A 280,451-nucleotide genomic window follows, 5' to 3' on the forward strand; every position below is an offset into this window, starting at 1 on the left:
TGATCAGTATCCACTGTGTGTGTGTGTGATCAGTATCCACTGAGTGTGTGTGAGTGTGATCAGTCTCCACTGTGTGTGTGAATGTGATCAGTATCCACTGTGTGTGTGAGTGTGATCAGAATCCACTGTGTGTGTGAGTGTGATCAGTGTCCACTGTGTGTGTGTGTGATCAGTATCCACTGAGTGTGTGTGAGTCTGATCAGTCTCCACTGTGTGTGTTAGTGTGATCAGTATCCACTGTGTGTGTGTGAGTGTGATCAGTATCCACTGTGTGTGTGTGAGTGTGATCAGTCTCCACTGTGTGTGAGAGTGTGATCAGTATCCACTGTGTGTGTGTGAGTGTGATCAGTATCCACTGTGTGTGTGAGTGTGATCAGTATCCACTGTGTGTGTGTGAGTGTGGTCAGTATCCACTGTGGGTGTGTGAGTGTGATCAGTATCCACTGTGCGTGTGTGAGTGTGATCAGTATCCACTGTGTGTGTGTGAGTGTGATCAGTCTCCACTGTGTGTGTGTGAGTGTGATCAGTATCCACTGTGTGTGTGAGTGTGATCAGTCTCCACTGTGTGTGTGTGTGTGTGTGTGAGTGTGATCAGTATCCACTGTGTGTGTGTGTGTGATCAGTATCCACTGTGTGTGTGTGAGTGTGATCAGTATCCACTGTGTTTTTGATTGTGATCAGTATCCACTGTGTGTGTGAGTGTGATCAGTATCCACTGTGTGTGTGAGTGTGATCAGTATCCACTGTGTGTGTGAGTGTGTGATCAGTATCCACTGTGTGTGTGAGTGTGATCAGCATCCACTGTGTGTGTGTGAGTGTGATCAGTATCCACTGTGTGTGTGATTGTGATCCATATCCACTGTGTGTGTGTGTGAGTGTGATCAGTATCCACTGTGAGTGTGAGTGTGATCTGTATCCACTCTGTGTGTGTGTGAGTGTGATCAATATTCACTGTGTGTGTGTGAGTGTGCTCAGTATCCACTGTGTGTGTGTGAGTGTGATCAGTATCCACTGTGTGTGTGAGTGTGATCAGTATCCACTGTGTGTGTGAGTGTGATCATTATCCACTGTGTGTGTGTGAGTGTGATCAGTTTCCACTGTGTGTGTGTGAGTGTGATCAGTATCCACTGTGTGTGTGTGAGTGTGATCAGTATTGACTGTGTGTGTGTGTGGGAGTGTGATGAGTATCCACTGTGTGTGTGTGAGTGTGATCAGTATCCACTGTGTGTGTGTGAGTGTGATCAGTATCCACTGTGTGTGTGAGTGTGATCAGTATCCACTGTGTGTGTGAGTGTGATCAGTATCCACTGTGTGTGTGTGTGAGTGTGATCAGTATCCACTGTGTGTGTGTGTGTGTGTGTGATCAGTATCCACTGTGTGTGTGTGAGTGTGATCAGTATCCACTGTGTGTGTGTGTGAGTGTGATCAGTATCCACTGTGTGTGTGTGTGTGTGTGTGTGATCAGTATCCACTGTGTGTGTGTGAGTGTGATCAGTATCCACTGTGTGTGTGTGTGAGTGTGATCAGGATCCACTCTGTGTGTGTGAGTTTGTCTAGGAATCGATCAGGAATCGATCATTATTTGGAATGTGCTGATATCTGGGTTGTGAGAAGCAGTTTCACATCAGGGCAGGAAGTTGCCGCTTCCTCTGAGGGTCGTGAGACACCAACAACAAGTGTGAGAAATTGTGAAATAAGCCAGTTGCCCGCGGCAGAAACCTTTGTGTAATGATGGGAATAGGAGAGCCCTCATTCTCACTGACCAGGCTGGGTGGTGAGATCTTACTCTTAGACCCATGTATCCTTCATCCTGTAACCACTGACTCCGTCCCTCTCACTGGCATCTGTCGGAGGCTGAACCAGACATTTCACAACCTTGGTGTCATAATTGACCCTGAAACTAGCTTCCGAGCACATATCCACGGCATAACTAAAGCTGGCTATTTCCACCTCCGTAACATCGCCCGTCTCCGCCCAGCCTCAACTCATCCGCTGCTGAAACCCTCATCCATGCCTTTGTTACCTTTAGACTCGACTATTCCAACGCATTCCTGGCCGGCCTCCCACGTTCTACCCTCCGTAAACTGGAGGCCATCCAGAACTCGACTGCCCGTGTCCTAACTCGTACCAAATCCCGGTCACATATCACCCCTGTGCTCGCTGACCTACATTGGCTCCCGGTTAAGTAACGCCTCGATTTCAAAATTCTCATTCTTGTATTCAAATCATAGAAGATAGGAGCAGGAGTAGGCCATTCGGCCCCTCGAGCCTGCTCCGCCATTCAATGAGATCATGGCTGATCATCCAAATTCAGTACCCTGTCCCTGCCTTCTCTCCATATCCCTTGATCCCTTTAGCCTTAAGAAATATATCCAACTCCTTCTTGAATATATTTAATGAATTGGCCTCTACTGCCTTCTGTGGTAGAGAATTCCACAGGTTCACCACTCTCTGGGTGAAGAAATTCCTCCTAATTTCTGTCCTAAATGGCTTACCCCTTATCCTTAGACTGTGACCCCTGGTTCTGGACTCCCTGACCATCGGGAACATAATTCCTGCATCTAGTCTGTCCAGTCCTGTCAGAATTTTATAAGTTTCAATGAGATCCCCTCTCATTCTTCTAAACTCCAGTGAGTACAAGCCCAATCGACCCAATCTCTCCTCATATGTCATTCCTGCCATCCCAGGTATCAGCCTGGTGAATCTTCACTGCACTCCCTCCATGGCAAGAACATCCTTCCTCAGATAAGGCGACCAAAACTGCACACACTACTCAAGGTGTGGTCTCACCAAGGCCCTGTACAACTGCAGCAAGACATCCTTGTTCCTGTACTCAAACCCTCTCGCTACGAATGCCAACATACCATTTGCTTTCTTAACCGCCTGCTGCACCTGCATGCTTACCTTCAGCGACTGGTGCACAAGGACACCCAGGTCTCGTTGCACTTCCCCTTCTCCCAATCTATTGCCATTCAGATAATAATCTGCCTTCCTGTTTTTGACACCAAAGTGGATAACCTTGCATTTATCCATGTTATATTGCATCTGCCATGCTTCTGCCCAATCACCCAACCTGTCCAAATCATCCTGGAGTTTCTCGGCATCCTCCTCACAGCACACACGCCCACCCAGCTTTGTGTCGTCTGCAAACTTGGAGGTATTACATCTTGTTCCCTTGTCTAGATCATTAATATATATTGTGAATAGCTGGGGTCCAAGGACCGATCCCTGTGGTGCCCCACTAGTCACTGCCTGCCACTCGGAAAAAGACCCGTTTATTCCAACTCTTTGCTTTCTGTCTGCCAACCAGTTCTCTATCCAAGTCAATACATTGCCCCCAATCCCATGTGCCTTAACTTTACACGCTAATCTCTTATGCGGGACCTTATCGAAAGCCTTTTGGAAGTCCAAATACACCACATCCACTGGTTCTCCCTTATCTATTTTACCAGTTACGTCCTCAAAAAATTCCAGTCGATTAGTCAAGCACGATTTACCTTTTGTAAATCCATGTTGACTTTGTCCGATCCTGGCACTGTTTTCCAAGTGCTCTGCTATTACATCTTTTATAATGGACTCTAGCATTTTCCCCACTACCGATGTCAGGCTTACCGGTCTGTAATTCCCTGTTTTCTCTCTACCATCTTTTTTGAATAGTGGGGTAACATTAGCTACCCTCCAATCCATGGGTACTGTTCCAGATTCCATCGAATGTTGGAAGATGATCAGCAATGCATCTACTATTTCTAGGGCCACTTCCTTAAGTACCCTAGGATGTAGATTATCAGGCCCTGGGGATTTATCGGCCTTCAAACCCGTCAATTTCCCTAACACCATTTCCCTACAAATACTGATTTCTTTCAGTTCCTCCCTTTCATCAGACCCTATGTTCCCCGACATCTCTGGGAGGTTATTTGTGTCCTCCTTTGTGAAGACAGAACCAAAATATGTATTTAATTGGTCAGCCATTTCTTTGTTCCCCATTATAAATTCCCCTGATTCTGACTGCAAGGGACCTACGCTTGACTTCACCAATCTTTTTCTCTTCACATATCTATAAAAGCTTTTACAGTCAGTTTTTATGTTCCCAGCAAGCTTACTCTCATATTCTATTTTCCCCTTCTTAATTAATCCCTTTGTCCTCCTTTGTTGAATCCTAAACTGCTCCCAATCCTCAGGTTTACTGCTTTTTCTGGCCAATTTATATGTCCTCTCCTTGGATCTTATGCTATCCCTAATTTCCCTTGTTAGCCACGGTTGAGTCACCTTTTTCGTTTTATTTTTATGCCAAACTGGAATGAACAAATTCTCTGGTTCATCCATACAGTCTTTGAATGTTTGCCATTGCCTATCCACCGTCGACCCTTTGAGTGACATTCCCCAATCAATCCTACCCAGCTCGCACCTCATACCATCGTAGTTTCCTTTATTTAAATTCAGGATCCTAGTCTCTGAGTTAGCTAATTCACTCTCCATTTTAATGAAGAATTCTATCATATTATGATCGCTCTGACCCAAGGGGCCTTGTACAACAAGATTGCTAATTAATCCTTTCTCATTACATAATACCCAGTCTAAGATGGCTTGATCTCTGGTTAGTTCCTCGACATATTGGTCCAGGAAACCATCCCGTAAACACTCCAGGAATTCCTCCTCCACAGTATTGTTACTAATTTGGTTAGCCCAATCTATAAGTAGGTTAAAGTCACCCATGATGACTGCTGTGCCCTTATTGCATGCTTCTCTAATTGTAGTGGCGCTTCTTAGTTTCCAAACAGGCAGCCACTGAGCTGTGGGGTTTTTAACAACGAGTAGACGCGTGTCGAAATAAAACGTTCCCAAACGTAGCTTTGTCTTTTAAACTGTTTACTATAACACTTAACAAACGGAATTACAAAGCAAACACGTATAAACGAACACGGTCAAAAACTGTACTGCTCCAAACCTCACAACTTCTGCCTCCTTCAACCACGTGCAGTTTAAACTGTAAAATGGCTGCACCCATGTGTGCCTTAGGGACTGTTCCATTGTGGCAAGAATGAAGGGGGTGTCTCGGACTGTACTACTGGAGCAAGAACATAGGAGGTTTCTTAATACAATAAGTCGGTCAGGTAAATTAACTGCATTATGCCATTTAACCACTATTTTAAAGTATTTTCTTAAGCTTTTATGGCTCTTACATTCCGGCCCCTAATTGACTAGGCACATGAAGCATATCAATTACTCAAACATTAAGAGTCATAAACTAATGAGTTCAACATATTTACAATATAAGTGTCCACTTTTTTCGTTCGGGAACCTTTCACGCTGCTTCTTGTAGCAGGCAGAGCTTTGTGATCGGTCTTTCCAGGGTACTGGTCTTGGTTTGCAAACAAACGTGACGAACGACGTCTCTGGAGTCTGGCATGGTCTTAATTATTTTTCCCATCAACCAAGAATTTCTAGGGGCTGAATCATCCACAATTAAGACAATGTCTCCGACAATGAAGTTCCTCTTTATTTTGGACCATTTTTGACGCTCCTGTAGCAGAGGTAAGTATTCTCTTGTCCATCTGGTCCAGAAAAGGTCTGACATATACTGAACTTGCCTCCACTTCCGACGGGCATACAGATCTTCCTTTTTGAAGACTCCCGGGGGCATGGCTGGCTGTGTTTTCAACAACAACAGGTGGTTCGGAGTCAGGGCTTCGAGGTCATTGGGATCATCTGATGTCTTAGTTATCGGTCGGTCATTAATGATGGCTTCGACCTCACACAGAACGGTTTGGAGTCCCTCGTCGTCAAGCACTTGCTGCTTCAATACAGAACTGAGTAGTTTTCTTACGGTGCGTATCTGTCTTTCCCAGACACCTCCGTGGTGGGATGCAGCCGGAGGATTGAAGATCCACTTAATTCCTGTTTGCATCATGGCTTCCTGTATTTTAAGCTGATTCCAACCTTCAATAGCTTCCCGTAGTTCTCTCTCCGCTCCGACGAAATTAGTGCCATTATCAGAACGCATAATGGACACCTGTCCTCTTCTACAGACAAAGCGCCGCAAGGCGTTAATACAGGAATCAGTGTCAAGCGTGTGTGCCACCTCAATATGAACAGCTCTGATGGTCAAACAAGTGAAAAGCACACCATATCTCTTGACAAGGCTCCGTCCTCGCTTTACCTTGAAAGGCCCGAAATAGTCCACCCCTACGTTTGTAAATGGGGGCTTGTCTGGTAACAAACGGTCTTCAGGCAGGTCTGCCATTTTCTGCTCCCCAGCTCTAGCGTGTAACCGTCTGCAAACAATGCATTCAGAGAGTATTTTTCTTATTACGGAATTAGCTCCTGGAATCCAGTATCTTTGTCTTAGCTTCGCAAGCACGTGATTCCTCCCACTGTGTCCAATACTCTGGTGTATATGCTGAAGAATGAGGGTAGCAACCCGGAGGTCCTTAGAAAGGATAGCAGGATGCTTGGCCTCCTCTGGCATAGCAGATTTGTTTAGTCTCCCTCCCACCCTCAGTACTCCATCTTGCAGTGTAGGGTCCAGCTTGTAGATATGACTACCTTTCTTGATTGGAGTATTTCGCTGTAGAGCTTCGATTTCTTCTGGGTATCTTTGTCTTTGACTGAAGTGAACTATCTCCTTCTCAGCCTTGGCCAAATCCTCCACGGTCAATGAATTCTTGCCCAATGTGGTCTTGTGATGATGCGTATACTGCTGTAGAAGCATTCTCTGCTTATCAGGGTTACTTTCAGACTGACTGATAGTGGCTCGGTACTCTTTTCTCTTACCGCTCAGGTGTAGCAGCAACTCTTTCAACCTTAGAAACCATGCAACTGCTTTCCTCAACTGGTGCCATCCTGAGAAATGGTTAACAAGCTTGTTCACTGTATCAAAGTTCTCTTTCGTATTTATGAGATATACTGTGACTGATCTCTTGACTTCGACGTCGTCTTCAGCAATCTGACTTGGCATATCTGGTCTTTCTGGCCATGATCTCTCTGTTTCCAGCAGATAACTTGGGCCTTGTATCCAAGTTTCACTCCTCATGAAGTTTTCAGCCTTCAATCCTCGTGAGGCTTGATCTGCTGGGTTTAATGAGGTGTTTACGTACCTCCATTGAGATGGTTGTGTAGCTTCTCTAATGGATGAGATTCTGTTTGCTACGAAGGTCTTGAAGCGTATCTTCTCATTCTCTATATACTTTAGCACCGTCGTGCTATCCGTCCAGAAGACAGATTCTTCTAATGGGAGCTGTAACTCTTTCCACATCACCTGGTCAACTTTAACTGCAACAACCGCTGCCGTCAATTCCAGTCTCGGGATGGTGACCTGCTTCAGCGGAGCCACCCTGGATTTCCCCATGAGGAAGGCACAATGTTTCTGGCCCTGTTGATTTGTCAGCAAGAGGTAAGTAGCCGTGCCATAGCCGTCCTCACTGGCGTCCGAGAAATGATGTAGTTGAGCCGTCTTTGTAACTCCGAAACTCGCGGGCTTGATGCATCTACTGACGTTGAAGCTAGAAAGTTGTTGCAAATCTGTCAACCATCTGTGCCATCTCTGAGCTTGACCTTCTGGGATATCTTCATCCCACCCTCTCTTGTCTCTACACAGCTCTCATAGCATCAGCTTCACCGGCAGAATGAGTGGTGCCAGGAATCCAAGAGGGTCATAGATGGAACTGACCACGGAGAGAATCCCTCGTCTTGTGGATGGTCTTTCGTTCACCATTATCCTGAAGTTGAACGTGTCTGACTCGATGCACCATTGTACACCAAGAGCTCTCTCGATAGGAAGGACATCGTGGCTCAGGTCCAGATCTTTGACTTCAGTGGCTCTTTCCTTTTCTGGGATAGAAGCTAGAACTGCTCTGCTGTTGCTTATCCACTTAGTCAGATGGAATCCTCCATTCGAACACAGAGTTCTAAGGTCTCTTGACAGTGCGATGGCATCGTCTTCTGTTGACACGGACTTCAGACAGTCGTCGACATAAAAGTTTCTGAAGATTGTCTCCACAGCCTCTGATGGTGCTTTGCCTTTGCCATCTTCTGCAGTTTTTCTGAGAGCGTAGCTTGCACAGCTGGGAGATGATGTGGCTCCGAACAAGTGTACGGCCATTCTACATTCCACCATCGCTTGACTAACGTCGCCATCTGGCCACCAAAGGAAGCGCAGAAGATCAGCATCTTCATCAGGGATTCTAACTTGGTAGAACATTGATTCTATGTCTGCCATCATGGCAACGAGCTCTTGTCTAAACCTAGTCAAGACGCCAATGAGGGTATTAGTAAGATCAGGACCTTGAAGCAGCTGGTCATTCAGTGAAGTTCCTCTGAATGAGGCGGCGCAGTCAAACACTACACGGATCTTTTTCTTCTTTGGGTGATACACCCCGTGATGAGGAATGTACCAGACCCTTCCATCGTCTCTGTTCAACTGTTCCTCAGGCACCTTTACAGCATAGCCTTTCGCTATGATGTTTCTCATGAAGTCTTTGTAGTCTGCGTGAAAGTCGGGGTTCTTGTTCAGCTTTCTCTTTAGACTGATGGCGCGTTGCTCTGCTATGCAGCGATTGTTCGGCATCTTCGCGGTCTGTCTTCTCAGTGGCAAACCAATGTGATAGTGGCCATCAATGAACTGTGTAGACCTTGTCATCAAACCCATGAACTGATGGTCTTCTTGTGACATCTCTGTCTTTTCCTCACAGCTGCGTTCTGAGAAGTCTGCGTTGAACTGCTGTATCAACAGCTCTTCAATGCTTGCGATAGAGATGCGATTAACTGTGACGTTTTGTCGTTCCTCCTTGTTCGACTTGTGGCCATCATCTCTCCTTACCGGTCCATTGACTACCCATCCAAGGGCTGTCCTGACGGCGTAGGGTCCGTCATCCTTGCTGTTTATCACCTGCCATGGCTCCATAGTTTTGTAGGCATTGGTTCCAATTAATAGGCCAATTTCTGCTTCAATGTATGGGAGACGCACCTTTTCTAGGTAAGGCCATCTATCCACATCCTTCTGCAGGGCTAGGTTCCCTATTCTAACAGGAATCTCCCTGTGTGTGAAAACATTAGGCAGGTCTATGAAGTCCTTCTCTTCAAGTCCACACACTTCTAGGTCTGACAGGATATAACTTTGCATTGACTTCTCATGACCCATGGTGCGTAATAGGATTTCTGTTCTTCTGCCTCTAACGTTCAGCTGTCGCATGAGTGATTCTGTGCAGAATGTTGCTGAGCTACCTGGATCCATGAAGGCGTAAGTCTCCACAAGCTTCTCGCTCCTCTTAGACTTGATCTTTACTGGTACGATGGCAAGAATACAGTCACTGTCACCGGCCCCAGTGAGTCCACAAGTCTCTGGTTCTAGCGACACCAGAGCACTTGAAACAACCTTCTCGTCGGTATTGTTTTCTTCACTCTTCTTAGAGACTTGTTCTTCTTTATGGATATGCAGCAGACTGGGATGTTTCCGAGTGCACTCTCTGCATGTTGTTCTTTGCTTACAGTTTCTACTCAGGTGGCCCTGAGAGAGACATCCAAAGCATAGGCCGTTGCACTTCAGGAATTCGATTCTGTCCTTATGTGGCTGTGCTTTGATGTCGCTGCAGAAATCCAATGTATGATTCTTCTGGCAGAATAAGCATGGCTTCTGAAAGGCATTAGCAGACGTCACTGTGCTGCTCTTTTTGGGAGATGAGTTCTGGGGCCTTTCTTCCTCGGCCTGGGTGACGATAGTTGCAAAGCTGCTTCCCCTGGAACCACCTTTCCTGAGAGTCTTTGATTCAACAGGCTTGGCTTTCACTCTTCCATCGGTGGTCGGGCTGACATCTTGGATGTTTCCAAACAATGGGTCCCTAGCAATTTTAGCCTGTTTGTCTATGAAGTTCACTAAGTCTGCAAACCTGGCTCTACTTTTCCGTCTCTCCATTATCTCAAAGGCTGTTCTTCTCCATTGTTCTCTCATCCTGTAAGGAAGCTTAGAGATGATGATTCTCATAGTCGTAGGATTGTCCATCTCTTCCATGAATTCAACATCCTCCATGGTGTTGCGACATCCTATGAGGAAAAGAACATATGCGTTCAATGCCTCTCCGTCCTCCGATCTGATCTGTGGCCACTTGGTAGCCTTTTCGATATATGCAGTGGCTATCTTCAGCTCGTTACCATAGTGCTCCTGCAGCAGCTTCCTGGCTTCTATGTATCCCCGGTCCGGTCTCATGTGTTCACAGCTTCTGACCAGGTCTTGTGGCTTACCACTGGTGTACTGTCCCAGGTAGTACAACCTATCACTGCTGCTCTCTGTTTTGGAGTCAATGGCTTGTTCAAAGGATCTGATGAAGGGCTTATACTTGAGTGGGTCGCCTTGGAACACTGGTATGTCTCTTTGAGGGAGTCGAAACAGATTCTGTTGTTTTACAAGCATCTCTGTAATTTCGTTCTGACGTTGCATCACTCGGTATAGGCTTCTCCCTGTGTCTTCAGGCCTCTGGTGGTCATCAGCAGGGTCTAGTCTAGACCGTCTGACGTCTGGGGTAGCATCACGTGTTCCTGTTAGTGGAGAGGCCACTCTTCCACGCCATAATGCCAGGGGATTGCCTTCGGGCTCTGTTGTAACTCTTGAAGGTGCCCTGGATCCAACTCTATGTGACGACGTTGACTGGCAGTGGCTCCCGCCGTCCCGTGAGCCTTCATAATCTTCGTACGCACTCAACCTGGCGTCTGAGACCTCGATAGCTGTTTTTATCTCCAGCTGTTCTTTCTTTGCCTGCACCTGGGCCCGTTGGGCCTGCAGTTGGGCCTCTTGGACCTGCAGTTGGGCCTCTTCCCGTTCAAGAGCTTGCTTCTTCGCTAAAGATGCTGCGCGCGCCATCAACGCCACCCGTTCGGCCTCCGCTCTCATGCGTCGCGACGAGCTTGTGGTAGAAGCGACTGACCTGCATCCAGAAACAGAGCTACCTTCTTTTCGATTTTTGCTCGGTCTGGCGGAAGTCTCTGAAATGCTATCGTCTGGTCCGACTTCATTGTCAACTTTATCTTTCTCTGCTGTATCAGCGTCTTGACGAATCTTTAACATCCACTGTTCCGTGGCCTTGATATAGTCCTTAATGCTGGTTGATTTAAGATCAAACCAGTTGTGCTGATCAGCGTTTCCCTCTTCTTCAGGCAGAAGTGCTAATACATCTTCATTGAGTACATTAAATTCTTCATGCAGCTTGGAGAAATCGTAATACATCATGTCTTCAGCTTTCTTAATATTAGCATTATCTTTCATGAGACGATCGATTATCTTCATTTTTCCAGTTATCTGAGCTAATTTAGCCTTCCTTGCACCTATGCTTCTATGTAACTTCTCTTCCATTGCCTTTGGGGTGAGCTTTATTTCCCTCTTTTGGCCAGCAATCTTTCTGGCTGATGGAAGCTCCTGGCTCCGTAAGGCCTCGGCCATTTTACCCGCAGCTCTTATTTAGCTTCTCAATAGAATGAACAAAGCAAGTAGCAGTCACTGTACCTTCGCTTTCTTATATTGTCGTCTGGCTCCGTGACCATTCGGGTATACGTTCGCCGACGATTCCGTCCCTTCCTTCTTAGGGAGCAAGTTTTTGACTAATGTAGTGGCGCTTCTTAGTTTCCAAACAGGCAGCCACTGAGCTGTGGGGTTTTTAACAACGAGTAGACGCGTGTCGAAATAAAACGTTCCCAAACGTAGCTTTGTCTTTTAAACTGTTTACTATAACACTTAACAAACGGAATTACAAAGCAAACACGTATAAACGAACACGGTCAAAAACTGTACTGCTCCAAACCTCACAACTTCTGCCTCCTTCAACCACGTGCAGTTTAAACTGTAAAATGGCTGCACCCATGTGTGTCTTAGGGACTGTTCCATTGTGGCAAGAATGAAGGGGGTGTCTCGGACTATACTACTGGAGCAAGAACATAGGGGGTTTCTTAATACAATAAGTCGGTCAGGTAAATTAACTATTATGCCATTTAACCACTATTTTAAAGTATTTTCTTAAGCTTTTATGGCTCTTACACTAATTTCCGGTTTAATGCCATCCCCAACCTCCGCATTACTGTTTGCAGGTCCATATACCACTCCCACTAACGTTTTCTGCCCCTTGGTATTTCTCAGTTCTACCCATACAGATTCCACATCATCAGAGCTAATATCCTTCCTTACAATTGTGTTAATCCCCTCTTTAACCAGCAATGCTACCCCACCTCCCTTTCCTTTTTGCCTATCTTTCCTGAATATTGAATACCCCTGGATGTTGAGTTCCCAGCCTTGGTCACCCTGGAGCCATGTCTCCGTAATCTCAATCAAATCATATTCGTTTACCTCTATTTGCGCAGCTAATTCATCCACCTTATTATGAATGCTCCTCGCATTAAGACACAAAGCCTTCAGGTTTGTTTTTTTAACGCTCTTAGACCTATTAGAATTATTATTTACTGTGGCCATGTTTGATTTAAACCGTTGATTTCTCTGACTGCCACTTTTGTTTTTCTCCTTATGTTTTACTTTTATCCTTGTTTCCCTTAGGTTCCCAACCCCCTGCCATTTTAGTTTAAACCCTCCCCCAGAGCACTAGCAAACACTCCCCTGAGGACATCGGTCCTGGCCCTGCCCAGGTGCAAACCGTCCCTCCATGGCCTCGCCCCTCCCAATCTCTGTAATCTCCTCCAGTCCCACAACCCCCTGCGATATCTGCGCACCTCTAATTCTGCCCTCTTTAGCATCCCTGATTATAATCGCTCAACCATTGGTGGCCGTGCCTTCAGTTACCTGGGCCCTAAGTTCTGGAATTCAAAATTCACAATTCAAATCGCTTTATTGGCATGATAAGGTACATCTTATGTTGCCAAAGCATCAAAATACATTTATGGTTGAACACATAAACGCGGTTCTATTCATACAGTTTATAAATATACATTCGCCTTGTTTGTATATATTCTTGTCTTAGTTTACTGGTTGTCCCTCTGTTCATGGCAAGCTGTAACATAGTGTGCCGCCAGTGTTACACAGCTTCTCTCCTCCCCCAGTAGGAAAGGGAGTTTTTGGTTGTCATTCAGATTTCTGAATTCAGGGCATATTTGGGAGAATTTTTGGTAGAAATTCTCCCTGATGTCCTGATATTTTCCATAGGCTGTGAGGAAGTGCATCTCTGTCTCAACTACTCCCAGACTGCAGTGAGAGCATATCCTGTCTTCTCTTGGCAGCCTGGTTTGCCTGTGTCTGCCTTTTTCGATCGCTAGGCTATGTTCGCTAAGTCTGTACCTTGTCAAGGTTCTTCTCAGTTTGTTATCCTTTACCATGGTCAGGTAATCAGCTATGTTGTATTGTCTGTTTAGGGCCAAGTAGCAATTGAGTTTGCTTTGGGTTTTTGTTGTTTCTGCCCAATATGTCAGATATTTTTCCTTTTGCTTAGCGACGATTGTGTTGGGTCGAATTCTTTGTGTTACCCTGTCACTGTCCTGGGACTGGTTATTGTTAGTATTGTTAGTAGTTACTTCACTGAGTCCCAGGACTAGTTGACTGAGGGTATTTTTCTTTATGGTCAGCTCTTGGCATTTCAGGGCGTCGTAGTGATGGCATTGGGGGTTGCTCATTTGTAGGTGATTCCAAAATTTGGTGGCTCTTTTTTGGATAGTGATTATTAATGGATATTGGCCTAGTTCCGCCCTGCATGCATTGTTTACTGTTTTCCTTTGAGTCCGGAGGATACTTTTACAGAATTCTGCATGTAGGATCTCAATTGGGTGTTTGTCCCATTTTGCAAATTCTTGTTGTGTTAGCGGTCCCCATACCCACTGCCATAGAGTGCAATTGGTTCAATTACTGATTTGAAAATTTTGAGCCAAATGCTAATTGGGATTTCTATTTGGATTGATTTTTTGATGGCATAGAAAGCCCTTCTTGCTTTCTCTTTCAGTTCATTCACAGCCAGTTTGAAGTTTCCCGTAGAACTGATTTTTAAGCCCAAGTATGTGTAGTGAGTGGTTTGTTCAATTTTGGTTGTTCCTACTGTGAAATTTATTTTGGGTCCCTGATGTTTGGATCTTTGCTGGAACACAAGGACTTTGGTTTTTTGGGGATTTATTGTCAGGGCCCAAGTCTGGCAGTACGACTCCAGCAGGTCCAGGTTCTGCTGTAGACCCTCCTTAGTTGGTGACAGCAGAACCAGGTCGTCTGCATAGAGGAGGAATTTAACCTTGGATTCATATAGGGTGAGGCCAGGTGCTGTAGATTGTTCAAGTAGTTTTGCCAATCCATTTATGTAAATATTAAAGAGTGTCGGTGAGATTGGCGAGCCCTGCGTCACCCCCCGCCCCTGTGGGAAGTATTTTGTTTGTTTGTCTCCAATTTTAACTGCACATTTATTGTTTGTATACATTGATTTAATTACATCATATGTTTTCCCTCCTACCCCGCTTTCGATAAGTTTCAGGAATAAACCGTCATGCCAGATGGAGTCGAAAGCCTTCTGGAAATCTACAAAGCATGCGTAGATTTTGCTTTTGTTATGGTGAACGTGTTTGTCAATTAGGGTCTGTAGGGTGAAGATATGATCGGATGTTCTATAGTTTGGCAGGAATCCAATTTGGCTTTTACTCAAGACATTGTGCTCCTCAAGGAAGTTTATAAGTCTTTTGTTTATGATGCTACAGAATACCTTCCCCAGGTTACTGTTTACACAGATGCCTCGATAGTTGTTTGGGTCGATTTTGTCCCCACTTTTGTATATGGGTGTTATGAGTCCTTTGTTCCAGATATCAGGGAAATAACCGACACTCAGAACCAAGTTGAAGAGTTTTAGGATAGCTAGTTTCATTTTGTCGTCTGCGTGTTTAATCATCTCGTTTAGTATGCCGTCTGTCCCGCAAGCTTTTCCTGGTCGCAGGTCCTTGAGTTTTTCAAGAAGTTCTTTTTCTGTTATTATGGCGTCTAGCGGGTTTTGGTTATCTTTTATGGCCAATTCAAGCTTTTCCAGTTTTTTGCGTATTTGGTGTTGCTCTGGTCTTAGTGTGTTTTTCTGGTATAATTTTTCAAAGTGGTTTACCCATGTGTCCCCATTTTGAATGGACAAATCGTCGTGTTGTTTTTTGTGTAGTGTTTTCAAGTTGTCCCAGAAACAATTGGAATCAATGGATTCCTCCATGGAGCTGAGTGTATTCTTAATAAATTGCTCTTTTTTGGTTCTGAGTGTGTTTCTGTATTGTGTTAGTGTCTGACAATAAGTAAGGCGTAATTCCTCGTTTTCTGGATGTCTGTGTTTTTGGTTTGATATTTTTCTAAGTTTTTTCCTCATGTTATGGCAATCATGGTCAAACCATTTTTCATAGTTTTTTGTTTTGGGTTTGTTCTTGCGAGCTTTCAAGTTTGCATTTGTTGCCAAATTATCAAAAATATTGTTTAGTTTACTAACTGCCCGGTTTACGCCGTCTTTATTGTGAGTGTATATGTTATCCAGAAAGGTGTCTAAGAGAGCTTGAGTTGATGCATTGCTAATTGTTTTCTGGTATTTTTCCGTGTCATTTTTGGCCCATCTGTACGATTTTTTGGTGTTGTACAGTTTACTGGGTTGTGTTTCTATGTTGTTTGTTTCTGTCTTTTTGAGAAACATAGTAATTTGACTGTGATCTGACAGTGTTGTTTGTGGTTTGACTGTGAATGCTCTGAAAGAGGATGGGTCTAAGTCTGTAATCATATAGTCTACTGTGCTGCAGCCAAGAGGTGAGCAATAGGTCGATCTTCCTAGGAGGTCTCCTATGAACCTACCATTGACAATGTACAGACCCAGGTTTCGACAGAGCTGTAGTAGCTGTTTTCCGTTGGTATTTGACTGCTTGTCGCAGTTATGCCTGTATGGAAGGGAAGGGATGTCAAAGTGGTTATTCCCGAATACGTAATTGTTTCCCTGATTATTGGTGAAGTCTGGTTCTTCGCCCGTTCTTGAATTGAGGTCCCCACAGATCAACACGTTCCCCTGGGCCTGGTATTGGATAATTTCCCCCTCCATGTTGGAGAAGGTGTCCTCTTTAAAGTACGGGGAATCGATTGGAGGGATATAAAGTGCGCAAATGTAAACATCTTGGGTGTTTGAGATAATCTCCCTCTCAAGTTTGAGCCACATATGGTTTTCGCCCTTTTTTATAAATTTGATGTAATTCTTAAGTTCTGTTTTAAACCAGATCAGTATGCCTCCGGAGTCTCTGCCTTGGGTTACACTTGGTAATTTATTGGAGGGGACCACTAGCTCAGTGTACCCTTGGGGACAGCCAGTGTGTCCTTTTCCTTTATACCAAGTTTCCTGTAAAATGATAATATCTAGATCTTTAGTTTCTTCTATGAACTCTGTGGTCCTACTCTTCACTTCTAGCACTGAAGAGCGTAGACCTTGGATATTCCAGGTCGAAATATATAAGGATTTCATGTTAAGTTTGATCTTTTACTATGATAGGTTAAAGAGTGGTACGTGTTTGTCGTGTCTAAGTGTGGGGGAAAAAAAGATCACCTCAGTTGTCCATAAAAGTTAATACAATTTGGTTACAGTTCTTTCTATTACTTAGTCCTTGATCCATAAGGCGGAAGTAGATGCTGCTGCACATCTGCTTATTGTCTCTTAATGGATTGTTTCTGTCTGAGGTATTGCGTACGTCCTGTGCATCTCTCCCTCTGTCTGGCTGGGGGCGGTCCTATTCCCCTGTGGGACAGGAGTGGTGCAGGTCTGATATTGTTGATCCTCTCTGGTCTCGGTTGGTGTGGTGGTGGTCTTTGTAGTGTTCCTGATATGTACCCCGCTGATCTCTGGTGGTCGGGGGGGGGTCCTCTTGGAGTCTGGGTATGGACCCGGTTAAAAGCGACGTCCTTCAGGGCTTTAGCAAAGATCGATATTCTTTGCCTTTGGATGTGGACGTGGTCGTAAAGACATTCCTCATCGAGGGTGGGGTGTTGGGCCAGGTGTACGTTGTGGTTTGATTCGCAGTCTCTTGCTATGCTGGCATTTATCTCATGAATTGTGTTGTTGTTGAAGTCTGTTCTCGGCAATATTGTGGAAACAGTGATTCTAGTGTTTGGAAATGTACTGCTTGCCTTCCTAATCATTGCTCTGGGCGATGTTGCTACCTCTTTCTGTTTGGCCTTTAGGTCATTTGTGCCCGTGTGTATTATTATGTGTTGGGGGGAGCCTAATCTGGCTTTGGTCAGCCATCCCATGGCTCTGTCTGTTGTTGGGCACCAAATCTTTTCTACTTTACTTCTAGGGAAGAGCTTTTTCTCCCATAGAAATTTCCCATTTGAGTCTATGAGTATTACGACGTCAGCCTTGTTTGCGTTTACTGTCTGGTGGCTTTCGCCTGGACTCATAGTGTGTGTGCTGGGCTGGGGTGTCTGGTGTGTGCGTACCTCTTGTGAGCGGCTCGCTTGTGGTTCCACGGTGGTGGGGGAAGATTGCGAATCAGTATGCTGGTCGGTCTGTGTGGCACCCCTTGTATTGTGTGTCTGTTGCTTTTGTTCCGTGTGGGAGTGCAGCCGTTCCGTCCGGCTCTGTCTTGTCTTATCTCTAGCCTCTGGTTGCTGGTCTAATGGTGTTATCTCTCCTCTATGGCTCTCTTCTTTTTCCTGCAGCTCTTTCACCTGATTCCTAAGTAGATTCACCTGTTTCTCAAGTAGATTCAGCTCTCTCTTGTGTCTCTCCCTCTCCTGCTTTTGTTCGTCATTCAATTTGAGGAACTCCTCTCTAAGTTTCACCATCTCTATCTCTAATTGATTAAATTTATCTTTTGGTTGTATCTGGCTGTGTGATCCCTGGGTATGTGTCTGGTCGGCCCTGGAAGGCTCACTCACTTCCTGGCTATGCTGCTCTTCTCTTGGTGAGCTGGGAATGGCAGGGGGACTATGTGTGGCTTCCTCCCTGGTAGTTCTGCTGGGGTTTGTCAGCCTCTCCGCCTCTCTTTCCTCATTTAGGACGCTCCTTAACACCTACCTTTTTGACCAAGCCTTTGGTCATCTGACCTAGTTTATCCTTGTGGATCGGTGTCACATTTTGTTTTACAATGCTCCTGTGAAGCACCTTGGGATGTTTTACTACATTAAATGCGCTATATAAATGCAAGTTGTGGTTGTTGTCCCATTCCATCCTGTCCACAGTGTCTGCCTAACGAGCAAGGCAGTAAATAACCCGTCTGATACATTAATGAGAACTACTCACAGGGTAGGAAATCCTCTCTGGTCTCCAGGCCCAGGTGAAGCTGGGGAACGTGGGGAGAGGGAGTCACTGTGGGCAGATCCCGGTCTGCTGCTGTGCGAATGAATGTAGGAAAAACACAGGGAACATTTAACAATTTCACTTTCTGTTGTTCACGTCTTATTCCTTTCTTTGTTTCGTTTCACCCTTACTTATCCCTCCTTCTCTTTGACTCTCCTGAATGCAGTAACTCGCTACAACGCTGTTCAGCGGCATCAGCTGCCCCTCCCCCGGCCATTCTACAAGTGTGGACTGATGGGGGAGGGGCTTTGCCACAACCGCACTGCACACTCGGCAGCAGGAGTTTTTGAAGTTACGGCCGCCAATGGTGGGGCGAAGGGAGTGGGTGTGAGTTAGGACACGGGGCAGTGAGCACAGGGTGTGATGGGTGAACGGGACAGGGTGTGAGTTAGGACACGGGGCAGTGAGCACAGGGGGTGATGGGTGAACGGGACTGGGTGTGAGTTAGTACACGGGGCAGTGAGCACAGGGGGTGATGGGTGAACGGGACTGGGTGTGAGTTAGGACACGGGGCAGTGAGCACAGGGGGTGATGGGTGAACGGGACTGGGTGCGAGTTAGGACACGAGGCAGTGAGCACAGGGGGCGATGGGTGAACGGGACTGGGTGTGAGTTAGGACATGGGGCAGTGAGCACAGGGGGTGATGGGTGAAAGGGACTGGGTGTGAGTTAGGACACGGGGCAGTGAGCACAGGGGGTGATGGGTGAACGGGACTGGGTGGGAGTTAGGACACAGGGCAGTGAGCAGACGGGTGATTGGTGAACGGGACTGGGTGTGAGTTAGGACACGGGGCAGTGAGCACAGCGGGTGATGGGTGAACGGGACTGGGTGTGAGTTAGGACACGGGGCAGTGAGCACAGCGGGTGATTGGTGAACGGGACTGGGTGTGAGTTAGGACACGGGGCAGTGAGCACAGGGTGTGATGGGTGAACGGGACAGGGTGTGAGTTAGGACACGGGGCAGTGAGCACAGGGGGTGATGGGTGAATGGGACTGGGTGTGAGTTAGGACATGGGGCAGTGAGCACAGGGGGTGATGGGTGAACGGGACTGGGTGCGAGTTAGGACACGAGGCAGTGAGCACAGGGGGCGATGGGTGAACGGGACTGGGTGTGAGTTAGGACATGGGGCAGTGAGCACAGGGGGTGATGGGTGAAAGGGACTGGGTGTGAGTTAGGACACGGGGCAGTGAGCACAGGGGGTGATGGGTGAACGGGACTGGGTGGGAGTTAGGACACAGGGCAGTGAGCAGACGGGTGATTGGTGAACGGGACTGGGTGTGAGTTAGGACACGGGGCAGTGAGCACAGCGGGTGATGGGTGAACGGGACTGGGTGTGAGTTAGGACATGGGGCAGTGAGCACAGGGTGTGATGGGTGAACGGGACAGGGTGTGAGTTAGGACACGGGGCAGTGAGCACAGGGGGTGATGGGTGAACGGGACTTGGTGTGAGTTAGGGCACGGGGCAGTGAGCAAAGGGGGTGATGGGTGAATGGGACTGGGTGTGAGATAGGACACGGGGCAGTGAGCACAGGGGGTGATGGGTGAACGGGACTGGGTGTGAGTTAGGACACGGTGCAGTGAGCACAGGGGTGATGGGTGAACGGGACTGGTTGTGAGTTAGGACACGGGGCAGTGAGCACAGGGGGTGATGGGTGAACGGGACTGGGTGTGAGTTAGGACATGGGGCAGTGAGCACAGCGGGTGATGGGTGAACGGGACTGGGTGTGAGTTAGGACACGGGGCAGTGAACAGAGGGGTGATGGGTGAACGGGACTGGGTGTGAGTTAGGACACGGGGCAGCGAGCACAGGGGGCGATGGGTGAACGGGACTTGGTGTGAGTTAGGACAGGGGGCAGTGAGCACAGGGGGTGATGGGTGAACGGGACTGGGTGTGAGTTAGGACACGGGGCAGTGAGCACAGGGGGTGATGGGTGAACGGGACTGGGTGTGAGTTAGGACACGGGGCAGTGAGCACAGGGGGTGATGGGTGAACGGGACTGGGTGTGAGTTAGGACACGGGGCAGTGAGCACAGGGGGTGATGGGTGAACGGGACTGGGTGTGAGTTAGGAAATGGGGCAGTGAGCACAGGGGGTGATCGGTGAATGGGACTGGGTGTGAGTTAGGACACGGGGCAGTGAGCACAGGGGGTGATGGGTGAACGGGACTGGGTGTGTGTTAGGACACGGGGCAGTGAGCAGAGGGGTGATGGGTGAATGGGACTGGGTGTGAGTTAGGACACGAGGCAGTGAGCACAGTGGGTGATGGGTGAACGGGACTGGGTGTGAGTTAGGACACGGGGCAGTGAGCACAGGGGGTGATGGGTGAACGGGACTGGGTGTGAGTTAGGACACGGGGCAGTGAGCACAGCGGGTGATGGGTGAACGGGACTGGGTGTGAGTTAGGACACGGGGCAGTGAGCACAGGGGGTGATGGGTGAACGGGACTGGGTGTGAGTTAGCACATGGATGTGGTAAACCACTGTTTGTATTCCTGTTTGTCCTATTTGTATTCCACTGTGTACATGCCTGGACATGCCTCGGCTGACTCCTCCCACAAGTCCTAGTATAAAGGTGACTGCTCCCCAGCCCTTTGTATTTCTGGACCGGTCGACCACTCGAGGCAGACCTCCATTCTTTTGTTAATAAAAGCCTTTAGTTACTCTCTTAACTCTCAGTCTTTTATGAGTAATTGATAGCGCATCAATTTTATTAACAAAATTTTTATAATGGAGAAGATCCTCACACCAGCATGCCTGGACTTAGATCATCGGGAGGCGGACTCATCCACCAAGTTTACTCACTGGCTTAAGTGTTTCGAAAAATTCCTGACCGCCTCCGAAGCAATCAAATCGGAAGAGGACAAACTGGCTGTCCTGACCTCCAAAGTGAACCACCGAGTGTACTCGGTCATCCAAGACGCGACCTCGTAAGCGGATGCTATCAAGCTCCTCAAGGACCAGTATACGCGCCCAGTGAACGAAGTGTACGCCAGGCACCTTCTGGGGAGTCGTAAACAACAACCTGGGGAATCGACCGTGGAATACCTTCAGGCACTGTCTGTGCTTGGCCGGGCCTGTGGGTGTAAGGATGTAAAGGCCGCCGTGTACACAGAGGAACTTATCCGGGACGCTTTTGTAGCGGGCCACAGATCCAATTACACCCGACAGCGACTGTTGGAGCAGAGTAACCTCGACCTCAACAAGGCCTCTGAACTCGCACTACCGTTGGATGCAGCCTACCAGGGCATGGATGCCTACTCCTCTGCACCGTGGACGCCGCGGGGAATGACAGCCTGGGACACGGTAGGACTGCCTCATAGCGCCGTGCCACCCCAGCCACACCCCAACAACGGCCCAACTACCGCAGCAGTGCCCCAAGGCCAGACAGCAGTGCCCCAACGCCAGAAATGCTACTTCTGTGGCCAGGCAAAACACCCCAGAGCGCGCTGCCCGGCGAAAAACGCGATCTGCTCGGGCTGCGGGAAGAAGGGACACTACGCTAGTGTCTGCAGGGCCAAAGCCACCCCGAACCCCAGCAGCGCCGCGTGTGGGCCATGCGGGCCGCCATCTTGGACCTCCCCGGCCATGTGCGAATCACCGGTACAGCAGCCATTTTGGACGCCTCCAGCCACATGGGGATCATGGACGCCGCCATCTTGGACGACAGCCGGGACGCAGCAGGCCCCCGACACCGCCTCATCTGATACCCGCAGCGACACACCGACCCCTACGCTGGCATCCGTTACACTGGACCAAGCGAGACCGCACCAACTGGCCAGTTCCACAATGGACATTAAGGTAAATGGTCACGATACAATCTGCCTTTTTGACTCTGGGAGCACGGAGAGCTTCATCCACCCCGACACGGTGCGGCGTTGCTCTCTCCCAGTCCTGCCTGCGCAACAGCGGATTTCTATGGCCTCCGAGTCCCAGTCGGCGGACATCGGCGGCTACTGCGTGGTGACACTCGTAGTAGACGGGACCGTGTACGATCATTTTAAACTTCTGGTCCTGCCTGACCTCTGCGCTGCCGTCCTGCTGGGGTTAGATTTTCAGTGCCACCTTAAAAGTGTTACGATGGCGTACGGTGAACCCCTACCCCCACTCACAGTCCGCAGCCAGCAGCTTCCAAATTGCCCGCCGCGCACCAGGTGCAACCTCTCCACACTCAGAGTCACCCCCCCACCACTGTTTGCTAACCTCACCCCCGACTGTAAGCCCATCGCCACAAAGAGCAGGCGATACAGTGCCGGGGACAGGGTTTTCATTAAAACCGAAGTGGAGCGGCTCCTGAAGGAGGGGATTATTGAGGGCAGCACCAGCCCCTGGCGAGCCCAGGTTGTGGTCGTTAAGACCGGCGAGAAGCAGCGCCTGGTCATCGACTACAGCCAGACAATAAATCGCTACACCCTGCTGGACGCCTACCCACTCCCCCGTATAGCTGATATGGTCAACCAGATCGCGCAGTACCGCGTCTTCTCGACCATTGACCTGAAATCAGCGTACCACCAGCTCCCCATCCGCCCTGAGGACCGCCAGTACACTGCCTTTGAGGCAAACGGCCGCCTCTATCACTTCCTTAGGGTTCCCTTTGGCGTCACCAACGGGGTCTCCGTCTTCCAAAGGGAGATGGACCGGATGGTAGATCAAAATGCGTTGCAGGCCACTTTCCCATATCTGGACAATGTGACCATCTGCGGCCGTGACTTGCAGGACCATGACGCAAACCTCGAAAAATTCCTCCGCACCGCCCAACTCCTAAACCTGACATATAACAAGGAGAAGTGCATATTCCGCACAAACCACCTCGCCATCCTTGGCTGTGTTGTGGAACACGGAGTCATCGGCCCCGACCCCGACCGGATGCGTCCCCTTATGGAACTTCCACTGCCCCACTGCCTCAAGGCCCTGAAGAGGTGCCTAGGGTTTTTCTCCTATTACGCCCAGTGGGTCCCCTACTATGCGGACAAGGCCCGTCCGCTGATCAAGTCCACCTCTTTTCCCTTGACGGCAGAGGCCCGCTTAGCCTTCCACCGTATCAAGGAGGACATTGCCAAAGCCACCATGCACGCAGTGGACGAATCCATCCCCTTCCAGGTGGAAAGCGACGCGTCCGACTTTGCCCTGGCCGCTACCCTCAATCAGGCGGGGAGACCCGTGGCCTTCTTTTCACGAACCCTCCAAGGACGGAGACCAGACACTCCGCTGTTGAGAAGGAGGCCCAGGCGATTGTGGAGGCTGTGCGTCATTGGAGGCACTACCTGGCCGGAAAACGATTTACCCTGCTCACTGACCAGCGTTCAGTTGCTTTTATGTTTAACAACAAGCAGAGGGGCAAAATCAAAAATGACAAGATCTTGAGGTGGAGAATCGAACTTTCCACCTACAACTACGAGATCTTGTACCGGCCCGGGAAGCTAAATGAACCCCCGGATGCGCTATCGCGTGGCACCTGCGCCAGCGCGCAGATCGATAGACTGCGGGCCCTCCACAATGACCTCTGCCACCCGGGGGTCACCAGGTTCTTCCACCTCATCAAGGCCCGCAACCTGCCTTACTCTATTGAGGAGGTCAGGACCATGACCAGGAACTGCCAAGTCTGCGCTGAGTGCAAACCGCACTTTTATAGACCAGACAGGGCCCACCTGATAAAAGCCACTCGCCCCTTCGAGCGCCTGAGCATTGATTTTAAAGGGCCTCTCCCCTCCTCCGACCGCAATGTGTACTTCCTCAATATTATTGATGAGTACTCCCGTTTCCCGTTCGCCTTCCCCTGCCCGGACATGACCAGTGCCACGGTCATTAAATGTCTGAACAACCTCTTCACCCTGTTCGGCTTCCCCAGCTATATCCATAGCAACCGGGGCTCATCGTTTATGAGCGACGAATTCCGTCAGTACCTGCTAACTAGGGGTATTGCCACAAGCAGGACCACCAGTTACAACCCCCGGGGGAATGGACAGGTGGAAAGAGAAAATGCGACAGTTTGGAAGGCCGTCCTGCTAGCCTTAAAGTCTAGGGGCCTTCCAACCTCCCGCTGGCAGGATGTGCTCCCCGATGCGCTCCACTCTATTCGGTCACTGCTCTGCACTGCCACTAACGCCACCCCTCATGAGAAAATGTTTGTCTTCCCAAGGAAGTCCACATCGGGGACATCGCTACCGCCATGGCTGACGTCCCCAGGGCCGGTCCTACTGAGAAGACACGTGAGGACCCATAAAACGGACCCCCTGGTCGAGAGGGTCGAACTCCTCCACGCCAACCCCCAGTATGCTTACATCGCATACCCGGACGGGCGGGAGGACACAGTCTCCATAAGAGACCTTGCACCCTCGGGGGCCGCAGTAACCCACTACCCACTACCACCCCCCCCCACGATCCGATATCCAGCCCCAGCAGACGGCAGGCCTGGGCCCCGCGACCCGCTCGACATCTACAAGGACGACACGCCTGTGCCACAGCCTACGCTGGACTCGACGCCGGAAGCTTCACTACCCCTGCCGTCGCCACGCCGATCACAGCGGCAGACAAGATCTCCGGAGAGACTCCAATACACTAACTTTTAATACACTTCACCCCGCCGGACTCAATTTTAAACAAGGGGTGAATGTGGTAAACCACTGTTTGTATTCCTGTTTGTCCTGTTTGTATTCCACTGTGTACATGCCTGGACATGCCTCGGCTGACTCCTCCCACAGGTCCTAGTATAAAGGTGATTGCTCCCCAGCCCTTTGTATCCTGGACCGGTCGACCACTCGAGGCAGACCTCCATTCTGTTGTTAATAAAAGCCTTCAGTTACTCTTCTAACTCTCAGTCTTTTATGAGTAATTGATAGCGCATCAATGGGGCAGTGAGCGCAGGGGGTGATGGGTGAACTGGACTGGGTGTGAGTTAGGACACGGGGCAGTGAGCACAGGGGGTGATGGGTGAATGGGGCTGGGTGTGAGTTAGGACACGGGGCAGTGAGCACAGGGGGTGATGGGTGAACGGGACTGGGTGCGAGTTAGGACACGGGGCAGTGAGCACAGGGGGCGATGGGTGAACGGGACTGGGTGTGAGTTAGGACACGGGGCAGTGAGCACAGGGGGTGATGGGTGAACTAGACTGGGTGTGAGTTAGGACACGGGGCAGTGAGCACAGGGGGTGATGGGTGAACGGGACTGGGTGTGAGTTAGGACACGGGGCAGTGAGCACAGGGGGTGATGGGTGAACGGGACTGGGTGTGAGTTAGGACACGGGGCTGTCAGCCCAGGGGGTGATGGGTGAACGGGACTGGGTGTGAGTTAGGACACGGGGCAGTGAGCACAGGGGGTGATGGGTGAACGGGACTGGGTGTGAGTTAGGAAACGGGGCAGTGAGCACAGGGGGTGATGGGTGAACGGGACTGGGTGTGAGTTAGGACACGGGGCAGTGTGCACAGGGGGTGATGGGTGAACGGGACTGGGTGTGAGTTAGGACACGGGGCAGTGAGCACAGGGGGTGATGGGTGAACGGGACTGGGTGTGAGTTAGGACACGGGGCAGTGAGCACAGGGGGTGATGGGTGAACGGGACTGGGTGTGAGTTAGGACACGGGGCAGTGAGCACAGGGGGTGATGGGTGAACGGGACTGGGTGCGAGTTAGGACACGGGGCAGTGAGCACAGGGGGCGATGGGTGAACGGGACTGGGTGTGAGTTAGGACACGGGGTAGTGAGCACAGGGGGTGATGGGTGAACGGGACTGGGTGCGAGTTAGGACACGGGGCAGTGAGCACAGGGGGCGATGGGTGAACGGGACTGGGTGTGAGTTAGGACACAGGGCAGTGAGCACAGGGGGTGATGGGTGAACGGGACTGGGTGTGAGTTAGTACACGGGGCAGTGAGCACAGGGGGTGATGGGTGAACGGGACTGGGTGTGAGTTAGGACACAGGGCAGTGAGCACAGTGGATGATGGGTGAATGGGACTGGGTGCGAGTTAGGACACGGGGCAGTGAGCACAGGGGGTGATGGGTGAACGGGACTGGGTGTGAGTTAGGACACGGGGCAGTGAGCACAGGGTGAGGGGCGAACGGGACTGGGTGTGAGTTAGGACACGGGGCAGTGAGCACAGGGGCTGATGGGTGAACGGGACTGGGTGTGAGTTAGGACACGGGGCAGTGAGCACAGGGGGTGATCGGTGAACGGGACTGGGTGTGAGTTAGGACACGGGGCAGTGAGCACAGGTGGTGATGGGTGAACGGGACTGGGTGTGAGTTAGGACACGGGGCAGTGAGCACAGGGGGTGATGGGTGAACGGGACTGGGTGTGAGTTAGGACACGGGGCAGTGAGCACAGGAGGTGATGGGTGAACGGGTCTGGGTGCGAGTTAGGAGACGAGGCAGTCAGCACAGGGGGTGATGGGTGAACGGGATTCGGTGTGAGTTAGAACACGGGGCAGTGAGCACAGGGGGTGATGGGTGAACGGGACTGGGTGTGAGTTAGGACACGGGGCAGTGAGCACAGGGGGTGATGGGTGAACGGGACTGGGTGTGAGTTAGAACACGAGGCAGTGAGCACAGGGGCTGATGGGTGAACGGGACTGGGTGTGAGTTAGGACACGGGGCAGTGAGCACAGGGGGTGATGGGTGAACGGGACTGGGTGTGAGTTTGGACATGGGGCAGTGAGCACAGGGGGTGATGAGTGAATGGGACTGGGTGTGAATTAGGACACGGGGCAGTGAGCACAGGGGGTGATGGGTGAACGGGACTGGGTGTGAGTTAGGACACGGGGCAGTGAGCACGACGTGATGGGTGAACGGGACTTGGTGTGAGTTAGGACACGGGGCAGTGAGCACAGGGGGTGATGGGTGAACGGGACTGCGTGTGAGTTAGGACACGGGGCAGTGAGCACAGGGGGTGATGGGTGAACGGGACTGGGTGTGAGTTAGGACACGGGGCAGTGAGCACGGGGTGATGGGTGAACGGGACTGGGTGTGAGTTAGGACACGGGGCAGTGAGCACAGGGGGTGATGGGTGAACGGGACTGGGTGCGAGTTAGGACACGGGGCAGTGAGCACAGGGGGTGATGGGTGAACGGGTCTGGGTGCGAGTTAGGACACGAGGCAGTGAGCACAGGGGGTGATCGGTGAACGGGACTGGGTGCGAGTTAGGACACGGGGCAGTCAGCACAGGGGGTGATGGGTGAACGGGATTGGATGTGAGTTAGAACACGGGGCAGTGAGCACAGAGGGTGATGGGTGAACGGGACTGGGTGCGAGTTAGGACACGGGGCTGTGAGCACAGGGGGCGATGGGTGAACGGGACTGGGTGTGAGTTAGGACACGGGGCAGTGAGCACAGCGGGTGATGGGTGAACGGGACTGGGTGCGAGTTAGGACACGGGGCTGTGAGCACAGGGGGCGATGGGTGAACGGGACTGGGTGCGAGTTAGGACACGAGGCAGTGAGCACAGGGGCTGATGGGTGAACGGGACCGGGTGTGAGTTAGGACACGGGGCAGTGAGCACAGGGGGTGATGGGTGAACGGGACTGGGTGTGAGTTTGGACATGGGGCAGTGAGCACAGGGGGTGATGAGTGAATGGGACTGGGTGTGAATTAGGACACGGGGAAGTGAGCACAGGGGGTGATGGGTGAACGGGACTGGGTGTGAGTTAGGACACGGGGCAGTGAGCACAGAGGGTGATGGGTGAACGGGACTGGGTGTGACTTAGGACACGGGGCAGTGAGCACAGGGGGTGATGGGTGAACGGGACTGGGTGTGAGTTAGGACACGGGGCAGTGAGCACGGGATGATGGGTGAACGGGACTCGGTGTGAGTTAGGACACGGGTCAGTGAGCACAGGGGGTGATGGGTGAACGGGACTGGGTGTGAGTTAGGACACAGGGCAGTGAGCACAGGGGGTGATGGGTGAACGGGACTGGGGTGTGAGTTAGTACACGGGGCAGTGAGCACAGGGGGTGATGGGTGAACGGGACTGGGTGTGAGTTAGGACACAGGGCAGTGAGCACAGTGGATGATGGGTGAATGGGACTGGGTGCGAGTTAGGACACGGGGCAGTGAGCACAGGGGGTGATGGGTGAACGGGACTGGGTGTGAGTTAGGACACGGGGCAGTGAGCACAGGGTGAGGGGCGAACGGGACTGGGTGTGAGTTAGGACACGGGGCAGTGAGCACAGGGGCTGATGGGTGAACGGGGCTGGGTGTGAGTTACGACACGGGGCAGTGAGCACAGGTGGTGATGGGTGAACGGGACTGGGTGTCAGTTAGGACACGGGGCAGTGAGCACAGGGGGTGATGGGTGAACGGGACTGGGTGTGAGTTAGGACACGGGGCAGTGAGCACAGGGTGTGATGGGTGAACGGGTCTGGGTGCGAGTTAGGACACGAGGCAGTGAGCACAGGGGGTGATCGGTGAACGGGACTGGGTGCGAGTTAGGACACGGGGCAGTCAGCACAGGGGGTGATGGGTGAACGGGATTGGGTGTGAGTTAGAACACGGGGCAGTGAGCACAGAGGGTGATGGGTGAACGGGACTGGGTGTGAGTTAGGACACAGGGCAGTGAGCACAGGGGGCGATGGGTGAACGGGACTGGGTGTGAGTTAGGACACGAGGCAGTGAGCACAGGGGCTGATGGGTGAACGGGACTGGGTGTGAGTTAGGACACGGGGCAGTGAGCACAGGGGGTGATGGGTGAACGGGGACTGGGTGTGAGTTTGGACATGGGGCAGTGAGCACAGGGGGTGATGGGTGAACGGGACTGGGTGTGAGTTAGGACACGGAGCAGTGAGCACAGAGGGGTGATGGGTGAACGGGACTGGATGTGACTTAGGAGACGGGGCAGTGAGCACAGGGGCTGATGGGTGAACGGGACTGGGTGTGAGTTAGGACACGGGGCAGTGAGCACAGGGGGTGATGGGTGAACGGGACTGGGTGTGACTTAGGACACGGGGCAGTGAGCACAGGGGGTGATCGGTGAAAGGGACTGGGTGTGAGTTAGGACACGGGGCAGTGAGCACAGGGGGTGATGGGTGAACAGGACTGGGTGCGAGTTAGGACACGGGGCAGTGAGCACAGGGGGTCATGGGTGAACGGGACTGGGTGTGAGTTCGGACATGGGGCAGTGAGCACAGGGGGTGATGAGTGAATGGGACTGGGTGTGAGTTAGGGCACAGGGCAGTTAGCACAGGGGGTGATGGGTGAACGGGACTGGGTGCAAGTTAGGACACGGGGCAGTGAGCACAGGGGGTGATGGGTGAACGGGACTTGGTGCGAGTTAGGACACGGGGCAGTGAGCACAGGGGGTGATGGGTGAACGGGACTGGGTGTAAGTTAGGACATGGGGCAGTGAGCACAGGGGGTGATGGGTGAATGGGACTGGGTGTGAGTTATGACACGGGGCAGTGAGCACAGGGGGTGATGGGTGAACGGGACTGGGTGTGAGTTAGGACACGGGGCAGTGAGCACAGGGGGTGATGGGTGAACGGGTCTGGGTGCGAGTTAGGACACGAGGCAGTGAGCACAGGGGGTGATCGGTGAACGGGACTGGGTGCGAGTTAGGACACGGGGCAGTCAGCACAGGGGGTGATGGGTGAACGGGATTGGATGTGAGTTAGAACACGGGGCAGTGAGCACAGAGGGTGATGGGTGAACGGGACTGGGTGCGAGTTAGGACACGGGGCAGTGAGCACAGGGGGCGATGGGTGAACGGGACTGGGTGTGAGTTAGGACACGAGGCAGTGAGCACAGGGGCTGATGGGTGAACGGGACTGGGTGTGAGTTAGGACACGGGGCAGTGAGCACAGGGGGTGATGGGTGAACGGGACTGGGTGTGAGTTTGGACATGGGGCAGTGAGCACAGGGGGTGATGAGTGAATGGGACTGGGTGTGAATTAGGACACGTCGCAGTGAGCACAGGGGGTGATGGGTGAACGGGACTGGGTGTGAGTTAGCACACGGGGCAGTGAGCACAGAGGGTGATGGGTGAACGGGACTGGGTGTGAGTTAGGACACGGGGCAGTGAGCACAGGGGGTGATCGGTGAAAGGGACTGGGTGTGAGTTAGGACACGGGGCAGTGAGCACAGGGGGTGATGGGTGAACAGGACTGGGTGCGAGTTCGGACATGGGGCAGTGAGCACAGGGGGTGATCGGTGAAAGGGACTGGGTGTGAGTTAGGACACGGGGCAGTGAGCACAGGGGGTCATGGGTGAACGGGACTGGGTGTGAGTTCGGACATGGGGCAGTGAGCACAGGGGGTGATGAGTGAATGGGACTGGGTGTGAGTTAGGGCACAGGGCAGTTAGCACAGGGGGTGATGGGTGAACGGGACTGGGTGCAAGTTAGGACACGGGGCAGTGAGCACAGGGGGTGATGGGTGAACGGGACTTGGTGCGAGTTAGGACACAGGGCAGTGAGCACAGGGGGTGATGGGTGAACGGGACTGGGTGTAAGTTAGGACATGGGGCAGTGAGCACAGGGGGTGATGGGTGAATGGGACTGGGTGTGAGTTATGACACGGGGCAGTGAGCACAGGGGGTGATGGGTGAACGGGACTGGGTGTGAGTTAGGACACGGGGCAGTGAGCACAGGGGGTGATGGGTGAACGGGACTGGGTGTGAGTTAGGACACGGGGCAGTGAGCACAGGGGGTGATGGGTGAACGGGACTGGGTGTGAGTTAGGACACGGGGCAGTGAGCACAGGGGGTGATGGGTGAATGGGACTGGGTGTGAGTTAAGACAAGGGGCACTGAGCACAGGGGGTAATGGTGTGAACGGGACTGGGTGTGAGTTAGGACACGGGGCAGTGAGCACGGGGTGATGGGTGAATGGGACTGGGTGTGAGTTAGGACATGGGGCAGTGAGCACAGGGGGTGATGGGTGAATGGGACTGGGTGTGAGTTAGGACACGGGGCAGTGAGCACAGGGGGTGATGGGTGAACGGGACTGAGTGTGAGTTAGGACACGGGGCAGCGAGCACAGGGGGTGATGGGTGAACGGGACTGGGTGTGAGTTAGGACACGGGGCAGTGAGCACAGTGGGTGATGGGTGAACGGGACTGGGTGTAAGTTAGGACATGGGGCAGTGAGCACAGGGGGTGATGGGTGAATGGGACTGGGTGTGAGTTATGACACGGGGCAGTGAGCACAGGGGGTGATGGGTGAACGGGACTGGGTGTGAGTTAGGACACGGGGCAGTGAGCACAGGGGGTGATGGGTGAACGGGACTGGGTGTGAGTTAGGACACGGGGCAGTGAGCACAGGGGGTGATGGGTGAACGGGACTGGGTGTGAGTTAGGACACGGGGCAGTGAGCACAGGGGGTGATGGGTGAACGGGACTGGGTGTGAGTTAAGACAAGGGGCACTGAGCACAGGGGGTAATGGGTGAACGGGACTGGGTGTGAGTTAGGACACGGGGCAGTGAGCACAGGGGGTGATGGGTGAACGGGACTGGGTGTGAGTTAGTACACGGGGCAGTGAGCACAGGGGGTGATGGGTGAACGGGACTGGGTGTGAGTTAGGACATGGGGCAGTGAGCACAGGGGGTGATGGGTGAACGGGACTGGGTGTGAGTTAGGACACGGGGCAGTGAGCACAGGGGGTGATGGGTGAACGGGACTGGGTGCGAGTTAGGACACGAGGCAGTGAGCACAGGGGGCGATGGGTGAACGGGACTGGGTGTGAGTTAGGACATGGGGCAGTGAGCACAGGGGGTGATGGGTGAAAGGGACTGGGTGTGAGTTAGGACACGGGGCAGTGAGCACAGGGGGTGATGGGTGAACGGGACTGGGTGGGAGTTAGGACACAGGGCAGTGAGCAGACGGGTGATTGGTGAACGGGACTGGGTGTGAGTTAGGACACGGGGCAGTGAGCACAGCGGGTGATGGGTGAACGGGACTGGGTGTGAGTTAGGACACGGGGCAGTGAGCACAGCGGGTGATTGGTGAACGGGACTGGGTGTGAGTTAGGACACGGGGCAGTGAGCACAGGGGGTGATGGGTGAACGGGACTTGGTGTGAGTTAGGGCACGGGGCAGTGAGCAAAGGGGGTGATGGGTGAATGGGACTGGGTGTGAGATAGGACACGGGGCAGTGAGCACAGGGGGTGATGGGTGAACGGGACTGGGTGTGAGTTAGGACACGGTGCAGTGAGCACAGGGGTGATGGGTGAACGGGACTGGTTGTGAGTTAGGACACGGGGCAGTGAGCACAGGGGGTGATGGGTGAACGGGACTGGGTGTGAGTTAGGACATGGGGCAGTGAGCACAGCGGGTGATGGGTGAACGGGACTGGGTGTGAGTTAGGACACGGGGCAGTGAACAGAGGGGTGATGGGTGAACGGGACTGGGTGTGAGTTAGGACACGGGGCAGCGAGCACAGGGGGCGATGGGTGAACGGGACTTGGTGTGAGTTAGGACAGGGGGCAGTGAGCACAGGGGGTGATGGGTGAACGGGACTGGGTGTGAGTTAGGACACGGGGCAGTGAGCACAGGGGGTGATGGGTGAACGGGACTGGGTGTGAGTTAGGACACGGGGCAGTGAGCACAGGGGGTGATGGGTGAACGGGACTGGGTGTGAGTTAGGACACGGGGCAGTGAGCACAGGGGGTGATGGGTGAACGGGACTGGGTGTGAGTTAGGAAATGGGGCAGTGAGCACAGGGGGTGATCGGTGAATGGGACTGGGTGTGAGTTAGGACACGGGGCAGTGAGCACAGGGGGTGATGGGTGAACGGGACTGGGTGTGTGTTAGGACACGGGGCAGTGAGCAGAGGGGTGATGGGTGAATGGGACTGGGTGTGAGTTAGGACACGAGGCAGTGAGCACAGTGGGTGATGGGTGAACGGGACTGGGTGTGAGTTAGGACACGGGGCAGTGAGCACAGGGGGTGATGGGTGAACGGGACTGGGTGTGAGTTAGGACACGGGGCAGTGAGCACAGCGGGTGATGGGTGAACGGGACTGGGTGTGAGTTAGGACACGGGGCAGTGAGCACAGGGGGTGATGGGTGAACGGGACTGGGTGTGAGTTAGCACATGGATGTGGTAAACCACTGTTTGTATTCCTGTTTGTCCTATTTGTATTCCACTGTGTACATGCCTGGACATGCCTCGGCTGACTCCTCCCACAAGTCCTAGTATAAAGGTGACTGCTCCCCAGCCCTTTGTATTTCTGGACCGGTCGACCACTCGAGGCAGACCTCCATTCTTTTGTTAATAAAAGCCTTTAGTTACTCTCTTAACTCTCAGTCTTTTATGAGTAATTGATAGCGCATCAATTTTATTAACAAAATTTTTATAATGGAGAAGATCCTCACACCAGCATGCCTGGACTTAGATCATCGGGAGGCGGACTCATCCACCAAGTTTACTCACTGGCTTAAGTGTTTCGAAAAATTCCTGACCGCCTCCGAAGCAATCAAATCGGAAGAGGACAAACTGGCTGTCCTGACCTCCAAAGTGAACCACCGAGTGTACTCGGTCATCCAAGACGCGACCTCGTAAGCGGATGCTATCAAGCTCCTCAAGGACCAGTATACGCGCCCAGTGAACGAAGTGTACGCCAGGCACCTTCTGGGGAGTCGTAAACAACAACCTGGGGAATCGACCGTGGAATACCTTCAGGCACTGTCTGTGCTTGGCCGGGCCTGTGGGTGTAAGGATGTAAAGGCCGCCGTGTACACAGAGGAACTTATCCGGGACGCTTTTGTAGCGGGCCACAGATCCAATTACACCCGACAGCGACTGTTGGAGCAGAGTAACCTCGACCTCAACAAGGCCTCTGAACTCGCACTACCGTTGGATGCAGCCTACCAGGGCATGGATGCCTACTCCTCTGCACCGTGGACGCCGCGGGGAATGACAGCCTGGGACACGGTAGGACTGCCTCATAGCGCCGTGCCACCCCAGCCACACCCCAACAACGGCCCAACTACCGCAGCAGTGCCCCAAGGCCAGACAGCAGTGCCCCAACGCCAGAAATGCTACTTCTGTGGCCAGGCAAAACACCCCAGAGCGCGCTGCCCGGCGAAAAACGCGATCTGCTCGGGCTGCGGGAAGAAGGGACACTACGCTAGTGTCTGCAGGGCCAAAGCCACCCCGAACCCCAGCAGCGCCGCGTGTGGGCCATGCGGGCCGCCATCTTGGACCTCCCCGGCCATGTGCGAATCACCGGTACAGCAGCCATTTTGGACACCTCCAGCCACATGGGGATCATGGACGCCGCCATCTTGGACGACAGCCGGGACGCAGCAGGCCCCCGACACCGCCTCATCTGATACCCGCAGCGACACACCGACCCCTACGCTGGCATCCGTTACACTGGACCAAGCGAGACCGCACCAACTGGCCAGTTCCACAATGGACATTAAGGTAAATGGTCACGATACAATCTGCCTTTTTGACTCTGGGAGCACGGAGAGCTTCATCCACCCCGACACGGTGCGGCGTTGCTCTCTCCCAGTCCTGCCTGCGCAACAGCGGATTTCTATGGCCTCCGAGTCCCAGTCGGCGGACATCGGCGGCTACTGCGTGGTGACACTCGTAGTAGACGGGACCGTGTACGATCATTTTAAACTTCTGGTCCTGCCTGACCTCTGCGCTGCCGTCCTGCTGGGGTTAGATTTTCAGTGCCACCTTAAAAGTGTTACGATGGCGTACGGTGAACCCCTACCCCCACTCACAGTCCGCAGCCAGCAGCTTCCAAATTGCCCGCCGCGCACCAGGTGCAACCTCTCCACACTCAGAGTCACCCCCCCACCACTGTTTGCTAACCTCACCCCCGACTGTAAGCCCATCGCCACAAAGAGCAGGCGATACAGTGCCGGGGACAGGGTTTTCATTAAAACCGAAGTGGAGCGGCTCCTGAAGGAGGGGATTATTGAGGGCAGCACCAGCCCCTGGCGAGCCCAGGTTGTGGTCGTTAAGACCGGCGAGAAGCAGCGCCTGGTCATCGACTACAGCCAGACAATAAATCGCTACACCCTGCTGGACGCCTACCCACTCCCCCGTATAGCTGATATGGTCAACCAGATCGCGCAGTACCGCGTCTTCTCGACCATTGACCTGAAATCAGCGTACCACCAGCTCCCCATCCGCCCTGAGGACCGCCAGTACACTGCCTTTGAGGCAAACGGCCGCCTCTATCACTTCCTTAGGGTTCCCTTTGGCGTCACCAACGGGGTCTCCGTCTTCCAAAGGGAGATGGACCGGATGGTAGATCAAAATGCGTTGCAGGCCACTTTCCCATATCTGGACAATGTGACCATCTGCGGCCGTGACTTGCAGGACCATGACGCAAACCTCGAAAAATTCCTCCGCACCGCCCAACTCCTAAACCTGACATATAACAAGGAGAAGTGCATATTCCGCACAAACCACCTCGCCATCCTTGGCTGTGTTGTGGAACACGGAGTCATCGGCCCCGACCCCGACCGGATGCGTCCCCTTATGGAACTTCCACTGCCCCACTGCCTCAAGGCCCTGAAGAGGTGCCTAGGGTTTTTCTCCTATTACGCCCAGTGGGTCCCCTACTATGCGGACAAGGCCCGTCCGCTGATCAAGTCCACCTCTTTTCCCTTGACGGCAGAGGCCCGCTTAGCCTTCCACCGTATCAAGGAGGACATTGCCAAAGCCACCATGCACGCAGTGGACGAATCCATCCCCTTCCAGGTGGAAAGCGACGCGTCCGACTTTGCCCTGGCCGCTACCCTCAATCAGGCGGGGAGACCCGTGGCCTTCTTTTCACGAACCCTCCAAGGACGGAGACCAGACACTCCGCTGTTGAGAAGGAGGCCCAGGCGATTGTGGAGGCTGTGCGTCATTGGAGGCACTACCTGGCCGGAAAACGATTTACCCTGCTCACTGACCAGCGTTCAGTTGCTTTTATGTTTAACAACAAGCAGAGGGGCAAAATCAAAAATGACAAGATCTTGAGGTGGAGAATCGAACTTTCCACCTACAACTACGAGATCTTGTACCGGCCCGGGAAGCTAAATGAACCCCCGGATGCGCTATCGCGTGGCACCTGCGCCAGCGCGCAGATCGATAGACTGCGGGCCCTCCACAATGACCTCTGCCACCCGGGGGTCACCAGGTTCTTCCACCTCATCAAGGCCCGCAACCTGCCTTACTCTATTGAGGAGGTCAGGACCATGACCAGGAACTGCCAAGTCTGCGCTGAGTGCAAACCGCACTTTTATAGACCAGACAGGGCCCACCTGATAAAAGCCACTCGCCCCTTCGAGCGCCTGAGCATTGATTTTAAAGGGCCTCTCCCCTCCTCCGACCGCAATGTGTACTTCCTCAATATTATTGATGAGTACTCCCGTTTCCCGTTCGCCTTCCCCTGCCCGGACATGACCAGTGCCACGGTCATTAAATGTCTGAACAACCTCTTCACCCTGTTCGGCTTCCCCAGCTATATCCATAGCAACCGGGGCTCATCGTTTATGAGCGACGAATTCCGTCAGTACCTGCTAACTAGGGGTATTGCCACAAGCAGGACCACCAGTTACAACCCCCGGGGGAATGGACAGGTGGAAAGAGAAAATGCGACAGTTTGGAAGGCCGTCCTGCTAGCCTTAAAGTCTAGGGGCCTTCCAACCTCCCGCTGGCAGGATGTGCTCCCCGATGCGCTCCACTCTATTCGGTCACTGCTCTGCACTGCCACTAACGCCACCCCTCATGAGAAAATGTTTGTCTTCCCAAGGAAGTCCACATCGGGGACATCGCTACCGCCATGGCTGACGTCCCCAGGGCCGGTCCTACTGAGAAGACACGTGAGGACCCATAAAACGGACCCCCTGGTCGAGAGGGTCGAACTCCTCCACGCCAACCCCCAGTATGCTTACATCGCATACCCGGACGGGCGGGAGGACACAGTCTCCATAAGAGACCTTGCACCCTCGGGGACCGCAGTAACCCACTACCCACTACCACCCCCCCCCACGATCCGATATCCAGCCCCAGCAGACGGCAGGCCTGGGCCCCGCGACCCGCTCGACATCTACAAGGACGACACGCCTGTGCCACAGCCTACGCTGGACTCGACGCCGGAAGCTTCACTACCCCTGCCGTCGCCACGCCGATCACAGCGGCAGACAAGATCTCCGGAGAGACTCCAATACACTAACTTTTAATACACTTCACCCCGCCGGACTCAATTTTAAACAAGGGGTGAATGTGGTAAACCACTGTTTGTATTCCTGTTTGTCCTGTTTGTATTCCACTGTGTACATGCCTGGACATGCCTCGGCTGACTCCTCCCACAGGTCCTAGTATAAAGGTGATTGCTCCCCAGCCCTTTGTATCCTGGACCGGTCGACCACTCGAGGCAGACCTCCATTCTGTTGTTAATAAAAGCCTTCAGTTACTCTTCTAACTCTGTCTTTTATGAGTAATTGATAGCGCATCAATGGGGCAGTGAGCGCAGGGGGTGATGGGTGAACTGGACTGGGTGTGAGTTAGGACACGGGGCAGTGAGCACAGGGGGTGATGGGTGAATGGGGCTGGGTGTGAGTTAGGACACGGGGCAGTGAGCACAGGGGGTGATGGGTGAACGGGACTGGGTGCGAGTTAGGACACGGGGCAGTGAGCACAGGGGGCGATGGGTGAACGGGACTGGGTGTGAGTTAGGACACGGGGCAGTGAGCACAGGGGGTGATGGGTGAACTAGACTGGGTGTGAGTTAGGACACGGGGCAGTGAGCACAGGGGGTGATGGGTGAACGGGACTGGGTGTGAGTTAGGACACGGGGCAGTGAGCACAGGGGGTGATGGGTGAACGGGACTGGGTGTGAGTTAGGACACGGGGCTGTCAGCCCAGGGGGTGATGGGTGAACGGGACTGGGTGTGAGTTAGGACACGGGGCAGTGAGCACAGGGGGTGATGGGTGAACGGGACTGGGTGTGAGTTAGGAAACGGGGCAGTGAGCACAGGGGGTGATGGGTGAACGGGACTGGGTGTGAGTTAGGACACGGGGCAGTGTGCACAGGGGGTGATGGGTGAACGGGACTGGGTGTGAGTTAGGACACGGGGCAGTGAGCACAGGGGGTGATGGGTGAACGGGACTGGGTGTGAGTTAGGACACGGGGCAGTGAGCACAGGGGGTGATGGGTGAACGGGACTGGGTGTGAGTTAGGACACGGGGCAGTGAGCACAGGGGGTGATGGGTGAACGGGACTGGGTGCGAGTTAGGACACGGGGCAGTGAGCACAGGGGGCGATGGGTGAACGGGACTGGGTGTGAGTTAGGACATGGGGTAGTGAGCACAGGGGGTGATGGGTGAACGGGACTGGGTGCGAGTTAGGACACGGGGCAGTGAGCACAGGGGGCGATGGGTGAACGGGACTGGGTGTGAGTTAGGACACAGGGCAGTGAGCACAGGGGGTGATGGGTGAACGGGACTGGGTGTGAGTTAGGACACGGGGCAGTGAGCACGGGGTGATGGGTGAACGGGACTGGGTGTGAGTTAGGACACGGGGCAGTGAGCACAGGGGGTGATGGGTGAACGGGACTGGGTGCGAGTTAGGACACGGGGCAGTGAGCACAGGGGGTGATGGGTGAACGGGTCTGGGTGCGAGTTAGGACACGAGGCAGTGAGCACAGGGGGTGATCGGTGAACGGGACTGGGTGCGAGTTAGGACACGGGGCAGTCAGCACAGGGGGTGATGGGTGATCGGGATTGGATGTGAGTTAGAACACGGGGCAGTGAGCACAGAGGGTGATGGGTGAACGGGACTGGGTGCGAGTTAGGACACGGGGCTGTGAGCACAGGGGGCGATGGGTGAACGGGACTGGGTGTGAGTTAGGACACGGGGCAGTGAGCACAGCAGGTGATGGGTGAACGGGACTGGGTGCGAGTTAGGACACGGGGCTGTGAGCACAGGGGGCGATGGGTGAACGGGACTGGGTGCGAGTTAGGACACGAGGCAGTGAGCACAGGGGCTGATGGGTGAACGGGACTGGGTGTGAGTTAGGACACGGGGCAGTGAGCACAGGGGGTGATGGGTGAACGGGACTGGGTGTGAGTTTGGACATGGGGCAGTGAGCACAGGGGGTGATGAGTGAATGGGACTGGGTGTGAATTAGGACACGGGGAAGTGAGCACAGGGGGTGATGGGTGAACGGGACTGGGTGTGAGTTAGGATACGGGGCAGTGAGCACAGAGGGTGATGGGTGAACGGGACTGGGTGTGACTTAGGACACGGGGCAGTGAGCACAGGGGGTGATGGGTGAACGGGACTGGGTGTGAGTTAGGACACGGGGCAGTGAGCACGGGATGATGGGTGAACGGGACTCGGTGTGAGTTAGGACACGGGTCAGTGAGCACAGGGGGTGATGGGTGAACGGGACTGGGTGTGAGTTAGGACACAGGGCAGTGAGCACAGGGGGTGATGGGTGAACGGGACTGGGTGTGAGTTAGTACACGGGGCAGTGAGCACAGGGGGTGATGGGTGAACGGGACTGGGTGTGAGTTAGGACACAGGGCAGTGAGCACAGTGGATGATGGGTGAATGGGACTGGGTGCGAGTTAGGACACGGGGCAGTGAGCACAGGGGGTGATGGGTGAACGGGACTGGGTGTGAGTTAGGACACGGGGCAGTGAGCACAGGGTGAGGGGCGAACGGGACTGGGTGTGAGTTAGGACACGGGGCAGTGAGCACAGGGGCTGATGGGTGAACGGGACTGGGTGTGAGTTAGGACACGGGGCAGTGAGCACAGGTGGTGATGGGTGAACGGGACTGGGTGTCAGTTAGGACACGGGGCAGTGAGCACAGGGGGTGATGGGTGAACGGGACTGGGTGTGAGTTAGGACACGGGGCAGTGAGCACAGGGGGTGATGGGTGAACGGGTCTGGGTGCGAGTTAGGACACGAGGCAGTGAGCACAGGGGGTGATCGGTGAACGGGACTGGGTGCGAGTTAGGACACGGGGCAGTCAGCACAGGGGGTGATGGGTGAACGGGATTGGGTGTGAGTTAGAACACGGGGCAGTGAGCACAGAGGGTGATGGGTGAACGGGACTGGGTGTGAGTTAGGACACAGGGCAGTGAGCACAGGGGGCGATGGGTGAACGGGACTGGGTGTGAGTTAGGACACGAGGCAGTGAGCACAGGGGCTGATGGGTGAACGGGACTGGGTGTGAGTTAGGACACGGGGCAGTGAGCACAGGGGGTGATGGGTGAACGGGACTGGGTGTGAGTTTGGACATGGGGCAGTGAGCACAGGGGGTGATGGGTGAACGGGACTGGGTGTGAGTTAGGACACGGAGCAGTGAGCACAGAGGGTGATGGGTGAACGGGACTGGGTGTGACTTAGGAGACGGGGCAGTGAGCACAGGGGCTGATGGGTGAACGGGACTGGGTGTGAGTTAGGACACGGGGCAGTGAGCACAGGGGGTGATGGGTGAACGGGACTGGGTGTGACTTAGGACACGGGGCAGTGAGCACAGGGGGTGATCGGTGAAAGGGACTGGGTGTGAGTTAGGACACGGGGCAGTGAGCACAAGGGGTGATGGGTGAACAGGACTGGGTGCGAGTTAGGACACGGGGCAGTGAGCACAGGGGGTCATGGGTGAACGGGACTGGGTGTGAGTTCGGACATGGGGCAGTGAGCACAGGGGGTGATGAGTGAATGGGACTGGGTGTGAGTTAGGGCACAGGGCAGTTAGCACAGGGGGTGATGGGTGAACGGGACTGGGTGCAAGTTAGGACACGGGGCAGTGAGCACAGGGGGTGATGGGTGAACGGGACTTGGTGCGAGTTAGGACACGGGGCAGTGAGCACAGGGGGTGATGGGTGAACGGGACTGGGTGTAAGTTAGGACATGGGGCAGTGAGCACAGGGGGTGATGGGTGAATGGGACTGGGTGTGAGTTATGACACGGGGCAGTGAGCACAGGGGGTGATGGGTGAACGGGACTGGGTGTGAGTTAGGACATGGGGCAGTGAGCACAGGGGGTGATGGGTGAACGGGTCTGGGTGCGAGTTAGGACACGAGGCAGTGAGCACAGGGGGTGATCGGTGAACGGGACTGGGTGCGAGTTAGGACACGGGGCAGTCAGCACAGGGGGTAATGGGTGAACGGGATTGGATGTGAGTTAGAACACGGGGCAGTGAGCACAGAGGGTGATGGGTGAACGGGACTGGGTGCGAGTTAGGACACGGGGCAGTGAGCACAGGGGGCGATGGGTGAACGGGACTGGGTGTGAGTTAGGACACGAGGCAGTGAGCACAGGGGCTGATGGGTGAACGGGACTGGGTGTGAGTTAGGACACGGGGCAGTGAGCACAGGGGGTGATGGGTGAACGGGACTGGGTGTGAGTTTGGACATGGGGCAGTGAGCACAGGGGGTGATGAGTGAATGGGACTGGGTGTGAATTAGGACACGGGGCAGTGAGCACAGGGGGTGATGGGTGAACGGGACTGGGTGTGAGTTAGCACACGGGGCAGTGAGCACAGAGGGTGATGGGTGAACGGGACTGGGTGTGACTTAGGACACGGGGCAGTGAGCACAGGGGCTGATGGGTGAACGGGACTGGGTGTGAGTTAGGACACGGGGCAGTGAGCACAGGGGGTGATGGGTGAACGGGACTGGGTGTGAGTTAGGACACGGGGCAGTGAGCACAGGGGGTGATCGGTGAAAGGGACTGGGTGTGAGTTAGGACACGGGGCAGTGAGCACAGGGGGTGATGGGTGAACAGGACTGGGTGCGAGTTCGGACATGGGGCAGTGAGCACAGGGGGTGATCGGTGAAAGGGACTGGGTGTGAGTTAGGACACGGGGCAGTGAGCACAGGGGGTCATGGGTGAACGGGACTGGGTGTGAGTTCGGACATGGGGCAGTGAGCACAGGGGGTGATGAGTGAATGGGACTGGGTGTGAGTTAGGGCACAGGGCAGTTAGCACAGGGGGTGATGGGTGAACGGGACTGGGTGCAAGTTAGGACACGGGGCAGTGAGCACAGGGGGTGATGGGTGAACGGGACTTGGTGCGAGTTAGGACACGGGGCAGTGAGCACAGGGGGTGATGGGTGAACGGGACTGGGTGTAAGTTAGGACATGGGGCAGTGAGCACAGGGGGTGATGGGTGAATGGGACTGGGTGTGAGTTATGACACGGGGCAGTGAGCACAGGGGGTGATGGGTGAACGGGACTGGGTGTGAGTTAGGACACGGGGCAGTGAGCACAGGGGGTGATGGGTGAACGGGACTGGGTGTGAGTTAGGACACGGGGCAGTGAGCACAGGGGGTGATGGGTGAACGGGACTGGGTGTGAGTTAGGACACGGGGCAGTGAGCACAGGGGGTGATGGGTGAATGGGACTGGGTGTGAGTTAAGACAAGGGGCACTGAGCACAGGGGGTAATGGGTGAACGGGACTGGGTGTGAGTTAGGACACGGGGCAGTGAGCACGGGGTGATGGGTGAATGGGACTGGGTGTGAGTTAGGACATGGGGCAGTGAGCACAGGGGGTGATGGGTGAATGGGACTGGGTGTGAGTTAGGACACGGGGCAGTGAGCACAGGGGGTGATGGGTGAACGGGACTGAGTGTGAGTTAGGACACGGGGCAGTGAGCACAGGGGGTGATGGGTGAACGGGACTGGGTGTGAGTTAGGACACGGGGCAGTGAGCACAGGGGGTGATGGGTGAACGGGACTGGGTGTAAGTTAGGACATGGGGCAGTGAGCACAGGGGTTGATGGGTGAATGGGACTGGGTGTGAGTTATGACACGGGGCAGTGAGCACAGGGGGTGATGGGTGAACGGGACTGGGTGTGAGTTAGGACACGGGGCAGTGAGCACAGGGGGTGATGGGTGAACGGGACTGGGTGTGAGTTAGGACACGGGGCAGTGAGCACAGGGGGTGATGGGTGAACGGGACTGGGTGTGAGTTAGGACACGGGGCAGTGAGCACAGGGGGTGATGGGTGAACGGGACTGGGTGTGAGTTAAGACAAGGGGCACTGAGCACAGGGGGTAATGGGTGAACGGGACTGGGTGTGAGTTGGGACACGGGGCAGTGAGCACGGGGTGATGGGTGAACGGGACTGGGTGTGAGTTAGGACATGGGGCAGTGAGCACAGGGGGTGATGGGTGAATGGGACTGGGTGTGAGTTAGGACACGGGGCAGTGAGCACGGGATGATGGGTGAACGGGACTGGGTGTGAGTTAGGACATGGGGCAGTGAGCACAGGGGGTGATGGGTGAATGGGACTGGGTGTGAGTTAGGACACGGGGCAGTGAGCACAGGGGGTGATGGGTGAACCGGACTGGGTGTGAGTTAGGACACGGGGCAGTGAGCACAGGGGGTGATGGGTGAACCGGACTGGGTGTGAGTTAGGACACGGGGCAGTGAGCACGGGGTAATGGGTGAATGGGACTGGGTGTGAGTTAGGACACTGGGCAGTGAGCACAGCGGGTGATGGGTGAACCGGACTGGGTGTGAATTAGGACACGGGGCAGTGAGCACAGGGGGTGATGGGTGAACGGGACTTGGTGTGAGTTAGGACACTGGGCAGTGAGCACAGGGGGTGATGGGTGAACCGGACTGGGTGTGAGTTAGGACACGGGGCAGTGAGCACAGGGGGTGATGGGTGAACGGGACTGGGTGTGAGTTAGGACACGGGGCAGTGAGCACAGGGGGTGATGGGTGAACGGGACTGGGTGTGAGTTAGGACACGGGGCAGTGAGCACAGCGGGTGATGGGTGAACCGGACTGGGTGTGAGTTAGGACACGGGCAGCAGAGTTTTGGATGAACAGAGGGTGGACGATTGGAGGCCGGTAGGGAGAGTAGGAATAGTCAAGTCTGGAGGTAACATGGATTAGGGATTTAGCAGCAGGTGGGCTGAGGTTGGGACAGATGTGTCTGATGTTATGAAGGTGGAAGTAGGCGGTCTTTGTGATGGAGAGGGTGTGGGGCTGGAAGCTCAACTGAGGTTGTGAACGGTCTGGTTCAGCCTGAGGTTGTGCCTGGAAAAGGGGGTGGAATTGGTGGCGAGGGGATGGAGTTTATTATGGAAGGAGTTTGTTGAGTCTGTGCTTTCAAATGTAATTATGCTGAATAACTGGACACAGACTACAGAATACTTAAACAGGTCTTTAGTAACTGAGGGTCAGGGCTGAACTGAAATACACTTTGCTCCACAGGGTTTATATACCGGTGTGGTCACCACCGGTACTACAATGTACAGGAGCCATCAGAAAGTAGTCCATCACCTTAAGGTATCCTCTTAAGGTGGTACAGGTTACATACACTACAGAGTTCAGCGAAGATTCAGCAGGCTGATACCTGGGATGGCAGCAATGACGTATGAGGAGAGATTGGGACGATTGGGCTTGTACTCGCTGGAGTTTAGAAGAATGAGAAGGGATCTCATTGAAACTTATAAAATTCTGACAGGACTGGACAGACTAGATGCAGGAAGGATGTTCCCAATGGTCGGGGAGTCCAGAACCAGGGGTCACAGTCTAAGGATAAGGGGTAGGCCATTTAGGACAGAGATGAGGAGGAATTTCTTCACCCAGAGAGTGGTGAACCTGTGGAATTCTCTACCACAGAAGGCAGTAGAGGCCAATACATTAAATACATTCAAGAAGGAGTTGGATATATTTCTTAAGGCTAAAGGGATATGGGGAGAAAGCAGGGACCGGGTACTGAATTTGGATGATCAGCCATGATCGCATTGAATGGCGGAGCAGGCTCAAGGGGCCGAATGGCCTACTCCTGCTCCTATCTTCTATGTTTCTATGTGAGCCAAAGGTGAAAGCTTTGGTCTTCCTAATGTTTAACTGGAGGAAATTGCAGCTCATCCAAGACTGAATGTCAGACAAGCAGTGCAACAGCACACAAAGAGTGTAGGGGTGGGGAGAGGAGGTGGCGAGGTAGAGCTGGGTGTCATCCGCGTACATGTGGAAGCTGACACCATCTTGCCAAGGATTAGGATGTGGATGAGGAGGTGGAGGCCAAGGTATTTCCTTCGGGGACTTTAGAGGTAACGGTGCGGGGGCTGGAACAGGAGCCTTTGCAGGCGATCCTCTGGCTATGATCAGATAGGTGAGAGTGAATCCAGGCGAGGGCAGTCCCACCGAGGAGCGGTGTTGGAGAAAGATACTTGACCTTGCAGAGGCTGCCGAGAGCACCAGGAGCGATGATGCATCCTGGTCACAGTTACAGAGGTGTCGAGGGCAAATGTTAAGTGGTAAACATTCTTAATATTGCAAAAAAAACATTTTCTAGGCTTGTAAAGTTGTGACATCACAGTGGATTATTAACAAAAATGTACCACAATTTGTACAAAATCAATAATATGAAGTTTTCTGTCACATTACTAAGAGCTGAACTAACTGACTGACCTGTTATTTTGTTGTTTTTCAGTTGCCTGACAGCCGCTCTCAGATACCCTGTAACCAGCGCTGAAAGGTCGGCCACTGCTTTACTGGCACAGGCGAGCTTGGCATCAACATCGGAGCGGAATGGTGGGATATCGGGAGTCTGCAATGGAGCGTTCAAAGAACAAGATTCCTGACAGGAAATAAAACAGAACAGCGCATTCAAAATATAGCAGAGCGAGAATCACAGACACACTGCCCGCTCCTGGTGTCTGGGACACACTGCCCGCTCCTGGTGTCTGGGACACGCTGCCCGCTCCTGGTGTCTGGGACACGCTGCCCACTCCTGGTGTCTGGGACACGCTGCCCGCTCCTGGTGTCTGGGACACGCTGCCCGCTCCTGGTGTCTGGGACACGCTGCCCGCTCCTGGTGTCTGGGACGCGCTGCCCGCTCCTGGTGTCTGGGACACGCTGCCCGCTCCTGGTGTCTGGGACACGCTGCCCGCTCCTGGTGTCTGGGACACACTGCCCGCTCCTGGTGTCCGGGACACGCTGCCCGCACCTGGTGTCTGGGACACACTGCCCGCTCCTGGTGTCTGGGACACACTGCCCGCTCCTGGTGTCTGGGACACACTGCCCGCTCCTGGTGTCTGGGACACACTGCCCGCTTCTGGTGTCTGGGACACACTGCCCGCTCCTGGTGTCTGGGACCCGCTGCCCGCTCCTGGTGTCCGGGACACACTGCCCGCTCCTGGTGTCCGGGACACGCTGCCCGCTCCTGGTGTCTGGGACACGCTGCCCGCTCCTGGTGTCCGGGACACACTGCCCGCTCCTGGTGTCCGGGACACGCTGCCCGCTCCTGGTGTCCGGGACACACTGCCCGCTCCTGGTGTCTGGGACACACTGCCCGCTCCTGGTGTCTGGGACCTGGAGCCAATCTAGGTCAGCAAGCACAGGGGTGAGCAGGACTTGATGCGAGTTAAGATACGGGCAGCAGAGTTTTGGATGAGCTTAATTTTGTGGTGGGGGTAAAGATAATGGCTTCAGTCTTCCCAATGTTTAATTGGAGTAAATTGTGGCTCATCCAATACGGGATGTTGGAGAAGCAGTCTGAAAACACTGAGACAGTGGAGGGGCGAGAGAGGTGACGGAGAAGCAGAGCGGGTGTTGTCTTGTCGGGACACATGTTGTCTCACCCATTGTCTGGATGATTCGCCAAGGGGCAACATGTAGATGAGAAATAGGAGGGGCCAAGGACAGAACCTTGAGGAACTCCAGAGGTAACAGTGCGGGGGCGGGAAGAGAATCCACTGGAGGTGATTCTCTGGCTATGATTGATTGGTGAGAGTGGAACCAGGTGGGCAGTCCCAGTGAGCCAGGCAGTGGAGAAAAGTGTTGGAAGAGGATGGAGCGCTCGACTGTGTCAAAGGCTGCAGTCCGGTCGACAGGCCCCTGTCCCTCACCTTGCATCAAACACAGACACTTCTAGAAAGAGTCTGGTGCAGAAGCCTAGACATTGTCCCCTCTCTCTGACCATTGAAGCCTCTTACTGCTGCCTAGCTGATGCTGGCTGACTCTGCACCGAGCGGGGATCAGAGTCTGTGTGTCCTGGTCTGTATGACTCAGGTACCCTCTGGATAAACTCACTGAGCCAACAGGGAGCTTGCTCACTCCGTGTTTATCTCTTGTTATTGGGAACACACAATGGGTGTTGTCACAATGCTGCTATCACGTTTATCCTGTAAGATCTGAATCAATACATTTGCTTGCTGGATTGATGAATGACTAGGAATGGATTCAGTATTTATCGCTCCGGAGTATTCATTACCTGCACCAACGTCACATGATCATTGCTGTTTGCCAGGGTTTTCAGTCGCTGCTCTCTCTCTCTCAGCTCACCACATTTCTGTTCTAATCGGCTGCGGTTACTGTCGGCCTGGCTCAGTGCCGCTCGCACTGCGCTCTCTACCAATCCAATCACTTCTCCCCCAGCTTCCTTGACGGCTTCAGTCATTGCAGAGAATGTGCCGCTGATTTCACATCTCACTTTGAGTGAAGAGCTCTAACAGGGAATGAGAGGGGACAACAACAACAACTTGTATTTATATAGCGCCTTTAACAGTAAAACGTCTCAAGGTGCTTCACAGGAGCATTATCAAACAAAATTTGACACTGAGCCATACACAGGGATATTAGGGCTGATGACCAAAAGCTTAATCAAAGAGGTAGGCTTTAAGGAAGGCTTTAAAGGAGGAGAGAGAGGCAGAGGCGGAGAGGTTTAGGGAGGGAATTCCAGAGCTTAGGACTTTGGCAGCTGAAGGCACGACCCCCAATAGAGCAATTAAAATCAGGGATGCTCAACAGGCCAGAATTAGAGGAGCGCAGATATCTCGGAGGGTTGTGGGGCTGGAGGAGGTTACAGAGATGGGGAGGGGTGAGGCCATGGAGGGATTTGAAAACAAGTGAGAATTTTACAATGGCCCAGGAATTCGGGTCGGAGGCTTCCCGCGGGTGTAAGCCTCCGACCTGCACTTACCTAGCGCGCCGGCCGTTGAGCTGTGGGCCCGCATGGGATTCCGATCCTGGGCCTGCTCCAACTGCCGGCGCACAGTGCTTGCGTATCCCAGGGGCGCAGTTAGTTCGATGCGTCCCCTGGGATCACGTGGGCCATGGAGAGCCAATGGTAGCAGGGAAATGCCCATTCATAAAATTGACAGGAAGAGCTGTCAAACCTATAAATACTATAAGCCCCAAAACATCACTAAAACGTAACATACATTTTTAAAAAACACATTTTAAAAATAACTATTTTAAACAATAATTTAAATTTTTGAAAAAATTAATTACATTTTCTAACGGGGCTAAAAATAAACTTACCTTTCTTTAAAGTATTTAAAAATAATAAACCTGTGGAAAAAATATATTAATTTAAATTAATTCACCACTTACCTTGTTAAAAGCAGGCCTTGCGCCTGCTTTTTACATGTGTAACTCCTGGAGACTTAGCCTCCCAGAAAAACCTGGGAAAAAAACATAAGTTCGATGCGCACGCGCTGCCTCACCGGTGCACGCGTTCGACCTCTGAACCCCTGCTTTCAGGGGAACGGAAGTTCTGGTTTCCCGCGCATGCGCAGTGCATGCACGAAACCGGCACTTTCGTTGGGCCTACGCGTGAGTACCCCGTGCGTACTCACCCGTGGAGACCCAAATTTCGGGGCCAATAAGAGATGGGGGCAATGTCAGTCTAACCACATGCACCACAGACAACTGTTGTATCTCAAGGTTCAAGGGCCTACTCACCATGGTTGAGTCAACGGTTTGCTGCAGGAGTCTAATCTCAGCCAGAGTTCTCTGTATCTGTGCTTCCACTTCACCTTCTTTTTGGAGAAGTTGTTTCTTGAAGGTAGAAAAGTCCATTAAGTTAATCGTGAATCATCAACAAGAACCAACAAATGCACCCTCTCCCATCCCAAGGTCCCAGTTCCCAGGGCTGCCTGGAAACACAACAGGTCAGTTAGCATCTGAAAGAGAAAACCCTGGTTAATATTTTGGGCAGAGGCCATTTACACGGACTGTTCCTTTCTCTAGTACATGCTGACTGACCTGCCATGTAGTTCCAACATTTGCGGATTTCCTCGTGTCTTGCTGCTGTTAGGGGGACTGTTGTGTGGAACGCTACTCTGCAGCGAGGGGGGTCTATGACAAGGGCATCCATGATCAGCTAACACTGCTTGGATACTTGTTGCTGTTCTGTCACAAGATAGATACAATGAACCCATTGTTGCTCTCCCATCTAAAGGTATTCTACACTTCCCCCATCACAGCATCTAGTTTCCAGTTATTTCACTGATTCGACAGATGGTCCCGTCGAGAGCATCGTTGATGGCCCCCACTGATAGCTACTAATATTCACACATTCTCGGGTCCAACCATTCCCAAAATGTATACAGTATTTCAACCGGAAGCAGCTCACTCCCCCAGGAGGATGGGTCTGACACTGAACACACAAACTGGTCTGTACAAATTTGCTACATGAGTTAAAATGAACTCACTCAGAATCATAGAATGGTTACAGCGCAGTAGGAGGCCATTCGGCCCGTCGAGCCCGTGCAGACTCTCTGCAAGAGCACCTCAGCTAGTCCCGCTCCCCTGCCCTTTCCCCGGAGCCCTGAAAATGCCTTGTAATGCTTGTCCTTTGTATTTCCCTCTAATAATACCCTCTCTGCTGATGGCACTGACTGATAGTCGGGTACAGGGTCCACAGGCACCGGGCACTCGCTTCCAAGGGGCCATTCTTCATGGTGAGCCCAGATAGGGCAGTAATAGGAGGGGATTTCAACTACCCCAATATTAACTGGGATAAAATTAGTGTGAAGGGTATAGAGGGTGCAGAATTCCTAAAATGCATCCAGGAGAACTTTTTTTAGCTAGTATGTAGCAAGTCCAACAAGGGAGGGGGCAGTTCTGGACTTAGCTTTAGGGAATGAAGCTGGGCAGGTAGAAGGTGTATCAGTGGGGGAGCATTTTGGTGCTACTGACCATAATTCTGTTAGATTTAAGGTAGTTATGGAAAAGGACAAATTTTGCTAAGCTCAGAGGGGATTTAGCCATAGTGGACTGGAAACAGCTACTTGAAGGTAAATCAGTGTCAGAGCAGTGGGAGGCATTCAAGGAGGAGATCCGGAGGGTTCAGACCAAATATGTGCCCTTAAAGAAAAAAGGTGGCACTAACAAACCTAGAGCCCCCTGGATGTCTAGGGACATACAGGGTAGGATAAAGAAAAAAAGGGAGGCGTATGACAGATACCGAGGGCTAAATACTCCAGAATCTTCAGAGGAGTACAGAAAGTGCAGGGGTGCAATTGAAAAGGATATCAGGAAAGCAAAGAGAGAGCATGAAAAATTCTTGGCAAGTAAAATCAAGGGAAACTCAAAGATGTTTTATAACTATATTAAGAGTAAGAGGATAACTAAAGAAAGGGTAGGGCCTATTAGAGATCATAAGGGTAATGTGTGTGTGGAGGCAGGAGACATCGATAGGTTCTTAATGAATACTTTGCGTCTGTTTTCACAAAGGAGAGGGGCGAAGCAGACATTGCTATCTGGGGAGGAGTGTGAAATATTAGATGAAATAAACATAGTGAGAGGGGAAGTATTAAGGAGTTTAGCAGCTTTAAAAGTGGATAAATCCCCAGGCCCGGATGAAATGTATCCCAGGCTGTTAAGCAAAGCAAAAGAGGAAATAGCAGAGGCCCTGACCATCATTTTTCAATCCTCTCTGGCTTCAGGTGTGGTGCCGGAGGACTGGAGGACTGCTAATGTGGTACCCTTGTTTAAAAAGGGAGAAAAGGATAGACCGAGTAATTACAGGCCAGTCAGCCTAACCTCGGTGGTGGGAAAATTATTGGAAAGAATTCTGAAGGACAGGATAAATCTTCATTTAGAAAGACACGGATTAATCAAGGATAGTCAGCATGGATTTGTTAAGGGAAGGTCGTGTCTGACAAACTTGATTGAAGTTTTTGAGGAGGTAACAAGGAGGGTAGATGAGGGTAGTGCATTTGATGTAGTGTATATGGACTTTAGCAAGGCTTTTGATAAGGTTCCACATGGTAGACTGGTCACGAAGTTAAAAGCCCATGGGATCCAGGGCAAAGTGTCAAGTTGGATTCAAAACTGGCTCGGAGACAGGAAGCAGAGGGTAATGGTTGATGGGTGTTTTTGTGACTGGAAGGCTGTTTCCAGTGGGGTTCCGCAGGGCTCAGTACTGGGTCCCTTGCTTTTTGTGGTATATATCAATGATCTAGACTTGAATATAGGGGGTATGATTAAGAAGTTTGCAGATGATACTAAAATCGGCTGTGTGGTTGATACTGAAGAAGGAAGCTGTAGACTGCAGGAAGATATCAATAAATTGGTCAGGTGGGCAGAACAGTGGCAAATGGAATTCAATCCGGAGAAGTGTGAGGTAATGCATTTGGGGAGGGCTAACAAGGAAAGGGAATACACATTAAATGGTAGGACACGGAGTAGTGTAGAGGAACAGAGACCTTGGAGTGCATGTCCACAGATCCCTGAAGGTAGCAGGCCAGGTAGATAAGGTGGTTAAGAAGGCATACGGAATGCTTGCCTTTATTAGCCGTGGCATAGAATACAAGAGCAGGGGGGTTATGCTTCAACTGTATAAAACACTAGTTAGGCCTCAGCTAGAGTACTGCGTGCAGTTCTGGTCACCACATTACAGGAAAGATGTGATTGCACTAGAGAGGGTACAGAGGAGATTTACAAGGATGTTGCTGGGAGTAGAGAATCTTAGCTATGAGAAAAGACTGGATAGGCTGGGTCTGTTTTCCTTGGAACAGAGGAGGCTGAGGGGAGACTTTATTGAGATGTATAAAATTATGAGGGGCATAGATAAAGTGGATAGAAAGGACCTATTTCCCTTAGCAGAGGGGTCAAAAACCAGGGGGCACAGATTTAAAGTAATTGGGGGAAGGTTTAGAGGGGATTTGAGGGGAAATTTCTTCACCCAGAGGGTTGTGGGGGTCTGGAACTCACTGCCTGAAAGGGTGGTAGAGGCAGGAACCCTAACCACATTTAAAAAGTACTTGGATGTGCACTTGGGATGCTGTAACCTGCAGGGCTACGGACCAAGAGCTGGGAAGTGGGATTAGACTGGATCGCTCTTTGTTGGCCGGCGCGGACACGATGGGCCGAAATGGCCTCCTTCCGTGCTGTAACTTTCTCTGATTCTATAGGGTATGATGGGCGGCTATTGCACCCTGGGCAGCATCACAGCCCATTCTGATCCTATCCTCGTTCAATATCCACACATTAAGCCTCCAGTAGGAATAAACTAGGAAATTATAGATGTTAGTCTAATGTCAGTTGTGCGGAAGTTACTAGAATCTGTTATTAGGGACAGAGTGACTGAGAAATTGGACAAATACGAGCTGATCAGAGAGAGCCAGCATGGATTTGTAAAGGGTAAATCGTGTCTGATTAATTTAGTTAAATTTTTGAGGAGGTCACTAACGTGGTAGATAAGGAAGTATCTATGGATGTTGTTTATATGGCCTTCCAGAAGGAATTTGATAAAGTTCCACACTAGAGATGGTTAACAAAAACGAGAGTGCGTGGAATTGGAGGCAATGTTTTGACCTGGGTAGGGAATTGGTGAGGAGACGGTGTAGGAATAATGGGTGTGTACCCCCGTTGGCAGGATGTGAGGAGTGGTGTCCCCCAGGGATCTGTACTGGGGCCTCAGCTTTTCACTATTTATAAATGACTTGGATAAAGGAATAGAGAGCCGTATATCCACGTTTGCTGATGACACTAAGTTAGGAGGCACAGTAAGGAGTGTCGATGGGAGCAGAAAGTTGCAAAGGGACATTGATCGAGTCAGTGAGTGGGCAAAACTGTGGCAGATAGAGTTCAACGTGGGGAAGTGTGAGATCATCAACTTTGGACCTAAGAAAGAGATCAGAGTATTTTCTAAATGGTGAGGAGCTGGGAACTGTGGAGGAGCGGAGAGAGTTAGGGGTCCCTGGATAGAAATCACTAAAAACTGGTGGACAGGAACAAAAAATAATTAAAATGGCGAATGGAATGTTGGCCTTTATCTCGAGGCTGGAATACAAAGGGGAGGCAGTGATGCTTCAGTTATATAAAGCTCTGGTCAGACCCCATCTGGACCCTGTGTCCAGTCCTGGGCCCCGCCCCTCAGGAAGGATAGGCCTCGGAGGGGGAGCCACACAGATTCACCAGAATGATCCCGGGGCTAAAAGGGTTAAATTATGAGGACAGGTTACACAGACTAGGCTGGTATTCCCCTGAGTATAGAGGATTAAGGGGTGATCTGATCGAGGCGTTTAAGATGATTAAAGGAGTTGATCGGGTCGATCAAGAGAGAAACTATTTCCACTGGTGGGCGAGTCCAGAACAAGGGGCAGAACCTTAAAATTAGAGCCAGGCCGTTCAGTGGCGATGTCAGGAAGCACTTCTTCACACAAAGGGTAGTGGAAATCTGGAACTCTCTCCCCCAAAAAGCTGTTGAGGCTGGGGGTCATTTGAAAATTTTAAAAAACTGAGATTGATCGGTTTTTGATAGGTATGGGTACCAAGGCGGGTAGGTGGAGTTAAGATACAGATCAGCTGTGATCTAACAGACTCGAGGGCCTGAATGGCCTCCTCCTGTTCCTATGTAAAAGCAACCCTATGTGTCGACCTAGACTTTGGACCATTTCCTTTCTGTGAAGTGATACACAATGGGAGAACCTCTAGCAGTGAGCTTACCTTTCTGTCAGCCCCCTCCTCCTCCAGCGTGACTGTCTCGTGGTTCCTGTGTTCCTTTGTCGTACACACTGAGCAGATGAAGGTCTGGTTTGTTCTGCAGAACAAGTCGAGAGCTTTTCCATGGGCCGGGCACCGTCTCTGGCTCAGGTCCTTGAGCGGCTGGGTCAGGCTGTGGTGCTGGAACGCCGCGTTCTCCCGGTGAGGCTTCAGGTGGAATCCACAGTAAGAAGCCAGACACACCAGGCAGGACTGTGCTGCCTGTAGCTTGGTGTGGCTGCAGAAATCACAGGCCACAGTGCCTGGGCCAGCAACAGGGCCTTCAGCAAAGCTCCCCCTGGACGAGGCAAAGTCCTCGACGACTTTACACAGGACGAGGCTCCTGAGAAGCCGAGGTCTGGGAGTGAATCCCTGGCGGCACTGAGGACAGCTGTGGGCTCCGGCATCCGTGACTCGATCCCAGCAGCTCTGAATACATCCCAGACAGAAACTGTGTCCGCACGGGATTGTGACGGGATCCCTGAACAGTTCCAAACATATCCCACAGACCAGGCTGTCCTCTGAGAGAAGCACATCAAGAGCAGCCATGACGAGGTAAACAGGACCAAGGGCAGGAGTCAGCGACACTGAGAGTTAAACAGATTTCCAGCCAGTTAAACACACCTGTGGGGGTGGGGGGGAGAAGGCGGGGTTACACTGACAGCCACCCTCCAGTTCATTTTGACATCAGAAAAGTACAGCCTCGATCCTCCTCTTGGCGACCTGATTTATCTACTGGGTGAAGGGCCATTGATAGTCCTGCCTGTCCCTGGGAGTTGGTCACTGTGAGGGGCGATGGCTGCTATTGGAATAGGCAGCTTTGGGAGCTGCCAATTCATTGCCCTACATTACATTAGCTCTTCCTTTTTGGGCCATTCCTGACATTCCGCCTCCCCGACCAACACAACACCGGGTGAATACTGGCATTGAAAGAAAGGATGTCCCAATCCCGCGGCCTCTTCCACCTAGAAGGACAAGGGCAGCAGGCGCATGGGAGCACCACCACCTCCAAATACCCCTCCAAGTCACACACCGTCCTGACTTGGAAATATATCACTGATCCTTCATCGTCGCTGGGTCAAAATCCTAGAGCTCCCTCCTTAACAGCACTGTGGGAGTACCTTCACCACACGGACTGCAGCAGTTCAAGAAGGTGGCTCACCACCACCTTCTCCAGGGCAATTAGGGATGGGCAATAAATGCTGGCCTTGCCAGCGACGCCCACATCCCGTGAATGAATAAAAAAATTTACAGCCAATGAAGTACTTTTGAAGTCCAGTCACTGTTGTAATTTAGGAAACGTGACAGCCAATTTGCACACAGCAAGATCCCACAAACAGCAATGAGTCAAATGACCAGATAATCTGTTTACGATGTTGGTTGAGGGATAAATATTGGCCAGGAGAGCTCCCCTGCTCTTCGAATAGTGCCGTGATCGCTCCTCCTCTCCGCCCTGAGTCACCCCTCGCTCCTCCTCTCCGCCCCGAGTCACCCCTCGCTCCTCCTCTCCGCCCCGGGTCACCCCTCGCTCCTCCTCTCCGCCCTGAGTCACCCCTCGCTCCTCCTCTCCGCCCTGAGTCACCCCTCGCTCCTCCTCTCCGCCCTGAGTCACCCCTCGCTCCTCCTCTCCGCCCTGAGTCACCCCTCGCTCCTCCTCTCCGCCCTGAGTCACCCCTCGCTCCTCCTCTCCGCCCTGAGTCACCCCTCGCTCCTCCTCTCCGCCCTGAGTCACCCCTCGCTCCTCCTCTCCGCCCTGAGTCACCCCTCGCTCCTCCTCTCCGCCCTGAGTCACCCCTCGCTCCTCCTCTCCGCCCTGAGTCACCCCTCGCTCCTCCTCTCCGCCCTGAGTCACCCCTCGCTCCTCCTCTCCGCCCTGAGTCACCCCTCGCTCCTCCTCTCCGCCCTGAGTCACCCCTCGCTCCTCCTCTCCGCCCTGAGTCACACCTCGCTCCTCCTCTCCGCCCTGAGTCACCCCTCGCTCCTCCTCTCCGCCCTGGGTCACCCCTCCCTCCTCCTCTCCGCCCTGGGTCACCCCTCGCTCCTCCTCTCCGCCCTGAGTCACCCCTCGCTCCTCCTCTCCGCCCTGAGTCACCCCTCGCTCCTCCTCTCCGCCCTGGGTCACCCCTCGCTCCTCCTCTCCGCCCTGGGTCACCCCTCGCTCCTCCTCTCCGCCCTGAGTCACCCCTCGCTCCTCCTCTCCGCCCTGAGTCACCCCTCGCTCCTCCTCTCCGCCCTGAGTCACCCCTCGCTCCTCCTCTCCGCCCTGGGTCACCCCTCGCTCCTCCTCTCCGCCCTGGGTCACCCCTCGCTCCTCCTCTCCGCCCTGGGTCACCCCTCGCTCCTCCTCTCCGCCCTGGGTCACCCCTCGCTCCTCCTCTCCGCCCTGGGTCACCCCTCGCTCCTCCTCTCCGCCCTGGGTCACCCCTCGCTCCTCCTCTCCGCCCTGGGTCACCCCTCGCTCCTCCTCTCCGCCCTGGGTCACCCCTCGCTCCTCCTCTCCGCCCTGGGTCACCCCTCGCTCCTCCTCTCCGCCCTGGGTCACCCCTCGCTCCTCCTCTCCGCCCTGGGTCACCCCTCGCTCCTCCTCTCCGCCCTGGGTCACCCCTCGCTCCTCCTCTCCGCCCTGGGTCACCCCTCGCTCCTCCTCTCCGCCGTGGGTCACCCCTCGCTCCTCCTCTCCGCCCTGGGTCACCCCTCGCTCCTCCTCTCCGCCCTGGGTCACCCCTCGCTCCTCCTCTCCGCCCTGGGTCACCCCTCGCTCCTCCTCTCCGCCCTGGGTCACCCCTCGCTCCTCCTCTCCGCCCTGAGTCACCCCTCGCTCCTCCTCTCCGCCCTGAGTCACCCCTCGCTCCTCCTCTCCGCCCTGGGTCACCCCTCGCTCCTCCTCTCCGCCCTGGGTCACCCCTCGCTCCTCCTCTCCGCCCTGGGTCACCCCTCGCTCCTCCTCTCCGCCCTGGGTCACCCCTCGCTCCTCCTCTCCGCCCTGGGTCACCCCTCGCTCCTCCTCTCCGCCCTGGGTCACCCCTCGCTCCTCCTCTCCGCCCTGGGTCACCCCTCGCTCCTCCTCTCCGCCCTGGGTCACCCCTCGCTCCTCCTCTCCGCCCTGGGTCACCCCTCGCTCCTCCTCTCCGCCCTGGGTCACCCCTCGCTCCTCCTCTCCGCCCTGAGTCACCCCCCCTCCTCCTCTCCGCTCTGGGTCACCCCTCACTCCTCCTCTCCACCCTGGGTCACCCCTCGCTCCTCCTCTCCGCCCTGGGTCACCCCTCGCTCCTCCTCTCCGCCCTGAGTCACCCCCCCTCCTCCTCTCCGCCCTGGGTCACCCCTCACTCCTCCTCTCCGCCCTGGGTCACCCCTCAGTACATCAGCCCAACGAGTACCCTTCCTGCCTGAGCCTCTGCCCTGAGTGTCAGCAATGGACTCCCCCCATGGCCGACGCCAATCCTGTCATCATTTGGTATGCACACGAGGGTTGCCAACCCTCCAGATTGCCAAGGAGTCTCCAGGAATTAAAGATTAATCTCCGGGACACGGCTACAAGGGAGAATAGGGGACGCTCAAAACAATTGTCTGTGAATTTTTTCCCCATTTTCTTTCCTTTATTAGTTATCAAAATATTGGAGATGGGATAAAGGCTGTTTGACTGACCATCAAACATCTTCCGATCGGGTAATGAAGAGTCTTTCTGATTGGTGTGGGAAGGCGGAGTGCCGCGAGGGTGGGCGTGTCGGGCGACCAATAGCGGGAAGTGGGGGCAGGAGGTCATGTGATGAAGTCTCCAGGAATATGTCCAATCAGAGTTTGCGACCCCACTGTGCACACTTCCAGCAAGGCTCACCGGGTAAACATCAGGGGGATCGCTCTCTCTAAACCAGGAGTGCTGAGGCCACTTATCAGGTGTATTCATTGCCAATGTAGGTGAACGGGGCTTGGTGCAAGTTAGGACACGGGGCAGTGAGCACAGGGGGTGATGGGTGAACGGGACTGGGTGTGAGTTAGGACACGGGGCAGTGAGCACAGGGGGTGATGGGTGAACGGGACTGGGTGCAAGTTAGGACACGGGGCAGTGAGCACAGGGGGTGATGGGTGAACGGGACTGGGTGTGAGTTAGGACACGGGGCAGTGAGCACAGGGGGCGATGGGTGAACGGGACTGGGTGTGAGTTAGGACATGGGGCAGTGAGCACAGGGGGTAATGGGTGAACGGGACTGGGTGTAAGTTAGGACACGGGGCAGTGAGCACAGGGGGTGATGGGTGAACGGGACTTGGTGCGAGTTAGGACACGGGGCAGTGAGCACAGGGGGCGATGGGTGAACGGGACTGGGTGTGAGTTAGGACATGGGGCAGTGAGCACAGGGGGTAATGGGTGAACGGGACTGGGTGTAAGTTAGGACACGGGGCAGTGAGCACAGGGGGTGATGGGTGAACGGGACTTGGTGCGAGTTAGGACACGGGGCAGTGAGCACAGGGGGCGATGGGTGAATGGGACTGGGTGTGAGTTAGGACACGGGGCAGTCAGCACAGGGGGTGAGGGGTGAACGGGACTGGGTGTGAGTTGGGACACGGGGCAGTGAGCCCAGGGGGTGATGGGTGAACGGGACTGGGTGTGAGTTAGGACACGGGGCAGTGAGCACAGGGGGTGTTGGGTGAACGGGACTGGGTGTGAGTTAGGACACGGGGCAGTGAGCACAGGGGGTGATGGGTGAACGGGACTGGGTGTGAGTTAGGACACGGGGCAGTGAGCACAGGGGGTGATGGGTGAACGGGACTGGGTGTGAGTTAGGACACGGGGCAGTGAGCACAGGGGGTGATGGGCGAACCGGGCTGGGTGTGAGTTAGGACACGGGGCAGTGAGCACAGGGAGTGATGGGTGAACGGGACTGGGTGTGAGTTAGGACACGGGGCAGTGAGCACAGGGGGTGATGGGCGAATGGGACTGGGTGTGAGTTAGGACATGGGGCAGTGAGCACAGGGGTGATGGGGGAACGGGACTGGGTGTGAGTTAGGACACGGGGCAGTGAGCACAGGGGGTGATGGGCGAACGGGACTGGGTGTGAGTTAGGACACGGGGCAGTGAGCACAGGGGGTGATGGGTGAACGGGACTGGGTGTGAGTTAGGACACGGGGCAGTGAGCACAGGGGGTGATGGGTGAACGGGACTGGGTGTGAGTTAGGACACGGGGCAGTGAGCACAGGGGGTGATGGGTGAATGGGGCTGGGTGCGAGTTAGGACACGGGGCAGTGAGCACACGGGGTGATGGGTGAACGGGACTGGGTGTGAGTTAGGACACGGGGCAGTGAGCACGGGGTGATGGGTGAACGGGGCTGGGTGTGAGTTAGGACACGGGGCAGTGAGCACAGGGGGAGATGGGTGAACGGGACTGGGTGTGAGTTAGGACACGGGGCAGTGAGCACAGGGGGTGATGGGTGAACGGGACTGGGTGTGAGTTAGGACACGGGGCAGTGAGCACAGGGGTGATGGGTGAACGGGACTGGGTGTGAGTTAGGACACGGGCAGTGAGCACAGGGGGTGATGGGTGAACGGGACTGGGTGTGAGTTAGGACACGGGGCAGTGAGCACAGGGGGTGATGGGTGAACGGGACTGGGTGTGAGTTAGGACACGGGGCAGTGAGCACAGAGGGTGATGGGTGAACGGGACTCGGTGTGAGTTAGGACACGGGGCAGTGAGCACAGGGGGTGATGGGTGAACGGGACTGGGTGTGAGTTAGGACACGGGGCAGTGAGCACAGGGGGTGATGGGTGAACGGGACTGGGTGTGAGTTAGGACACGGGGCAGTGAGCACAGAGGGTGATGGGTGAACGGGACTCGGTGTGAGTTAGGACACGGGGCAGTGAGCACAGGGGGTGATGGGTGAACGGGACTTGGTGCGAGTTTGGACACGGGGCAGTGAGCACAGGGGGCGATGGGTGAACGGGACTGGGTACGAGTTAGGACACGGGGCAGTGAGCACAGTGGGTGAACGGGACTGGGTGCGAGTTAGGACACGGGGCAGTGAGCACAGGGGGTGATGGGTGAACGGGACTGGGTGTGAGTGAGGACACGGGGCAGTGAGCACAGGGGGTGATGGGTGAACGGGACTGGGTGTGAGTTAGGACACGGGGCAGTGAGCACAGGGGGTGATGGGTGAACGGGACTGGGTGTGAGTTAGGACACGGGGCAGTGAGCACAGGGGGTGATGGGTGAACGGGACAGGCTGTGAGTTAGGACGCGGGGCAGTGAGCACAGGGGGTGATGGGTGAACGGGGCTTGGTGCGAGTTAGGACACGGGGCAGTGAGCACAGGGGGTGATGGGTGAACGGGACTGGGTGTGAGTTAGGACACGGGGCAGTGAGCACAGGGGGTGATGGGTGAACGGGACTGGGTGTGAGTTAGGACACGGGGCAGTGAGCACAGGGGGTGATGGGTGAACGGGACTGGGTGTGAGTTAGGACATGGGGCAGTGAGCACAGGGGGTGATGGGTGAACAGGACTGGGTGTGAGTTAGGACACGGGGCAGTGAGCACAGGGGGTGATGGGTGAACGGGACTGGGTGTGAGTTAGGACACGGGGCAGCAGCGTTTTGGATGAGCTCAAGTTTATGGAGGGTGGAAGATGGAAGGCCGGTTAGGAGAGCGTTGGAATAATTGAGTCTGGAGGAAATAAAGGCATGGATGAGGGTTTCAGCAGCAGATGAACGGAGGCAGGGGCAGAGTCGGGCCATGTTACGGAGGAGGAAATGGGCGGTCTTTGTGATGGAGAGGTTATGGGAACAGAAGCTCAGCTCAGGGTCAAATAGAACACCGAGGTTGCAAACAGTCTGATCCAGCCTGAGGCAGTGGCCAGGGAATCGGGTTTGTAGCAGGGACTGAAGACAATGGCTTCCGTCTTCCCAATATTTAACTGGAGGAAATTCCAGCCCATCCAATACTGGATGTTGGACAAGCAGCGTGACAAATCAGGGGCAGCGGGGTAGTCAAGAGAGGTGGTGGTGAGGTAGAGCTGGGTGTCGTCATGTACCCTGGCTGAGATCAGCTCTCTCGGCACAGACCGAGGAACATACACGGGACTGTCCTGGTCTTCATGGCTCAGCTCCCCGCCGGCTTCACCGGCTGGGCCATCACCAGAGGTACAAGAGTCGTCTGTGGTGCATGTGGTTGGACAGTGATTGGCCCCGTCTCTCATTCCCTGTTAGAGCTCTTCACTCAAAGTGAGATGTGAAATCAGCGGCACATTCTCTGCAATGACTGAAGCCGTCAAGGAAGCTGGGGAAGAAGTGATTGGATTGGTAGAGAGCGCAGTGCGAGCGGCACTGAGCCAGGCCGACAGTAACCGCAGCCGATTGGAACAGAAATGTGGTGAGCTGAGAGAGAGAGAGCAGCGACTGAAAACCCTGGCAAACAGCAATGATCATGGGACGTTGGTGCAGGTAATGAATACTCCGGAGCGATAAATACTGAATCCATTCCTAGTCATTCATCGATCCAGCAAGCAAATGTATCGATTCAGATCTTACAGGATAAACGTGATAGCAGCATTGTGACAACACCCATTGTGTTCCCAATAATAAGAGATAAACACGGAGTGAGCAAGCTCCCTGTTGGCTCAGTGAGTTTATCCAGAGGGTGCCTGAGTCATACAGACCAGGACACACAGACTCTGATCCCCGCTCGGTGCAGAGTCAGCTAGCATCAGCTGGGCAGCAGTAAGAGGCTCCCACATTCTACCCTACGTAAACTTGAGGTGATCCAAAACTCGGCTGCCCGTGTCCTAACTTGCACCAAGTCCCGTTCACCCATCACCCCTGTGCTCGCTGACCTACATTGGCTCCCGGTTAAGCAATGCCTTGATTTAAAAATTCTCATCCTTGTTTTCAAATCCCTCCATGGCCTCGCCCCTCCCTATCTCTGTAATCTCCCCCAGCCCCACAACCCCCCGAGATATCTGCGCTCCTCTAATTCTGCCCTCTTGAGCATCCCTAAGCTCTGGAATTCCCTCCCTAATCCTCTCCGTCTCGCCACCTCTCTTTCCTCCTTTAAGACGCTCCTTAAAACCTACCTCTTTGACCAAGCTTTTGGTCACCTGCCCTAATTTCTCCTTATGTGGCTCGGTGTCAAATATTTTGTCTTATAATACTCCTGTGAAGCGCCGTGGGACGTTTTACTATGTTAAAGATGCTATATAAATACAAGTTGTTGTTGTTGAGAGTGCCCCCGGTCAGAGAGAGGGGACAGTGTCTAGGCTTCTGCACCAGACTCTTTCTAGAAGTGTCTGTGTTTGATGCAAGGTGAGGGACAGGGGCCTGTCGACCGGACTGCAGCCTTTGACACAGTCGAGCGCTCCATCCTCTTCCAACACTTTTCTCCACTGCCTGGCTCACTGGGACTGCCCACCTGGTTCCACTCTCACCAATCAATCATAGCCAGAGAATCACCTCCAATGGATTCTCTTCCCGCCCCCGCACTGTTACCTCTGGAGTTCCTCAAGGTTCTGTCCTTGGCCCCTCCTATTTCTCATCTACATGTTGCCCCTTGGCGAATCATCCACAGACACGATGCCAGCTTCCACATGTATACTGGGTAAAGGGCAGCTGTTCACAGTGGCAGGTGGGTAGTGGTGTTCCACAAGGATCAGTGCTGGGACCACTGTTGTTCATAATTTATATTAACGATTTAGACTTTGGAATCAAAAACACACTTTCTAAATTTGCAGATAACACCAAATTGGAGGGATAGTCAATACTGAGGAGGACATTAATAAACTTGCAGAATGGGCATATAATTGGCAAATGAAGTTCAACACAGATAAATGAGAGGTATTCCATTTTGGTAGGAAGAATAGGGAGGTCACTTATTGTGGTAAACCACTTTTATCGTTCACTATCGTTACACTATAGTTATCACTGTTATATTGTTATCACTGTTCTCACTGTTGTATCACTATACGAGGTCGCCTCTTGTCACGCTGTTATACCTGGGCTGACCACCACTGACTCCGCCCATGGCTCCACCTACCTGCCCAGGTATAAAGGTAGTCGACTGGCTGGTATTCCTCCTTGTTGGATCCGATCACCCATGAGGGTGGGCTCTGTTATTTAGTCAATAAAAACCTATAGTTACTTTCCTAACTCGTCGCTTTTCATTGGACGAATTGATAGGTATATCAATTTTATTGACTAAATTTTAAGATGTTTGACCAGCCAGACGCCCAGCCACAACAGCCACAGCAGCCTTCAGACGCCAAGCCACAACAGTCACAGCAGCCGGCTTGGCTGCGAGCCCTCAGACCACCGTACCTGGACCTAAATCCACGGGCAGCGAACTCAGCCCTCGACTTCGATCACTGGCTGGGCTGCTTTGAAGCCTACCTGGAAGAGTCCAGCATGCCTCAGAGATCTAAGCTAAGAGTCCTGAACGCCCAACTGAGCCCTAAAGTATTCGCACTCATCCGGGACCTTAAAACATACGAGGACGCCATCAACCGGCTGAAAAGACAGTACCAAACCCCGGTAAACCCCATGTATACCAGGCACCTCCTAAGGTCCCGCCCGCAACTGCCAGGGGAGCCAGTGGAGGAATTTTTACGGGTGCTACAAGCACTCGGCAGAGACTGTAACTTTAAAGCAGTAACGGCGGCAGAAAATACGGAAGACAACGTCCGCGATGCCTTCGTGAAAGGCCTACGGTCCGACTACTCACGGCAGCGATTACTGGAAGCAAGGGACCTCGACCTGGACAAAGCTGCAGCCCTCGCTCTCTCCCTGGAGGTGGCCCATCGGGACCAGGAGGCGTTTTCCAGGTACTGTTCGCGACCCTGGGACTCGGGCCCGACCCCTACCACAATACCCTTCACCGCGCCGCCCCCGGGACCTACCTCAGCGTCGGCGTCCCGGACCCGATCGGGACCGCCACCCCCGGTACCGGCTCCGACATCGGACCCCCGCGGCTGCTTTTTCTGCGGCCAGGAGAAACACCCGAGGCCGCGCTGCCCAGCTAGGAACTCCACCTGCTCAACCTGCAGGAAGAAAGGCCATTTTGCTAAGGCCTGCAGGAGTGGATCTTCAGAGGCCAGCAGTGCCTCATGCGAACTGTGGGGGCGGCCATCTTCCTTCAAGGCAACAGAGGCCAGCATCCCCACACGTGAGTCATGGGGTGGCCATCTTTGATCAAGGCAACCGACACCAATAGTGCCTCATGTGAGTTATGGGGGCAGCCATTTTGTCCAACCTCGTGGGAGACGCCATTTTACCCACCACGCTCGACTGCCACCGTGCCTCCGGACCCGACGACCGCCTCACCCGCAGACAACAACGACTCGCTCAACTACACACTAGCCTCCGTCACTCTGGATCAAGCCCGCCCGCATCACCTGTCCAAGTCGATGATGGACATCAAAGTAAACGGCCACGCCACGACCTGCCTGTTCGACAGCGGAAGCACGGAGAGCTTCATCCACCCAGACACGGTGAGCCACTACTCCCTCCCTGTCCTGCCAACGCGCAACCGAATCTCGATGGCATCGAGGTCCCACGCCACGGACATCAACGGCTACTGTGCTGTGACCCTGTCGGTTAAGGGTACGGAGTATAAAAACTTTAAACTCCTCGTCCTCCCCCAGCTCTGCGCTGCCGTCCTACTAGGGCTGGACTTCCAATCCCACCTCCAAAGTGTCACCCTAGCATACGGTGGACCCCTCCCCCCACTCACAGTCGACAACCAGCGGATGTTAAACCGCCCACCGCGTAACACCTGCAGCCTATCCACCCTCAAGGTCCCGCCACCTTCCCTGTTCGCTAACCTAACCCCCGACTGCAAACCCGTCGCTACCAAGAGCAGGCGGTACAGCGCCGGGGACAGAGCCTTCATTAGCTATGAGGTGCGGCGCCTCCTGAAAGAGGGCATTATCGAGAGGAGCAGCAGCCCCTGGCGTGCCCAGGTCGTGGTCGTTAAGACCGGCGATAAAAATCGCCTGGTCATCGACTACAGCCAGACCATAAACAGGTACACCCAGCTGGACGCATACCCCCTTCCCCGCATATCTGACATGGTCAATCAGATTGCACAATACCGAGTATTCTCGACCATCGACCTTAAGTCGGCCTACCACCAACTCCCTATCCGCCCTGAGGACCGCCAGTATACAGCCTTCGAGGCGAACGGCCGCCTCTACCACTTCCTTAGGGTTCCCTTCGGCGTCACCAACGGGGTTTCGGTCTTCCAAAGGGAGATGGACCGGATGGTTGACCAGAACGGGCTGCATGCCACGTTCCCCTACCTAGATAACGTCACCATCTGCGGCCGCGACCGGCAGGACCATGACGTTAATCTGGAGAGATTCCTCCGTACGGCCCAACGGCTGAACCTCACCTACAATAAAGAGAAATGTGTGTTTAACACCTCGCGCCTTGCCATCCTCGGCTGTGTAGTAGAGAACGGAGTCATCGGCCCCGACCCCGAAAGAATGCGTCCCCTCATGGAGCTACCCCTCCCCCACTGTCCAAAGGCTCTGAAGAGAACCCTGGGGCTCTTCGCCTACTATGCCCAATGGGTGCCCAATTATGCAGACAAAGCCAGACCCCTCATGAAGTCCACATCCTTCCCCCTTACGGAGGAAGTGTGCGCAGCCTTCTCCCTCATTAAGGGAGACATCGCCAAGGCCACAATGCACGCAGTGGACGAGTCCATCCCCTTCCAAGTGGAGAGCGATGTATCCGACTTCGCCCTAGCCGCTACCCTTAACCAGGAGGGGAGACCAGTGGCCTTCCTCTCAAGGACCCTACAGGGCCCTGAGATCCGACACTCGTCGGTCGAGAAGGAGGCCCAAGCGATTGTGGAGGCGGTACGACGCTGGAGGCATTACCTGGCAGGCAAACGATTTACCCTCCTCACCGACCAGCGTTCGGTCGCTTTTATGTTTAATAACAAGCTGAGGGGCAAAATCAAGAATGACAAGATATTGAGGTGGAGAATCGAACTATCCACCTATGATTATGATATCTTGTACCGGCCAGGTAAGCTGAACGATCCCCCTGATGCTCTGTCACGAATTACATGCGCCAGCGCGCAAAGTGATAGACTTCAGACCCTCCACAACGACCTCTGCCACCCCGGGGTCACCAGACTTTACCACTTCATTAAGGCCCGCAACCTGCCATACTCCATCGAGGAGGTCAGGACCATGACCAGGAACTGCCAGACCTGTGCCGAGTGCAAACCGCACTTCTTTAGGCCGGACAGAGCAAGCCTGATCAAGGCCACCCGCCCCTTCGAGCGCCTGAGCATCGACTTTAAGGGGCCCCTCCCGTCCTCTGACCGTAATGTGTACTTCCTCAACATCGTTGATGAGTACACCCGTTTCCCCTTTGCCTTCCCCTGCCCAGACATGACCAGTACCACGGTCATTAAATGCCTGAACGAACTCTTCGCCTTGTTCGGGTTCCCAAACTATATACATAGTGACCGGGGCTCCTCCTTCATGAGCGAGGAACTCCGTCAGTTCCTGCTAGCGAGAGGTATTGCTGCAAGCAGGACCACCAGCTACAACCCCCGAGGGAACGGCCAGGTGGAAAGAGAGAACGCGACGGTATGGAAGGCCGTCCTCTTAGCCTTAAAGTCTAAGGGCCTCCCAACTTCCCGCTGGCAGGAAGTCCTCCCGGCAGCGCTGCATTCCATCCGGTCACTACTGTGCACTGCCATTAACGCCACCCCCCATGAACGAATGTTTGTTTTCCCCAGGAAGTCGACTACGGGAACCACTCTACCAACCTGGCTGACCTCTCCGGGGCCCGTCTTGCTGCGAAAGCACGTGAGGGCCCATAAAACGGACCCCCTGGTAGAGAGGGTGGACCTCCTGCACGCCAACCCCCAGTACGCCTACGTGGCTTACCCAGACGGGCGGGAGGACACTGTCTCCTTACGAGACCTCGCACCCTCGGGCACTCCGGAGGCACCACCTTTACCCCCCCCCACCACCCCCCCAATCCCAGCCCAGGTAGACGGCATGCCGGAACCCCACGAGCCTTCGCCGGAACCCCACGAGCCTTCGCCGACCACGCAGACACCAGCATTAACACCGGATAATGCAACACCGCCGCTGCGACGATCGGAGAGGCTTACGAGGCCTCCGGACAGACTGACATACCAGAACTGGTAGTACACTTCACCCCGCCGGACTCAAATCTAAAGAAGGGGTGAATGTGGTAAACCACTTTTATCGTTCACTATCATTACACTATAGTTATCACTGTTGTATTGTTATCACTGTTCTCACTGTTGTATCACTATACGAGGTCGCCTCTTGTCACGCTGTTATACCTGGGCTGACCACCACTGACTCCGCCCATGGCTCCACCTACCTGCCCAGGTATAAAGGTAGTCGACTGGCTGGTATTCCTCCTTGTTGGATCCGATCACCCATGAGGGTGGGCTCTGTTATTTAGTCAATAAAAACCTATAGTTACTTTCCTAACTCGTCGCTTTTCATTGGACGAATTGATAGGTATATCACTTATTACTTGGAAAATACAAACATAAATGGGGTAGAAGACCAAAGGGATCTCGGAGTACAAATACACAAATCAGTGAAAGTAGTGACACAGGTTAACAAGGCCATAAAAAAACCAAACCAAGCACTCGGGTTTATTTCTAGAGTCATTGTATTGAAAAGTAGAGAATTTATGCTAAACCTGTATCGAACCTTGGTTAGACCACACTTGGAGTACTGCGTACAATTCTGGTCACCATATTATAAAAAGGATATAGAGGCACTGGAGAGGGTGCATAGATTGACAAGGATGATACCAGAAATGCAAGGTTATACCTATCAGGAAAGGATGAACAGGCTGGGTCTCTTCTTTTGAAAGCGAAGGCTGAGCGGTGACCTAATAGAGGTCTTTAAAATTATGAAAGGTTTTGATAGAGTGGATACAGAGAGAATGTTTCCACTTGTGGGGAAGAGCATAACTAGAGGCCATCAATATAAGATAGTCACCAAGAAATCCAACAGGGAATTCAGGAACTTCTTTACCCAGAGAGTGGTGAGAATGTGGAACTCGCTACCACAGGGAGTGGTTGAAGTGAAAAGCAGAGATGCATTTAAGGGGAGACTAGACAAGCATGAGAGAAAAGGGAATAGCGGGTTATGCTGATAGAGTTAGATAAGGAAAGACGGGAGGAGGCTCGAGTGGAACATAAACACCAGCATGGACTGGTTGGGCCGAATGGCCTGTTTCTGTGCCGGAGATCCTGTGTAAAACATCCAGGCTTGAGCTGATAAGTGGCAAGTAACATTCGCGGCGCACAAGTGCCAGGCAATGACCATCTCCAACAAGAGGGAATCTAAGTGCTTCTCCTTGACATTCAATGGCATTACCATCATCGAATCTCCTACCATCAACATCCTGCACATTGGTGAAAGTGAGCAATTCCAGATATTTGGCTTTGGAACTGGCCAGATGGACTGTAGTCTTTTCTGTTTCTGTACCTTCTTATGTTTCTATCTAATCTGCCTGTTCCAGTGAAATGTACAATTCAGCTTTTAAGACTATTTTTTAATATTCATTCTCAGGATGTGGGCATTGCTGGTAAGGCCAGTATTGGCTGTGAGTTTCAGCAACCCAAGAGAATGTCCACTCGGCCCCGATCATCTCAATTAAACCAATGATTCAATCAATAGCCAGGAATCCCCCCTTTCCCACCATGTTCCCTCAACAAGATGCCAGTATAGAGATTAAAGGTGTCCCAGATCCTAAGACTATCAGACACCAGGAGCGGGCAGCGTGTCCCGGACACCAGGAGCGGGCAGCGTGTCCCGGACACCAGGAGCGGGCAGTGTGTCCCGGACACCAGGAGCGGGCAGCGTGTCCCGGACACCAGGAGCGGGCAGCGTGCCCCGGACACCAGGAGCGGGCAGCGTGTCCCGGACACCAGGAGCGGGCAGCGTGCCCCGGACACCAGGAGCGGGCAGTGTGCCCCAGACACCAGGAGCGGGCAGTGTGTCCCAGACACCAGGAGCGGGCAGCGTGTCCCAGACACCAGGAGCGGGCAGCGTGTCCCAGACACCAGGAGCGGGCAGCGTGTCCCAGACACCAGGAGCGGGCAGTGTGTCCCAGACACCAGGAGTGGGCAGTGTGCCCCAGACACCAGGAGCGGGCAGTGTGCCCCAGACACCAGGAGCGGGCAGTGTGTTCCGGGCACCAGGAGCGGGCAGCGTGTCCCAGACACCAGGAGCGGGCAGCGTGTCCCAGACACCAGGAGCGGGCAGCGTGTCCCAGACACCAGGAGCGGGCAGCGTGTCCCAGACACCAGGAGCGGGCAGCGTGTCCCAGACACCAGGAGCGGGCAGTGTGTCCCGGACACCAGGAGCGGGCAGCGTGTCCCAGACACCAGGAGCGGGCAGCGTGTCCCAGACACCAGGAGCGGGCAGCGTGTCCCAGACACCAGGAGCGGGCAGCGTGTCCCAGACACCAGGAGCGGGCAGCGTGTCCCAGACACCAGGAGCGGGCAGTGTGTCCCGGACACCAGGAGCGGGCAGCGTGTCCCAGACACCAGGAGTGGGCAGCGTGTCCCAGACACCAGGAGCGGGCAGCGTGTCCCAGACACCAGGAGCGGGCAGTGTGTCCCAGACACCAGGAGCGGGCAGTGTGTCTGTGATTCTCGCTCTGCTATATTTTGAATGCGCTGTTCTGTTTTATTTCCTGTCAGGAATCTTGTTCTTTGAACGCTCCATTGCAGACTCCCGATATCCGACCGTTCCGCTCCGATGTTGATGCCAAGCTCGAATACGCTAATGACATTACAGCAAAACTGTGCCTACAAGTTAGAGACTATCTGCAAGGGGACTTCAAGCAAAAGGCAGGAGGGAAAGAACCCTTTTGATGAATGCCACATTCATTTATTAACAGTGTAGATTGTAACAAAAGACCTTGGGCTAGATTTTCAGTTGCTTGCGCCAGCAGTTAGCGCCTTAAGAGAAGTGATTTCCGGGCGCTGTGCGTGTAGCGCCCGGGCGCAGCGCAGTTTGCGCCCCGCCCCAAATTAAGTTGCCCGTTAGCGCCGGCGCAAAGTTTAGCGCCCGCCCGGATGCGCGCGCAGAAAATGACGTCACATCCTCGTGCAACGCCCTTTGGCCGCCCCGATTGCAAACTTCAGTCGGACCGCCCCATTGTGCGGCGGGCGGCCGGAGCGTTTGGAAAAAGGAACGCAACACAACCAGCGCGGGCCCCGGGGGGCGCTAATTAAAGGGAACGTCCTCTCCAGTATAAAGGCCATCCTTTTTTCAGAAAACAGTCTTGTGCAACGCATTTCTGGAGACACAACAAGGAGGATAGCTAACTGGTTTCAAGCAGCAAGAGCCAGGTATTTTTGGACTCAGGCAATAGCGCTGCAAGTGGCCATTTGGAAATTAGACTGTTTGCCAGGATTTGATGGGGGCTGCATGGGGTGCCAACGCGCAGCTGCAGCGCCATATCCGTAGGGTTCGCAGACGCATTGTGAGAGGGGCAGCCCTGGCTAGAGGCAGAGGGGGCTACAGGCATCGGCCACGTAGGCCTTACCCAGTCAGGCTATACCGCCAGCAGCGCTCCTACCTAAACATGAGTGCCGCGCGATGTGTTAGAAGGCTCCGATTCCGAAAGGAGGTGATTGCAGAGATCTGCCACCTGCTTCGCCGAGATCTGCGGCCAAAGCTCAGGTGCAGGACGTCTCTGTCGGTGGAAGTGAAGGTGACGGTGGCATTGAACTTCTATGCCACCGGCTCCTTCCAAGACACTGCTGGGGACATAGCAAACATCTCCCAGTATGGCGCGCATCGCTGCATCCGCCACGTGACCGAAGCACTGTTCAGAAGGAGAAGCCAATTCATCTCCTTCCCCATGGCCCTCGAGAGCCAGCATCAGCGCGCATTGGGATTTGCCAGACTCGGGGAATTCCCCTTGGTGCAGGGCGCCATTGACTGTACGCATGTGGCTTTGCGGGCCCCTCTGGAGCATGGCGAGCAGTATCGCAACAGGAAGGGCTACCATTCTCTGAATGTGCAGCTGGTCTGTGACCACAAGCAGCGCATCATGGCAGTCAATGCCAGCTTCCCAGGCAGCAGCCACGATGCCTTTATCCCGCGGCAGAGTACTGTGCATGACATGTTCCAGGCACAGCCTTCCCCAAGAGGATGGCTACTCGGGGACAAAGGCTATCCTTTGTGCACCTGGCTCATGACCCCGCTCCGCGCGCCCAGGACCGCTGCTGAAGAGGCCTACAACGAGAGCCATCAAACCACCCGCAACATCATCGAGCTAACTATTGGGGTCCTCAAGCAGCGGTTCCGCTGCCTTGATCGCTCCGGAGGAGCTCTCCAGTATTCGCCGGACCGGGTCTCCCAATTTGTGGTGGTTTGCTGCATGCTACACAACCTGGCTATCCGCAGGACTCAGGCACTGCCACCTGACGTTGGACCAGCACCTCAGGAGGAGGAGCAGGAGGAGCATGAGGAGGAGGAGGAGGAGGAGGAGGAGGAGCAGGAGTACGTTCCCAGGAGGGAGCGACCAGGGCCAAGGGCCGCACGACGCCACCTTATTACACGGTACTTCTAAGCCCCCTGTCAGGGAATGGCCAGGGGCCATGAGGGAAGATGAATGCAGCCGCTCCGCAACCCCTCAGCCGGCGAAGCCAACAAACACTAAGAAGAACAACCATGGAGACTGCATGAATAAAGATAATTTTTTATTACACAAAAATGAAAAGCCCTTCCCACATGAATCCCCAAAAACAATAAACGGGCCCCACAAAAAGCCCAACAAACGACTCACTCCCACAAACTGGGGAGGAGCCACTCCACCTTTATTGAAACCGGGCCTCAACGTCGGCCTAACGCAAAAAAAAAGCCCTCCAAAAGCACAACCATGGGCAAAATAAAGATGGCCACCGCCATATTAAAGGAAAGCTGGCCACACCCTCTACTGAGTGGCCCGCGAGGGCGAGACCTTGGCCAGCATTTTGCCTCCCCTGCCCTGCCTGCTGCTCCTTCGCAAGCTCTGCCCAGTGGCTGCTGCGAGGCTGGGGGAAGGCGCCTGAGGCTCAGATGCCCTTCCGCCAGATGCCGCTGGGGGGCGGCCTACACGGCGTTTGGGCCTCGAGGGGCCGTCTCCTGAGTGGCGCACCTGAGCCTGGCCACCATCAGCTGCAGCCGCTTGCCCTTGACGCCCCAGAGGGGGAATGGCGGCGACGGATGGCGCAATGTGGGCCAGCTGGCGTCTGGGATGCGCTGGCTGGTGCTGTGGCGCGGTGGCACTCGGCCGGGCCCGCACTGCAGGATCCGCAGCAATCAGCCGACGGCCGGCTTGCTGGGATGGTCCAGCGCGGCGCCTGCCCTGGCGATGCCTGCCTGAGACAGCGCGTGTGGCAGCAGTGAGTGGCCCTGTGGTCCTGGTGTGCGCGCGCATCACATCCGCCAGGGTCTTGACGGCATCAGTTAGCATGCGGCCAGTCGCGGCAGTTGCTGCCCCGAACTCGCGCACACTGGTCGCCAGCGACTCGATGGCCTCAGGCATGCGCCCCACCACGCTCATGAGCTCCGTGTGGCGCCGGTCCGAGTCGTCGGCCATCTGATCGAGCTTCCGCACCTCCTCCGAAGTGAAGGTGTCCGGACTGGAGTCGCGACTCTCCCGCTGGGGAGGAGGGGGCCGAACTAGGGGACCCTTGCCGCGTTGGTGACGGCGAGTGTGCCGAGCAGCAGCACTCCCCTCTGATCCTTCCCCCCTTTGGGGGGAAGGCCGCGGGCCACGCGCACGGCTGCTGGGTGGCTGGACGCCACTGGTCCCAGAAGCTGCATTGCCCTGCGACAGTTCCTCCAGGCACTCGTCCAGTGAGGAGGTGTCGAGCATTTCCTCCTCTCCTGCGGGACGTGACTGTTCCCCCGAAGGTCCGGCTTGCTCCTCCTCCTCCTCCTGGTTGGAGGTGCTGTCACTGGCAGCCTCAGGGTCCTGGTCGTCACCAGCTGAAAGCAGGAATGCACAAGAGTAGCTTCAGAGTGAGGAGACGGCGTCAGCGAGGGAGTTAGGACTGGTGGGATTCAGCGCATTGGTGGGACAGTGGCAAAGGAGGTAGCTCGGATGGGCCAGTGCGACGCGAGAGGGCCAAAAGGCGAGGTCCTTACCATTGCCGGGCAGTGGAGGGTCGGATACTCCGCACGCTGTGGGGACAATCACACGGGCTCCCATGAGCACACACACGCGCTCCTCCAGCCGAGTGAGCTTCTGCAGCTTGGCGCGGCCACCCCTGGCACGGGCCTGGCGATTAAACGCTACTTTAGCCTGCAAGAGAAAGGACGGGCTGTAAGTGCGCAGTGAAGCCCTGATGTAGTGTGCACTGCCTCCCATGGTGGAATAGCTTGGACAGAGTGAAGCCCTGATGTACTGTCCACTGCCTCCCATGGTGGAATAGCTGGGCCAAAGTGTAGAGTGCCGAATGGCCATTTGATGCTCATGACTGTCCCAATGCTGCTGGCTGAGGGCTGGCCAAAAGGACTTTCAGGTCCCTTTGCCCATCATGTCAGGTGTACATGCAAGAATGAGGAGGAGACTGGAAAGGCTACTCACCCTCACAATCCTGGTCAGATCGTTGTATTTCTTACGGCATTGTGTGTGGGTCCTGGGGGCCTCGCCGGTGAACGTCACCCTCTGGGCGATCTGCTTCCAGGCTTTGGTGTAGTCGTGGTGGGTTGGATTCCTCCCACTCTCTGGAAACAAGATCTTGCGCCTCACCTCCAGAGCTGTGACCATTATGTCCAGATCACCCTCTGAGAAGCGCAGGGCACGCTGACGGGCCTTCTCTGGCATTGCCATGACTCCCTGGGGCTGAGCAGTAGTGTTGAGGCCTCTTTGCAAGGCTGCAGTGTGCAGGGCGTGGCAGCAGACCAATTCGTCCCTTCCCCCTTTAAGAGCTGGTCGGCACCACGGGGTCTGCTGTCAGTGCAAAAATGACCGCACCCGTGCTGCGCCCCGCCTGGGCGCTATCCCTCTGGACCGCCGGCTTAGCGCCTAAAGAGAGTAGTGGAACGCCTCTTTTAGCGCTCCACCAACCTCTTAGGGCGAAGCCACTGACTTCCCGGCAACAGGGCGCTACTTTGGGGCGGGCGCTAACTTCGGGCGGGCGCTAAGGTTAGCGCCCCAAAACTGCCTATACTGAAAATCTAGCCCCTTGTTTTTCTTTCGCATCTGATCAGATCCCAAAACACTTCACAGCTGGTGAATGACTTTGAAGTCTAGTGACTGTTCTTATGTAGGGCAGGAAAACATGACAGGCAATATGTGCACAGTAAGATCCCACAAATGGCCAGCTAATTTAGTTTTGGAAGTATTGATTTGTTCTGGCAAACAAGATTTGGGGCCTGGGCTTCCTTGGGTATTATTGGATATTGGACCCATGGTGGGAATCAGGTGTGTCAGGTCAAGCAGCGATGGGAATTCTCGCAGGTTCTCCTGTGCGAGACAGTTTTGTAAAATGGCACAAAAATCATCAAGAGATCAAGTCAAAAGCAAAATACTGTGGATGCTGGAAATCTGCAATGAAAACAGAAAATGCTGGAAATACTCAGCAGGTCAGGCAGCATCTCTGGAGAGAGGAACAGAGTTAACGTTTCAGGTCTGGGACCCTCGTCAGAACTGAAAAAAGTTGGAGATGTAACGGGTCACGTTAGCTGATAGTCAAGTCATTGAGCCAAGGCGTTCCATCCTGACCTGCTGCTGCCCCTGTCCACTGACACTCTTTAAAGACTGTACTCGAATTTCTAACCACCCCAGCACATTATTAAAGATTTACACCAAAGACTGCTCCAATGGGTATGCAAATGAGCTGATTATTGAAACTCTGATGCCAGAGACACTCCGGGCTATCGGTGGGCATATCTCACATCACATTGGTGCAAACATGGTGCAACAACCGGCATGGAATTTCAGGGGAATATGTACTGTCAAGAGTTAAAAAAAAAGGTAACTAGAGTCTGGGAGTAAATATTAATGGGGAATGTGAACTGGGACCCTGGACACGGAGTGTAAATAATGACAGGGAATGAGATCTGGGACCCTGGACACGGAGTGTAAATAATGACAGGGAATGTGAACTGGGACCCTGGACACGGAGTGTAAATAATGACAGGGAATGTGAACTGGGACCCTGGACACGGAGTGTAAATAATGACAGGGAAGGAGATCTGGGACCCGGGACACGGAGTGTAAATAATGACAGGGAATGAGATCTGGGACCCTGGACACGGAGTGTAAATAATGACAGGGAATGAGATCTGGGACCCTGGACACGGAGTGTAAATAATGACAGGGAATGTGAACTGGGACCCTGGACACGGAGTGTAAATAATGACAGGGAATGTGAACTGGGACCCTGGACACGGAGTGTAAATAATGACAGGGAATGTGAACTGGGATCCTCTCCTCGGCACCCACTTGCTCTGCAGTGAGCCGGTATTGCTCCTGGTTGACCTCCTCCAACACTCTCCGGGGATCCCTGCACTGCTTCCAGTCTCCTTCTCCTACCCAGCCGGGTTGTTCCCACTTCCCCTCCTCACTAACTCACTCTGCCTGTCGGCAGATCACCTGTGGCAGCGCAACACCAGCTGTCACTCAGACTGAGACCACTAGCATCGGCCAGACCAAGTACAGGTGGTCATCCCCAACACATGAAGCACTGAAGACAGGTACCGCACCTCACGGACTTCACCGGCCCCTTCACACAGGTACCGCACCTCACGGACTTCCCCCCCCCCTTCACACAGGTACCGCACCTCACGGACTTCACCCCCCTTCACACAGGTAGAGGGTATTTAAGAATAATATTAATAAATTTAATTAATTACATAGAATGGGAGATCAGGTGATGTGTTGCTGCTGCAATATGTGGGAGCTGGTGGACACCATTGATGCTCACGGTGATCACAATTGCAGTAAGTGTTGGCTGCTCGAGGAATTCCGGCTCCGTGTTGAAGAGCTGGAGTCCGAGCTTCAAACACTGAGACACATCAGGGAGGGGGAGAGTTACCTGGACTCTGTTATCACGAGGTATTCACACCAATTAGATTAATTAATTCAGATGTAGTCCGTGGCCAGGGTCAGGATGGTGTGACTAGAAGTGAGGCAGGTACGGGGATCCAGGAGGTAGTGTTGGAGGAGCCGCAGCCCTTGCACTTGTCCAACAGGTTCGAGGCTCTTACTCCCTGTGAGGATGGGAATAGGGACTGCGGGGAGGATGAGCAACCTGGCCACAGCACCGTGGAGCAGGGGGTCATTCAAGTGGGGGGAGTTAAAAGAAATGTTGTAGTGGTAGAGGATAGTATCGTTAGGGGGATAGATAGAGTTCTTTGCAGCCGAGAGCGAGAGTCCCAAAGGCTGTGTTGCCTGCCCGGTGCCAGGGTTAAGGACATCTCCTCTGGGCTGGAGAGAAACTTGGAGTGGGAGGGGGAGGATCCAGTTGTCGTGGTCCATGTTGGTACCAACGACATAGATAGGACAAGGAAGGAGGTTCTGCTGAGGGAGTTTGAGCAGCTAGGGGCCAAATTAAAAAGCAGAACCACAAGGGTAATAATCTCTGGATTATTACCTGAGCCACGAGCGAATTTGGCTAGGACAAATAAAATTAGAGAGTTAAATGCATGGCTCAAAGACTGGTGTGGGAGAAATGCGTTTTGCTTCCTGGGACACTGGCACCAGTACTGGGGCAGGAGGGAGCTGTTCCGTTGGGACGGGCTTCACTTGGCCAGTGCTGGGACTAGAGTCCTGGCGGATCATATAACTAGGGCTGTAGAGAGGGCTTTAAACTAACTAGTGGGGGGGAGGTTCCTAGAGAGCAAATAATAAAAATGACAACAGAGAAGGTCATAGACTTAGGTAGCAGTGGGGAAATTAAAAACCAGAGCGTGTCAGGAAGGGGCAGAAGATATGGAGTAAAAGGTAAAGTAATAAAAAGGACAAAAGCAGGAACTAAGTGTCACAAAACATCTTTGAAAGTTCTCTATCTGAATGCACGTAGCATTCGTAACAAAATAGACGAGTTAATGGCACAAATAACTACATATGGGTATGATCTTGTGGCCATAACAGAAACATGGCTGCAGGGTGACAATGCCTGGGAATTAAACATACCAGGTTATTTAACGATCAGGAAGGACAGGCAGGAAGGAAGGGGAGGTGGGGTGGCTATGTTAATAAAGGAAGGAATCACTGTAATACAGAGAAATGATATTGGGTCAAAAGATCAGGATAATGAAACAGTTTGGGTGGAGGTGAGGAATAATAAGGGGAAAAAAACACTAGTAGGCGTAGTCTATAGGCCTCCGAACAGTGGCAACTCTGTTGGACGGAGTATCAATCAGGAAATAGTTAAGGCTTGTAATAAGGGAACACCTATAATTATGGGGGATTTTAACTATCATATTAATTGGACAAATCAAATTGGGCAGGGCTGCCTTGAGGATGAGTTCATTGAGTGTATTAGGGATGGGTTTCTTGAGCAGTATGTAACTGAACCGACCAGGGGGCAAGCAACCTTAGATCTGGTCCTGTGTAACGAGACAGGATTAATTAAAAATGTCCTAGTAAAGGATCCCCTTGGAATGAGTGACCATAACATGGTTGAATTCCATATTCAATTAGAGGGTGAGAAGGTTGGATCTCAAACAAGCGTGCTAAGCTTGAATAAAGGAGACTATGAAGGTATGAGAGCGGAATTGAGTAAAGTGGATTGGGAAAATAGATTAAAGGGTAAGACGATACATGATCAGTGGTGTACATTTAAGGAGTTATTTTACAACTTCCAAAAAAGATATATTCCACTGAGAAGAAAAGGGTGTAAAAGAAAAGACAGCCATCCGTGGCTAAGTAAAGAAATTAAGGATAGTATTCGACTAAAAACAAGGGCATATAAGGTAGCCAAATCTAGTGGGAGGATAGAGGATTGGGAAAACTTTAAAAGACAGCAAAAAATAACAAAAAGATTGATTAAGAAAGGGAAGATAGATTATGAAAGTAAATTAGCAAAAAATATAAAAACAGATAGTAAGAGTTTTTATAGTTATATAAAAAGAAAAAGGGTGGCTAAAGTAAATGTTGGTCCCTTAGAGGATGAGACCGGGAAATTAATGGTGGGAAATATGGAGATGGCAAAAACACTGAATGAATATTTTATATCAGTCTTTACAGTAGAAGACACTAAGAATATCCCAACACTGGACAAACAGGGGGCTAAAGGGGGGGGGGAGGAGCTAAACACGATCAAAATCACTAAGGAAGTGGTACTCGGTAAAATAATGGGACTCAAGGCGGATAAATCACCTGGACCTGATGGCTTACATCCTAGGGTCTTGAGGGAAGTGGTGGTAGGGATTGTGGATGCATTGGTAATAATTTTCCAAAACTCCCTGGACTCGGCAAAGGTCCCGGCAGACTGGAAAACTGCTAATGTAACACCCTTATTTAAAAAGGGCAGCAGACAGAAGGCTGGAAACTATAGACCAGTTAGCCTAACATCTGTGGTAGGTAAAATTTTGGAGTCCAATATTAAGGAGACAGTAACAGGACATTTGGATAATCATAATTTAATAGGACAAAGTCAGCATGGTTTTATGAAGGGGAAGTCATGTTTGACAAATTTGCTGGAGTTCTTTGAGGAAGTAACATATAGGGTGGATAAAGGGGAACCAGTGGACGTAGTGTATTTAGACTTCCAAAAGACATTTGACAAGGTGCCACACAAAAGATTATTGCTTAAGATAAAAAATCACGGGATTGGGGGTAATATTCTGGCATGGATAGAGGATTGGCTATCTAACAGAAGGCAGAGAGTTGGGATAAATGGTTCATTCTCAGACTGGCAATCAGTAACTAGTGGTGTTCCGCAGGGGTCAGTGCTGGGTCCCCAGCTCTTTACAATCTATATTAACGATTTGGAGGAGGGGACCGAGTGTAACATATCAAAGTTTGCAGATGATACTAAGATGGGAGGGAAAGTAGTGAGTGAGGAGGACATAAAAAACCTGCAAGGGGACATAGACAGGCTAAGTAAGTGGGCAGAGATTTGGCAGATGGAATACAATACTGGAAAGTGTGAGGTTATGCACTTTGGCAGGAAAAATCGTAGAGCAAGTTATTATCTTAATGGCAAGAAACTGGAAAGTACTGAAGTACAAAGGGATCTGGGGGTCCTGGTGCACGAAACTCAAAAGGTTAGTATGCAGGTGCAGCAAGTGATTAAGAAGGCCAATGGAATGTTGGCTTTCATTGCTAGGGGGATAGAATATAAAAATAGGGAGGTATTGCTTCAGTTGTACAAGGTATTGGTGAGACCGCACCTGGAATACTGCGTACAGTTTTGGTGTCCATACTTAAGAAAGGACATACTTGATCTCGAGTCAGTACAAAGAAGGTTCACTCGGTTAATCCCGGGGATGAGGGGATGGACATATGAGGAGAGCTTGAGTAGATTGGGACTCTACTCATTGGAGTTCAGAAGAATGAGAGGCGATCTTATTGAAACATATAAGATTGTGAAAGGGTTGGATCGGGTGGATGTTCCCGATGATGGGTGTAACTAGAACTAGGGGGCATAGTCTTAGAATAAGGGGCTGCTCTTTCAAAACTGAGATGAGGAGGAACTACTTCACTCAGAGGGTGGTAGGTCCATGGAATATGCTGCCCCAAAAAGCTGTAGAAGCTACATCATTACATAAATTTAAAACAGAAATAGACAGTTTCCTAGAAGTAAAGGGAATTAAGGGTTACGGGGAGCGGGCAGGAATTTGGACATGAGTCTAGGTTCGGATCGGTCATGGCCCCGTGGGTAGCGGAGTCGGCCCAGGGGCCGTGTAGCCTGATCCTGCTCCTATTTCGTGTGTCTAATTCTGTTAGATTCAGGAGATGGTTCTGTGATAGTAGATTGGCGGTTAGGATCAGATCAGCCATGATCTTATTGAATGGCGGAGCAGGCTCGAGGGGCCGATTGGCCTACTCCTGCTCCTATTTCTTATGTTCTTATGTACCGCACCTCATGGACTTCACCCCCCCTTCACACAGGTACCGCACCTCACGGACTTCACCCCCCCTTCACACAGGTACCGCACCTCACGGACTTCACCCCCCCTTCACACAGGTACCGTACCTCACGGACTTCACCCCCCCTTCACACAGGTACCGCACCTCACGGACATCACTCCCCTTCACACAGGTACCGCACCTCACGGACATCACTCCCCTTCACACAGGTACCGCACCTCACGGACTTCACCCCCCCTTCACACAGGTACCGCACCTCACGGGATTCACTTCACCCCCTCACAGCACCCCCCACCCACAATAAACTAAAAGTCACCTCATGTACAAGGAGGCGTTGTTGGACCATTCTGAGGACGGTGCTGTGCTGAGCGCCTTGGAGGGGGCGGTGTCGGGCCGGAGGGGGCGGTGTCGGGCCGGAGGGGGCGGTGTTGGGGGCCGGAGGGGGCGGTGTTGGGGGCCGGAGGGGGCGGTGTTGGGGGCCGGAGGGGGCGGTGTTGGGGGCCGGAGGGGGCGGTGTTGGGGGCCGGAGGGGGCGGTGTCGGGCCGGAGGGGGCGGTGTCGGGCCGGAGGGGGCGGTGTCGGGCCGGAGGGGGCGGTGTTGGGGACCGGAGGGGGCGGTGTCGGGGACCAGAGGGGGCGGTGTCGGGCCGGAGGGGGCGGTGTCGGGCCGGAGGGGGCGGTGTTGGGGACCGGAGGGGGCGGTGTTGGGGGCCGGAGGGGGCGGTGTTGGGGACCGGAGGGGGCGGTGTTGGGGGCCGGAGGGGGCGGTGTCGGGCCGGAGGGGGCGGTGTCGGGCCAGTGTTGGGCCGGAGGGGGCAGTGTTGGGCCGGAGGGGGCAGTGTTGGGGGCCGACTGACGGAGTTGTTTGGAGGATCAGTGTCAATTCCTGTCCTCACTCACATTAGTTAATTTCCTGCTTTGTTGGAGATGAATTGTTTGCCCCCATATTAATGAATAAAATGACCTACACACCCTCCAATGGCCAGTGGCTCCGTCCCATGAGACACGCAGTTCTGTGCCTACCTGAAGTGCCCATCAGTCAGTGAACCTGTGTGTGTTTCACACTCACCTACCAGCCCTTCCTGAGAGACTGAAACTCACTAAACTCCTAATCTGCTAAACTCCTGGGCGAGAGTCGCTGGTCCTTTACCGAGAGAGACGGGAGGTAAACTGCGGTCGGTACACACAGAAACAACAACCAGCATTTCTTACTTCACTTTATTGAGGATACCATACAGTGGTAATGACATGGAATGTCCAGTGTTGGTGAGTTACGCTGGGCTAAGGATTCTGAGGTTAATTGTCCCCCAGCAGGATGACCCCTTTGGTTCGGTGGAAAGTGTCTTGTCCAATTCTAAGAGAAAGCCAAAACAGAAGACGTGAGTAGCAGATCTATCAACGGTCACACAGCACAGGAGCAGGCGGAGGCCATTCAGCCCCTCCAGTCTGTTCCGCCATTCAATCAGATCACAGCTGATCTGAATCCTAACTCCATCCACCTGCCTCAGCTCCATATGCCTTAATACCCTTATCTAGCAAAAATCTATCGATCTCAGATTTAGAATGATTAATTGAGCCCCCGCCATCTACTGCTCTTTGAGGGAGAGAGTTCCACCCTTCGACCACCCTTTGTGTGAAGAAGTGTTTCTGAACTTCTCTCCGGATTGGCCTGGCTCTGATTTTAAGGTCTGTCCCCTTGTCCTAGGCTCCCCCCACCAGCGGGAAAAGTTTCTCTCTCCACCCTCTCAATTCCTTTCAAAATCCCAAACCCCTCAATCAGCGCTCACTCAAGTCAGATCAGAGACCCGGAGCTGGGACAGGTCAGAGTGATGGCTCACCGGGTCGATTTCCAGTCCTCCTGTAGACTGCTCGCCGCAGATCTCAGCAACCACGTAGTCTTCAGAATCTGCTGCCCTTCTTCCAGCATCAAGCACTGACCAACCCAGCATGTAATGGAGCCTGAAAATAACAGGAAACATTCTTCAGCCTGGTTATTGGTCTTCACCGTTCCCCGTGTCAGTGAGACTCGGACCGCGGGCCCACAGCTCGGCTCCACAGGCCTCACACACAGCGGCTCCACGGCCCACAGCTCACATACCGCGGCTCCAGGGACCCACACACAGCGGCTCCACAGGCCCACAGCTCTCTCATACCGCGGCTCCAGGGACCCACAGCTCTCACATACCGCGGCTCCACAGGCCCACAGCTCTCACACAGCGGCTCCACGGCCCACAGCTCACATACCGCGGCTCCACGGCCCACAGCTCACATACCGCGGCTCCACGACCCACAGCACTCACACACAGCGGCTCCACGGCCCACAGCTCACATACCGCGGCTCCACGGCCCACAGCTCACACACAGCGGCTCCACGGCCCACAGCTCACATACCGCGGCTCCAGGGGCCCACAGCACCCACACACAGCGGCTCCAGGGGCCCACAGCGGCCCCACAGCTCACATACCGCGGCTCCACGGCCCACATTACAAAAGGCTCAACACCTCGTCTCATTTAAAACATTCACTCACTCACAAATTACTTGAATTATTTAATGCAAAATTCATCATAGTGCTTCACAGGGGAGGGGGTGGGGAGGGAAGGGGGTGTGGTGGGGTGGGAGGTGGGGAGGGGGTGTGTGTGGGGGGGGAGGGGGGGTTGGGAGGGGGGCAGGGGAGAGAGGGGGAGGGGGAGGGAGAGGGGGGAGAAAAAAGACTTGCATTTCTATAGCACCTTTCACGACCACCGGACAGCCCAAAGCACTTTACAGCCAATGAAGTACTTTTTGAAGTGGAGTCACTGTTGTAATGTGGGAAACGCGGCAGCCAATTTTGCGCACAGCAAGCTCCCACAAACAGCAATGTGATAATGACCAGAGAATCTGTTTTAGTGATGTTGATTGAGTGATAAATAATGGCCCCAGGACACCGGGGAGAACTCCCCCTGCTCTCCTTCAAAATAGTGCAATGGGATCTCAGACGGGGCCTCAGTTTAACATCTCAACTGAAAGACAGCACCTCTGACAGTGCAGCACTGGAGTGTCAGCCTGAAGAGAGGGAGACAGAGAGAGAGACAGAGAAAGAGACAAAGTGATAGAGAGACAGAGACAGGGAGAGATAGCTAGGGAGAGGAACAGACAGTGAAAAAGGTATAGAGAAAGGTCGATGGACACAGAGACAGGGGAAAAGATAGAGAGAGAGAGAAAGAGAATAATCGAGCCAGAGACACAGCGAGAAAAAGAGCGAGGCCCACAGGGAGTGACGGAGGGGCACTGACCGGCTGTGCGAGGGGTGACGGAGGGGCACTGACCGGCTGTGCGGGGAGTGACAGAGGGGCACTGACCGGCTGTGCGGGGAGTGACGGAGGGGCACTGACCGGCTGTGCGGGGAGTGACGGAGGGGCACTGACCGGCTGTGCGGGGAGTGACGGAGGGGCACTGACCGGCTGTGCGGGGAGTGACGGAGGGGCACTGACCGGCTGTGCGGGGAGTGACGGAGGGGCACTGACCGGCTGTGCGGGGAGTGACGGAGGGGCACTGACCGGCTGTGCGGGGAGTGACGGAGGGGCACTGACCGGCTGTGCGGGGAGTGACGGAGGGGCACTGACCGGCTGTGCGGGGAGTGACAGAGGGGCACTGACCGGCTGTGCGGGGAGTGACAGAGGGGCACTGACCGGCTGTGCGGGGAGTGACGGAGGGGCACTGACCGGCTGTGCGGGGAGTGATGGAGGGGCACTGACCGGCTGTGCGGGGAGTGACGGAGGGGCACTGACCGGCTGTGCGGGGAGTGACGGAGGGGCACTGACCGGCTGTGCGGGGAGTGACAGAGGGGCACTGACCGGCTGTGCGGGGGGTGACGGAGGGGCACTGACCGGCTCCACTGGGAGTGACGGAGGGGCACTGACCGGCTGTGCGAGGAGTGATGGAGGGGCACTGACCGGCTGTGCGGGGAGTGTCGGAGGGGCACTGACCGGCTGTGCGGGGAGTGACGGAGGGGCACTGACCGGCTGTGCGGGGAGTGACGGAGGGGCACTGACCGGCTGTGTGGGGGGTGACGGAGGGGCACTGACCGGCTGTGTGGGGAGTGACAGAGGGGCACTGACCGGCTGTGCGGGGGGTGACGGAGGGGCACTGACCGGCTGTGCGGGGAGTGACAGAGGGGCACTGACCGGCTGTGCAGGGGGGTGACGGAGGGGCACTGACCGGCTCCACAGGGAGTGACGGAGGGGCACTGACCGGCTCCACAGGGAGTGACGGAGGGGCACTGACCGGCTGTGCGGGGGGTGACGGAGGGGCACTGACCGGCTCCACAGGGAGTGACGGAGGGGCACTGACCGGCTGTGCGGGGAGTGACTGAGGGGCACTGACAGGCTCCACTGGGAGTGACGGAGGGGCACTGACCGGCTGTGCGGGGAGTGACTGAGGGGCACTGACAGGCTCCACTGGGAGTGACGGAGGGGCACTGACCGGCTCCACTGGGAGTGGTGCAATGTTTTTGTGGAGAATCCCCATTTCTATTTAGATCTTTTGTGAACTGGATTATAATTGAACAATTGAAAAGGGAGTGGAAGGGGGCAATGGGAGACGCCAGGGAGCAGACATCGATGGGCAGAGTGTGTGTGGTTAGTGTAAGGGATCCCGGTTAGTGTAAATGACCCCGGTTAGTGTAAATGACCCCTGGTTAGTGTAAAAGACCCCAGTTAGTGTAAATGACCCCCGGTTAGTGTAAATGATCCCCGGTTAGTGTAAATGACCCCTGGTTAGTGTAAATGACCCCTGGTTAGTGTAAAAGACCCCAGTTAGTGTAAATGACCCCCGGTTAGTGTAAATGACCCCCGGTTAGTGTAAATGACCCCTGGTTAGTGTAAATGACCCCTGGTTAGTGTAAAAGACCCCAGTTAGTGTAAATGACCCCCGGTTAGTGTAAATGACCCCCAGTTAGTGTAAATGACCCCCGGTTAGTGTAAATGACCCCTGGTTAGTGTAAATGACCCCTGGTTGGTGTAAATGACCCCTGGTTAGTGTAAATGACCCCTGGTTGGTGTAAATGACCCCTGGTTAGTGTAAATGACCCCTGGTTAGTGTAAATGACCCCCGGTTAGTGTAAATGACCCCCGGTTAGTGTAAATGACCCCCGGTTAGTGTAAATGACCCCTGGTTGGTGTAAATGACCCCCGGTTAGTGTAAATGACCCCTGGTTAGTGTAAATGACCCCTGGTTAGTGTAAATGACCCCCGGTTAGTGTAAATGACCCCCGGTTAGTGTAAATGACCCCTGGTTGGTGTAAATGACCCCCGGTTGGTGTAAATGACCCCTGGTTAGTGTAAATGACCCCCGGTTAGTGTAAATGACCCCCGGTTAGTGTAAATGACCCCTGGTTGGTGTAAATGACCCCTGGTTAGTGTAAATGACCCCCGGTTAGTGTAAATGACCCCTGGTTAGTGTAAATGACCCCCGGTTAGTGTAAATGATGGTGTAAATGACCCCTGGTTGGTGTAAATGACCCCCGGTTAGTGTAAATGACCCCCGGTTAGTGTAAATGACCCCCGGTTAGTGTAAATGACCCTGGTTAGTGTAAATGACCCCTGGTTAGTGTAACTGACCCCTGATTAGTGTAAATGACCCCGGTTAGTGTAAATGACCCCGATTAGTGTAAATGACCCCCGGTTAGTGTAAATGACCCTGGTTAGTGTAAATGACCCCTGGTTAGTGTAAATGACCCCTGGTTAGTGTAAATGACCCCTGGTTAGTGTAAATGACCCCCGGTTAGTGTAAATGACCCTGGTTAGTGTAAATGACCCCTGGTTAGTGTAAATGACCCCCGGTTAGTGTAAATGACCCTGGTTAGTGTAAATGACCCCTGGTTAGTGTAACTGACCCCTGATTAGTGTAAATGACCCCGGTTAGTGTAAATGACCCCGATTAGTGTAAATGACCCCCGGTTAGTGTAAATGACCCTGGTTAGTGTAAATGACCCCTGGTTAGTGTAAATGACCCCTGGTTAGTGTAACTGACCCCTGGTTAGTGTAAATGACCCCTGGTTAGTGTAAATGACCCCCGGTTAGTGTAAATGACCCTGGTTAGTGTAAATGACCCCTGGTTAGTGTAACTGACCCCCGATTAGTGTAAATGACCCCGGTTAGTGTAAATGACCCCGATTAGTGTAAATGACCCCTGGTTAGTTATATTAGTGTAAGTATCCAGTGTAGTGAGATGACGCCAAGTGCTCTGTGTCTCACTTCATCCATTGCAGAGACTGTTAAATTTTAGTGGCAATTTCAATGGGGGGTGTTATTGGAATATATATTTATAAAGACTTCTATTGTTATCTTTGATATCTCTTGGAAGTTTTAAATGGGCATTATTTTAATTGAGGGTTAATTAATATCGGGCTTCATTTCTCTCGGTTGTTGCTGGGTTTAGCTGGTGCCGGTGTCCCGGTCTCGGTGTTACCTCCAGCCCAAGCTGTGGACATGCTGAATGTTGGCTTTTTGCCCCGGTTCCTGATGCCGATCACTTGGGCTTGTCTCTCTGGCCCGGCCTCGTCTCTCGCCGCCTCCACCGCGGTCAGGTAGCGGCCGCTCAGCGTCAGGTTCTCAGCCTCTTGGAGGTAGAAGACGGAGCCCAGGTCGTTCCTCCAGAACCCGGTCAAATTACAGCCCCCTGCCTGGAAAAGAGGAGCGGAGCGGAGCAAAGGGAAGATCGACAAGGGCTCCCGAGATGGGCAAACAGCGCACCGAGAACCCTAGAGCCAGCTTTCATTACACATCAAGTAGAGACTCAGAGAAACCCCAGCACAATCCCCACTCACCCCAGCACAATCCCCACTCACCCCGGCACAATCCCCACTCACTCCGGCACAATCCCCACTCACCCCGGCACAATCCCCCCTCACTCCAGCACAATCCCCCTCACCCCAGCACAATCCCCCTCACCCCAGCACAATCCCTACTCACCCCAGCACAATCCCCACTCACCCTGGCACAATCCCCCCTCACCCCGGCACAATCCCCCCTCACTCCAGCACAATCCCCCTCACCCCAGCACAATCCCCACTCACCCCAGCACAATCCCCACTCACCCCAGCACAATCCCCCCTCACCCCAACACAATCCCCCTCACTCCAGCACAATCCCCACTCACCCCAGCACAATCACATTCACCCCAGCACAATCCCCCTCACCCCAGCACAATCCCCCTCACCCCAGCACAATCCCCCCTCACTCCAGCACAATCCCCACTCACCCCAGCACAATCACATTCACCCCAGCACAATCCCCCCTCACTCCAGCACAATTCCCCTCACCCCAGCACAACCCCCCTCACTCCAGCACAATCCCCCTCACTCCAGCACAATCCCTACTCACCCCAGCACAATCCCACTCATCCCAGCACAATCCCCCCTCACTCCAGCACAATCCCTACTCACCCCAGCACAGTCCCACTCATCCCAACACAATCCACCCTCACCCCGGCACAATCCACCCTCATCCCAGCACAATCCCCCCGCCCCATCCCAACACAAACCCCCCGCCCCGATCCCAGCACAAACCCCCCGCCCCGATCCCAGCACAAACCCCCCGCCCCGATCCCAGCACAAACCCCGGCCGAGATGAAAGGGGGATTTACCAGGATTCCGGGGCCGAGGAAGGCCAGCAGTGAGAGGGAGAGCGCGGCGCTCAGGCTCCCCATGGTGCGAGCTCGGTGATCAGCACGGCTCCAATGTTCAGCTCTTTGTGGAGAAGCTGCCCTTTATCCAGACTCTGTGTTGGCAGCGAACCAAATCCCAGCACATCCGCTGACGGGCAGTTTTCTTGCATTATCTCATCAAACCTTCCCACATTTCAGGCCCAGTTTAAACGATGAATATTTTGTCTTTGAATGCGAGGCCTTGAGGAGAACTTCCTAATCTTGCCTTTAGTTAGAAATATTTACAGCCCAGCACTCAACATGAAAAATATAATCAGAGTTCCCCCTCTCCCCCCGCCCCATTCCTCACTGACCCGACCCCAGTGTCCCGCCGCCTGATCTTACAGCACAGGGACGGTATATTTTGTGCTGTTGTAATTTCCCCTCTTCCAGCACAAACAGGCCAATTAATCAATGCCAGTGTTTGTCACTACAGGGGACAAAAGTTGCATTTATATAGCGCCTTTAATGTCTAATCCCATCCCCATACCCTTTAATTTCCCACCCAGTCTAATCACACTCTCCCCCTCACTCCCCGCACCCTTTAATATCCCACCCAGTCTAATCCCACTCTCCCCCTCACTCCCCGCACCCTTTAATATCCCACCCAGTCTAATCACACTCTCCCCCTCACTCCCCGCACCCTTTAATATCCCACCCAGTCTAATCCCACTCTCCCCCTCACTCCCCATTCCCTTCAATATCCCACCCAGTCTAATCCCACTCTCCCCCTCACTCCCCGTACCCTTTAATATCCCACCCAATCTAATCCCACTCTCCCCCTCACTCCCCGTACCCTTTAATATCCCACCCAGTCTAATCCCACTCTCCCCCTCACTCCCCATACCCTTTAATATCCCACCCAGTCTAATTCCACTCTCCCCATCACTCCCCGTACCCTTTAATATCCCACCCAGTCTAATCCCACTCTCCCCCTCACTCCCCGTACCCTTTAATATCCCACCAAGTCTAATCCCACTCTCCCCATCACTCCCCGTACCCTTTAATATCCCACCCAGTCTAATCCCACTCTCCCCCTCACTCCCCGTACCCTTTAATATCCCACCCAGTCTAATTCCACTCTCCCCCTCACTCCCCGTACCCTTTAATATCCCACCCAGTCTAATCCCACTCTCCCCCTCACTCCCCGTACCCTTTAATATCCCACCCAGTCTAATTCCACTCTCCCCATCACTCCCCGTACCCTTTAATATCCCACCCAGTCTAATCCCACTCTCCCCCTCACTCCCCGTACCCTTTAATTTCCCACCCAGTCTAATTCCACTCTCCCCCTCACTCCCCGTACCCTTTAATATCCCACCCAGTCTAATCCCACTCTCCCCCTCACTCCCCGTACCCTTTAATATCCCACCCAGTCTAATTCCACTCTCCCCATCACTCCCCGTACCCTTTAATATCCCACCCAGTCTAATCCCACTCTCCCCCTCACTCCCCGTACCCTTTAATATCCCACCCAGTCTAATTCCACTCTCCCCCTCACTCCCCGTACCCTTTAATATCTCACCCAGTCTAATTCCACTCTCCCGCTCACTCCCTGTACCCTTTAATATCCCACCCAGTCTAATCCCACTCTCCCCCTCACTCCCCATACCCTTTAATATCCCACCCAGTCTAATCCCACTCTCTCCCTCACTCCCCGTACCCTTTAATATCCCACCCAGTCTAATCCCACTCTCCCCCTCACTCCCCGTACCCTTTAATATCCCACCAAGTCTAATCCCACTCTCTCCCTCACTCCCCGTACCCTTCAATATCCCACCCAGTCTAATTCCACTCTCCCCCTCACTCCCCGTACCCTTTAATATCCCACCCAGTCTAATCCCACTCTCCCGCTCACTCCCCGTACCCTTCAATATCCCACCCAGTCTAATCCCACTCTCCCGCTCACTCCCCGTACCCTTCAATATCCCACCCAGTCTAATCCCACTCTCCCCCTCACTCTCCACACCCTTCAATATCCCACCCAGTCTAATCCCACTCTCCCCCCTCACTCCCCACACCTTTTAATATCCCACCCAGTCTAATCCCACTCACTCCCCACACCCTTTAATATCCCACCCAGTCTAATCCCACTCTCCCCCTCACTCTCCACACCCTTTAATATCCCACCCAGTCTAATCCCACTCTCCCCCTCACTCCCCACACCCTTTAATTTCCCACCCAGTCTAATTCGATTACTAGTGACAGTATGCAGGGTGAAAATCGATTCTTGCTACAAAAAGAAAATACTGCAGATGCTGGAAATCTGAAATAAAATCGATTCTAGCGGTTTTCTGCAAACTGGAGGGAACTTACATTATTTTCTTAATGGCAGGAGATGAGGAACTGTGGAGGAGCAGAGATTCATGGTACAGGCTCAGAAATCACTACAAACTAGTGGACATGTACAAAAAGCAATCAAAAAGGCACCGCACCCCAGGAAGGACATATTGACCTGAGGGAGTGCAGTGCAGATTCACCAGAATGGTATCGCACCTGTACCTTAGAGACAGACCTCACTACTGTACCTCCCAGACACAGACATCCCCGTACCTCCCAGACACAGACCCCTTCCCCGCCTCATGTACCTCCCAGACACAGACCCCTTCCCCCAACCATGTACCTCACAGACACAGATTTCACCACCCACCCCCGCCACCTCACACAGCCCTAGTAAAATTGAAGTCAATGTGAATCAGGGGGAAAACTCTCCACTGGCTGGAGTCAAACCGAGCACAAAGGAAGATGGTTGTGGTGGTTGGATGTCAATCCAGGACAAAGCAGCCCGCTTGATTGGCACCCCATCCACCACCTTCCTGGGACACTGGCACCAGTACTGGGGCAGGAGGGAGCTGTTCCATTGGGACGGGCTTCACTTGGCCAGTGCTGGGACTAGAGTCCTGGCAGATCATATAACTAGGGCTGTAGAGAGGGCTTTAAACTAACTAGTGGGGGGGAGGTTCCTAGAGAGCAAATAATAAAAATGACAACAGAGGAGGTCATAGACTTAGGTAGCAGTGGGGAAATTAAAAACCAGAGCGTGTCAGGAAGGGGCAGAAGGTATGGAGTAAAAGGTAAAGTAATAAAAAGGGCAAAAGCAGGAACTAAGTGTCACAAAACATCTTTGAAAGTTCTCTATCTGAATGCATGTAGCATTCGTAACAAAATAGACGAGTTAATGGCACAAATAACTACATATAGGTATGATCTTGTGGCCATTACAGAAACATGGCTGCAGGGTGACAATGCCTGGGAATTAAACATACCAGGTGATTTAACGATCAGGAAGGACAGGCAGGAAGGAAGGGGAGGTGGGGTGGCTATGTTAATAAAGGAAGGAATCACTGTAATACAGAGAAATGATATTGGGTCAAAAGATCAGGATAATGAAACAGTTTGGGTGGAGGTAAGGAATAATAAGGGGAAAAAAACACTAGTGGGCGTAGTCTATAGGCCTCCGAACAGTGGCAACTCTGTTGGATGGAGTATCAATCAGGAAATAGTTAAGGCTTGTAATAAGGGAACACCTGTAATTATGGGGGATTTTAACTATCATATTAATTGGACAAATCAAATTGGGCAGGGCTGCCTTGAGGATGAGTTCATTGAGTGTATTAGGGATGGGTTTCTTGAGCAGTATGTAACTGAACCGACCAGGGGGCAAGCAACCTTAGATCTGGTCCTGTGTAACGAGACAGGATTAATTAAAAATGTCCTAGTAAAGGATCCCCTTGGAATGAGTGACCATAACATGGTTGAATTCCATATTCAATTAGAGGGTGAGAAGGTTGGATCTCAAACAAGCGTGCTAAGCTTGAATAAAGGAGACTATGAAGGTATGAGAGCGGAATGGAGTAGAGTGGATTGGGAAAATAGATTAAAGGGTAAGACGATACATGATCAGTGGTGTACATTTAAGGAGTTATTTTACAACTTCCAAAAAAGATATATTCCACTGAGAAGAAAAGGGTGTAAAAGAAAAGACAGCCATCCGTGGCTAAGTAAAGAAATTAAGGATAGTATTCGACTAAAAACAAGGGCATATAAGGTAGCCAAATCTAGTGGGAGGATAGAGGATTGGGAAAACTTTAAAAGACAGCAAAAAATAACAAAAAGATTGATTAGGAAAGGGAAGATAGATTTTGAAAGTAAATTAGCAAAAAATATAAAAACAGATAGTAAGAGTTTTTATAGTTATATCAAAAGAAAAAGGGTGGCTAAAGTAAATGTTGGTCCCTTAGAGGATGAGACTGGGAAATTAATGGTGGGAAATATGGAGATGGCAAAAACACTGAATGAATATTTTGTATCAGTTTTTACAGTAGAGGACACTAAGAATATCCCAACACTGGACAAACAGGGGGCTATGGGGGGGAGGAGCTAAACACGATCAAAATCACTAAGGAAGTGGTACTCGGTAAAATAATGGGTCTCAAGACAGATAAATCACCTGGACCTGATGGCTTACATCCTAGGGTCTTGAGGGAAGTGGCGGTAGGGATTGTGGATGCATTAGTAATAATTTTCCAAAACTCCCTGGACTCAGCAAAGGTCCCGGCAGACTGGAAAACTGCTAATGTAACACCCTTATTTAAAGAGGGCAGTAGACAGAAGGCTGGAAACTATAGACCGGTTAGCCTAACATCTGTGGTAGGTAAAATTTTGGAGTCCATTATTAAAGAGACAGTAACAGGACATTTGGATAATCATAATTTAATAGGACAAAGTCAGCATGGTTTTATGAAGGGGAAGTCATGTTTGACAAATTTGCTGGAGTTCTTTGAGGAAGTAACATATAGGGTGGATAAAGGGGAACCAGTGGACGTAGTGTATTTAGACTTCCAAAAGACATTTGACAAGGTGCCACACAAAAGATTATTGCTTAAGATAAAAAATCACGGGATTGGGGGTAATATTCTGGCATGGATAGAGGATTGGCTATCTAACAGAAGGCAGAGAGTTGGGATAAATGGTTCATTCTCAGACTGGCAATCAGTAACTAGTGGTGTTCCGCAGGGGTCAGTGCTGGGTCCCCAGCTCTTTACAATCTATATTAACGATTTGGAGGAGGGGACCGAGTGTAACATATCAAAGTTTGCAGATGATACTAAGATGGGAGGGAAAGTAGTGAGTGAGGAGGACATAAAAAACCTGCAAGGGGACATAGACAGGCTAAGTAAGTGGGCAGAGATTTGGCAGATGGAATACAATACTGGAAAGTGTGAGGTTATGCACTTTGGCAGGAAAAATCGTAGAGCAAGTTATTATCTTAATGGCAAGAAACTGGAAAGTACTGAAGTACAAAGGGATCTGGGGGTCCTGGTGCACGAAACTCAAAAGGTTAGTATGCAGGTGCAGCAAGTGATTAAGAAGGCCAATGGAATGTTGGCTTTCATTGCTAGGGGGATAGAATATAAAAATAGGGAGGTATTGCTTCAGTTGTACAAGGTATTGGTGAGACCGCACCTGGAATACTGCGTACAGTTTTGGTGTCCATACTTAAGAAAGGACATACTTGATCTGGAGTCAGTACAAAGAAGGTTCACTCGGTTAATCCCGGGGATGAGGGGATGGACATATGAGGAGAGCTTGAGTAGACTGGGACTCTACTCATTGGAGTTCAGAAGAATGAGAGGCGATCTTATTGAAACATATAAGATTGTGAAGGGGTTGGATCGGGTGGATGCGGGGAGGATGTTCCCAATGATGGGTGAAACTAGAACTAGGGGGCATAGTCTTAGAATAAGGGGCTGCTCTTTCAAAACTGAGATGAGGAGGAACTACTTCACTCAGAGGGTGGTAGGTCCATGGAATATGCTGCCCCAAAAAGCTGTAGAAGCTACATCATTACATAAATTTAAAACAGAAATAGAGAGTTTCCTAGAAGTAAAGGGAATTAAGGGTTACGGGGAGCGGGCAGGAATTTGGACATGAGTCTAGGTCCGGATCGGTCATGGCCCTGTGGGTAGCGGAGCAGGCCCAGGGGCCGTGTAGCCTGATCCTGCTCCTATTTCGTGTGTCTAATTCTGTTAGATTCAGGAGATGGTTCTGTGATAGTGGATTGGCGGTTAGGATCAGATCAGCCATGATCTTATTGAATGGCGGAGCAGGCTCGAGGGGCCGATTGGCCGACTCCTGCTCCTATTTCTTATGTTCTAAACATTCACTCCCTCCACCACTGGCGTACCATGGCTGCAGTGTGTACAATCTACAAGATACACTGCAGCACCTCCCATACCCGCGACCGCTACCACTTAGAAGGACAAGGGCAGCAGGCGCATGGGAACACCACCACCTCCAAGTTCTCCTCCAAGTCACACACCATCCTGACTTTGAATTATATCGCCGATCCTTCATTGTCTCTGGGTCAAAATCCTGGAACTCCCGACCGAACAGCACTGTGGAAGTACTTTCACCACATGGACTGCAGCGGCTGAAGAAGGCAGCTCACCACCACCTTCTCAAGGGCAACTAGGGATGGGCAATAAATGCTGGCATTGCCAGCGATGCCTACATCCCATGAAAGAATTTTAAAAAAATCATCACAGCCCCAGGACATCACTGCAGGAGTTCCTCAGGGCAGTGTCCTGGGCCCAACCATCTTCAGCTGCTTCATCAATGACCTTCCCTCCAACATAAGGTCAGAAATGGGGATGTTCGCTGATGATTGCACAGTGTTCAGCGCCATTCACAACTCCTCAGATAATGAAACAGTCCATGCCCGAATGCAGTAAGACCTGGATGAGTCAAGCTTGGGCTGATAAGTGGCAGGTAACATTGGTGCCACACAAGTGCCAAGCAATGACTATCTCCAACAAGCGAGAGTCTAACCACTGCACCTTGACATTCAACGGCATTACCATCACCGAATCCCCCACCATCAACATCTTGGGGGGGTCACCATTGACCAGAAACTTTAACTGGACCAGCCACATAAATACTGTGGCAACAAGAGCAGGTCAGAGGCTAGGTATTCTGTGGCGAGTGTCTCACCTCCTGACTCCCCAAACCCTTTCCACCATCTACAAGGCACAAGTCAGGAGTGTGATGGAATACTCTCCACTTGCCTGGATGAGTGCAGCTCCAACAACACTCAAGAAGCTCGACACTATCCAGGACAAAGCAGCCCGCTTGATTAGCACCCCATCCACCACCTTAAACATTCACTCCCTCCACCAGCGGCACACCGTGGCTGCAGTGTGTACCATCTACAAGATGCACTGCAGCAACTCACCAAGGCTTCTTCGGCAGCACCTCCCAAACCCGCGACCTCTTCCAGCTAGAAGGACAAGGACAGCAGACGCATGGGATCACCATCACCTGCAAGTTCCCCTCCAAGTCACACACCATCCTGACTTGGAAATAGAACGTCGTTCCTTCATCATCGCTGGGTCAAAACCATGGAACTCTCTCACCTTCACCACACGGACTGCAGTGGTTCAAGGCGGTGGCTCACCACCACCTTCTCGAGGGCAATTAGGGATGGGCAATAAATGCTGGCCTTGCCAGCGACGCCCACATCCCAGGAACGAGTGATAAAAAAGACGCCCCCCTCGTACCTCACAGAGACAGACACCCAACCGTACCTCGCACAGAATCCCCCGTACCTCACACCCCCCACTCCGACATTCAGTAAGATCATGGCTGATCTTCGACCTCAACTCCACTTTCCCGCACTATCCCCATAACCTTTGATTCCCCGAGAGTCCAAAAAGTTATCGATCTCAGTCTTGAATATACCCAATGACTGAGCCTCCACAGCCCTCTGGGGGAGAGAATTCCAAAGATTCACCACCCTCAGTGAAGAAATTTCTCATCTCAGTCTAAATGGCCGACCCCTTATTCTGAGACTACCCCCCTCCCCAGTTCTAGACTCCCCAGCCAGGGGGAAACAGCCCTTTTACATGACCTTTAGTGACTGAGCTGCTGTGTATTTCCTGTTACACTTCATCCTGTGAAACCCGCAGTGCCGGCTCCATCAACCGCCCCCCCCCGCCAACTCTCTCCATCCAATGACCCCTCTGCGCCCAGCGACACCTTCCCCCCCATCCAGCAACCCCTCCCCCGTCCAGCGACCCCTCCCCCGTCCAGCGACACCTCCCCCGTCCAGCGACCTGTAAGGATTCCGGGGGCTTCTTTTAAACTGGTTTACGGTAATCTACCTGGCCAGCAGTCTTTTTGCTGCTGCACTCTAAACCAATTTACAAACAGCGGTTTCGAATCGCTACCCCTCCTTTAGTTCTGAGTGGAGGAACTTATAATTAATGATATTAAAACGGAACAAGTGGTTTGGATGAGAGAAAAAAATCAAGCTTTATTAACTAAAAGAAACTATAATCACAATATCAAACTATCCCACACGAACACAGTGAAATTGTAAAACTATACAACAGGGGGGTTGCAGATGGTGAAAACGAGGGATACAGTGGCTACAATGTTATTTAAACAATCTTAGCAATTCCCTTAAATCACCATCCCCCCTTAACTCCTGCTAGGTCGCCTTGTTGAGGAGTCAGAAACTCTGCTCACATGTGGTCCAGCGAAGAGAGAGAGAGCGCTCACCTATGGTCCCAGGAAGTCAAGAGAGCTGGCTTCTCAGCCCTATCTTTATATCTGGTGAGCCCCTCCCGTCCTGCCTTGCAAGGCTGTGTGCAAAATTCCCCACCCAAAAGGGTCCAATACACAAGAGAAAGCTGTGATAGGCTAACTCAAAGTGGTTGGATTGAGTTAATGTGATTTTCGGAGCTCCCTGTGCTGAAACAAAAGGGAGAGACACTGCTCTATTGTCCAGTACTGGGGTGATTTAAAATCCATTCAAATCTTAACGTTTCCCATTCAAGATACAAAAAGTCTCTTCTGCAGTTTAGATGTCCTTTGTCTTCATTGAACCTTCCTTCCAGACACAGAAAGCTGCATTCCAAACCTCTTTTGTCATTCGGCCATGTGATGCGACTGCCATTTTTATCCCTGGAAATTTAAAAGCACATTGCCCAGGGATTCTTTAATCAAAAAATGGATCTTCAGAACTGTAAATCATTGTGAATTCTTACAGACCCTGCCCCCTCTGTCCAGCAACCCCTCCCCCCTCTCCGCCCAGCGACCCCATCCCGTCCAGCGACCCCTCCCCCCTCTCCGTCCAGCGACCCCTCCCTCCGTCCAGCGACCCCCTCCCCCTCCAGCAACCCCTCCCCTTCTGCCCAGCGACCCCTCCCCCTCGCCGCCCAGCGACCCCTCCCCCTCTCCGCCCAGCGACCCCTCCCCCTCTCCGCCCAGCGACCCCTCCCCCCCTCCGCCCAGCGACCCCTCCCCCCAGCAACCCCTCCCCCCCCTCCGCCCAGCGACCCCTCCCCTTCTCCGCCCAGCGACCCCTCCCCCCTCTCCGCCCAGCGACCCCTCCCCCCTCTCCGCCCAGCGACCCCTCCCCCTCTCCTCACGGACAAGATGGACAGACACAGGCTCAATGTGAAAATGGTTTAATTTATTGGTCAGTAGAGTAGTGTTTACAGTGGCATTTCATTAGGTTCCTACTGACATGATTGGCTACAAAAATAGACTCCAGGAGGAGCACCTTTACTCACTAAAACCATCTGAAAGTATGAAAATATTTCCTCATTGTATCCTACACTAGGTAAAACAAGTACAGCAGCCACCAGGAGCTAAATTATACATATATATTAAATATCACTAAATGTTCTGTCATTTAAAAAAAAACAAATTCTACATTTTCACTTTCATTCAAAGCTTGAGAACTCCCTTAGAAATATCTAAAACCATATAAAAGTCCGAGAGTGGAATAAAGCTCCCCTATTAAAACTATTTGCACCCAGGCAGTTATTTAATTAAAATCCATCACATTCAGTGACTGTGCAAAGAGACAGGGAAAGAAATGAGGAAATTGTTCCATGGAAGGGCTGAAGCAGGACATAGTGAGTTAGGCACTGAACGAGCTGGTGTCTCCCCAAGTTGTAGGCTGTCTCGGGGAGCTGCCTTCTTCCCCACAGGCACCCCTCCTCCAACAGTCGGACGTGTAGTGTTATGGCACAAAGCGCACCGAGTGCTTCCATCAGCATCAGTCACCGTCAATCTGTTCACAAGAGCAGCAAGATAGTCAAAGCAACACATTCTTAACCAAAACACTTCACAAATCAGTTAATGGTACAGCATGTGTTCATCTGAACTGACTGACTGAATGAATAGGAAAGAGATTGGCATATTCCTGATCTTTGCCCTCTTCCATCTCGGTACCTGTTGGTGTGAGTGCGCGTGCGGGATCTCACCTCTCGTCAGATCGGCGGGGGGGGGGGGGGGGCGCCTGGAGGGGAGGAAGGGGGCGGGGGGGGGAAGAGAAGAGGGGTGGGGGGACGGAAGGAAGAAATGAGCAAACACTGTGAATGGGCTACACAGTATGATATGTAGATTTTATCTGGTGCAGACCCAAAGCTGCACTGGGCACCTTTGGAGAAATTTCGATCAATAATGTACAGGTGCTGCGAGGGGGCAGCTGGACGCGAATGTGGATAAATGTCGGCAATGGCGCGCATAATAGGGTCCGACAGAATCTGTGGGACTGAGCAAGTGCCTCCCCCTAATGGGGCAACAGAACTACAATTCCAGGGCAGAGCGGCCCCACCAAAACCAGCCAAAACCAAAAAAGCAAAATTAAATTAAATAGGTCAAGCATGACTGTGTACTATTTTAAGTAGGCTGGGGGCGGAGCGGGGCTGGGGGGCGGAGCGGGGTGGGGCTCAAGCACAAAATGGAAACCTCAGATTGCCTGAAGATCTGACTGAAAAATAAAATCCATTCCATAAAATGCAGTAAAGGGGGCCAAGTGTCCTGGGAGTCAATTCAATTCAATTCAAATGCTTTATTGGCATGAAAGTTTACAGGGAACCATATTGCCAAAGCTTACATAACAAAAAGTACAGTTTTCCAACATTCTGTAGGTGTCAAACAATTTTGACCTTCGTTGGGTACATACAATATTACTTTAAACAATATTAATTTAAACAGTCTTTGTACATCATTGGGTACATTCAGTATTAATTTTAAACAGTCCTCAGGTTGTGACATGTTGTTACATATTTGGCACCAAGGTATGGTCTGTCTCCTTCTCCCAGGACTAATCTTAATTTTGACAGGTCATCCAATTCCTTGAAATCTGGGGTTGTTTGGCTGAGCTTGTCAAATAATATGTTTCTTGATGTGTTGAATTTTTCGCATTTTAGGAGGAAATGCATCTCTGTCTCAACCTCGCCGGCCAGACATTGATCACATATTCTATTCTCTCTAGGCTGCCAGGATTTCTTGTTACCCAGGTTCCTGGTTACCCAGGAGCTGGGTTAGTGCTAGTTAGTAAAGTTCTTTAATTAAGTACTTGGGGAACGCTTTAACCCCAAGCGAATTTTTATAATCATCTAGATGTGTCCCATGACCATATTTTCTGAGTGCACCCACCTCCATTAATCATCCTTTGCCCCTGGGACTGGACCTCAGCCACGTTCTTCGAGTTCCTGTCCAGGTGTCCAAAACTCCTGCAACAAAAGAGTCACATCTCTCCACATCGAGCATCAAACTATCGCTTACACCCCAACCGTCACAACACTCCCCCACCCCCGCACCCCGCCCCCCCCCCAGGCACCCCGCACTCCCCCCTCCGCACCCCACCCCTCCGCACTCCCCCCCCCGCACTCCCCCCCCCCGCACTCCCCCCCCCCCACCGCACCCCACCCCTCCGCACTCCCCCCCCACCCCGCACTCCCCCCCGCACCCCGCACGCCCCCCTCCGCCCTGCCCCCCCCGCACTCCCCCCCGCGCTGCCCCCCCGCCCCCCTCCCCCCGCACTCCCCCCCCCCCCACCGCACCCCGCACTCCCCCCTCCGCACCCCGCACTCCCCCCGCCCCTCCGCACCCCGCACTGCCCCCCGCCCCCCTCCGCACTCCCCCCTCCGCACCCCACCCCTCCGCACTCCCCCCCACCCCTCCGCACTCCCCCCCACCACCGCACCCCCCCTCCGCACCCCACCCCTCCGCACTCCCCCCCCACCCCGCACTCCCCCCTCCGCACCCCGCCCCCCGCACTCCCCCCTCCGCCCTCCCCCCCCTCCGCCCCCCGCACTGCCCCCCCTCCACACTCAATTCAAATCGCTTTATTGGCATGACAAGATACATCTTATGTTGCCAAAGCATCGAAAAACATTCATAGTTGTAAACAAAAATACAGATCTATCCATGTACAAACAGCTATATCCCTGAGTGTATAAATATACATTCATATAATTTGTATATACTCTTTTCTTATATTTACTGGTTGTCCCTCTGTTTATGGCAAGCTGTAACATAGTGTGCCGCTAGTGTTACACAATTTCTCTCTTCCCCTAGTAGGTATGGGAATTTTTGGTCGTCGTTCAAATTTCTGAATTCAGGGCATATTTTTGTGAATTTTGGGTAGAAATTCTCCCTGATGCCCTGATATTTTCTACAAGCTGTGAGGAAGTGCATCTCTGTCTCCACCACTCCCTGACTGCAGTGAGAGCATATCCTGTCCTCTCTTGGTAGCTGGGTCTGCCTGTGTCTACCTTTTTCTATCGCCAGGCTATGTTCACTAAGTCTGTACATTGTCAAGGTTTTTCTCAGTTTGCTATCCTTTACCCTGGTCAGGTTATCAGCCATGTTGTATTGTTTGTTTAGGGCCAAGTAGCAATTGAGTTTGCTTTGGGTTTTTGTTGTTTCTGCCCAATATGACAGATATTTTTCCTTTTGCTTCCTCCCTCCCTCCCCTCCCCACACCCCACCCCCCGCCCCGCCCCCCCCCTCCGCCCGCCGCACCCTGCCCTCCCCCCCTCCCACTCTGAAGCTGCAACAGTGTCGCAGGATCTCAGTAGGTCTTCTCTCCCTCGCCCTGCCCCCCACCACTCAATACCCCCTCCCACCGACCACTCCCCCCCCAACCAGCACTCCCCCTCCCCACCCACCCAGCAGCAATACCTACAATCTGTCAGTTAGAGACGATTCAGACTCCAGTGTGCTCTGAATCTCCAGCAGAACTCCTGAAAAAAAATTGTGCAGTTAGAACACAATCAAATGCACCCCCCCCCCCCCCCAAGAGACACGTACACACACACCCACCAGAGACACGTACACACCCACTCCGAGACACGTACACACCCACTCCCCCAGAGACACGTACACACACACACCCCCCAGAGACATGTACACACCCACTCCCCCAGAGACACGCACACACACACCCCCCAGAGACACGTACACACCCACTCCCCCAGAGACACGTACACACCCACTCCCCTAGAGACACGTACACCCACTCCCCCAGAGACACGCACACACCCACTCCCCCAGAGACACGTACACACCCACTCCCCCAGAGACACGTACACACTCCCCCAGAGACACGTACACACACTCCCCCAGAGACACGCACACACCCACTCCCCCAGAGACACGTACACACACACTCCCCCAGAGACACGCACACACCCACTCCCCCAGAGACACGTACACACCCACTCCCCCAGAGACACGTACACACCCACTCCCCCAGAGACACGTACACACCCACTCCCCCAGAGACACGTACACACCCACTCCCCCAGAGACACGTACACCCACTCCCCCAGAGACACGTACACACACTCCCCCAGAGACACGTACACACCCACTCCCCCAGAGACACGTACACACCCACTCCCCCAGAAACACGTACACACCCACTCCCCCAGAGACACGTACACACCCACTCCCCCAGAGACACGTACACACACACTCCCCAGAGACACGTACACACCCACTCCCCCAGAGACACGTACACACCCACTCCCCCAGAGACACGTACACACACACCCCCCAGAGACACGTACACACCCACTCCCCCAGAGACACGTACACACCCACTCCCCCAGAGACACGTACACACACACCCCCCAGAGACACGTACACACCCACTCCCCCAGAGACACGTACACACCCACTCCCCCAGAGACACGTACACCCACTCCCCCAGAGACACGTACACACACACTCCCCCAGAGACACGTACACACCCACTCCCCCAGAGACACGTACACACCCACTCCCCCAGAGACACGTACACCCACTCCCCCAGAGACACGTACACACCCACTCCCCAGAGACACGTACACACACACTCCCCCAGAGACACGTACACACCCACTCCCCCAGAGACACGTACACACCCACTCCCCCAGAGACACGCACACACACACTCCCCCAGAGACACGTACACACCCACTCCCCCAGAGACACGTACACACCCACCCCCCAGAGACACGTACACCCACTCCCCCAGAGACACGTACACACCCACTCCCCCAGACACGCACACACCCACTCCCCCAGAGACACGTACACACACCCCCCAGAGACACGTACACACACCCCCCAGAGACACGTACACACCCACTCCCCCAGAGACACGCACACACACACTCCCCCAGAGACACGTACACACCCACTCCCCCAGAGACACGCACACACCCACTCCCCCAGAGACACGCACACACCCACTCCCCCAGAGACACGTACACACCCACCCCCCCAGAGACACGTACACACCCACTCCCCCAGAGACACGTACACACCCACTCCCCCAGAGACACGTACACACCCACTCCCCCAGAGACACGCACACACCCACTCCCCCAGAGACACGCACACACCCACCCCCCAGAGACACGTACACACACTCCCCCAGAGACACGTACACACACTCCCCAGAGACACGTACACACCCACTCCCCCAGAGACACGTACACCCACTCCCCCAGAGACAGACACACCCACTCCCCAGAGACACGTACACCCACTCCCCCAGAGACACGTACACCCACTCCCCCAGAGACAGACACACCCACTCCCCCAGAGACACGCACACACCCACTCCCCCAGAGACACGTATACACACTCCCCCAGAGACACGCACACACCCACTCCCCCAGAGACACGTACACACCCACTCCCCCAGAGACACGTACACACCCACTCCCCCAGAGACACGTACACACACTCCCCCAGAGACACGTACACACCCACTCCCCCAGAGACACGTACACACCCACTCCCCCAGAGACACGTACACACACTCCCCCAGAGACACGCACACACACCCCCCAGAGACACGTACACACCCACTCCCCCAGAGACACGTACACACCCACTCCCCCAGAGACACGTACACCCACTCCCCCAGAGACACGCACACACCCACTCCCCCAGAGACACGCACACACCCACTCCCCCAGAGACACGTACACACTCCCCAGAGACACGTACACACCCACTCCCCCAGAGACACGTACACCCACTCCCCCAGAGACACGCACACACCCACTCCCCCAGAGACACGCACACACCCACTCCCCCAGAGACACGTACACACCCACTCCCCCAGAGACACGTACACACACACCCCCCAGAGACACGTACACACACTCCCCCCAGAGACACGTACACACACTCCCCCAGAGACACGTACACACACTCCCCCCAGAGACACGTACACACACTCCCCCAGAGACACGCACACACCCACTCCCCCAGAGACACGCACACACCCACTCCCCCAGAGACACGTACACACTCCCCCAGAGACACGTACACACCCACTCCCCCAGAGACACGTACACCCACTCCCCCAGAGACACGCACACACCCACTCCCCCAGAGACACGCACACACCCACTCCCCCAGAGACACGTACACACCCACTCCCCCAGAGACACGTACACACCCACTCCCCCAGACACGTACACACCCACTCCCCCAGAGACACGCACACACCCACTCCCCCAGAGACACGTACACACACTCCCCAGAGACACGTACACACCCACTCCCCCAGAGACACGTACACCCACTCCCCAGAGACACGTACACACCCACTCCCCAGAGACACGTACACACCCACCCCCCAGAGACACGTACACACCCACTCCCCAGACACGTACACACCCACTCCCCCAGAGACACGTACACACACCCCCCCAGAGACACGTACACCCACTCCCCCAGAGACACGTACACACCCACTCCCCCAGAGACACGTACACACCCACTCCCCCAGAGACACGTACACACACTCCCCCAGAGACACGTACACACCCACTCCCCCAGAGACACGTACACACCCACTCCCCCAGAGACACGTACACACCCACTCCCCCAGAGACACGTACACACCCACTCCCCCAGAGACACGTACACACCCACTCCCCCAGAGACACGTACACACCCACTCCCCAGAGACACGCACACCCACTCCCCCAGAGACACGTACACACACTCCCCCAGAGACACGTACACACCCACTCCCCCAGAGACACGCGCACACCCACTCCCCAGAGACACCCACTCCCCCAGAGACACGTACACACTCCCCAGAGACACGTACACACACTCCCCCAGAGACACGTACACACTCCCCAGAGACACGTACACACTCCCCCAGAGACACGTACACACACACTCCCCCAGAGACACGTACACCCACTCCCCCAGAGACACGCACACACCCACTCCCCCAGAGACACGTACACACACACCCCCAGAGACACGCACACACCCACTCCCCCAGAGACACGTACACACCCACTCCCCCAGAGACACGTACACACACACCCCCCAGAGACACGCACACACCCACTCCCCCAGAGACACGTACACACACTCCCCCAGAGACACGTACACACACACCCCCCAGAGACACGTACACACCCACTCCCCCAGAGACACGTACACACCCACTCCCCCAGAGACACGTACACACCCACTCCCCCAGAGACACGTACACACACACCCCCAGAGACACGCACACACCCACTCCCCCAGAGACACGTACACACACTCCCCCAGAGACACGTACACACACACCCCCCAGAGACACGTACACACCCACTCCCCCAGAGACACGTACACACCCACTCCCCCAGAGACACGTACACACCCACTCCCCAGAGACACGTACACACCCACTCCCCAGAGACACGTACACACCCACTCCCCCAGAGACACGTACACACCCACTCCCCCAGAGACACGTACACACACACTCCCCCAGAGACACGTACACACCCACTCCCCCAGAGACACGTACACACACTCCCCCAGAGACACGCACACACCCACTCCCCCAGAGACACGTACACACACACCCCCCAGAGACACGTACACACCCACTCCCCCAGAGACACGTACACACACACCCCCCCAGAGACACGTACACACCCACTCCCCCAGAGACACGCACACACCCACTCCCCCAGAGACACGTACACACACTCCCCCAGAGACACGTACACACCCACTCCCCCAGAGACACGTACACACACACTCCCCCAGAGACACGTACACACACACCCCCCAGAGACACGTACACACACTCCCCCAGAGACACGCGCACACCCACTCCCCCAGAGACACGTACACACCCACCCCCCAGAGACACGTACACACCCACTCCCCCAGAGACACGTACACACACACCCCCCAGAGACACGTACACACCCACCCCCCAGAGACACGTACACACCCACTCCCCCAGAGACACGCGCACACCCACTCCCCCAGAGACACGTACACACACTCCCCAGAGACACGTACACACCCACTCCCCCAGAGACACGCGCACACCCACTCCCCCAGAGACACGTACACACCCACTCCCCCAGAGACACGTACACACCCACTCCCCCAGAGACACGTACACACTCCCCAGAGACACGTACACACCCACTCCCCCAGAGACACGTACACACTCCCCCAGAGACACGTACACACCCACTCCCCCAGAGACACGTACACACCCACCCCCCCCAGAGACACGTACACACACACTCCCCCAGAGACACGTACACACACACTCCCCCAGAGACACGTACACACCCACTCCCCCAGAGACACGTACACACCCACCCCCCCAGAGACACGTACACACACACTCCCCCAGAGACACGTACACACCCACTCCCCCAGAGACACGTACACACACTCCCCCAGAGACACGCGCACACCCACTCCCCCAGAGACACGTACACACCCACCGACGACACGTACACACCCACTCCCCCCAGAGACACGTACAAACCACTCCCCCCAGAGACACGTACACACCCACTCCCCCAGAGACACGTACACCCCACTCCCCCAGAGGACACAGAATACACACACTCTCCCCAGAGACACGTACACACCACTCCCCCAGAGACACGTACACACCCACTCCCCAGAGGACACGTTACACACCCACTCCCCAGAGACACGTACACACCCACTCCCCCCAGAGACACGTACACACCCACTCCCCCAGAGACACGTTACACACCCACTCCCCCAGAGACACGTACACAACCCACTCCCCCAGAGACACGTACACACCCACTCCCCCCCAGAGACCACGTACACACACACCCCCCCAGAGACACGTACACACCCACTCCCCCAGAGACACGTACACACCCACTCCCCCAGAGACACGTACACACACACTCCCCCAGAGACACGCTACACACCACACTCCCCCCAGAGACACGTACACACCCACTCCCCCAGAGACACGTACACACCCACTCCCCCAGAGACACGTACACACACACCCCCCAGAGACACGTACACACCCACTCCCCCAGAGACACGTACACACACCACTCCCCCAGAGACACGTACACACACTCCCCCCAGAGACACGTACACACCCACTCCCCCAGAGACACGTACACACACACACCCCCCAGAGACACGTACACACACTCCCCCAGAGACACGCACACACCCCACCTCCCCCCAGACACGACACACCTCCCCCAGAGACACGTACACACCCACTCCCCCAGAGACACGTACACACCCACCCCCCAGAGACACGTACACACACTCCCCCCAGAGACACGCACACACCCACCCCCCAGAGACACGTACACACCCACTCCCCCAGAGACACGTACACACCCACTCCCCCAGAGACACGTACACACACTCCCCCAGAGACACGTACACACCCACTCCCCCAGAGACACGTACACACCCACTCCCCCAGAGACACGTACACACACTCCCCAGAGACACGTACACACACTCCCCCAGAGACACGTACACACACTCCCCCCAGAGACACGTACACACCCACTCCCCCAGAGACACGTACACACACACTCCCCAGAGACACGTACACACCCACTCCCCCAGAGACACGTACACACCCACTCCCCCAGAGACACGTACACACCCACTCCCCCAGAGACACGCACACACCCACTCCCCCAGAGACACGTACACACCCACTCCCCCAGAGACACGTACACACACACTCCCCCAGAGACACGTACACACACACTCCCCCAGAGACACGTACACACACTCCCCCAGAGACACGCACACACACACTCCCCCAGAGACACGTACACACACTCCCCAGAGACACGTACACACACACTCCCCCAGAGACACGTACACACACTCCCCCAGAGACACGTACACACACACCCCCCAGAGACACGCACACACCCACTCCCCCAGAGACACGTACACACACACTCCCCCAGAGACACGTACACACACTCCCCCAGAGACACGTACACACCCACTCCCCGAGACACGTACACACCCACTCCCCCAGAGACACGTACACACACACTCCCCCAGAGACACGTACACACCCACTCCCCCAGAGACACGCACACACCCACTCCCCAGAGACACGTACACACCCACTCCCCCAGAGACACGCACACACCCACTCCCCCAGAGACACGTACACACACACTCCCCCAGAGACACGTACACACCCACTCCCCCAGAGACACGTACACACACTCCCCCAGAGACACGTACACACCCACTCCCCGAGACACGTACACACCCACTCCCCCAGAGACACGTACACACACTCCCCCAGACACGTACACACACTCCGAGACACGTACACACACTCCCCGAGACACGTGTACACTCACCCCCCCCCGAGACACGTGTACACTCACCCCCCCGAGACACGTGTACACTCACCCCCCCCCCGAGACACGTGTACACTCACCCCCCCCAAGACACATACACACTCCCTCCCCCCCCCTCCCCCCCCCCCCCCCCCCCAAGACACATACACACTCCTTCCCCCCCCCCCCCCCCCCCGAGACACGTACATACTCTCCCCACCCCCCTCCCAGAGACACATACACACACTCAGACAGATGTACACACGTAGGCCAGAAGCACACGCACAGACATTTTGGAAAATCTGGGAGCGACTGTACTTACTCTCATCGTTAAGCAGTGCATGTTCCATGATCTCTACCACTTTCCGTCCTGGTGGAAAGAATTGTAGATCTAATCAAGAGCTCACTGAATCCTGGCTATATCATCACTCAGTATTTTATATTGTATATTTTATGGTACATTCAGTTCTTTGCCCAGTGATAATGAGCCTGAGTGAATGACCCAAGTTCACAAACTGTACAGAAGTCACAATAAACCCAACCATACGTGAAGTGACACTTGACGCCTGTACGAGACGAATGTCTGAAGAGTTAGGCCAGAATCAGCCCAGCGCTGTACAATGGGTCCGATATGGCCTTCACGGGAGGTCCCAACAGTCAAACCCCTGCAATGCCTCAGTTGCCCGGTCTGTGCTGAGCAGGTATGGATGTTGAAATGGATTCTACAATTAGCCAAGGCTAGGTGAAAAGAATGGGTTACCAGGCCAGAGCGCGAGGGGGAGGGGGAGCGCGAGAGACAGACAGAGCGAGAGGGAGAGAGAACAAGAGCGTGAGCCAATGATGTCAGGATTGCAGTGTGTTGATCAATCCAGTGCAGTGGGGATATGTGGAAGGAGAACCCTTTTCCCATTTGTAACAATTCTCTGAACAGGTTGAGTTTATCAGATGGACTTACCGTCCCCCTCACTCCTGGCGCTAGCTTGTCTGCTCAATCCATACGTCTGCTGGGACTGCTCTGCTTCCCTGTGAATCAACAGTAATCAACACTCTCGTAAAGGGTGACCGTGTCTCCAACTGAAGTATTATTGACACAGATTCAATGGGAGTGGCTCGGAACGCTCACTGAACACATCAGTACACGGGCAACAGTGACTTGGCTGCAGCTGATGCAAGGCCCTGCGGCAATTAAAACAATATGTAGACTGCAAACAGAAAGAACTTGCATTTATTTAAACATCTTTCATGCCTCCAACACATCCCACAGAACTTCACAGCCAATCGATTATTTTGAAGTGTTTTCCCGATCAATTTTTCCACACAGCAACATCTCACAAAGAGCAGTGAGGCTGGTGACCAGTCGGTGCTGGTTGAAGGATGAACTCTCAGTGCACTGGGATCTCAACATCCATCTAAGCCAGGGCCTTGGTTTAATGCTTTCTGGAATACGGTTCTTCTGACAACACTGTACTGTAGTGTCAGTGTGGATTATAGGCTCAAGTTCTGGAGTGAAACTGAACTCCACAACCTTTTGACTCCGAGGCGGGAGTGCTACCCACTGAGCCTCGCTGACTTAAGCTGCACTCAATGGAGTTCTCTTACAATTGTCCGAGCCATACTTCTGCATTCTGGTATCTGCAGCCCGTCTACAGACGCTCTCTCTCGACACATTGCTGTGTCCAGGTCAGACATTCATACTTTGAGTATTGGCAGTAACCAGGGTCATTGAGGGAGTTGAGGGTCCAGCTGTGCTCTTAGCATGAAAATGGCTCCAGAGAAAGCGAACATTCACACTGCCTCAAACACGGAGAACAGTGATGGCACTGGATCTACAGACTAGGCCCCTCCGTCAGCAGGGCCATCGCGCCCGCCAGATGGGAAACCAAGTCATCCTCCATTAGACAACTGCACTCCGCACATCACCCAACAGGTGCACACTGCTGGAGGGCGAACCCGAGCTCCTACCCCTGGAAACAGGGAGCACCACTGAATGACAGGGCCAGCGGGATTCGACAAATCGGAAAGTCACACCGACGCAAATGGTCTCCACTGGAGTTCGTGGCTGGGCTCAGCGCATAAAGCTTACCTGGAGTTGGCTTTCGTGATGGGCCCATCTTGTGCGGCTCTCTGGTGGGAAGTCCTGGTTCCGACTCCCTCATCAAGGTCAACGATGCACCTCGGTTCCACCACCCACTTCGACGAAACTGAGAACCTCTCAAACTCCGAGGGAGAGATGAGGTAAAAACCTGAAAAGGCCGAGAACAGACATTGCAGGATTGGCAGAGAACAGGCATTGCAGGATTGGCCGAGAACAGGCATTGCAGGATTGGCCGAGAACAGGCATTGCAGGATTGGCCGAGAACAGGCATTGCAGGATTGGCCGAGAACAGGCATTGCAGGATTGGCCGAGAACAGACATTGCAGGATTGGCCGAGAACAGACATTGCAGGATTGGCCGAGAACAGACATTGCAGGATTGGCCGAGAACAGACATTGCAGGATTGGCCGAGAACAGACATTGCAGGATTGGCCGAGAACAGACATTGCAGGATTGGCCGAGAACAGACATTGCAGGATTGGCCGAGAACAGACATTGCAGGATTGGCCGAGAACAGACATTGCAGGATTGGCCGAGAACAGACATTGCAGGATTGGCAGCGAGTGAAGTCTGGAGGTGAATGCTCTCCAATTATTGGCTGCTGGACAGTCGGGGTGGGATCTGGGGAAAAGAGGGGAGGGAGAGCTGGCTGGGTTTGGGGGCGAGCTGGTTGGGTTTTCGGGTTTTGGCGGGGGGGGTGCGGGGTGGGGGGTGCGGGGGGAGGAGGAGAAGGAGAGAACCGGTCGGGTATGAGCAGGGTTTTGGGGGGTGGGGGGGGGGGGCTGGTCGGGTATGAGCGGGGTTTGGGGAGAGGGGGGGACAGTCGGGTATGAGTGGGGGGGGGGGAAGGGTATGAGTAGGGTTTGGGGAGGGGGGGGGAGGGTATGAGTGGGGGAGGGTATGAGCAGGGTTTGGGGAGGGGGGTGAGGGTATGAGCGGGGTTTGGGGAGGGGGGGCGGTCGGGTATGAGTGGGGGAGGGGGGGTATGAGCAGGGTTTGGGGGGGAAGGGTATGAGCGGGGGAGGGGGGGTGTATGAGCGGGGTTTGGGAGGGGGGGGCGGTCGGGTATGAGCAGGATTTGGGGGAGGGGGGGACCGGTCGGGTATGAGCGGGGGAGGGTATGAGCAGGGTTTGGGGAGGGGCTGCACACGTCTCCGGTTCGGATTGTCCAGTCTCCGGTTCGGATTGTCCAGTCTCCGGTTCGGATTGTCCAGTCTCCGGTTCGGATTGTCCAGTCTCCGGAAGCGGTTTATGGATTGTAATTTTACCCATAAACAGGAACTATTTACTTCAACAACTGACTGTTCACTGAGATGAGGAATTCCTCATTTTAAAATAAGTAACTCCTGGAGGAACTTTTCATGACCTGGGATCCGGTGTTTTGGGAACCGTATCCAGTGATTGGTTCTGTGCTTGTGAAAAACAAACCCTGCTGCCCAACCTTGGCTGTGGTTCTGAACTCTGACCAGAGGAAGCTACTATAAGCACCTTGCTTACAAATACATTCTCCAACCAGTACCCGTCTGCCATGTGTGGATTGCTCGGACGCAGGGCACAGCACGCAAAGGCACAAGCTGGCACCGTCAGCCCTTACCTTGCCCGGATTTTGTGAAGACACAAGATGCAATTCCACTGACGTCCTCTTTCCTGATGCACTCATACCGAACTTGGCTTTTGAGGGCAGGGAGAGAGATGACCTGGATATCACCCAGGTTTGTCAGAACCAGGAGCCCATTCTCGCTGTAATCCTCCACTCGACTGCTGCTGAAACTGGCCGCTGAGACTTTCCGGACCCGGGACCCTTCCACTGCCGTCAGTTTCAGCTTGGTTCTCGTGCTGACTTTCGGTAGTGTGAATATCTGTCAACAGAGTGGAGCATAGTTAGAGCGCTTCGCAGCTGCACCAGCCTCGGCTGCCCCGCGTGCAGTGTTCGGCCAAGCCAGAGTGCGGGGCCTGGGACTCATGTCCAGAACTCTCAGCTCAGCTGCCAAAGGGTGAAAGAGCATTAGACGAAGGCAGTGGCAGGCCTGGAAAATACGGAGCAGCAGAAGAGAGGGAACCCTGAGTGCGCAGCAACTGCACCTTCAGTACTGGTGTCCATAGGTTAAACATGACATCCAAACCAAGGGGCAGGGAAGACAGGGAGTCCCAGGGATATGATGGTCCTAGACAAACTGATAAAACAATCAGAGGACCACTGTACAGCAAAAGGAAGGAAGATGTTGTTGTACGTGTCCCAGACATTGGTGGGAGCACGGCGAGTGCACGGTGCATAGTTCTGAGCACAATATTAGAGTCGCAGAAAGGGAACAGTGAAGATTCACGAGAATGAGACTGAGAAATATGAAGAAAGGCTCGAGAAATTGGGGCTTTTTTCACTGAACAAAGGAGGGCAGAGTGGAAACAGAGGCCTCCAGAATCACAATGGGGTGAACAGTGAAAGATTGTTGCTGATTCATTAATCACTGAAAAGACAAGGGGCACAGAAGGAGCAGTGGGGAAGGTGGAAGAAATGTCAGAGGGTCATTAGAACAGGGAAGGTTTTACCACAAGGCGGAGACTGCCACGTCATTTTAAGGGAATGGGATAAATATTTGAAAAGGAAGAATATAAAGGAAATGGGGAAAGAACAGGGAATTGGGATGGGAGTAGACAGCGCCAGCATCGGCACAGACAACGCACTGAATGGGCTCCTTGAGATTCCATATTAAAACATCCCTGCATCAGTCACACGGATGTCAAGGAGACTATTTAATAGGAAATAAACTGGCTCAGAAAATGGAAAAACAAACCTTGTGCTTTTAGAATATGGCATGCCCCAAACACTGAAGTGCTGGGACTGTTATATAGCAACAGGCCAACCAATTGGCACACAGCAAGATCCCACAAACGACAATGAGGTGAATGACTAGTTTATCTGTTTTGAGCGGCGTCGGGGGGAGCGGCGTCGGCGGGTCCGGCGTCGGCGGGGTCGGGGGGGAGCGGCGTCGGCGGGTCGGGGGGGACACTGGATTACATGCTCAACCTCTAGGTCGGGACACACACCCAAAATCTTCCGACTTGCTGAGAGTTTTACTGACTGAGCCAAGCTGACACCCAAGAGTGCCAGGGAGAGGGGCACTAGGATGCAAGTACAATATTTATACCTACACAGATGCAAGTACACCAGACAGATACGAAGCAGGTTCCTTAATGTGTTTCTGAAATAAACCAATTTCAAAATTTGCTGATTGGCCCAGTTTATCAACTTAAACTTAAACCAAAAACCCATTTAGAAAGTGGTGCCTGATCTGGAAGGTTGTAGTTTAAATGAAGACTCCTGCGATCTCGGGCACTTTGTGTTTCTAAACAATAATCTTTAAGACTGAGGCTGGGGCCGTGTTTGTGCAGTAACAGTGGAAGGTTGGAAGGACACTGGAGACAGCGGCTCAGACGGACAGACTGACTCCTCTCTGAGGATCCGTTTGTTGTATTGAAGCAATCACCTTGAACTGCTCCTCAGATATGACCAGCAGTGTGTGGTTCCCGTGCATGTCCGGGCTCTTGGAGAGGTCATGCGCTGCTTCCAGTGGTTCAGGGAGGAGAATCCCTCGACCGTCCAGTATAAAGATCCCGACCACAGGGGCTCTGTGCATCAGCTGGATTTCCTTTGCTGGGAAGAGAGTGGAATAAGTTAACAGGGTCAGCGAGTGAAACAATTCGAGTCTCACCCGACCATTTCGGCACAGATTTTGCAACGGTCAAACAATTAATAAATACCATTAGAACACAAAACATTATCTATCTCAAATTAAAGCGGTGTGAAGCCTGGTATTACTATAATACTGCAAACACACACAGCTGCCATGCTCCACTCCCTCCCTCCTCGGCGCTGACTCCCTCAGACAGACTTGAGGTCTCTTTATTCCTTCCCAAAGCTTGTATTGTAACAAAACACCTGCCTCCACCACATTAGATAATGCCATTGACAGGAGCGGCATGTTAGCTGGGATGGGAATGCAAGACGCCCAGTCTGTGGTGGGGGGGGGGGGGGGGGGGAATCCATGGGCTTCAGTCACCATACTACAGAGTTGCTGATCTCAGTCACACATGCAAGATAACAGGGCATGCATTGCTCGAGTGGTGGGTCAGGTGGGCTACCCCCTCTGTACTGCCAGTGAGACAGGCACAGTCTGTGGAGAGCATGGGTGTGGCATATTCTGTACTGTTCCTTCATGTTCAAAGGGGTCTCAGCTCATTGTCACTCATAAACCCTGCTACTTAAATCAAAGAACTGCTTCCATTGCAAGGACTTTGATCGGATGAAGTAAAACCGATTTGGCTCACACACAAAATTACTTTGTCTTACAGCAGACTGACTTCATCATACAAAGGGACGAGGGGTTCGGTCTTGAATTATATTGATGCACAAAGCAGTCATCGATTTTTTAACAATTTTCTTTGATAATCAGACAGCTGCATCAAGTATTGATCAGAGAACAAGGACAGTGGAGAGATGTTGTTCCTGACACCGACAGTTATAACAGGAGCTTCGAGATAGCGAGGGTCTGGAGAGGTTTGTGTAGGGATGGAGATAGCAAGATTCATAGTACAAGATCAAAATCAGCATAGTATGGGTAATTAACCTATTGCAGACACTGTGCACTGTACCATAAACTTTCAGTAATTGCCATTTGCTGTGGTTCCAAGGGCAATTTGGTTGTAAATAAAGGGGCTTTGGTCTGTAAACATTCAGTAACTTCATGGCCACATTTGTGATAGAGCAGTGCAATGTGATAGTACTTCGGAAGTGGGGTAATTTACAGCATAAGTCACCCACCAGAAACTTCTCCAATTGGCCATTCTCCTTGGGCGAGCGAGAGGGAGGGAGGGGTCGCGCGCGGGAGGGAGGGGTCGCGCGCGGGAGGGAGGGGTCGCGCGGGAGGGAGGGGTCGCGCGGGAGGGAGGGGTCGCGCGGGAGGGAGGGGTCGCGCGGGAGGGAGGGGTCGCGCGGGAGGGAGGGGGTCGCGCGGGAGGGAGGGGTCGCGCGGGAGGGAGGGGTCGCGCGGGAGGGAGGGGTCGCGCGGGAGGGAGGGGTCGCGCGGGAGGGAGGGGTCGCGCGGGAGGGAGGGGTCGCGCGGGAGGGAGGGGTCGCGCGGGAGGGAGGGGTCGCGCGGGAGGGAGGGGTCGCGCGGGAGGGAGGGGTCGCGAGCGGGAGGGAGGGGTCGCGCGCGAGCGGGAGGGAGGGGTCGCGCGCGAGGGAGGGGTCGCGCGGGAGGGAGGGGTCGCGCGCGAGCGGGAGGGAGGGGGTCGCGCGCGAGCGGGAGGGAGGGGTCGCGCGCGAGCGGGAGGGAGGGAGGGGTCGCGCGCGAGCGGGAGGGAGGGGTCGCGCGGGAGGGAGGGGTCGCGCGAGGGAGGGGTCGCGCGGGAGAGGGGGCGCGCGGGAGAGGGGGCGCGCGGGAGAGGGGGCGCGCGGGAGAGGGGGCGCGCGGGAGAGGGGGCGCGCGGGAGAGGGGGCGCGCGGGAGAGGGGGCGCGCGGGAGAGGGGGCGCGCGGGAGAGGGGGCGCGCGGGAGAGGGGGCGCGCGGGAGAGGGGGCGCGCGGGAGAGGGGGCGCGCGGGAGAGGGGGCGCGCGGGAGAGGGGGGCGCGCGGGAGAGGGGGCGCGCGGGGAGAGGGGGGCGCGCGGGAGAGGGGGCGCGCGGGAGAGGGGGCGCGCGGGAGAGGGGGGCGCGCGGGAGAGGGGGCGCGCGGGAGAGGGGGCGCGCGGGAGAGGGGGCCGCGCGCGAGCGGGAGAGGGGGCGCGCGCGAGCGGGAGAGGGGGCGCGCGCGAGCGGGAGAGGGGGCGCGCTGCGAGCGGGAGAGGGGGGCGCGCGAGGGAGAGAGAGCGCGCGAGGGAGAGAGAGCGCGAGAGAGAGAGACAGAGGGTGTGAAAGAGAGAGAGAGAGAGAGAGGGTGCGAGAGAGAGAGGGTGCGAGAGAGAGAGAGAGAGAGAGAGAGAGACAGAGGGTGCGAGAGAGAGAGACAGAGAGAGAGAGAGACAGAGGGTGAGAGAGAGAGAGAGAGAGAGAGAGAGAGAGAGAGAGAGAGACTGAGGGTGCGAGAGAGAGAGTGCGAGAGAGAGTGTGTCTGACAAACTTGATTGAATTTTTTGAGGAGGTAAGAAGGAGGGTAGATGAGGGTAGTGGGGTTGATGTCGTGTATGTGGACTTGAGCAAGGCTTTTGCTAAGGTTCCACATGGCAGACTGGTCACGAAGTTAAAAGCCCATGGGATCCAGGGCAAAGTGTCAAGTTGGATTCAAAACTGGCTCGGAGACAGGAAGCAGAGGGTAATGGTTGATGGGTGTTTTTGTGACTGGAAGGCTGTTTCCAGTGGGGTTCCGCAGGGCTCAGTACTGGGTCCCTTGCTTTTTGTGGTATATATCAATGATCTTGACTTGAATATAGGGGATATGATTAAGAAGTTTGCAGATGATACTAAAATCGGCTGTGTGGTTGATACTGAAGAAGGAAGCTGTAGACTGCAGGAAGATATCAATAAATTGGTCAGGTGGGCAGGACAGTGGCAAATGGAATTCAATCCGGAGAAGTGTGAGGTAATGCATTTGGGGAGGGCTAACAAGGAAAGGGAATACACATTAAATGGTAGGACACGGAGTAGTGTAGAGGAACAGAGACCTTGGAGTACATGTCCACAGATCCCTGAAGGTAGCAGGCCAAGTAGATAAGGTGGTTAAAAAGGCATACGAAATGCCTTATTAGTCGTGGCATAGAATACAAGAGCAGGGGGGGGTTATGCTTCAACTGTATAAAACACTAGTTAGGCCTCAGCTAGAGTACTGCGTGCAGTTCTGGTCACCACATTACAGGAAGGATGTGATTGCACTAGAGAGGGTACAGAGGAGATTTACAAGGATGTTGCTGGGAGTAGAGAATCTTAGCTGTGAGGAAAGACTGGATAGGCTGGGTCTGTTTCCCACGGAGAAGAGGGAGAGAGAGACATGGACCATATACAGCAGGTACCTCAAAGCACTGGAGAGGTACCACCAACACTGCCTCTCCAAGATCCTGCAAATCCATTGGAAGGATAGGCGCACCGACGTCAATGTTCTTGCTCAAGCCAACATCCCCAGCATCGAAGCTTTGACCACGCTCAATCAGCTCCGATGGACGGGCCACATTGTCCGCATGCCTGATACGAGACTCCCAAAACAAGTGCTCTACTCGGAGCTCCGGCACGGCAAGAGAGCCCCAGGTGGGCAGCGGAAACGCTTAAAGGACACCCTCAAAGCCTCCTTGAAAAAGTGCAACATCCCCACTGACACCTGGGAATCCCTGGCCCAAGACCGCACAAAGTGGAGGAGAAGCATCCGGGAAGGCGCCGAACACCGAGTCTCTTCGCCGGGAGTAAGCGGAAGCCAAGCGCAGGCAGCGGAAGGAGCGCACGTCAACCCAAGCACCCCACCCACCCGCCCCTTCAACCACCGTCTGCCCCACCTGTGACAGAGACTGTAGGTCCCGCACTGGACTCATCAGTCACCTGAGAACTCATTTTTAATGTGGAAGCAAGTCATCCTCGGTTGCGAGAGAGAGACTGCGTGCGAGAGAGAGACTGCGTGCGTGAGTGAGTGATAGCTATTCAGCCATGGAGTGCTTCACAACAGAGCCCAGTTCTCTCCCAATGTGACATTCACTTGCACCTTTGAGTGGACGCCACTGGACAGGGACAGAAGCAGGAACCCTGGATGATTTTTGCAATGGTAGTATCCTACCCAAGAACAGGCAGCTGAGTGGGGATTGAGCTGAGCGTGGGGCTTGGGACAAGAGCACACGATGGGTTTACCGCCTGAGCCCTGCGGTTTGAGAGCTGCACAAATGGACACGGTGATCAAACCAACAGCAGAGCAGCACAACACCGGACAGGAGAGGAACAACACTGCCCCAAAACCCACCCCTGGCCCGCTTCCCCCGCTGGGGAGGGAATCAACACCCCCCCACCCCACCCCCCCCCGGGGGAATCACTCACTTTCCACCCCCCCCCCCCCAGGGGGAATCACTCACTCCCCCACCACCCCCCCCCAGGGGGAATCACTCGCCCCGGGACCCCCGCGAGGGGCAGGGAATCACTCACCCTGGGCCGCAGTGACCGGCTCCTCCATCCTCCTCTCCACAGGCGGAATGTGAATAGTGTACGCAAATACGGTCCCACCGTTAGTGCCGGCCCACAGTGATGGCCCATGATAGGAACCTGCGAAAGAGAGAGTCCAGTAAGAGCAGTTTCTAGACACAGAGCCTCCCTCCCCTGTTCTCTGGAGCAACCTCCAGAAGGCTTCTGATAAGGTTCTGCACAAGAGAGATTTAGCCAAAATAAAAGTGCGTGGAATTGGAGGAAACCTTGTGACATGGGTCGATAATTGATTGAGATAGGAGACAGGGAGTGGGGGTAAAGGGATCATTCTCAGATTGGCAGGATGTGACCAGTGATGTTAGGAGACACGAAGTTAGGAGGCGCAGCAAGTGGTGTATCGATGCGAGCAGGAAGTTACAAAGGGACAGGGACAAATTAAGTGAGTGGCCAATACTACAGGGGATCTGGGTAATCCCCGGTTCCGTGTGACCAGCAATCCCCCTGCGGAACCGTACGTGGCCAAGGTTGACCTCACGTCCTTTGTGCGGAATCTGCAACAGAAACTAGCTCCGACTGGACCAGCACCGAGTTTGTTGCTGTTTTCTGTTCACTGAAGATTCCAGCCATCTTATCACACGGTGTAACCCAGCACCAAATGATGGACAGAAGGCTGGATGCTTCTCATTAAAGAGAGATTCACGGAATATTGCACTCCACTGACACACGGAACAAGGTTTAGATTAAACTAGCTTTGTGCAGTCACTAATCCCCAGGATTAACTGCTCAGTCATTAATATTCTCTCACCGTCTCTTACAAAGGAATCGGCAAAGTAAAGTGACCGGACAAATCCGGTGAAGGAGTCATCGGCAGAACGAGCCTCAATCCTGCGCTGCACTGGTGCCAGCTCCATCTCGTTCAGAGCCTCCCGGTCCAGCTTGGCATTGGCCTCCTGCACCTGGAGACAGAGACCGACCGGTCACATTACACGCCAGAAGTGGAACAGAGCCAAGTCTATAAACAGCAATCTCACCACGTAGCCTCCGTCTGGCCCCCATCCTCACACATACCCAGCCCCCTGATCTCACCACCTCCCAACAAGGAAAGGGAACACAAAAACAAAACCTGCACCAAAAGGAATTTGACAAAGTTGTGCGCAAGAGGCTTTAGTCACACTCAAAGCTGCAGGGATTGAGAAAAAAATATTTAATTATTAAACTGGCTATAAGATAGTGATCTCCCGTCTACCTCCCTCAAAAATCAAATCAAAAGCAGGGTTATGGAAGGTTTATATTTCCCGGTCTATTGGTACTCAGATTGTTCAAGGACAACTGATGTGGTTTCAGTGATTTCTGAACAATGGGAGAGGCACTGGGATCCTGTGGGAGTTGGGACTGCGACGTAGCAATTAAGCCAGAATTCAGCCAGTTCCTTTATTTACCACAGGCCTCCAGAATATCCCATACAGCCCTGCTCAGTTAGCAAGAAGTGAGCTTCCAACTCCCATCTGGCAAGTGTTGAGCATCGTCTGCTGGAGCTTTGCACCAGGTTAAACAATGCCTGTGGTCGGGAAGCGCTGCTTTATACACAATATACAATCAATGTTGGCAACTTGTGAGCACATGATGATCTTTTCAGAGACCTTCTATTTACACAACTTTCTTTAACAGTTCACATTCTGCTCAGAAAGCAGTAAGCCCAATCCACACCATTCAGGAACAGAAATTAGCAAACACTCCCAGGGCAGGTACAGCACGGGTTAGATACAGAGTAAAGCTCCCTCGACACTGTCCCATCAAACACTCCCAGGGCAGGTACAGCACGGGTTAGATACAGAGTAAAGCTCCCTCGACACTGTCCCCATCAAACACTCCCAGGACAGGTAGAGCACGGGTTAGATACAGAGTAAAGCTCCCTCTACACTGTCCCATCAAACACTCCCAGGGCAGGTACAGCATGGGTTAGATACAGAGTAAAGCTCCCTCTACACTGTCCCATCAAACACTCCCAGGACAGGTACAGCACGGGTTAGATACAGAGTAAAGCTCCCTCTACACTGTCCCATCAAACACTCCCAGGGCAGGTACAGCACGGGTTAGATACAGAGTAAAGCTCCCTCTACACTGTCCCCATCAAACACTCCCAGGGCAGGTAGAGCACAGGTTAGATACAGAGTAAAGCTCCCTCTACACTGTCCCCATCAAACACTCCCAGGGCAGGTACAGCATGGGTTAGATACAGAGTAAAGCTCCCTCTACACTGTCCCCATCAAACACTCCCAGGGCAGGTACAGCACGGGTTAGATACAGAGTAAAGCTCCCTCTACACTGTCCCATCAAACACTCCCAGGGCAGGTACAGCACGGGTTAGATACAGAGTAAAGCTCCCTCTACACTGTCCCATCAAACACTCCCAGGGCAGGTACAGGGGGTTAGATACAGAGTAAAGCTCCCTCTACACTGTCCCCATCAAACACTCCCAGGGCAGGTACAGCACGGGTTAGATACAGAGTAAAGCTCCCTCTACACTGTCCCATCAAACACTCCCAGACCGGGTACAGCACAGGTTAGATACAGAGTAAAGCTCCCTCTGACATGCGGTTCATGTCTGACGAGCATTAACTGCCCAAAAGCATCATTTCCACATCTCACCATGATGCCAGCAGGTGTTTCAGACGGGGCCATTAACACGCCACCCCCCCACCAAACAGATGCTCAGCACACCCATCTCTCCCCACACCTGCCCACCCCGGTGTTCCTCAGAAGTACTTGCTCGCCCCTCTCCGCTCCAGTCTCTCTGACGCAGGTCCGCCCCCCCGGTCACCCTCAGGCGCATGCCTGCCCCCCACCCCTCCCCTGACACATGGCCTCCCCTTACCTTAGCAGCATTGTTCGCAGGTACCGGTCGTTTCCTCCCGGATGCTCTGGTCCCCCGAATCCGACGGAAAGAATGTCGCAACGATTTCTTAATCGATTTCACTCTTGAGAGGGGCCCCTCGAGGGCCAGCTGATCACTGGGGTGCAGTGTACATCTAGAGAGGGTGAGGGGGAGAGGGAGAAGGAGTAAAACAAGCTCAGAACACACTCAGTAATCAGATGGCAGCAAAATTCACTCGAGTTACACAGAGGGGAGGCCAGCAAGTGTCAAACCCCCCCTGTCCCTGCCCCTGTCCCTGCCCCGGGAGTGATTGATGGGACAGTGTAGAGGGAGCTTTACTCTGTATCTAACCCGTGCTGTCCCTGCCCTGGGAGTGTTGATGGGACAGTGTAGAGGGAGCTTTACTCTATCTAACCCGTGCTGTCCCTGCCCTGGGAGTGTTGATGGGACAGTGTAGAGGGAGCTTTACTCTGTATCTAACCCGTGCTGTCCCTGCCCTGGGAGTGTTTGATGGGACAGTGTAGAGGGAGCTTTACTCTGTATCTAACCCGTGCTGTCCCTGCCCTGGGAGTGTTTGATGGGACAGTGTAGAGGGAGCTTTACTCTGTATCTAACCCGTGCTGTCCCTGCCCTGGGAGTGTTGATGGGACAGTGTAGAGGGAGCTTTACTCTGTATCTAACCCGTGCTGTCCCTGCCCTGGGAGTGTTGATGGGATAGTGTAGAGGGAGCTTTACTCTGTATCTAACCCCCCCTGTCCCTGCCCTGGGAGTGTTGATGGGACAGTGTAGAGGGAGCTTTACTCTGTATCTAACTCCGTGCTGTACCTGCCCTGGGAGTGTTTGATGGGACAGTGTAGAGGGAGCTTTACTCTGTATCTAACCTGTGCTGTACCTGCCCTGGGAGTGTTTGATGGGACAGTGTAGAGGGAGCTTTACTCTGTATCTAACCCGTGCTGTACCTGCCCTGGGAGTGTTTGATGGGACAGTGTAGAGGGAGCTTTACTCTGTATCTAACCCGTGCTGTCCCTGCCCCGGGAGTGTTTGATGGGACAGTGTAGAGGGAGCTTTACTCTGTATCTAACCCGTGCTGTACCTGCCCTGGGAGTGTTTGATGGGACAGTGTAGAGGGAGCTTTACTCTGTATCTAACTCCGTGCTGTACCTGTCCTGGGAGTGTTTGATGGGACAGTGTAGAGGGAGCTTTACTCTGTATCTAACCCGTGCTGTACCTGCCCTGGGAGTGTTTGATGGGACAGTGTAGAGGGAGCTTTACTCTGTGTCTAACCCCCTGTACCTGCCCTGGGTGTGTTTGATGGGACAGTGTAGAGGGAGCTTTAATCTGTATCTAACCCGTGCTGTACCTGCCCTGGGAGTGTTTGATGGGGCAGTGTAGAGGGACCTTTACTGTGTATCTAACCCGTGCTGTACCTGCCCTGGGAGTGTTTGATGGGGCAGTGTAGAGGGAGCTTTACTCTGTATCAAACCCGTGCTGTACCTGCCCTGGGAGTGTTTGATGGGACAGTGTAGAGGGAGCTTTAATCTGTATCTAACCCGTGCTGTACCTGCCCTGGGAGTGTTTGATGGGACAGTGTAGAGGGAGCTTTACTCTGTATCTAACCCGTGCTGTACCTGCCCTGGGAGTGTTTGATGGGGCAGTGTAGAGGGAGCTTTACTCTGTATCTAACCCGTGCTGTACCTGCCCCGGGAGTGTTTGATGGGACAGTGTAGAGGGAGCTTTACTCTGTATCTAACCCGTGCTGTACCTGCCCTGGGAGTGCTTACTGTGGACACTGGGTTCCATTTCCCTGCAGTAATCTATTTCCTGTGCATATTGATCTAAACTTCTGTCTGCTAACAGTCCCCGATGAGAACACCGAACAACATTTGAAATTTCCCCTGGATGCAGGGATTGATCCCACCTTGTAGGGTGGTGGTCCCTGCCCTTCTGGAGGTTTGTACACTGCCTCATTTATACCCAGACCTGCATCCAAAGCCAAGTTACTCTCAGTGGGTTATGAGCTCCTCAAATGGTCCAGTTGGTAGAATGAGTCAGTCATTATGGCACAGAAGGATGCCATTCAGCCCATCGAGTCTGTGCTGGCTCTCTGTATACAATCCAGTCAGTCCCATTCCCCCGCTCTATCCCCGTAGCCCTGCAAGTTTATTTCCCTCAAGTGTCTATCCAGTCTCCCCTTGAAAACATTGAGTGTCTCCGCTTCCACCACTTCCGTCGGCAGCGAGTTCCAGGTCCTCACCGCTTGCTGTGTAAAAAAGTTTTTCCTCACGTCCCCCCTGTCTCTCTTGCCCAAAACCTTAAATCTGTGTCCCTTAGTCCTTGTACCATCAACTAGTGGGAACAGCCTTTCCCCGTCTAGCCTGTCCAAACCCGTCATAATCTTGTACACCTCTATCAAATCATCCCTCAACCTCCTTTGCTCTACTGAAAACAAATCCAGCTTCTCCAACCTGTCCTTGTAGCTAAGATCCCCCTCCCCGGAACCATTCTGGTAAATCTCCTCTGCACCCTCTCAAGGGCCTTCACATCCTTCCTAAAGTGTGGTGACCAGAACTGGACGCAATACTCCAGTTGTGGCCTAACCAGCGCTTTATAAAGGTTCAGCATAACTTCTCTACTTTTGTACTCAATACCTCTATTTATGAAGCCCAAGATCCCATATGCTTTGTTAACCACTCTCTCAATATGTCCTGCCACCTTCAGGGACCTATGCACATTAACTCCCAGGTCCCTCTGTCCCTGCACACTCTTTAAAACTGTGCCATTAAGTGTATATTGCCTCTCCCTGTTCCTTCTGCTAAAATGCATCACCTCACACTTCTCTGTATTAAATTCCATCTGCCACTTGTCTGCCCATTCTGCTAGCCTTTCTATGTCCTGTTGCAGTCGATTGGTATCATCCTCACTGTTTGCCACACCCCCAAGTTTGGGGTCATCGACAAATTTAGAAATTCTACTGTATTCCAATATCCAGGTCATTTATATAAAGCAGTGGCCCCAGGCACTGACCCTTGGGGAACACCACTGTCTACCATCCTCCAGTCTGAAAAACAGCCATTTACCACAACTCGCTGGTTTCTGTCCTTAAGCCAATTCCTTATCCAAGCTGCCACTGACCCGCCTATTCCATGAGCCTCAATTTTGTTAACCAGCCTTCTATGTGGTACTTTGTCAAACGCCTTCCAAAAATCCATGTAGACAACATCCATTGCATTCCCTTCATCAATCCTCCCGGTTACTTCATCAAAAAATTCAATTGGATTAGTCAAACACTATCTGCCTTTTACAAACCCGTGTTGGCTTTACTTAATTAGCTTAAACCTCTCCAAATGCCCGTTAATTTTTTCCTTGACTATTGTTTCTAAAACTTTCCCCACCACGGAGTGTAAGCGAGCTGTGGAGAGGAGATGTCCCCAGGATGACAGCAGCAGGGAGCCAGTCTTCAGTGACAAGTGTTTGAAGATATAACAAATCATAGGATCATGGAATGGTTACAGCACGGAAGAAGTCCATTCGGCCCGTCGTGCCTGTGCCGACTTTCAGCGAGTCCCACTCCCCCGCCCTTTCCCCGTAGCCCTGCAATTTTTTTTCTTTCAGATACTTATTCAACTTCCTTTTGAAAGATAAGATTGAATCTGCCTCCACCACCCTTTCAGGCAGTGCATTCCAGATCCTAACCACTCGCTGCGTAAAAAAGTTTTTCCTCATGTCGCCTTTGGATCTTCTACCAATCGCCTTGAATCTGTGCCCTCTGGTTCTCGACCCTTTTGCCAATGGGAACAGTTTCTCTCTATCTACTCTGTCCAGACCCCTCATGATTTTGAACACCTCTATCAAATCTCCTCTCAATCTTCTCTGCTCCACGGAGAACAACCCCAGCTTCTCCAGTCTATCCATATAACTGAAGTCCCTCATCCCGGGAATCATTCTCAAATCTTTTCTGCACCTTCTCCAAGGCCTTCACATCCTTCCTAAAGTGCGGTGCCCAGAATTGGACACAATACTCCAATTGGGACCGAACCTGTGTTTTATACAGGTTCAGCATAATTTCCACACTTTTGTACTCTATACCTCTATTTATGAAGCCCAGAATCCCATCAGCCTTGTTAACTGCTTTCTCAACCTGCCCTGCCACCTTCAACGATTTGTGCACACATACCCCCAGGTCTCTCTGTTCGTGCACCCCTTTAGGATTGTACCATTTAGTTTATTTGTCCTCTCCTCATTCTTCCTACCAAAATGTAACACTTCACACTTTTCTGCGTTAAATTTCATCTGCCACGTGTCCGCCCATTCCACCAGCCTGTTTGTCGTCTTGAAGTCTATCACTATCCTCCTCACTGTTCACTATACTTCCAAGTTTTGTGTCATCTGCAAATTTTGAAATTGTGCCCTGTGCACCCAAGTCTAAGTCATTAATATGTATCAAGAAAGCAGTGGCCCGAGTACTGACCCCTGGGGAACACCACTGTATACCTTCCTCCAGTCTGAAAAACAATATAAATATAGGCATATAAATAGTAAAAGGGTAGCAAGGGGAGGGGCGAGGCCGATTAGGGACCAAAAAGGAGACCCATGTATGGAGGCAGAGGGTATGGCGGAGGTACCCAACGAGTACTTTGCATCTGTCTTCGCCAAGAAAGATGATGCTGCCATAGACATAGCGAAGGAGGAGGTAAAGGAGACACTTGATAGGATAAAAATTGAAAAAGAGGTATTAGAAAGGCTGGCTGTCCTTAAAGTAGATAAATCACCAGGAGCAGATGGGATGCATCCTAGGATGCGGAAGGAATTGAGGGCAGAAATTGCAGAGGAACTGGTCAAAATATTCCAATCCTTTACAGATACGGGGGTGGTGCCAGAGGACTGGAGAATTGCAAATGTTACGCCATCGTTCAAAAAAACCTGTAAAGATAAACCCAGCAACTACAGGCCAGCCAGTTTAACCTCGGTGGTGGGGAAGATTTTAGAAACAGTAATCAGGGACAAAATTAACAGTCACTTGGATAGGCGTTCCTTAAAGGCAAATCGTCTTTAACCAACTTGATTGAGTTTTTTGATGAGGTAACAGAGGTTGATAGGGCAATGCAGCTGATGTGGTGTACATGGATTTCCAAAAGGCATTCAACAAAGTGCCACATAATAGGCTCGCCAGCAAAGTTGAAGCCCATGGAATAAAAGGGACAGTGGCAGCATGGCTACGGAATTGGCTAAGGAAACAGAGTAGTGGCGAACGGTTGTTTAATCGAACAAATCTTGCAGTACTCAGATTATTTTTATTATATGGAAGTCGTGTGTTTTATGTTATAATTTCCCTCCCAGTGGTGTCAGTTAATGTGAGCCCTATACTACAGAAAGTCGGACAGAGTCCGAGAGAAACTACAGGAAGTGGGACAGAAAACAGACTCCATCATAAAGCTGGCTGGTTTCCACCCACGGAAAATGCAGAGTTAATACAATTGGGTTTTGACAAGCAGAGTTTCAGCAAATATCTGCTACATTGCCCCATACGAGCCAAATCTGGAAACCGGGATTCGGTGACATGAAACTTGTCTTTTGTAAGCCTGTAGGTTGCAGCGGACTTGTGGGGAGGGGGAGACTGAAGGAGGCGAGAACTTCTACACATCAAGTTAGAGCAGGAAACTGTGGTTGGGGAGTGCGAGTGGAAAACGGTGAGGCGAGGGCGAGGAAGGCGGCACCGGGGCACCTGGGACCGTGGCAAATGACGGGACCAACAGTCTATCTCCTTAACCCATGAGAGTTAAGGATCGAGAAGGAAACAGGAATGGAGGAGGGTGAATTAGTCAAATCAGGTAAAGAGCACGAGAGAGAGTGAGAAAGATTGGATTGAGAGGGGAAAAAAGGAGACAGGAAAAGGAAAAAAAATCTAACAACAATTTACTACCTGTAGGAATGAGACTCCAAATGAGAGAATTGTTCCCTTTCTGGGCTAGAGCTGGTATTGCAGGAACATGAAACTGGTCATTAAAAAAGGTACTTGCGCTGCTAAATTTATATGGACATCTGGAAAGCATTCACTAAGATTCCACATAACAGATTATTAGCTAAAATTAAAGCTCATGGAATTGAAGGCAAATTATTGACCTGGTTAGGCAGTAGAAGACAGAGTAGGGATAATAGATATGTACTCGAATTGGAAGGAAGTGACTAGTGGTGTCCCACAAGGATCTGTGCTGGGGCCTCAACTATTCATTATATTTATTAATTACTTGGATAACACAATAGTGAGCCATATATCCAAGTTTGCTGATACATACAATGATTGATGGTATAGTAAGTAGTGTAGATGGGAGCATAACATTACAAAGAAACATCGATAGATTAAGCGAGTGGGTGAAACTGTGGCAGATGGATTTCAATGTAGGCAAGTATGAGGTCATCCATTTTGGACCAAAAAAGGAGAGATCGGAGTATTATTTTAAAATAGTAAAAAGCTAGGAACAGTGGAGGTCCAAAGAGATTTAGGGGTCCATGTACACATCACATAAATATAGTAGTCAGGTACAAAAAATCAAAATGGCTAATGGAATGTTAGCCTTTATGACTAGAATATAAAGGGGAGGTAGTTTTGGTACAGCTGTACAGAGCCCTGGTTAGACCACACCTGGAGCACGGTGTACAGTTCTGGGCACCGCACTGTAGAAAGGATGTACTGACCTTGGAAGGAGTGCAGTGCAGCTTCACCAGAATGTTACCAGGGCTCCACAGGTTAGATTATGAGGAGAGATTACATAAACTAGGCTTATATTCCCTGGAATATAGAATGTTACTGGGTGATTTGATTTGAGTTTTTCCGGATTCTTAAACGAATTGATAGGGTGGACCGGGAGATACCTTTTCCACTGGTGGGAGTCTAGGGCAAGGGGACATAACCTTAAAATCAGAGCCAGGCCATTTCAGAGCGAAGTTAGGAAACACTTCTTCACACAAAGGGTGGTAGAAGTGTGGAACACACTCCCTCAAAAAGCAGATGATGACAACTCAATTAATCATTTTAAATCAGAGATAGATTTTTTTTCTAGACAAGGGTATAAAAGGATATGGAGCCACGGCAGGTGGATGGAGTTAAGCTACAGATCAGCCATGATCTCATTGAATGGCAGAACAGGCTGGATCCCTGAACTGACCACGACCGCTGGACCGATTAAGTCCCCCTTAATATCTTGAAAACTTCAATCAAATGATCACTTAATCTTCTAAATTCCAAGGAATACAACCCTAGTTTGTGTAATCTCTCCTCATAACTTAGCCCTTGAAGCCCGGGTATCATTCTGGTAAACCAACGCTGCACTCCCTCCAAGGCCAATATCTCCTTCCTAAGGTGTGGTGCCCAGAACTGCTCCCAGTGCTCCAGGTGTGGTCTAACCAGGGCTCTGTACAGCTGCAGCATAACTTCTACCCCCTTGTATTCTAGTCCTCTCGATATAAAGGCCAGCATCCCATTAGCCTTTTTCATTATTTTCTGTACCAGTTCATGACATTTTAACAATCTATGTACATTGACCCCATAGTCTCTTTGGGCCGCCACTGTTATTAGCTTTTCACCATTTAGAAAGTATCCTGGGCTATCCTTTTTAGGTCCAAAGTGGATGACCTCACACTTACACACACTAAAATCCATTTGCCATAATTTTTCTCCAATTAATCTATTAATATCTCTCTCCAATTTTATGCTTCCATCTATACCGCTTACAATGCCACCTATTTTTGTGTCATCAGCAAACTTGGATATGTGGCTTTCTATCCAGTCATCCAAGTCGTTAATAAATAGTGAATAGTTGAGGCCACCAACACAGATTCCTGTGGGACACCACTAGTCACGTCCTGCCAATTTGAGTACCTACCCATTATCCCGACTCCCTGTCTCCTGCCGCTCAGCCAATTTCCTAACCAGGTCAATAATTTTCCATGAGCTTCAACTTTTGTTAACAGTCTCTTATAAGGGACTTTATCAAATGCCTTCTGGAAGGCCATAGACATTCCCCTGTCCACTACTATAGTCACTTCTTCAAAAAATTCAATCAGGTTTGTCAGGCATGGCCTACTTTTCACAAATCCATGCTGGCTCTCTGAGCAACTGAAAATTTTCCAACTGTTCAGTCACTTACTCCTTAATTATAGACTCTACAAGTCATTTCCCGACAACAGATGTTAGGCTAACTGATCTATAATTCACTGGTTTCCCTCTCTCACCATTCTTAAATAAAAGAGTGACATGCGCAATTTTCCAATCTAAAAGAACGGTTCCTGTATCGAGAGAACTTTGGAAGATTATAGTTCGGGCATCTGCAACATGCTCACCAACTTCCATTAAAACCCTGGGATGGAAACCATCTGGCCCTGGGGATTTGTCATTCTTCAGTGCCATTATTTTCTTCATTACTGTTATTTTTCTTATGCTAATTTTGTTGTGTCCCTGATTCAATATTAGTTTCCTTGGGGTGTCTGGCATGCTATCCTCTTCCTCTACCGTACCACGACCGATGGAACAATCCCTCTACTGAACTGGCCATGACTGATGGACAATCCCTGAACTGACCTGACCACGACGGTGCGTTTTTGCTGATAGTCGTAGAGCCCGAAGCCGTGACTTGTGCCGAAAGTCACTAGTTTCCACTCAGAATGCAGGGCGAGAGATGTGACGACGGCCGGGGGCTGACACTGTACCAGGACGAAGGGCTGGAAGCCGGCGGGGAAGTGAACCAGCTCCTCACGTGGGTTCAGCCGTTCGTGGCCTTTCCACTTGAACGTATCCTGATCCTGCAAAATGTCAACGAGTGTGCAGGCCACCTCCTGGTCAGCGGCCTCATCGTTCAGCTCCATCACCAAAACCTGTCGGGAAGAAACGAGGCATCAGTGGCACAGACACAGGGAGCCCAGCGAACCGCTTCCACACCAACATCCTAAGCAAAAGCCACATAAAGAGGACTTGCTCGCTGCAACGCCTGTACAGTACAGTAATCAACTCCTGTACCAGAGATTCAGTGGGGACTGAGAGCAGTCCCCAGCGGGTCCAGAAAACAGAATTTCATATTTATCGACACTTGTTAGCAGTGTTTCTGTTGCATTACATAATCAACTTTTTTCTGCTGTTACAGCATTGTGTCCCTTTGGGCAACCAATACGGTCTTTCAGAAGTTAAGACTAATGTCCCTCGGAGGGGAGACCGGCAGTATTTCCAGGGGGGCCCCGGGAGTTCGCCAGTATTTCCAGGGGGACCCCGGGAGTTCGCCAGTATTTCCAGGGAGGACCCCGGGAGGGTTCAGTATTTCCAGGGGGACCCCGGGAGGGTCCAGTATTTCCAGGGGGACCCCGGGAGGGCCCAGTATTTCCAGGGGGACCCCGGGAGGGCCCAGTATTTCCAGGGGGACCCCGGGAGGGCCCAGTATTTCCAGGGGGACCCCGGGAGGGCCCAGTATTTCCAGGGGGACCCCGGGAGGGCCCAGTATTTCCAGGGGGACCCCGGGAGGGCCCAGTATTTCCAGGGGGACCCCGGGAGGGCCCAGTATTTCCAGGGGGACCCCGGGAGGGCCCAGTATTTCCAGGGGGACCCCGGGAGGGTCCAGTATTTCCAGGGGGACCCCGGGAGTTAGTCAGTATTTCCAGGGGGGCCCTAACAGAGGGTTTTTTAATGTTCAGGGCTCCACACACCACAGTGCTCCAGAACCTACCTGTCCTGCAGTGCCAGCCACTGTCAAATGACTGCTGTACTTGCACAAGTGAATCTTCTGGATTCCCAGCCTGGGGTCGTCACTATACGGATCAAAGGAGCCCACCTGTAGGAACACAACATAATGAAAAGAAAAGCCTTCTGCAACAGCCCTACTGCACAGCAGAGCCAGTACAAACCCTCCAATAAAGCAGCTGTGGACCAGTCCTGGGTTAGACTGCCACAGAGAGCTGTTCTCAGTGTCCCCCGCAACCTGAAATACTGCTGCTCATTTACTGGGGGGGGAAATACATTCCATTTGGTTGCCTCACCATCATGAGAACTGGAGGCTAATGTCAAGGACTCTGGGTATAAAATGAAAATTACAAGGACAGACTGACTGAATTTTATAAAGATTCGAGTGACCCAGGAATTCACGGATAACAGATTTAAGTAGGTTTGACTGAGACTCTGATCTTGGAACGAGTGCACAATAATTGCCAACTCGAGTCGACTCTCAAACCCACTGTGTGGGACAAACTGCCACCCAGAGCTGGCAATGCTGTTCATTAACTCCTTCCAAAAGGAACTGGGCAAATATCTGGTTAAGAGTGGGATTGAAGATCATGCAAGACTAAACTTACTGAATAGTGGTCGGAACACAGTGGGACCAGACCGGGGCGGAACACAGTGGGACCAGACCGGGGCGGAACATAGAAGTTGCAATGTTAGAATAGGACCAACCAAAAGTATTAAATCGGCCCGGAATTTGCGGTGGGTAATAACAGCAAATGAACATTGTTCACGGTTATTTCCCCTTTGAAACTCAACATAACTTCAGGATGCAGCGTGTGTGCATCCCAACACGGAAATCCTGAAGTTGTGGTCAGTCATTCACTGCTCCGACACTGGCTCCGCCCCTAATAGCCAGCAATCAGCGTAATCAGGGAAATCAGTGAAACTGGTGAAAACTTGGGCCTTGCTGCGGTAATATCACTGTTAAATACACATTAAAAGTTCGACCTTGTTGGAGTAGGTGCAACAGTGCATTGACTGCTAAACAAACGTCCTGGCCCTGAAACACTAATTTTACTTTTGTGGCGTGTCAAATTTCTCCATACTGATGAAAATTACAATTTTTAAAAATAAATTATATATATTTTTTAAGGTTTCATTTATTTGAGGTTTACCTTTTCCCTATGCGAGAGCCTCAATCTTTGTTTTGCTCTCCATAACATTTTTAAAAAGTCAGAATAAAAAGGAGCTTCTTCACTCCCTGGTTCCCGGTCTGAGAATTCCGCGTTGTGACATCACAGCAGATCGCGCGATGGGATCCCCCGCCCACACGACACTGATCTCAAGTGAAAGGCAAACTTCTCATCAGAGATCGCGAGCTCTCTGCGGCCAGCGGCAAATGCCTTGGCTTCACTGCTGACCACAAATCCCAGGCCTAAATCCTGATAAATGGTGTCTGGGCTAGGGTTTCTGTGCCAGTCCCAGTCCCACTACTTCCCTATTCACCTCGTCCTCCCTGTGTGGCCTTTCATCAAGTTCCCGATTCCTGCCTCCCAGTCTGGGACAGTGCTGTGCTCCACTTAATATGTGGGATATTTGCTACATGTGCATCCAAAATAAACAGGACAGTAAAACCACACTCCGGCCCCCGACAAGACTGGCTCCGAGGATCCACTGGGAGGGGCCGCGCCAAGAGGAGCCAGGCCGAGAGGGGCCGGGCCGAGAGGCCTGCGGAGGATGCAGGTTGCCGGGTGGTGCTCTGCCTGAAGCCGGTCTGGGTCTCCCCACACAATCACCGGCTACAAAGGCTCGGTGTGCCGATGCTGCCGTACAGCCGCTTACCTTCCTCAGCGGTGGCCACTCGTCCTCCCCGGACTGATTCAGATTGTCGTTGTGATCTGCATCTGTGATGAACACACTCACTGTGCTGAGTTTGTACAGAGGCTTCAGACACACTCCAGACGCATCCCAGAAACGGATCGTCCCATCTTCGTGTCTGCAAAGAGAACAGAAATGGTATTGGAAGCAGTGAGCCGGGATCTGGGATGATGGAGGTAACCCCACCCTGATCTGACCCACTGAGCTGTGGGCCCGTCATCATTGGGAATTGGGGCAAACTTATTTTGCATTGAGAAGTTACAGCTTAGACACGAGCTCATCACTCATCCCCAGCAGGCTTGTGTCAGCCATGTCTGGGCCACGTGTCCTGGGCTGCCTCCAGAGCAGAGCTCCAGAACTCTGCCTTCTCCTCTTGGTAGGACCAAGGCTATTCAAGTACTTGCAGGGCCACTGAGAAGCTATCGGCAACCCTGTAGGAGATGTGGAGCTATTGGTTTCTCTCCTCACCCGCTGCCCTCACGCTCGCAAGTGCCGAGCCTTCACTCAGCAACTGCTCAGGGCGGGAAAAGGATCCAGAGCTCAGCATGTCGTGTACTGCGAGCGTACACACGTCCCATCGCCAGACAACGTTCCAGCACTGCCGAGAAAGGCCCTCTACAAAAACTTAAACCACTGTCTCTCTCTCTTCGCAACACCGTGCCCCCCCACCCATCCCCGCCGTCACCTCCTCTCTCCCCCTCCATCCCGTCTCCCTCTCCCCCCCCAATCCCGTCTCCCTCTCTCCCCCCCATCCTCGCTCTCTCTCCCCGCCCGTCTCCCCCCCCCCCATCCTCTATCTCTCTCTCTCTCTCTCTCCCCCCCCGCCCCCAGTGTCTCTGCATTGTCTGCCCATCTCTCTCAGGTTTTCCACCATGCCCCTCTCCCATCGAGGCGTGATTTGGTGCATGTCCTTGAGCTGTCGGTTGGAGGTGCCGCCTTTTGCGTGAGACGTTAGACTGATGCCCCGTCTGCCTGTTCCGGTCGACTAGCTGGATGTAAAAGATCTCGTGGCAATATCGGGAGGGGAAGTGAGGTTGCTGTGCCCAGATTCATCCCTCAACCACCGCCACCAAAAAACAGCTCATCGGCTCACTCGCTCCGCATCACGGAGCTTCAGAGTAATTCACTACATAGAGAACTTTGGGGGAGAGAGACATCTCACAACCTGCTCAGTTACGAATCGAGCAGCCAGCAGCAGGCTCGGTCCAGCAGAAGATGTGAGCTGTGTAAACGGACTGTCCTTACCCAGTGAGGAGCAGGTCTCTCTGCGAGGGTTCAGGAGCGGTGCTGTACCCACCATCGATAGGCCACGGCTGTGGAGACAACACATTACTGGTCACTTCAAACACAAACTAGCAATCACTGACTGAAAGCTGCTGGCACCAGTAGGGGCACTAAAGTAGAGAGAATGAACAGCGTTTACACACGTGTGCAGTGCCCTCCCTTACCAGCAGAGGGCTCGTTGGCCCAGGTTATTGGGGACTGAGCATTATCCGTTCTCCCCCGCACCCACAAATCACAGAAATTTACAGCATGGAAAGAGGCCATTTCAGCCCATCGAGTCCGCGCCGGCCATACCCCTAACTTGCTCCCCTCTGGCGCACCGCCCGGGGGGGGGGGGGGGGGGGGGGGGGGGGGGGGGGGGGGGAGATGAGAAATTCAGTTCACACCGGGCGGGATTCAGTGCCACGGCAGCCCTTCGGGCATTTGCCACGACCAAAGTGTCCAGCAGATTGATTCAGTCACGGGTGGATGACCACCGAGCCCAATACTACACAGACCCCCTCCCCCTTTGCCCCCGCCCCAGGGTCCTCACAGACCCCGCCCCCCCCCCCCCCCCCCGGGGTCCTCACACATAACCACACCCCCCCCCCCCCCCCCCCCAGGGTCCTCACACAGCGCTCAGTATGAGGAATGCGGCAGATTCATTCCCCTACCAGTCCCAGCGTGGATTAGATGGGCACCTGGGCCTTGCCTGCTCTGTGGCTGTGCAACACAGCACTTCAAGAAATCGAGGTCTCCACATTTTCACTTGCAGATTGATCATTAACTTTGAAACGTCACATCCATACAAAGCACTGCTGCTAGAGGTCGCAATGCACTCACTGTATGTGGTAAACCACGTTCACTATCGTATCACTGTTAGTAGTTAGCACTGTTCACCACTGTTCGTTATAACTGTATCACTGACCACTATTGTATCACGGTACGAGGTCGCCTCTTGCCACACTGCTATACCTGGGATGACCACTGCCGACTCCGCCTTGGCTCCACCCACCAGGCCAGGTATAAAGGTGAGCGACTGGCTGGTATTCCTCCTGCTTGGATCGGATCACCCACGAGAGTGGGCTCTGTTATTTAGTCAATAAAAACCTTTAGTCACCTTCGTAACTCTTCGCCTTTTATTGGAGGAATTGATAGGTATATCAATTTTATTGACTAAATTTAATGATGTCCGACAACGAGTCACAACCGGCGGAGGAGCCACCAGCGCAGCTCCCAGGAGCACAGCCACACCAGCCAGCTTGGCTGCGAGCCCTCAGACCGCCGTACCTGGACCTGAACCCACGAGCAGCAAACTCAGCCGCAGACTTTAAACACTGGCTGGTCTGCTTCGAATCATACCTGAGAGAATCCAGCGTCCCTCAGGCATCCAAACTAAGTGTCCTGCAGGCACAACTGAGCCCGAGAGTATACACTCTCATCGAGGACATGACTACCTACGAGACCGCCATCAACCTGCTGAAACAGAAGTACCGGACCCCGGTAAACTACATGTACGCTAGGCACCTCCTAAGATCACGGCCGCAACAGCCAGGAGAATCAGTAGCCGAATTCTCACAGGCGCTATATGCACTCGCCAGGAACTGTGACTTTAAATCGGTGTCGGCAGCCGAAAATACTGAAGATAATATCCGCGACGCATTCCTGAAAGGCCTACGGTCCGAGTACTCACGGCAAAGACTGCTGGAAGCTAAAGACCTCAGCATGGAAAAAGCTGAAGCCCTCGCTATCTCCCTGGAAGTGGCCCACCAAGATCAGGAAGCATTCACCAGGTACTGCTCGCGACCCTGGGACTCGGGCCCGACCCCTAACCCCCGGGACCTACCTCTGCGTAACTCTTCGCCTTTTATTGGAGGAATTGATAGGTATATCAATTTTATTGACTAAATAACAGAGCCCACTCTCGTGGGTGATCCGATCCAAGCAGTCACCAGCATCAACACTGGATAAGGCACCTGCACCGGATAAGGCAACACCACCGCTGCGGCGATCGGAGAGGCTTACGAAGCCTCCGGACAGACTGACCTACCAGAATTGGTAGTACACTTCACCCCGCCGGACTTAATTCTAAACAAGGGGTGAATGTGGTAAACCACGTTCACTATCGTATCACTGTTAGTAGTTAGCACTGTTCACCACTGTTCGTTATAACTGTATCACTGACCACTATTGTATCACGGTACGAGGTCGCCTCTTGCCACACTGCTATACCTGGGATGACCACTGCCGACTCCGCCTTGGCTCCACCCACCAGGCCAGGGATAAAGGTGAGCGACTGGCTGGTATTCCTCCTGCTTGGATCGGATCACCCACGAGTGGGCTCTGTTATTTAGTCAATAAAAACCTTTAGTCACCTTCGTAACTCTTCGCCTTTTATTGGAGGAATTGATAGGTATATCACTGTACAACTGTAAAGGATACTGAGTGATGAGGCAGGTTACACAGACACAATGTGTGAAGGAGGAGCCATCACACAGTAACACTCCAGCCCACCTGCTGCCACAACTTCATTGTTTTCCGTAAGCGATTGCCCCCATCATCCCCCAAATTCTGGCCTCTTGTGCATCCCCGCCCCCCTCTGGAATTCCCTCCCTAAACCTCTCCCCTCCGCTTCTCCGGCTTTAAGATGTTCCTTAAAACCTACCTCTTTGACCAAGCTCTTGATCATCTGCCTTAATATCTCATGTGGCTCGGTGTCAAATTATGTTTGACTACGCCCCTGTGAAGCGCCTTGGGATGCATTAGCTGCTGCTCCTGATTGTGACACTTGACCAACAGTTAAGGAGACTGCCTGCAGCACCCACTGGGAGCCTCTCTCGTAAGGTCAGCTCTGAGTTCCACTTAGGTGGCTGTGGAAGCATTTTTCTTTATTGCAGCACACGCCCCACTCCCCGGAGAGGGTGCTTTGGAGCTGTACCTTGGTGGAGTAGTGAGTGCTCTGCTTGTTGCCGGCGGCGATGATTCTCTCCCAGAGTTTAATGGGGATGTTGGAGACGTGGTGGGAGCAGGTGATTGCTGAGCAGTGGAGGGGTATCAGGTACGGAGACTGGATCACTGGCCACGAAGGGGTCTTCAAATCAATAGCTACCAGCTCCTCCTCCGCTAGAACCAACAGAGCACGAGGGTCATCGCAATCTAGGAAAAACAAAAGGGGGTGTCAGTCAGGGAGAGTGCGGAGTGCAGACTTTACTCCAACAATAGCACTGGGACCAAGTGAAGCACCAGCTCCGTCACATTATTTACAGCATGCCACATCGCTGCACACAGAGTTAAAATCACGACTAGCTGTTTCTGCAAGTTGTACGGAATAAACATTCCAGTCTGACCAATACTCGCATCTCAGGGCAAGGCAGAGCCGTGGGACTCTGGGAGTACTTGGTCCGCAGGGATTCACTGCCCACACTACAGCTGGATGGGGGCCCATTTGGCAGATTAAATATTTGGCACAGATCCATCAAGCCACCCCCTTTAACTCCAACGATCAGTGACCCACATGCAGGGGTCGTTACTTTGATTGACAGCTGTCTCTGGGGTGAAGACACTAGTCAGGCCCAAGAGACCGTTCTTGATGGCCCTTTAACTTTCCAAATTCCAACCACAGCACTCAACACCCTCCTCCTCCTGTTCATTTTTGTAAATGACAGCAATCACCCCAGTGTAATGAAGTGGTCACTGCTGACATCCTGTTCCAAGATTACCGCTATCCCTTGGAGTCTACGCGCCTCATCCCAAACACTCTTATTAAATCAAAGGCATAATTAACCAGTCAAACTGAACAGATACTATGAATTTAAACCAGAGGACGTATCATGGGTGATAACAGGGTATAGTTTCCTGTGAGGAAGTGCCAGTAGCTGCAGTTATCTCATCAAATGTCGACACTAATTTCAGGCATTCGCAGGATAATAAAACTAGAATCCTTCATCGAACAGCACAAACTACCACTTTGGGTGCGAAGCTTATAATTACTTGAGCATGGACTTTGTTCAATCTCAAAGCCACTTATGTGTATTTGTCATCAAGAGTCAGCATCAACACTCCCGGGGCAGGTACAGGGGGTTTGACACAGAGTAAAGCTCCCTCTACACTGTCCCATCAAACACTCCCAGGGCAGGTACAGCACGGGTTAGATACAGAGTAAAGCTCCCTCTACACTGTCCCATCAAACACTCCCAGGGCAGGTACAGCACGGGTTAGATACAGAGTAAAGCTCCCTCTACACTGTCTCATCAAACACTCCCAGGGCAGGTACAGCATGGGTTAGATACAGAGTAAAGCTCCCTCTACACTGTCCCATCAAACACTCCCAGGGCGGGTACAGCACAGGTTAGATACAGAGTAAAGCTCCCTCTACACTGTCCCATCAAACACTCCCAGGGCGGGTACAGCACAGGTTAGATACAGAGTAAAGCTCCCTCTACACTGTCTCATCAAACACTCCCAGGGCGGGTACAGCACGGGTTAGATACAGAGTAAAGCTCCCTCTACACTGTCTCATCAAACACTCCCAGGGCGGGTACAGCACGGGTTAGATACAGAGTAAAGCTTGTACACACACTGTCCATTCACAGGCTACCTCAGGAAGAAGCAGTTTTACAAGCAGAAAACATTAACCAGGAACAAGCAGCACCCCAATGACAGTGCAGGTACAGCGTGATCATATTATGGACTAATTAAGTGGACAAACACTTTCCCTCTCACCCCATGGCCAACGTACAAAGGGACAGACAGCCAGCACCATTTACCGGATTCAGATCCACCCTCATCAACAACAAAGAAATCGATGACTCGGGAGGTGAAGTCAAATGCTGTCTGCTTGGAGCCGTGTAGGACGGAGATACTGTGCCGGTCACCGTAGCTGGCCCGAGGCATCCCTCCTTTGAAGATAATGAACGGAGTCCTGCAGAGAGAGAACATTCCACTCCTGGTGTGAATCTACCCAACTCCACATACACTCGGTTTGAAGATACAACGGCAGCCCCAGAGAGGACGACACAATAAAATGCAGCACTGATTTACTGGAAAAGCCCAGCATGGAGCTCAACACACACCACACAAGCCCACCACGCCACCCCCCCCGACCCCCCACCCCGCCTCCCGACCCCCCGACCACCACTGACCCGGCACCCCGCCCACCACTGACCCAACACTGCCCCTCCCGACCCCCCACCACCACTGCCCCGACACCCCACCTCCCAGCACCCCCACCTCCCCGGCCCCCCACCACCACTGACCAGACACCCCCCACCCCGACACCCTCACCTCCCAACACCCCACCACAAGTGACCCGACACCCCCACCACCACTGACCCAGCACCCCCACCCCCACTGACCCAACACCCCCACCCCCGCACCTATTGTCTCATTTAGTAGGGATTCCATTATTTTTCCTACCACCGATGTTAAGCTGACTGGTCAAAAATTTCCTGGACATGTTCTATCCTCCTCCTTAAATACAGGTATAATGTTAGCTATCCGCCAGTCCTCTGGCACGACACCTTTTTCTAACGAATTATTAAATATGTGTAGTAATGCCTCTGCTAACTCTTCCCTAGATTCTTTTAAAATGCGTGGATGTAATCCATCCGGACCAGGGGGCTTATCACACACACAGAAACCCCACAGTGCAGATAGAGGCCATTTCGGCCCATCGAGCCTGCACCGACACATATCCCACCCGATCCCCGTAACCCCTACACCAACACATATCCCACCCTATCCCCGTAACCCCACGTATTTAATCCCCCTAACACTAAGGGTCAATTTATCATAGCCAATCATCCTAACCCGCACATCTTTGGACTGTGGGAGGAAACCGGAGCACCCGGAGAAAACCCACCTCGGAGTTTGATTAGTTTATTTAATATATCCCCTTTTTAAAAATTTTAAATGCACTTATCTCATTACTCATCATCATCCAATGGCATGGCCACCTGTTCTATCTCCCTGGTAAATACTGAAGCAAAATAATGATTTAATATTTCTACCATCTCCCTATCGTTACCTGTGGTATTATCCTGTCTATTCCTTAATGGCCCTATTCCCATCCCAACCTTCCTTTTTTTTTTTTTTAAATCGATGTGCCTGCAAGATATTTTACTATTTTGTTTCACGTTCCTTGATAATTTAATTTTATAGCTCCTCTTTGCCTTCCTAAATTTTTTTTTGACTTCTCTCCTAACCACTTCGTATTTTCTCTGATCATGCACTCCCCTGCTGACTATGTACTTAATGTCTGCCTCTTTCCTTACCTCAATTGTTTCCTCGTCTTCATTCATTCATGGAGTCTCATTAATGTTTAGTTTGTTCTTTCCTTTTAGCGGAATATATTTTTCCTGCACTCTGTTGAACACCGTTAAAAGTTTCCCATCATTGTTTGCCGATATTGATGCCCATTTTATCTTCCCAAGTTCTATTCTCAGCCCCTCAAAATCAGCTTTTCTCCAATCTATTAACTTGTTTTTTGTCATTCGTATGTCCTTCTCTATTGTCATCTTAAAGCGTATTATATTATGGTCACTATTGCCGATATGTTCCCCTACTTTTACTTCTCTTATCTGCTCTGGCTCATTCTCCATAACTAGATCCAATAGCAAATCCTCCCTTGTTGGGCTTTTTACAAATTGGGTTAGAAAGGAGTCCTGTACACATTGTAGGAACTCTCCTTTCCCTACCTCTTCTGTCCAATTAATATCAGGGTAGTTGAAATCCCCCATGATTATTAATCTATGTTTTTTACTCATTTCTCTGATTTGTCTGTAGAGTTGGTCCTCCACCTTCCTTCCACTATTAGGTGGTCTGTAGACTACGCCTATTACAGGAAACTTTCGATTTACCGGCACCAAATAACCGGAAATCTCAGTTAACCGGCAAAATTCAGGAGTAGGTTCAGGTAAGTTTTATTACTTGCCTTCCTCAATCTGTTGTTGTGCAAGGGTGTGGCTGCAGCTGTTGCTAAGCTACAAAGACGCTTGGAACTTGTGGCCATTGTTCTGAACCTGTTGCTAAGCAACAGGGTTTGTTGCTTTACTATAGCTTTCGGTTATCCGGAATTTTTGATGAACCGGCACCACGTCGGTCCCGGATAAAAAAAAGTTTCCTGTAGTGTGATTGATCCTTTATTACCTTTTTATCTCTATCCATATGGATTCTGTTTTTGTCTTGCTGATATCTGTGGTCACTTTTTTCGACTGCCATTGTGTTATCCCTAATAAATACAGCTACTCCACCTCCTCTTTTTCCCCCTCCCTATCTTTTCTAAATGTTATATCCTGCAATGTTTAATTCCCAGTCCTGATTTTTCTGTAGCCATGTCTCAGTAATCCCTACTAGGTTTGGTTCCTCCCAATGCATGATTGCCTCCAGCTACCCTGTTTTATTTCAACTGTGCATTGCTGTGCAGACTCATTTTTAATAGGATTTCCTCTCACTTTATGTTTAACCATCTTTTTAGACTCCGGTTCTAGAACTCTATTTGCTTCCTTGCCGTCAATGTCCTCCCTTTATTCTTTCCTATGCTCACTTTTCCTGTTTTGTTTATATTTAGGCTGTTTACATTTCTTGTAGATCCCTCCCCTCTTCTTACTCGTTTAAAGCCTTTGCCACCTCCCTATTTACCCTTTTCGCTAGGACACGGGTCCCATCCCGGTTCAGGTGGAGCCCATCCCATCAGTGCAGCTCCCTCCTGTTGCCTCCCTGGTGCCAGGGTCAAGGATGTCACTGAACGGCTGCAGGGCATTCTGAAGGGGGAGGGTGAACAGTCAGAGGTCGTGGTTCACATTGGGACCAATGACATGGGTAGGAAGAGGGATGAGGTCCTGCAGCAAGAATTTAGGGAGCTAGGTAGCAGACTAAAGAGCAGGACCTCAAAGGTTGTAATCTCTGGATTACTCCCGGTGCCACGTGCTAGTGAGTATAGGAATAGGAGGATAGAGCAGATGAATGCGTGGCTAAAGGGTTGGTGCAGGAGGGAGGGCTTTAGTTTCCTGGATCACTGGGCCTGCTTCTGGGGAAGGTGGGACTTGTGCAAGTCAGACGGGTTGCACCTGAACCAGAACAGGACAAATATCCTTGCGGGGAGGTTTGCTAGCACTGTTTGGGGGGGGTTTAAACTAACTTGGCAGGGGGATGGGATACAGAGCGGAGCTATAATAGGGGGTGATGTACAGCCAAATAGAGGAAAAAATAAGTCAGACTGGAAGGCAGAGCAAATATGTAACGGCACAAGGGAGTAGGGCAAGGCTAAATAGCATTTATTTTAATGCAAGGAGTCTTACGAATAAGGTGGATGAGCTGAAGTTGTTGATGAACACATGGGAGTATGATATTGTTGCTATCACGGAGACATGGTTGAGGGAGGGGCAAGACTGGCAGCTCAATATTCCAGGGTATAGAATCTTCAGGCGAGACCGGGGGGGGGGGGGGGGGGTGTCGCAATATTAATTAAGGAGACAATTACTGCTGTAAGGAGGGATGATATATTAACAGGTTCCTCGAATGAGGCCATATGGGTTGAACTTAAAAACAAAAAGGGGGCTAGCACTTTGCTGGGAGTGTACTATAGGCCCCCAAACAGCCAGGGGGAGATAGAGGAACAGATATGTAGGCAAATCTCAGAGAAGTGTGCAAATACTAGGGTAATTATAGTGGGGGATTTCAACTTCCCCAATATTAACTGGGATAGTCAGAGTGTGAAAGGCTTAGAGGGTGCAGAATTCTTAAAGTGCATCCAGGAGAGCTTTTTGAGCCAGCATGTAAAAAGTCCTACAAGAGAGGGGGCGGTACTGGACCTAATTCTAGGGAATGTGGCCGGGCAAGTGGTAGAAGTGTTAGTGGGTGAGCACTTTGGTGACAGTGACCATAATTCGGTGAGATTTAAGGTAGTCATGGAAAAGGACAAGGATGGACCGGAAATAAAGGTTCTAAATTGGGGGAAGGCCGATTTTAATATGATAAGGCAGGATCTGGCCAATGTGGACTGGGATCAGCTACTTGAAGGAAAATCCACATCGGAGTAATGGGAGTCTTTCAGAAAGGAAATTGAGAGAGTACAATGGCAACATGTTCCCGCAAAGGTCAAGGGTGGGACCAACAAGCCCAGGGAACCTTGGATGTCAAGGGATATACGAGAATGGATTAGGAAAAAAAGGGGGGCTTTTGGCAGATACAAAGGACTAAAGACAGAGGAAGCCCTAGAGGAGTATAAAAAATGCAGGGGGATACTTAAAAAATAAATTAGGAGAGCAAGGAGGGGCCATGAAATAACACTGGCGAGCAAAATAAAGGAAAATCCTAAGGTGTTTTATGAGTATATTAAGGGCAAAAGGATAACTAGGGAAAGAGTAGGGCCCATTAGGGACCAAAGTAGCAAGCTGTGTGTAGAGCCAGAGGATGCAGGTGGGGTTTTTAATGAATTTTTTGCATCTGTGTTCACTATGGAGAAGGACGATGTAGACATAGAAGTCGGGCAGGGGGACTGTGATATACTTGAACATATTAGCATCGAGAGGGAGGAGGTACTAGCAGTTTTAGCAGGCTTAAAAGTGGATAAATCCCCAGGCCCGGACGAGATGTATCCCAGGCTATGTGAGGCAAAGAAGGAGATTGCAGGGGCTCTGACACAAATTTTCAGAACCTCTCTGGCCACAGGGGATGTGCCAGGGGACTGGAGAACAGCTAACATGGTACCATTATTCAAGAAGGGTAGTAGGGATAAGCCAGGGAGCCTAACATCAGTGGTAGGGAAATTATTGGAAAAAATTCTGAGGGACATGTGGTAAACCACTGTTTGTATTCCACTGTGTATATGCCTCGGCTGACTCCTCCCACAAATCCAGGTATAAAGGTGACTGCTCCACAGCCCCTTTGTATTCTGGACCGGTCGACCACTCGAGGCACACCTTCATTCTCTTGTTAATAAAAGCCTGTTAATTACTCGCTTAATCTCAGTCTTTTGAGTTATTGATAGCGCATCAATTTTATTAACAAGATTTTATAATGGAGAAGATCCTCACACCAGCATGCCTAGACTTAGACCATCGGGAGGCGGACGCATCCACCAAGTTTACTCACTGGCTGAGGTGCTTTGAAAAATTCCTGATCGCCTCCACTGAAACGGTCAAATCGGACGAGGACAAATTGGATGTCCTGACCTCCAAAGTGAACCACCGAGTGTACTCGGTCATCCAAGACGCGACCTCGTACGCGGATGCTATCAAGCTCCTCAAGGACCAGTACACGCGCCCAGTGAATGAAGTGTACGCCAGGCACTTTCTGGGGAGTCGTAAACAACAACCTGGGGAATCGACCGAGGAATACCTTCAGGCACTGTCTGTGCTTGGCCGGGCCTGTGGTTGTAAGGATGTAAAGGCCGCCATGTACACAGAGGAACTTATCCAGGACGCTTTTGTAGCGGGCCACAGGTCCAATTACACCCGACAGCGACTGTTGGAGCAGAGTGACCGCGACCTCAACAAGGCCTCTGAACTCGCACTATCATTGGACGCAGCCTACCGGGGCATGGATGCCTACTCCTCTGCACCATGGACGCCGCGGGGAATGACAGCCTGGGACACGGTAGGACTGTCTCATAGCGCCGTGCCACCCCAGCCACATCCCAACTACCGCAGCAGTGTCCCAAGGCCAGACAGCAGTGCCCCAAGGCCAGAAATGCTACTTCTGTGGCCAGGCCAAACACCCCAGAGCGCGCTGCCCGGCGAAAAATGCGATCTGCTCGGGCTGCGGGAAGAAGGGACACTACGCCAGCGTCTGCAGGGCCAAAGCCACCCCGAACCCCAGCAGCGCCGCGTGTGGGCTGTGCGGGCCGCCATCTTGGGCCTCCCCAGCCATGTGCGAACCACCGGAACAGCAGCCATTTTGGACGCCTCCAGGCACATGGGGATCATGGACGCCGCCATCTTGGACGACAGCCGGGACGCAGCAGGCCCCCAACACCGCCTCATCTGATACCCGCAGCGACACACCGACCCCTACGCTGGCCTCCGTTACACTGGACCAAGCGAGACCGCACCAGCTGGCCAGTTCCACAATGGACATTAAGGTAAATGGTCACGAAACAATCTGCCTTTTTGACTCTGGGAGCACGGAGAGCTTCATCCACCCCGACACGGTGCGGCGTTGCTCTCTCCCAGTCCTGCCTGCACACCAGCGGATTTCTATGGCCTCCGAGTCCCAGTCGGCGGACATTGGCGGCTACTGCGTGGTGACACTCGTAGTAGACGGGACTGTGTACGATAATTTTAAACTTCTGGTCCTGCCCGACCTCTGCGCTGCCGTTCTACTGGGGTTAGATTTTCAGTGCCACCCTAAAGTGTTACGATGGCGTACGGTGGACCCCTCCCCCCACTCACAGTCCGCAGCCAGCAGCTTCCAAATCGCCCGCCGCGCACCAGGTGCGACCTCTCCACACTCAGTCACCCCCCCCCCCCCACTGTTTGCTCACCTCACCCCCGACTGTAAGCCCATCGCCACAAAGAGCAGGCGATACAGTGCCGGGGACAGGGTTTTCATTAAAACCGAAGTGGAGCGGCTCCTGAAGGAAGGGATTATTGAGGGCAGCACCAGCCCCTGGCGAGCCCAGGTTGTGGTCGTTAAGACCGGCGAGAAGCAGCGCCTGGTCATCGACTACAGCCAGGCAATAAATCGCTACACCCTGCTGGACGCTTACCCACTCCCCCGCATAGCTGATATGGTCAGCTAGATCGCGCAGTACCACGTCTTCTCGACCATTGACCTGAAATCAGCGTACCACCAGCTCCCTATCCGCCCTGAGGACCGCCAGTATACGGCCTTTGAGGTAAACGGCCGCCTCTATCACTTCCTTAGGGTTCCCTTTGGCGTCACCAACGGGGTCTCCGTCTTCCAAAGGGAGATGGACCGGATGGTCGATCAAAATGCGTTGCAGGCCACTTTCCCATGTCTGGACAATGTGACCATCTGCGGCCATGACTTGCAGGACCATGACGCAAACCTCGAAAAATTCCTCTGCACCGCCATACTCCTCAACCTGACGTATAACAAGGAGAAGTGCATATTCCGCACAACCCGCCTCGCCATCCTTGGCTGTGTTGTGGAACACGGAGTCATCAGCCCCGACCCCGACCGGATGCGTCCCCTTATGGAACTCCCACTGCCTCAAGGCCCTGAAGAGGTGCCTAGGGTTTTTCCTCTTATTACGCCCAGTGGGTCCCCTACTATGCAGACAAGGCCCGTCCGCTGATCAAGTCCACCTCTTTTCCCGTGACGGCAGAGGCCCGCTTAGCCTTCCACCGTATCAAGGAAGACATTGCCAAATCCACCATGCACGCAGTGGACGAATCCATCCCCTTCCAGGTGGAAGGCGACGCGTCCGACTTTGCCCTGGCCGCTACCCTCAATCAGGCGGGGAGACCCGTGGCCTTCTTTTCACGAACCCTCCAGGGCCCAGAGGCCAGACACTCCGCTGTTGAGAAGGAGGCCCAGGCTATTGTGGAGGCTGTGCGTCATTGGAGGCACTACCTGGCCAGAAAACGATTTACCCTGCTCACTGACCAGCGTTCAGTTGCTTTCATGTTTAACAACAAGCAGAGGGGCAAAATCAAAAACGACAAGATCTTGAGGTGGAGAATCGAACTTTCCACCGACAATTACGAGATCTTGTTCCGGCCCGGGAAGCTCAATGAACCCCCGGATGCTCTATCGCGTGGCACCTGCGCCAGTGCGATAGACTGCGGGCCCTCCACAATGACCTCTGCCACCCGGGGGTCACCAGGTTCTTCCACTTCATCAAGGCCCGCAACCTGCCTTACTCCATTGAGGAGGTCAGGACCATGACCAGGAACTGCCAAGTCTGCGCTGAGTGCAAACCGCACTTTTATAGACCAGACAGGGCTCACCTGATAAAAGCCACTCGCCCCTTCGAGCGCCTGAGCGTTGATTTTAAAGGGCCTCTCCCCTCCTCCGACCGCAATGTGTACTTCCTCAATATTATTGATGAGTACTCCCGTTTCCCGTTCGCCATCCAGTGCCACGGTCATTAAATGTCTGAACGACCTCTTCACCCTGTTCGGTTTCCCCAGCTATATCCATAGCGACCGGGGCTCATCGTTTATGAGCGACGAACTCCGTCAGTACCTGCTAACTAGGGGTATTGCCACAAGCAGGACCACCAGTTACAACCCCCGGGGGAACGGACAGGTGGAAAGAGAGAATGCGACAGTTTGGAAGGCCGCCCTGCTAGCCTTAAAGTCTAGGGGCCATCCGACCTCCCGCTGGCAGGATGTGCTCCCCGATGCGCTCCACTCTATTCGGTCACTGCTCTGCACTGCCACTAACGCCACCCCTCATGAGAAAATGTTTGCCTTCCCAAGGAAGTCCACATCGGGGACATCGCTACCGCCATGGCTGACGTCCCCAGGGCCGGTCCTACTGAGAAGACACGTGAGGACCCATAAAACGGACCCCCTGGTCGAGAGGGTCGACCTCCTCCACGCCAACCCCCAGTATGCTTACATTGCGTACCCAGACAAGCGGGAGGACACAGTCTCCATAAGAGACCTCGCACCCTCGGGGGCCGCAGTAACCCACTACCACCCCACCCCCCACGATCCGATATCCAGCCCCAGCAGACGGCAGGCCTGGGCCCCGCGACCCGCTCAACATCTACGAGGACTACACACCAGTGCCCCAGCCTACGCGGGGCTCGACGCCGGAAGCTTCACTACCCCTGCCGTTGCCACGTCGATCACAGCGGCAGACAAGACCTCCGGAGAGACTCCAATACACTAACTTTTAATACACTTCACCCCGCCGGACACAATTTTAAACAAGGGGTGAATGTGGTAAACCACTGTTTGTATTCCACTGTGTACATGCCTGTACATGCCTCGGCTGACTCCTTCCGCGAATCCAGGTATAAAGGTGACTGCTCCACAGCCCCTTTGTATTCTGGACCGGTCGACCACTCGAGGCACACCTTCATTCTCTTGTTAATAAAAGCCTGTTAATTACTCGCTTAATCTCAGTCTTTTGAGTTATTGATAGCGCATCAGGACAGAATTGGTCTCCACTTGGAGAGGCAGGGATTAATTCGGGATAGCCAGCATGGCTTTGTCAAGGGAAGATCATGTCTGACCAATTTGATTGAATTTTTCAAGGGGGCGACTAGGTGTGTGGATGAGGGTAGTGCAGTGGATGTGGTTTACATGGATTTCAGTAAGGCTTTTGATAAAGTCCCGCACAGGAGACTGGTCAGGAAGGTAAGAGCCCATGGGATCCAAGGTGCCTTGGCACATTGGATCCAAAACTGGCTTAGTGGCAGAAGGTGATGGTGGAAGGTTGTTTTTGTGACTGGAAGCCTGTGTCCAGTGGGGTACCGCAGGGATCGGTGCTGGGTCCCTTGCTGTTTGTGGTCTACATTAATGATTTGGATGTGAATGTAAAAGGTATGATCAGTAAGTTCGCAGATGACACGAAAATTGGTGGGAAATAGCGAGGTGGGAAGCCTCAGGCTACAGGACGATATAGATGGGTTGGTCAGATGGGCGGAACAGTGGCAAATGGAATTTAACCCTGAAAAGTGAGGTGATGCATTTTGGATGGACTAACAAGGCAAGGGAATACACAATGAATGGTAAGGCCCTAGGAAAGACAGAGGATCAGAGGGACCTTGGCGTACATAGATCCCTGAAGGCAGCAGAACAGGTGGATAAGGTGGTTAAAAAGGCAAATGGGATACTTATATTCTATGCCTCGGCTAATGAAGGCAAGAGCAGGGAGGTTATGATGGAGCTGTACAAAACGCTGGTAAGGCCACAGCTGGAGTACTGTGTGCAGTTCTGGTCGCCACACTATAGGAAGGATGTGATTGCTTTGGAGAGGGTGCAGAGGAGATTTACCAGGATGTTACCTGGGCTGGAGCGCTTCAGCTATGAAGAGAGACTGGACAGGCTGGGGTTGTTTTCCTTGGAGCAGAGAAGGCTGAGGGGGGACCTGATTGAGGTGTACAAAATTATGAGGGGCATAGATAGGGTAGATAGAAAGGAACTTTTCCCCTTAGTAGAGGGGTCAATAACCAGGGGGCATAGATTCAAGGTAAGGGGCAGGAGGTTTAGAGGGGATTTGAGGAAAAACTTTTTCACCCAGAGGGTGGTTGGAATCTGGAACTCACTGCCTGAAAGGATGGTAGAGGCAGGAACCCTCACAACATTCAAGAAGCAGTTGGATGAGCACTTGAAACGCCATAGCATACAAGGCTATGGACCAAGTGCTGGAAAATGGGATTAGAATAGACAGGGCTTGATGGCCGGCGCGGACACGATGGGCCGAAGGGCCTCTTTCTGTGCTGTATGACTCTATGACTCTACGACTATGACTTCCTGTCCCAGGACTGGTGCCAGTGTTCCATGAAGAGGAACCCCTCTTTCCCACACCAGCCCTTTAGCCTCCTGATCTGTCGGTTTCTGTGCCAATTTGCACGTGGCTCGGGCAATAACCCAGAGATTATTATCCCCGAGGTCCTGCTTTTTCATTTAGAGCCTAACTCCTGAAACTCTTTCAGCAGGACCTCCTCCCTGAGTCGTTTGTTCCAACATGGACCACGACAACTGGATTTACCCCCTCCCTTCCCAAGTTCCTCTCTAGCCGCCGTGAGTTATCACTTACCCTGGCAACATACCCTTTGGGATTCTCGTTCATGGCTGCAGAGGACGCAATCTATCCCCCTAATTATAGAGTCCCCTATCACTACCACATTTCTATTCTACTCTTCCCCCTCCGCCTTGGACAGCCTTCTGAGCCACGGTGCCTTGTGGCAGTCCTCCCTGCAGTCTCTCTCCTTGTCCTCACAGGTAGTGAGTGCATCGTACCTGTTGGACAGGACCAGTGTCTGCGGGACTTTCTTCTCAACCTCTCCAAAATCCCCGCAACCCAGCTCCCTAACTGTCACACCCTCCCCTTCCTGAACCTGTGCTTTCCTCTGGGGTGTGACTGTATTCTGGATAAAACCGTCTAGAAATTCCTCCCCCTCCCTTGTGTCGGAGTGTCTCCAGCTCAATGACTCTGAGCCGGAGAGATTTGAGATGGAGACATCCCCTGCAGACGTGTTCGCTCGGGACAGTCTCGCTGACCACAAACTCCCACATACTGCAGTCCAGACACACAACCTGCCCTGCCGTATCTTAGTCTAATCTTATTTTATTTATTTAATTCGTTCTTTATTCTTTAGGGAAAAGTCTTCATTAAACAATTATTTATAGTTATATTAAATAGTTTAACTAGTTGAGCTATAAATTTAATAAGGTTATAGTTTCCCGCACCGAGTTTATACCACTATCCACATTAGAGAGAAAAAACCTTAATACTCACCAACCAATCACCTACCTGCTGTCCTGTGATGTCACTCTTCCTTTTATGTTTGGAAATCGATGTTTCCGCTTCTCCTGGTGTCTCCAGTCAGGTCGGTGCTGTTTCTCCCGCTGTTTTACACTCCGCTCCCGGTGTCTCCAGTCAGGTCGGTGCTGTTTCTCCCGCTGTTTTACACTCTGCTCCCGGTGTCTCCAGTCAGGTCGGTGCGGTTTCTCCTGCTGTTTTACACTCCGCCCCTGGTGTCTCCAGTCAGGTCGGTGCTGTTTCTCCTGCTGTTTTACACTCCGCTCCCGGTGTCTCCAGTCAGGTCGGTGCTGTTTCTCCCGCTGTTTTACACTCTGCTCCCGGTGTCTCCAGTCAGGTCGGTGCGGTTTCTCCTGCTGTTTTACACTCCGCTCCCGGTGTCTCCAGTCAGGTCGGTGCTGTTTCTCCCGCTGTTTTACACTCCGCCCCTGGTGTCTCCAGTCAGGTCGGTGCTGTTTCTCCTGCTGTTTTACACTCCGCTCCTGGTCTCTCCAATCAGGTCGGTGCTGTTTCTCCTGCTGTTTTACACTCCGCTCCTGGTGTCTCCAGTCAGGTCGGTGCTGTTTCTCCCGTTGTTTTACACTCCGCTCCTGGTGTCTCCAGTCAGGTCGGTGCTGTTTCTCCTGCTGTTTTACACTCCGCTCCTGGTCTCTCCAATCAGGTCGGTGCTGTTTCATGTTCCGCTCCTGGTCTCTCCAATCAGGTCGGTGCGGTTTCTCCCGTTGTTTTACACTCCGCTCCTGGTGTCTCCAGTCAGGTCGGTGCTGTTTCTCCCGCTGTTTTATGTTCCACTCCTGGTGTTTCCAATCTTAGACCATACTTTTACAAATGCCAATTAATTTTGTCTCAGATTATTGTCTCTAAAGGTTTCCCCACCAGTGACATTAAGCTGACTGGCCTGTAGTTGCTGGGTTTATCCCCCTCCCCTTTTTTAAACAAGGTGTAACATTTGCAGTCCTCCAGTCCCCTGGCACCACTCCCATACTAAGGAGTATTGCAAGATTGTGGCCAGAGGCTGCACAATTCCCATCCTTACTCCCCTCAGTAACCCAGGGTGCGTCCCGTTTGGACTGGGGTGACTTTTCTACTTCGAGGACTGCCAGCTTTAAGTACCTCCACTTTATCTATTTTTACCCTATCCAATATCGCTCCTGCCTCCTCCTTTACTGCGACATTGGCAGCATCCTCCTCTCTGGTGAAGGCTGATGCAAAGTCCTCATTTAGTACCTCAGCCACACCTGCTGCCTCCACTAGAAGATCTTTTTGGTTCTTTATCGGCCCCACCCTTCCACTATTTATATGTTTATAAAAGACTTTTGGGTTCCCTTTTATGGCGGCCGCTAATTGATTCTCATAGTCTCTTTGCCCTTTATTCCTTTTTCAGATCTCCTCTGTACTTTCCATATTCAGCTTGGTTCTCGACTGTATTATGAACCTGACATTTGTCATAAGCCTCCTTTTTCTCTCATTTTAATCTCTATACCTTCTGTGATCCAGGGAGCTCTAGCTTAGGATGCCCTTCCTTTCCCCTTTGTGGGAATGTTGTCCACTCTGTACCTGAATCATCTCCTCTTTGAAGGCCTCCCGTTGTTCAATAGGGTTTTGTTTACCAATTTTTGATTCCATTTCACCTGGGCCCAGATCCCTTTTCAACTCACTGCAGTCAGCAGGAAACACACTGATCAAGAAAGTTCTCTTGTACACATTTCAGGAATTCCTCCCCCTCTTTGTCCTTTACACTGTTACTATCCCAGTCGACATGAAGATAATTGAAGTCCCCCATTATCACTACTCTGTAGTTCTTGCATCTTTCTGTAATGTAACTGCAAATTTGCTCCTCTATCTCCTTCCCACTATTTGATGGTCTCCAGTATACACCCAGTAGCCTAATAGCTCCTCTATTATTCCTTAATTATAACGAAATAGATTCTGTCTTTCACCCCTCACACACATCATCCCTCTCCAGTGCTGTAACTGTATCTTTGATCAATACCACCACCCCCTCCTTTTTTCTCTTCCCCATCTTTCCTCAATACCTTGTAGCCAGGAATATTAAATTCCCAACACTCCCCTCCTTTGAGCCAGGTGTGTTCTTGCTGCGATATCACAGTCCCATGTGGCGACTTGTGCCTGCAGCTCACCAGCCTTATTTACCACGTCCCGGACATTTATGCACATACACTCAATCTAAACCATCCGAGATCGTCACCTATTTCCCCGTCTGGTCCCTCCCATTTCTGAGCTATTGGCCTCTCCCGAGCCTCTGCACACGCACCATCACTCACCGCACCAAGCTTGACTAACGGCATCGCAGTTACCTACCTTTGCTTGGTTGTGAGCCAAAGAATCTTTGGAATTGCTTTGCAGGGGAAGGGACCTGTGGACAAGAAGGGAGAAAGAAGCTTACAAACAGATCGGAGCTCACATGGACCTCAACGTCTCTTTCTGTTCCTGTACACCCCACACCCGCAGGTACCTAGAATCTAAACCAGCACCATTTACGGAATTTGCTTTAATGTCTTTTATTCACGTTTACCTCCAGCAGCAGCAAAGCGATTTTTCGATTAGTCTGCATTTCCCAGTCTCTTCTCCTCCAGCCGCCGCCCCCGGGGCGGTGCCAAGTTGGCAGATTGCAGCCCAGGTGGCCCGTGAGCAATGTAACAAGCCTCAGAGCTCACCCACTAGGTGGGGAACCACCGGCACCGACTAAACCGCACCGTGCCCCCCAGCACCACTAAACCGCACCGTGCCCCCCCCCGGCACCGACTAAACCGCACCGTGCCCCCCCCCCACCGACTAAACCGCACCGTGCCCCCCCCCCCCACCGACTAAACCGCACCGTGCCCCCCCCGGCACCGACTAAACCGCACCGTGCCCCCCCCCGGCACCGACTAAACCGCACCGTGCCCCCCCCCGGCACCGACTAAACCGCACAGTGCCCCCCCCCCCCCGGCACCGACTAAACCGCACCGTGCCCCCACCCCCGGCACCGACTAAACCGCACCGTTACACCCCCCCCCCCCCACCCCCAGCACCGACTAAACCGCACCGTGCCCCCCACCCCCCCCCAGCACCGACTAAACCGCACCGTGCCCCCCCCCGGCACCGACTAAACCGCATCGTGCCCCCCATGGCACCGACTAAACCGCATCGTGCCCCCCATGGCACCGACTAAACCGCATCGTGCCCCCCATGGCACCGACTAAACCGCATCGTGCCCCCCATGGCACAGACTAAACCATACCGAGCCCCCTGGCACTGGCTAAACCGCACCTCCAACACTATGCCCCGGCACCACTGGATTGTATCCAGCACCCTTAGAGTGATAACCCCAGCATCCCATGTGCACCTTGGAACCGCGCCCAGCACTCCGCGCCCAGCACACCGCGCCCAGCACACCGCGCCCAGCACTCTAGGGACCCTTCGAAGGGTAAAGTAGAAAAAGGCTGAAGGGAAGCAGTAATGAATTGGACAAGTTAATCCTTTAAAAGGAGGGCACAATACGCACAGGACATGCGGTGAATTTGTTCACCTTCGGGAGCTCCTGTGCCCTAAGCTATCCGTTCATTTTGTTGATCTTCTGGTGTAAGTGACATTGCTTCACAGAATCATACTGACCATAAGGCACTTTGTTTTCCAGAGGCTGTGGCAATCGGTCATCGTTTGATACAGGCCACTGACAGTAACTGCCGTCGCTGTGCGAGCTGATGATCTGCCGCCCATCCCTCTGCCAGGTCACACCCTCCAGCTGCTGTGAACGGACAACAGACACGGCATTATCACAAGCTCGGAGCGGTCCCCTGCTCCCAGTTACAGAGCCATGCTGTAGCGACAGGAGAACGACACCCTGTCCAACCATCAAAGAGGACAGATGACAGTCCCTTGCCATAAGGCCCTGTGTGTGAATACTAAATGGCTCGCCCCCGCGCCACATCGCCCCGTCCCACCCTGCGGGCCACCCCACGGGCCACACGGACCCCTCGCGCGCCGCTTTCAGCAAGGGTCACATTTTGAAACCCCGATTCATGATAAATTCTAACAATCACAGGCACAGTGATCTTCTGTAATCATTTACATCAATTAATACTTCACCTGCACTAAAGTTCCATGCCCAGGTGACCAACAGTCATAGACCTGTAATGCCACAGGTACACTGGTCCCGGCTTGGTTCAGTTAGGATCACACTCGCATCTCTGAGCCAGCAGTCATGGGTTCAAGCACATAAGCCAGGCTGACACTCGCAGTACTGAGGGAGTGCTGCACTGTCGGCAGGGTCATCGTTCAGAGGCCTGTTCAGGTGGGTATGAAAGATCCTCCGGCCCTGCTTGAAGAACAGCAGGGAAACCCAGGTGTCCCGACCAACAGTCCTCTCTTAACCAACACCACACACTGGTTACCTGGATACTCTCCTCATTCACTGTTTGTGGGGCCTTGCTGTGCATTTCACAACATACAGCAATTCAAGAGTGATCCACTGAAGCGTTTTGATAAGACACGAGAGAAATGCAAATGCTTTCTTCTTGCTGCCTCCGACTCATCCCGACAGTTCCAGCGGTCACATGACCCGCTACGGTGTCTCCCACATTCTCCAACTTGCATGTCTCCAATGTTCCAACCTTTGGGGCTGAACTGGAAAGCTATTTTACCTGCTCTTTCTGAACACCTTAAGAACACAAGGCTCCTGCACGACTGGGCATGCAGAAATGTCTGATGGAATGATTATACGCCGATCTGTCTTCAAGCTTATAGACTGAACTTACATAAACCTGGGTGCAGTAGTGTGTGATTATGTTACTGGACTAATAATCCAGAGAAGGAGCTCAAATCCCACCACAGCAGTTTGAGAATTTGAAATCAGTTTAAAATAAAAAGCTGGCATCAGTAAACGTGACCATGAAGCGGTTAGATTGAGATAAACACCCAACTGGCTCACTAATGACCTACGGGGGAGGAAACCTGGTCTGGCCTCTGTGCAACTCCAGTCCCACACCAACATGGTCGACTTACAACTGCCCTCTGAAGTGAGCCAGCCGGATTGGGTCAAATTGCTATAAATATTCCACACCGACTGCAGCGGTTCAGGAAGGCCCACCACCACCACCTTGGGCTAACCAAGGACGAGCAATAAATGCCGGCCAGGCCAGCCACGCCCACATCCCGAGAATGGATTTCAAAGACTGTACCTGGTCTCCCAGAAAGTGGTGTGTTGCTTGGCTAGCCTGCAAGTCCCACAATATGACCAGGCCTCTGCTATATCCAATCAGAATCTGATTGGGGTTTCTTGGGTTCTCCTGCAGGGCCTCCACAGATCCCAGTGAGCGTCGACTTCTATAATCATCAGGCACTCTGAGGAAAGAACAGAAATAACTTACTCCTCCTCACTTCAAATTTGCGCTCTCTCTCTTCCCTCCCCCACCTGCCCCCAATTCAGCTCGCCTCTGGACTGTAACCACAGCCAGTCAATGAGAAGGAGGGAGGTGGGGCAGAGACAAAGAGAAATAGCCAAGCCAAGAGAGATCTAAAGACTAAACTGGAGGAGGGGCCCAGGAAGAGTGGGTGGGGGCAGGAGACATCCAAACAGCTCAGAAAGGATTCTGGGCAGGGACAGCACTGACCATTAGAACAGGGCTCAATAACCAGCACGTGTTAGAAGGTGGCAATTGACAGCCTTTCCAATGACCAGTTGCCCGTTTAGGTACAGCTGGGCTCTGGCAATTTTACTTCCGTGTTTTCATGTTAAAAATGTCAAGGATCGGCCCAGATACAACTATGAAGCAACCTCAGGGCTGCGGGCTGGCTGACTGGAACAACTGCTCCCAGTGGACACATTTAAAAATAAACTTATGCCACCTGTAAAATTGTCACGTATTTCCCCTCCCCTGTCTGAGATTGGGAGCACCCAGGCATTGGGGGGGGCGGGGGTGGCGGTTGCAGAGTGTGCAGATGGGAGCGGGTGGTGGGCACAAACAACTTGCATTTACATAGCACCTTTAACCAATGTCCCCAGTAATTATTTTTGGGCTGCACAGCCCATTCAAAAGTCCAGCGCATGCACGTTTTTTTCCAATGTAAAAGCCGGGAGCGCTGGGCAGTCGCACAGTTTAACTTAGTAAAGCGTCCCAAGGTGCTTCACAGGAGCGTTATCAAACAAAACTTGACACCGAGCAACAGAAGGAGATATTAGGACAGATGATCGAAAGGTCGTCAACGAGGTAGGTTTTAAGGAGCATCTTAAGAGAGAGAGGTAGAGGTAGAGATAGAGAGAGGCAGCTGAAGGCACGGCCGCCAATGGTGGAGCGATTAAAATTGGGGATGCGCAAGAGGCCAGAAGTGGAAGAGTGTAGAGATCGGAAGGTTGTAGGGCTGGAGGAGGTTAGAGAGATGGGGAGGGGCGAGGCCATGAAGGGATTTGAAAACAAGGATAAGAATTTTAAAATCGAGGCGTTGCCAGACCAGGAGACCATGTAGGTCAGTGAGCACAGGGGTGATGGGTGAACGGGACTTGGCACCCTGGACAGCAGAGTTTTGGACAAGTGCAAGTTTATGGAGGGTGGAAGATGGGAGGCCGGCCAGGAGTGTGTTGGAATAGTCAGTCTCGAGGTAACAAAGGCATGGATGAGGGTTTCAGCAGCAGCTGAGCTGAGGCAGGGCGCAGATGGGCCATGATAAGGAGGTGGAAGTAGGCGGCCCAGGTGATCAAGAGGCCCAGGTGACGGAAACTCATCTCAGGGTCAAATAAGACAAGGTCGCGAACAGTCTGCATCAGCCCGACAGTGGCCAGGGAGAGCGGTGGCGTCGGTGGCCAGGGAGAGCGGTGGCGTCGGTGGCCAGGGAGAGCGGTGGCGTCGGTGGCCAGGGAGAGCGGTGGCGTCGGTGGCCAGGGAGAGCGGTGGCGTCGGTGGCCAGGGAGAGCGGTGGCGTCGGTGGCCAGGGAGAGCGGTGGCGTCGGTGGCCAGGGAGAGCGGTGGCGTCGGTGGCCAGGGAGAGCGGTGGCGTCGGTGGCCAGGGAGAGCGGTGGCGTCGGTGGCCAGGGAGAGCGGTGGCGTCGGTGGCCAGGGAGAGCGGTGGCGTCGGTGGCCAGGGAGAGCGGTGGCGTCGGTGGCCAGGGAACGGAGTTTGTGGTGGGGACCAAATACAATGACTTCAATATTTAGTGCTGGATATCAGACAAGCAGGCCGGCGGGGAGGGTCGAGAGTGCTGGTGGGGAGGTAGAACATAGTATAAGAAAGAGGAGTAGGCCATATGGCCACTCGAGCCTACTCCGCCGTTCTAGATCATGGCTGATCTCCTGCATCAACTCCACTTTCCTGCACTATCCCCATATCCCTCGATTCACTTAGTGCCCAAAAATCGATCGATCTCAGTCCTGAATATACTCATCGACTGAGCATCCACTGCACGCTGGGGCAGAGAATTCCAAAGATTGACAACCCTCCGAGTGAAGAAATTTCACTTCATCTCAGTCTAAATGGCTGACCCCTTATCCTGAGGCTGTGACCCCTGGTTCTAGACTCTCCAGCCAAGGGAAACAACCTCTCAGCATCTACCCTGTCAATCCCCCTCAGAATCTTATATGTTTCAATGAGATCACCGCTCATTCTTCTAAACTCCAGAGAGTATCAGCCCATTCTACTCAATCTCTCCTCAATGGCAGCCCTCATCCCAGGAACCAATCTAGTGAACCTTCGTTGCACCCTCTCCAAGGAAAGTGTGTCCTTCCTAAGGTAAGGAGACCAAAACTATAAACAGTACTCCAGGTGTGGTCTCTCCAAGGCCCTATATAATTGCCGTAAGTCGTCCTTACTCATACCCCAACCCCCTTGTAATAAAGGCCAACATGCCATTTGCCTTCCTAATTGCTTGCTGCACCTGCATGTTAATTTTCTGGATGCCAGAGCTGGGTGTCGTCAGCATACACGTGGAACCTGACGACATGTTTTTGGATGATGTCACCGAGGGGCAGCATGGAGAAATAAGAGGACGGGCCAAGGATAGATCCTTGGGGGAGGCAGAGGTAACGGTGCAGTGTGGGAGCGGGGAGAAAGGCCATTGCACGTGGTTCTCTGGCAGTGACTGGATAGCTAAGAATGGAACCAGGCGAGGGCAGTCCCACCCAACTGGACGATGGAGGAACCAGGCGAGGGCAGTCCCACTCAACTGGACGATGGAGGAGAGGAGTTAGAGGAGGATGGCGTGGTCACCCACGTCAAAGGCTGCAGACCGGTCGAGGAGGAGGAGGAGGGATAGTTTACCGGTGTCACAGTCACATAGGATGTCATGTGTGACTTTGAGAAGAGCCACTTCGGTACGATGGCAGGAGTGGAAATGCGATTGGAGGGATTCAAACATGGAGTTGTGGGAAAGATGTCCACGGATTTGGGAGGTGACAAACCATTCAAGAATTTTGGAGAGGAAAGGGAGGTTGGAGATGGGCCGGTAGTTTGCAAGGATAGAGGGGTCAAGGGTGGGTGTTTTAAGGAGAGGAGTGATGACAGAGATCTGAAGGGGAGGGGACAGTACCTGGAGAGTGGCGATGGGGGCAGAGAGCAGCAATCGGGTGGGGAAGGGGGGGGGCGGTGAAGAGTGGCAAGAAACAAAAGCAAGAATGAGAGAAAGATTCAAAATTAACAGGGAAAAAATTTGGTTATGCCCTGTTTGGGGGCGGTACACTAATTAGCGGCCGACCTGGGAGTACTGCCCCGGCTGCTAAATTGGGCTTTCCGCCCCGGCGAGGAAACAGAGCGCTATCTCTGGCGCTTCACTTCCGCGCGGGGCGCCAAGCACGGAGCACTAAGTGGCCGCTCCGCTTAGCGCTGACGCGGTTCACCACTCCTCCCCTTCCGATAAAGGGGAGGGACGCCGTGAGCTCTGCAGGCCGTTTGACGGCCTCCACTAGCCCACCAGGGTGGCATTGAACCACGCCAAGGGCCAAGAGGGGCCAACCTGCAGGTCGGCCAAAAGAAGAAATGTCGGCGCAGGGTGCAGCCGGAGCGCCCCTTTAACTACTGCTCCGCTAGCAGCGTGCGGCCCGGTTCATGACCCACGAGGCAATCGCCGACACGGCCCGCGGCAGCCTCGCAGGGCGCCAAGGGGTCACGTCGCTTGGCGACGACGTCATCGCCGTCGGCGCAGTGGCTAGCGCCTCAGCAGCGCCCTGCCGAATTTCTCGGGAGACGCTATTATCACACCCCCCCACGGGGCAATAACCCCTTGCGCCCCGTTAGCGCCCACTGCAGGCGTCAACGGCAGGCGCAAAGGAGGCAAATTTTGCCCCCTAACTTTGTAAAGGGAGAACGGTTAGGAAATTAGGATGCGATAGATTGGACAGAAAAGTGGAAGAAAAACAATAGAGGTGCAAGAGAATGGGAAAGCAAAAAGAAAACTCGAATTGTATCTCGCCTAACAATGTGGCAAACACTGGGAGCAAGCTTCACCCCCAGCACCAACATCCTGCACTCTATTCAAAAAGAAAATGAAAGCAGCAATAAAAGGGTGGACTGGTGAGTAACAGCTCCTCCTGTATAAAGGTCATCAGATTACAACCCACAGTGATGGCAAAGCGGGGTGGAGTGGCAGGCTTGGGTTGCACTGTGCCGAGGGGCAGAGCCCTTACTTCTGTAGAACAGCTTCCTGGCCGATGGTTCTCTCGTCCTGCTCTCTGAAGGACGGCTGTTCCACCACAAACACACAGCCACCTTCTGTCCCCAGAAACAACACATCACCAGAGGAATGAGGCAGGACCACGGTTATCGTAGTGACACTCGGTGGAGCACTGTAAACAGGAAACAAGCAGGTCAGAGGCGGCATTGGCTGATTCAGAACAGCAAGACTGAGAAACCAGAACTCAGTAACGTCACTGCACAGTGCGGAGTCAAATAAATCATCACAATGAGACAATATATAGCAGTCCTGCTCAGACAGTTCGCCACAGCCTCTCCAGCAACATACACAGCATCAGCTGTTGTACAACTGGGGCGAGGGGTGGCGAGAGATCTGCTCGGACATTCATCGTCCTCTGAAATACTCTGGTCGGGCACAGAGACGTCATCGGCCCCTGCTCCGGACAACCAGGAGTACGCTGGGTCTCAGAGCAAGACCAGCTGCATTAACACACTGCATGCTCACACCGAGTCGGATAACTGTTCCCACCTCAATGTCCAACACCCAGAGTCTGGTAACTGATCCCACATCAACGTCCAACACCGAGTCTGGTAACTGTTCCCACCTCAATGTCCAACACCCAGAGTCTGGTAACTGAGCCCACATGTACTGGTCCCACCTCCCACTGTACGACTTCAATAGTTCAGACACTGGCACCATGGCGATTCTGACCAGTTCATTCTGAAGATGAATTCACATGTGATTTACTTTGTTAGATTGCAGTGTTCTGAAACCCTTTAACACATCTCTTAGTATTTCAGTCAAAGAGATGTGCAAAGTGAAGATGCCCTTAATATTACACAAGCCCCAGGACAGGACTATTAAACACCCTGGGGCATTGACTGGAAGTCACAACACGTATGCTTTTACATGTCGTGTTCGGCCAAGTCTCTCCAATCCCAGCTTTCACTCCGGTATTTCTCGTGTCCGGTGCCCTGTGCAAGCCCTTGCTCGCCCAAGCTGCAGTACCACCATAAATGCACCATATCTGCTGCTGCATCAGTGCTCAGTGTAATTAGTTCAATGTTTTAACACAAGCCCGAGTTCTAGTTCTTGGAAGGCAGAATAAACAATGCGACAGGCTGTAAACTACAAGCCCATTTCATTAAAAGAAAAAATTAAATACCAGGTCAGTACAGCAGATTTAACCAGGTCCTTCCAGATATAAAACATAAGCTAGATTCACTCGGTAATTCTAACCCACCGGTGAACCTCCCGACCAGGCAGCACATGCTGCCCACCCCACCGAACGATACGCGGCCCCCTCCCCCCGCGACCGGACGGCGCGTACCCTGACTTGGGCAGAGCCACTTTAAACGCTTACCCGGGCTGCCCTCGTAGATCGAAGCGAGACGCCTCCTTCAGGACACTCAGTCCATCTGGGCTTTTCTTCAGCTTCCATAAATGCAGACTGTTGTCATCCAAGAGAGTCACCAGCTGGCCCTGCAACAGATACCCCACATTCCAGTTCGATACACCACGCTCACATAGAAGCCAGGAGTTCAAAGGGAAATCAAGCAGAACTTTTAGTACAGGACTAACAACAGAAAATGCTGGAAAAACTCAGCAGGCCAGGCAACATCCATGGAGAGAAATTAGAGTCGACGTTTCGGGTCGAACCCTTTTTCAAAACTGGAAAGGAAATGAAATAGATCGAAGGCAGGGCTGGGAGGGAACAAAAGAAGTGAAGAGACATTAAGAGGTATTCAAAACCAGACGAGATGGTGATAGGACTAGTGAAGACAAAAGACGGCTCTAGATTAGGTGTGAAATGTTCTGGCAGCTGTGTCTCATTCTGCCAGAACATTGCACACCTCTGAGCCATCTTTTGTCTCCACTAGTCCTATCACCATCTCGTCTGGTTTGGAATACCTCTTAATGTCTATTCACTTCTTTTGTTCTATCGCAGCCCTGCCTTCGATCTATTTCATTTCCTTTCCAGTTTTGAAAAAGGGTTCAACCCGAAACGTCGACTCTAATTTCTCTCCACGGATGTTGCCTGGCCTGCTGAGGTTTTTCCAGCATTTTCTGTTGTTATTTCGGATTTCCAGCATCTGCAGTATTTTGCTGTCGTTTTAGTACAGGACGTTTGCAACACCAGGAGTCTGCTGTGACCTTTCCTTCCACTAGACTCGTGAAGCACTGAACCTCAGTGGAAGCTCGAGGAACAGCACCTCATCTTTCCATTAGACACTTTACAACAGAGTTCAACAACTTCAGATCACAGCCACTGATCCCACTGTTTCGGACAGCAGCTGCTGGGAATGGTTCTTGTCCCATCACCACCCCCTTTTGCCTCGCACCATCATCCCTTTTGTCATTCAATCTCTCCTCCCTTCCACCCGATCACAGACCTTCCCTTTTGTTCTTTCCTCCCCTCCCCCCTTTCCCCGCCTCTGTACTTGCTTAAAACCCGTTACATCTCTAACATTTTCCAGTTCTGATGAATGGTCATCAACCTGAAACATTAACTCTTGTTTCTCTCTCCACTGATGCTGCCTGACCTGCTGAGTGTTTCTAGCATTTTCGGTTTATATTCCTGAGTCACTGAGGCCTGCTCCTCTTTGCCAGGTTTTCATGCTCCCCTTCTCTAACTTGGATAACCTGCTTTCACACATTCCCTGCAATTCATGCCAGCCTTTTATTGATCTAATTTCTCTCATCATGCCCTTTTGTCTCAAGTCAGTATCAGTTCTGACAGTCGACAGCTTATTCTGCTTCTGTATGTGACTCATTTTACATAGAATGATACAGCACAGAAAACAGGCCATTCGGCCCATCGTGCCCGTGCCAGCTCTTGGCTAGAGCTAGCCGATTAATCCCACACCCCTGTAAATGTTTGCCTTTCAAGTATTTATCCAATTCTCTTTTGAATCGGTTTCCACCACCCTTTCAGGTAGTGAATTCCAGATCACAACAAATCGCTGTGTAAAAAAAATGTTTCATGTCACCTCTGGTTCTTTTGCCAATCACCTTAAATCTGTGTCCTCTGGTTACCGACCCTCCTGCCACTGGAAACAGTTCCTCTTTACCTACTCTATCAAACCCATTAATGATTTTGAACACCTCTATCAAATCTCCCCTTAACCTTCTCTGCTCTAAGGAGAACAACCCCAGCCTCTCCAGTCTCTCCACATACCTGAAGTCCCTCATCAAATCAAATCAAACTTTGTCATTGTTAGTTCACAAGTGCAGTACAACGAAATGTAGGCTTGCGGCTCCCGAGAGTGTACATTTAGATGAAGACATTTAAACATTCAACATACATTTGGCTTGTAATACATTAACATAAACATAACCATAATAAAGTGCATTGGCAGATGTGCAGGCTTTAGAGTTTATTTGTGGAGTTCAGTAGGATGACAGCCCTGGGAAAGAAGCTGTTCCTAAATCTGGTCGTACGGGTGCGAATGCATCTGTAGCGTCTCCCAGATGGCAGGAGGGCGAACAGACTGTGGCTGGGGTGGGTAGGGTCTTTGATGATGGACCGTGACCTCCGTAGACAGCGTTTCTGGTATATGTGCTCTATGGTCGGTAGCCGGGTGCCGGTAATGCGTTGGGCAGTTTTGACTACCCGCTGCAGGGCTTTCCGGTCATAGTAGCTACAGCTGCCATACCATACTGTGATACAGTTCGTCAGGATGCTCTCTATAGTGCAGCGGTAAAAGTTAGAGAGGATCAGGGGTGACAGGTTACATCCCTTCAGCCTCCTTAGGAAATATAGGCGCTGCTGGGCCTTCTTCATCAGAGAGGAGGTATTGAGGGACCAGGAGAGGTCTTCCGTGATGTGGACTCCGAGGAACTTAAAGCTGTCCACCCTTTCCACCACAGCCCCATTGATGTGGATGGGGGTGTGACTTCCGCCTTTAGACTTCCTGAAGTCCACAATGATTTCTTTGGTTTTCTTGGTGTTAAGGGCCAGGTTGTTATCAGCGCACCACTTCACGAGATGCTGGACCTCCTCCCTGTAGGCTGACTCATCGTTGTTGGTGATCTGGCCTACTACCGTGGTATCATCCGCAAACTTGATGATGGTGTTGGAACCATGAACAGCCACACAGTCGTGGGTGAAGAGGGAGTAGAGGAGGGGGCTCAGCACGCATCCTTGTGGGGCCCCCGTGTTCAGGGTCAGGGGGGGGGGGGGGGGGGGGGGGGGGGGGGGGGAGGTGTGGTTACCTAATTTGACAGACTGGGGTCTGTTCGTTAGGAAGTCCAGGGTCCAGTTGCAGAGGGAAGTGTTCAGGCCAAGAGTTTGGAGGCCAGCTTGTTGGTGACGATAGTGTTGAATGCTGAGCTGTAGTCTATGAACAGCATTCTGATGTAGGTCTCCTTACCATCTAAGTGATTCAGTGCCGAGTGTAGAGCAGTTGTGATTGCATCCTCTGTTGATCTGTTTGCACGATAGGCAAACTGGTGTTGGTCAAGAGAGGCGGGAACACTGGCTTTGATGTGAGCTAAGACCAGTCTCTCAAAACACTTCATTATGATGGGTGCGAGTGCGACAGGTCGATAGTCGTTCAGGCACGTCACAGCCGTTTGTTTTGGCACAGGAATAATGGTAGCGGTCTTGAAGCATGTAGGGACTACTGCCTGGGCCAATGACAGATTGAAGATGGTGGTGAAGACATCAGCCAGCTGATCAGCACATTCCTCAAGTACCCGTCCAGGGATGCTATCCGGTCCAGCAGCCTTTCGTGTGTTCACTCCGCGTAGAACACCTCTTACGTCGGAGGTCGACAGAGTGAGCACCTGGTCTTCCGGGGGTGGCAAGGCTTTGGTAGCCGGCTCCCTGTTGTCCCTGTCGAAGTGAGCGTAGAAGTTGTTAAGCTCCTCCGGAAGGGAGGCATTGCTAACCGGGGGGCTGGTGTTTTTGCCCTTGTAGTCAGTGATGGACTGGATGCCTTGCCACATGCGCCGGGGGTCCGAGTTGTTGCGGAAGTGATCCTCTATCCGCAGTGTCTGTTTCCTTTTGGCAGTCCTGATACCCTTTTTTAGGTTGGTCCTAGCTGCACTGTAAGCCGCCGCGTCGCCAGATTTAAATGCTGCGTCGCGTGCTTTCAACAGTGAGCGGACCTCTCCGTTCATCCAGGGTTTCTGGTTGGGGTATGTCCTGATATTTTTATGGGTCGTGACGACCTCGACGCAGCTGTTAATGTAGAATAGCACTGTGGATGCGTATTCCTCGATGTTATTATGGGCAAACATGCCCCAATCAGTGCGTTCGAAGCAATCCTGAAGCTGGTACCATTCTAGTAAATCTCCTCTGCGCCCTCTCCAAAGCCTTGCTATCCATCCTAAAGTGCGGTGCCCAGAATGGAACACAATGCTCTAGCTGGGGCCTAACCAGTGTTTTATAAAGGTTTAGCGTAACTTCCTTGCTGTTGTACTCTATTCCTCTATTAATAAAGCCAAGGATCACATATGCTTTTTAACCAGCCTACTTGACCTGCCCTGCCCCCTTCAACGATTTGTGTACATACACCCCCAGGTCTGTTCCTGCAGCCCCCTTTAAAATTGTACCCTTTAGTTTCTGTTTCCTCTCCTCATTTTCCTACCAAAATGCATCACTTCACTGAATTAAATTTCATCTGGCATGTGTCTGTCCATGCCCTCCTGAAGTCTGATACTATCCACCTTATTATTTACTACATTTGAATTCCGTATCATCTGCAAACTTTGAAATTATGCCCTGTACACCCAAGTCCAGGTCATTAATATACATCAAAAAGAGCAGTGGTCCTAATACCGTCCCCTGGGGACACCACTGTATACCTCTCGCCAGTCTGGAAAACAACCGTTCACCACTACTCTCGGCTTTCTGTCCTTTAGCCAATTTTGTATCCACGCTGCCACTGTCCCTTTAATCCCATGGACTTTTATTTTGCTAACAAGCCTAGTATGTGGCACTTTGTTAAATGCCTTTTGAAAGTCCATCTAGACATCAACTACACCATTTGCCTTTAACAAATCAGTGCTGATTTTCATTCATTTTTTTTCTTAATGCCAATTAATTTTGTCCCGGATTATTGTCTCTAAAGGTTTCCCCACCACAGACGTTGGGCTGACTGGTCTATAGTTGCCGGGTTTATCCCTCTCCCCTTTTTTAAACGGGTGTAACATTTCCAATCCTCTGGCACCACCCTCCATATCCAAGGAGAATATTCTTAAAGTCTTACGATTGGAAGACTGTGGCCATAACCTCCGCAATTTCCACCCTTACTTCCCTCAGTAACCTAGGATGCATCCCATCTGGACTGGGTGACTTCTACTTTGGAGGACTGCCAACCGTTCAAGTACCTCCTCTTTATCTATTTTTATCCTGTCCAGTATCATCACCGTTACCGTCTCCTTTACTATGACATTAGCAGCATCCTCTTTAGTGAAGACAGATGCAAAGTACTCATTTATTAACTCAACTATGCCCTCTGTCTCCACAAGATCATCTCCTTTTTGGTCCCCAATCGGGCCCACCCTTCTATTATTTGTGTTTCCCACCCTATTTCATCAGGGCAGGCTCGAGGGGCTGTGTGGCCTCCTCCTGGCCCCATTTCTTATGTTCTTAACCCCATCAGCATAACCTTCTATTCCTTTCTCCCTCGTGTTTATCTAGCTGTCCCTTAAATGTATCTATGCTAGTCGCCTCAGCCACTCCCTGTGGCAGCAAGTTCCACATTCTCACCACTCTCTGGGTAAAGAGGTTTCACTTGAATTCCCTATATTTATGGCCCCTAGTTTTGGACACCCCCACAAGTGGAAACATCGTCTCTCCATCTATCCCACCCAACTCCTTCATAATTTTAAAGATCTCGATTAGGTCACCGCTAAGCTTTCTCTTTTCTAGAGAAGAGAGCCCCGGCCCGTACAATCTTTCGCGATAAGTATAACCGCTCAGTTCTAGTACGGGCAGCACGGTGGCATAGTGGTTAGCACTGTTGCCTCACAGCGCCAGGGACCCGGGTTCGAATCCGGCCTTGGGCGACTGTTTGTGTGGAGTTTGCACATTCTCCCCGTGTTTGCGTGGGTTTCCTCCGGGTGCTCCGGTTTCCTCCCACAGTCCAAAGATGTGCAGGTTAGGTTGATTGGCTATGATAAATTGACCCTTAGTGTTAGGGGGATTAAATACGTGGGGTTACGGGGATAGGGTGGGATATGTGTTGGTGCAGGCTCGATGGGCCAAAATGGCCTCTATCTGCACTGTGGGGTTTCTGTGATTTCTGTGATTATCCAAGTAAATTGTTTTTGCACCTTTTCCAGTGCCTCTATATCCTTTACAACATGGAGACCAGAACTGTTCACTGAACTCCAAGTGTGGTCTAACCAAGGTTCGATACAAGTTTAACAGAACTTCTCTGCTTTTCAATACTATGCCTATAATGAACCCCAGTGCATTGCTGGCATTTATTAATGGCCTTGTTAATCACCATTAGCGATTTGTGAATCTGTATACCTTGATCCCTTTGCTCCTCTACCCCATTTAGACACCTATTTTCCAAGCAGTATGTGGCCTCTTTATTCCTCCCACCAAAATGGAACACCTCACACTTCAGTTTTTTAAAATTAATTTGCCTTTTACACACCCATTCTGCAAGCTTATTAACGTCTTCCTGTATTTTGTCGTGGTCCTCCTCAGTATTGACTGTACCCCCCAATTTGGAGTCATCCACAAATTTGGAAATTACACTTCCGATTCACAAGTCCGGCACCGATCCTCGTGAGACACCACTTCCCACCTTTTGCCAGTCTGAGTAATTACCTTTAATCTCTACTCTCTGCTTTGTTTTGTAGCCAGCTCACTATCCATTCTGCTACTCCACACGTTCTAGCCTCAGTCAGGTTGAAGGGCTTTTGAAAATCCAAGTATATTACATCCACTGCATTTAGCCCCTCCAAAAATGTACTCTTCATTCAATTAATCATGTTGACAGTGAGCCCAGGCGTGTCCATCAAATCACATCTGTTCTGTTCTAAAATTAGAACAATTTCAGGTCACTACTACTCTTAGCAAAGGTGCAATTAAAAACAAATTTGACAAAACCTAAATGGTAGATGTGAAAAATGCCGATTTAATGTGATCATGAAAGCAGCCTTACTCCGACATCACTGACAGCTGTTTATTACCACACCTCTCTAGGTTTCAAATGTCTGCAGGTCATGTTGCGAGTTCAAAATTTGCAGAAAGCAATGACATTTAACCATTAGTAATTGTGCAGCACTAGGTGAACACAGGAGGATTCCTTTGGCTCCTGTCACCTCAGTAGGCACTGTGCAATTTATTGTTCATTGTCACTTACCAGTCACAGACTGCTGGTAGGAAGGAGAGAGTTTTGAAATTCTCAGGAAGCAGGCAGGGATTCACCTCGTGGATGGTCCCGCTCTCCGCTGTTAATTCATCACAAGTGCGGTGAGCCATATTTCTGGCCAAGTTACGGTGACTGGGTGGGACCAGCTACAAGATTTCAGGGCGATTCTTGAAATGGGAGGCAGGGAATGGTTGAGACAGCAGACACACAGGTTGCTCAAGCACCAGGCAGGTGGGTCGGATGGTGGGGGTGGGCTTTACAAGTCTGGACTATATAGGCATGAAGCGCCAATACCAAGTCATTTCCTCCTGGGCTGCTGGCACCAGTGCCCGAGATTGATCCTCAGATCCAGCAGACTCCCGGCCGATCCGAGAGAGCCGGCACGGGCTCGACGGGCCGAATGGCCACCTTCTGTGCTCCAACCATTCTATGATTCTAACCAAAAACAAAAGCAAAATACTGCGGATGCTGGAAATATGAAATAAAAACAGAACGTGCTGGAAATACTCAGCAGGTCAGGCAGCATCTGTGGAGAGAGTTCTGACGAAGGGTCATTGACCTGAAACGTTAACTGTTTCTCTCTCCACAGCCTGGCCTGCTGAGTATTTCCAGCATTTTCTGAATTTAATTTTCTATGATTCGAACCCTCAGGATTGAGGCAGTGAGCAATCAAGGAGAGGGGCAGGAGAATTCAGTTGGGGAAATCTTGTAGTGGATTTACAAAAATGTATCCAACTGCATCCTCCTCCCCCTTCTTTCTCAGCCAGAGCACTGACAGACACTGAACAGTCTGTGTAAAACCGGATTCGAGATTGTTACATGGTACTGGAGACCAGGAGTGCTGCCGAGAAGCCATTGTGTAATTTGAAATCTTCCTTCACTGGTGCTAACTCTGCTGGTATTACAGGGACTCGTCAGTTTAAAATCCTTTATCATTCTGCATTGCCTTCCAAATACAAACTCAAAAACCCGCGCCTTGGCTTGGGACACGCACCGACCGGTCTGTTCCGATAGGCAGGCGGGAGGGACAGACGTGGCTCAGGGGGAGGTGAGGGACAGTGAAGTCACGGAGGGGAGAAGATTACAGGGGTTCAATGAGTAGTTCAAAGGGGAAGAGGCACGGGTAGTAGGAAAGCACAAATAATGAGGGAGGGATGGAAAGGGTGCTGAGGACCGCACTGTGTGCAAAGGAGAGAGCGAGAGCGAGCCTGCCACCGAGGGAGAGAGACAAAAGGAAAAAGTATTAGACAGTGACCTTATTCTCTCACTTGCTGTGTACAATGAGAGATCGGCTTGTATATTGAGAATCTGTCAGTGTGCACCATTTCAATTCGAGCCCGCTTCACCTGAAAACACCACTTTGTCTCGACTCCCCCACAGGCAATGGTCTCGCCGCACATGGGGAGAAGGGAGGTCTGCATATAACTTTCAGATACTCGATCCTGGGAGTGCTTGATGGCTGAAACAGAAAATACTCATTTCCCCTGTACTGACATCCTCACCTCAAGCACAAAAATGCAGCACCCAAGTGATGGCTCTCTGGCTGCTCAGTCTCCGTTCCACCACTCAGACTCAGATTATGGAGCCTTGGGGAGATCAGAGCGCTGGCCTGCAACAGTCCCAACCTCCAGGCACCAGTTATACTTACCTTGTGACTCAGCCAGTTTGCAAGGATGACTCAGAAACGGCCAGCCCGTGGGACAAGGCATGTTGCAGTTCCCTGCGGGAAGGCTTCTGATTTCCAGTGAACTCTGGTTCACAATTTACAGCACGGAGTGGAGCGAGGCACCAGCTTACCCCTGCTGCCAGTAACAACCTGCAAAGCCATTCTGGTCGGCTCTGGGCTGAAGGTGAAGTTATCTCAAATCCACATGCTCTCGAAACCAGTTTTTATTTTTGGGGGGGGGGGGGGGGGGGGGGTGGAGAAAAGAGAGAAAGAAATAACAAACAATTGAGAAAGAGAGAAGAGCCCATTACCTGTTCTGGTAGAAAGTGAATCTGGGTCACTGCTGCGTTCTCCTCGTGCAAGCCCATGATCTCCACCTCCGGCGCTCCATAGCTACAGCCACAGGCTAAGGACCACAGCTTTTACAACAAACCCGTTAAATAACTTTTAAACTCAAGTACACACCATTTTTATGAAGTTCGGAAGTATTTCATAACTTAAGTCACAACTTAAAATAGAGAGAGTTCTCCACTTCTGAAACCATGGGCTCACAACTTGAAAGGACATCACTGGCACACTGCCAATAAAGACAGCTCATCATCCATCCTTGGACAAGGTCCGCCTCTCCGACTGGCTTCAGTCCCACTGGACTGGAGGGGTTCCGTGTAAAGTCAAGGGTGTAGGAACAGTGCCCGTAAATTGCTCTGATGCTATCGAGGTTCGTGGAGAAATGACTCTAGAACGGAGTTTTAGCTGGAAAGCAGACCTCACAAAATGGGAAATAACAACAGAAAATGCTGGAAATACTCAGCAGGCCAGGCAGCATCCGTGGAGAGAGAAACAGAGTTAACGTTTCAGGTCTGGGACCCTTCATCAGAACTGGAAAAATGGGAGTTCAGCTGTTACAAGGATATGCCGACAGGGTTAGATGAAGGAGTGGGAGGAGGCTGGTGCGGAGCAGAAACACCAGCACTGGCCTGTTTCTGTGCTGCAGACTCGGTGCTATTCCATGAACCGAATGCTGGGAAAAGGTTTTTGGGCAAGACAAGGAAAGTCTATTCAAACCATCACACAGTGTTTGGGGTCACCGAGTGTCCCAGACAAATAAGCAGCAGCAACCAAGCCCGCCACTGGACCTTTCCCACTCCCGCCCACAGGCTGTAATGTAAAAGTGGAGTTGCACAATCCGGTTCAGTACTGGTGCCGTCCAAATATTTTCTCCATGGATGGGGAGCCAGTGCAGGTCAGCAAGAGTGCGTGTGACAGATGAGCAGGGGTTTGTGCGGGCAATACGATGCAGGAGCTTTGGAGTTGGAGGATGGGGGTTTTATTGGGGGGGTGGAGGCCAGGAAAAGTCTGGTCTGGAGACCATGAGGGTGTGGATTAGGGTTTTGCTGTATGGACAAAGGTGAAAAAGTTGTGCAGGTAGAAGTCACAGCTCATGTTGATGGATAGGTTATTGGGTTTGAAGCATAGAGCCCGAGTGAGCAGCCAGGAAGGCGAGGGGCTCAATGACCCAAGTGCAGAGTTTTGGTGGAACCCCAAGATGGCTTTGGTTCAACAGAAGGAAATTCTGGCTCATCCACAAACTTATTAAACATACTTCTAAAGCACAGAAGTGCTATGGTAAGTGGAGAGATGGGTGTCAGCAGCATATTACACATACAGAAGTTGATCGTGTACCTATGGATGATGTAACTGAAGAGCAGCTAGATGATGAGAAATAGAAGAAATCCAAGGGTGGTACCTTCCAGGAAGGGGGAAATCATTTCTGGAGATGCACTGGCCACGATGGGACAGGTAGGAATCACACGGACAGTCCCACAGAGCAGGATGACATGATATACTGTAGTGAGCAGAGACGAGGACTGGGCTGGGAGGCATTCAAGCAGAGGCTACAGGCAGGATTGGAGAGGATGGGCCTTGGAAGAGTGGGACAATCACGGCAGTTTTGAAAGAGGGGGGGAGACAGTGCTTGAACAGAGAGCCATTTAGAATGTAGCATTGGGGCCAGTCAATGCAATGTACAGGAAACTTTGTGATATTCGGCACCGACGGGACCGCGCTGTTGCCGTTAGATCAAAACTGCCGGACATGTTGAAACATACGGAGATTTTCAGCTCCGTGTGAATCAACAAACCCTGTTGCTTAGCAACAGCTCCAAAACAGTCGGCTGCAGCTTAAAAGCGTCTCTAGCTGAAGCTGTTGTTTAGCTACAGATCTTGGAGAGCCTGACTGGGGAAAAAAAAGCAACGAGAAGTAAAAATACTTTAGGAAACGGCTTCTGAATTTTGCCGGTAGATAGAGCTTTCCGGACTTTTAACCTCCGGATAAACCAAAGTTTCCTGTAGTGGGAAGGGGCTCAGAGGCGCAGGAGATGAGTCTGACAGAAGAGATGAAGTTGGAGGGGGCCAGGGTGGGGGGAGGGTGAGAGAAGCTGCAGAGTGATCGGGGTTTAGGGGTCTGCCAAGTAGACAGAGGAGAAGAAGTGGCAGCTGAGCAGAAATCAGAGCCAATCCCAGTGCAGCTCTCTCCAGATATCCACACAATCCCAGTGCAGCTCTCAGATATCCACACATTTCCCTTTCCCTCCCTCAGGAGCACGGAGGGCAACTACAGCCTCCAACTGTAACATCAATTCCTGGCCTGCACCATCTCGGGTGATGTTGGGACCTTGTGGTCCGCATGGCTCAGGGCTACACTGCGTAAATGGCGCATGTGCCATGGGTTCCAACTCCCCTGCGGTTACTGTTTTGCAACAACCATAAAAAACGTTCAGGAAATTCCAACGTTAAAAGACGACACCATTAACCACCCTTGCGCTGGGAGCTGTGGAACGCCAGAATACTGGCTATGGGATTGTGAAACAAACATAACCACAAGGTGATTTAAAATGTCAAAAGCCAATAAAAACGCACCACACCCACTCGTTCTTGGAAATGGGTCACCTCCAGCACGGACTGCAGGATTCCATCAACCCACAGCAGTGAATAAAAACACACCCTCATTCCCAGGACTCCCTCGCCCTGCAGGAAATCCTCACACACCCCTCATTCCCAGGACTCCCTCGCCCTGCAGGAAATCCCCACAAACCCCTCATTCCCAGGACTCACTCCCCCAGCAGGAAATCCCCACAAACCCCTCATTCCCAGGACTCACTCCCCCAGCAGGGAATCCCCACAAACCCCTCATTCCCAGGACTCCCTCGCCCTGCAGAAAATCCTCACACCCCTCATTCCCAGGACTCCCTCGCCCAGCAGGGAATTCCCACAAACCCCTCATTCCCAGGACTCCCTCGCCCAGCAGGGAATTCCCACAAACCCCTCATTCCCAGGACTCACTCCCCCAGCAGGAAATCCCCACAAACCCCTCATTCCCAGGACTCCCTCGCCCTGCAGGGAATTCCCACAAACCCCTCATTCCCAGGACTCCCTCGCCCTGCAGAAAATCCTCACACACCCCTCATTCCCAGGACTCACTCCCCCAGCAGGGAATTCCCACAAACCCCTCATTCCCAGGACTCCCTCGCCCACCCCTCTTTTGAACAAACATGGTCAGTTATACCTTGTGCTTTGAAAAAGTCAACTGCAATTAATATAGTTTAAAAGCAACGAAAATATCTGGCTCTTGATCTGGATCAATCGGCAGTTTATTCCCGCTCAGCAAGAGGATGAATCACCCTCGCTACACCTCCCCTTCTATATTGACCCAGAAGTGCTGGAGTGGGGACCTACACGCGACCTCAACCTCTGTACTCCCTCCTTGTTCCCTTCACCGAGGTGTCACCAGTCCTTATTGGGCCTGTTGGAGAGTCAACAGGAGGGAACTCCCCACCCCCGTCTCCCACACCTTCAACTGCTGCTGGCGACACCCAGGAACAGCAGAGTTGGTGCCCTTTATGCGGACAAGTGTGTTGCTAGCAGAGTCACCAGCCGCAGACCATCAATATACAGCACAGTTCCTGGAATCCATGCGGGCAAACTTCAGAGTGCCAATTCCCAGGGAAAATGGGCTTTATGTAACAAAGAACCGAGCAGAAAAAGCTCCAAGAAAACAGACAAGGCTTGTACACTGTCCAGACCACTGTCGAGTCACACGCCTCCTTCCACTGTGGTCAGATCTTTTCAGTAGAGTATCGATAGATCTAAAGGGTTCAGGGTATTAGAAAGAAGTCCATCTGTTGTACAAATGTGACGGTGGCTCCTGCTGTGTGTGGGGTTCAACAGCAACAACACACGAGAAGAAAAAAATGGAACTTCAGGCTGTAGACAGAGCATGAAGCTGTCGCCAAGCGCACAGCACTCCCACGGCCAGCACCCACAGAATTTTACAGCACAGGAGGCGACCATTCAGCCCATCCGACCCATGCTGGCTCTCAAAGCTATTTACTTAATTCCATTTCCCCTGCCTTTTCCCCAAACCCATCCAAATTTTATTTTCCAAATGTTTATCCCCTTCCCTTTTAAAAACTATTCTGGTTTCTGCTTCCCTCACCGTTTCTGGTTGGGAAATCTACATGCTAACAAATCTTTGCATTTAAAAATAATTCTCCGAATCTCTCCAATATACACTGTCCTGCACCGGACTTCTCCAGAGTGTGAACAGACCGCTAGAGACAGCGCACGGTACACACTCCAACAGGTCAGATAGGGATAAACAATGGGGAGCAGCGAGTGTAGGTGGTGAGGCTCCACTCCAGCACAGCTCCCACAGCACCAGCAGCGAGTGTAGGTGGTGAGGCTCCACTCCAGCACAGCTCCCACAGCACCAGTGAGTGTAGGTGGTGAGGCTCCACTCCAGCACAGCTCCCACAGCACCAGCAGCGAGTGTAGGTGGTGAGGCTCCACTCCAGCACAGCTCCCACAGCACCAGTGAGTGTAGGTGGTGAGGCTCCACTCCAGCACAGCTCCCACAGCACCAGCAGTGAGTGTAGGTGGTGAGGCTCCACTCCAGCACAGCTCCCACAGCACCAGCAGCGAGTGTAGGTGGTGAGACTCCACTCCAGCACAGCTCCCACAGCAAGTGTAGGTGGTGAGGCTCCACTCCAGCACAGCTCCCACAGCACCAGCAGCGAGTGTAGGTGGTGAGGCTCCACTCCAGCACAGCTCCCACAGCACCAGCAGCAAGTGTAGGTGGTGAGGCTCCACTCCAGCACAGCTCCCACAGCACCAGCAGCGAGTGTAGGTGGTGAGGCTCCACTCCAGCACAGCTCCCACAGCACCAGCAGCGAGTGTAGGTGGAGGCTCCACTCCAGCACAGCTCCCACAGCACCAGCAGCGAGTGTAGGTGGAGGCTCCACTCCAGCACAGCTCCCACAGCACCAGTGAGTGTAGGTGGTGAGGCTCCACTCCAGCACAGCTCCCACAGCACCAGCAGCGAGTGTAGGTGGTGAGGCTCCACTCCAGCACAGCTCCCACAGCACCAGTGAGTGTAGGTGGTGAGGCTCCACTCCAGTACAGCTCCCACAGCACCAGCAGCGAGTGTAGGTGGAGGCTCCACTCCAGCACAGCTCCCACAGCACCAGCACACACTTCCAAGTCCACATGTTTTTTCTTGCTGATTTCAGCCAAGGGTAGAAAGAAAAAGGCCATGCATTTGGAAGTGTTCTAATCCCCTGCAACTTAGAGGACTCTGTGGAAATTCTGCCGCTCTGAGTTATGTTCCAGGAACCCAGTTATTAAATTGTAGAAGTATTTTGCTACTATTCTTCACTCCGAGTACAAGAGTAGGATGGAAATGAACGTGGCCATCACAAGGAGCTTTAATATCATTAAGGCTTAGAGAAAGCCACATTCCAGTGGGAACCCATGGCTTCGGGGCTCTGCTTTCCCCGGTTACAGTTAGCAGTACCTGCTGGGCAGCTGGAGGGTCAATCCGAGGTAGCCCCATGCTCCTCGGCGGCCTCTCTTGGGGTCTAGAACCTGGAGTGAAGAGACTCGGCTCTTTTACATTCTACTGCACCATCAGCAGTGGGAGCACCAAGCCCTGCAACAGCCCACGATCACTGGAGAAATTCACTGAAGTACATGGAGTCGAAGGCTCAGCAGCTTTACCATGTTACAACGGTGGGGACGGAAGCTCCAACGACATCGACACCCAGCAAGCGACCTTTACCTGCATTTATAGGTCAACAAAATCCAAAAGCACCGTTTCAAATCGCACATGAAAAGATACATCTTGAAGGCTCCCGATCGGCTCCCAATGGCCAGGAGCTGGAGAGTCGGACTGTAAGCCAGTGCACTGGGCTGGTGCGGAAACCCATGTTCCACAGTCTGTTGGAGAGAAAGGAAGAGCAATTTGCTGTTACTTACACAGCCTGGAAAGCTTGGAGAACCCTGCACAACCTCTGTGGGTGACAACCTGAGCACGTCAGCTCCTCCACAAGCCAAGAGTGGACAGACAGCAGCAGTGCACAATTCGAAGAGCCATCGTCGACGCAACCAACATGCTGCCGCCATGTAAAGGTATTGCCCAATTCAAGATACATCTGTACCGTTTGTTTGGGGAATTGAAAAGTACTGCAATTCCAGCTCACATATTGACATCGCCAGAGCACTGTTGCTTTGGGTAACATTACAGTATACAACATTGCACTGCCAGATATGGCCCTGGTCTCTGTACAGCAGGTCACAGGCTGCGTTCAACAGATACCCGCTGTTACCCACTTTATTGGGGTGCCTTCATTCTAGCTCTTCTGGGCTCCTGTGTTTCCACAGCTGAATTCCAGCTCCCTATGCTCCAGCAGGTGTGTCACTCACCCAGGTCTATTGGTAAATTTGCCATGTGTTCAGAGAACCTGTAGTGTATGTACCTTTAAGGGGAGAACTACTTTTTACAGCTCCTGTATACTGTAATACCGGCAGTGACCACACCTGTATATAAACCCTGAGTAGGGATCTGTACGTTTAGTTTTAGAGTAACCCTCATCCAGTAAACACCTGTTGATTGTTCCCTGCAGTCTCGTGTCTAGTTATTGAAGGACACAACATCAAGATACACGGATCTAACAGAACCCTCTGCAGGTTAATTCAGCTACCGCTTGTATACAGTGCTTTCACTGGATCCGCCTTATCGTCAGGAGGCAACAGACTAACTCTACACTAGACTTTAGCTGAGCCTTCAGCTGCCAAATGTATTAAACAGAGCAAGTGAAAGGAGCAGTAACAGTTTCGACAGCAGTTGAGCTTAGCTAGCTCATTGTGTAGTATGCGAAATGATGCAAGCAATATTCTTTTCCTTTTCTCACCATGCACTGCAACCATCAGGTCTGACGACCTCAGAATACACACACTCACCAAAATAGAAACATAGAATATAAACCGGTGGCAGTGAGTCAGGAGCAGCCCGACCAGAGTGGGCCTTGTGGGAACACAGCATCGGCGGCAGTTCAAACCGGTGGCAGTGAGTCAGGAGCAGCCCGACCAGTTCAACAGCAGGGGAAGAGAGGTAAAAAGTAATCAAAGTGTGTCGTCACCAGGAAGCAGGTAAGTGATTGGTTGGTGAGTATTTGGTTGGTGAGTATATCTCTTTTTTTTAAACTTTAACTCTGGTTTATAGTTTCTAAGGTCTCTCTGGTGTAGCAGGGACTGTTGGTAAACCAGTTAACTGTAGTGTAATTAGTGGGATTGATTGATTTAATTTAAATTCAATTAATTAAAGGGTAAGTCATTGCAGGAAAGCCGGGCCCCGTGATCTGCTCCTCCTGCGATATGTGGGAATTCAGGGACACTTCCTGTGTCCCTGACAACTACATGTGCAGGAAGTGCATCCAGCTGCAGCTACTGACAGACTGCATTGCGGCGCTGGAGCTGCGATTGGACACATACTGGAGCGTTCACGATGCTCAGGACAACGTGAATAGCACATTTACGGAGTTGGACACACCACAGGTAGAGGTTGGACAGGAAGAAAGGGAACGGGTGACCAACAGGCAGAGTACTAGGCACAGGCAGGTAATGCAGGGGTCCCCTGTGGCCATCCCCCTCTCCAACAGATACACCACTTTGGGTACTGTTGGGGGGGATGGCTTATCAGAGGAAGGCAGCAGCAGCCAACTTCCTGGCACCAGGGGTGGCTCTGCTGCACAGAATGGGAGGAAAAAGAGGGGTAGAGCTATAGTAATAGGGGATTCAATTGTAAGGGGAATAGATAGGCATTTCTGCGGCCGCAAACGAGACTCCAGGATGGTGTGTTGCCTCCCTGGTGCAAGGGTCAAGGATGTCTCCGAGCGACTCCAGAACATCTTGGAAGGGGAGGGTGAACAGCCAGTTGTCGTGGTGCATATAGGCACCAACGATATAGGTAAAAAGCGGGATGAGGTCCTAAAAGCGGAGTATAGGGAGTTAGGAGATAAATTTAAAAACAGCACCTCAAAGGTAGTAATCTCAGGATTGCTACCAGTGCCTGTGCTCGTCAGAGTAGAAATAGAAGGATACTTCAGATGAATACGTGGCTAGAGGAATGGTGCCAGGGGGAGGGATTCAAATTCCTGGGACATTGGAACCGGTTCTGGGGGAGGTGGGACCAGTTCAAACCGGACGGTTTGCACCTGGGCAGGGCTGGAACCAATGTCCATGGGGGAGTGTTTGCTAGTGCTGTGGGGGAGGGTTTAAACTAAAATGGCAGGGGGTTGGGAACCTGAGCAGGGAGACAGAGGAAAGGGAAAAAAGGATAAAAGCAAAAGATAGGAAGGAGAAAAACAAAAGTGGCAGTCAGAGAAATCAACGGTTTAAATCAAACATGGCCACAGTAAATAATAATTCTAATAGGTCTAAGAGCGTTAAAAAAAAACAAGCCTGAAGGCTTTGTGTCTTAATGCGAGGAGCATTTGTAATAAGGTGGATGAATTAGCTGCGCAAATAGAAGTAAACAAATACGATTTGGTTGGGATTACGGAAACGTGGCTCAAGGAAGGCCAGGACTGGGAACTCAACATCCAGGGGTATTCAATATTCAGGAAAGATAGACAAAAAGGAAAGGGAGGTGGGGTAGCATTACTGGTTAAAGGGATTAACACAATTGTAATGAAGGATATTAGCTCTGATGAGGTGGAATCTGTATGGGTAGAATTGAGAAATACTAAGGGGAAAAAAACGTTAGTGGGAGTGGTTTATAGACCTCCAAACAGTAAGGCGGAGGTTGGGGATGGCATTAAAAGAGAAATTAAAGAAGCGTGCAATAAGGGCACAGCAGTCATCATGGGTGACTTTAATCTACATATAGATTGGGCCAACCAAATGAGTAACAATACTGTGGAGGAGGAATTCCTGGAGTGTTTACGGGATGGTTTCCTGGACCAATATGTCGAGGAACCAACCAGAGATCAGGCCATCTTAGACTGGGTATTATGTAACGAGAGAGGATTAATTAGCAATCTTGTTGTACGAGGCCCCTTGGGTCGGAGCGATCATAATATGATCGAATTCTTCATTAAGATGGAGAATGAAGTAGTTGACTCAGAAACTAGGGTCCTCAATTTAAATAAAGGAAACTATGATAGTCTGAGGAGCGAATTGGGTAGGATTGATTGGGGAATGTCACTCAAAGGGTTGACGGTGGATAGGCAATGGCAAACATTCAAAGGTCGAATGGATGAACTACAGAATTTGTTCATCCCAGTTTGGCATAAAAATAAAACAAAAAAGGTGACCCAACCGTGGCTAACAAGGGAAATTAGGGATAGCATAAGGTCCAAGGAGAGGACATATAAATTGGCCAGAAAAAGCAATAATCCTGAGGATTGGGAGCAGTTTAGGATTCAACAAAGGAGGACAAAGGGATTAATTAAGAAAGGGAAAATAGAATGAGAGTAAGCTTGCAAAGAACATAAAAACTGACTGCAAAAGCTTTTATAGATATGTGAAGAGAAAAAGATTGGTGAAGTCAAGCGTAGGTCCCTTGCAGCCAGAATCGGGGGAATTTATAATGGGGAACAAAGAAATGGCAGACCAACTGTGGTGATTATTCTTGTTTTATAAGAAGCATTGTAATTGGTTGCCTGTTTTCCTGCCTTGAGATATATGCTGTAAACTTATTGGTTAGTTGATTCCATGTGACCTGTGGTGGCCATCTTAAATTCAGTTTTCTACAGTGGTTGAGACTGGGTGCTCAACACGTACTTGCTGGTTTTTTAAGGTTAATAAAGCCTAGCTATTGAAAGGCAATCTACTCTTTATTTCACCAACTAAATACATATTTTGGTTCTGTCTTCACAAAGGAGGACACAAATAACCTCCCAGAGATGCCGGGGAACATAGGGTCTGATGAAAGGGTGGAACTGAAAGAAATCAGTATTTGTAGGGAAATGGTGTTTGGAAAATTGATGGGACTGAAGGCCGATAAATCCCCAGGGCCTGATAATCTACATCCCAGGGTACTTAAGGAAGTGGCCCTAGAAATAGTAGATGCATTGCTGGTCATCTTCCAGAACTCGATAGACTCTGGAACGGTACCAATGGATTGGCAGGTAGCTAATGTTACCCCACTATTCAAAAAAGGTGGTAGAGAAAAGGCGGGGAATTATAGACCGGTAAGCTTGACATCGGTCGTGGGGAAAATGCTAGAGTAATAGCAGAGCACTTGGAAAGCAGTGACTGTATCGGACAAAGTCAACATGGATTTACAAAAGGTAAATCATGCTCGACTAATCTACTGGAATTTTTTGAGGATGTAACTGGTAAAATAGATAAGGGAGAACCAGTGGATGTGGTGTATTTGGACTTTCAGAAGGCTTTCGATAAGGTCCCGCATAAGAGATTATCGTGCAAAATTAAGGCACATGGGATTGGGGGCAAGGTATTGACTTGGATAGAGAACTGGTTGGCGGACAGAAAGCAAAAAGAGTTGGAATAAACGGCTCTTTTTCCGAGTGGCAGGCAGTGACTAGTGGGGTACCGCAAGGATCGGTCCTAGGACCCCAGCTGTTCACAATATATATTAATGATCTGGACGAGGGAATTGGATGTAATATCTCCAAATTTGCAGACGACACAAAGCGGGGGGGGGGGGGGGGGGGGGAGGGTATGCTGTGAGGAGGATGTCGTGAAACTGCAGCACGATTTGGACAGGTTGGGTGATTGGGCAGAAACATGGCAAATGCACTATAATGTGGATAAATGTGAGGTTATCCACTTTGGTGGCAAAAATAGGAAGGCAGATTATTATTTGAATGGTAATAGATTGGGAGAAGGGGAAGTGCAAAGAGACCTGGGTGTTCTTGCACACCAGTCGCTGAAGGTAAGCATGCAGGTGCAGCAGGCGGTTAAGAAGGCAAATGATATGTTGGCCTTCGTAGCGAGAGGGTTTGAGTACAGGAACAAGGATGTCTTGCTGCAGTTGTACAGGGCCTTGGTGAGACCGCACCTTGAGTATTGTGTGCAGTTTTGGTCGCCTTACCTGAGGAAGGACGTTCTTGCCATGGAAGGAGTGCAGCGAAGATTCACCAGGCTGATACCTGGGATGGCAGGAATGACGTATGAGGAGAGATTGTCTCGATTGGGCTTCTACTCACTGGAGTTTAGAAGATTGAGAGGGGATCTCATCGAAACCTATAAAATTCTGTCAGGCCTGGACAGACTAGATGCAGGAAGGATGTTTCTGATGGCCGGGGAGTCCAGAACCAGGGGTCATAGTCTAAGGATAAGGGGTAAGCCATTTAGGACTGAAATGAGGAGGAATTTCTTCACCCAGAGAGTGGTGAACCTGTGGAATTCTCTGCCACAGAGGGCGGTGGAGGCCAGTTCATTAAATATATTCAAGAAGGAGTTAGATATATTTCTTAAGGCTAAAGGGATCAAGGGATATGGGGAGACGGCAGGGACCGGGTACTGAATTTGGATGATCAGCCATGATCTCATTGAATGGCGGAGCAGACTCGAAGGGCCGAATGGCCTACTCCTGCTCCTAGCATCTATGTAAGAGGAGTAGGCCATTCGGCCCCTCGAGCCTGCTCCGCCATTCAAAGAGATCATGGCTGATCATCCAAATTCAGTACCGTCCCTGCCTTCTCCCCATATCCCTTGATCCCTTTAGCCTTAAGAAATATATCTAACTCCTTCTTGAATATATTTAATTAATTGGCCTCAACTGCCTTGTGTGGTAGAGAATTCCACAGGTTCACCACTCTCTGGGTGAAGAAATTCCTCATCTCTGTCCTAAATGGCTTACCCCTTACCCTTCGACTGTGACCTCTGGTTCTAGACTCCCCGCCATCGGGAACATCCTTCCTGCATCTAGTCTGTCCAGTCCTGTTAGAATTTTATAAGTTTCAATAAGATCCCCTCTCATTCTTCTTAACTCCAGCGAATACAAGCCCAATCGACCAAATCTCTCCTCATACGTCATTCCTGCCATCCCAGGTATCAGTCTGGTGAATCTTCGCTGCACTCCCTCCATGGCAGGAACATCCTTCCTCAGAGAAGGTGACCAAAACTGCACACAATACTCAAGGTGTGCTCTCACCAAGGCCCTGTACAACTGCAGCAAGACATCCTTGCTCCTGTACTCAAACCCTCTCGCTACGAAGGCCAACATACCATTTGCCTTCTTAACTGCCTGCTGCACCTGCATGCTTACCTTCAGCGACTGGTGCACAAGGACACCCAGGTCTCGTTGCACTTCCCCTTCTCCCAATCTATTGCCATTCAGATAATAATCTGCCTTCCTGTTTTTGCCACCGAAGTGGATAACCTCACATTGATCCACATTATACTGCATCTGCCATGCATCTGCCCAATCACCCAACCTGTCCAAATCATCCTGGAGTTTCTCAACATCCTCCTCACAGCACACACGCCCACCCAGCTTTGCGTCGTCTGCAAACTTGGAGATATTACATCTAGTTCCCTCGTCTAGATCATTAATATATATTGTGAATAGCTCGGGTCCTTGCACCGATCCCTGCGGTACCCCACTAGTCACTGCCTGCCACTCGGAAAAAGGCGCGTTTATTCCAACTCTTCGCTTCCTGTCTGCCAACCAGTTCTCTATCCAAGTCAGTACCTTACCCCCAATCCCACGTGCTTTAACTTTGCACGCTAGTCTCTTATGCGGGACCTTATCGAAAGCCTTCTGAAAGTCCAAATACACCACATCCACTGGTTCTCCCTTATCTATTCTACCAGTTACATCCTCAAAAAATTCCAGGAGATTAGTCAAGCATGATTTACCTTTTGTAAATAAACTAGTCATGTTGATACCTTCAAAAATAATGACCGAGACTCAAAAAGATTTAAGTAACTTAAAGTCCAAATAAGCTTGATCGAACACATCTCAAGATGCTTGAATTTGAAATCGAGTGTCTTGCAACGGTATCAAGTTAGTGGAAATGTCATTTCTGTGAGTGAAACTGTTTTAACCCCTTCTGTTACAGTAAATAATTACAGAAGCCCACAACAGACTGAATCTTGCACAAAAAGGGCTAATGTGGTGCACCAAGCCACTCGACATTAAAGGTCAGTTTACATCCAACCACCTCACCCAAACACAGCAGGGGAGAGGGATGTGTGCCACACCCTCAACACAAGAGTTACAGTTTATGGTACGAGGCTTCCTTGGGTTGGGGAAGAGAGGAAGGTCACTTCACTGTGCCAGCGGTCAATCTGTACACAGAACACTAACAGAGCACGATAGAACAGCTCAAGATACTCTTTCCTAACCAGCTGTCAGTTTGGTTCAGTGGCAACTCTTGTCTTGAGCTCTGGTCATCGATTCAAGTCCCACCCGGTATTTCAACACATCATCAAGGTGACTCTTCAGTGCAGTAGTGAGCGAGTGCTGCACTGGTCAGAGGTGAGTCATTCGAATGGGATGTTGAACCTATTCAGGTGGACATAAAGGATTCTATGGCACTATTTGAAGAGCAAGGCGTTCTCCTGGTGTCCTGGCCAACATTTATCTCTCAACCACCACTAAAACAAGATCTGGTCATTCATCCCAGTGCTGTTTGTGGGAGCGGGCTGTCCACAAATAGGCTGTTGCATTTCCCTACGTAACAGTGACGGCACTTCAAAACAATTCATTGGCAATAAAGGCACGATATAAATGTACATTTTCCTTCTCTGTCTCCAGATCAAACTGGAGAAAGTCATGGAACATAGAACAAATCCCGGGCTGGGCTCGGGGTCCTCCTCGCCCGAGGGGGCTGACCCAGGCCGGGCTCGGACTCCTCATCGCCCAAGGGGGCTGACCCGGGCTGGGCTCGGGGTCCTCCTCTCCAGAGGGGGCTGACCCAGGCTGGGCTCGGGGTCCTCCTCGCCCGAGGGGGCTGACCCGGGCCGGGCTCGGACTCCTCATCGCCCGAGGGTGCTAACCCGGGCTGGGCTCAGACTCCTCATCGCCCAAGGGGGCTGACCCGGGCTGGGCTCGGGGTCCTCCTCACCCGAGGGGACTGACCCAGGCCGGGCTCCTCATCGCCCGAGGGGGCTGACCCGGGCTGGGCTCGGGGTCCTCATCGCCCGAGGGGGCTGACCCGGGCTGGGCTCGGACTCCACATCGCCCGAGGTGGCTGACCCGGGCTGGGCTCGGGGTCCTCCTCACCCGAGGGGGCTGACCCAGGCTGGGCTCGGGGTCCTCCTCACCCGAGGAGGCTGACCCAGGCTGGGCTCGGACTCATCGCCCAGAGATCAGTTCCTGTTATGTGCGGCGTTAGATCACAAGTCCAGGCCTCTCCAATCCTGGGCAGGGGCTGGAGAGGAAATGGTCCGGCTATCCAGTGACACTTGCTGGAAAGTGCATCTTGGGCAATAGGACTGGGCTTGGCTCCGATGCTACCTGCAGAGAAACAGCCTGCCAACAGGCTAGGCTCACACATGAATAGCTAGTTAGGCAGAGTAGCAGCAATCTAGCACAACCCACAGAAGTGGGCCCAGCAGGACCAGCACATTTGGTAGAGGGGGGGGGGGGGGGGGGGGGGGGGAAGCCGACTGACCTTGTTAAATTGGAACAGGTCCTGTTTGATGCGCTCTCGGTGCAACTCGTGCCCGTGTCTCCGGAATCTCTTCATTGTTCCAGCTCAGTGGAGGGGAGGCGGCTTCAGCACAACTGCCAATTGATCAGTTCCTGCAAGAAGAGAGAAATACGGATGGTTAGTTCACATTCAGAGAGATGCCCCCTGCCTCGGTGCCCCTGTCCCTGGTGATGGGTGCTCTTAGCTGCACCATGCCCGGCCCAGACAGCAGATTCTCTAATAACACACTCTTTGTAAAGCTGAGGCTACTAGGTGACATCACACACAGCTGGCAGGCGCTCGGAGTCGACAATAATTAACCCAGCTCAATATTTACAGAGGCACACTTCAAACAAAGCGCTCCCACCGCTCTCCGCTTCAGTGTACAACTCGTTACCAGCGCAACCCACATCATTTAGTTATTTACTGAACTGGTTTCCTGGATGTACTATTCCCAAAGGTGCTGTACCTCTCCCGAGGGTGCTGACCCGGGCTGGGCTCGGGGTCCTCCTCTCCCGAGGGTGCTGACCCGGGCTGGGCTCGGGGTCCCCCTCTCCCGAGGGTGCTGACCCGGGCTGGGCTCGGGGTCCTCCTCTCCCGAGGGTGCTGACCCGGGCTGGGCTCGGGGTCCTCCTCTCCCGAGGGTGCTGACCTGGGCTGGGCTCGGGGTCCTCCTCTCCCGAGGGTGCTGACCCCGGGCTGGGCTCGGGGTCCTCCTCTCCCGAGGGTGCTGACCCCGGGCTGGGCTCGGGGTCCTCCTCTCCCGAGGGTGCTGACCCCGGGCTGGGCTCGGGGTCCTCCTCTCCCGAGGGTGCTGACCCGGGCTGGGCTCGGGGTCCTCCTCTCCCGAGGGTGCTGACCCGGGCTGGGCTCGGGGTCCTCCTCTCCCGAGGGTGCTGACCTGGGCTGGGCTCCTCTTCTCCCGAGGGTGCTGACCCCGGGCTGGGCTCGGGGTCCTCCTCTCCCGAGGGTGCTGACCCCGGGCTGGGCTCGGGGTCCTCCTCTCCCGAGGGTGCTGACCCGGGCTGGGCTCGGGGTCCTCCTCTCCCGAGGGTGCTGACCTGGGCTGGGCTCCTCTTCTCCCGAGGGTGCTGACCCCGGGCTGGGCTCGGGGTCCTCCTCTCCCGAGGGTGCTGACCCCGGGCTGGGCTCGGGGTCCTCCTCTCCCGAGGGTGCTGACCCCGGGCTGGGCTCGGGGTCCTCCTCTCCCGAGGGTGCTGACCCGGGCTGGGCTCCTCCTCTCCCGAGGGTGCTGACCTGGGCTGGGCTCGGGGTCCTCCTCTCCCGAGGGTGCTGACCCGGGCTGGGCTCGGGGTCCTCCTCTCCCGAGGGTGCTGACCCGGGCTGGGCTCGGGGTCCTCCTCTCCCGAGGGTGCTGACCCGGGCTGGGCTCGGGGTCCTCCTCTCCCGAGGGTGCTGACCCGGGCTGGGCTCGGGGTCCTCCTCTCCCGAGGGTGCTGACCCGGGCTGGGTTCGGGGTCCTCCTCGCCCGAGGGTGCTGACCCGGGCTCGGCTCGGGGTCCCCCTCTCCTGAGGGTGCTGACCCGGGCTGGGCTCGGGGTCCTCCTCTCCCGAGGGTGCTGACCCGGGCTGGGCTCGGGGTCCCCCTCTCCCGAGGGTGCTGACCCGGGCTGGGCTCGGGGTCCTCCTCTCCCGAGGGTGCTGACCCGGGCTGGGCTCGGGGTCCTCCTCTCCCGAGGGTGCTGACCCGGGCTGGGCTCGGGGTCCTCCTCTCCCGAGGGTGCTGACCCGGGCTGGGCTTGGGGTCCTCCTCTCCCGAGGGTGCTGACCCGGGCTGGGCTCGGGGTCCTCCTCTCCCGAGGGTGCTGACCCGGGCTGGGCTCGGGGTCCCCCTCCCCCGAGGGTGCTGACCCGGGCTGGGCTCGGGGTCCTCCTCTCCCGAGGGTGCTGACCCGGGCTGGGCTCGGGGTCCTCCTCTCCCGAGGGTGCTGACCTGGGCTGGGCTCGGGGTCCTCCTCTCCCGAGGGTGCTGACCTGGGCTGGGCTCGGGGTCCTCCTCACCCGAGGGTGCTGACCCGGGGTCCTCCTCTCCCGAGGGTGCTGACCCGGGCTGGGCTCGGGGTCCTCCTCTCCCGAGGGTGCTGACCCGGGCTGGGCTCGGGGTCCTCCTCTCCCGAGGGTGCTGACCTGGGCTGGGCTCGGGGTCCTCCTCTCCCGAGGGTGCTGACCTGGGCTGGGCTCGGGGTCCTCCTCACCCGAGGGTGCTGACCCGGGGTCCTCCTCTCCCGAGGGTGCTGACCCGGGCTGGGCTCGGGGTCCTCCTCTCCCGAGGGTGCTGACCCGGGCTGGGCTCGGGGTCCTCCTCGCCCGAGGGTGCTGACCCGGGCTGGGCTCGGGGTCCCCCTCCCCCGAGGGTGCTGACCCGGGCTGGGCTCGGGGTCCTCCTCTCCCGAGGGTGCTGACCCGGGCTGGGCTCGGGGTCCCCCTCTCCTGAGGGTGCTGACCCGGGCTGGGCTCGGGGTCCTCCTCTCCCGAGGGTGCTGACCCGGGCTGGGCTCGGGGTCCTCCACTCCCGAGGGTGCTGACCCGGGCTGGGCTCGGGGTCCTCCTCTCCCGAGGGTGCTGACCTGGGCTGGGCTCGGGGTCCTCCTCTCCCGAGGGTGCTGACCTGGGCTGGGCTCGGGGTCCTCCTCACCCGAGGGTGCTGACCCGGGCTGGGCTCGGGGTCCTCCTCTCCCGAGGGTGCTGACCCGGGCTGGGCTCGGGGTCCTCCTCGCCCGAGGGTGCTGACCCGGGCTGGGCTCGGGGTCCTCCTCTCCCGAGGGTGCTGACCCGGGCTGGGCTCCTCCTCTCCCGAGGGTGCTGACCCAGGCTGGGCTCGGGGTCCTCCTCTCCCGAGGGTGCTGACCCGGGCTGGGCTCCTCCTCTCCCGAGGGTGCTGACCCGGGCTGGGCTCGGGGTCCTCCTCTCCCGAGGGTGCTGACCCGGGCTGGGCTCGGGGTCCTCCTCTCCCGAGGGTGCTGACCCGGGCTGGGCTCGGGGTCCCCCTCTCCCGAGGGTGCTGACCCGGGCTGGGCTCGGGGTCCTCCTCGCCCGAGGGTGCTGACCCGGGCTGGGCTCGGGGTCCCCCTCCCCCGAGGGTGCTGACCCGGGCTGGGCTCGGGGTCCTCCTCTCCCGAGGGTGCTGACCCGGGCTGGGCTCGGGGTCCCCCTCTCCTGAGGGTGCTGACCCGGGCTGGGCTCGGGGTCCTCCTCTCCCGAGGGTGCTGACCCGGGCTGGGCTCGGGGTCCTCCTCTCCCGAGGGTGCTGACCCGGGCTGGGCTCGGGGTCCTCCTCTCCCGAGGGTGCTGACCTGGGCTGGGCTCGGGGTCCTCCTCTCCCGAGGGTGCTGACCTGGGCTGGGCTCGGGGTCCTCCTCACCCGAGGGTGCTGACCCGGGCTGGGCTCGGGGTCCTCCTCTCCCGAGGGTGCTGACCCGGGCTGGGCTCGGGGTCCTCCTCGCCCGAGGGTGCTGACCCGGGCTGGGCTCGGGGTCCTCCTCTCCCGAGGGTGCTGACCCGGGCTGGGCTCCTCCTCTCCCGAGGGTGCTGACCCAGGCTGGGCTCGGGGTCCTCCTCTCCCGAGGGTGCTGACCCGGGCTGGGCTCCTCCTCTCCCGAGGGTGCTGACCCGGGCTGGGCTCGGGGTCCTCCTCTCCCGAGGGTGCTGACCCGGGCTGGGCTCGGGGTCCTCCTCTCCCGAGGGTGCTGACCCGGGCTCGGCTCGGGGTCCCCCTCTCCCGAGGGTGCTGACCCGGGCTGGGCTCGGGGTCCTCCTCTCCCGAGGGTGCTGACCCGGGCTGGGCTCGGGGTCCTCCTCTCCCGAGGGTGCTGACCCGGGCTGGGCTCGGGGTCCTCCTCTCCCGAGGGTGCTGACCCGGGCTGGGCTCGGGGTCCTCCTCTCCCGAGGGTGCTGACCCGGGCTGGGCTCGGGGTCCTCCTCTCCCGAGGGTGCTGACCCGGGCTGGGCTCGGGGTCCCCCTCTCCTGAGGGTGCTGACCCGGGCTGGGCTCGGGGTCCTCCTCTCCCGAGGGTGCTGACCCGGGCTCGGCTCGGGGTCCCCCTCTCCCGAGGGTGCTGACCCGGGCTGGGCTCGGGGTCCCCCTCTCCTGAGGGTGCTGACCCGGGCTGGGCTCGGGGTCCTCCTCTCCCGAGGGTGCTGACCCGGGCTGGGCTCGGGGTCCTCCTCTCCCGAGGGTGCTGACCCGGGCTGGGCTCGGGGTCCTCCTCTCCCGAGGGTGCTGACCCGGGCTGGGCTCGGGGTCCTCCTCTCCCGAGGGTGCTGACCCGGGCTGGGCTTGGGGTCCTCCTCTCCCGAGGGTGCTGACCCGGGCTGGGCTCGGGGTCCTCCTCTCCCGAGGGTGCTGACCCGGGCTGGGCTCGGGGTCCCCCTCCCCCGAGGGTGCTGACCCGGGCTGGGCTCGGGGTCCTCCTCTCCCGAGGGTGCTGACCCGGGCTGGGCTCGGGGTCCCCCTCTCCCGAGGGTGCTGACCCGGGCTGGGCTCGGGGTCCTCCTCTCCCGAGGGTGCTGACCCGGGCTGGGCTCGGGGTCCTCCTCTCCAGAGGGTGCTGACCCGGGCTGGGCTCGGGGTCCTCCTCTCCCGAGGGTGCTGACCCGGGCTGGGCTCGGGGTCCCCCTCCCCCGAGGGTGCTGACCCGGGCTGGGCTCGGGGTCCTCCTCTCCCGAGGGTGCTGACCCGGGCTGGGCTCGGGGTCCCCCTCTCCTGAGGGTGCTGACCCGGGCTGGGCTCGGGGTCCTCCTCTCCCGAGGGTGCTGACCCGGGCTGGGCTCGGGGTCCTCCTCGCCCGAGGGTGCTGACCCGGGCTGGGCTCGGGGTCCTCCTCTCCCGAGGGTGCTGACCCGGGCTGGGCTCGGGGTCCTCCTCTCCCGAGGGTGCTGACCCGGGCTGGGCTCGGGGTCCTCCTCTCCAGAGGGTGCTGACCCGGGCTGGGCTCGGGGTCCTCCTCGCCCGAGGGTGCTGACCCGGGCTGGGCTCGGGGTCCTCCTCTCCCGAGGGTGCTGACCCGGGCTGGGCTCGGGGTCCTCCTCTCCAGAGGGTGCTGACCCGGGCTGGGCTCAGGGTCCTCCTCTCCCGAGGGTGCTGACCCGGGCTGGGCTCGGGGTCCTCCTCTCCCGAGTGTGCTGACCCAGGCTGGGCTCTGGGCCCTGACCCAATGGCCATTATTTAAACGTGAACTTCGGCTGTGTGTAGCCATGGCGAGGAGGGGGCCCTGGTCTGGTTCAGGATTGTTTGTCCAGGGTTAGCCGGACGTTTGCACTCCTCCAAATGTCTGCCCTCCACTCCTGCAGGATTTACTTCCATATATGCTAGTTGCCTTCCAGCAGATCATCCAAGCAGTGTTTCTTCAAACACACACACTATAGAGATCAGAATCGACAACCTAGCCAGATTTTCTCCTCCCTCATCCAGGGACAAGACCCATTGTTGGATCCATCCTCTACCCCAGCTGACAACAGCTAAATAGGGGAAGAAAGAGAGAGAGGGAGAGAGAGACACAGACAGAGAGAGATGCAGAGAGTCAGGAACGTCCAGATGAGTGGAGTCACCGTGAACCCACGCAGTGCAGCTGGTGAAGAAAGCAGTCAGCCAGCGATGAGGTCACCCTGCCGACCACCTCCCCCTTCCTGTGGTGCAAAGTCCTGATGGGAGGTTATGCACACCTTCAGCAGGGTTTCTGCATGGCACATTAGGCTTAGAACACAGGCGAGTGAGCCATTCAAATGGCCCATTATCTCAGCACCATGGGAGGATTGTTCTTCATGAGTTTACAGTGTGTACATTGCAAATAATTCACAAAGAAATTTTAAAAAACCCTGCCCTTGTGCTCCAAGGATTGTGTTCTCGATGGCGGTGAGCTTTGTACAGGATAACCCACACTGTCCGTTCTATATATATATAAAATAATGTCACTTTGACCGAGGGATGGCTTTACATTGTTAGTGTACTGGAAGCAGCCGTCTTGCCTCTTGCCACCGACAGCACACCAATAGTAAGGCAGGAGCCACTGCGTCGGAAAGCACAGGCTCCCACTCGACTGTTAGAACAGGGACCATTCATATTCTGGTAGATAGAAGAGGTCACGCAGGTCAAAGCTATCACTAACTCAAGTAATGTATTCCACACCCTCTGTGTAAAAAGGTTTCTCCTGCCTGCTGCCCTAAATCTAACATTTAATCTTGTACCTTTGCTCCCTCGGTCTAGACTCTTCAACCAATGAAAGCCGTCTGTTTCTATCTGCTCTGTCCCACCCTTTCATCATTTTTAACCCATCCATCAAATCTCCCGTTTCCCCTTTGTATTCCCTAAAACCAGGCAGCGCCCTTCCCTCTGCAACAGCCTCAACATCCTTCAGACAGCGTGGAGATCAATACTACACACACTACTCCAAATGTGGTCTTACTAAGGTTTTATAGCGGCTCCTCAAATACATCCAGGACTGTTTCTTTAATGGAGCGCGTTGCAAGCTGAACAAGGAAGACCGCAGTGGTCGGTCTGGTCTGGGCAACAGTGCAGGGCAAGCAGCCTGAAGCCTGGAGAACCAGAACCTACCAGTGTCACACTGAAGATAGAGGGATCCAAGATGAAGGCGTTGGACCGGATTTCAGCTAACCTCAGTGGGCTGAAAGGGGACCAGATTAATTGGTTGGGAAAATTGCACAACAAGCAGTGGAGAGATTTAAACAGGAGAGGACGACGCAGATCACGTATATTTTGACTGGGAGCAAAGGGCAGGGTGGGGGTGGAAAAAGAGAGAAAATCTGTGGCCAAGATTAGTGCAAAAATTAGATTTAGAAAAAACATTTGATACAGAAGCTGAGAATTATAATAGATCATTCTGACCTAGGGTCATCGACCTGAAACGTTAACTCTTTCTCTCTCCACAGATGCTGCCTGGCCTGCTGAGTATTTCCAGCATTTTCTGTTTTTATTTGATTTCCAGCATCCGCAGTATTTTGCTTTTGGATTGGTAAGTAGGACCTGGTGAGTATTTCTACAGTCCAGTCGTTAAAGTAAAAATAAGTTCCCTAGTTTAGAGTAAGTACTGTTTAAAGTGAAGTAATGTCCCTAGTATATTTAATATTCTTTAATTTAGAGGAAGTAAAGGGAGTAAATGAAGGGTAGGACATGGCAGGGCAGCTCGGCAGCGTGGAGTGCTCCTCCTGTGCGATGTGGGAAGCCAGGGACACTTGCGGTGTCCAGGGCGAACATGTGCAGGAAGTGTCTCCAGCTGCAGCTACACGAAATCCGCGTCTCAGAGCTGGAGCTGCGGCTGGAGTCACTGTGGAGCATCCGCGAAGCTGAGATCTACGTGGAAAGCACGTTTAACGAGGTGGTCACACCGCAGGTAAAGAGTGCACAGACAGAAAGGGAATGGGTGACCGCCAGACAGAGTAGAAGAACTAGGAAAGTAGTGCAGGAGTCCCTTGGGTCCATCTCCCTCTCCAACAGATTTTTCATTTTGGATACTGCTGGGTGAGATGGTTTCTCAGGGGAATGCAGCAAGAGCCAAGTCCGTGGCACTACGAGTGGCTCAGCTGCACAGGAGGGGAGGAAATAGAGTGGGAGAGCAATAGTGATAGGGGATTCTATCGTAAGGGGAACAGATAGACATTTCTGTGGCCGCAGACATGACTCCAGGATGGTATGTTGCCTCCCTGATGCCAGGGTCAAGGATGTCACTCAGCGGCTGCAGGACATTCTGAAGGGGGTGAACAGCCAGAGGTCGTGGTCCATATCAGTACCAACGACATTGGTAGAAAGAGGGGCGAGGTCGTGCAAGCAGAATATAAGGAGCTAGGAAATAAATTAAAAAGCAGGACCTCAAAAAGGTAGTAATCTCAGGATTACTCCCAGTGCCATGTGCTAGCGAGAGCAGAAATAGGAGAATAGACCAAATGACTGCGTGGCTGGAGAGATGGTGTAGGAGGGAGGGATTTAAATTCCTGAGGCATTGGGACCGATTCTGGGGAAGGTGGGACCTGTACAAGCTGGACGGGTTACACCTCGGCAGAACCGGGACCACTATCCTCACAGGGGGGTTTGCTAGTGCTATTGGGAAGGATTTAAACTAGTTTGTCAGGGGGCTGGGAACCTAAGTGTGGGCCCAAAACAGAGAGAAAAAAAGCTGGAAGTGAAAGTTAGAAAAGTAGTCAGCAAAACTAGTAGGGAGCAGAAACAAAGGCCAACAGTAAAGAGGGTCAAAGTGCAGAAAAATATTAAACAGGCAAAGTTGAAGGCACATAGCATTCGCAACATGGTGGATGAATTAATGGCACTAATAGAAGTAAATGGGTATGATGTAATTGCCATTACAGAGACATGGTTGCAGGGTAACCAAAGCTGGGAACTGAATGTTCCAGGGTACTCAACATTTAGGAAGGACAGACAAAAAGGAAAAGGAGGTGGAGTAACGCTGATAATAAGGGATTAGATCGATACGGTAGAGATAAAAGATCTTGGCTCGGCAGATCGTAATGCAGAACTGGAATCAGTTTGGGTGGAGCTAAGAAACAGCAAAGGGCGGAAAACATTGGTGGGTAATGTAGGGCACAGTATCAATCAAGAGATTAGAAGTGCATGTAACAAGGGCAATACAGTAATCATGGGGGACTTTAATCTACATATTGACTGGGCAAATCAAATTACCACTGATGGTGTGGAGGACGAATTCTTGGAATGCATGCGAGATGGTTTCCTGGATCAGTATGTGGAGGAACCAACCAAGGAACAGGCTATTCTGGATCTGGTACTGTGTAATGAGAAAGGGCTAAATCAATAATCTTGTGGTAAAGGAGCCTTTAGGGACAAGTGACCATAATATGATTGAATTTTACATTTAGTTTGAGAGTGATGTAGTCCAATCTGAAACTAAGGTCTTCAATCTAAACAGAGGAAACTACAAGGGTATGAGGGACAAGTTGGCCATGGTAGATTGGGAGACTACACGAAAAGGTATGAAGGTGGACATACAATGGTTAACATTCAAGGAAATAATGCATAATTTGCAACAGACATATATTCCTCTAGGGCATAAAAACCCAAAAGGAAAAGTGAGCCAACCAGGGCTAACAAAAGAAATTAAAGCTAGTATTAAGTCAAAGGAGGCAGCTTATAAAGTTGCCAGAAAAAGCAGTCAGCCCGAGGATTGGGATCTTTTTAGAAATCAGCAAAGGGGGTCCAAGAAATTGGTAAAGAAAGGGAAATGGAATATGAGCACAAACTAACGAAAAATATAAAAACGGATTGTAAAAGCTTCTTTCGGTATGTGAAAAGGAAAAAACTGACTGTAAAGGACCTACACTTAACTTCGCCAGAGACAGGAGAATTTATAATGGGGAGTGAGGAAATGGCAGAGAAATTAAATAAATACTTTGTTTCTGTCTTCACGGAGGAAGACACAGAAAACCTCACAGAAATACGAGAAAACCAAGGGTGTGGCGAGAATGAGGAACTTAAAGAAATTATTAGCAAAAAAACAGTACTAACAAGATGAATGGGACTAAAAGTCAATAAATCCCAAGGACTGGATGACCTACATCCTAGAGTTTTGAAAGAGGTGGCCATTGGGATAGTGGACGCATTGGTTGTCATCTTCCAAAATTCTATAGATTCTGGAACAGTTCCTGCAGATTGGAGGATAGCAAATGTAACCCCGCTATTTAAGAAACGGGGGAAGAGAGAAAACGGGGAACTACAGACCTGTTAGCCTCACATCAGTAGTTGGGAAAATGCTGGAATCTATTCTAAAGGATGCAATAACTGGGCACTTAGAAACTAATAGTAAGATTGGGCAAAGTCAACATGGATTTATGAAAGGGAAATCCTGTTTGACAAACCTATTGGAGTTCTTTGAGGATGTAACTAGTGGAGTAGACAAAGGGGAACCGGTAGATGTGGTGTATCTGGATTTTCAGAAGGCCTTCAATAAGGTCCCACACAAGAGGTTGGTGAACAAAATTAGGGCACATGGAATTGGGGGTAATATACTAGCATGGATTGAGAATTGGTTAACAGACAGAAAACAAAGAGTAGGGATAAATGGGTCTTTTTCAGGATGGCAGGCTGTGACTAGTGGGGTACCGCAAGGATCGGTGCTTGGGCCCCAGCTATTCACAATCTATATCAATGATTTGGATGAGGGGACTAAATGTTAACATTTCCAAATTTGCTGATGATACAAAGCTAGGTGGCAGTGTCAGTTGCGAAGAGGATGTGAAGAGGCTTCAAGGGGATCTCGACAGGCTCAGTGAGTGGGCGAGAACATGGCAGGTGGAATATAGTGTGGATAAATGTGAAGTTATCCACTTTGGTAGGAAAAAACAGAAAGGCAGAGTATTTCCTAAATGGTGAAAGATTGGGGAATGCAGATGCTCAAAGGGACCTGGGTGTCCTTGTACATGAGTCACTGAAAGTGAATGTGCAGGTGCAGCAAGCCATTAGGAAGGCAAATGGTATGCTGGCCTTCATTACAAGAGGATTTGAGTACAGGAGTGAAGAAGTCTTACTCCAATTATATAGGGCCTTGGTGAGACCACACCTGGAGTACGGTGTACAATTTTGGTCTCCTTACCTAAGGAAGGATATACTTGCCATAGAGGGAGTGCAACGAAGGTTCACGAGATTGATTCCTGGGATGGCGGGACTGTCGCATGAGAAGAGATTGAGTAAACTAGGCCTGTATTCTCTTGAATTCAGAAGAATGAGAGGGGATCTCATTGAAGCATACAAAATTATTACAGGGTTTGATAGGATGGATGCTGGGAGAATGATTCCTTTGGCTGGGGAGTCTAGAACCAGGGGCCATAGCCTCAGGATAAAGGGTAGGCCATTCAGGACTGAGATGAGAAGACATTTCTTCAGAGGGTGGTGAATCTTTGGAATTCTCTACCCCAGAGGGCTGTGGAGGCTCAGTCATTGGGTATATTCAAAACAGAAGTGGATAGATTTCTGACTAGTAAGGGCATCAAGGGATATGGCGATAGGGCCGGTGACTGGAGAGGAGGTAGAAGATCAGCCGTGATCTCATTGAATGGCGGAGCAGGCTCGAAGGGCCGAATGGCCGACTCCTGCTCCTATTTCTTATGTTCTTAATTGAAGAGAAGCAAAAGACAGATTAGGAGTGGGAAGGGAAATAGCAAGGGATTTTATAAACGCACAGGAATGAACAGAAATCTAGCCTTGGCTGAACTTTGCACAAAACTAAGTCCCACAAACAGCAAATGAATGAATGACCAGTTAATCTGTTTCTGCTGCTGTTGGTCGAGGAAGGGATGCTGGTCAGGACAGCAGACGTACTCCCTTTTCCACTTCAAATAGTGCCATGGGATCTTTTACACCACCACAGCTCTGTTCAAAACCTCATCTAATAGACGGCACCTCAGTACTGCACAAGGTTGGCACACCTTACGTGGTGAAGTCCTGATGCTGGACCTGAACCAAAAACCTGCAGCAGTATGACCACTGAGTCAAACAGACACCAAAAGGTTTCAATATTCAAGATTTGAATCAGAGCCAGATCATTTCCACTGGTTAGAAGTCTGCAACAATGGGGCATAAACTCAGGAAGAACCAAGGAGGGAGTTTACATGTCGAGAGTTATTAGAAGATGGAATGCTTTACTACAAGTGACTATTGAGGCAGAGCCTAGATCATTTAAAAAGGAATTGGATAAGTATTTGAAAAAGAATATAAAGGATATGGGGAAAGGACAGGGCAGTGAAGTTGCAATATATAGCTCCCTAGTTGGAAAGCTAACACCAGCACAGGCACAATGGGCCAAATAGCCTCTGCTGTAACTTCTAAAGGTTCTATTGCAGGGACACCTTTTACCCATTCATCATTCAAAAGCTCTCCACAAATACACATTCAAGGCAGCTTTATGGGCATAGCAGGTGTGTTTCCCCATCACCTCCGCCTGTACCAAAAATTCCCAGCATCTACTGCCCACACGCATAGCCCACAAATGCCAAGCTGGAAAAAACAGCACCAATTATCCTTCGCAGCACTTCTCCAAACACTGGCAAAGGTAAGTTCACCCAGGATTGCTGCTGCGGCCTGCTGTGTAGTGACTCACACAGGAGAGTACACGTCAGGTGAGGAAGCCTCATTACTCAGGAGTTTATTCAGCATGACCGAGTGACTGTATATTTAGCAGCTGACAGACACACTTGCAGCGTAACATTGAGAACCAGGTATTAAAAAGATTTAAGTTTCGGGTTTCTGTCCAGCTTGGATTATATGGAGAGCTGGTCCTTCACTCCGGGCATGGAGAGTTAATTACTGGAGATCGAGACGGACGTTAAGAAATGCTCAATGGCAGAGCCACTAAATGCAGAGGAGAAAAGGCTGGACACAGGCCAGTCAGCACCTGGGGACATTTCGGGTTCACTGGATCTCCACACACTCACTGACCTGCTGTGTGTGTCCAGCTTTCTCGGTGTTTGTTTCAGGTCTCCAGTGGTTTGCTTTTTAAAATCAAGAAGGGCAGCGTTCAGGGAGCTGACTGCTGTTACTGAGCAGTCAATCAAAACCGGCCGGCAAGAGTGTCTCCTTCAAATAGAAACCAGAACTGGAAAAAAGTGTGCACGATAATATATATATTCATATATAGAACAGATCTCATTTCAGGACCTGGAGATTGTAAACTGGCTGTTCACATATTGCACAGTCGAGTTCTACCTGCTGCTTATTTCCAATATGCTGCACTGTAAATGCCCATGTGCTCGGAATCAGTGACCAGCCTGGTTTCCATACTCCGCTATTCTCAGGCTCTGACAAGAGGTGCAGAAGGCAATCGAAGAACAGTTCTCACCAGTCTGCTGCTCCTAACTAGCTCCTACCCCACAGAGCAGCATCTTATCCTTATCCTGTCGGGAATTTATTTTTTGCGCTTACACAGAACATAGGAACAGGAGTAGGCCATTCAACCCCTCGCACCTGTTCCAACATTCAATTAGATCACAGCTGATATGAATTTTCGGAAGCCATTTGATAAGGTGCCACACAATAAGTGGCTGCACAAGATTAGGATTCGTGGGATTGGGGTTAATATACTAGCATGGATTGAGGATTGGTTAACGGACAGAAAACAGAGAGTAGGAATAAACGGGTCATTTTCAGGTTAGCAGGCTGTGACTAGTGGGGTACCACAAGGATCAGTGATTGGCCCTCAGCTATTCACAATCTATATCAATGATTTGGATGAGGGGACCAAATGTAATATATCCAAGTTTGCTGATGATACAAAGCTAGGTGAGAACGTAAGCTGTGAGGAGGATGCAAGGAGGCTGCAAAGGGATGGAGACAGGTTAAGAGAGTGGGCAAGAAGGTGGCACATAGAGTATAACGTGGGGAAATGTGAAGTTATCCACTTTGGTAAAAAAAATTGAAAAGCAGAATTTTTTTTCAAAAAAAGGTGCCAGACTAGTAAATGTTAGTGTTTAGAGGGACCTGGGTGTCCTTGTACACAAACCACTGAAAGTTAACATGGAGGTACAGCAAGCAACTGGGAAAGCAAATGTATATGTTGGCCTTTATTGCAGGGGGCTGGAGTATAAGAGTGAGGAAGTCTTGCTACAATTGTACAGGGCCTTGGTGAGACCACACCTGGAGTACTGTGCACAGTTTTGGACTCCTTTCCCAAGGAAGGATATTCTTGCCATAGAGGCGGTGCAACGAAGGTTCACTAGATTGATTCCTGGGATGAGAGGGCTGTCCTAGGAGGAGAGATTGTGTAGAATGGGCCGATACTCTCTGGAGTTTAGAAGAATGAGAGGTGATCTCATTGAAACATACAAGATTCTGAAGGGGATTGACAGGGTAGATGCCGAGAGGTTGCTTTCCCCAGTTGGAGAGTCTAGAACTAGGGGGGCATAGACTCAGGATAAGGGGTCGGCCATTTAGGAATGAGATGAGGAGAAATTGCTTCACTCAGAGGGTGGTGTATCTTTGGAATTCTCTACCCGAGAGCTGTGGAGGCTCGGTCACTGAATATATTCAAGACGGAGATCGATGGATTTTTGGGCACTAAGGGGATCGAGGGATATGGGGATCGGGCGGGAAAGTGGAGTCGAGGTCGAAGATCAGCCATGATCTTATTGAATGGCGGAGCAGGCTCGAGGGGCTGTACAGCCTACTCCTGCTCCTATTTGTCTATCGACATCTTAACTCCAGCCACCTGCTGTTGCTCCATATGGCACACCTACCAACCAAGGGCAAGTAACACTAACCACGAATGCTGGAAAGACCAATACAACAGCTTTCCTGGGGTGCAGGAGAAATAGAAAGGTGACCTCAATGAATAGGTGCAAGGAACATAGTCAGTCAGTCATTAATGGTATAGCCTGATAGCAACACTGAAGGTGTCTAAAGCCCAGACTATTCCACTCACCCCTGGGGAGAAATGATTGAAAACCGCACCATTCGCCCTGGAGAAAATGGCAAGAAAGAAACTGTCAACAGTTAGTATTTGGAGAGCTGGGTCCTGTGCCCTGGGATAATAGAGCAGCGAGTCACAGGGACCCAGTCACATGTAGACATCTACAGCCAGCCAGTTCACTATGCATTACTGGTCAACAGCAAACTGCCTTTACACCACCCAGTTCAAGGCTGCATCTAGTTTTGTGCCCATGTGAAGTGGATTTTGGACATGTGTATAAAATTACTTACACAACTTGGGAGGCCGGTCACATTTAAATCCAGAGGAACGAGATTGCCGGTTTTTGACACGGGTTTTTGAGTGTTCCTCGAGTGCAGCACAGGTGTACTCCAACAATGCTACAGGCTTTCCATCAATACCTGAACTATGTACAGGGTCACAGGACTCAGACTCCCAACTTACATCGACAAGGACAAGTTAAAGACATTCCAGCCAACATTCGCTCAGCGATGCGGTAACCAGGCTTCACTTAGAAAGGAGAAAGGCAGCACGGGCCAGTAAAAGCTGGTCACTGCTGGAAGATGTTACTGGTAGGGATGGTGGCCATTCATTGCCCATGTATCCCAGTGCATAGACAACACTTCCTCTAGCTTGTGATGCACGGGGAGCGGTGGAACCAGCACGAGGTGTGGATGCCCTCAATGCTGCAGCACAGACACGGGTGCAAGCTCTGGTTGCAACATTAGTCGTACAATGTTTTTACAACAGAAACAGGCTATTCGGCCCAACAAGTCCATGCTCCCATCCTACTTCATCCAACCCCATCAACAGGTCCTATTCCTTTCTCCCTCCTGTGTTTATCGAGCTTTCCCTCGAGTGCACCTACACTATTCACCTCAACCACTCCCTGTGGGAGCGAGTTCCACATTCTCACCACTCTCTGGGGAAAGAAGTTTCTCCTGAATTCCCCATTATAATTTATGGCCCCTGCTTCTGGTCTTGCCCGCAAGTGGAACATCTTTTCGAAGTCTACCCTATTAAACCCTTTCATAATCTTTAAGACCTCGATCAGGTCATCCTCAGCCTGTTGCAATCTTTCCCGATAGGTAGAACCTCTCAGTTCTGGTATCATTCTCGTACAGTAAATCTTTTTGCACCTTTCCCAGTGCCTCTATATCCTTTTTATAATAGAGACCAGAAGTGTTCACAGTATTCCAAGTGTGGTCTAACCAAGGTTCTATACAGGTTTAATGTAACGTCTCCGCTTTCAATTCTATCCCTCTTGAAATGAACCCTGGTGCAGGGTTTGCTTTTTTTTTTTAAATGGCCTTATTAACCTGCGTCACTACTTTTAATGAGCTGTGTATCTGCACTCCCAAATCCCTCTGCTCCTCTACCCCATTGAGTCTCCTATTTTCCAAAGAGTATGTGGCCTCTGTATTCTTCCGACCAAAATGTATTATCTCGTACTTATCTATTTTGAAGTTCATTTGCCAATTACACAGCTATTCTGCAAGTTTATGAATGTCTTACTGTATTTTGTCACAATCCTCCTCTATTGGTGGAGGTTGTTGGAGGTCATTCATCTCAATCACATGACATCACTGCAGGAGTTCCTCAGGGCAGTGTCCTAGGCCCAACCATCTTCAGCAGTTTCATCAATGACCTTCCCTCCATCATAAGGTCAGAAGTGGGGATGTTCGCTGATGATTGCACACTGTTCAGCACCATTCGAGGCTCATCAGATACTGACGCAGTCCGTGTCCATATGCAGCAAGACCTGGACAACATTCAGACTTGGGCTGACAAGTGGCAAGTAACATTCGCACCACACAAGTGCCAGGCAATGACCATCTCCAACAAGCGAGACTCTAACCATCTCCCCTTGACATTCAATGGCATTACCATCGCTGAATCCCCCACTATCAACATTCTGGGGGTTACCATTGATCAGAAACTGAACTGGACCAGCCATATAAATACTGTGGCTACAAGAGCAGGCCAGAGGCTGGGAATTCTGCGGCGAGTGTCTCACCTCCTGACTCCCCAAAGCCTTTCCACCATCTACAAGGCACAAGTCAGGAGTGTGATGGAATACTCTCCACTTGCCTGGATGAGTGCAGCTCCAACAACACTCAAGAAGCTCGACACCATCTATATATATATAAAGCGGTACTTCTGTCATTCTCTCTGTCTATCTGTCTGTCTGTCTCGTCATTTCCTGTGCGTCTTACGGGTATGCACTCGAAAGTTACAGGGCGTACCTACGCGCGCGTTACCGCCAAAGAAAGCTTACGCTTCAGAGACGGTTTTAAGCGTATTTACTTTTCGGTCGGACGAAAATTGTTCGCGCCTTATGCAAAAAACCTTCAAAATTAAACTCATTATCTGCTAGCATTGATTGACTGACATCAAGGTTCCACCAATCCTGTTCCGTCACGATTGACCAATCCTACAGTACGGTCCCCTGATGGTTGGCCAATCGGTGTGTGTGTGTGGGCGGGACTATTCGTTTTCATCTCGGGGAGCTGCCAGCCATTGTTTGACTACCAGCTTCCAGCTCAAATGACTTCACCTTCCAGCTAAAACGACTTTCAAAGTTAGTTTCTCTTTTAAAAATAACATAAGATTTACCAAAAACGTTTTATAAGTACTTTCACTTTCATTTTTCAACCTTTTAAAAGGTAGACATACAGGGACACAGACAGGGCCCTAAGCCTCCCACTCGATTTCAAGTGTTGCCTAGCACCAGATTCACAAAGGGACACAGACAGGGCCCCAAAGCCATAAGTAGTTTCACTTTCATTTTTCAACCTTTTAAAAGGTAGACATACAGGGACACACACAGGGCCCTAAAGCCTGCCACTCGATTTAAAATCTTGCCCAGCACCAGATTCACAAAGGGACACAGACAGGGCCCCAAAGCCTGGCACTCGATTTAAACCGCCTGCCCCAAAACAGCCCCGGCAACGCCGGGCTCCCCAGCTAGTTCAGGATAAAGCAGCCCGCTTGATTGGCACTCCATCCACCACCTTCAACATTCACTCCCTCCACCACCGGCGCACTGTGGCTGCAGTGTGTACCATCTACAAGATGCACTGCAGCAACTCGCCAAAGCTCCTTCAACAGCACCTTCCAAACCCGCGACCTCTACCACTTAGAAGGACAAGGGCAGCAGACGCATGGGAACATCACCACCATAAGTTCCCCTCCAAGCCACACACCATCCTGACTTGGACCTGTATCGCCGTGCCTTCACTGTCGCTGGGCCAAAATCCTGGAACTCCCTTCCTAACAGCATTGTGGGTGTACCTACACCATCTGGACTGCAGCGGTTCAAGGTGGCGGCTCACCACCATCTTCTCAAGGGCAATTAGGGATGGGCACTAAATGCAGGCCTAGCCAGCGACGCCCACATCCCATCAATGAATAAAAAAAAAATTTTTTAATTAACTACACTGCATTGGGGGTCAAATTTTGAAATTGCACTTCCGATTCCAGAGTCCAAATCATTTATGGTAAATGGTAAACAACAGCGGACCCAGCACCGATTCTTGTGGAACACCACTTCCCAGTCTGAGTAACTACCTTTTACATAGGATATACACGGCACAGAAACCCCTGCTCTGTTTTCTGCTTTGTAACCAGCTTGCTACACATTCTGCTACTTGTCCTGACTCCACATGTTCTGACCTTAGTCACGAGTCTACTACTGTATATGATAAATTAGCAAAGGCAAAGGCTTTTTGGAAATCCAAATACATTACATCTACTGCATTACCCTTATCTACCCTTTGTTACTTCTTCAAAGAATTCAATAAGGTTGGTCAAGTAGGACCTTTATTTTTGGAATGCGTGCTGCCTACTCTTTTGCTTTCAGTTTCTAGACATTCTTCTATTACGTCTTTGATTAAAGATTCCATTACCTTTCCTACCACTGATGTTAAGCTGATTGTTCAACATTTTCAAAAATGTGCACTTAATTTATTCAAAAAGGTTTGTAAAAGCATCAGCGTGGCTCAGTTGGTAACTGATAACCACTTTTCACATTAATGTAATTGAGATTTGACAACAGCTTAATATACAAACAGTGCGTTACATGTATTGAATGACTCAACGTGCAGTGACTCAGGTAGGCAAATGTGTATGGAGTCAGTCAGCAGGTGCTGTACTCCCACACGGGATCTCGTCAGACAAATAGAACTTTTAAAAATGGATACAAGAAGATTATATTCAGAACCTCCGATTTGTCATAAGAACCAAATTTGTCATAAGAACAAACAACTATCAGGAGAGCTCCCTGCTCCTCTGTGGAGCCACAGGATCCTTTACATCCATCCGAGAGTACAGACAGGGCCTCAGTTTTAACCTCATCCGAAAGACGGCACCTCAGACAGTGCAGCACTCGCTCAGTGCAGCACTGGAGCATCAGCCTAGATTTTTACACTCGAGTCTCTGGAGAACTCCCTGCTCCTCTTCAAGTCGAGCCATGTGATCCTTTATACCCACTTCAGAGACGGGGGCTGCTTAATGTCTCATCCAAAAAGAGGAGAGAATGGAGCTCCAATTGGTCATCTATAGATTTAATATAGACATCATTCTCCCACTGTCTGCTGCAGGGGAAAGTAGCCAACACTTTAAGGAAAAATACTGGAACCAGGTATGTGCCCTCTGGGCTGTGTCTGCACCCCAAATCTGGTTCAGGGTTTAGAGCTCATCAATAAAACTAACTAGTTTTGCAGTTTTAAAGTTCATTCCCCACTAAGGGTGTAGAATTGCTGAGGAGAAATACAGTAAAACCGTATAAATATACTTAGTGGCAAAGTAGGGATTTAAATTTAAGGGCAGGAAGAGCACTGGTTTACTGCCTACAATAACCGAGCAGCACAGGCGGGTGCAGGGTTGGACAAGGTTTGGCAGTTTTTGCAGGTTGCTCCCGAACTCGAGCAACCTGCAAACACTCCATATCTCAAATATCTACCCAATTCTCCTTTACATTTTTTTCCACCCGATCTTGCATTAGCGGAGCAAGTTCAGGACAACATTGTGGAGTGTGAGAAAGTCAGGAGGAAAGGGATACGGTCGGAACCAAGCATAAGGAAAAGCGAGGACACAGGATGTGGAACTAAAGACAGTCAAAGAGGAGACATTTGGGTAGTGTTTCGAAAGGAGTGGGGGGCAACAAGATGGAAGGAACTGGACAAAGAATTCCAGAGAGCAGGGGTATAATGGCTGCTGATGGTGGAGTGGAAGGAGTGAGGAGCAGCGTTAGAGGAAGAGGGTGGGAAGGAGGACATAAGGCAGGTGGTCAGGTGGGAGAAGGCCATGGAGAGATTTGAAAGCAAAGATAAGAATTTTGAAATGAGCATTACTGACTGCAGGGAGCTTGGATAGGAAGCAGTGGGGGGATGGGATTGGAATGTGGGATTCAGTACAGGCAAGGACATTGGCTGCGGTGTGGTGTTTTGGATGAGTTGAGGTGGGAAGACCAGCTGGACAGAGTTAGAGAAACCAAGCCACGAGGTGAAGTCAGCATGGACCAGACTTTAGGCAGCTGAAGGAGACACAGGGGCGGAGACGGGCAACATTGCAGAGGTGGAAGAAAGTGGTTTCCCCAACAGAGCAGACATAGGGAAGAAAGTCGAGCTCCGGGTCCAGCCAAAGACGATGGCTTCAGTTTTGCCGACACCCAGCTGGAGGAAGGTTTGGCTCATCCAGTTCTCCACCAGAAAAGGAATTTTAAAAGGTTGGCAACAACCTTTGGGTCACCAAAAGAGGCAAGGTAGTGAAGGAATAGGTCACCCCTCCTGTTTCTCACTCATCGTGCAGCTATTCCAGCTCTCTCTGGCTTTAAGTTGAAAGGCCACTTTCACCCAGCCAGCAGTATGTCAAATTTTATTATTCAAATAACTTAGCAATGATTCAGTCTTTGGTTAGCTATCGTGTCTGCAGTCAGTTCTGTTCCTGACCACCATCAGCCCACTGTCAAAAGTGCCTCTACCCTTGCAATACAGGCAATTCAGATACAGGCAATTCAGATACAGTCCTGATCAGACTCAAACTAGCAAAAAATCAAAAATAAATGTTCTTTAATAATTAGAATACATCTGTAATATCAGAATTAATTACACAGAAACAGACCATTCTGCCCAACAGGTCCATGCCGGTGTTTGTGCTCCACACGAGCCTCCTCCTACCCCCCTTCATCTCACCCCATCAGTATATTCTTCATGTGTTTATCTGGCTTTCTCTTCAATGTATCCATGTTATTCGCCTCAACTACTCCTTGTGGTAGCACGCTCCATATTCTCACCACTCTCTGGGTAAAGAATCCATTTATACTGTATAAAATCCATTTATAGTATCCATTCCGACTTTTTCCTGGCATGTTGCAGCCCACCCTAGAGATGCAGTGTCTCACAGGAAGGAGTACCATGCTCACTGTAACCATCAAGTAACCCCAGCTCCACAAGGTTTGACCTGCTTGGCTGTAGAACGCAGTGCGTACTAATCCACAGCCGATCCCCTCGTGAGCACGACATTGCTGCTTTCAAGTCAGATGGGACACAAACGGACAGGAGAGATGAAGCAAGTGGATAGCTAATTGATCAGACAGGACTTTGAGAGTCAGAGTATGTGCTTTCAGAGCAAGTGACTTTTGAGAGTCAACGGCCTAGAAATTCAGTGGGCTTTGCGCCCAGTTAAGGCCCAAAGAGGGCCTCTGCGCCAGTAGAGGAGGTTGCACTGATATTGAGCTCGGCGGTAATGGCGGCGGTAGCCGGTAGCGCTGCGCCGGCACCGATGACGTCATCGGTGTGCGCAGTGCCCCGTTTCCGCCCCGATGCCGGCCCGACCCCCATATTCAGTTGCCGCTGCCTCCTCCGTGGCGGCCGCTACTAACATCCGGAGACCAGGGCCTTACTGCAGCCTTAGTGGGGCGCATAAAGGTGGAGGTGCGGCCGGCCGCTTTTTCGGCGGCCGCCTGCCCGCACCTCCTTCCCCGGCCTCCTCCACCACCCCCCCCGCGGCATTGCCGGCTGCTTTCCGCGAGCCCGGCACTTCTCCGTGGTGCCGGGCTCATTTGCCGGCACAATCCAGCGGCGATCTCCCCGTTGCAGGCACCTCCACCTTAAGAGAAGGAGGAGGCCTGCAGTACCGCAGCCTGCCGCACCACATCGGGTGGCGCAGTGGCACCTAGAGCGCTGAAATTCAGTTTCAGTGCCCCAAGCGGGGGCGGGCACACCCTGGAACAGCGCCCGGTTCCGACTTGGGGCGCAAAAACTGAATATCTCACGGGCGCAACTGGCTCCGCGCGCAGCGCTAACTTTTGGGCGCAAGCCAGCTGGCGGGCCCAAACTGAATTTCTAGGCCAACATTTTTAAAAAAATTCATTCACAGAATGTGGATGTCGCGGGCAAGGCCAGCATTTATTGCCCATCCCCGATTGCCCACCAGAAAGTGGCAGTGAGCCACCTTCTTGAATACAACGGAGTGGCTTGCTTGGCCATTTCAGAATCAACCACATTGCTGTGGGTCTGGAGTCACATATAGGCCAGACCAGGCAAAGACAGCAATCTGGTAGTTTCATGGTCACCTCGCTTTTTATTCCAGATTTCTTTAATGAACTGAATTTAAATTCCCCAGCTGCAGTGGTGGGATTTGAACTCATGTCTCCAGATCATTCGTCCAGGCCTCCGGATTCCTAGTCCAGCAACATAACCACTACGCTACCGTTGCCGTAAACAGTGAGCCGGAGATCTTCAACTTTCTGGTGGCGCTACCATTGATTTCAAAGGCGTTTCCTTGCGAGGCCATGCACCTGCTCATCGGTGGAGATAGCGGACTACTGAAACCGCCAGTCCCTCCAGACCATACGAGAATCACGCAGCCCTGCAGCGACACTCACTTTGCTCCCAGTGACCACTTTCTTCTTGGGAAACAGGGCTCTGCTGTGCGCTGGAGTGCCCGATATTCTCTACAAATACATTGCTACAGTTCTCAGGCACATTTTCCATTAAACTCAGGGCATGAACCAATGTCCCATGTGCCACTGCTTCATTGGAATTTGGTACTTCATTCCAGATTTTCAAACTTTTGTTGGGGGGGGGGGGGGGGGGGGTGGGGGGGTGGAAAAAGAGCACTGCAAAAATGGACAGTCCCAGGGAGCACTGTCCTAACTTCTGGGTGAAACAGTGCCCTCGCTGCACAATATGTTTTCATACATACAAAAAAGTGACTACGAGATTTGGGTGACCCATTTTGAAGTGTGTGCTCTGCACCACTGTATCCATGGGCCAAGGCCAGAACAAACGGGTGGAATGCATTTCAAGGCAGCTCAAGACCATCCCAGCTGCTTTTGTAAAAACAGCCAAATACTTGGCATTCCTTTCAGGAAAAGCAACTAAAGGTGAGGAGGTGCGCATAGCTGTCACTTCCAGGTGATGAGCAGCGTCTGTCAATGCTCGAACTAAGGAGTGGTTATAGATAGTTGGGTAGGAAATCAGCTGAGGGAGTGCACTGGTGACTGCAAAGGAGGGTGGAGTCCCACTGCTGCGTGCTTTGGCTTCTGACTCAACCCCTACTGTGGCAACCAAATTCAACCAAGAGAATGCTGCACCTCGGGCAAATAATTATATCTCAGCCAAGTGGAATCTGCAGGACTTTGGAAGTACGAGTGCCAAATCTGGTCTGCTAGAGGCAGCTTGCTCTTGCTTCACTACCATTCAACTGACAGACCATAGCGAGAGACACGTGAAACCTTTTCCCCAACTCCTAAACTTACCCCTCAGATGTCTAGCTGGGTATCCACGGGTCACTATTTACTCCTGCTAACTATACACAAACCTCCACCTCTAGATTATACACAGATGGAGCGAGGTAATGATTCACACATTTTATTGCGTGCAGTCCTGGTCAGATAACATTGCTAAACCACTAGCATCAATTGCCATCACCACTTTCAGTGCAGAAAAGGAAGGACCTGCAATTAGCAGCAGATCGCAAAACAGCCGAAAGCAGCGGGAGTCCACACACTGCACACAGCAGTTTACCAAAACTACAATTAAAGGCCTCCATAAAATCAGTGTGAACTACTCAAATATAGAGCACATAAAAACCATTAAAGAAGATGGTCAGAAAGCTGACCTACGGTATGTAAAATCTGATGGAGTACCGAGCCTGTGACAAGCCTGCACACGCAACATAAAGCTATGTTTTCGGTATCTTTCGCGATCCTTAAATCCCATTGGTTAAGCAGATAGACTGTTGGTTCTGTCATCACTGAAGTCCCAGATGTCCCATTGCCCTCGCTGCACCGTTATCAGCTCGCACTCCCAGCAAGTTAGGGCGCAAAAACTTGGAGCTGAAGGGTGCATGAAAAAGTCTAACAGGGCACGTCGCAAAATGTCCCACTCCAACAAGAACCCACCCCTGGAGTCACCATTTACACTGATGCACTCACTCTATGACTGTCGTGTTGGCACAAAGTAGTCTGCCTTTCATCGATGCTGCAGTTACGACACAGAGCTGTACTGTAGAGGTATAAAGACTAGGCTCAATGGTCGCACTTGTGCCTGAGTCAGAAGGTTGTGGGCTCAAGCCCCACTCGAGAGAAGGTTCAGCACAAAATCTAGGCGGACACTCCAGTGCAGTACTGAGGGAGTGCCGCACTGTCGGAGGGGCATTCATTCCTCTGTCTGTCCTCTCAGGTGGGTGTAAAAGATCCCATGGCACTATTCAGAGGGGAGCTGGGGAGGTGTCTCAGTATCATGGTCAACATTTATCCTTAAACAAACACAGATTAACCGGTCATTTACCTTTCTGATGACCTGAAATGTTAACTCGGTTTCTCTCCACAGATGCTGCCTGACCTGCTGAGTATTTACAGCGTTTTCTGTTTTTATTTCAGATTTCCAGCACCTGCAGTATTTTGCTTTTGTATTGGTAATTTATTGCATTGCTGTGCACATATTGGCTGCCGTTTCCCTACATTGCAATAGTGACTCGACTCCACTCGGTATGGCTGTGAAACGCTTTGGGACATCCCGAGGACATAGAAGGCGCTATAGAAATGAAAGTTCTTTCTTCACATGCAACAACTTGCATTTATATTTTAAAACATCCCACACACTTCACAGGAGAGTTCAGATAAAAGCCTCAGTCCGGTGTCAGGGATGGACTGTACGCTGGTACGAAGAAAAAGGAGAGTCTGACTACACTGAGGATCTCCTCGCTCTGGGCTGCACACCCCATTCACACTCCAAGTTTACCACCAATGCAAAGTGCTGTCCACTGCGCCTGAATGTGAAACTCGTAAAGAGTGAATGGACCACATGAACGCCAGGGCTGGGGTCAGCAGTTCAGAGAGTCACACCCAGAGGAAGGCCCGCTGATCCATGCAGCAATCAAACAGACTCGCATCTGAATTGTTCCATACAGCTCAGCTCAAATAAACAGCACGACTGATAAGAAGTTTTTTGTGTCGGGTTGAGTCAGAGAGGGAATGAAAAGCATTCTCCTTTCGTGGACAAAATAATACGGGGTTTTTTGATAAGAGTGGATCGTAAAACAGTTTCTAGTGGCAGGAGGGTAGGTAACCAGAGGACACAGATTTAAGATCATTGTTAAAAAAAATCCAGGAGTTGGTTTGGGGGGGGGAAGGGGAGAGAGGAGGAGATGACACGAGGATAATTTTTTTACGCACCTGTTGTGATCTGGAATGCGCTGCATGAAAGGGTGCTGGAAGCAGATTCAATAATAACTTTCAAAAGGGAATTGGATAAGTGCTTGAACAGGAAAAATTCGCATGGTTCTGGGGAATGAGTGGGACTAAATGGATGGCCCTCAGAGAGCCAGCACAAGCACGATGGGCTGAATGGCCTCCTTCTGTGCTGCATGATTCAATGATTCCTTCTCTACAGGATTGAACTTGGCTCCCCCGGTTTAATGCCCCAGTTGCCTGACTGCATGAATATACTCAAGCTCTCGGTGAAAGGTAGTTAGGATACAACAGTGACACCGCTGCCTTAGCTGGCTGCCCTTCCAGCAATCACAGATTTCAGTGATTTCTAAGAAAGCAATTTAAAAGGAAATCTGGAAATGCTGGCGTGAAGTACACCCCTCTTGTGGAAACTAATTCCAATTCTGGAATGAGAGTAGGGTAAATCTGCACAAATCTAACATCTAGTCATCAGACAAACATACATTCAGAGCTGGAGCTTTTTTTCGGCAAGACACCAATGAGTCCCTGTACAAGACAACGAGCACACAGTTAAAGCAGGGCCAGGCCCAGCAGACTCAGAGTACAGGGCACAGACTCGGCGGGTGTCGCTTCCCAGCTGAAATCTCCGGCTGCTTTGCAGTATTTGTTTTGTGATTGGAATGACATCAGTCACCTGGCTAAAGAGCCGCGGGTCAGGGGTCAGATCAAAGGTTTGGGTTTCAGCAGCCAAGTTTAACCTCAGTCTGAACTACTGTCTTCAAACAAATCCCAGGCCAGTCTCCAAAAGCCACTCGCACATGCTGGGGAACACAGGTCCGCTCCCAGCTCGACGTGAACAAGCCCCGCCAGCGAGCAGCCTATAATATTACAGCACAAAGTCTAAACACCGAGACACTCACTGCAAGTGACTTTGGTCTGAATAGAAGGCGGGGCTCCAAGGACAGCAGTGTAACACAGTCGATTCCCAGCCAGTTACCTCCCCCACTCCCACCATCCATTTCACCCTCACACGCTGTACTCACCAGCAGTGTCTGCTATTGCAGCTCGGAGCTTGGTTGAAACTCTTTAAATCATTTTTAGTCTCAGTCTTGACTCCATGACAGCATGCTCACCCCAGTCAGAAGATCAAGGCCCGACCAGTCCCCATCCACCACCACCCTCCTCCGCCTGGCTGAACTTGTTCTCACATTGAACAACTTCTCCTTCAACTCCACTCATTTCCTCCAAATCAAAGGTGTTGCCATGGGTACCCGCATGGGTCCTAGCTATGCCTGCCTGTTCGTGGGATATGTGGAACACTCTTTGTTCCAGTCCTACTCAGGTCCCCTCCCTCACCTCTTTTTTCCGATACATTGATGACTGTATCGGTGCCATTTCCTGCTCTCGCCCTGAACTAGACAATTTCATTCACTTTGCCTCCAATTTCCACCCTTCCCTCACCTTCACATGGTCCATCTCTGACTCATCCCTTCCTCGACTTCTCCGTCTCCATCTCTGGGGATAGGTTATTGACCAATATTCACTACAAGCCCACTGACTCCCACAGCTACCTGGACTGCACTTCTCCCACCTCGCCTCCCGTAAGGACTCTATTCCATTCTCCCAGTTTCTCCGTCTCCGCCGCATCTGCTCCGACGATGCCACCTTCCACACCAGTGCTTCCGACGTCTTCCTTTTTCCTCAACCGAGGATTCCCCTCTACCGTGGTTGACACAGCCCTCGACCGTGTCCGTTCCATCTCCCGCACTTCTGCCCTCACCCCTGCCCCTCCCTCCCAGAACCACAATAGGGTTCCCCTTGTCCTCACCTTTCACCCCACCAGCCTCCACATTCAACGGATCATCCTCCACCATTTCCGCCACCAAACGCATCTGCCCCTCCCCTCATTCCGTAGGGGCCGCTCCCTCCGAGACACCCTAGTCCACTCCTCTATCACCCCCAGCACCCCTTCCCCTTCGCCTGGCACCTTCCCGTGCAAGCGCAGGAGATGCAACACCTCCCCTCTTCCCACTGTCCAGGGCCCCAAACACCCCTTCCAGGTGAAACAGCGATTTACTTGTACTTCTTGCAATCTAGTATACTGTATTCGCTGCTCACGATGCGGTCTCCTCTACAGTGGGGAGACCAAACGCAGATTGGGTGACCACTTTGCGGAACACCTCCGTTCGTTCAGTCCGTAAGGGTGACCCTGAGCTTCCGGTCGCCTGTCATTTCAATTCACCGCCCTGTGGTAAACCACTGTCATACCTGTCTGTGTCTGTATGTGTATTCCACCAGGTACAGGTCTGGACATGCCTCGGCTGACTCCTCCCACTATTCCAGGTATATAAGTGACTACCTCCCAGTCCCTTAGTATTCTGGACGGGTCGACCACTCGAGACAAGACCTTCATTCTTTAGTTAATAAAAGCCTGATTGTTACTCGCTCAACCTCAGTCTTTTGAGTAATTGATGGCGCATCACGCTCCATTCCCACTCGGACTTCACCGTCCTTGGCCTCTTGCATTGTTCCACGGAAGCTCAACGTAAACTCGAGGAACAGCACCTCATCTTCCGATTAGGCACTTTACAGTCTTCTGGACTCAATATCGAGTTCAACAATTTCAGATCATAACCTCAGCCCCTATTACATTTTCACTTTTTTTTTTTTTATCCACACCTTTGTTTTGGTTTCCCCACCCCCCCCTTTCCTTTTTTTCCCTCTCTCCCACATGGCAGCTGTCTCCCATTCTGCCAGCACATTTCACACCTAATCTAGAGTTGTCTTTTGTCTCCACTAGTCCTATCACCCTCTCGTCTCGTTTTGAATACCTCTTAATGTCTCTTCACTTCTCTTTTGTTCTCTCCAGCCCGGCCTCAATCTATTTCATTCCCTGTGCCTCTTTAGTCTTGTTAAAGGGTTTTGACCCGAAACGTCGACTCTAATTTCTCTCCACGGATGTTGCCTGGCCTGCTGAGTTTTTCCAGCATTTTCTGTTGTTATTTCAGATTTCCAGCATCTGCAGTATTTTGCTATCGATCGAGGGTTGTAGCCCCACTCCAGGACTGAGCAGGAGGCAGACGCCTCAGTGCAGCGCTGTATTTTGGGAGCAGTCTTTTAGTGGTGCCGTTAAATCGAGGCCCCATCTGCCTGATCCAGGGCACTGTTGGAAGAGCAGGGGAGTTCTCCTGGAGCCCCGACCAACAACCAACACCATCAAAACAGATTAACTGGGCATTTATCACACTGCTGTTTGTGGGAACCTTGCAATGTGCAAATTGACTGCTATGGTTGTCCACAAAACAGTGACTACATTTCAAAAATAATTGACTGGCTGTGAAGCAATTTGGGAGGACTGGAGACGTGAAAGGTGCAGGGTGTCTTTACACCAGTGGATCTCCGCACAGCACAAGTGTTGAATGAAGTGAAGGCAACACAGCTCCCGCAGACACCAGCCCGCACCCCTAGGGCACCGACCGCAGAGCTGCAAATATCCCAGGTTCATTTACACACTGCCTGGTGCCGTCTCACACTTCCCAAAGAGCTTCATATATAAGGAATTATGAAATGCAAGGACTGAATGGCCAGCAGCTGTAGCACAAGGCAGAACGTGGAAATAAAAGTAACTCTCCCCGTAAAACTAGCAATACCAGTCAGGCTGGTCTGAAACAACAGCACGGGCAGGATTTACAATCAATACCTTTCGGCCAATGTTCTTTGCTCCTGAAGGTGCTCATTCCTGTTGGGGTACAATTCCTTGGCCCACACCCAGGGAGTGTTAGGCAATGATGGGGTGGACATAAGCTGAGCCCTGTCCTATCCTCATCTGATGTCCAATACATGCACTTTCCAGTTAAGTGTGGGGCAGGGGAAAGAGGAGGGCACTGGATAGCAATCGGGGTGGAAACCCCAGCTCATTTCCCCTCTTCCCAGCCCAGGCACTGTACCACCACAATTGTAGTCATAGAATTGGAATCCAGGCTGACATCAGCTAACTCCATGAAGAATATTTCTCAAGCTATTAATTGCTAACCTGTCGGAGCTTGGGCTCCAGCTTTCACAATCTATATCAATGATTTGGATGGGGGGATTAAATGTAACATTTCCAAATTTACTGATGACACAAAGCTAGGTGGCAGTGTCAGTTGTGAAGAGGATGTGGAGAGGCTTCAAGGGGATCTCGACAGGCTCAGTGAGTGGGCGAGAACATGGCAGATGGAATATAATGTGGATAAATGGGAAGTTATCCACTTTGGTAGAAAAAATAGAAAGGCAGAGTATTTCCTAAATGGTGAAAGATTGGGGAATGCAGATGTTCAAAGGGACCTGGGTGTTCTTGTACATGAGTCACTGAAAGTGAATGTGTAGGTGCAGCAAGCCATTAGGAAGGCAAATGGTATGCTGGCCTTCATTACAAGAGGATTTTGAGTACAGGAGTAAAGAAGTCTTACCCCAATTATATAGGGCCTTGGTGAGACCACACCTGGAGTACTGTGTACAATTTTGGTCTCCTTACCTAAGGAAGGATATACTTGCCATAGAGGGAGTGCAACGAAGGTTCACGAGATTGATTCCTGGGATGGCAGGATTGTCGTATGAGAAAAGATTGAGTAAACTAGGCCTGTATTCTCTTGAATTCAGAAGAATGAGAGGGGATCTCATTGAAGCATACAAAATGATTACAGGACTTGATAGGGTGGATGCTGGGAGAATGATTCCCTTGGCTGGGGAGTCTAGAACCAGGGGCCACAGCCTCAGGATAAAGGGTAGGCCAATCAGGACTGAGATGAGAAGACATTTCTTCACACACAGGGTGATGAATCTTTGGAATTCTCTACCCCAGAGGGCTGTGGAGGCTCAGTCATTGGGTATATGCAAAACAGAAGTGGATAGATTTCTGACTAGTAAGGGCATCAAGGTCTATGGCGATAGGGCCGGTGAATGGAGTTGAGGCAGAAGATCAGCCATGATCTCATTGAATGGCGGAGCAGGCTCGAAGGGCCTGCTCCATGCTCTGTCTCTTCGACAGGATCAATCACTGTGATGCTCACAATGCAAAACACGCACGGTGTCAGCACCACAATTCCAACAAACAATCAACTGGAGGCAGGAGTGCAGCAAAAACACATCTGGTCCCCATGAGACAGGACATGTGCTAAGTGCAGCGTGCTTGGGAGGAACAAGTGACTTTGGTCCTATGGTTCCCAAAGCTCTCCATCATTGGAGTTTTCCTCGCCTCACATCTGGGTCTGTTGTAGACTCATTATAGAATCACACAGCACAGAAGGAGGGCATTCGGCCCATCGTGTCTGTGCCGGCTCTCGATGAAGATTGATTGCTATGATTAGTCAACAACTCTTATCATTGTACAGTATCATGGGACTGCCAGGGTGGTAGAAGGCGAACGAGATGGACCCTGGTCTTTCTACATGTAGCAATTCGTATGTCCCTACTAAATACCAATAGTTGTGCCATGTTCTTTGTCGAGTAAGAGAGGAAGGTTACTCGATCTCCTTTACACCTGGACCCACACACCTCCAACAGGCAGCTGGGTCAGTCGCCCTGAAAGAAGTTAAAGAAATGAAATGATGTGCCCAGTAAGTCATTTCACAAGATCAGTGTTTTACTGAAAAGGTGCTCCAGACAGCAGGCACCGGGTGTCGCCAAGTTATGTCTGAAGATCTCATCGATTAGTGTTCAACTGTTGCCAATAATTGTATTAAACCCTGATGAAGCACTGCGTGTCTGTTTAATGCTGAGTTTAATTGGGATCTCCTGCTGCCTGCAGAGAAAAGAATGCAGCCATACAATCAGACCAATACAGCACCACACCAGGGCCCACAGGTCAATGATCACACAGCGCACATCACTGCTGTACTCTGGGTCCACTTGCCCAAACTGGCAACGGTGGAAACCCAACAACAGGGCTTAGAAACTTGAGTAGACCCCCAAATATGGAAAAAACACTACTTAGCACAACAGTGACAGTGCTGTTTCAAGCTACAGAACCGAGCACACTGACTGGGCAATACAGCTTCTACTTGGTCAGTCTGGCAACTGCAGAAACAGCTATTACATCGACAAATGTTTAATACGCTTTACATAGCACCTGCAACTCACCAAAAAAAATAGGACAAGGGTTAAAGAAAGCCACAACACAACCATCCAGACCAAAACGTCCACGGTTCACCTCCCGCGCTGCACTGGTTATACTTTCACTCATCCCGTCACAGGTCAAAGAGATGGGGAGAGAACTGGTCCCTGCTGGAGAGTACGTGACCGAGCAGCCTGCTGACAGCGACTCGCTGGGCACACATTGTTGGGTATACTGTCAGAGGGCTGGTGCCCCTGTACCCCCCCACCCACCCCCAGCGACACTGCATCGGAGGGCTGGTGCCCCTGTACCCTCCCCGCCCCCAAAACACTACCGGAGGGCTGGTGCCCCTGTACCCCCCCCCCACCACCCCCAAAACACGGCATCGGAGGGCTGGTGCCCCTGTACCCTCCCCGCCCCCAAAACACTACCGGAGGGCTGGTGCCCCTGTACCCCCCCCGCCCCCAAAACACTATCGGAGGGCTGGTGCCCCTGTACCCCCCACCCCCAAAACACTACCGGAGGGCTGGTGCCCCTGTACCCCCCCCCCACCACCCCCAAAACACGGCATCGGAGGGCTGGTGCCCCTGTACCCACCGCCCCCCCCCCCAAAACACTACCGGAGGGCTGGTGCCCCTGTACCCCCCGCCCCCAAAACACTACCGGAGGGCTGGTGCCCCTGTACCCCCCGCCCCCCCCCCCCCAAACACTACCGGAGGGCTGGTGCCCCTGTACCCCCCCCCCCCCACCAAACACTACCGGAGGGCTGGTGCCCCTGTACCCCCCGCCTCCCCCCCCCAAACACTACCGGAGGGCTGGTGCCCCTGTACCCCCCGCCTCCCCCCCCAAACACTACCGGAGGGCTGGTGCCCCTGTACCCCCCCCCCCCCAAAACACTACCGGAGGGCTGGTGCCCCTGTACCCCCCCCCCCCCCAAAACACTACCGGAGGGCTGGTGCCCCTGTACCCCCCGCCTCCCCCCCCCCCAAACACTACCGGAGGGCTGGTGCCCCTGTACCCCCCCCCCCAAAACACTACCGGAGGGCTGGTGCCCCTGTACCCCCCCCCCCCAAAACACTACCGGAGGGCTGGTGCCCCTGTACCCCCCCCCCCCCCCAAAACACTACCGGAGGGCTGGTGCCCCTGTACCCCCCGCCTCCCCCCCCCCAAACACTACCGGAGGGCTGGTGCCCCTGTACCCCCCCCCCCCCCAAAACACTACCGGAGGGCTGGTGCCCCTGTACCCCCCCCCCCCAAAACACTACCGGAGGGCTGGTGCCCCTGTACCCCCCCCCCCCCAAAACACTACCGGAGGGCTGGTGCCCCTGTACCCCCCGCCTCCCCCCCCCCCAAACACTACCGGAGGGCTGGTGCCCCTGTACCCCCCCCCCCCAAAACACTACCGGAGGGCTGGTGCCCCTGTACCCCCCCCCCCCAAAACACTACCGGAGGGCTGGTGCCCCTGTACCCCCCCCCCCAAAACACTACCGGAGGGCTGGTGCCCCTGTACCCCCCGCCTCCCCCCCCAAACACTACCGGAGGGCTGGTGCCCCTGTACACCCCCCCCACCGCCCCCAAAACACGGCATCGGAGGGCTGGTGCCCCTGTACCCTCCCCGCCCCCAAAACACTACCGGAGGGCTGGTGCCCCTGTACCCCCCCCGCCCCCAAAACACTACCGGAGGGCTGGTGCCCCTGTACCCCCCCCCCACAACACGGCATCGGAGGGCTGGTGCCCCTGTACCCCCCGCCTCCCCCCCCCCCCCAAACACTACCGGAGGGCTGGTGCCCCTGTACCCCCCCCCCCACCCACCCCCAAAACACTGCATCAGAGGGCTGGTGCCCACCTGTACCCCCGCCCCACCCTGCGACACTGCATCGGAGGGCTGGTTCCCACCTGACCCTGCACACAGTATCGAAGCGGTCAGATTTATCTGTGTCCATACATGATACATGGTGAATGCTGGGAACGTGCTGGCATCTTCACGACAGAGGAGGGAGGTGGTTCAGAGGCAGACAGATACAAGCTGCAAGAAACCCTGGCCACAAAGGAAGAGAGTTCTCACACTCATTATTGGTGAATTCTGGTGGATATTTACACAGTAAAGAAAGAGAGGTCAGTCACTCCTGGTTACAACACACAGTTTAAGTATAGCTGACGAGAGAACCTACAAAACTAGAGTTACAAACCTGAGCTAGCTTAAAATCACTTGATTTATACAGTGCCCGCCACCTCCTCAGGATGTCCCGTAACTTCACAGCCAATGAAGTACTTGTGAAGTATAGTCACCATTGTAATGTTGGGGAAACACGGCAGTCCATTTATGCACAGCAAGATCCCATGAACACAGAGATAATGACCAGATACTGTAATATTTTAATGATGTTGGTCAGGACACCAGAAGAACTCTCGCCCTGAACTGGAGAAGTTCATTCACTTTACTTCCAATTTCCACCCTGCCCTCACCTTCACATGGTCCATCTCCGACTCTTCCCTTCCCTTCCCTGACTTCTCCGTCTCCATTTCTGGCAATCGGCTTTCAACAAACATCCACTACAAGCCCACCGACTCCCACAGCTACCTGGACTACACTTCCTCCCACCCCGCTTCCTGTAAGGACTCTATTCCATTCTCCCAGTTTCTCCGTCTCCGCCGCGTCTGTTCTGACGATGCCACCTTCCATACTAGTGCTTCTGACATGTCTTCCTTGTTCCTCAACCGAGGATTCCCCTCTACCGTGGTCGACATGGCCCTTGACCGTGTCCGTTCTATTTCCCGCACTTCTGCCCTCACCCCTGCCCCTCCCTCCCAGAACCACGATAGGGTTCCCCTTGTCCTCACCTTTCACCCCACCAGCCTCCACATTCAACGGATCATCCTCCGCCATTCCCGCCACCTCCAGCGTGATCCCACCACCAAACACATCTTCCCCTCACCTCCCCTTTCAGCATTCCGAAGGGACCGCTCCCTCCGCAACACCCTGGTCCACTCCTCAATCACCTCCAACAGCCCTGCTCCTTCACCTGGCACCTTCCCGTGCAAGCGCAGGAGATGCAACACATGCCCTTTTACCTCCTCCCTTCCCACTGTCCAGGGCCCCAAACACCCCTTCCAGGTGAAACAGCAATTTACTTGTACTTCTTGCAATCTAGTATACTGTATTCGCTGCTCACGATGTGGTCTCCTCTACATTGGGGAGACCAAACGCAGATTGGGCGACCGCTTTGCGGAACACCTCCGTTCAGTCTGTATGGGTGACCCTGAGCTTCCGGTCGCCTGTCACTTTAATTCACCGCTTCACTCCCACTCTGATCTCTCTGTCCTCGGGCTATTACATTGTTCCAATGAAGCTCAACGTAAGCTCGAGGAACAGCACCTCATCTTTCGATTGGGCACTTTACAGCCTGCCGGACTCAACATAGAGTTCAACAATTTCAGATAATTATCCCTGCCCCCATTTTTCATGCAGTATGATTTTTGCCACTCCCATTTGCAACATTTTATCTTTCCTGCCTCTTACAAAAGTACAGGATGTTCTTTCTATTTCTTCCTCCCCTCCTAACCACCCCGTCTCTGCACCTGCTTAATATCAGTTACATCTCCAGCTTTTTCCCAGTTCTGATGAAGGGTCCCAGACCTGAAACGTTAACTCGGTTTCTCGCTCCACGGATGCTGCCTGGCCTGCTGAGTATTTCCAGCATTTTCTGTTGTTATTTCAGATTTCCAGCATCCGCAGTATTTTGCAATTATACCAGAAGAACTCGCCCAGTGTTACATCCAGGTGACTGTAAGTAAAGGTCCTGGCTTGTGATCTGTAGCAAAGATGCACAGTGCGGTGTATGCGAGGGTTCCACTCATGATCCAAGGTGGTGTATTTTTCTGTGGTCCGAGAGATCAGAGGAAGCTTAAACAAGGGTTTTATCTTTCCAACCCTCTGTGTTCAGACGATAGCCGAGTAATCCATCAGATGAAATAGGAGGGAGGGACAGAGGTGAAAAGCAAGGAGCGATGAGCATTGAGCCAGAGCGGCCCACAGGGAGAGCAGAAGAGGCAGCAAAGGGTGATGAAGCAGGAAGCCGAGGTTACAGCAAGAAATGCCAGGGGCAGGTCTGGGAAGATCCCAAGTGGATCAGAAATGAGGACGTAGAGGGCAGCAAGGACAATGGCAAGCATTTAACTTAAATTTACTGTTGCAGGTTTTAAGTTTCTTCCAGGCTTGGTCAGGGCGAAGCAAGCTCTGTGCTGGAGTGCAAGTGAGAGTAGTTAATTAATTAACTGGCCTAATCTGGTTCGGTAACTGCCAGAGAGCTCACTTATTTAAACCTCAGCAGTATAAATAAGGGAGGCTAGAGTGCAGCTTGGAACAGAGTGTAAACCTGCGAGTTTGGTGCGCCTTTCTTTTTCAGCTTCCAGGAGAGGTGTTAAAAAGCTGCACGAGAGGGGACAGAGAACCAGTGGGAGTTCGGCTCTGTGACACCCCCCAACCGCATTTGGACAAAAATAAAAGGTGACATCACAGGGAAAAGGGCAAGTGATTGAGTATTTTGCTCACTTATCTTTTAAAGCCCAGGAAATTTATTAGTAATTGTAAGGTTTCATTAGTATTAGTAAATTTTACGAGCAGTAATAAATCTTATTAGGTGTAGTCGGGTTTATTAATTATTAAATTAATTAAGGCTCAATAAAGATGGCAGGGCAGGTGATGTGTTGCGACTGCAGTATGTGGGAGCTTCTGGATGCCTGTCTGATCCAGGGCGAACACGTCTGCGGCTCGAGGAGCTTCGGCTCAGAGTTGATGAGCTGGAGGCCGAGCTGCGGACTCTGCGATGCATCAGGGAGGGGGAAAGTTACCTGGACACTTTATTCCAAGAGGCAATCACACCCCTTAGGCTAGGGTCTTCTGACTTGGTCAGTGGTCAGGGACAGGAGGAGGTGACTGCGAGTGAGGCAGGTATGGGGGACCCAGGAGGTGGAGGAGCCTCAGCCTTTGCAATTGTCCAACAGGTTTGAGGTTCTTGCGGCCTGTATGGATGAAAGCGGTGGCTGCAGGGTGGATGAGCAAACTGACCATGGCACTGAGGTACAGGAAGCCATTCAAGCGGGGGGAGTTAATAGGAATGTAGTGGTAATTGGGGACAGCATAGTCAGGGGGATAGATACAGTTCTCTGCGGCCAAGAGCGAGAGTCCAGACGGCTGTGTTGCCTGCCAGGGTGCGGGACATCTGCTCTGGGCTGGAGAGGAACTTGCAGTGGGAGGGGGAGGAGCCAGTGGTCGTGGTCCACGTAGGTACCAACGACATAGGTAGAACTAGGAAAGAGGTTCTTCTGAGAGAGCATAAGCAGCTGAGGGCTAAATTAAAAAGCAGAACCTCAAGGGTTACCTGAGCCACGAGCAAATTGGCATAGGGTAAATAAAATTAGCGAGATGAATGCGTGGCTCAAAGACTGGTGTGGGAGAAATGGGTTTTGATTCCTGGGGCACTGGCACCAGTACTGGGGAAAGTGGGATCTGTATCGTTGGGACGGTCTTCACCTAAACCGTGCTGGGACCAGTGTTCTGGCGAGTCCTATAACTAGGGCAGTAGAGAGGGCTTTAAACTAAATAGTGGGGGCATGAGATCAAATTTGGGAAGATGTGGTAATTCAAAGATTAGAGACAAGGCAAGAGAGAAAGGTATTAATATGGGAAATGCTAAACAGACCGTGACAGGAAGGGATAGAGAGTACAAATCTAAGAGTAAATCAACAGATAAGGCTAGAGATTACAAAAATAATAAAAGGACAAAACTAAAGGCTCTGCATCTGAATGCACGTAGCATTCAAAACAAAACAGATGAACCGAGCACAAACAGAAATAAATAAATATGATCTGATCACCATTACAGAAACATGGCTGCAGGATGACATAGATTGGGACCAGACTATTGAAAGGTACATGACATTTAGGAAGGAGGGAAAGGTGGAGGGGTGACTCTGTTAATAAATGATGGTATTAGCACAATAGAGAGGGATGACCTAAGTTCAGGAAACCAGGGTGTAGAAGCGGTTTGGGTAGAGATGAGAAATAATAAAGGCAAGTCACTTGAGAGAGTGGTGTACAGGCCCCCTAACAGTAACCACATGGTAGGATGGAGTATAAAGGAAGAAATAATGGGAGCTTGTCAGAAAGGTACGACAATAATCATGGGGGATTTTAATCTACATATAGACTGGAAAAAATCAGATGGGCAAAGGTAGCCTAGATGAGGAGTTCATAGAATGTTTTCGGGACAGTTTCTTAGAACAGCACTATCTAGAGCCAATCAGAGAGCAGGTTATACTAGACCTGGTATTGTGCAACGAAATAGGATTAATTAATGACCTCATAGTGAAGGTGCCCCTAGGTAGCAGCGATCATAATATGATTGAATTTTACATTCAGTTTGAGAGAGAGAAGAGTGGGTCCAAGACTAGTATTTTAAACTTAAATAAACGGCAATTGAGGGCATGAAAGCAGAGCTAGCTAAAGTGAACTGGCAAATTAGGTTAATGAATAGGTCAACAGAGTTGCAGTGGCAGACATTTATGGGGATATTTCAAAATACACAGAATATATACATTCCAACAAGAAAAATTCCAAGGGGAGGACCCACCATCTGTGGTTAGCTAAAAATGTTAAAGAAGGTATCAAACTTAAAGAAAAAGCATATAATTATGCAAAGATGGGTGACAGGTCAGAAGATTGGACAGAATATAAAAACAGCAAAGAATGACTAAAAGATTAATAAGGAGAGAAAAATTAGAGTACGAGAGAAAGCTAGCTAGAAATATAAAAAGATAGTAAGAGTTTCTATAAATATTTTACAGAGTTAACAAAGTGAGCGTTCATCCTAAAAAAGAGAGTCTGGGGAATTAATAATGGAAAATAAGGAGATGGCAGTTGAATTGAGCAGGTATTTTGCATCGGTCTTCACTATAGAGGATACAAGTAACAGCCCAGAAATAGCTGGGTGTCAGGAAATGGGAGGGAGGGAGGATCTCAAGAAAATTATAATCACCAGGGAAGTGGTACTGAGCAAATTGTTGGAGCTGCGGGCTGACAAGTCCCCGGGTCCTGATGGACTTCATCCTCGGGTCTTAAAAGAAGTGGCTAGTGAGATAGTTGATGCGTTGGCTTTAATTTTCCAAAATTCCCTAGATTCGGGGAAGGTTCCATTAGATTGGAAAATAGCAAATGTAACTCCTATATTCAAAAAGGGAGACAGAAAGCAGGAAACTACAGGCCAGTTAGCTTAACATCAGTCATAGGGAAGATGTTAGAAGCTATTATTAAAGACGTTATAACAGGACACTTAGAAAAGTTCACGGTAATCAGGCAGAGTCAACATGGTTTTGTGAAAGGGAAATCATGTTTAACCAATTTATTGGAGTTCTTTGAGGAAGTAACATGTGCTGTGGATAAAGGGGAACCAGTGGATGTACTGTACTTAGATTTCCAGAAGGCATTTGATAAGGTGCCACATCAAAGGTTATTGTGGAAAATAAAAGCTCATGGTGTACGGGGTAACATGGAGAGAAGATTGGCTAGCTAACAGGAAACAGAGAGTAGGCATAAATGGGTCATTTTCTAATTGGCAAGATGTAACGAGTGGTGTGTCACAGGGATCAGTGCTGGGGCCTCAACTTTTTACAATTTATATAAATGACTTGGATGAAAGGACCGAAGGTATAGTTGCTAAATTTGCTGATGACACAAAGATAGGTAGGTAAGTAAATTGTGAAGAGGCCATAAGGAGGCTACAAAGGGATAGAGATAAGTTGAGTGAGTGAGCAAAGATCTGGCAAATGGAGTATAATGTGGGAAAATGTGAAGTTGTCCATTTTGGCAGGAAGAATAAAAATGGTGAGAGATTGCAGAGCTCTGAGATGCAGAGGGATCTGGGTGTCCTAGTGCATGAATCGCAAAAGGTTACTGTGCAGGTACAGCAAGTAATTAGGAAAGCTAATAGAATGTTATCGTTTATTGCGAGGGGAATTGAATACAAAAGTAGGGAGGTTATGCTTCAGTTATACAGGGCATTGGTGAGACCACATCTGGAGTACTGTGTACAGTATTGGTCTCCTTATTTAAGGAAGGATGTAAATGCATTGGAAGCAGTTCAGAGAAGGTTTACTGGACTAATACCTGGAATGGGCGGGTTGTCTTATGAGGAAAGGTTGGACAGGCTAGGCTTGTATCCGCTGGAGTTTAGAAGAGTAAGAGGTGACTTGATTGAAGCATATAAGATCCTGAGAGATCTGGACAGGGTGGATGTGGAGAGGATGTTTCCTCTTGTGGGAGAATCTAGAACTAGGGGTCACTGTTTAAAAATCAGGGGTCGCCCATTTAAGACAGAGGTCGAGAAATTTTTTCTCAGAGGGTCGTGAGTCTTTGGAACTGTTCCTCAGAGGGCGGTGGAAGCAGAGTCTTTGAATATTTTTAAGGCAGGGGTAGATAGATTCTTGGTAAACAAGGGGGTGAAAGGTTATCGGGGGTAGGCGGGAATGTGGAGTAATCGGATCAGCCATGATCTCATTGAATGGCGGAGCAGGCTCGAAGGGCCGAGTGGCCTACTCCTAATTCGTATGTTCATATGTATGTAACGGGGTGTGGAGTGGGGGGGTCTTGTTATGAGGCAGGATGCCAGTGGCGGAGACCTGGGCGAATCACTGAAGGACTGCAGAATTGTAGTGCAGCAGTTCACCATGAGTGAAACTCTACCATCTCCACAGTACAAGACGGCTGCAACTCACAAAACCAGTTCTGGGAAGTAGCTGCAGCCAAAGTACACACAGGGTCAGATTACAGAAACTAGAGTCAGTGCTTCTCTTACCCGCCCACCAGCCTCAACTGGCAAATATTCTGATCACGTGGCATTGTTTCAGTTGTAAAAATTTAACCCAGACAGGCCAGTACACGGCACAATACTGGGGTACAGTACTGGTGGGTCCAGGTCTGTCACTGTATAACTCTGGGGTACAGTACTGGTGGATACAGGTCTGTCCCTGTATAACACTGGGGTACAGTACTGGTGGGTCCAGGTCTGTCACTGTATAACACTGGGGTGCAGTACTAGTGGGTACAGGTCTGTCACTGTAACACTGGGGTACAGTACTGGTGGGGACAGGTCAGTCACTGTATAACACTGGGGTACAGTACTGGTGGGTACAGGTCTGTCACTGTATAACACTGGGGTACAGTACTGGTGGGTACAGGTCTGTCACTGTATACCACACGGGTACAGTACTGGTGGGTACAGGTTTGTCACTGTATAACACTGGGGTGCAGTACTAGTGGGTACAGGTCTGTCACTGTAACACTGGGGTACAGTACTGGTGGGGACAGGTCAGTCACTGTATAACACTGGGGTACAGTACTGGTGGGTACAGGTCTGTCACTAACACTGGGGTACAGTACTGTTGGGTACAGGTCTGTCACTAACACTGGGGTACAGTACTGGTGGGGACAGGTCAGTCACTGTATAACACTGGGGTACAGTACTGGTGGGTACAGGTCTGTCACTAACACTGGGGTACAGTACTGGTGGGTACAGGTCAGTCACTGTGACACTGGGGTACAGTACTGGTGGGTACAGGTCTGTCACTAACACTGGGGTACAGTACTGGTGGGTACAGGTCAGTCACTGTGACACTGGGGTACAGTACTGTTGGGTACAGGTCTGTCACTAACACTGGGGTACAGTACTGGTGGGTACAGATCTGTCACTGTGACACTGGGGTACAGTACTGTTGGGTACAGGTCAGTCACTAACACTGGGGTACAGTACTGGTGGGTACAGGTCAGTCACTGTATAACACTGGGGTACAGTACTGTTGGGTACAGGTCAGTCACTGTATAACACGGGTACAGTACTGGTGGGTACAGGTCTGTCACTGTAACACTGGGGTACAGTACTGGTGGGGACAGGTCAGTCACTGTATAACACTGGGGTACAGTACTGGTGGGGACAGGTCTGTCACTGTTGGTGCGTTCCATGTTACAGTGCATTGACTTAATACATTTTTTCCATAATGGATCATTACTAAATAAACCCAGAGTAACAGAGGAAAAGCCTTGGACATTAGTTTTATTGAGCTTCTGTACTACTTGTTTGTTTAAACTGCAAAAGCCATCAGTGAGCTCTCGTGAACATCACTCAGCACAGCGCACATCAAGAATTAAAGTGAGAGCTCAAGGCTGGCATGTTCCGTCATTAGAGATCACACTCATCCTGCTTTGTATAAACATGGGCAGTGAAACTCCACCAAACACAGCTTCAAATCACCTTTACGAAATCTGCTTTTATGTTGCTTGTATATTTGCTAAATATGTACACCGGGAACCCCGCCCAAGCCACTCCCACCCCATTTTGCTTTTGGGCAGTTAATACTCTGTCAGAGGGAGCTTTACTCTGTATCTAACCCATGCTGTACCTGCCCTGGGAGTGTTTGATGGGACAGTGTAGAGGGAGCTTTACTCTGTATCTAACCCGTGCTGTACCTGCCCTGGGAGTGTTTGATGGGACAGTGTAGAGGGAGCTTTACTCTGTATCTAACCCGTGCTGTACCTGCCCTGGGAGTGTTTGATGGGACAGTGTAGAGGGAGCTTTACTCTGTATCTAACCCTTGCTGTACCTGCCCTGGGAGTGTTTGATGGGACAGTGTAGAGGGAGCTTTACTCTGTATCTAACCCATGCTGTACCTGCCCTGGGAGTGTTTGATGCTGCCAGAGGATCCCTGAAAAGTGAATGTCTCCATTCCAAACTCCAACACCCCTCACCTTGACAAGTGCAGAAAATAAGAGCAAAAAAATTATTCCAATTTTCAGCAATTGAAAAGTCAGACAGTCCCGCCTTTCGGATGAAACATTAAACCGAAGCCCCGTCTGCTCTCAGGTGGGCGCTAATGATCCCATGGCACTATTTCAAAGAACAGCAGGGGAGCAATCCTGTGTCCTGGCCAATATTTATCCCTCAATCAACACCACCAGAAAAAAACCAGCTGATCTGGTCATTATCACATTGTTGTTTGTGGGAACTTGCTGTGCTCAAACTGGCTGCTGCATTTCCTACATTTTTAACAGCGACTACACTTCAAAAAAAAAAAGTACTTCATTGGCTGTAAAGCACTTTGGGACGTCCCGTGGTCGTGAAAGGCGCTGTAGAAATGCAAGTTTTTTTTTAACAGAAGTAGATTGGCCCACACATTGAACCTCCAAACTGCAGCAACACAGAAGATCCAACTGATTTCAACAGGGAGATGGGCTACAAGATGAAACAACGTGTAGAGGGGACTGGGAGAGGCGAATCGTTCAGAAATTGGAGGGATCAGAAAGGAGCAAATACGAAGCAGTCCAAGATGGGACAGCATTTGAGGAAGTAATCATATCGGGTTTAGAACAGTTACGGAAAGGGACAAGGGACAAGGGACAAGGGACAATCAAGCGTATAAATGCTTAACAGGAGGAGGGCTAACTTCAGTGAGTTGAAAAGGGATCTGGGCCCAGGTGAAATGGAATCAAAAATTGGTAAACAAAACCCTATTGAACAACGGGAGGCCTTCAAAGAGGAGATGGCTCAGGTACAGAGTGGACACAGTTCTAAGAGGGGGAAAAGGAAGGGCATCCAAAGCTGGAGCTCCCTGGATGACTAAAGATATATGGAGGTTAAAATAAGACAGAAAAAGGAGGCCTATGACAATTGCAAGGTTCATAATACAGGAGAAAACCAAGCTGAATATAGAAAGTACAGAGGAGATCTAAAAAAGGGAGTAAGAGGGGCAAAGAGAGTATGAGAATCGATTTGCGGCCAACGTAAAAGGGAACCCAAAGATCGTATAAAAATATAAATAGTAAAAGGGTAGACAAAGGACAGGTGGGACCAACAAGGAGGTCTTCTAGTGGAGACAGAGGGCGTGGCCGAGGTACTAAATGAGAACTTTGCATCAGTCTTCACTGGAGAGGAGGATGTTGCCAATGTCACAGTAAAGGAAGAGCGATATTGGATAGGATAAAAATGAGGAGGTACTTAAAAGGTTGGCAGTCCCAAGTAGAAAAGTCACCCAGTCCGAATGGGATGCATCCTAGGTTAGAGGGAAGGGTGGGTGGGAACTGCAGAGGCGCCAGCCAAAATCTTCCAATCCTCCTTGGATATGGGGGTGGTGCCAGAGGACTGAGGTTAGCGAATATTACACCCATATTCACAGCCACCCGCTCGACCTTGCCATCTCTCATGGCCTCGCTACTCCCATTGTGTCAATCGCAGATAAGGCCATCGCTGACCAGTTCCTGGTGTCGCTCTCCACCCACATCCCCCTTCCCCCCCCCAACCCTACTTCCTTCTGTGTCCGTCCCTTGAAAAAACACTCTCCCCAACGCTCTTACAACTGCACTTACAAAATCCCAGCGATCCAGCCTTTGGCCCTCCACGACATTTCTGCAGCTACCGATATGCTCAACCATACCCTCACCACCTTGGATGCCCTAGTCCCTATTAAAACAATTACCCCCTCTCACCCTGGCCATATCCCCAGTACGGCCCTCATCTTCGCTTCCTTAAGTCCAAGGGAAGCAGACTTGAACGGATATGGCGGACAACTGGCTCAGCCATTCACTGCCAGATCTGGCTGGACCACATAAAGCATTATCGGGCCCTGCTCTCGTCTGCCAAAACTGCTCACTATTCCAGAATCATTCTGGAATGCAAAGATAACCCCCGGCTCCTATTCTCCACTGCTAACCGTCTTCTTAAACCCCTCTCTCCTGTCTCCTCCACCACCTTCACCTCTGACAACAAGTGTGAGGAGCTCATGGACTTTGTCTCCAAGATTGAGACCATCCGTTCAGCTGCCTCTGCCACTTCCCTTCCTTCCCCTAGCCCACCGGGGCAAACTTCCTCCAAGGTTCCCTCCGCCCTAGCCCTGAACTCACATCTTTGGCCAGTTTCTGTCCGATCTCCCCTCATGACCTATTCGCACTCATCCTGTCCACGAGACCCACTTCCTGCTCTCTCGACCCTATTCCAATAAACTGCTGACCACCCAACTTCCTTTTCTGGCTCCCATGTTAGCTGATATTATTAACGGTTCGCTCTCCTCGGGTACTGTCCCCCTCTCCCTCAAATCTGCCGTCATCACCCCGCTCCTGAAAAACAACTCTTGACCCCTCCGTCCTTGCAAACTACCACCCCATCTCCAACCTCCCTTTCCTCGCCAAAGTCCTTGAACGTGTTGTCGCCTCCCAAATTCGTGCCCATCTTTCCCGTAACTCTATGTTTGAATCCCTCTATTCGGGTTTCCGCCACAGTAACGAAACAGCTCTCAAAGTCACAAATGACATCCTATGTGACTGACAAAGATAAACGATCCCTCCTCGTCCTTCTCTACCTGTCTGCAGCCTTTGACACAATTGACCGCTCCCTCCTCCTCCACCGTCGTCCAGCTGGGCGGGACTGCACTCGCCTGCTTCCATTCTTATCTAATTGTAGCCAGAGAATCACCTGCAATGGCTTCTCTTCCTACTCTCGCATCATTACCTCTGGTGCCCCCCAAGGATCTATCCTAGGCTCCCTATTTCTAATCTACAAGCTGCCCCATGGCGACATCATCCGAAAACACAGTTTCCACATGTACGCTACGACACCCAGCTCTATCTCACCAACACTTCGCTCAACCTATCCACGGTCTCTAAATTGTCAGACTACTTGTCCGACATCCAGTTCTGGATGAGCAGAAATTTTCTCCAATTAAATACTGGGAAGACCGAAGCCACTGTTTTCGGTCCCCTCCACAAACTCCGTTCCCGAGCCACTGACTCCATCCCTCTCCCTAACATCAGTCTGAGGCTGAACCACACTGTTCGCAACCTTGGCGTCATATTTGACCCTGAAATGAGCTCCCAACCACATATCCATGGCATCACCAAGACTGTCTATTTCCACCTCCGTAACATCGCCCGTCTCCGCCCTTGCCTCAGCTCATCCGCTGCTGAAACCCTCATCCATGCCTTTGTTACCTCTAGACTGACTATTCCAACGCACTCCTGGCCGGCCTCCCACATTCCACCCTATGTAAACTTGAGGTCATCCAAAACTCGGCTGCCCGTGTCCTAACTCGCACCAAGTCCCGTTCACCCATCACCCCCTGTGCTCGCTGACCTATATTGGCTCCCAGTTAAGCAACGCAACAATTTCAAAATTCTCATCCTTGTTTTCAAATCCCTCCATGGCCTCACCCCTCCCTATCTCTAATCTCCTCCAGCCCGACAACCACCCACCTCACACCACCACCACCACCACCACCTCCCCCCCCACCGATATATCTGCGCTCCGCTAATTCTGCCATCTTGAGCATCGCTCAACCATTGGCTGCCGTGCCTTCGGTTGCCTAGACCCCAAGCTCTGGAATTCCCTGCCTAAATCTCTCCACCTCTCTTCCCTCCTTGAATACGCTCTTTAAAACCTACCTCTTTGACCAAGCTTTTGGCCATCTGCCCTAATTTCTCATTATATGGCTCGGTGCCAAATTTTGTGTCTCATCATACTCCTGTGAAGCGCCTTGGGAGGTTTTACTACGTTGAAGGTGCTACATAAATACAAGTTGCTGTTGTTGAAGAAAGGGGAGGGGGATAAACCCAGCAACTACAGGCCAGTCAGCCCAACGTCGCTGGTGGGGAAACCTTTAGAGACAATAATACGGGACAAAATTAATTGGCATTTAGAAAAGTATGGGCTAATAAATGAATGTCATAGAAACATAGAAGATAGGAGCAGGAGTAGGCCATTCAGCCCCTCGAGCCTGCTCTGCCATTTAATGAGATCATGGCTGATCATCCAAACTCAGTATCCTGTCCCTGCTTTCTCCCCATATCCCTTGATCCCTTTAGCCTTCAGAAATATATCCAACTCCTTCTGGAATATATTTAATGAATTGGCCTCCACTGCCTTCTGTGGCAGAGAATTCCATAGGTTCACCACTCTCTGGGTGAAGAAATTCCTCCTCATTTCTGTCCTAAATGGCTTACTCCTTATCCTTAGACTGTGACCCCCTGGTTCTGGACTCCCCGACCATCGGGAACATCCTTCCTGCATCTAGTCTGTCTAGTCCTTAGAGTTTTATAAGTTTCAATGAGATCCCCTCATTCTTCTAAACTCCAGTGAGTATAAGCCCAATCGACCCAATCTCTCATGTGTCATTCCTGCCGTCCCAGGTATCAACACAGATTTGTTAAAGGCAAATCATGGTTGACTAACTTGATCGAGTTCTTTGATAAAGTAATGGAGAGGGTTGTGTGGTTGATGTTGTGTATATGGACTTTCAAAAGGCGTTTGACAAAGTACCACATAATAGACTAGTTACAGGAAACTTTCGATTTACCGGCACCTAAATAACCGGAAATCTCGGTTAACCGGCAAAATTCAGGAGTAGGTTCAGGTAAGTTTTATTACTTGCCTTCCTCGATCTGTTGCTGTGCAATCGGGTGTGGCTGCAGCTGTTGCTAAACTACAGAGACGCTTGGAACTTTTGGCCACTGTTCTGAACCTGTTGCTAAGCAACAGGGTTTGTTGCTTTATACGGCGCTCTCAGCTCCGTATCTTTTACTATAGCTTTCGGTTATCCGGAATTTTTGATGAACCGGCACCACGTTGGTCCCGGTAAAAAGAGTTTCCTGTAGCAAAATAAAAGCCCCAGGGATTAAAGTGACAGTGGCAGCATGGATACAAAATTGGCTAAGGGACAGAAAGCAGAGAGTAGTGGTGAACAACAGAAAATGCTGGAAAAACCCAGCAGGTCAGGCAACATCCGTGGGGAGAGAAATAGAGTCAACGTTTTGGGTCGAAACCCTTTGTCAAGACTGAAAAAGCACAGGAAATTAAACAGATTAAAAGGCCAGTTTGGGGCAGGGAGAGAACAAAAGAGAAGTGAAGAGAGATTTAAGAGGTATTCAAAACGAGACGGTGATAGGACTAGTGGAGACAAAAGACAACTCTAGATTAGGTGTGAAATGCGCTGGCAGAATGGGAGACAGCTGCCATGTGGGAGAGAGAAAAAAAGGGGAGGAGGGCCAAAACAGAAGGTTTTCACCATGGACGTCCAATCCCTCTACACCTCCATCCCCCACCAGGATAGCCTGAGGGCGCTCCGCTTCTTCCTTGAACAGAGGCCCGACCAGTCCCCATCCACCACCACCCTCCTGCGTCTGGCTGAACTTGTTCTCACATTGAACAACTTCTCCTTTAACTCCACTCATTTCCTCCAAATCAAAGATGTTGCTATGGGAACCCACATGGGTCCTAGCTATGCCTGCCTGTTCGTGGGATATGTGGAACACTCTTTGTTCCAGTCCTACTCTGGTCCCCTCCCTCACCTCTTCTTCTGGTACATTGATGACTGTATCGGTGCCGTTTCCTGCTCTCGTCCTGAACTAGACAATTTCATTCACTTTGCCTCCAATTTCCACCCTTCCCTCACCTTCACATGGTCCATCTCCGACTCTTCCCTTCGACATCTCCATCTCCGGGGATAGGTTATTGACCAATATTTACTACAAGCCCACTGACTCCCACAGCTACCTGGACTACACTTCCTCCCACCCTGCCTCCTATAAGGACTCTATTCCATTCTCCTAGTTTCTCCGACTCCGCCGCATCTGCTCCGACAATGCCACCTTCCACACCAGTGCTTCTGACGTCTTCCTTTTTCCTCAACCGAGGATTCCCCTCTACCGTGGTTGACACGGCCCTCGACCGTGTCCGTTCTATCTCCCGCACTTCTGCCCTCACCCCTGTCCCACGATAGGGTTCCCCTTGTCCTCACCTTTCACCCCACCAGCCTCCACATTCAACAGATCATCCTCCGCCATCTCCAACGTGATCCCACCACCAAACCCATCTTCCCCTCCCCTTTCAGCATTCCGTAGGGACCGCTCCCTCCGCGACACCCTAGTCCACTCCTCTATCACCTCCAGCACCCCTTCCCCTTCCCGTGCAAGCGCAGGAGATGTAACACCTGCCCTTATACCTCCCCCTTCCCACTGTCCAAGGCCCCAAACACCCCTTCCCGGTGAAAAAGCGATTTACTTGTACTTCTTGCAATCTAGTATATTGTATTCGCTGCTCACGATGCGGTCTCCTCTACATTGGGGAGACCAAACACAGATTGGGTGACCGCTTTGCGGAACACCTCCGTTCAGTCTGCAAGGGTGACCCCGAGCTTCCGGTCGCCTGTCATTTCAATTCACCGCCTCATTCCCACTCAGACCTCACTGTACACTGTCCACGGAAACCCAGCGTAAGCTCGAGGAACAGCACCTCATCTTCCGATTAGGCACTTTACAGTCTTCCAGACTCAATATCGAGTTCAACAATTTCAGATCATAACCTCGGCCCCCATTACATTTTTACTTATTTTTTATCCCCACCTTTGTTTTGGCCCTCCCCCCTTTTTTCCTCTCTCCCACATGGCATCTGTCTCCCATTCTGCCAGCGCATTTCACACCTAATCTAGAGCCGTCTTTTGTCTCCACTAGTCCTATCACCATCTCGTCTGGTTTTGAATACCTCTTAATGTCTCTTTTGTTCTCTCCCAGCCCCCAAACTGGCCTTTTAATCGGTTTCATTTCCTGTGCTTCTTCAGTCTTGACGAAGGGTTAGACCCAAAACGTCGACTCTATTTTCTCTCCACGGATGTTGCCTGGCCTGCTGAGTTTTTCCAGCATTTTCTGTTGTTATTTTGGATTTCCAGCATCTGCAGTATTTTGCTATCGAGTAGTGGTGAACAGTGGTTTTCCAGACATGAGAGAAGTATACAGTGGTGTTCCCCAGGGGTCAGTGTTACAACCACTGCTTATATCGATTGGACTTGGGCAGCTTAAAGGGAACTCTGGTTGCAGGAACAGAGACCTGGGGGTGTACTGTACACACACGAGGATGGCAGGGCACGTTGAGAAGGCCGTTAAAAAGAGCATTCGGGATCCTTGGCTTTATAAAGAGACAGTACAAAATTAAGGAAGTTATAAAACACTGGTTAGGCCGCAGCTGGAGAATTGTGGCCAGTTCTGGGCCCCACACCAGGAAGGATGTCAAAGTCTTGGTGAGAGTGATCAGATTTACTAGAATGGTTCCAGGGATGAGGGACAACAATTACATGGATAGACTGCAAAGCTGGGATGGTGCTCCGTAGAGTCGAGAAAGTTAAGAGGAGATTTAATGGAGGTGTTCACAATCAGGAGTGGTTTTGATAGAGTAAATAACGAGAAGCTGTTTAAAGTGGCAGAAGGAGCAGTAACCAGAGGACAGAGATTTAAGGTGATTGGCAAAAGAACCGGAAGCGACAGGAGGGAACAGTTTTTTTTAAACAGCGAGTTGTGGTGATCTGGAATGCACTGCCCAAAAGGGTGGTGGAAGCAGATTCAATAGTAACTTTCTAAATAAACACTTGAAGGGAAAAAAGCTACAGGGCTATGGGGAAAGAGCAGGGGAGTGGGATTAATGGGATATCTCTGACAAAGAGCTGGCACAGGCATGATGGGCCGAAAGGCCGCCATCTGTGCTGGATCATTCCAAGATTCTATGACAGCAATCGGCAGTAAAAGCAATCCGACTCGCCACAACCAGCCCTAGGCTCAGTCGCCGTCCTTGTACATAAATATCCACATAGCAGCAGTCATCGAAGCATTGACGTGCCGAGACCCTGCACAAGAGGCACATTGAAGTACAGTGTATAAATGCAAGTAGATGAGTTAACTGAGAATTGCAAAAAATATATATTTTATTTAATAAAAGTCCGGGCAATCTCAGATCATGCCGGGACTGGCAGCACGTTAAGGTTTACACGCACATCACGTTAATCCTTTATACAACAGGAGCACTGCAGGATGGAGGGCAGTCAGGCAAGTTTTTTACACAATGGGGCTCTAGACCACACCATCTTGAACATCCTCCGATTTTAGAAGCCTGCCATATGGAGGTGATGGAATGCCGCTGTCCCGATTATAGGGCGAGGGACCCGCTCTGGAATCAACTGCACGTCGTTATGCTGGGCTGACAGCAGCGTCGGGGATCAGACATCGCTCCCCGCTGGAACAAGGTCCCGAGAGTGCGACTACTACCTGTGGAGCAATCACCCACTCTCCCACCCCCCCCCTATTGCCCCATTCTAGTATGGACACCATCACTACTACAACCCTGCCCAGCGAGGAGAAATATGATCTGGAATAACAGGAAAACAGCTCGACCACCCATAGGTCGCACAGTAGAACATTCCTAGCATCGGATCACGATGTACTCGTGAGTGCAGTGCAAGGTAATGATTTGTCAGCTGGGATTAGAATTGAATTACAAGGAAACTCACTCAAACCCAACCGTTGATCAGTGTGCAGAGCGAATCGAGTCAGTCTGCACCATGGTCACTCCAGGTGAAAAACAAAGTCAATGATTCACCTGATTTCTCAATCAGTGCTTCACGAGCTCAGGGAGGCATTCGCATTTTTGGGAATCATTTCCTGCACAGAAAATGGCAAAAATGCCACAGTTTGCTATTAACTGTGGCGTGCAGAGAGAAAGGAGCAACATTACCAGTTAGTAGAACAACACCCCAACACAAGTGCAACGGTTATACCTCAGGAGCTTTTCCCCAACACAGACTGTTCACATTACAGGGCAAAAGGCAACAAACTGGAGATGCCGACTGTCAGTGTGAAATAAAACAAAAACTGAAACCACAGCAGCTCCGGACAACATTGCAGGAGCGCGTCCTTAACACGAGCCCGTCCACATTGCAGGAGCGCATCCTTAACACGAGCCCGTCCTTAACACGAGCCCGTCCACATTGCAGGAGCGCGTCCTTAACACGAGCCCGTCCACATTGCAGGAGCGCGTCCTTAACACGAGCCCGTCCACATTGCAGGAGCCCGTCCTTAACACGAGCCCGTCCACATTGCAGGAGCGCGTCCTTAACACGAGCCCGTCCACATTGCAGGAGCCCGTCCTTAACACGAGCCCGTCCACATTGCAGGAGCGCGTCCTTAACACGAGCCCGTCCACATTGCAGGAGCGCGTCCTTAACACGAGCCCGTCCTTAACACGAGCCCGTCCACATTGCAGGAGCCCGTCCTTAACACGAGCCCGTCCACATTACAGGAGCGCGTCCTTAACACGAGCCCGTCCACATTGCAGGAGCGCGTCCTTAACACGAGCCCGTCCACATTGCAGGAGCCCGTCCTTAACACGAGCCCGTCCACATTGCAGGAGCGCGTCCTTAACACGAGCCCGTCCACATTGCAGGAGCGCGTCCTTAACACGAGCCCGTCCACATTGCAGGAGCGCGTCCTTAACACGAGCCCGTCCTTAACACGAGCCCGTCCACATTGCAGGAGCCCGTCCTTAACACGAGCCCCCCGTCCACATTGCAGGAGCGCGTCCTTAACACGAGCCCGTCCACATTGCAGGAGCCCGTCCTTAACACGAGCCCGTCCACATTGCAGAGCCGAAAGGAATTCTACACACACACACATGGTCCAGGAATCCGGGCCAATTTACCCTCTTTAACCCAAGGGTGCTGAGGCCAATTGTAGCTCCCTTACTGTCAATCTGGCTGAGATCACCTAGCCACCAGTTACCAACAGAAGCAATGCTGTATAAACCTTCAGAGGACTATGTTGCCTTCTGAACGAACCTTCCCCTCACTGACAATTAGTCACTAAATTCAGCAACCAAACCAGCCTCTTCCCAGGAACTTCACATCAGCTTAGCCCCAGGTTGGGAAATAAAGTACCTCTGGCTCGTCTCATGATTTGTTACGACATCACTTTGCAAGGATAAAAGCAGTGAGGTGCAGCCCACTCAAATTTGTCCTTTGTGCTGACATTTAATTGGAGATACTTGATCTTTGGAATTTGGGAAAAAAGAAAGCTCCTCAGTGAAGAGACTTATTTACAGATGAGTGAAGCGAAGCAGATTCTGAACTCGAGGTGGATTTTGCTTGACCCAATCAGCCCACATGGAGGTACATACCAGTGAGTCCGGGCCACAGTTAGCACACCTGGACATTTCAGGTACAGAGCTTGAAACCCTGAACTCTGCAACAACTGCCTACTGTTCACACAGGGTCTCCGGGGAACTCTGTCAAAAAAACACCCTTTGGGACTTTGTACTGAAATTACTGCATATTTAAAACCAATTTTATGGGGTAATCGAGTGAAACTACAGGAAAACAAGTTCATGATTGGGAATTCCAAGCTACAGCACTTGGGAATAACTTGCTGGCAAATTCCCCAGAGTTAAAGCCGGTACTTTCCAAAACTCCAGGCACTAGTAAACCCATCACAAATATCTCACCACCCAGAAACGAAACTGCACAAGTCGCAACACGCCTGATGACAGCAGGCACTAGCATTTCACACTTGGGTTGTTAGGCAGTGCTTACAGGTACAGATACAGCAAGAGGCCCATCGATCACACATACCCAAACCCTGTACCTGGGGTTCTCATCGTGGTGAAGCTGACGTACACTCATCTCAACTGAAACGGGACACTCGAATTTCAGGAAAGCGTATGGTTGGCATGTGACATTTTTAGATCACATCTGCTTAAAAACTGCAAAATGCGAAGCAGTTTGGCTGAAGGGAGTTCTTTGAGCTGTTGGCAGTTACAGAGCCATAACTGGGGCTGGGAACAACTTAAGGTGATGAATTAAGATGACAAGAAGTGTATCCGAGCGCAAAAGCAGATGGGCATCTGTGCTACTGTCTTGCAGCCGAGCTTCTGACCCCCATATCCTCTTGATCACAAAGACTACCTACTTCCACCTCCGGGACATCAGCCGCCTCCGCCCCATCTCACCCCGTCCATAGCTGAAACCCTTATCCACTTGTTTCATTCCCTTTGGACTCGACCTCTCCAACCTGCTGGCCGACCTCCCATCCTGCACTTTGCACAACCTGCCGCTCATCCAAATCTCCGCTGCATATATCCTGTCCCGCACCAAGTCCTGCTCGACCATCACCCACAATCCAACCAGATCTCAAATTAAAACTTATTGTCCTCATCTTCAAATCCCTCCATGGCCTCACCCCTCCCAATCTCTGCGACCTTGTCCAACCCCCTCCCATCTCTCCATTCCTCCGACTCCAGCCTCTTGCGCAATCCCTTCACCCTACCATTGGCTGCCGTGCCTTCAGTTGCCGAGGCCCGACTTCGGGAACTCTCGTCCCTGCCAAAACCCCGCCAGCTTCTTCAAACCCACCTCTTGGCCAAAATCTCCCTTGTCATCGCTTGATTACCTGAAGCGCCGTGGGACATTCTTCTACATTGAAGATGCTCAATAAAAGCAGGCTGCCGACGTGTACTGTTAACTGACGATACTGAAGCCATTGCTCAGCTCCAGGTTTACAGCCAGCAACCAACAGCAGGTGGATAAACGCAGCTTAAAGTGTTCAGCACAGTTAAAAGACTGAAGAACTTTAGTGTCTGATCACGTTCTCAAGACATCCCAAAGCCCTTCACATCCAACTAATTACTTTTTGAAGTGTAGTCACTTATGCAGGTAAATGTGGCACCCAGCTGTGCACAGCAAGATCCCACAAACAGCAAAATGAGAAGAATGACCATTAATCTGTTTTTTTGACAGCGTTATTTGAGGGATGAATATTGGGCAGTACATGGCCGGGGGGGGGGGGGGGGGGGGGGGGAAAGGAGAGGAACCCCTTGCTCTTCTTCCAATACATCCCTCTCCAAAGGCATCTGAATGGCTCCCTCAGTACTGCACTGAAGTGTCGGCCTGGATTCTGTGCTGAAGTCCGGGCGTGGGATTTGAACACTCAACATCCTGTCCCAGAGGTGACAGAGGTGTCTCACTGAGACAAACCGTTTCCAAGGCTAGTTCAACAATGTTACCGCATCAAAATGTGAAGTCCTGCTCCCCAGAGGCTGTGTTTAACCTTCCCACCTGTGGAGGGCGGAGCTGGAACGACTAGGCTTGATCCCCGGCCTGTGCCACAAGCTGATCTCAGTCAGCACAGCAGCGAGGTAGGTCATTACAGGCGGCTCTGGGCTGCAGGGTGTAGAGAAAGTCACCGAGCCTCCAGTTCGGGATCACTATCCAGTGACGACTGGACCCAGACCCGAGCCCCGGCCGGGGGAACTGGACTGAGCTGTGGCACGATAGCAACATAACGGAGTTATTGCAAATCTCCAACCACCGAGATGAGACCCGAGCGCACTGCTCGAAAAATACAACACACCAAGACTGGCAACACAGTCAGCAACTGTCGGCGGCAATCTATTCTTCTCATACACTGCATCAATAGACACCCGAACCCCTCACTCACACCGACAAATACCCCCCGAACCCCTCACACCAACAAATACCCCCCGAACCCCTCACTCACACCGACAAATACCCCCCCGAACCCCTCACTCACACCGACAAATACCCCCCGAACCCCTCACTCACACCGACAAATACCCCCCGAACCCCTCACTCACACCGGTAAAAAAAACCCGAACCCCTCAATGGTCAGTAAGATGACTTATGGTTCTATGTTTTGGTTGCAATAAGAACTGAGGAACGAACCTGACAACCTGCTAACAGCTTGCGAGTGTTGTGTTCCTGCAGTAACCCACTGCACTGTATGCGGATCACGACTAAGAGAAACATTCTCTGCCTCGTTTTCACTCCCTGCCTCTTAAAACAGCGCAATCTGATTGACATGAACTTCTGAAACTGGTACCCTGAATTTGTAATAAATGGAGTAATGTTGGGAGTGTATTATTGCCCCTGCCATTTGTAAACACGGTTAGACATCACATGTAGATATAAATGCAAGTTGTTGTTGTTGTATATCTATGCCGTTCACATTAGCTCAGCGCACTTCCTCATACTTCCTAGCTTGCACTCTTCTTACAAGCCTGGACATGTGTGACTGTAAATATGTCCCACAATCACATGAGGGTAGATGCAAAGCTGTCATTTGGCGATGGGTAGCTTTACAACTCTTTGGATGGCACAGTGCACACACCAGCCCCAGCTTTAGCAGTCGGGCCGTGAGGAAAAGGATGCCACACAACTCCCGCCTGGACCACCCCTACGGTGGTACCATAGAGCACCTGAACCAGCGAGACCCCCCCCTTCTGGTCGTGTCAAGGCCCACCTGAACCAGCGAGACCCCCCCTCCTGGTCGTGTCAAGGCCCACCTGAACCAGCGAGACCCCCCCTCCTGGTCGTGTCAAGGCCCACCTGAACCAGCGAGACCCCCCCGCTCCTGGTCGTGTCAAGGCCCACCTGAACCAGCGAGACCCCCCCTCCTGGTCGTGTCAAGGCCCACCTGAACCAGCGAGACCCCCCCTCCTGGTCGTGTCAAGGCCCACCTGAACCAGCGAGACCCCCCCTCCTGGTCGTGTCAAGGCCCACCTGAACCAGCGAGACCCCCCCTCCTGGTCGTGTCAAGGCCCACCTGAACCAGCGAGACCCCCCCTCCTGGTCGTGTCAAGGCCCACCTGAACCAGCGAGACCCCCCCTCCTGGTCGTGTCAAGGCCCACCTGAACCAGCGAGACCCCCCCGCTCCTGGTCGTGTCAAGGCCCACCTGAACCAGCGAGACCCCCCCTCCTGGTCGTGTCAAGGCCCACCTGAACCAGCGAGACCCCCCCTCCTGGTCGTGTCAAGGCCCACCTGAACCAGCGAGACCCCCCCTCCTGGTCGTGTCAAGGCCCACCTGAACCAGCGAGACCCCCCCTCCTGGTCGTGTCAAGGCCCACCTGAACCAGCGAGACCCCCCCTCCTGGTCGTGTCAAGGCCCACCTGAACCAGCGAGACCCCCCCCTCCTGGTCGTGTCAAGGCCCACCTGGACCAGCGAGACCCCTCCTCCTGGTCGTGTCAAGGCCCACCTGAACCAGCGAGACCCCCCCCTCCTGGTCGTGTCAAGGCCCACCTGACCCAGCGAGACCCCCCCCTCCTGGTCGTGTCAAGGCCCACCTGACCCAGCGAGACCCCTCCTTCTGGTCGTGTCAAGGCCCACCTGACCCAGCGAGACCCCTCCTTCTGGTCGTGTCAAGGCCCACCTGAACCAGCGAGAACCCCCCCTTCTGGTCGTGTCAAGGCCCACCTGAACCAGCGAGACCCCTCCTCCTGGTCGTGTCAAGGCCCACTTGAACCAGTTACAGAGGGAACAAATGTAAATGTTACCGGCATGGACAACTGTTATTTTCAGGTCAAAAAGGCTCCTACAGGCGACAATCAGGAAACCACTTGAACTACACTTTACACACCCTTCCTGTCATCTGTGAGGCACAGAGACAACAAAAATAGCAACTTTCAAACTACTGTAGCTACAAGCCAATAACAAAGCCGTTTAGGCGCACGTCCCACCACCGCAGAACACCACTGCGCACACTACAGATCATGGAGCGTGCCATCACGGCTCTGTACCCCTCGATACCCTTACCCAACAAAAATCTATCAGCGTCTTAAAGCTCCAACTGAACCCCAGCAGCAGCCGCCTTTTGGGGAGAGAATTCCAGATTCCCGCTCCCCTTTGGTGCTTCCTCACCACCACCGGCAATAGGTTCTCTAGATCTACCCGAGCTATTCCTTGAATATTTTTAAATACCTTGACGAGATCACCCCTCAATCTTCTAAACACAAGGGAATACATTTCTAGTCTTTGCAACCTGTCCTCATAATGTAACCCTGGAAGCCCAGGTCTCATTCTGCTGTCACTGTTAGCGACTTGGTTATCCGCAGATACTGAGCCGATATGAGCACCCACTCTACAGTACAACATATCTCCAACCAGCGACCTCGCTCAGTCAGGTAGAGAACACTACACAGGACCACCAAATCCCAACATGTACTTAGCTGGTTACCAGCTCACTGGAGTAGTAACCTGGTTCCAGCAATATTAGTAGCCATATTCCCCAGACCTGAATACTGGACTGGTTAGTACTGTTGCCAGCCTGGTTATCAGTTACCCAGATGGTTGCTAGTCTGGTTATCATTACATTAACCAGTTGGTTACTATCCTGGTTACCACTATCGAACACATCAGATTATCAGTTACCAATTACCCAGCTAATTACTAGCCGGAGTCAGAAAGTCGTGGGTTCAAGTCCCACTCCAGTGACTAAGCACAAACTCCAGGCCGACACTCTAGTGCAGTACCTAGAGTGCGCTGCACTGTCGGGGACTGTGACCCAATGGTAAACTATCCCTCCTTATCCATCTCAACCTGTCTGCAGCCTTTGACACAATTGACCACACCACCCTCCTCTAATGCCTCACCATTGTCGTCCAGCTGGGTGGAACAGCACTCACCTGGTTCCATTCTTATCTATCTAATGGTAGCCAGAAAATCACCTGCAATGGCTTCCCTTCCCGCTCCGTTACCTCTGGGGTCCCCCAAGGATCTATCCTTGGCCCCCTCCTATTTCTCATCTACATGCTGCCCCTCGGCGACATCATCCGAAAAAACAGCAGCGGTTTCCACGTGAACCACCACCTCTCTCAACCACTCCACCACCTCCGATTTGTCACGCTGCTCGTCTGACATCCAGTGCTGGAGGAGCAGAAATTTCCACCTATTAAATATTGGGAAGACCAAAGCCATTGTCTTCGGGGCCCGCCTCAAACTCCGATCCCTAGCCACGGTTAACACTCCATCCCTCTCCCTAGCATCTGTCTGAGGCTGAACCAGACTGTTCACAACCTTGGTGTCATATTTGAACCCGAAATGAGCTTCCGACCACATATCCGCGCCATCACTAAGACCGTCTATTTCCACCTCCGTAACATCGCCCGTCTCCACCCCTGCCTCAGCTCATCTGCTGCTGAAACCCTCATCAATGCCTTTGTTACCTCTAGACTTGACTATTCCAACACACTCCTGGCCAGCCTCCCACGTTCTATCCTCTGTAAACTGGACGTAATTCAAAATTCTGCTGCCCATGTCCTAACTTGTGCCAGGTCCTGTTCACCCATCACCCCGTGCTCACTGACCTCCCTGTTAAGCAGTGCCTCGATTTTAAAATTCTCATCCTTGTTTTCAAATCCCTCCATGGCCTCGCCCCTCCCTATCTCTGTAATCACCTCCAGCAATAAAATCCCACCCCCGCCCAACATATCTGCACTCCTCTAATTCTGGCCTCTTGAGCATCGCCAAGTTCCTTCGCTCGACCATTGGTGGCCGTGCCTTGTTACCTGGGCCCAAAGCTCTGGACTTCCCTGTCTAAACCTCTCTGCCTCTCTCTCCTCCTTTAAGTCGGTCCTTAAAATCTACCTGTTTGACCAAGCTTTTGGTCATCTGTCCTAATATCTCCTTATAGGTGGCTTGGTGTCAAATTTTGTTTTAATGAAGCGACTTGGGACGCTTAAGGCGCTATATGAATGCAAGTTGTCATCCTTCTATAGTAATGCAAGTCTTTATTTCTTTACCCGACTCATTAGAGTCTGGTTACAACTAGGTTACCCCATCTGGAGCTCACTCCATTACCAGGCTGGTTAGGATGTTTCCCAGCTGGTTATTAGCCTGGTTAGCACCATTACCCGCTTGGTTATCAAGCTAGCTCCCAGCTCCGCCAGCCGGGGCAAGTTTCACTCATTCTCCGCTCCATCCTCTGCAGCCGGGGGGCCCAGGCCAGGCCTCCCCTCCTAGGCCCAGCCCCGGGCCTGACCTGGCTCCTCTCCCGGGCCTAGCTCCGCCTGGCAGTGCGGGCCTGCCCTGGGCCGGGGCTGAAGCTGAAGCTGAAGCTGAAGCTGTCTTGTCCCGGGGAGGGTGTGGCGGCAACTGCCCGCGCTCTCCTCGCACTTACCTGGGCTCCAGTCCCGGCGCCGCGGGTCGCGCTGCCTCCCGACCCGGCCTAGGTGTGTCCCTCGCCCGGCCCGGCCCAGCCCAGCCCAGCCCAGCGCCGCCCCTTCCGCCAGCCAGGTGCGGCCGCCAGGTAACCTCTTAAAGGGGCCGCGCCGCCTCGGCACTGCGCAGCCGCAGGGCTCGGCAAACAGCGCCCCCAGCGCCGCGCCCCTTTAATACAGCTCTTAAAGAGACAGCAGCCGGGCAAGCACCAATGCCACAGCAAAATACTGCGGATGCTGGAAATCCGAAATAACAGAAAACGCTGGAAAAACTCAGCAGGCCAGGCAACGTCCGTGGAGAGAGAAACAGAGTCAACATTTCTCAGTCCTGTAGAAGGGTTTCCACCCGAAACGTTGGCTCTGTTTCTCTCTCCACAGATGTTGCCTGGCCTGCTGAGTTTTCATAGCGTTTTCTGTTGTTATTTCGGGCAAGCATCAATATTGGGATTGACCAAGGTCCACACACAGAGTGCAGAAGAAATAGAGAGGGACAGACTTCAAAATAATGAGGGGTTTTGCGAGAGTAAATAAGAAGAAACTGTTTCCAGTGGCAGGAGGGTCAGTAACCAGAGGACACAGATTTAAGATAATTGGCAAAAGAACCAGAGGGGAGATGAGGATTTTATTTTTACGCAGCAAGTTGTTGTGATCTGGAATGCGCTGCCTGAAAGGGCGGTGGAAGCAGATTCAATAGTAACTTTCAAAAGGGATGAGGTGTTCACAGACAACCCGTCTGGAAGGGGGATTGGCTGCTCGCCTCCTCCCTCCTCATTCATTCATGGAATGTGGGCATCACTGGCATTTATTGCCCATCCCCAATTGCCCTTGACAAGGTGGTGGTGAGCCACTTTCTTGTATCGCTGTTCTTTGTAGTGGTTTAGCTGGGCCATTAAGAATCAACCACATTATTGTGGGTCTGGAGTCACATATAGGCCAGACTGGGTAAGGACAGCAGATTTCCTTCCCTAAAGGACATTAGTGAACCAGATGGGTTTTTACAACAATCTGGTAGTTTCAGGGTCACCATTACTAATACTAGCTTTTTATTCCAGATTTATTTAATTAACTGAATTTAAATTTCCTGTGGTGGGATTTGACCTCATGTCTCTGGATCATTAGTTCAGGCCTCTGGATTACTAGTCCACTAACTTAACCACAATGCTACCGTTCTTCCACTTGCTCATCTTTCCCTTCTTCCTCCTCCTCCTCTTCCTCGTCCTCTTCCTGAGGTGGTCCCGCAATCGCTGGTGGCAAGGACTGGGCCCTCATGATGGCCAAGTTGTGAAGCATGCCGCAGACCACCACGAAATGGGGCACCTGCTCTGGTGTGTATGGCAGGGCTCCTCCTGAGTGGTCAAGGCAGCAGAACTGTTGCTTCAGTAGCCCGATGGTCTGCTCGATTATGTTCCTGGTGGCAGCATGGCTCTCATTATATGAGTGCTGGGCACGAGTGTTGGGGTTGTGGAGGGGAGTCGTGACCCAGGTGCAGAGCGGCTAGCCCTTGTCTCCGAGCAGCCACTCTCGAGTTTGCTGTGGTGGCTGGAAGAGTGCTGGCTGTGATGAAATATTCCATTCATCACTGCCTGTGACTGTGGTCGGTTTCAGTGTCATTTCCCTTCCCCCAGTCCTCATTGTATTGTTTATTGGAATGTGCTGGAATGTGCTGTGTGTAGGGCTCCGCCCATACCTGGCCCCTTTTGTAAGCTAGCTCAGTCTGGCCTCAGTCTCCAGAAGGAAGATACCTCTCTCTCTTACGTGTTACTTTCTAAGTTAATAAAAGCCTTGTTTTGTTTCGCGAACATCGAGTCTCGGAATTATTGAGGCACATCAATTTTATTAACTTATTTTTCAACACTATGGATCAACTCCTGAAACCCGAACGTTTGGATTTGGATCAACATGCTCCGGACGCATCAGCACGCTTCGGACACTGGTTTGAGTGTATGGAATTCTTCCTGGACAATTCCGCAGCCGTCAAAGACGCTACGGACGCTGCGAGGATGAGACTCGGAATTCTGCGGAATTGGGTAAGCCACCGGGTTTACCCCCTCATCCAAGACGCCGATGCGTACCTGGCCGCCTGCGACATCTTAAAGGCGCATTACCAGCAGCCTACGAATGAGGTGTATGCTAGGCATCTGCTCGCTACTCGCGCACAGCGACCTGGGGAATCGGTGGAGGAGTTCCTAAGCACCCTGAAAATGCTTGGCAAAGACTGCAAGTGCCGAGATGTAAAAGCCGCAGTGTACACTGACGAGCTTGTTCGCGATGCCTTTATCACAGGCCTCAGCTCAACTTACATCCGGCAAAGACTGCTGGAAAAAATGGGGTTGGACCTGAAACAGGCTGCGGACACCGCGCGATCCCTGGATGTGGCCCAGAGAAACTCGGACGCCTACTCTTCAGCCCGCGCCGTCCACGCCGCCACGTGTGCACCGAGGGCGCCGCCATCTTGGAAGGCATCTTCCCCGCCCGGCAGCCCGACACCGGCGGGGCCCCGCTCTCCCCCCAGAAGCCCTACGACAGCCGCGACGCGTCAGGGACCCAACTGCTACTTCTGCGGGCAGCCAAAACACACCAGAAACCTGTGCCCGGCGAAAGGCACCACCTGCTTTAAGTGCGGTAAGAAGGGGCACTTCGGGAAGGTGTGCAGAGGGAACCCCGCCGGAAAACCAACCGCCGGAAAACCCGCCACCGCCGCGTGTGCGCCGTGGGAGCGGCCATCTTGGACGCCATCTTGCCCGACCTCGTGGGGTCCGCCATCTTATGAGCAGACAGCGTGGACGCCATCTTGTATCGATCAGGGCCCTACAGTGGCATCGGTCACAGTGGACCAGACCAGGCCGCACCCGCTATCCAAATCAATGGTGGACATCGAGGTAAACGGGTGCCGGGTTAAATGTTTAATTGACAGTGGAAGCACGGAGAGTTTTATCCACCCTGAACTGGCACAACAACTCTCCCTAAAGGTGGTCCCTGCTCAGGGTACCATCTCTATGGCTGATAAAACCCAGACATCGACCATTCTGGGTTACTGCATGGTACAATTGGGCGTTAACGGAACTGTATACGATAATTTTAAAGTATTAATCATGAAGAACCTATGTGCGAGCGTGATCTTGGGCCTGGATTTCCAGTGCAACCACCAAAGCATCACGCTCAAGTACGGTGGGTCCCAGCCGCCCCTCACAGTGTGCGGTCTGGCTACCCTGAAGGTAAAGCCGCCTTCGCTATTCGCGAACCTTACCCCTAACTGCCGGCCAATAGCGACCAAAAGCAGGAGGTACAGCTGGGAGGACAGGCGGTTTATCGCGACCGAGGTAGACAGGCTCCTGAAAGAGCGCATTATTGAACGCAGCAACAGCCCGTGGCGCGCCCAAGTGGTAGTGGTAAGGGGTAGCGAGAAGAAACGGATGGTGATTGACTATAGTCAAACGATCAACAGGTACACCCAACTAGACGCCTACCCGCTACCCCGCATATCAGAAATGGTGAACCAAATCGCCCAATACCGGGTGTTCTCCACCATCGACCTCAAGTCAGCGTACCACCAGCTCCCTATCAGACCAGAGGACCGCCCGTACACCGCCTTCGAGGCGAACGGACGCCTCTACCAATTCCTCAGAGTCCCCTTTGGGGTGACGAATGGGGTCTCGGTCTTTCAGAGGGAGATGGACCGCATGGTCGATGACCACCACTTGCAGGCAACCTTCCCCTACCTCGACAACGTCACCATCTGCGGCCACAATCAGCAGGATCACGACTCGAACCTCGAGAGGTTCCTGGAAACCGCACAAAAACTCAACCTCACCTACAACGAGGACAAGTGCGTTTTCAACACCACGCGCCTCTGCATACTAGGCAGCGTGGTGGAGAATGGGGAAATCAGACCAGACCCCGACCGATTGCGCCCCCTACGGGAGCTGCCCCTGCCCAACACTCCCAAAGCCCTGAAAAGGTGCCTGGGGTTATTTTCTTATTATTCCCAATGGGTCCCCAACTACTCCGACAAAGCCCGCCCCCTCTTGAAAGCATCCTCTTTTCCGCTCTCTGCTGAGGCCCACGCCGCCTTCAAAAGCATTAAGCAGGATATTGAGCAGGCCACGCTACAGGCAGTGGACGAGAACACTCCATTTCAAGTGGAAAGTGATGCGTCTGACTTCGCCTTGGCGGCCACCCTCAACCAGGCGGGGCGGCCCGTAGCTTTCTTCTCGAGGACCCTCCAAGGGCCCGAGATCAGACACTCCTCCGTGGAAAAGGAGGCCCAAGCCATCGTGGAGGCAGTGCGCCACTGGCGCCACTACCTAGCCGGCAAACGCTTCACCCTACTTACCGACCAGCGGTCGGTAGCGTTTATGTTCAATAATAAACAGAGGGGGAAGATTAAAAATGATAAGATTCTTAGGTGGCGGATCGAGCTCTCCACCTTCGAGTACGACATCATTTACCGGCCAGGGGCCCTTAACGAATCCCCTGACGCCCTCTCACGAGGGATGTGTGCCAGCGCCACCGGGGATCGGCTACAGACCCTCCACAACGACCTCTGCCACCCAGGGGTCACGCGGCTGTTCCACTTCATAAAGTCCCGTAACTTACCCTACTCGATTGAGGAAGTTCGGTCTCTGACCAGGAACTGCCGCACTTGCGCTGAGTGCAAGCCTCGGTTCTACCGCCCAGATAGAGCCCACTTAATCAAAGCTACACGGCCCTTTGAGCGGCTCAGCTTAGATTTCAAGGGCCCCCTCCCGTCCGTCGACCGCAATGTTTACTTCCTGAACATTGTGGACGAATACTCCCAGTTCCCATTCGCCTTCCCCTGCCCAGACATGACCAGCGCCACGGTCATTAAATGCCTCAACAGCCTGTTCTGCCTGTTCGGTATGCCGAGCTACATCCATACGGATAGGGGGGCATCCTTCATGAGTGAAGAGCTACGCCAGTACATGCTGTCCAAGGGGATCGCCACGAGCCGTACCACCAGCTACAACCCCCGGGGTAACGGCCAAGTGGAGCGAGAGAACGGGACAGTATGGAAAGCAGTCACTCTAGCTCTAAGGACCAAGGGCCTCCCTATCTCCCGCTGGCAGGAAGTCCTCTCGGATGTGCTCCATTCGATACGATCGCTATTGTGTACGGCCACTAATGCCACGCCTCATGAACGAATGTTTGTCTTTCCCCGGAAATCCACCTCAGGCGTATCCATGCCGTCATGGCTCTCCGCCCCAGGTCCGGTACTCGTGCGAAGGCATGTGAGGGGCCACAAGACGGACCCTCTCGTGGAGCCAGTACACCTACTCCACGCCAACCCCCAATACGCATATGTCCGGCACGCCGACGGAAGGGAGGACACCGTGTCCATAAAAGACGTCGCCCCAGCCGGCATCGACAACAACCACGGCAATAGCAGCAACAACGATCACAGCAACTCTTACCCACTCACTACTCCTTCATCACCCCCGGAAGAACATCGACCAACGGCACCCCCACCAACTACCCCTTCAACAACCCTGGCGGCACCCCCGGCAGAGACCCAGGAGGCTACCGGGGACACCCAGCCGACACCCGCGGCACCACAACAGCCACGTCGGTCGCAGAGGACTATCAAACCCCCGAACAGACTAAATCTATAGAAGGGGTGAATGTGATGAAATATTCCATTCATCACTGCCTGTGACTGTGGTCGGTTTCAGTGTCATTTCCCTTCCCCCAGTCCTCATTATATTGTTTATTGGAATGTGCTGGAATGTGCTGTGTGTAGGGCTCCGCCCATACCTGGCCCCTTTTGTAAGCTAGCTCAGTCTGGCCTCAGTCTCCAGAAGGAAGATACCTCTCTCTCTTACGTGTTACTTTCTAAGTTAATAAAAGCCTTGTTTTGTTTCGCTAACATCGAGTCTCGGAATTATTGAGGCACATCACTGGCACACCGGACTGACGCAGGATGAAGGCATCATGACTGCTGCCAGGATAGCGGGCATTGACCATCAGGAAGTGCTGGGCGTGGTCGCACAACAACTGCACATTAAGTGAGTGGCAGTCTTTGTGGTTACGGAAGATCTCAGGATTGTTATACGGCGCATGCAAAGCCACGTGGGTACAGTTGATGGCGCCCTGCACCATGGGGAAGCCCGCTATCCTGGCAAAGCCACATGCGCGCTCGACCTGTTTCTCTCTGCTCAGCGAGAAAAAAATGCAGTCCCTTCTCCTGGTGTAGAGAGCCTCTGTGACCTCCCAGATGCAGCGATGGTTGGCAAACCGGGAGATGTTCACTATGTCTCCTGCTGCAGACTGGAAGGATCCGATGGCGAAGAAATTGAGGGCCACGGTGACCTAGAGGGTCACTGGGAGCACCATGTTTGCTCTGTTCTGAGGCTGGAGGTCTGGTTGCAGGAGGTGGCAGAGTCCTGTGACCACCTCCTTGGTGAAGCGTAGCCTCCTAATACACTGCTCCTCGCTCAAGTGGATATAAGAGACGTGCTCTTTGAATACCCCAGGTGGGTAAGGACTCCTGATGAGAGTCATCCTGGCCCTGCTCCTCCTCCCTCTGTGCACATCTTTATCATCTTCTTTGCTGCCTCCGCTCCCTCTCCCGAAGATACTGAGCGGGAGCGGAGACTTAAATAAAAACAAGGAGTGACATCACAGGACAACAGGTAGGTGATTGGTTGGTGAGGATTACAGCTCTTTTGCTCTCTAGGTTAGGTAAGAGGATTGCATTCATAACTGGGAGAGTATTAACTACTATAACTTGACTGAATTAATAACTTAAACTAAATTAACTAATTAAAACTAAAAAGTAACAGTAAAAATAATCGTTTGAATAAATGGTGGAAATGGAATGGCGGCGCGCACAGACGCAGCGGCTTTGCTTCTCCCAGGACGGTGCTATTTACGTTTAATGTTAATGTTATTTGTACTGGACTCATGGGAGCTTGCAAGATCACATTTCGTTGTTCATGTACTTGTGCATTGTACAATGACAATAAAGTTGAATTATTATTATAATAATAATAATAATTATTATTATTATAATTATATTAATAAAATAAGGTTAGATCGAGATGGCAGGGCAGGCGGTGTGTCGTAACTGCAGCATGTGGGAATTGGTGGAGAGCAATGAGATCCCGAGCAACCAGATCTGCGGTAAGTACCTGCAGCTCGAGGTACTTCTGCTCAGAATTGTTGGTCTGGAGTCCGAGCTGCAGACATTGCGATGCATCAGGGAGGGGGAGAGTTACCTGGACACTTTGTTCCAGGAGGCAGTCACACCCCTTAGGATAAGCAGTACTTTAGAATTATTCAGTGGTCAGGGACAGGGGGGTGTGACTGCGAGTCAGGAAGGTATGGAGACCCCGGATGTAGTGGTGGAGGAGCCTCAGCCCTGGACCTTGTCCAACAGGTATGTGGTACTTGCTGCCTGTATGGATGAGAACAAGGCCTGCAGGGAGGATGGACAAACTGACCACGGCACCATGATACAGGAGGCCATTCAAGTGGGGGGAGTAAAAAGGAATGTGGTAGTGGTAGGCGACAGTATAGTCAGGGGGGAGAGATACTGTTTTCTGCAGCTGCGACCGGGAGTTCCGAAGGCTGTGTTGCCTGCCTGGTGCCAGGGTTAAAAACATCTCCTCGCGGCTGGCGCAGAACTTGGAGTGGGAGGGGGAGGATCCAGTTGTCGTGGCCCATGTAGGAACCAGGAATGAGGTAGAACTAGGAATGAGGTTCTGCTGAGGGAGTTTGAGGAGCTAGGATCCAAATTAAAAAGCAGAACCTCAAAGTTAATAATCGCTGGATTGTTACCTGAGCCACGCGCAAATTGGCATAGGGACAAACAGATTAGAGGTTTAAATGCGTGACTTATAGGGTGGTGTGGGAGGAAGGAGTTTCAGTTCATGGGGCACTGGCACCAGTGCTGGGGAAAGAGGGAGCTGTTCCCTTGGGACGGGCTTCACTTAAACCGGGCTGGGACCAGTGTCCTGGCAAATGGAATAACTAGGGCAGTAGATAAGGCTTTAAATTAATGAAGGAGGGGGAGGAGGATTCAGGAAAGAGTAAATTTAAAAGCAGCGAGAGAAATGTCAAGGCTCTAGAGCAGAGTAGAGTTTTGGGTAAAAATAAGTAAAGTGGGTCAGGAAGGGACAGAGAGTAACAAAGGTAACAAGGCATCAGTGACTAAGGTGACATCAGGGAAAAATAGAAATAAGTCAAAGCTAAAGGCACTATATCTGAATGCACGAAGCATTCGCAACAAAATAGATTAATTATTAGCACAGATAGAAATGAATAGGTTTGATCCAATAGCCATTACGGAGACGTGGTTGCAAAGTGGCCAAGGTTGGGAACTAAATATTCCAGGATACTTAACTTTTAGAAGAGATAGGCGAAATGGAAAAGGAGGAGGGGTAGCCCTGATAATAAAGGATGGGATAAAGACAGTCGAGAGAAAGGCCTAGAAATTCAATAGCGCCCTGTTTGGGGCGCCAGCCTCGCCAGGGCGCCAAAAGTAGCGCCCCGGAAGTAGTCGCGGCCGCCCGCCGGAAATTCACTTTGCGCGCCCCAGAGGGAAGCGCGGCGCTACTGGAGGCGCCCCGCATCCCTCTTGGGGCGCTGCAGCTGAAGATCGCTGCGCAACGTGCCGCAGCGCCACACACTGCGGCACGGCGCGCTGCGGTACTGCAGGCCTTCCTCCCCTTCTTAAAGGGGAGGGGCCTTGTGTAGCGCGATCGAGGATCGCGAGTGCCGGCAAAAGAGCCCAGCACAGAGGAGAAGTGCCGGGCTCTTGGAACGCAGTCGGCACTCCGCAGGGGGGGGGGGGGCTCAGGAGGCCGGGGACGGCAGAGCGGAGAGGTGTTGGCAGACGGCCAGCAAAAAAAATGGCTGCCCCGCATCTCTCCTTTAATTAGCTCCTCTACCGCCGCAGGTAGGCCCCCCTGAACCGTTTGCAAATAGCGTCCAGTGTTAAAGCAGGGGGCACAACTAAATATCGCGATCGGGGCGGTAGTGGGGCGCTGCGCACACCGATGACATCATCGGTAGCGGTGCAGCGCTAACGGCTAGCACCGCCATTAGTGTCCCGTTAAATTTAGCGGGAGGCGTGGCCAGTGGCTTCCGACCCACTTAGCGCCCTCTTAAGGCACTAACGGGTGGCGCAGCCCACTGAATTTCTAGGCCTATGGGGGGAAAATTCGGTTGGTTTGCGCCTCCCGTTAGCACCTTAAGAGGGCGCTAATGTGGCGCAAAGTAACGAGCGCCCGTGCACGGCGATGTTTGCGCCGCTCATGAAATTGACTAGACATTTTGCGGTGGCGTTAAACACTACCGCCACGATCTCCTGCACCCGCAGATCGTGACGTCAGTCGCGCGTGCAGCGCCCCGGACCAGATATTGAGTGGCGCCCCCTGCCTTACCGCCTGCCGCTAGCAACGACAGGTTGAGGGGAGCGTTTTGCAGTCGGGAAGGGACTGGGGGAGCGCTATTAAATATATTCAAGAAAGAGTTGGATATATTTCTTGAGGCTAAAGGGATCAAGGGATATGGGGAGAAGGCAGGGACAGGGTACTGAAATTGGATGATCAGCCATGATCTCATTGAATGGTGGAGCAGGCTCGAGGGGCCGAATGGCCTACTCCTGCTCCTATCTTCTATGAATCTATGAATCTATTAAAGGCGACCGCTTCCTGCCTTTTTTTGTCGGTGAAATTTTTGCACCACGCATTCTGAGTGCGAGAGAGAGACTTCTGGAGAGATTCAAAGTTGTGTTGAGGAGTTTTGGGTACTGAGCAGCACTTTGCAGGTTCTTTTTTATTTGATCTTCCTTTTATCGATTTAGAAGAGACTGTGGGGGCTGCACTCTGAGCTCTTTCCCTGGGCCTCTCCATTGTTCTTTCCAACAGATTTGATGTACAGTCTCTCCAGGCGGAGATTCAAGGCTGCAATGAACAGGATGTGGATGGAGAGCAAGATCGACCCTCCCCTTTAAGAACTGGCCGGTGCCAGTGTGTCTGTGTTCCATTGCTGACTGACATCACATGAGTTTCGCCAGCGCTCTGAGGTAGCGCCTCGCTCCTCGGCCTTTGCGCCTTAAAACAGGTGTGAAGCGCCTGATTTTGCGCTCCAATCATCTCCAGGGGCGATAAAAGCCAAGTTTGCAGTCGGAGGCGATAATCAGCGCCAGGCGCTAAACTTTGTGCCCGGCTGACAATCGCGCCCCAAACGGGGCGATACTGAATTTCTTCCCCATAGAGTCATAACGGCACAGGAGGAGGCCATTCGCCCATCGAGTCCGTGCCGGCTCTCTGTAGAGCAATCCAGTCAGTCCCATTCCCCCGCTCTATCCCCGTAGCCCTGCAAGTTTATTTCCCTCAAGTGCCTATCCAGTCTCCCCTTGAAAACATCGAGTGTCTCCGCTTCCACCACTTCCATCGGCAGCGAGTTCCAGGTCCTCACCACTCGCTGCGTAAAAAAGTTTTCCCTCACATCCCCCCTGTATCTCTTGCCCAAAACCTTAAATCTGTGTCCCCTAGTCCTTGTACCATCAACTAGTGGGAACAGCCTTTCCCCGTCTAGCCTATCCAAACCCGTCATAATCTTGTACACCTCGATCAAATCACCCCTCAACCTCCTTTGCTCTAATGAAAACAAATCCAGCTTCCCCAACCTGTCCTTGTAGCTAAGATCCCCCATCCCCGGAACCATTCTGGTAAATCTCCTCTGCACCCTCTCAAGGGCCTTCACACCCTTCCTAAAGTGTGGTGACCAGAACTGGACGCAATACTCCAGTTGTGGCCTAACCAGCACTTTATAAAGGTTCAGCATAACTTCTCTACTTTTGTACTCAATACCTCTATTTATGAAGCCCAAGATCCCATATGCTTTGCTAACCACTCTCTCAATATGTCCTGCCACCTTCAGGGACCTATGCACATTAACTCCCAGGTCCCTCTGTCCCTGCACATTCTTTAAAACTGTGCCATTAAGTGTATATTGCCTCTCCCTGTTTCTTCTACCAAAATGTATCACCTGACACTTCGCTGTATTAAATTCCATCTGCCACTTGTCTGCCCATTCTGCTAGTCTTTCTAAGTCATGTTGCAGTCGATTGGTATCATCCTCACTGGTTGCCATACCCCCAAGTTTGGTGTAATCGGCAAATTTAGAAATTCTACTCTGTATTCCAATATCCAGGTCATTTATATATATCAAAAAAAGCAGTGGCCCCAGCACTGACCCTTGGGGAACACCACTGTCTACCATCCTCCAGTCTGAAAAACAGCCATTTACCACAACTCGCTGGTTTCTGTCCTTAAGTCAATTCCTTATCCAAGCTGCCACTGACCCACCTATTCCATGAGCCTCAATTTTGTTAACCAGCCTTCTATGTGGTACTTTGTCAAACGCCTTCCTAAAATCCATGTAGACAACATCCATGGCATTCCCTTCATCAATCCTCCCTGTTACTTCATCAAAAAATTAAATTAGATTAGTCAAACATGATCTGCCTTTTACAAATCTGTGTTGGCTCTCCTTAATTAGCTGAAACCTCTCCAAGTGCCCATTAATTTTTTCTTTGATTATTGTTTCTAAAGCTTTACCCACCACTGATGTTAAACTGACCGGCCTGTAGTTACTAGGATTGTCCTCACACCCTTTCCTGAACAATGGTGTCACATTTGCCACTTTCCAATCCCCAAGCACTTCCCCTGCATCTAGGGAAGATTGGAAAACTATGGCAAGCGCTTCCCCTATCTCCTTCCCCAATTCCCTTAGCAATTTGGGATGCAAGCCATTTGGACCATGATGCGCTATTAATTACTCATAAAAGACTGAGAGTTAGAAGAGTAACTAAAGGCTTTTATTAACAACAGAATGGAGGTCTGCCTCGCGTGGTCGACCGGTCCAGGATACAAAGGGCTGGGGAGCAGTCACCTTTATACTAGGACCTGTGGGAGGAGTCAGCCGAGGCATGTCCAGGCATGTACACAGTGGAATACAAACAGGACAAACAGGAATACAAACAGTGGTTTACCACAGACCAGGCGACTTATCCACTCAAAACATACCCAGCCTTTCTAGTACATCGTGTCTATCAATTTTCACCCCTTCCATTGCTTCTATCTTTTCCACTTCTGCCGATATTTTGTCAGCATCCACCTCCTTAGTAAACACCGATACAAAGAACTCATTGAGTATTCTAGCCTTGCCCTGCGCCTCTAAGCATATATCATCATCTTTGTCCCTAATAGGCTCCACCCCGCTTCTGACTACCCACTTGCTGTTTACATGCCGGTAGAAGACTTTTGGGCTCCCTTTTATGTTAACCTCCATTCTACTCTCATATTCTCTCTTTGCCAATCTTATTTTCAACTTCACTTCCCCTCTCAACTTACTGTATTTGGTCTGATTCTCCTTTGAAGAATTCACCTGATATGCATCATACACCTTTTTTTGTTTCATCATCTTCTCTATCTCCCTCGTCATCCAAGGAGCCCTTGCTTTGGTTCCCTTACCCTTCCCTCTTGTTGGAATGTGCCTTGTAGTAAAGGGCCCTGTAGGGAAGAGTGACCATAATATGATGGAATTTTATATTGAGTTTGAAAGTGATTTAGTTAAATCCAAAACTAGGGTCTTAAATCTAAATAAAGCAAACTACGTAGGTATGAGGGGGCGAGTGGACTAAGGTAGATTGGGAAACGACATTAAAAGGTATGACAGTAGACAAACAATGGCTAGCATTTAAAGAATTAATACATAATTTACAACAAAGATACATTCCTTTAAGACACAAAAACCCCACAGGTAAAGTGGTCTAGCCATGGCTAACAAGAAAAGTTAATGATAGTATTAGATCAAAGGAAGAGGCTTATAATGTTGCCAAAAAGAGTCGTAAGCATGAGGATTGGGAGGATTTTAGAATTCAGCAAAGGAGGACCAAGAAATTGATAAAGAAAGGGAAAATAGAATATGAGAGTAAACTAGCGAGAGACATAAAAACAGACTGTAAAACGTTCTATAGATGTGTAAAAAGGAAAAGATTAGCTAAAGTAAATGTGGGTCCCTTACAGGCTGAGACAGGAGAAACTATAATGGGGAATAAGGAAATGGCAGAGAAATTAAACAAATACTTTGTGTCTGTCTTCACAGAAGAAGATGCAAAAAATCTCCCGCAAATAGAAATTATTAGTAGTAAAAAAATAGTACAGGAGAAATTAATGGGATTGAAGGCCAATAAATTCCCTGGATCTGATGGCCTATGTCCTAAGGTTTTGAAAGAGGTGGCTGTAGAAATAGTGGATGCATTGGTTGTCATCTTCCCAAAATTCCATAGATTCTAGAACGGTTCCCGCGGATTGGAAGGTAGCAAATGTAACCCCACTATTTAAGAAAGGAGGGAGAGAGAAAACGGGGAACTACAGACCAGTTAGCCTGACATCAGTAGTAGGGAAAATGCTAGAATCTATTATTAAGGATGAGGTAACAGGGCACTTAGAAAATAATAATAGGATTGGGCAGAGTCAACACGGATTATGAAAGGGAAATCGTGTTTGACAAATCTGTTAGTTTTTTGATGTTGTAACTAGCAGAATAGATAAGGGGGAACCAGTGGATGTGGTGTATTTGGATTTTCAGAAGGCATTCGATAAGGTGCCACACAAGAGGTTATTGAACAAAATTAGGGCTCTTGGGATTGGGGGTAATATACTAGCATGGATTGAGGATTGGTTAACGGAGTGCTTTGTGCATTGGGTGCTGCTGGAGTTTTGCTAAGTGGGAGAAAAATCATTTAAGTGTATTTTGTGAATTTTAGTGTGTTAAGAAGTCAATTATTTGAAGTAAGTTTAATTTTTTAAGGGTTTTTTAAACTCTTGGGCAGTTTAAACAGGAAGTAGAATCCAGGTATAAAAGGGGAGGGGCTAGTGCGGTGCACGGAGTGCTTTGTGCATTGAGTGCTGCTGGAGTTTTGCTAAGTGGGAGAGTTCGGATAAGTGGGAGGTGAGGGTGTGTTTTTTGCTCTGTTTATTCCCCACTCCCAGGCTTAGACAGCACTGCGGAGGCGGAGCAGCGAGACGAGTCAACCAAACAGGCTCCACAGACAGTATTCAAGGAGGAGGTTGGTGATCAGCTGGTTGGTTGGTTTTCTCCCTTCTCTTCTCTTTTATACCTTTAAGTTGGTAAGTCCTATTGAATAGTGGTGTGATATTATCATATATATCTGGGCAGGGTCTTCATAACTAATAATAAGAAATTTAATTAATTATATAGAATGGAGCAGGTGATGTGTTACTGTTGCGAGATGTGGGAGCCGGTGAACCCCATTGAGGCTAACGGTGATTACATCTGCGACAAGTGTTTGCTGCTAGAGGAACTCAAGTTCCATGTTATGGAGCTTGAGACCGAGCTTCGGACACTGCGACACATCAGGGAGGGGGAGAAGTTCCTGGACTCTATGTTTCAGGAGATGGTCACACCTATGAAGTTAATTACTGCAGATGTAGTCCGTGGTCAGGGACAGGACGGTGTGACTACGAGTGAGGAAGGTACAGGGATCCAGGATGTAGTGTTGAAGGAGACGCAGCCCTTGTTCTTGTCCAGCAGGATCGAGGTTCTTACTCCCTGTGAGGGCGGGAGCGGGGACTGCAGGGAGGATGAGCAACCTGGCCACAGCACCGTGGTACAGGGGGCCATTCAAGTGGAGGGAGTAAAAAGAAATGTTGTAGTGGTAGGGGATAGTATCATTAGGGGGATAGATAGGGTTCTCTGCAGTCAAGAGCGGGAGTCCCGAAGGCTGTGTTGCCTGCCTGGTGCCAGGGTTAAGGACATCTCTTCTGGGCTGGAAAGAAACTTGGAGTGGGAGGGGGAGGATCCAGTTGTCGTGGTCCATGTTGGTACAAACGACGTAGATAGGACAAGGAAGACGGTTCTGTTAAAGGAGTATGAGCAGCTAGGGGTCAAATTAAAAAACAGAACCTCAAGGGTAATAATCTCTGGGTTATTACCTGAGCCACGAGCGAATTTGGCTAGGATAAATAAAATTAAAGAGTTAAATGCGTGGCTCAAAGACTGGTGTGGGAGAAATGGGTTTTGCTTCTTGGGACACTGGCACCAGTACTGGGACAGGAGGGAGCTGTTCTGTTGGGACGGACTCCACTTGGCCAGTGCTGGGACTAGAGTCCTGGCGAATCATATAACTAGGGCTGTAGAGAGGGCTTTAAACTAATTAGTGGGGGGGAGGTTTCTAGAGAGCAAATAATAGAAATGACAACAGAGAAGGTCATAGACTTAGGTAGCAGTGGGGGAATTAAAAAACAGAATGTGTCAGGAAGGGACAGAAGGTATGGAGTAAAAAGTAAAGTACTAAAAAGGGAAAAAACAGGAACTAAGTGTTACAAAACATATTTGAAAGTTCTTTATCTGAATGCACGTAGCATTCGTAACAAAATGAATGAGTTAACGGCACAAATAATGACATATGGGTATGATCTTGTGGCCATTACAGAAACATGGCTGCAGGGTGACCATGACTGGGAATTAAACATACCAGGTTATTTAACAATCAGGAAGGACAGGCAGGAAGGGAGAGGAGGTGGGGTGGCTATGTTAATAAAGGAAGGAATCACTATAATACAGAGAAATGATATTGGGTCAAAGGAGCAGGATAGTGAAACAGTTTGGGTGGAGGTAAGGAATAATAAGGGGAAAAAAACACTGGTGGGTGTAGTCTATAGGCCTCCGAACAGTTGCAACTCTGTTGGACGGAGTATTAATCAGGAAATAGTTGAGGCTTGTAATAAGGGAACAGCTATAATTATGGGGGATTTTAATTATCATATTAACTGGACAAATCAAATTGGGCAGAGCAGCCTTGAGGAAGAGTTCATTGAGTGTATTAGGGATGGGTATCTTGAGCAGTATGTAACTGAACCGACCAGGGGGCAAGCAACCTTAGATTTGGTCCTGTGTAATGAGACAGGATTAATTAAAAATGTCCTAGTAAAGGATCCCCTTGGAATGAGTGACCATAACATGGTTGAGTTCCATATTCAATTAGAGGGTGAGAAGGTTGGATCTCAAACAAGCGTGCTGAGCTTGAATAAAGGAGACTATGAAGGTATGAGAGCGGAATTAATTAGAGTGGACTGGGAAAATAGATTAAAGGGTAAGACGGTACATGACCAGTGGTGTACATTTAAGGAGTTATTTTACAACTTCCAAAAAAAATATATTCCACTGAGGAAAAAAGGGTGTAAAAGAAAAGATAGCCATCCGTGGCTAAGTAAAGTAATTAAGGATAGTATCCGACTAAAAACAAGGGCATATAAGGTAGCCAAATCTAGTGGGAGGATGGAAGATTGGGAAGTCTTTAAAAGACAGCAAAAAATAACAAAAAGATTGATTAAGAAAGGGAAGATAGATTATGAAAGTAAATTAGCAAAAAATATAAAAACAGATAGTAAAAGTTTCTATAGTTATATAAAAAGAAAAAGGGTGGCTAAAGTAAATGTTGGTCCCTTAGAGGATGAGACCGGGAAATTAATGGTGGGAAACATGGAGATGGCAAAAACACTGAATAATTATTTTGTATCAGTCTTTACAGTAGAGGACACTAAGAATATCCCAACACTGGACAAACAGGGGGCTCTAGGGGGGGAGGAACTAAATACGATTAAAATCACTAAGGAAGTGGTACTTGGTAAAATAATGGGACTCAAGGCGGATAAATCCCCTGGACCTGATGGCTTGCATCCCAGGGTCTTGAGGGAAGTAGCGGTAGGGATTGTGGATGCATTGGTAATAATTTTCCAAAACTCACTGGACTCAGCAAAGGTCCCAGCAGATTGGAAAACTGCTAATGTAACACCCTTATTTAAAAAGGGTAGTAGGCAGAAGGCTGGAAACTATAGACCTGTTAGCCTAACATCTGTGGTTGGTAAAATGTTAGAGTCCATTATTAAGGAGACAGTAATGGGACATTTGGATAAACATAATTTAATAGGGCAAACTCAGCATGGTTTCATGAAGGGGAAGTCATGTTTAACAAATTTGCTTGAGTTTTTTGAGGAAGTAACATACAGGGTGGATAAAGGGGAACCAGTGGACGTAGTGTATTTAGACTTCCAAAAGGCATTTGACAAGGTGCCACACAAAAGATTATTGCTCAAGATAAAAAATCACGGGATTGGGGGTAATATTCTGGCGTGGGTGGAGGATTGGCTCTCTAACAGAAAGCAGAGAGTTGGGATAAATGGTTCGTTCTCAGATTGGCAACCAGTAACTAGTGGTGTTCCGCAGGGGTCAGTGCTGGGTCCCCAACTCTTTACAATCTATATTAACGATTTGGAGGAGGGGACCGAGTGTAACATATCAAAGTTTGCAGATGATACAAAGATGGGAGGGAAAGTAGTGAGTGAGGAGGACATAAAAAACCTGCAAAGGGACATAGACAGGCTAAGTAAGTGGGCAGAGATTTGGCAGATGGAATACAATACTGGAAAGTGTGAGGTTATGCACTTTGGCAGGAAAAATCATAGAGCAAGTTATTATCTTAATGGCAAGAAACTGGAAAGTACTGTAGTACAAAGGGATCTGGGGGTCCTGGTGCACGAAACTCAAAAAGTTAGTATGCAGGTGCAGCAAGTGATTAAGAAGGCCAATGGAATGTTGGCTTTTATTGCTAGGGGGTTGGAATATAAAAACAGGGAGGTATTGCTGCAGTTGTACAAGGTATTGGTGAGGCCGCACCTGGAATACTGCATACAGTTTTGGTGTCCATACTTAAGAAAAGACATACTTGCTCTTGAGTCAGTACAAAGAAGGTTCACTCGGTTAATCCCGGGGATGAGGGGGTGGTCATATGAGGAGAGGTTGAGTAGATTGGGACTCTACTCATTGGAGTTCAGAAGAATGAGAGGCGATCTTATTGAAACATATAAGATTGTGAAGGGGCTTGATCGGGTGGATGCGGTGAGGATGTTCCCAATGATGGGTGAAACTAGAACTAGGGGGCATAATCTTAAAATAAGGGGCTGCTCATTCAAAACTGAGATGAGGAGAAACTTCTTCACTCAGAGGGTGGTAGGTTTGTGGAATTTGCTGCCCCAGAAAGCTGTGGAAGCTACATCATTAAATAAATTTAAAACAGAAATAGATAGTTTCCTAGAAGTAAAGGGAATAAAGGGTTACGGGGAGCGGGCAGGAAATTGGACATGAGTCTGGGTTCGGAATGGTCATGGCCCTGTGGGTAGTGGAGCGGGCCCAGGGGCCGTGTAGCCTTGTTCTGCTCCTACTGTGTTCTAATTCTGTTAGATTTCAGGAGATGGTTTTATTCCTGTTCCTGGCTGGGGTGGAGATCGCCTTTACAGAAGGTAAGTACTGTAGAAAATATAGGGACAGAGTGATCTCCTGGAAGAATTTCGATCGCCTAGATGGGTCGGAGAGGAATTTCCCAGATTTTTTTCTCCCAAATTGGCCATTGGGTCTTTATCTGGTTTTTCGCCTCTCCCGGGAGATCACATGGGTTCGGGTGGATGCAGAGTGATAGAAGATTTGAGGTTAGGATCAGATCAGCCATGATCTTATTGAATGGTGGAGCAGGCTCGAGGGGCCGATTGGCCTACTCCTGCTCCTATTTCTTATGTTCTTATGTTCTTATGTTCTAGGAAACAGGGAGTAGGAATAAACGGGTCATTTTTGGGTTGGCAGGCTGTAACTAGTGGGGTACCGCAAGGATCAGTGCTTGGGCCTCAACTTATCACAATCTACATCAATGATTTGGATGAGGGGACCAAATGTAATATATCCAAGTTTGCTGATGATACAAAGTTAGGAATGTAAGTTGTGAGGAGGATGCAAAGTGGCTTTAAGGGATATAGACAGGCTAAGTGAATGGAGAATGTGAAGTTATCCACTTTGGTAGGAAAAATAGAAAAGCAGAGTATTTTATAAATGGAGAGAGATTGGGAAATGTTGGTGTTCAGAGGGACCTGGGTGTCCTTGTACACGAATCACTGAAAGTTAACATGCAGGTACAGCAAGCAATTAGGAAAGCAAATGGTATGTTGGTCTTTATTACAAGAGGATTTGAGTATAAGAGTAAAGACGTCTTACTGCAATTATATAGGGCCCTGGTGAGACCACACCTGGAGTATTGTGCACAGTTTTGGTCTCCTTACCTAAGGAAGGATATACTTACCATACAGGGAGTGCAACGAAGGTTCACCAGACTGGTTCCTGGGATGGGGGGATTGTCCTATGAGGAGAGATTGAGTAGACTAGGCCTATATTCTCTAGAGTTTAGAAGAATGAGAGGTGATCTCATTGAAACACAAAATTCTTACAGGGCTTGACAGGGTAGATGCAGGGAGGATGTTTCCCCTGGCTGGGGAGTCCAGAACCAGGGGTCACTGTCTCAGAATAAGGGGTCGGCCATTTAGGACTGAGATGAGAAATTTCTTCACTCAGAGGGTGGTGAATCTTTGGAATTCTCTACCCCAGAGGGCTGTGGAGGCTCAGTCACTGAGTACATTCAAGACAGAGATCGATAGATTTTTGGATATTAAGAGAATCGAGGGATATGGGGATAGTGCAGGAAAGTGGAGGTGAGGTAGAAGATCAGCCGTGATCTTATTGAATGGCGGAGCAGGCTCGAATGGCCAACTCCTGCTCCTAATTCTTTTGTTCTTATACTCAAGCGCGAGGGAGACTACGAGTACAGCTCCCATGACTGCGAGGAAGTGTTGTGAGCAGAAGCCTTTAAATAAAAATGAAGGTATTCTCCACTTGCCCCGAAACTCCCTGTTATCTTGGAATCTTGAAAGAAGTTGATAAAGCTGCGAGAGTTGCAGAAAGTTGCATAGGATCACGCAAATTGCAGAAACATGTCAAGTGCAAGTAATTGCTGATGATCACTTTAAATACCGCTGCAGTTTTCGTCCTGCTTCTCAACACTTGTTCAGCTCGTCACGCTTATGACATGCCGGTAAGTGGAGCGGCAACGTCCAAACTCGCAGATTGGGCGTCAGGTGAGTGTTGCGCACTCACTGATGTCACAATCTACATAATGTACATATCCCTAGCAAGCAAAGATATCAGCAGCGCTGCCAGCCATCCAAAACTGGCGGCCACCACGGAACCCGTCAGCAGCGGGCACAAGAGCGGCTGCCGTGATTTTTTCACCCAAATCTGGCAGTATCAGGTGGCGCTAAACCCCCGAATTTCTCGGCCAGGGAGTCTATTGATCGATACTGATGGCTGCAGATGTTTCCTTCCTGGTGTGACCACTTGTTGACTGACCCCTGGGATTTGCCCACTGTCTCAAAGCTAATCGAATATGCGAGAGTAACCAGCCTATAATGGCTGGCTCATCCGGTATTCCAACATTCTAACGTACTTGTGTATCCCTGTGTCAGCTGAACTCAGCTTCTATCAACAGCATAATATAAATTAGCCCAAAAATCCTATCCAAGCCAAATCAGTAAAGTTTCAAGGTGTTACAGTCTGGCATTACTGTAGGTGAGGGAGCATTGGAGCTAAATTAGCCAAACCTGGTCATTACACTTCTGGGTTTGGCACGAAATATTCTACTTGGGTTCAATGTTATTGACCAGTCTCATAAGTGGACCTCGTGCCACCTACAATCTGGAGTGTGCCTTTACCTCCCACTATCCAGGGTATTGAAGCGAGACCCATGGATTACTCTGGCTCACTGTTTATGGGAATGGTAGCGCAGTGGTTATGTTGCTGGACTAGTAATCCATGAGGCCTGGAATAATGATCCTGAGACATGAGTTCAAATCCCCACCACGGCAGCTGGGGAATTTAAATTCAGTTAATTCAATAAATCTGGAATAAAAAGCCAGTATCAGTAATGGTGACCATGAAACTATTGGATCTGTCGTTAAAAACCCATTTGGTTCACTAATGTCCCTTTCTAGGGAAGGAAATCTGCTGTCCTTACCCGGTCCGGCCTATATGTGACTCCAGACCCCCAACAATGTGGTTGACTCTTAACTGCCCTCTGAAATGGCCCAGCAAGCCACTCAGTTGTAACAAACTGCTACGAAACACAACAATAATAAGAATAAAACCGGACGGACCACCCTGCATCGACCTCGGCACCGACTTCAGAAACAGCAATAGCACACCCAGCCCAGTCGACCCTGCAAAGTCCTCCTCACTAACATCTGGGGACTTGTGCCAAATTTGGGAGAGCTGTCCCACAGACTAGTCAAGCAACAGCCTGACATAGTCATACTCACAGAATCATACCTTTCAGCCAATGTCCCAGATTCTGCCATCATCATCCCTGGGTATGTCCAGACCCACCAGGGGGGGCGGCACAGTCATATACAGTTGGGAGGGAGTGGCCTGGGTGTTCTCAATATTGACTCCGGACCCCATGAAGTCTCATGGCTTCAGGTCAAGCATGGGCAAGGAAACCTCCTGCTGATTGCCACCTACTGCCCTCCCTCAGCTGATGAATCAGTACTCCTCCATGTTGAACACCACTTGGAAGAAGCACAGAGAGTAGCGGGGGCACAGAATGTACTCTGGGTGGGGGACTTCAGTGTCCATCACCAAGAGTGGCTCGGTAGCACCACTACTGACCGAGTCCTGAAGGACATAACTGCCAATCTGGGCCTGCGACAGGTGGTGAGAGAACCAACATGAGGGAAAAACCTACTTGACCTCGTCCTCGCCAATCTACCTGTCGCAGATGCATCTGTCCATGACAGCATTGGTAGCAGTGACCACCGCACAGTCATTGTGGAGACAAAGTCCCATCTACACATTGAGGACTCCCTCTATCGTGTTAGAACATAAGAAATAGGAATAGGTCATTTGGCCCCTCGGGCCTGCTCCGCCACGTGTTGTGTGGCACTACCACCGTGCTAAAGGGGGTAGATTCAGAACAGACCTAGCAGCTCAAAACTGGGCATCCATGAGGCGCTGTGGGCCATCAGCAGCAGCAGAATTGTATTCCACCACAATCTGTAACCTCATGGCCCGGCATATATCTCACTCTACCATTACCATCAATCAGGGGACCAACCCTGGTTCAATAAGGAGTATGGAAGAGCATGCCAGGATCAGCACCAGGCGTACCTAAAAATGAGGTGCCAACCTGGGAATCTGCAACACAGGACTACAAGCATGCTAAAAAGCAGAAGCAGCATGCTATAGACAGAGCTAAGCGGTCCCACAATCAACTGATCAGATCAAAGCTCTGCAGTCCTGCCACATCCAGTTGTGAATGGTGGTGGACCATCAAACAACTAACGGGAGGAGGAGACTCCATGAATATCCCCATCCTCAATGATGGTGGTGCCCAGCACATGAGTGCAAAGACAAGGCTGAAGCGTTTGCAACCACCTTCAGCCAGAAGTGCTGAGTGGATGATCCATATCAGCCTCCTCCTGAGGTCCCCACCATCACAGAAGCCAGTCTTCAGCCAATTCGATTAATTCCACGTGATATCAAGAAACGGCTGAGCGCACTGGATACAGCAAAGGCTGTGGGCCCCGACAACATCCCGGCTGTCGTGCTGAAGACTTGTGCTCCAGAACTAGCCGCGCCTCTAGCCAAGCTGTTCCAGTACAGCTACAATACTGGCATCTACCCGACAATGTGGAAAACTGCCCAGGTATGTCCTGTCCACAAAAGGACAAATCCAATCCGGCCAATTACCGCCCCATCAGTCTACTCTCAATCATCAGCAAATTGATGGAAGGTGTCATCAACAGTGCTTTCAAGCGGCACTTACTCACCAATAACCTGCTCACCGATGCCCAGTTGGGTTCCGCTAGGACCACTCCGCACCAGACCTCATTACAGCCTTGGTCCAAACATGGACAAAGGAGCCGAATTCCAGAGGTGAGGTGAGAGTGACTGCCCTTGACATCAAGGCAGCATTTGACCAAGTGTGGCATCAAAGAGCCCTAGTAAAACTGAAGTCAATGGGAATCAGGTGGAAAACTCTCCACTGGCTGGAGTCATACCTAGCACAAAGGAAGATGGCTGTGGTTGTTGGAGGTCAATCATCACAGCCCCAGGACATCGCTGCAGGGGTTCCTCAGGGCAGTGTCCTAGGCCCAACCATCTTCAGCTGCTTCATCAATAACCTTCCCTCCAACATAAGGGCAGCACGGTGGCATAGTGGTTAGCACTGTTGCCTCACAGCGCCAGGGACCCGGGTTCGAATCCGGCCTCGGGCGACTGTCTGTGTGGAGTTTGCACATTCTCCCCGTGTTTGCGTGGGTTTACTCCGGGTGCTCCGGTTTCCTCCCACAGTCCAAAGATGTGCAGGTTAGGTTGATTGGCTATGATAAAATTGACCCTTAGTGTTAGGGGGATTAAATACGTGGGGTTGCAGGGATCGGGTGGGATATGTGTCGGTGCAGGCTCGATGGGCCAAAATGGCCTCTATCTGCACTGTGGGGTTTCTGTGATTTCTGTGATAAGGTCAGAAGTGGGGATGTTCACAGTGTTCAGTGCCATTCGCAACTCCTCAGATAATGAAGCAGTCCATGCCTGCATGCAGCAAGACCTGGATGAGTCAGGCTTGGGCTGATAAGGGGCAAGTAACATTTGCGCCACACAAGTGCCAGGCAATGACTATCTCCAACAAGCGAGAGTCTAACCACCGCCCCTTGACATTCAACAGCATTACCATCGCTAAATCCCCCACATCCTGGGGTCAGCATTGACCAGAAACTTAACTGGACCAGCCACAAATACTGTGGCAAAAAGAGTAGGTCAGAGGCTAGGTATTCTGCGCGTCTCACCTCCTGACTCCCCAAAGCCTTTCCACCACCCACAAGGCACAAGTCAGGAGTGTGATGGAATACTCTCCACTTGCCTGGATGAGTGCAGCTCCAACAACACTCAAAAAGCTCAACACCATCCAGGACAAAGCTTGATTGTTTGGCACCCCATCCACCACCTTAAACATCCACTCCCTCCACCACCGGCGTACCGTGGCTGCAGTGTGTACCATCTACAAGATGCACTGCAGCAACTCGCCAAGGCTTCTTTGACAGCACCTCCCAAACCCGCGACCTCTTCCACCTAGAAGGACAAGGGCAGCAGGCGCGTGGGAACACCACCACCTCCAAGTTCCCCTCCAAGTTACACACCATCCTGACTTGGAAGTATATCGCCGATCCTTCATCATCGCTGGGTCAAAATCATGGAACTCCCTCCCTAACAGCACTGTGGGAGTACCTTCACCACCCGGACTGCAGCGGTTCAAGAAGGCAGCTCACCACCACCTTCTCGAGGGCAATTAGGCATGGGCAATAAATGCTGGCATTTCCAGCGACGCCCACATCCCAGGAACAAATTGAAAGGAAATGTACCAGGTGCCACCTTGTCATCAGTGTGTGGAGTGAAGTTTACAGTCTATCAGCCATAAATCAACAGCTAATTTATTTTACAATGATCAGGTAAACAAACAGAATTCAGTGCAAGACTATGCACTTACATTAACCATGTTGACTGCCACTTGGAAGAAGCATTGAGGGTAGCAAAGGCATAGAATATACTGTTGGTAGGGGACTTCAATGTCCATCACCAAGAGTGGCTCGGTAGCACCACTACTGACCGAGCTGGCCGAGTCCTGAAGGACCAGACTGGGCTTGCGACAGGTGGTGAGAGAAACACAAGGGAAAAACCCACTTGAAGTATTCTCAACTGTGGTAAACCACTGTTATTGTTGTTCACCGTTGTTGTTGTTGTTGCACACTGTTGTACCTATGCATGCCTCAGCATGTCTCTGCTGGCTCCGCCCCTGGCTCCACCCACAGGCCCAGGTATAAAGGTGACCGCTCTGCAGCCCCCTGCCTTCTTGGAACCCAGTCAACCACGAGAGGCATGCTCTGTTCTTTGCTAATAAAAGCCTTTTAGTTACTCTCCTAACTCTCTGTCTTTTATGAGTAATTGATAGCGCATCAATTTTATTAGAAAAAACAAAATGCCGACAACAAACGCTGAGCAGCAGGCTGCTGCACCAAACGCTGAGCAGCAGGAGCTGCTGCGAGCCCTCAGACCAACATGCCTGGACCTAGACCCCCAAGAAGCGGGTTCGGCTACCAAATTCGCGCATTGGCTGCGTTGCTTCGAGGCCTACCTGCAAGCCTCAGCTGTGACCCTGGACGAAAACAAGCTGGAAATCCTGGCCTCAAAGGTGAGCCACCAAGTTTATACAATAATCCAGGACGCGACGACCTACGCGGCGGCTATCGATCTGCTAAAAGGGCAATACGCACGCCCGGTAAATACGGTCTATGCCAGGCACCTCTTAAGATCCCGCAGACAGCAGCCCGGGGAATCGGTGGAGGCCTTCCTACGGGCACTACGGATACTCGGCCGAGACTGCGATTGCAAAGAAGTATCAGCCGCAGCACACACGGAGGGACTGATCCAAGATGCTTTTGTTGCGGGTCTAAGGTCCGACTACTCCCGGCAGAGACTGTTGGAAAAGGGAGAAATGGACCTGAGAAAGGCAGTGTCCCTCGCACTCTCGCTCGACGCGGCCCACAGGAATATGGACGCCTTCTCCCCTAACCGCTCCGCAACGTGGACGCCACAACCTTGGGTCATGGGACCGCCACCTTCAACTGCTGCTGCGATGTCCAAGGCACAGAAATGTTATTTTTGTGGCCAGGCAAAACACCCCAGAGCACGCTGCCCGGCGAGAAATGCTACCTGCTCCGGCTGCGGGAAGAAAGGACACTATGTCAGCGCCTGCAAAGGTAAAACCGCTAACGCCAGCAGCGCCGCATGCGAACCGTGGGGGCAGCCATCTTGTCTGCCATCTTGGGCTCCCCCAGCCGCGTGGGGATCGGGATCATGGGCGCCGCCATTTTGTCCGCCATCTTGGACGTCTCCAACTTCAACCACGGGGGACCCGGACTCAACCACCGCCTCATCTGACGACCACATCGACTCGCTCGACCATACGCTGGCCTCCGTGACGCTGGACCAATCTCTCCCTCATCAACTGTCCAGGTCCATGATGGACATTACGGTAAACGGCCGTGCCACTACCTGCCTTTTTGACAGCGGGAGCACGGAGAGCTTTATCCACCCCGACACGGTGCGCAGTTACTCTCTCCCGGTCCTGCCGACGCGCCATCGGATCTCTTTGGCTTCCAAAGCCCAGTCAGCGGATATCGTTGGCTACTGTGTAGTGACCCTTTCAGTACGGGGCACAGAATACAAAAATTTTAAACTTCTGGTCATGCCACATCTCTGCGCTGCTGTTCTACTGGGGTTGGATTTTCAGTGCCACCTTAAGAGTGTCACATTAGCGTACGACAGACCCCTCCCCCGACTCACAGTCTGCAGCCAGCAGCTTTTAAATCACCCGCCGCGCACCATTTGCAGCCTCTCCACCCTTAAAGTCCCCCCCCACTCCTTGTTCGCTAACCTCGCCCGCGACTGTAAGCCCATCGCTACCAAAAGCAGGCGTTACAGTGCCGGGGATAGGAGCTTCATTAAATCCGAGGTAGCGAGACTCCTGAAGGAAGGGATTATTGAAAGTAGCACCAGCCCATGGCGAGCACAAGTGGTGGTAGTGAAGACTGGCGAAAAACAGCACCTAGTTATTGACTACAGCCAGACGATCAATCGCTACACCCAGCTAGATGCATACCCACTCCCCCGCATATCTGACATGGTCAATCAGATAGCACAATACCGGGTGTTCTCGACGATTGATCTGAAGTCGGCATACCACCAGCTACCCATCACGGCTGAGGACTGCCAGTACACAGCTTTTGAAGCTGACGGTCGTCTCTACCACTTCCTCAGAGTTCCCTTCGGCGTCACCAACGGGGTTTCAGTCTTCCAACGGGAGATGGACCGGATGGTTGACCAGAACGCGCTCCAGGCCACTTTCCCCTATCTAGACAACGTCACCATCTGCGGCCACGACCAGCAGGACCATGATGTTAATCTAGAGAAATTCCTCCGTATGGCCCAGCGGCTGAACCTAACATACAACAAGGACAAGTGTATGTTTCGTACCATGCGCCTTGCCATTCTTGGCTGTGTAGTGGAGAACGGAGTCATCGGCCCCGACCCCGACAGGATGCGCCGCCTTATGGAGCTCCCCCTCCCCCACTGCCAAAAGGCACTGAAGAGATGCCTAGGGTTTTTCTCGTACTATGCTCAGTGGGTGCCCAACTATGCGGACAAAGCCAGACCCCTCATCAAGTCCACCTCCTTCCCCCTGACAGCAGAGGCCTGTGCAGCCTTCGCTCTCATAAAAAGAGATATTGCAAAGGCCACGATGCACGCAGTGGATGAGTCCATCACTTTCCAAGTGGAGAGCGACGCATCCGACTTTGCCTTAGCTGCAACCCTTAACCAGGCGGGGAGACCAGTGGCCTTTTTCTCAAGGACCCTCCAGGGCCCCGAGATTCGACACTCCTCTGTCGAAAAGGAGGCCCAGGCCATTGTGGAAGCTGTGTGACATTGGAGGCATTACCTGGCCGGAAAACGATTTACCCTGCTCACTGACCAGCGTTCAGTAGCTTTTATGTTTAATAATAAGCAGAGGGGCAAAATCAAGAACGACAAGATCTTGAGGTGGAGAATCGAACTCTCCACCTACAATTACGATATCTTGTACCGGCCCGGGAAACTCAATGAGCCCCCAGATGCCCGATCACGTGGTACATGCGCCAACGCGCAGGTTGATAGACTGAAGACCCCCCACAATGACCTCTGCCACCCGGGGGTCACCAGGTTTTTTCACTTCACCAAATCCCGTAACCTGCCCTACTCCATCGAGGAGGTCAGGACCATGACCAGGAACTGCCAAATCTGTGCCGAGTGCAAACCGCATTTTTATAGGCCAGACAGAGCAAGCCTGATCAAAGCCACGCGCCCCTTTGAACGGCTGAGCATCGATTTTAAAGGGCCCCTCCCCTCCTCCGACCGCAATGTGTACTTCCTCAACATAATTGACGAGTACTCCCGTTTCCCGTTTGCCATCCCTTGCTCAGACATGACCAGTACCACGGTCATTAAATGTCTGAATGACCTCTTCGCCTTGTTCGGTTTCCCTAGCTATATTCATAGCGACAGGGGCTCATCCTTTATGAGCGACGAACTTCGGCAGTACCTGCTTGCGAGAGGTATTGCTACAAGCAGGACCACCAGCTACAACCCCCGGGGGAATGGCCAGGTGGAAAGGGAGAATGCGACGGTCTGGAAGGCAGTCCTTTTAAACTTGAAATCTAAGGGCCTTCCGACCTCTCGCTGGCAAGAGGTCCTCCCTGCGGCGCTCCATTCCATTCGGTCACTGCTCTGTACAGCCACCAATGCTACCCCTCACGAGAGAATGTTCTCCTTCCCCAAGAAGTCCACATCGGGGATCTCGTTACCGACATGGCTGACTTCTCCAGGACCCGTCCTACTGCGGAAGCACGTGAGGTCCCATAAGACGGACCCCCTGGTCGAGAGGGTGAGCCTCCTCCATGCCAACCCTCAGTATGCTTACGTGGCGTACCCAGACGGGCGGGAGGACACCGTCTCCATACGAGACCTCGCACCTTCGGGTGCTCCCGAAACACCTCCTTCGCCACCCACCACTACCCACGCCTACCCCCAGTACGCTTACGTAGCGTACCCGGACGGGCGGGAGGACACAGCCTCCACACGAGATCTCGCACCTTCGGGTGCCCCTGAAACACTACCATTGCCATCCACCACTACCCACAACCCAACCCCGCTAGACGGCATGCCGCAGCCCCAGGACCCGTCATTGACCACCCAACCACTCAATGAGACGCCAGATTCAACGTTGGATGCTGCACCATCACCGCTGCCACCACGACGATCAGGACGGCATACAAGGCCACCTGATAGACTTACTTACACGAACCCTTAGTACACTTCACCCCGCCGGACTCAATTTTAAACAAGGGGTGAATGTGGTAAACCACTGTTATTGTTGTTCACCGTTGTTGTTGTTGTTGCACACTGTTGTACCTATGCATGCCTCAGCATGTCTCTGCTGGCTCCGCCCCTGGCTCCACCCACAGGCCCAGGTATAAAGGTGATTGCTCTGCAGCCCCCTGCCTTCTTGGAACCCAGTCAACCACGAGAGGCATGCTCTGTTCTTTGCTAATAAAAGCCTTTTAGTTACTCTCCTAACTCTCCGTCTTTTATGAGTAATTGATAGCGCATCATCAACCCTCTGTAGATGATCCATCACGGCCTCCTCCTGAGGTCCCCACTGTTATGTTCATTAATAACTAGTCGTTTTCATTATGAACAGCTAGCTTCCAGCTAGTCACTTTATTCATGCCATGTGGACTTGTACAGCATCCATCTTGACTACTGCCTTGTGGGTAGCCTAGTGCATCGTGGGTAGTCCCACTCTTATATACATACAGCTCCTACATACAGCAACATGCAGCTCCACCTAGTGTACCATTCTACAATGAAATGTTACTGATCATTACACCCACCATCTTCAGTCAGTTTTGAAGCCAGTCTTCAGCCAATTTGATTCACTCCATGTGATATCAAGAAACAGCTGAGTGAACTGGATACAGCAAAGACTTGGGCCCCGGTTGCATCGCGGCTGTTAAACTCTTTGTGAAGAAGTTTCTCTTGCCCTCTGTGCTAAATCTCTTACATTTAATCTTGCATCAATAGCCCCTTGTTCTTGACCCCCTCAACTATTGGAAACGGTCTGCTTCTATCTCCCTGTCCCATCCTTCCATCATTTCAAACACTTCTATCATATTGCCCCATAATCTGCATTGCTCCAATAAAAAAGCCCCAACTTTTCAGTCTTTGTTTGTATTTATATTTCCTTATACCAAGCAGCATCCTAGTGAATCTATGTTGTTCCCTCTCTAAAACCTCAACATCCTTCTTATAGTGTGGCGCCCAGCACCGTACCTTTACTCTAACTGAGGTCTTATTTTGCTTTGATACTCCGCATTTCCTCTTGGTTTTGATATTCTATATGTTTGGTGATAAAACCTAGAATTTCATTAGCTTTTTTACAGCCTTATCGCCCCGAGGGTGTTGTCAATAATGTCCTGTGCACTTGTAGCCCAAATCTGGGATGCTTTCCCCAACTACATGGAGTGTGAGGTTCTCTCCCCTATCCTCCTATTTAAGGGGGCTGCTCCGAAACTTTTGGCCCCATTTCAGTCTCATGCTCCTGATCTTCAGCTACTCAATACGTGGCGGTAGGGGCAAGTCGGAGGAGCTTCTCGGAGATCTGCTCTTGGTCCTGGCCAAAGTTGCTCTCTATAGGTCGAGGATGTGTGAGGCCCACAGGGAGGGTCACTATGACTGCCTGCCTCTCTTCCGCGGCCAAGTCTGTGCCCGGGTGACTCTGGAGAGGGACTGTGCATTGCTCACCAGGACGTTTGAGGCCTTCCGCGGCCAATGGGACCTGCAGGAGGTAAACTTCATAAATGACGACAGCGAGATCATAATTTTATTTGATGCTACGCTTCCTTTAGCTTGGTGATGTTAGATGTTTTTTTGTTAGTGGTGCCCTACTCAGATTGAGGGGGCACTAGCAGCAGCCTTATTGGTCCAATTAAAATAGGACATTGACAACCAGGTGTGTACTCTTTTGAGTGGGGTGATTAAAACAAATCACTGTAACTTAATAAAACTTTAAATAAAACTGAAGAAATTAAATTAAAATTTGGTTGGCTGGGGTGATGATGCACTCCAGTCCCCGCAGTGCCCACCGGTCGCGGAAGGCCTCGAGCGTGCTGGCAGACACCGCGTGCTCCATCTCCAGGGCCACCCGGGCGCGAACATGGCCACGGAAGAGAGGCGGGCAGTTAGGCTGAACGACCCCCTCGACCAGGTGTGTAGGCAGCATTCCCAGAGCCAAGGGAGCTGAGGGCTGAGTTGTCAATGCTCTCAGGGACCTTTTGCCAACACCCACCCCATGGCCTCAAAATGGCCATTAATAGGTCCATAGAAACATAGAAACATAGAAGATCGGAGCAGGAGTAGGCCATTCGGCCCCTCGAGCCTGCTCCGCCATTCAACGAGATCATGGCTGATCATCCAAATTCAGTACCCTGTCCCTGCCTTCTCCCCATATCCCTTTAGCCTTAAGAAATATATTTAACACCTTCTTGAATATATTTAATGAATTGGCCTCCACTGCCTTCTGTGGTAGAGAATTCCACAGGTTCACCACTCTCTGGGTGAAGAAATTCCTCCTCATCTCTGTCCTAAATGGCTTACCCCTTATCCTTAGACTGTGACCCCTGGTTCTGGACTCCCCAGCCATCGGGAACATCCTTCCTGCATCTAGTCTGTCAAGTCCTGTTAGAATTATATAAGTTTCAATGAGATCCCCTCTCATTCTTCTAAACTCCAGTGAGTATAAGCCCAATCGACCCAATCTCTCCTCATACATCATTCCTGCCATCCCAGGTATCAGCCTGGTGAATCTTCGCTGCACTCCCTCCATGGCAAGAACATCCTTCCTCAGATAAGGCGATCAAAGCTGCACACAATACTCAAGGTGTGGTCTCACCAAGGCCCTGTACGACTGCAGCAAGACATCCTTGTTCCTGTACTCGAACCCTCTCCCTACGAATGCCAACATACCATTTGCCTTCTTAACCGCCTGCTGCACCTGCATGCTTACCTTCAGCGACTGGTGCACAAGGACACCCAGGTCTCGTTGCACTTCCCCTTCTCCCAATCTATTGCCATTCAGATAATAATCTGCCCTCCTGTTTTTTGCCACCAAAGTGGATAACCTCGCATTTATCCACATTATACTGCATCTGCCATGCATCTGCCCAATCACCCAACCTGTCCAAATCATACTGGAGTTTCTCAACATCCTCCTCACAGCACACACGCCCACCCAGCTTTGTGTCGTCTGCAAACTTGGAGATATTACATCTAGTTCCCTCGGCTAGATCATTTATATATATATTGTGAATAGCTGGGGTCCTAGGACCGATCCCTGTGGTACCCCACTAGTCACTGCCTGCCACTCGAAAAAAGAGCCGTTTATTCCAACTCTTTGCTTCCTGTCTGCCAACCAGTTCTTTATCCAAGTCAGTACCTTGCCCCCAATCCCATGTGCCTTAACTTTACACGCTAATCTTTTATGCGGGGCCTTATCGAAAGCCTTCTGAAAGTCCAAATACACCACATCCACTGGTTCTCCTTTATCTATTTTACCAGTTACATCCTCAAAAAATTCCAGTAGATTAGTCAAGCACGATTTACCTTTTGTAAATCCATGTTGACTTTGTCCGATCCTGTCACTGTTTTCCAAGTGCTCTGCTATTACATCTTTTATAATGGACTCTAGCATTTTCCCATTACCGATGTCAGGCTTACCGGCCTATAATTCCCCGTTTTCTCTCTACCACCTTTTTTGAATAGTGGGGTAACATTAGCTACCCTCCAATCCAGAGTCTATCGAATTTTGGAAGATGACCAGCAATGCATCTAGTATTTCTAGGGCCACTTCCTTAAGTACCCTAGGATGTAGATTATCAGGCCTGGGGATTTATCGGCCTTCAATCCCGTCAATTTCCCCAACACCATTTCCCTACAAATACTGATTTCTTTCAGTTCCTCCCTCTCATTAGACCCTATGTTCCCTGACATCTCTGGGAGGTTATTTGTGTCCTCCTTTGTGAAGACAGAACCAAAGTATGTATTTAATTGGTCTGCCATTTCTTTGTTCCCCATTATAAATTTCCCTGATCTGACTGCAAAGGACCTACGCTTGACTTCACCAATCTTTTTCTCTCACATATCTATAAAAGCTTTTACAGTCAGTTATTATGTTCCCTGCAAGCTTACTCTCATACTCTATTTTCCCCTCTTAATTAATCCCTTTGTCCTCCTTTGCTGAATGCTAAACTACACTCAATCCTCAGGTTTACTGCTTTTTCTGGACAATTTATGTCCTCTCCTTGGATCTTATGCTATCCCTAATTTCCCTTGTTAGCCACGGTTGAGTCACCTTTTTTGTTTTATTTTTATGCCAAACAGGGATGAAGAAATTCTGTAGTTCATCCATGCGATCTTTGAATGTTTGCCATTGCCTATCCACCGTCAGCCCTTTGAGTGACATTCCCCAATCAATCCTACCCAACTTGCACCTCATACCATCGTAGTTTGCTTTATTTAAATTCAGGACCATAGTGTCTGAGTCAACTACTTCACTCTCCATCTTAATGAAGAATTCTATCATATTATGATTGCTCCGCCCCAAGGGGCCTCGCACAACAAGATTGCGAATGAATCCTTTCTCATTACATAATACCCAGTCTAAGATGGCCTGATCTCTAGTTGGTTCCTCGACATATTGGTCCAGGAAACCATCCTGTAAACACTCCAGGAATTCCTCCTCCACAGTAATTGTTACTAATTTGGTTAGCCCAATCTATATGTAGATTAAGTCACCCATGATAACTGCTGTGCCCTTATTGCATGCGTCTCTAATTTCCCGGGCGGTCGAGGGGGTCGTCCGGTCTGGCTATGTTCGCGTCCGGGTGGCCTTGGAGATGGAGCACGCGGTGTCCGCCGGCACGCTCGAGGCCTTCCGCGACCGGTGGGCGCCGCGGGGGCTGGAGTGCATCGTCACCCCGGCAATGTAATTATAATTTAATTTGACAAGTTTTATTTAAAGCTCTGTTAATTTATAGGTAATTTGGTTCAATAAAAAGTGGACCCATCCCTGGGCTTGCCCCTTTAAGGCGGGTCTGGGCCCGCCCCTTTAAGGGGAATTTGTGTCGGCGCAGTCTTGGTTCACTAGTTCCCACAATGCCGTGTCGCCGGTTGTGAGCGGGTGCCTTGGTTCGGATGGGATGTCCTGGAAACGGCGAGCGGGAGCCCCCGGCCTGGGCCCCGGCCCTGCTCTTCACTGCGGTGTCGGCCGTCTACCTGCAGACCGCGCAGCGCTCGGTGCCGGGCGGGGACTCGGGTCAGTGTGGGCGCGGAGGGAGCCGGATGGTGTTTTTGCTGCTCTGTTGTTTTGCCAGTGACTGAAATGTTGGTGTTTTCACAGGGGAGCTGGTGACGGCAGCCTGCGAGCTGGGGGTGAGTGGCTGCAAGTCCTGTGTTCCGTGTCCGAGTGAAGACTCCGCTGGACAGGCCCTGCCACAGTGTGAGGACTCCTCCTCCCCTCAGTGTCGACCCGGGGTCAGTGGGGACCCCGGGGGGCGGGGGGGGTCAGTGGGGACCCCGGGGGGCGGGGGGGGTCAGTAGGGACCCTGGGGGGGCGGGGGGGGTCAGTGGGGACCCTGGGGGGGCGGGGGGGGTCAGTGGGGACCCCGGGGGGCGGGGGGGGTCAGTAGGGACCCTGGGGGGGCGGGGGGGTCAGTGGGGACCCTGGGGGGGCGGGGGGGGTCAGTGGGGACCCTGGGGGGGCGGGGGGGGTCAGTGGGGACCCTGGGGGGGCGGGGGGGTCAGTGGGGACGCGGGGGGTCAGTGTGGACCCGGGGGGGGCGGGGGGGTCAGTGGGGACGCGGGGGGTCAGTGGGGACCCGGGGGGCGGGGGGTCAGTGTGGACCCGGGGGGGGGGCGGGGGGGTCAGTGTGGACCCGGGGGGGGCGGGGGGGTCAGTGTGGACCCGGGGGGGGCGGGGGGGGGGTCAGTGTGGACCGCGGGGGGGGGGTGGTCAGTGTGGACCCGGGGGGGGGGGGGGGGGTCAGTGTGGACCCAGGGGGGCGGCGGGGGGGGGTCAGTGGGGACCCGGGGGGGGGGTCAGTGGGGACCCGGGGGGCGGGGGGTCAGTGTGGACCCAGGGGGGGGGGGTCAGTGTGGACCCAGGGGGACGGGGGGGGGGGGGGGTCAGTGTGGACCCAGGGGGACGGGGGGGGGGGGGGGTCAGTGTGGACCCAGGGGGGCGGGGGGGGTCAGTGTGGACCCAGGGGGGCGGGGGGGGGGGTCAGTGTGGACCGCGGGGGGCAGGGACCTGGGGGGCTGGTGTGGACCCCGGGGGGCCGGTGTGGAGTCCCCGGGGGGGGCACCGGTGTGGGGCCCGGCGGGGGGGGGGACCGGTGTGGGGCCCGGCGGGGGGGACCGGTGTGGGGCCCGGCGGGGGGACCGGTGTGGGGCCCGGCGGGGGGGACCGGTGTGGGGCCCGGCGGGGGGGACCGGTGTGGGGCCGGGCGGGGGGGGGGAACCCGTGTGGGGCCCGGCGGGGGGGGGGGGGGGCCCCGAGACCCGGGGGGCACCGGTGTGGGGCCCGGCGGGGGGGGGCACCACGGGAGGTGGGGACCCGCGGGGCGGGGGGCTCAGTGGGGGGCGGGGACCTGGGGGGCGGGGGGTCAGTGGGGATCCGGGGGCGGGGTGGTCAGTGGGGACCCGGGGGGCGGGGGGTCAGTGGGGACCTGGGGGTGTGCTGGGGACTTGTTGAGGGGCAGGGATTGGGTGGCTAAGTTTGGGGATGATGGGGGTCTGGCAAGAGATTGGGTAAGAGTTTTGGGGCAGGGGCAGTGTTCGGGGTGAAAGGTCATGGTTTTGCTGATGGATAAGATCAGGGGTTTGAACAGGGCACCAAGTTTCCCCGATGGTTCAGCCTGAGCAAACGGCCAGGGAGAGGGAATGGGGCTGGTGGGAAGAGAGAAGAGTTTATGGCACAAAGGTGTGGTGTTGGACAGATCCCGGGATGGTGGTGTGGGGCTGGAGAGGATCCCATTACTGGCGATACGTTGGCTTTGTTTGGATATATAGGAGTAAAACCACCGAAGGGCAGTCCAAGGGAGATGGACAACAGATGAGGCGATGAAGAGAATAGTGCGGCGAGCTGCCTCTCGGGGGGGAGTGCGGCGAGCTGCCTCTCGGGGGGAGTGCGGCGAGCTGTCTCTCGGGGGGAGTGCGGCGAGCTGTCTCTCGGGGGAGTGCGGCGAGCTGTCTCTCGGGGGGGGGGGGGGGGGGAGTGCGGCGAGCTGTCTCTCGGGGGGGGGGGGGAGTGCGGCGAGCTGTCTCTCGGGGGGGGAGTGCGGCGAGCTGTCTCTCGGGGGGGAGTGCGGCGAGCTGTCTCTCGGGGGGGGAGTGCGGCGAGCTGTCTCTCGGGGGGAGTGTGGCGAGCTGTCTCTCGGGGGGAGTGCGGCGAGCTGTCTCTCGGGGGGGAGTGCGGCGAGCTGTCTCAATAACAGACCAAGAGGGGATTTGAACAGTGATTCTAACAGCTTTGGAAGAGATGGGTACAGGGCTGAGGTGGGTGGGGAACATATTTGAGGAAAGGGAGGTTAAAGATGGAGAGGTATTGCAGAGGATGGGTGGGTGGGGAGAGTAGGCGGAGGACAGAGCTAGTGCCTGACCAAAGGGAGCCATGTACAGTACTGTTGGCATGGGGACCAGGTGAGACGTCAGAAGTCAAGGGGGCATCAGGTGGGTCTCATTGAAGAGATGAGTTTGGTGGTGGGGGCCGGGGGAGTAAGCAAAGATGAAGAAACTGCTGAATGACAGAGGACCGGGTAGGATCAGTGGGAGATTGGGGAGAGGCCAAGAGCAGCACAAGGAATGTGAGGTACTGGCAGAGACACCTGCATGCATTGTCTCAATGTTTTCCATTCCCCCTCCCACCCCCTCTTTTTTCCCTCCCCCCCCCCCCCCCCCCCCCCCCCCCCCCTTTCCAGGCCACCGTCCCAAATCTCTCGCCCCTTAGTCCTCTGCACTGCGTGACTTCTCAATTGGTATCGGAGGTGAGGCTGGAGGTGATGGGGAAAGGGGTTTGAACGGGTGGCTCATTAAGGAGAGAAGGAGTTGCAGGTTGTTGTTGGCCTCTCGGATGATCTTTTAGGAGGGGTTGGCTGAGGAGAGTTGCGTACAGTTGTGCTGGTGCTGAGTGAATCGACCAGTCGGGCTGAAGGTTGTGTCCGAGTTTGAGGCCCTCATACGTGAGAGAGTGAAGATGGAGACGGTATTGGGGCAGCAAGATGGTGAGTCTTTGGTGGGAATGAGGTAAGG

The 280,451-nt window shown here is 52.0% G+C and overlaps 4 protein-coding genes across 10 annotated transcripts in view; 1 reads left to right on the forward strand and 3 right to left on the reverse strand.

Moving 5' to 3' along the window:
* Positions 1-45,153: 45,153 nt before the first annotated feature.
* On the reverse strand, positions 45,154-54,425 carry LOC147102569 (uncharacterized). Its single transcript, XM_085964080.1, has 6 exons — positions 53,841-54,425; positions 48,846-48,941; positions 47,384-47,607; positions 45,829-46,483; positions 45,570-45,738; positions 45,154-45,374 (listed from the first exon to the last, which is right to left on the reverse strand). The coding sequence occupies exons 1-6, from the start codon at positions 54,423-54,425 to the stop codon at positions 45,154-45,156; spliced, it is 1,950 nt and encodes a 649-aa protein (XP_085820206.1).
* A 26,697-nt stretch (positions 54,426-81,122) lies between these two features.
* On the reverse strand, positions 81,123-87,813 carry LOC147102570 (avidin-related protein 1-like). The gene is made up of 4 exons (XM_085963217.1): positions 87,544-87,813; positions 86,368-86,581; positions 81,758-81,878; positions 81,123-81,273 (listed from the first exon to the last, which is right to left on the reverse strand). Exons 1-4 carry the CDS (start codon positions 87,604-87,606, stop codon positions 81,216-81,218), a joined length of 456 nt encoding a protein of 151 aa, XP_085819343.1. The 5' UTR covers positions 87,607-87,813; the 3' UTR covers positions 81,123-81,215.
* Positions 87,814-97,060: 9,247 nt separating this feature from the next.
* On the reverse strand, positions 97,061-243,583 carry llgl2 (LLGL scribble cell polarity complex component 2). Of its 2 annotated transcripts, XM_085963219.1 has the most exons (27): positions 243,470-243,579; positions 231,117-231,333; positions 184,442-184,572; positions 175,690-175,787; positions 169,827-169,908; positions 160,874-160,992; positions 159,503-159,661; positions 155,072-155,234; positions 153,507-153,639; positions 152,211-152,265; positions 138,248-138,402; positions 136,420-136,637; positions 133,464-133,531; positions 132,183-132,336; positions 130,348-130,452; positions 129,216-129,508; positions 120,641-120,794; positions 118,571-118,721; positions 117,769-117,885; positions 113,145-113,311; positions 111,254-111,518; positions 109,648-109,807; positions 108,520-108,587; positions 107,887-107,934; positions 100,595-100,652; positions 99,061-99,137; positions 97,061-97,687 (listed from the first exon to the last, which is right to left on the reverse strand). In XM_085963219.1, the coding sequence occupies exons 3-27, from the start codon at positions 184,514-184,516 to the stop codon at positions 97,683-97,685; spliced, it is 3,147 nt and encodes a 1,048-aa protein (XP_085819345.1). In that variant the 5' UTR covers positions 184,517-184,572; positions 231,117-231,333; positions 243,470-243,579; the 3' UTR covers positions 97,061-97,682. The 2 variants fall into 2 exon arrangements, with proteins under 2 accessions (XP_085819345.1, XP_085819344.1); XM_085963218.1 differs by lacking the exon at positions 231,117-231,333 and having other exon boundaries at positions 243,470-243,583.
* A 33,646-nt stretch (positions 243,584-277,229) lies between these two features.
* tmem260 (transmembrane protein 260) overlaps positions 277,230-280,451 on the forward strand; it is an 84,798-nt gene continuing 81,576 nt past the window's right edge. For 3 of the 6 annotated variants that reach the window (XR_015073024.1, XR_015073026.1, XM_085963224.1), the window contains exons 1-2: positions 277,230-277,458; positions 277,543-277,574. Coding sequence is in view for 3 of the 6 variants with exons in the window: in XM_085963224.1 (XP_085819350.1) it covers positions 277,338-277,458; positions 277,543-277,574 (153 nt within the window). In the remaining 3 variants the exon portion in view is untranslated. Of the gene's footprint in view, positions 277,459-277,542; positions 277,642-280,451 lie in introns of all 6 variants that reach the window. The other 3 variants (XM_085963221.1, XM_085963222.1, XM_085963223.1) reach the window with 2 other exon arrangements.

This window comes from Somniosus microcephalus, chromosome 21, assembly GCF_052327205.1.
Source record: "Somniosus microcephalus isolate GS21.2 chromosome 21, FLI_Smic_1.0, whole genome shotgun sequence".
Lineage (NCBI taxonomy): Eukaryota > Metazoa > Chordata > Chondrichthyes > Squaliformes > Somniosidae > Somniosus > Somniosus microcephalus.

Excerpts from the sequence above, each read along its gene's own strand:
- LOC147102569 (XM_085964080.1), bottom strand. The coding sequence starts at position 54,425 with ATGGCTGCTCTTGATGTGCTTCTCTCAGAGGACAGCCTGGTCTGTGGG. Across the intron at positions 47,608-48,845 it reads AAACCGTTGACTCAACCATG|AGCTCTTCACTCAAAGTGAG; the intron begins GTGAGTAGGCCC and ends ATTCCCTGTTAG. Across the intron at positions 45,739-45,828 it reads CCAGACACCAGGAGCGGGCA|GAATCTTGTTCTTTGAACGC; the intron begins GTGTGTCCCAGA and ends ATTTCCTGTCAG.
- llgl2 (XM_085963218.1), bottom strand. The coding sequence starts at position 184,516 with ATGAAGAGATTCCGGAGACACGGGCACGAGTTGCACCGAGAGCGCATC. Across the intron at positions 159,662-160,873 it reads GATCTACGAGGGCAGCCCGG|TGCTCCACCGAGTGTCACTA; the intron begins GTAAGCGTTTAA and ends TCCTGTTTACAG. Across the intron at positions 132,337-133,463 it reads AGAGACCTGCTCCTCACTGG|ACACGAAGATGGGACGATCC; the intron begins GTAAGGACAGTC and ends TTCTCTTTGCAG.
- LOC147102570 (XM_085963217.1), bottom strand. The coding sequence starts at position 87,606 with ATGGGGAGCCTGAGCGCCGCGCTCTCCCTCTCACTGCTGGCCTTCCTC. Across the intron at positions 86,582-87,543 it reads TCCTCGGCCCCGGAATCCTG|GCAGGGGGCTGTAATTTGAC; the intron begins GTAAATCCCCCT and ends CCTCTTTTCCAG. Across the intron at positions 81,274-81,757 it reads GAGGACTGGAAATCGACCCG|AATTGGACAAGACACTTTCC; the intron begins GTGAGCCATCAC and ends GCTTTCTCTTAG.